The sequence below is a fragment of the Micromys minutus genome (genome assembly GCF_963924665.1).
Source record: "Micromys minutus genome assembly, chromosome: 8".
Classification (NCBI taxonomy): domain Eukaryota; kingdom Metazoa; phylum Chordata; class Mammalia; order Rodentia; family Muridae; genus Micromys; species Micromys minutus.
This window is the reverse complement of record NC_137977.1, coordinates 36034356-36322713: the sequence shown is the minus strand read 5'-3', so window position 1 is coordinate 36322713 and position 288358 is coordinate 36034356. Positions and strand designations below refer to the sequence as shown.

At 39.0% G+C, this 288358-nt stretch overlaps 2 protein-coding genes across 4 annotated transcripts in view; both read right to left on the bottom strand.

The window, feature by feature from the left end:
• Positions 1 to 86851, bottom strand: part of TNFAIP8 (TNF alpha induced protein 8) — a 117038-nt gene extending 30187 nt beyond the window's left edge. The window contains exon 1 of the mRNA XM_080919787.1: positions 86738 to 86851. Coding sequence (XP_080775913.1) covers position 86738 — 1 coding nt within the window. The 5' untranslated portion in view covers positions 86739 to 86851. The remainder of the gene's footprint in view (positions 1 to 86737) is intronic.
• A 24118-nt stretch (positions 86852 to 110969) lies between these two features.
• Positions 110970 to 247967, bottom strand: DMXL1 (Dmx like 1). Of its 3 annotated transcripts, XM_080920336.1 has the most exons (45): positions 247731 to 247967; positions 241426 to 241551; positions 238136 to 238207; positions 235900 to 235978; positions 233863 to 233995; positions 226122 to 226188; positions 225208 to 225386; positions 221356 to 221545; positions 220757 to 220925; positions 218519 to 218731; positions 217385 to 217638; positions 216591 to 217275; positions 216381 to 216502; positions 213589 to 213678; positions 213408 to 213510; positions 206796 to 206915; positions 206012 to 206233; positions 200283 to 201965; positions 199018 to 199125; positions 185915 to 186084; positions 185217 to 185314; positions 183979 to 184144; positions 182704 to 182965; positions 180040 to 181118; positions 179217 to 179408; positions 175986 to 176062; positions 172331 to 172458; positions 171536 to 171784; positions 171026 to 171154; positions 165715 to 165872; positions 160031 to 160167; positions 154111 to 154196; positions 153077 to 153278; positions 151493 to 151610; positions 148232 to 148294; positions 142272 to 142358; positions 139881 to 140002; positions 139133 to 139274; positions 134776 to 134836; positions 123739 to 123866; positions 119680 to 119772; positions 118204 to 118295; positions 117058 to 117110; positions 115537 to 115754; positions 110970 to 114184 (listed from the first exon to the last, which is right to left on the bottom strand). In XM_080920336.1, the coding sequence occupies exons 1-45, from the start codon at positions 247815 to 247817 to the stop codon at positions 113960 to 113962; spliced, it is 9237 nt and encodes a 3078-aa protein (XP_080776462.1). In that variant the 5' UTR covers positions 247818 to 247967; the 3' UTR covers positions 110970 to 113959. The 3 variants fall into 3 exon arrangements, with proteins under 3 accessions (XP_080776462.1, XP_080776460.1, XP_080776461.1); XM_080920334.1 differs by lacking the exon at positions 171026 to 171154; XM_080920335.1 differs by lacking the exons at positions 148232 to 148294; positions 171026 to 171154.
• Positions 247968 to 288358: the final 40391 nt, after the last annotated feature.

The window sequence follows — 288358 nt, the reverse complement described above, 5'->3', positions numbered from 1 at the left end:
TCTATAAAGAGGCTAAGGCAATGCCTCTAAGCACTGTTCTCCAGGATTCTGCCATATCACTGATCTTCATTTAAAATTAATTCTTTAATAGAGCATCATTAGCTCCTTTCATATGAGGTGACCTGAGTTTGGGGTAGGGGGTTCAGAAAGGGAAAATGTATAACTTTGTTGTCAGAAAGTTCCTAATAAAGTGTGGGCAAACGGAACACAGGGTCTAAACAGTACACACTGGGAAAGTGTAGGAGGGCAGGAAACAGCCTGGAAAAGTATTTTCTGCCAAATGGGTGTACATGGTGAGAGAACCCACTTGAGGCAGAGCCAGAAGAAATCACAACCAAGGAAGCAGGGCTGTTGTGAGGAATGAGGAGGGAGAGCTCTGCTGGTCAAGTGCTGGGGTGAATTGTTGTGCTCAAGGTAATGCAAACAACAACGGCTGCCACTTCCCACAACCACTACTGGAATCAGATGCAGCTTCTCCCTCAGCAGCAAGGGCAGGAACCGGCAGCAACTAGCCAGCACCAATCGTATGGCCAACCTCTGGGATGCTGAAGGTTGAGGATGACCAAATACTCTGTAACAGAAATCTGAGCAGGCGGAGGCAGTGATGACAACCTAGCCAGACCGTTCTCGGGTATTTGGCTATGCTGCCTAGCACACCCCAAGTCCTGGGTTTCCAGCCTGTTAGTAGGTGCTGTGGATTTGATCTCAAAGGTCCCCCTAGGCTTATGTTTAAAGGTATGATTAGAGGATGGTGGGCTCTTCCAGTAACAGAAGAGTACCAAGCTGAGAGCTTGTCTTGTCTTTGCTCTCTTTAGTTTCCTACACCACATTAATGGTTTTCCTTCCTCATAAGAAGCTGTCATCAGCACAGACCCAAGGCAAGAGTTCCATCAATCAGGCCTTGAAACTTCTAACACTATGAGACAAACTAAACCCTTCATCCAGTAAGGGGCATTCCTGTAATCCTAGAACCCAGGAGGGTGAGACTGGATAATAGTAATTTAAGGTCTAGCATAGGCTACATAGTAAAGCTCTATTTCAAAACCAAACAGCAATTTTTAAAAAAGTGTTTTCATAGAAGTAAATTACCTACGGGATTTTTTTTTTATAGTGACAGAAAACTGTCTAACACAGAGGATGTATGAATTATTCAAAATTTCCAAAATTATTTTGTTTACAGCAACAGAAACTACATTCCACTTTTTTTTGGCACTGGAATGCTAGTGACTGGGGGTGATTCCTATAATAATCAGAATATATATGCTAAGGTACAGGACATATAAAGAAGATATATTCTAGGGTTAATGAGGAAGGTAAAAAAAGTGGGAGACCTTTCTTGGCAAGCAGTTGGAGGCAGAAGACAAAAGAATAAACAGAGTTGATGAAAACATTCAGACCTATAGTTTGGAATCAGAAAGGAGTTCAGATCTGTGCTGGAAGAAGGGGTGTAGTAATGGTAGAGTTACTGGATGGAAGGTCCTTGTTCAATGTTCAAAGCATCCTGTCTACCAGGAAGCTCTATACACAGGTGCTTCATAGAGGAGGCCAGGATGGAGGTATAGCAGACTCGAGGGAAGAGCTAGGGGATGACCAAGGGGATGAAAAGGAGACCAAGGGATGGTGATGTCCAAGGAACCAAGGAAGATGGTGGTCCCTAGTCTTAAATATAGTTATGTTTTGTTGTTGTTGGTTTTAATTGCATTTGTTTATGTGGTGTGTTTATGTGTACACACATGCCATGAGAGGTATGTAAAGGCTTTGGAGGTCAAAGGCCAACTTGTAGGAATTGTTTTTTTCCTTCCCCCTTGGGCGTAGTGGTAAGCACTTTTATTGGCTGATTCATCTCACTAGCCTTTAAATTATTTTACTACTACTACTACTACTACTACTACTACTACTACTACTACTACTAGCAGTTTTGTTTTTTTTTAAGGACAAGGGTTATGATGATTTTGACACATTTGTGGAATGATGAACCAAAAAGACAAAAGTCAAAAAGCAACCAGATTTCAGTACAATAAAGTGCCAGGAAAAGAGCATTAAATGGCAGGGTGTGTTGATTTGTATTTAATCCCAGCACATAGGAGGCTGAGACAGGGGCACCACTGTGAGTTCAAGGCTTGCCTAGGCTGTACAGTCAGATGATGGATTGAAAATAAAAACATTTAAAATATTTTAAAAGAAAGGTTCATTTTAAAGTCTGGGTGAGTAATGTGAAAAGTTGGACAAAGTGATGAGAAGAGCCATCTAAACAAGTCATCTGTTTATTCTATGTGTTTCATGAGTGTCTCTTCCAGAGACAGCCACGGAGAATAAGAAAGACTCTTGCTCAGGCACCTGCTCAGGATGAAAGATTAGCCAGTGTGGTGTGTGTCAGCAAGGAAAGAGACAAGTGTTCTGAGAGAAAGCAACTGGGTGTCCTGGTTCAGACTGGGAGGGAGGATGCTTGGTTCAGAAAAGGCTTCTCCAAAGAGTTGACTAAGAAAAGAGTTCAGCTAAAGAAAAAGTTATCGGCATAAAAAAGAACAGCATCAAATACTAGTAGCCTAGAATGGGGGAGGAGCCATGAAAGATTGTGTGGGACCCCAGATTGGAAGGGGTCATTGTGGAGTACCAAAGATACCTACTCCAAGGCTGGAGGATGATGGTGAGTGTAGAAGACCCCTGTTGGTCTACAGGCAGGAGGTTGTGTAATGGCTGCCATGTTTGTTGTGAAATACAGGACTGGTGAGTCAAGAGAGGCCTAGGTTAGGTAAAGGGAAATGGCTAGTGTGGGCAACAGTGGAGAGAGCTGCTCTCTCTTGACAGCCAACCCTCAATTCTCTCCCAAGTCCTCACAAAGCGATAATGGCTTTTGCATTTTTACTCTAAAAACTCCTGTTGATTCCCAAGGCAAAGTAGTCTTGGATCCTTGGGTGCTTATATGTCTAGATAATCTGCCATGATCTCAACCATCATTCATTTTTACCACTTTCATAATTAAGCAATGTACTCAACAGGAAGCAACTAAATGCCAAATATGTGGATATTAATTACCTCCTCAGGAAGCCCATATCCACAGGAAACTGTTGACATCCTCTTTTCAAAGACATGCTCCTCCTTAATAGAGTGGGCTCTTCCCAACTACTTTATGTCTCGGTATCTTAACTCTTTCTCCTTTGGATAAAGCAAGCCCTATATGTCCCCTCCCCCACTTTAAGCAGTCACTTACTGATGGGCAGGCGAAATGAAAGCATTTCTTTAGGAGGTGACTATAGCCGGGAGCGACCGCTGGCACAGAGTCAAATTCATTCTAAGCTATGTGAGCCGAACAATCTCCCCAGTCAGATGTGTCCACACTCACGCACATGCACAAATAAACTGGCCTCTAAGGACTTCTACATCTGACGATGGTTTTTCCAGATTCCATCCCAGCGAAAGTGCACTAGCCTCTTATTAGGTTTCGGCATGATGAATTAGAAGTATGTACCATCACAACAAATTTGATACGAAGCATCCAAGGGCAACTTTCTTGCAGCTCAGAGTTTGAAGGGCTCCTGCTGATGTCTCACTATACAGGATTGACAAGTAAGTGTGCTTCCAGAGGAAAGAACCCCGTGGACTGTAAGTGAAGGGTGGTGGGGAAGATTGGAATCAGAGAGGATCAACACGTAAGAAAACTGACTGGAGATGGACTGTGAGCGATTAGGTCCAATAAAATAACCACTACACACACACATACACACACACACACACACACACACACACACACACACACTTAAACACGCATCCTAGCAGAAGTGTCAATACATCAGTCTGGTCAATAATATAGTTCAATTTTCCTCAGACTTAGTTAAAAAAAAAAAATCTTACCCTAACTGCTATGAGTTTAAAATTCTAGCAGCTCAGATTAATTAAAAGGAAACAAGCATTTTGGGCTTCCTTTAAAATGCAGAGGGCAAAGCCTGTGTGGCAGGTACACCTCTGCAGGCAAGGGCAGGAGAAGACCAGGCTAAAGATGCCCATTATACCTACCAGAGCCAGCAAAAGAAGAGGTACCATGGATGCTGCTGGGGAGGTGGGGGGTGGGGGGCTATAATACAGTTGACCTGGCAGTTTTTCCTCCGATCCCCCCTTCCCCCGCCTTTCCTAAAAGACTGGGAATAACAGGCCTGGAAGAAAACGCTAATCTAAGTGCTATGCAATTATAAAAAAGTTCAAGAGTGGTTTTCTCGGCTCGGCTCCTGTTTCTCCCTGACTACTTTTGACTTCGTGTAAGTGATGCAAAACAGAAAAAGAAAGCATCCATCAGCACAAAGTTCTGTTGGTACACAGGCCGCAACAGGGAAACATCTAGCTCCAAAAAGTCCACGGGGAGCTCAGACACAACTCTCCTGATGTCACTTTTATCACTGGCTGGCCCGAATTTCAATGGACAGTTTCCCTCACATCACAAAGCTAGGTACAGGACCACATCGGAAAGTCCACATTGCAAAATGCAGAACTTTCCTTGCTCCAACGCTGCCTTAGCTGTGACTGACCTGCAACTTCAGCAGTCTCCCAAGAAGCTACTTAAAAAGAAAGGAAGATTCACAACGTTGAACACCCCCACATGACTAACTGTCCCCAGCCACCCCCTTCTCTCACCACCATTTACAAGTGGAGGACTTTTGTATACATTGAGTTGCAGGGAACAAAGCACGGAAACACTCACACACAAATAAACTCCCAAGCTAACACCAGCTATAATAGTGTTTTGCTTGGAGTTTTTCCAGCCCTGTCACCAGCTCTGTTAGGACTAAATGAAACTCTTGCTTTTGCAAAGACAGAAAGGGACAGGCTCTCCTGTTTCAAAGGGAAGAAAAGGCCCCCTCACATCTTTCAGTTCCCCGGAAAACTAACTGCAGAACATCTGAAATAATAAATAAATAAATAAAACCTAACACACTCCCCAAATAAAGACCTTTCACTTCTCTCCTCACTAGGCTTCCCCTTTTAGCTGGAAATGCATGTTCCTTCCAATTCTTGACGCCCCCTTTCAAAGGGACCCTGACTCAGACTCTTCCTGGGAATCCAGCTTTGGGTTATCCCCCAGGCCGGCAGGCCGGCAGGCAGCCCATTCCAGGCGCGTTTTGTATTCTCAACAGTCAAAGCCCGCTTTCTCCTTTCCAGAGAAATCTGAAAAGCTGTCTTGGTGGGCTGGCCTAGCTAGGTCTGAGGCTGGATCCCTTGCCCCTTAACTGCCTGGCTGGTGGGACAGGGCTACCTACTCTCCAAGTCCAGCCAGGCAAAAGACAAAAGTTCCCCACCGCTCGCCCCAGCTCCCATCAGCTCCGGCTCCCGCCTTCCTCTACATTCCTTCGCCGAACTTGGAGTCCAGCGGCTGGCATACCTTCCCTGGGCTCCTCCGCCTCGGAGATCATGCTGTCGGGGTGCACAGCCGCAGGCGCCACGGCCGCGGACATGGACGTGAGGCTGCGAGGCTCCCAGAGGAGTGCGATGTGCGCGGGCGGGCGGGACGCTGTGGGAGGAAGCCTGAGATCAGAACCTCCCCGGGCGGGCGGCTGGCTGCGGGAGGGATTTTCAGGGGAAAGTTCCGCAGGAGTGACGAATCACGCGGGGCTGGGCTGCAGGAGTCCGCCCCCGAGGGGCCGCTATGGGTGGAGGCGACCGGGCAGGTGGGGCCCGGTGCAGGAAAGGTGCCCTGGAGAGAACGTCAGTGCGGGGCAGACCTGCATGGGGACAAGCACGCACTACATCTGGGGGTGACATTTTTTGACACTCTCTGCCTTCAGTTTTTACATGCCCCAGTTCGTGAAAACTCTTTTCGGATTTTTTTTTCAGGGTAGTGATACAGATGCAGGCGTTTGGAAGGGGCCTTCAGTTCACAAAGCAAAACTTCACCAGCACCAGGACCCTAGGAAAGTAGGGCATGACAACCAGAGGGCCCTTATGCATGGCTGGCTCTCTCTAACCAAGCTGCTAGAGCTAAAGGCCTCTCTGGCTTTGGGAAATGCTGACAGGCAGGAGATAAAAGGGCAAAGGGCGACAGGACCTAGAAAACAGCCGCCATCCTGTCCTCCCCTCCCCACCTGGCTTCTACCTCTGGCCCAGAGGAAGTCCTCTTAGCTCTGGGGTGACTAGAACGCTCCCACCAGCCTACCTGTCTTAGAGATATTTTTACAAGGGCTTTTTTTTGCACCAACTCTAGGGTGAGGGGCCCCAAGTAAAATACCCGAAAGGAAAACACCCAGTGGAAAGAAATATCTGGCTGGAGATTGTTACATTCTCCTATAGCCGAGAAAGGTTACATTCTTTAAGAAATGTAGTTTCCAGCTGCCTTTCTTTTCCTTATATCATTTTTATATGGAAAGGAGAGTGGAGTCTAGGCCTTGTGGTAAATTTAGTAAAAGAACTATGTAAACTGCCCAGGCTTTTTGAGTCTTAGTTTAGATTTAGTTCTGCTATTTATTATTTATCGGACCTTAGGGGGGAAAACCTGAAACATCCATTTGCTTATCTATAAAGTGAAGATAAAAGCAATTCGTGATTCACAGATTTGTCTGGTATTACAGATGGTACTAAAAAGTGATCTGAAACTGTAAGTTCTACACACAGGTCGTTACAGTAAACTTTTGTAAAGGATGCTCTTGCCTTTTATTTCGCCATTTAGTTTGAACAGTATCGCTGCCATTCACTGGCAAGGGGGATATTATAAATAGAGCTCTGTGGTCCGATATTAAGTTGGTCCCTACTGCTGAGTGATTTTAACATGCTTGAGACCCTACCAGAGTTTTATCTCAAATTTATTGAAAGGGCAAGGTGAACCAAGACATAACAGCCGGGGGGGGGGGGGGGGGGGAGAGAAACATCTGGAAAAGATCAGTGCTGTAGCGTCTACGGAAACTGAGCATGCCTGGAAGAGAATTGCTCTCCTGTGCCCCACATCCTAGTGTGGCTGGGATAGACAACCCACGCTCAGTAATCTTATATTCATGGTAGACACAAAGGAAGGGGATGCTTCCCTATCAAAAGGAAGCGCTCCCTTGCCAGTGGCACTTGGCCTTGCCTGTCCTTCTGAGAAATCATTCTGCCCCTCCCTACCCTACAGCATCTGGCTTTGCCTTCCCCTTTCCGATGGCCAGATGTCCACCTGGGCCTCCAAGGAACCTCGCCACAGCTGTTGGCTACACAAATGAGATGTCTTCTGTGGCTCTATAGCTGGAGTGAAGCCGCACTTTTTGAAGGTGAGGCGGTAATTATGCAAATCAAGGCAGCCCAGCTTCCCATCCATTGGCTGCTCTCTCTCTTCCTTCAGAAAATGCCCCCTTATGTCTTATCTATTAAATGTCCTTTCACAAATCTGAGTACGTGCAAACCTCCCAAGGCCTGTTAAGTAAAAGTCTGTAATACCCTGCCTTGTTTTTACACTGGTTCACAAAAAGTCCTTCAGCCTAGCCCAGGTTAGTCAAGGAGAACATGTGCTGAGTGAACAGTTTAAAGGCCACTACAGCAGCCTGGTAATCAATTTAGCATCCTGTTAACAGCCCTGCGGATCTTTGAACATTCACCAGGATCCTTGAGAAACCTCCAGAGGAACTTTTGATTCAAATGCAGTCCAAAGGTCACCTTGGAGAAGAACGCTCTATGTGGTCCAAGAGTAACAAGACTGCACAGGGTAAGCAGCCTATAGTCACTGACATGACCTCAAAACCTCCCTGGGCAGGCAAACTACTCTGTTTCATGCCTCCAACCTGCAAAACCATAACAACAGACAGCTGGCTCTCTACAGCCCCCCACCCCTTTTTCTCTCTCACACGCTCTCATAGCCTTACACTACTTACTTCCAAGTTAAAGACTTAAATAGTGCTGATTTTGTTAGGTTTTTACTCAAAGAGGGTTGGGCTGGCCAGTGACTAATGCTCCAATACACCACACAGTGATTTGTAACTGCCTATAAGACCTATTCGATTTTTGTCTTTTCGAGATGCTCGGTGGTGTGGTGTTCATGAATCCTAGGCTGGTTAGAAATCTGTGTATGGTTAAGGATGACCTTGAACTTCTGATTCCGCCAGTGTGCTGGGGTTGGAGGCTTGCACCACCATGTCTAGTTTAAGTGGGGCTGGAGATTGAACCCAATGCTTCAATCAGCTATCTCCCAGCCCCCTATTCAGCCTTGTATGTCCTTACCTGAGCAATAAGCTCGGAATCCATATTAACCATCCATTACAGATCACCTGAGACAAAGTAGCAACTACATGGGCAACATTTCCCATCTAGGAAAGGGCAGCTGCAGTCTTACCCCTGTGCAGATGTATTCCGACCGTATCAAGGTGGGAGAATTCAAATACTGCAATGCTCTGATGGTTTATCCATTCACCCAGCCATTACCCACTGTCTACACATGTCACATATGCGTGGGTGGGTCTTCTTTAGCTGAAGCTTCCTTCATAATTTTGATGATTCTGGACCATAGATTAAATCCATCCCTTACAAGATGTCTGGTTCTATGTAAAAAATGTACTAATGCCAACCAAACTCAACTAAGCCTTATAAGTCAACTAAATCTCAAGCAACAGGACAAGTCTCTTCATTTATATTCTAATGAAGCCATTCTTAAAAGAAAAGAGCCTTTCTGGGCTTTGGGCCCTTTGGCTTACAGAGACACAGGTGCTTCTGAAGAATCAGGTTAAGTTGGAGAATTTTCAGTTCAGAAGGCTAGCGAGCACAAGTGGGAAGACTGTGCTGTGGCTTCTCAGGAGCAGCATGACCAGAGCTTCATGGAGCTATCAATAAATAGTTTCTTATTTCTGCCCGAGGGTCAGGATGCTGAATCTGAACATGGAAAATTATAGGCCTCAAAATGGCTATTTACAGAGTATTCAAGTGACCCTTCTGTTCAACTCTGAGGCTGTCCGCAACTTTTCAGTTACCCGTCTGCAAAGACTCCCATGATCTCTGTACATGTCATGAACGTGTACATGTTGTTTACCCTGTCCTGAAATATGGAAGGAGCTCTTCCTTGGTCTCATGTGCTTGGAGCGGTGGACCTTCCATCCTCTACCTTCACATTCAATCCTCTAAAACATGGGAAAGCCTCACTGGGCATCCCTCCACAGCCCCCGCTGCCCAGGATCCTAGCTCTCGCTGTGAACAGGTATACATGTAACAGTGGAGGCCACTTACATACCTTCCTAGGAGGTTAATGGTGTGCTTCATATGACCTTATATGTTGATGTGTTGACAAATAGAGGGGTAAGGGTGGGAACTTAGAACACAAGTGCCTAAATCAAGAAAAGCCATGGAAGTGTGGAAGTGGGAAGAGAAAGGGTTACTGGTCACCAGATTCTGGGAGTGTGTAGCTATGGATAAATTCCATTCAGATTTTCAATGACAGTTCCAGAAAATCTTACATAATCGTTAATGTCCTGGGTGTGAGCGAATATTTCTGAGGGAGGAAGAATAAGCAATGACACGGAGGTGCGCTGGCAGGCAGACAGCAATGCATCTGGTACACACTTGTTTCCTAGGATTCCACTGTTTGTTTCTGTTTCTCTCCTAAGAAATCACCCTTGCTACAAAATATCGAGTAGATGATTAAATGCACCATGTTGGAAAATATCTGAAGGATTCCTAAATCCCTGATCCTTTCTCTAGAATGTGCACTGGGAACTCCTTTCTTTTACATTTTCTCTTTGGAAGCAGCATTGGAATTGTTGGAGTTTATTAGGAGACTTTTAACGGGATTTCAGTGCGGGCATTAAATTTAGATTCATAGAAGAAGGGCAGTATATACCCAAGAAATAGGTCTGGCTTCTCCAAAGAAATGACACCACTGTCTTCCACAATAGGTGATATGTGTGACTGGGTAGCTTCAGAAGTGATATTCTTCATAGGGTTTTTAAGATTACGTTTCTCTCCTTGTTTTTCTTTCCTATATGGCATGGGAGGGACAAAGTGAGGGGCCCATGGGTATTCTCTGGGGTGTAGTGGATAGGGCAGGTCTCAAGAGGAATGGGGTTACTGCTAGGTCACATGACTCTGCCATTTTACCATTGGCCTGAAGTGTATACAAAGGAATACCAACTCTTTGCAGGTATTCTCAACAGCAAATTCTGTTATGTCAAGACTCTTGACTCTTGGTTGGTGAGAGAATTCAACTACACTCTACATTGAAGGGCTCCTTTCTCTTTCCGTGTCCTTTAAATTTTCTATCTTGCCTCAATTTACCTCTCTGGCATTTTTTTTAGCCTTAAGAATTGATGATGGCCGAAGACCCAAATTTCTGAAACAGGAATGGAGGGCCTGTCTACGCAGGGACCAGGTCTGAATCTGTCTGAGAACGTCTCAGCTTGGAGACAGGGGATCTTAATTTACTCAGTGGGAAACTAGCAGAGGGACACTGTTAGCATACGTTTTATTTAAAGACACTCCTTGGGATCACCATGTCATTTTAAAGATATGTAACTGAAGAAAGGTGGTTATATGACTTGTCAAGTCACTGACTGAGGAGCAGTGGACTCCAGATCACAGTGTCTATGGACTGAGCTTCCTTCCTGTCTCCTGAATCCGGCCCTTTGCTTTCTGTCCAGTTGCTCATATAAAAGTCAGACCTCCCTTCACAGAGGGATACCTCAGAGATTGCTGCACTGGAAGGTCACCAAAGAGTTTACAGCTGGCTGTCATTCCAGCACAGACTGCTCTAATCCCTGTTCACATGCTGAGATCACCGCTTCAAATTAAAGCCATTCCATTCTTGACATTTAATGCTTTAAATAAGCTATAAATTTAATAGCCTCTACTTATTCAGCTACATGAGACCACAAATGTGTTGGGTTTTGTTTAATTAAAAATTCATTTGGGATCCCAACTAAGCTTCCTCGTATATAAAGCAACCAGAATTAAGGAAGAAGAAGAAGAGGAGGAGGAAGAAGGGGAAGGAGGAGAAGGAGGAGGAGGAGGAGGAAGAAGGGGAAGGAGGAGGAGGAGGAAGAAGGGGAAGGAGGAGGAGGAGGAAGAAGGGGAAGGAGGAGGAGGAGGAAGAAGGGGAAGGAGAAGGAGGAGGAGGAGGAGGAAGAAGAAGAAGGAGAAGGAGGAGGAGGAGGAGGAGGAGGAGTAGAAGAAGAAGATCAAGAAGAAGAAGAAGAAGAAGAAGAAGAAGAAGAAGAAGAAGAAGAAGAAGAAGAAGAAGAAGAAGAAGAAGAAGAAGAAGAAGAAGAAGAAGAAGAAGAAGAAGAAGGAGAAAGAGAAGGAGAAGGAGACAAGGAAGAGGAGGAGGAAAAACAGATTCAACTTGTGTTGTTTTGTCTTCTTATAGACAGTACAGCAGAGCCTATGCTGGTTAAGCCTTGCTTGTGGTACAAGGGATCTTCTCTATTCCCTGTCTTTAAAAAAATATTCTCTAGAAACAGGCAAGTCATTAAGCCTCTATTTGTACATCTGCAAAATGGGGATGTACCCCTTATTTAACAGTTATGGTGGTAAAAGCAAGGAAGGAAGCTGTCTGGGTACACAAACTACAGTATGCCCCTTATCTCTTTCTCCCATATTTTCATGAATGAGGCCAGACTGGTTTGGGCTGTTTAGGAATGTCTGTTTGGAACCCTACATACTGACCCAGATTGATGTGGCAAAGCCATAGACAGCAAACATACCAGGGTTGGAGTCCTTCCTATGTGCAGATAAATGGGGCCAAATGGGGAAAAAAATGAGAGGAAGTCACAGAAAGGCTTCAGCCGACTGAAGAGAAAGTCACCACTGAGTCTGGGCAACAAGAAGTTACACCTGATACACATTGGCCATCCTCAACTCAGGTGACAACCAGTCACAGAAGCTCAAGTCTGCAAGAACTTTAGCTGTCTCTACTCCATCCCTCTGGCTTAAGGGATCCCCTAGACATGGTGGCAGCAGCATCCATCCCTACTCCTGTCCCCACCTCCCTCCTTACCTCTCTCAGCAGATTCAGTTTCCTTAGCCGACAGCCCCATTTCCTTCTAATTAGAAAGTTCCTCTTTCTGGTGAGCTGGAACTCAAGCTTAAAAACTAGAAAATGATTCTCCTTCTAATCATGGCTCCTACTTCCTCACACCGACAAATTGAGTCTGCGATGAAAATAGACTTATTAACTTTCTTTCGGAGCAACCTAAGGGAGACCCTCCTCATACTGGCTGGCCGGCCGAAGCTGCATGCAGTCTGAGATGCTTACACAACGTCCCAGCGCCGATTGATTACTGTGAAGCATTCAGAAGCCAGAGGCTCTGCTTGGGACCCACAGGAATCATCTCTTCTCTCTACCTTGTGTTCACTGTGAGGGTCTAGAGAGCTACACCAAGACAGGCTGAGTAACAGAGCAACATGTTCCGAATGGCTGCATTGAGCAGAGAAGAGTTTTATGGGTTTTTTGTTGTTGTTGTTGTTGTTTTTTTTTTTTTTTGCAAGTTTCTGAATAAAAGCCATGCTTGCTCCACATGTGGAAATCTGCGCTCAGACTCTGAGATCTGTTTGGCAGTTCAACCTACATCCAGTTGTCCTATTTTGATTCTTTTTCTGTCAGATTCTGGACAGGAACAGAACCTAGGAGGCTTGGGCCATGTGCCAAGTGGTCACAGTGTAAGAGACAGAAAAGGCTTGCAGAGAAACTCGCGGCGCAGTGGACAGACAGACTCAGCGGGCGGTAACACGGGAACTGAAGCAGAACGGGTCCAAACAGGGTTCAGGGCAGGAGGAGAGGCTCCTTTGCTCGTATGGATGAGGAGTTTTTCCGCCTGAATAGGTCAGGTTTATTTGGTCAGTCCCTCAGAGTATGGGGGGGCCGCGTTCTGATAAACTCCCCAACCGAACCTCGTACATGCTACAGAATGTAATATCAAACCCAAGAACTCTGTAGAAAAACAACTTTCATTAACTTTCTCAATCTGAAATCTATTTCCACGGACTTTTTCTAAACTACTGAATTCAGCAAAGTCCCCTTACATGCCATTTAATTTTTTTCAACTTCAGCTCCGTGTGATTGGATGCAAATAATAATGATGTGGTGCCTGGAGCACTGTGCACCCTTCACTTTATCTTGGAAAGCATGATGCAGAGATGGGAATTCCCCTCCTGGCCACTCTCTGCACCTCTGCCTGGCCTTTGACTCTGGCAGCCCTTATACAGGAAAGGTGAATGATACACTCAAGACTATGTAGCTTTTGAAAAGTTAATAGACATGCTTGGCCGACGGCTCAGTAGTAAAAGGTGCTGGCCACCAAGTCCTGGAGCTGACATGGTGGAAGGAGAGAACCGACTTCCTCAAACTGTCCTCTGACCTTCTCGAGTATACACACACACACACATACACACACACACACACACACACACACACACACACATACACACACACACACACACACACACACACACCTTAAATAGGTGTGAAATGAAGAATGACCATAAAAACATTGAGCGAGAATAACTGAATGTCCATGTACCTGCTGTGATGTTTAGTGCACTGTACGTGGATCAACAAGTGACACTTGGACCACTCATCCTTGTCAACACTTTCATATCTTTGTATTAAGAACATTCAAAATAAAATTTAAAAAAAACATTCAGAATGTCCTTTTCTAGTCATTGTGAGGTATCCATCTCCCCATAGCAAATGTTTCTAAAAAGGAAGCCAACGATAGTTGATCCCAAAGCAATCCCGACCTGTTCCCATGCTAGAAGCAACACTCAGTCCTTAACTCTTAGAAAAGTTGAGGGATGGGCTGCTAGTCTTAAGTGACTTCCTAGCAGGTCTTCAAAATTAATATTGACTCTATGCAGTTTTTACTCTACATGTGACTCTAACTCATTCCTGACTAAATCAGCACCTTAGGTTCTCACTACTTATTATTGTGAGGCCTCAAGTTGGTGATAAGGGCTCAGAACTATAGTTCTGAGATGTTAACATTGGGTGTCCATGTATCTCACTAAAGATACTACCACAAACTCACAAGGGTACCATGGCATATTATAGATCGGGGTCAGCGAAGGGAACAGAATAAACATCTAGCCTCTCATGCAATGCACAAGGTATGAGCTGTTTGCTCGGGCTTGTCCCAGTTTAATGTCACACTATGTCTGTGTGATGACATCATTTCTTTGGAAAGAAATGTGATAAACACAAGAATTCAGCGAATGGAAACACAGAACAGGAAATTAGGCTTGCAGGACCCTATCTGATCTCAGGGTTGGAGAAGTTGTGAGGTGACTCATGACAGTCTCTCTCACTTCACATTCCAAGCCTGTTCCTCATTACCTGCCATGAGAAAACTCAGAGGCCTTCGGATAGAAGTCTGTGTTTATTCAGGACAGCACCGCTGAACTTTTATAGGAAGAAGTTCCCTTCCGGGTCTCAGTACTTGCTTACTGTGGGTGCCTGGGCATCTAGGTACCTAGTGTAAATGTTCCATCAGCTGCCTTCGGCTGTGAATTTGACTGACTGGTACAACCCGGCCTCGGGCAGTTCCTTCTGGCATCACCTTCAGGTAATGGGCAAATGTCCCAAGTGAGGAAACCCCTTATGAAAAGCAGTCCACAGCAGCTTAGAGGGTGAATTTCCAGCAAGTTCTACCAGTACCACAAACACCCCAGTGACTTTACTGCCACCGTGCGCCTAGAGTGGAGGAAGCTGTTCTTTCTCATTCACTAGCAAGCTCTATATTTCCTACCAACTAATTCCCATCAGAGTTAACATTTCTTTTTAACACATTGGGATTTTTTTATTACCATGTTTATCATTGTGGAGAAATGCATATGATATAAAAATTGTCATTTCAACCATGAAAAATGTATAGATTAGTGACACTAAGTACATTCAAATGTTCATATAACTATCATCACTCTACAGCTTCAGAACGTTTTAAATCTTGAAAACTATTGAATGGGCTGCTTTCCGTCTCTAGGACTTTGGCTACTCCAAGCAGCCCACTTATCTCAGTGCGCTGTACAGACTGCTGTTTGTCTTTCTTCACACAGCTTCGTCCATGTCAGGGCATGTGTCCGGATCTCCCTTCAAAGGCTCCTACGGTCCATGTCATCTCAGTGACTAACGTACCTCTGGTTGTTTACCTGTGGCTGTGGATACAGACACATGGGCTTCTGATACCTTCTGCAATGAGATTTCGACTATGTAATCAGAAACTAAATTGCAGGATTCCATTTTTAGTTTTTTAAAGATTTTTTTTAAGTTTTCATTTGTGTGGTGTGTGTGTGTGTGTGTGTGTGTGTGTGTGTGTGTCTGACCATCTTTTAGGTGCCTATAGAGGCCACAAAAGAAAGTCAAATCCCCTGAAGTTGGAGTCACAAAAAGTTGTGAGCTACCATGTGAGTGGTGGAACTCAAACGGGCATTCTGGAAGAGCAGCTAGTCCTGGCCTTTGATCCATTGCTCTAGCACGTCTATTTTAGTAAATAAATAATAAATTAAAAAAACCAACACCACTGCAGTGTTTCCTAACTAATGCTTTGTTTAAAACTTTATGTTCACATTAACATACAGCTTCCTGATTGGACACTGACTGATACATATGGTTCCTCACAGGTATACATATGCCATTAGTAAATAAGAAAATAAAACCCTTTTTAATCTTTCAATTTAAGTATATTATTTCTTCATAGGATTACCACGTTGTTCATATAAAAGTACTTATTAAATTGGCCATGTCCTGTCAACTGCCTAGGATCAGTCTGCTTGGACGGCTGCTTAGCGCCAGTGTATCTAGAAACACCCATCCCTGCAGGCACCATCAGGGGCCATCTTGATCGGTATCTGAACACCTTGATTTTCTTCCTACTTAACATTCATTTTTCCCCCATACTGTTTGAGCAACAGTGGCCAGAAGTCCGGTGGTTATCGCTCACGTCAGCTCTGTTTTCTATATTAAATGCCAGTCACAGCGTTTCCTAGGTGACTCTTTCTCCTGTATTCCTGCCCTGACCAGCCAAGTCACCCTGCCCAGTTATAGCGCTTACAATGTTTAAAGCTAGTTTCTCCCAACAGCATGGACTGAAAACCCGAACACCAGCCAGAGATACAATACACCAGTCCCTACCTCCCGCAGACCTGCACTCTTGAAGTGGCACAGAGAAGCTAGGCTGCAGGTGAGACACCACTCCTAGCCTGCCAGCCAATGTCTTCATCTGTCCCCCAATAAAAGCAATGGCAACGCGGGCAAGCATGAAAAGTGTCGGTGACAAGTTCATCAGCATGTGCCCGCAGCCTCCCTGACACGAATGGGTTAAAAAGCAACCACACGGAAACCTTTGATATTTGTTTCCATTAGCTGGAAATTACTTACGAGAACCCTGTGCAGCCACACTGTGGGGGCAGCTACTGCTGGGACCACTTTTTGCCTGCAGCTACATCCTTCTTCCCTCCCTCTCAAAGCCAGACTCAGGTCTCCCCTTTTCAATGAAGCCTACCCAGGCCAGGTGTGAACTTCTCCATACAACTTCTACTATTGATGAGCTTGACCTCAGATGTCCTCTGAGGCAGATCTAAGTTACTTCATTGCAAATACAAGTTTACCCCTCCTGTCTGTTTGTCTGTTTTCCTTTCTAGACCTATGATACATGTTGGGTCCTTTGAAGAGGCTAGAGAACCAATAAAATAATCACTCCAACATGTCATTATACTGAGTTACGACAACATATAAGAATAAACTTTATTTCCTCCACCCATAAAGTATACGATGGAGCCATCAAAACACAAATCTGCTATCTTCAAAGAAAAAAAAATAAAGTTTAAAAGAGCATTTGCTTGTACTGGAGAACAGGGCTGGTAATCTGCAACTATTCATAAATCTAACAAGTTTCCAAAAATTTCTTCAGAAAGGAGCCAAGAAGAACGTAACTCTGCCAGCTGCAAGCCTTCTGTTTTTACAGTGTGTGCTGAGTGGACGGACGACGGACTTGCTTATCCTCATAAACAGAGTGTGGGGGCACATACAACCTTCCCAGAAGATGTTCGCTGAATGGGCCGTGCTCACCCATAAGGAGGCAGCCTAACTAGCCCCTCCCCAACTACGCAACCCACCACAAGCGGCATCCAGATTCTTAATAAGACAGACTGAGCAACATTCCACTTCAGCTGATGGAGTTTCCAGAACCAGGAAGATACCAGCAGCTGCTGCCACTTGACAAAGCAAAAAGTCGCCATCCTCCGATTGAAATCTTTGTTTCTTTAAGTTAAGAACTAACATCCGGCTTGCCGACAACATGCATACACTAATAAATCCCAGATGGGAATTCCAGACACCTCCTCACTGCAGCCGTGAATTTCTTTCAGGCGACATTCTATTAAGCCGGACACTCAGCAGCGAGCTGCCCTTCAGAAACTATACTGAGCTCTATGGGGCCGGTTTGGGATCTCTCACCGTATGATGTGTAATGAATTTTGTCATTTTTAAATGGATGAAAAAAAATCTGTTAACGTAAAAAGGCAGAAGATTAAGAAAGCTGGTTCAACTTTGACTAGTGGCCATGAGAGGCAGAAGGAGAGGGGGCAGGGATTGGATACAAAAGAGAGTTCCCCGGAAGAACTAAGTCCCAGTATACTACAGGATGGACGAATGAATATTATTTACAAAAATTAACTCTTTATTGTATATAGAACCAGAAGAGATGAATCCAAAGTTTCCCATCATATAATTTCGGGAGCTAGAAATTATAGTTACCTTGATTTTATTTTTAGACATTTTATAAGTGTGTGAGTGTAAAATCTCACTGTAACCTGTAAGTATACCCAAATATCATTTTAATTAAATGTTAAGAAGAAAAGAAAATTCTTTTAAAACAAAGCGTTGTTTGTCTCAAGTATCTTGTTATTTGGCCCAGAATAAGAAAAAAATATTCCTCTTGACCACAGCCCCAAATTCTGACTCAGTGACCAAATTTATGTACAGATGTTAAATCACATGGTATCTTAGCAATGCACACATATCACCTACTATGATATATTCAGGCTCCGTGTTACACAAGCCCTATCACAGGACATGTCTCTGAGCAGGATGGCGGGCTCCACGCTATGGAGTACTTGAGCACTGATCCTCTCTCACAACAGTCCTTAAATGAGAAATCTTAAGTGTTGCTTTCAACACTCACTTCTCATCAGTTTACAGATCCTCAGAGGCATTAAGTGGCTGGCCCGGAGCCACCAGCTCGGGCTGAGACTACAATGAGGGTCTTCTGACTTTGGTCCATGTCTTTTACCTACACCCATGGTGTCTCTGTTTGCAAGGTTAATCTGTCACACAGTACGGAAGAAGGGTACAAACCAGTAAGAAACATTGAGAGTAGGTAGCACCCGGAGGCTTTGAGGCTGGCTGGCTAGGGGATGGAGGTCCAGACATTAATAGAAAAGAGGAAGCCGACAGGAGGAACAGGTGTGACCAAAGGAAGCAGGCTCCACTTCACATTATCTAAGGGTGCTAGGAACCCTGTGGGAGGAGCCTCTTCTCCAACTGACTGCCCATATCAACAAAGCTTCTGGGTAGCACTCAGTCTTGGGAAATGACATAGAATATCCACTCTTTACCAAAATCTACTGGGCACACTTTCAAAATTTATTATTTTATTTGACGTGAATGGGTGTTTTGCCTTCATAGGTGACTGTGTACCATGTGCGTGCAGTGCCCAGAAGAGGCCCAGAAGACACAGTTATATCCCCTGGAACTAGAGTTACAGCTAGTTGTGAGCCATCATGGGGTGCTGGATATCAAACCCAGGTTCCTTTGGAAGAACAGTCAATGCTTTGAACTACTGAGCCATCTGTCCAGATCCCAGAACATACTTTTTTGATGAAGTGGGCTATAATTAATCATATACTTATACAACATTACAACATAGATAAATACCAACATTCATCCCCCAAAACTAACAACAGTGACCTTTTTGATTGTCTTCACACCCAGGCAATCATTGTGGCCCAATGTCAAGAAATAAAATGATCAGAATTCAATCGACTGATCAGGATTTTCCTTTGCTTCTGAATGTTCTTTTAGACAGCATGTACCAATACGTGGTATAGAGTAATTGTGGTTTAGAGGGTGATAAGGGACACTGAGCTCTCAGATCCATAAGGTAAAAGTTACACACAGCTAAATTTACCTCAAACAGTCCAGAAAATTCACCACTGGCTACATGATCTTGTAAATACACTGCCGTGAGACCCCGAACTGTGTTATTCTCCTGTTGTCAATCAGATATCCGTGTCCTTCCTCCGAACACAGATCAATTCAATTACCAACACCTTGGTTGGCCCCCGAAATAATGAATTCTCCGTTTTGCTTCCGGTCTGAACCTCAAGATTATATTCGGCTATCGTCAATAGACACTCTCAACTGCACACAAGCAATGCAGACCTACTTGCTCTTGACTGGGTGGTAAGTGCCAGTGGCCAGGATGTCCTGACAACCATCTTCTCCATCAGGGCCAGGTGTGTCTGTCTCTACAGTTTCAACTGTACATCAAAGGAGACTAAACGTTGTTATGGAAACCAGGCCTCACTGTCATTTCAGGTGCCATTTCTATTGACCTCCTTCTCCATTCTGCAAATATGTATTTGTACAGCCCCTGTCACTTACAGGGAAATGGTACTGATACCAACAGCTATGGTGTTTGTCCTTGAGGAGTCCGTTAGTGGCTGCAGGGAGGGAGGGGCCAAAGAAGGATTGTCATACAGCATGACATCTACAGGAGCAAAAAGACAGGAGGTGACTTGGAAGTTCAGAAAAGAACCTAAGTCACACCCGGGGATGGCGTCATCATGGAAGCCTGACCAAAAGACATGCTGGAAGCAAAGGGTGGTTGGGGAGGGGCCTGGGTGGTATTAGCAACACATGCGAAAGACCCACACACTCAAGAGTGATCAGCGGGGAAGGAAGGCTTTGTTGGTAAGGAAGCCACTGGTGATCCTTTGACAAAAAAAATTTTGTCACATGGCCACAGATAGAAATCAGAGGGTCTGCAGAACAAACCAGCTTTAAGCTAATGGAGAAAGCATAGCAGACCCTTCATTTACCAACTTTCCCTAAAAAGTAAACATTATAAGGGACTATTGTTTAAAAAAAAAAAAAATCTGACAATCTTGGTCCAGGAGTGAGTACCTTTGAAAGGAAAATCTTTGAAATTCCACCATTGTATTAATGCCAATGACAGCCACAGGAGGTGAGTGGGTATCCTGGATCTTTACAAAAACACATTTGCAAGGATCTGCATAGACAGACAGTGGCCGGAATAATGTACTGAGAAAAGAACAAATCCAAACTCCTTCAACTTCTCTGGGTCAGTGCTGGGCCAGCAGGTCTGACCCAAGTGAGCCTGAGGCTCCTGAGGCCCCGGCTGGCCTCTGATCGAAACAGGAAATACTCCCATTAGACAGGCGGTACTCAGTATGAAACCCTTACCCTACTTCCTGTTCTACTGTGAGGCTCTTTTTGAAAAATACAAGCATTCCTTGGAGGAAGGGGCCTGGGAATTACTAACATCTGACGACAATTCACTGGTTCCTTTTTTCATTTTCTGCCGAGGTGAGGGGCTATGGGGCACCTTGGTAGGAAGCAAAGATGTAGAGATCAAAAGACTATGGGGAGCGTTGGGCACATAGAAAAGCCATTATGGCTCCCCTCCAGGTCTGGCAGGCCGGTAATCTCATACCTTCCTAATACCAAGAACAGACTAAGAGCCTCAGCCAACAGACAACTCATAGAGCTGGACAGTACAGTTAAAAAGCTTGGGGTTCCAGATCTGCAGCGATTCGAATGATTTAAATGGCATAAAATATGCAGGACAGTTTTGACTGTGATTTTCATTTCTGCCTCTCTGAACTGTCTGAGCCTCCAAAGGCCAAATATAATGTTTCCAAGGACATTGTACCTGTTCCTAAGTTTCCAATTTATGGGTGAAATTTTTGGAGATCTTGCTTATTCCAGAGCTGGCCAATTTTCTTTTTAAAAATTTTATTCACTTATTTTATGTATGTGAGTACACTGTTGCTGTCTTCAGACACACCAGAAGAAGGCGCCGGATCCCATTACAGATGGTTGTGAGCCACCATGTGGTTGCTGGGAATCGAACTCAGGACTTCTGGAAGAGCAGTCAGTGCTCTTAACCATTGAGCCATCTCTCCAACCCTCCAGCCAATTTTCTATAAGTCAGTCACAAAAAAACAAAATGGCAAAAGGCTCACATCTATAAGATCTGGTATCTGTCACTCAAAGTAAACACAGCAGTGACAGACAGCCGGTGGGCTTCCATCCCTAACTGCCACCACAGTGGTCAGGCAAGTTTTCCTTTGCTTCTAAGTCCAGTGCTGCTGGGTCACAACCTCCTGAGGGGAGAGGGGGTGTTCACATTTCGGATATCGTACATATCAGATATTTACATTAAGGTTCATAAGAGTAGCAATGAAATAATTTTACGGTCAGGGTCACCAGGAACTGTGCTAAAGGGTCTCAGTATCTGGAGGGTTGAGGACCACTGACTTATACAGTTCACCATAAGCCTCTGGACCTCCATTTTCTTTCTTGACAGTTGTTTACACTTTGGTATCTTTCCTGCCAGGGTGAGGCTGGAGCTAGCCATTGCAGGTGAGTTGTTGAGCAATAAGATTAGTGATGGTCAGTAAACCACAACAGTGTGCAACAACACTGTAATCAGACTACAAAACAGAAGTGCAAAGCCACCTCGACACTTGCCAGTCCCTGGAAAAACCATGACCAGGCTTTGAAACCACTTCTCCAGAGATGTAGAGCTGGGTCACCGGCTGATTTGGTCTCACGCCCCCTCTCCCCCACCCCCATTCCTGTACTGCCATTGACATTTGAATGTTCCAGAACACGAGCCTGGAAGCCAGTATCCTATTCTGGCTTGGCAAAGGAAGCAATTCCAGTCTGTGAACTGTGGCCACAAATGTGGCCACTATCTGGTTTACCGAACAACACTTGAAGCAATTCATGCCTGGAAGCCTGCCAGCTGAGGCCTCTTCATAGCTAATTTGTAGCATGCAGTACAGAAATGGTGCCATTGCCTGCTTGGATGGGTCCTCACAGAGGGGAGTCAAGTCCCTGCAGCCACCTCTAACTCAGTTCCTCAAAACACAGTCAACCACAGCCTGCAGAAAACCCAGGAACCAGAAAGCTAACATTCAAAGACGAGTTCATTTCCTTATTCTTCAAACCTGTTCCCAAATGGGAAAATGGGCCCACAAAGGTCATACAACAATAACCAAAAGCCCGTCACATAAGTGCCTTCTCAGAAACTAGGCAAGTGAGCCTCCAGAGTCTGAACTGTAGTGTCAGGAGCTCTGTGGTACCCTGCAGGCAGCCTCCTGAACACCAGCAATGACACTTGGCCCACCCTCTGAAATCTCACCCAGTATCCCTGGATAGGCCAGCGCACTCCTGCTTTTTATTGGGGTTTGGGTCAAAGCTAACAAGGGAGTCCTTGCTGTGGCTGGCATGAACTTCCTTTTGGAACATGGTGGGGACTACAGCTGACTGGGGACAGTGCTCCAGAGTCTGACACACTAGCTAGGGAATTCATCTAAAGAATAAAGTAGCATCCCTCTGGGTCAACCAAGTCACCCCAAAGCAGTATTTTCCTGACTACATAGCTTTCCCTGTCGCCGGCTCTCTGGGTGTCACCACAGCTCTTCTTCTGCCCCACCAGTCACACCCAGCAAAGATTCACCTGCAGCAAAACAAACTCCGAACTATTCGTGTGCAGACTCAAAGGGTTTATATTTCCAAGAGCCTGCTTATCTTGATTAAAGTTAATAAAATTATTAGTCAAACACAATGAGTAAACTCATTTATAAGACTGGTCTTTGCAGGGATGTGGTTATACAGTTTTTTAATTTAATTTCTTTTTAACAAAACTATATAGGACTTCAGTGTTTAAAGTGACATGTAAGTTACAATAGTTTGGAGAACTGTCTGCAGTAAATTTTCCCTATTTACAATAAGTATCAGTGTTCTCTACACTTCCTTGAAGATGCTTTATTGACTTTCGGGAAATTTTGATGTGATCCACCCTGACACAGTGGTCATGAGATTGCTTTCTTTTGCATCTGATGTTAATCATTGAGAGTGGTCAACTGGGATGTAGTGAATAGGTTACTCCATTCACTACATCACCACAGCCAATCACCAAACGAGAAGCTATTTATTAGGGACCGTGAAGCAGACTGCAGGGCCTGCTTCCTGGACTTCATCCCTGACTCACAGCTCCCGGGCTTCCTAACAGACTTCATATAGCCCTGTCCTATGGGGCTGACTGCCTCCCTCCTGACAGAGGGCAGAAAGGACAAGATTTGTAGGGTAGGAGGAGGTGTTTGTAAGGTCTGCACAGGTAAAAGGCCCGTGTTCTAAAATGTAAGGAGCCAGGAGTGAGGTCAGGTATGACTGGGAGTTTTTCCTAGGTGCTGAAGGCATGCTCAGGAGTGTCCCAGCGCATGTGTGGTGAAAGACAGAGGGCTATTAACCAGTTGCCGGGAAGGTGGCAAACCAACAACACATTACTAACACAGGAAGGGTGAGTCAGAATCTACCTTTGGGGATGTTCAAAATCAGCTGGGTTCCGGAGCTCATCCCTCTAATGCCATCGTTCAGAGAGCAAAGGCTGGAGGATCTAGGGTTAGATGCTAGCCTGCCCTTCATAACAAGACCTTGTCTTCAAAATCAAATATTAAACACACAACCAGAAAGCACTCAAGAGCCTATTAGGTGTGGCTTTCAACAAGAAACACAGCACACTGCCAATCACAGTTCAGCACTCCCACTCTGAGCACATGGCCAATCACAGTTCAGCACTCCCACTCTGAGCACAAGGCCAATCACAGTTCAGCACTCCCACTCTGAGCACAAGGCCAATCACAGTTCAGCACCTCCACTCTGAGCACAAGGCCAATCACAGTTCAGCACTCCCGCTCTGAGCACATGGCCAATCACAGTTCAGCACTCCCACTCTGAGCATATGGCCTGCTGCCTCTCTACAGCCTCACACCTGGAACTCAGAATCCCAACAGGACCACTTCTTGGAAGCTGATAATCCTTTAGGGCTTTAACCAGCCTGTTTAGGAGCTTCTTTAACAGGGCCATCCCATTCCCCACCTCCCACAAGTAGCCAATACATGTGATGCTCCTGCATATAATTTCTCCCAGCGGGCCCCTATTCTTAGAGTCTCAGTATATTTGGCTAAGAAGGTGCTACTAGAGCTACTACCCTTGTGAAAACTATAAAGATAAGGTAGCACAGCTCTGGGCCCCCAGGCTCCCAAAGTAACCCAAGAACTTTACTCCAAGAACTGTTAACAAAGAAGGAAAACTAATGTTCATCCTTAGGCTGGGAGGGATTTCAGCAAACATTACAAAGGAACATGAAATGACCTTGGCTGGCCATTAAAAGGAAGGAAGGAAAGAAATTACAAACAAGCATAAAAGCAGGAGAAAGGGGCAGGAGAGATGGTTCAATGGTTAAGAGCACTGACTGCTCTTCCAGAGGTCCTGAGTTCAAATCCCAGAAACCACATGGTGGCTCACAACTATCTGTAATGGGATCTGATGCCCTCTTCTCTTGTGCCTGAAGACAGCTGGAATGTACTCATATAAAATAAATGAGAGATGGTAGGTGATGGTTGATTATGATTGTCATGATGATGGTGATGATTTGTGATGATGGTAGTGATGTAAATCTTAACATCTATAATATGAACTCTAAGAGGAGAAAGAACCACATGAGAGATCCTAGGACACACTCACACACAAGATGAAAATGCCTTCTGTCACTTTCTCCGCTGGATGTAGGACACAGGATGATTAAACAAGAGCCGACACGGCAGGTGACATCTCAAAGTCACTTTCTTCTGTACTTAGCACTGGTCTGACCTCCATCACACAATGACACTAGAGGACTTGGGTGGTATCCAGAGGACAGCAGTCATAAGATGTACAGGAATGCTAAGGGGGGGGGGGTTTGAACTAGCTCATCATATACAAAAGGAAAGGACAGGCAAAATCTGTCCAGGAAAAGCTGCATTTGGTGGCAGTGAGTTCTGACCCCTTCTCATTGTCTGCTTTCAAATTAATCTTAAATACTATCTGACGCTCAACCTCCTTTTCCTGACAGCTTGGGACTACTGCGGAAATTTCATCCTCAATTCACTATGCCCAAATAATCTAATCATAATGCAGGTGAGGAATAGGTCATCCATCTACTGATTGGTAGAGACTGATCATGAAATACAAAGGGTTTATCTTCATTCCCCAGAATAGGTAGGCAGTGTGGGCATAGCTGTCCTCTGGGCTTGAAGAGAACAACCCATTGTTATAGTGGCTGTGAAGCCTCTTTTGGTGGATAATGGTGCACTGGGGTGAAGACAAAAGGTAATCCCACAGAAACACTGATGCCAGAGGAGCCCAGAGCACTTAGAAGTCTGAGGCCGTAGGCGGCCACACATCCCAACCCGTGTGGACAGGGTGCTGGAAAAGATGCTGAAGAGGAGAGGTGAATTTTTATTCCAATCTGGCACTGCGGCTGTGGATGGCCACAGGCATCTGCCTTGATTTCACAGGCCCAGGTTCATTTGTAATCTGAGGAAATTTGACCTGATCAAATGGCATGACAGCTATCTGAGAGTCCTGTGGTCTTCCCCCAATCCGTCTTGAACCCATCTCCTCTCTTCTAATGACCTAGGATCTAAATGAAACAGGGTGTTCTCACCTCAAGGCCTTTGTAAGATGCTTGCTTATTGCCTAGAATATTCTGCCTGGAATACTCTTAGCTGGCTTCCCTCTTCTGCTCAGGTGAGTCTAATGTAACCTGCTCAGTGAGAATTTATTCACAATTACAATCACTTATATGACTCATTAACACATGTGCATGTAAGCATGCATGTATACGCACATACACTGGGGATACCCGGAGAGAGAACAAACTATTTCCCTCCCCATGTTTAAATTTTCCCTTCTTAGCACTCAGTATTGGCTTATTTTTATACTTTACATTTATGTTTGGTGTCAGCCTCTCTCACCTATAACAGCTGCTCTCCAAGAGCAGGCATTCTTCTTGTCTAGTCTCCTCCATATCTCCAGGGCCTGAAAGAATGACTGGGGTCCACAAGGAACACAGTGTGTGCGTGGAAAGAAAGGCAGCAATGCCAACCTCTCGTTTCTTTGGCTTTCAGTACTCTGGGCTGTGGTGTCCATGATCATAGGTCTCTCCTTCTCCACTACCAGGATTTACTGTGTAACCATAAGAAAAAACAAGACAACACTAGAGAAGACCTTAAGGGCTCAGGGCTGGTGGCGACATGTTTTCACCCAGCTGCAGAACTGTGCAAGTGCGTGTCCAATATCTAGCCTACTCTGTAAATAGTCATACTTGGCCAATGAGAATTTCCTGATACCGCCTCTAGATATCTGGCTTCCAATTTCCAGTGTTTAAACTTTAGCATTCCCAGCGAGGATAGTGCATTCGTCTGCTCTAACTCTTCACTTAGAAGACCCAAGAAAAACAGAAGTGGTGGCGCTGCCCTGCGCATCTCAGCTCATTCCACCAGAGGGCAACATGAGATGTGCTGGATCCAGGGAGTCGGGGAGCGGAGGGGGCGGGGCTGGAGGGCGCAGCCAAGCCTCTTGGCCCATTACTTCTCTGCGGGGCTGGGAGGGCACAGCCATTGGCCCTAACTTATAATCTGTTCTCTAGTGCTTCATACTTACCCACGAAATCAACAGCCGTGAAAGGTTTACATGTACAGCTTTTTGCCAAAGTACATTTTCTTCCTTTTGGAAGGCTCCCCAAACATGCTTCTTCCACAAGACCTTCCCAAGCAAATCTGGCTCTGATTCCAGGAGTATATGCACCTTGACATCAGCCATAGAGGCATGCCAGTGGTGTGTGTGTGTGTGTGTGTGTGTGTGTGTGTACTACATAAACACATAAGGCAGGCAGAAGGTCACATGTACCCAGAAGACATATTTTATCTTACATAATTGATGTGCGTGTGATCACACTTCAAAGTTATGACTACAAAGCAGTATTGGTGCCAAAGGTTCAACTAATGAACTGAGACAAGTTACATCAGCACATACCTGTGTCTTTCCATTTCTAGTGTTTCCTACTATTCACTTTACATTCTACAAAGTACTTCTTCAACCATCTTCTTTCATTTTTTCTTTATTTCTTTCTCTCATGACTAACTCTTACTGATAATTCTTGAATTCACTATCTTCCTGCTTTATCCTGCTAAATGTTGGATTTACAGATGTTCCTCACCATGTTTGGCCCCAAAAAGTCTTGAATATGAAACTTTTAGATAAATTTATACAAGTACTATGCACAGACCTGTAGAGACGTGCATATAAACCAAAATAATTTTAAAGGGTGTTTGAAAAGCTCTTTCATTTCAAATCTTCACAATTATTTTCAATTTATTTTAAAAGTCAGATTGTTTATTTTTAGCAACAGTATAGCTACAAACCTAAGATATTATTCTTAAAAGGCAAAAGGTTTTCTATGTGTGTAAAGTTGCTCTTTAGATATGAGGGGGAAAAAATAAAAACAAGAATATTCTGACCAGCAGTTACAAAATGGGGAAGAGAGATAAATCGGGTGTTCACAGGTTACAATACCACAGACCCCTGGGAATCAGAGGTTTCCTACAGTTCACAAATTCAAAGAAATGAAGAAAATAAACTGTGGATCTAAAAAACAAAAACCTATAAAATCTTAGAGGCTGTGTTTCTGAAGCTTTTTAGAGTTCCAATTGTTCTCAAGTAAAATTATTTATCTGTACTATGCAGATGCCATTTTGGCCCATAATCCCCATATCTCTCAGCTTAACACTGGCTCCCACAGGCAGGAAGAACCCTTGATTAGTGTACAAAGCCCCTCCAAAGCCATGACCAAACATTAACCCTTAGCATACTGCATCCCACCAGTTCCCAACAGACTCTGCACCCGGCATTGTCTAAGAACAGTCTTAATGAAAGACCCCTACGGTTGGTAGTCTTTCGACCGAGGGAGACCCTCCCAAGGATCAGCGAGACCGGGCTTCGGATGCAAACGGCAAGAGGCTTTATTCAGATACACAGGTACCTGGGGCGTCCAAGTCGCTCGAAGGACTGGCGCGCCGACAGGTCGGGGCGGTGGGTTTTTATAGGGCTAGAGAGCGGTAAGCGTGGCTACAGAAGCGGGAAGCATGGTTACAGGGTTCTCATTGGTGCATTTAAATGAGGACAGGTTTAAACAGGGGCCAACCCACCCTGTTCTCGGAATTTTCCACTGAGTGTTGACTTGTTTTTTTTTATCTTGAGGTCAGGCTGTCTTAGTTCCCTATTTTCTCGCCAGATGGCTGACCACAGATATCCTGTTTGGCTTAGTTGTAACTTGTTTGTCCCAAACTGACCTTGCCCGGAACTCTAGTTTCTCTTGTATGCGTGCCTGGCAGGCCTTGCAAAATGGCGTTACTGCTGTTTAGTAGAAACTGGTGGGTTTCTTCATTCCCCCCTCTGTCTGTATACTGAATAAAATCTTTTATTCAGGGAGTGGATTCTATGACCTCCGGATCATACTGTTTAAGTCTGTGATATTGCTGGGTTAGGACTAAAGCCTGTATAACTGAGAGCCTGTCCTTCATGAATTGCACTAAGCGGTTGAGAATATACGGCCCAAAGAGCAGGATCAACAGTAATATGATCAAGGGTCCCATTATGGAGGAGATTAAAGTGGTGAGCCAAGGAGACCTATTAAAAATGCCTTCAAACCAACTTTGTTCAGACTCGAAGTATTTTTGTCTCTGCTTTAGCCTTTCCCTGAGTTTAGCCATGCTGTCTCTGACAAGTCCGGTATGGTCTGCATAGAAACAGCATTCTTCTTTTAGAGCTGCACACAATCCCCCTTCTTGCAGGAACAGTATGTCTAATCCTCTCCTGTTTTGCAAAACCACCTCGGACAAAGAAGTAAGTGATTTTTCAAGCGCACTAACAGATTCTTCTAGTGCCTTGATATCAGTGTGCATGGCCACCTGTAGCTGTTTGAACTGGTGAGTGGCTGCGAGAGCGGTAGCCCCCGTCCCTACTCCTGCCGCTATACCTCCCACTGTTAATCCGCCAAGTAGCAGGGCTAGAGATAAGGACACCGGTTCTCTTTTAAGTCTAACTATGCCTTCATAGTGCTCGTAGAGAAATTCTGGGATGTGGTAGGTGACCCTTGGCCATAGTTCAATCAAGACACAAAAATCAGAAGTCTCATTTAGCACATTAGCTGAGATACAGGGGGTCAAGCCTGTATCGCACGCCCAGTAAGCGCCATTAGATGCTGCCAAATAGTAGTTTCCTTTAACTACGGGGGAGGTGGTATTGCACACTGCTTGGTGAGTTTTAGGAACCTTACCGACACATAGGCCTTGACCAGAGACTTCGGATATAGTGAGCCTGTGTTGTGGGGTGTCTAGACAATTGGAAGGGGCACTAGTATGGTTAGTGTAGTTGCCATGTATCGCTACGCCTTCATAGTATGGGGGCCTTGAGACCAGGCATAGCCAACATTCCCGGGTTTTTGCTGGGTCAGTAAGATTGAGGGCAAGGTAAGCTCCTTGCACCAGACTGAGCAACCTATCACCTGTTCCCGGGAGTACAGGAGACAAGGTAGGCTCTGGGGTCTGGTGAGCATGCACGGAGGTGGGCTCTTCTGTATTGTTGGGGAATAGTACTAGGGGCGGCACGTGGACAGGTCGAGAGGGGGGCTTCTGGTCGGACAGGACTAGATTGGGTCCGATGGCTTGGGCCCGGGTAACAGGTGCTTTTATTAATTGGATTTGCATAGTGAGGCCTGGATCTTGACACCCTAGGGTCCCCCCCGTACACTCTCTTAAACGGAGACCCCATTCAAATCCTCTACCAGTCCAATCTTTAGTCTTTCCTTGAGGGGTAAAGGCGATCACCAGGGGGATGCACCAGTCGTTTTTACACAGTGCCTTATTGGGAACTTCTGTAACAATTTTTAACTTGTTCTGCAAATACTTGGGGAGGTATTTTCTTCGGAGGGTTATATAATCCCAGGATGAGGTGGGTTTCCACCAGGCATCTCCTGTGGTTTCACAGCCCCAAGCTGCACAATAATAATCATTAGCATAACCACACTTGCGATTTAGGCTGCGGTCTCGATGGGGACCGGGGCAAACATAGAGCCCACTTGTGTCATCTGCCAGAGAGGCTCTCTTGGTGTAACTATTACATCCCCCCAAGTGCCCGTCGAAGCTAGGGTCAGGCGCATCGACGGGTTTGCTTTGTGGCCAATATTTGTCTGGGGTTCCCCAGTCAAGGCTGGCCCCTAAGGCTAGTTTGCACAAATCTACTTCGAGGTCTGGCCAATGGGGCTGGGGCCCGGTGGAGGAACTCATGTTCATGATGTCTCCCGCCTGGTTTCTGACTACCCATGTGAAATTGTAAATCTGGTGTGGGCTGCCCGTCTTTATTGCTCCTGTTTCCCAAACAAGGAAGAAGATCAGGGGGGCCCACGAGTAAGTCTTATCTTTAGAGGGTTTTGAGTGCGTTGGGCTCTCCATGTCTCAGGACCGGTTTCCGTGTCCAGATGTGCCGGCTTGGCGTGGGAGGCGTGGACCCAGGCTGCAATCCCGTCTACCTTTAGGGCTGTTGGGGTGGTCAGCAGTACGGTGTAAGGGCCCTTCCAGCGTGGTTCTAGATTCTTAGTTTGATGTCTGCGAACCCAAACGGAGTCTCCAATCTGGAATTGGTGGGGTACCACTGGTTGGTCCAGCTGCTCCCTGTAGGCCGCCGCTAGAGGTCTCCAGACTTCGTTCTGTACAATCTGGAGAGCCTGTAAGTGAGCTTGGAGAGAGGGACTATTAGTGGAACTTGAAATGTCAGAGTTAAAGAAGTTTATGAACGGGGGCGGTGCCCCGTACATTATTTCAAAGGGAGTGAGCCCGTGGGCTCCTGGAGTGTTCCGGGCTCGGTATAAAGCTAGGGGCAGTAGGAGCACCCAATCTCTAGAGCCAGTTGCAAGCGTCAATTTGGTTAAAGTCTCCTTAATGGTTCTATTCATTCTCTCTACCTGCCCTGAACTCTGGGGTCTATAGGCACAATGAAGTTTCCAATCAATCCCCAGCAATTTGGCCACCAGCTGACTTACCTGGGAGACGAAGGCAGGCCCATTATCAGTCCCCAGTACCTGTGGCATCCCATATCTGGGGAAGATTTCTTCAAGCAGCTTCTTGGTCACCACTTTGGCTGTCTCAAGCTTGGTCGGGAAAGCCTCGACCCATCCAGAGAAGGTGTCCACAAAAACCAGTAAATACTTGTATCCATATAGGCCTGGTCTAACCTCGGTAAAGTCTATTTCCCAGTGTGTCCCTGGGCGGTGCCCTCGGACCCGCACTCCTTTGCTGAGTGGTGTTTTCCCTGCATTGACTTGGGCACAAGCCTTACATTTGTCTGTGACGTCCTGTAGGATGGAGTCTCTCCCCAGCAAGTACTTGTCGTGCTCCTCTCGATCTAGCAGGATCTTTATCTTTCGTGGACTGAGATGGGTCAATTTATGTAAATAGTTTAACATTTCTCTGGTATAAGCCATTGGCGTGACAGTCTTTCCTTTCCAGGTCCATTTCTGAGTGGCAGGGTCATAAAGGGCCCCCATTTTGGTCAAGAGTTTCTGGTCTTCTTCTGAGTATCTCCGGGGGCTGTCGGGCTGTACCACTGGGAGGATGGCTGTGGGGGTTTCTAAGGCTACCTGCCTTGCCGTCTCGTCAGCCAGACGATTGCCCCGGGCTTGGGGAGCATCCCCTTTTTGATGCCCAGGACAATGCATGATGCTGAGCTTTTGTGGTAGGAACAGGGCCTTTAGCAGGGCCAGGATCTCAGTCTTGTTTTTGATTTCCTTTCCCTCCGAGGTTAGCAGCCCTCTCCTTCGGTAGATTTCTCCATGAATGTGGGCAGTAGCAAAAGCATATCGGCTGTCTGTGTAGACATTAAGCTTTTTACCTTCTGCCATCCGGAGGGCTTGGGTGAGAGCGATTAGCTCAGCTCGCTGGGCGGATGTCCCTGCAGGCAGGGCCTCTGCCCAAACCACCCCGTCCTCAGAGGTCACTGCTGCCCCTGCTTTACGTTCTCCGTCCTTGAGGAAGCTGCTTCCGTCCGTGAACCAGGTCACATCAGCATCTGGTAGAGGCTGGTCTGTTAGATCAGGTCTAGTTCCGTGTGTTTCTGCAAGAATCTCAAGACAGTCATGTCCTTCGGCAGCCTCTGGTAATGGAAGCAGGGTTGCGGGGTTTAGGGCCACTATGGGCCCGAACTGGACCCGTTCTGCGTCTAAGAGTAAGGCCTGGTAGTGGGTCATGCGAGCGTTCGAGAGCCATCGATCAGGTGGTTGTTTGATCAGGGCTTCTACTGCATGTGGTGCCCGTATGGTCAGGGGCTGTCCCAGAGTCAATTTTCTAGCGTCTTTGGTTAAGACGGCAATGGCTGCTATCATCCTGAGACACGGGGGCCACCCTGCAGCAACTGGATCAAGTTTCTTTGAGAGATAGGCCACGGGGCGGCGCCAAGGTCCCAAGGACTGAGTCAGTACCCCTTTAGCATGACCCTGTTTTTCATCAACGAACAGGTCAAAGGGTTTAGCTAGGTCTGGCAGCCCTAGGGCAGGGGCTGTTAGGAGGGCCCTTTTGATCTCTTGAAAAGCCCTTTGTTGGTCTGATCCCCAGACGAACAGGGTCCCTGTTTTAGTGAGTGGGTATAGGGGAGCAGCCATTTCCGCGAACCCTGGGATCCACAAGCGACAGAAGCCGGCAGTCCCCAGAAACTCTCTCAACTGCCGAGGAGTCTTGGGTGTGGGAAGCTGCATGACAGTCTTTTTCCTGGCCTCGGTTAGCCATCTCTGGCCTCCCTTGATCTGGTATCCCAGGTAGATAACCTGCTTTCTGCACAGTTGGGCCTTTTTAGCTGAGGCGCGGTACCCAAGATTTCCTAAGGTCTGTAATAGGGCGCGAGTCCCGCCTAGACACTCTTGTTGAGTGGCTGCTGCCAACAGGAGGTCATCTACATACTGTAACAGCATCAATTCGGGGTGTTGGATCCTGAAATCTGCTAGATCTCGGTGTAAAGCCTCATCAAACAAGGTGGGGCTATTTTTGAACCCCTGGGGGAGTCTCGTCCAGGTCAGCTGCCCTGAGATACCCATCTCTGGGTCTTTCCACTCAAAGGCAAATAGGGGCTGGCTATCAGGGTGCAGCCTCAAGCAGAAGAAGGCATCTTTTAGATCCAGCACAGTATACCAGGTATAGGAGGGCGATAGCCCGCTCAGGAGGTTATAAGGATTAGGCACGGTTGGGTGGATGTCTTCTACTCTCTTGTTTATTTCTCTAAGGTCCTGGACTGGCCTGTAGTCCCCTGTCCCCGGCTTCTTTACGGGGAGCAAAGGGGTGTTCCATGGAGACCGACAGGGCTTTAATATCCCCTGATCCAAGAGTCTTCTGATGTGAGGCTTAATTCCCTCTCGTGCCTCCTGGGGCATGGGGTATTGCTTAATTGAGACCGGAGTGGCTGATGCCTTTAAGGAGATAACCAGTGGGGCTTGTCGATGCGCTAGCCCCATTCCTCCGGTTTCGGCCCAGGCACTAGGGAAATCTACTAACCAGTTATCTGGAATTGGGGTCGGGGTGTCTGCCGATTTTTCTGATTCATGAAGTTTATACTCATCTTCTAAACTTAAGGTTAGAATATGTAGAGGCTGTTCCTGGGGTCCTGTAACCCGTATTCCTGACTCTTCAAAATGTATGTGTGCTCTAAGTTTGGTCAACAGGTCTCTCCCCAGTAATGGATAGGGACATTCAGGCACGTGAAGGAAGGAGTGACTCACCTTCCCAGTGGCCAGGTGAACTTTGCGGTTTGTGGTCCAGCGATACCTTTTTCCTCCGGTGGCTCCCTGGACCCAGGCAGATTTGTCACTCAGCGGTCCGGGGTCATGTGTCAGGACCGAGTGCTGGGCTCCCGTGTCCACCAGAAAGGTAACGGGTTGCCCCCCCACATCAAGAGTTATCCGGGGTTCAGGGGGGGGCTCCTGACCCTGACCTCCCTAATCTTCGAGGGTCAGGAGGGAGACCGGTGGCTCGGATCTGCGAGGCCCACGGGGTCGCTTCGGACAATCCCGCAGCCAATGTCCCTTCTCTTTGCAGTATGCACACTGGTCCCGATCCACTGGGGGCCCCCGTCGTTCCCTTACCTGTCTATCCTGTCTCTGCCCTGACACTACGGTGGCCAACAACTTACTCATTTCCTTGTATCTCTTACGGTCTCTTTCTTTTTCTCTCTCATCTATTTCTCTCTTAAGTCTTTCCTCTCTTTCTTCCGGAGTCTCTCTCTTATTGAAAATCCTCTCTGCTTCTCTCAACAAATCCCGGAGGGTGCTCTCCCTCAGACCATCTAGACGCTCTAACTTTCTCCTAATGTCCGGTGCCGACTGCCAGATAAAGGACATCGATAGGCCAGTCTCTTGCCCCGGGTCGTCAGGGTCGTAAGGGGTGTACCTCCGGTAGGCCTCCTTAAGTCTTTCTAAAAATGCTGAGGGTGTCTCCTCGGGTCCCTGCAAGACTTGCTTTACCTGAGCCAAATTGGTGGGGCGTCGTGACGCCCGCTGGAGACCCGCTATGAGCAACTGGCGGTAGAGAGTTAGGTGGTTCCTACCTTCTTGGGTTTCAAAGTCCCAATTTGGGCGACCTAGGGGAAAGGCGGCATCAATCTCATTGGGAAGGGTGGTGATGCGGCCGTCTTGACCTCGAACCTCCTTTCGTGCCTCTAGGAGGACCCGCTGACGCTCCTCCGAAGTCAGCAACGTCTGCAAGAGCTGTTGGCAATCGTCCCACGTAGGCTGGTGGGTGGCTAAGACAGACTCAATTAGAGCAGAGAGCCTAGAAGGATCTTCGGAGAAAGAGGGGTTATTATTTTTCCAGTTATAGAGGTCAGAGGCCGAGAAGGGCCAGTATTGTAATCTCCCGTTTCCTCCCAAACGGAGCGGGAAAGCTCCGGAAGAGGAAGGGGCCTCAGCCTGAGGAACCGTTGGTTCCCGTCTATTCCTCAGGCGGGCCGCCACCGGTGAGGGTGCCTCGGACGCCTGGCGGCGATGCGATCCCTCAGTGGAGTCGGGTTCGGCGGGGGGTCCTTGGGGATCTGGAGGTCCTTGGTAGGGAGGAGGTTCTTCCGTAAGAAGATCGACGAGGGGCGAATCGTCTGGAGGTAAAACCTGAGGTGGGGGTTTCTGCTTGGGGGGATCGGTGAGGGCGGGATAAAGAGAGGATCGGGAAGGGGGATCTACAGGAGTGGGTTGGAGTGGAGGAGGCAAGGTGGGGGCGGACGGGAGAGGAGGTCTTGGAGGAACAAACGGCTTAACCCACGGCGGGGGATCATAAGCCAGTTTTTCCCAGGTAGCAATGTAGGGCACTTGGTCCGGGTGCCCGTGTGGTCCAGGATGCATAATGACAGCCTTAAGCCTGGAAATGACTGAGAGGTCAAAAGTCCCTTCCCGCGGCCAACCCACATCAAATTGAGGCCAGTGACCCTGACAATAGGTGGTCCATTTTCCTTTCCGAACTTCCACAGAGAGATTGTTAGCGGTGTCTCGAACCTCTTTCCAATGTTGTAAAGTAAGGCTCAAAGGGGTGGTGATGGTCTGCCCCATGTTAAATCGAGTTTCAAAAATTACGAGCAACAAGACACACAGGACAAGACTTAAAACACAGAGTTTCGCGGCGCGGCTCCGGCGCAAAACCGAAAGCAAAAGTCCAGACGGAGTCGGAGGAGATGGTCTTTCCTTCGGCTCCAAAACAACGTATCCCTCAGATAAAGGGGCTGCTCCGAACAGACCCACGCGGGTCTGAGTCGGCTGGGCCACGAAACGGACCCCAGATGCCTCTGAGACGTCTCCCAGGGCTGCGGCCGGGAGTCTGAGCCCGTCGGCTCCTCCGCGGATCCGCCAAATCAGAATTCAGAATTCAAGGTGGCCAACTGATTCGGACGCGAGCGCTAGGACATACGACAGACAGGACGAACAACAATCTGGCCGGCCGGCTTACCTCCCGAGATGGGTCGGTGGTCCCTGGGCAGGGGTCTCCGGATCCCGGACGAGCCCCCAAATGAAAGACCCCTACGGTTGGTAGTCTTTCGACCGAGGGAGACCCTCCCAAGGATCAGCGAGACCGGGCTTCGGATGCAAACGGCAAGAGGCTTTATTCAGATACACAGGTACCTGGGGCGTCCAAGTCGCTCGAAGGACTGGCGCGCCGACAGGTCGGGGCGGTGGGTTTTTATAGGGCTAGAGAGCGGTAAGCGTGGCTACAGAAGCGGGAAGCATGGTTACAGGGTTCTCATTGGTGCATTTAAATGAGGACAGGTTTAAACAGGGGCCAACCCACCCTGTTCTCGGAATTTTCCACTGAGTGTTGACTTGTTTTTTTTTATCTTGAGGTCAGGCTGTCTTAGTTCCCTATTTTCTCGCCAGATGGCTGACCACAGATATCCTGTTTGGCTTAGTTGTAACTTGTTTGTCCCAAACTGACCTTGCCCGGAACTCTAGTTTCTCTTGTATGCGTGCCTGGCAGGCCTTGCAAAATGGCGTTACTGCTGTTTAGTAGAAACTGGTGGGTTTCTTCATTAACTCACCCAGTCTCAGCATTTTCTCCCTGTGCTCTGGAGGAAGACACCGTCAAAGTCTCTGATAAAGTCACCCAAGCCTGAGGAACAGCCACAGTCCCATCTTTCAAGCCACTTCACGCCATCCTTCCAGGAAAGCCACCACAAGCTTACCACACGAAAGAACCCACAGGTCAGCCGTCGCTTTAGAAGCTGTCCTGCTTGTTATCTGGGGCGCTGCTTTTTGCAGTTTGTAGAGGATTGTATTAGGCGCCTTTTAACTGTGTTGTCACAGAGATCTCTGCATCCGCACTGAGGATGGACGGAGACTGCCTGCACTCCCTACCTGTGAGCTACGCTACGCAGAAGCAAGCTTACTCTGCTAGGCACAGAGGCAAAAATTAAAAAAAAAAAAAATCAAGGAGAACAGGAAGTCTACTACTGTTCCAACAGGCTAAGGGGAAAAAGCAGAGACTTAAAAAAAAAAAAAAAGTAAAAGACAAGGGTGTGGCTCCATTCACAGATGTCTGGAGAGGAAAATTTAAAAAACAACACCCATTCCTACCTAGCTAGTACAAACATGAATGAAGGCCTATTAATAGGAAGAACTGCTCAGAGGTGTTCTTGTTCTTAGGGGAGCCAGGGAACATGGATAGAACAATGTCACCACTTAAAATCATTAGCTTTTGCTTGTGAAGAGAAGGAAAGATAAAGAATGGAAGTCTGAGCATGTTGACCCATACATGTTGACACACAAATACACACATATATGTATGCAACACACATGATTATAGAGATGATCTTATAGTCAGAATAGCTTATTTACCTGTGTATTCAGAAGTCATCATGGTTTACAAACCTCTCCCAGATTAGATTGTGCCCATATAAGGAGCACAGTACTTAGGGGTGTGAAGCCTTCTCCTGGTGACCTTAACTGTGAGCTCAGGTTCTTCCTTTAGCCCGTACAGCTGCATAGTTCTAATTGCTTGGTACTATTTTGTGATTTTTACTACAGCTAATACTGTCCTCGCCCGTGTTTCTCTCTTATTCCCCCGGCTAGTTGCTTCCGGAATTTATGTTTATCTTTTGTAGTATTTATAATCTGGCACCCATTAAAAAAAAAAGATACACAGTGAAATAGAATTTGTTAGACCTGGTTCAAGTTCCATTTCTGCTAGTTTCTGACTTGCAGGTTCCCAAGTTATTTCACCTCCCCAAACAAGTTTGCACCTCTGCAAAATAAAAGTAACACAGTCAACCTCAGAGAATGGTTACCACAGTTTAAAGAAAACCATGCAAAGCAAATAATAAATTCCCTTCCACATAGTGGATTCTAGCAGTAATGGGAACGGAAGACATGAATTTAAGTAAAATGACCTCTATTAATTGGGGGTGTGACCTAAAGGAAAGGAAATGGATGTCAATGTACATTTATTATTTTTCACCTACATAATCATATAGGAGGAAGTTACAAAGTTTGTGTTTTAGAAATCATCCTTTTGTGCTCACAAAATCTCTGGCTGTTCTCTCTCCAAACTCTACCTGGCCCAGAATGATACAAAAGCTTCGTCGGTGACAAGAAAATGTCAAGTCAAATCTGTTCCCAGAAGTTCAAAATTCCAAAGCCCAGGGACTTCCCAAACTTGGTTTATTGATACATTTTAGGGTAATTAATAAAGAGCCATGCCTAAATGGATGGAAGTTCTCCCACATCCCTAAAATGGCCTCAGTAGTAGTTTCATGGCGGGGTGGTTACTAGGCACTGCTTTCTCCAGATTGCTGAAGACAGTGAGGTATACAGTGAGGCTGTGGAAAGGGGAGGCTGGAGGAAGATTCCTGCAGCTCACAAAACTCACCTCCTGTGGGACCCAAGCCCAGGGAAGGAAGCACTGGGGAGCTCCCAACACCAAGCAAGGAAGAGAAGAAGCCTGTAAGTATTGTATCCTCAGGGTGCATACCCAGCAGGACACCCCTGGTCTCAGAGAAGTCCAGACAGTGGAGAATACTGAAAACCACTTGGATGGATGGCACCCTTCTTTGAAAACTCCTCTCTTCTCTCACCTGAGACCCGAACACCAGGTTATGCATGCTTGGATCTATTCATTGCTGCTTAATTGTTCCAGCATTCAGAATTATATATTCTGCTCAAATCATGTTGGTTAAAAGGGGGTGGGGTGGGGGGGAAGGAAGACTCTCATGTCAAGATCTGTGGATCACCCAACCCCCCAGGGTAGCCTATGTACAAAATAGTTAACTCCTTTGTCTTTGAGGACATTAGTACAGCTTTTCCACTCTTCCCTAAGACTGGGGTGGATTCACAGAAGTGCATTTGTTAAGCTGTCCAGGTCACATGCACCCTCATGCTGTAGCAAGAGGGGAGCACAGAGAATCTCCAAACCTGGACACTGGTTGGTGACCTAGTGGCTAAAGAATGTGCCCAGACCAGATCTTGATAAGATAATTTGTATTCCAATCCGAGTTACTCTTGATCTCTAAGTCTCCACCCACCCCTTGCACCTCTGTCTTATCTTTTTGGCAGATAAAAAGGGATCGAAGTCAGAGTCTTGTATTTGATGAGCACATTTCAGAGGAAGCACAGGGCTGTTCAAACACCCCAGCCCCAAGAGTCCAACTGTATTGTTGGTCACGCAGATGCCCTGAGTAAGCCCTTCCTTTGGATTTCGGGGCCATCTGTCAGAGGTTTCTGCATCTTTCTGCAGCCACATGATAGTGGCCACTAGAAAATCAGCTGTACTCTCTGCTATCTAACTCTTAGCAAGGAACACTCACTTAAACTGAAATCCATATCCTCCCTACACCTAGTGACAATAGGTAGTAGTCTCAATTTCCAAAGAGTATAGCAAACAACAGCAAGGCTCAGCAGCATAAGGCCGGGCTGAGAGGAGCAACCCTAAGGCCAACTCCTCCTACCCTTCCAGAACTATCTCCAGACACACACTCTCGCTCTGGCCTCATTTCAGTGGCTGCGTATTATACAGACACTTCCTGTGCTACCACCCACATCCTTATCAGCAGCACATTCAACACAATCACCACCACCCTGGTGCCTGCACGCAAAAGATACCTTCCCGGATTACACAGGATTTTTCAGGCCTTAGAGGCAACCGGAAACATTCACAAAGCACCTTGACCTTTCTCGTCTGGTATTCCCCAGACACTGCCCAGCCAGTCGTGCATGATACTGAGACTGCCAACATCAACTTCATTTTCTGCCTTAGTGTTCAGCTTCCCCCTACTCCATCAGTCTTCCGGCTCTCCTCTTTCCCAGGCCTACCTAGCTTTCTCAGTGGCCCACGAAAAACCATGAGTTAAGCAGAGTCCTCTCCTCTTCTCACTTTGCTCTTCTTCAAGAAGGAGGAAGTTAATGGTGAAAGGGCAAGAAAGGTGACCTGATGGGACTGTTCCAAAAGATGCTGTGCCTGATACTGGTACATGCTCAGACTGGTACATGCTCAGCATGTCCTCCAGATATTCCACCAAAGACAGTACAGATGGATGCACCTGGAGGAGAGCCGACCTTTGCATGAAACCCAATATCCAAGCCTAGTCATGCTCAGGGAAATCCTACTGTTGAATGGGTACCAGCTGCCCCACTGTGAGAGCATGATGCTTATCCAGGCCCCAGGAGGTGGGCAACATCTCCAGATTACAGACAAGGAATCTAAAGGCCATCTAACTCTCTCATCTGGTTAGGATGGTGATGGTGTATCAGGTTTGCCTCTTTCCAGATTCTTTGGCTTTCACTCCACAAAAAAAAAAAAGTCCTTAGCTCATCAGACAACACAATGGGGACAGTCTGAGAAAATAAACAGAGCACCTGGAAACCTCTCCTCTTGGACTAGGTAGAGTAACAAGCTAAACTGGACAGGTATTCCTGGGGTCCGCAATGGCACAAGTATCAAGGTTGGGGTGGAGATTTCCTGTGCCCATCACTGGAGCAGCTGTGGTTCAAAACCTTCCGCCCAAGAAGTTGCTCAAACGGTGGCTCTCCATCTGTGGATCACGACCACTTTGGAGGACTGCGTATCAGATATTTATATTATGATTCATGAAAGTAGCAAGCTTATAGTTATGGAGTAGCAACGGAAATAATTTTAGGGTTGGGGGGGTCACCAAACCTGAGGAACTGCATTAAAGGTTCACAGCAGTAGGAAGGTTGATTCACGCCTCTCTATCAGTCACTGTGCTGGTGGGAAACAGCCATGAAGTGAGCAGGTCTGGGGACTCAGTGAACAGGGACATCTGTCTTCTCGTACGAGTCACTCATGCCAATCCTCTTCACGCTTGCGCCACCAGTGAAAACACTACATCAGCGTTTAGAAAGCAAAGAAACGCCAGGTTCCAGCTGTAGCAGCCCCGCTGACACTTGGATGTGGTTTCTTCTCTGCTGAACTGAAGAGAGGCAGAGCCTCCAGATTTCATAGCGTTCTTACACCACAACCCTTCATGCAAAACAGAACACCGTAATAAATTTTAAACTAATTAAATTCTCAACTGGCTAAGAGAAAGTGTCCAGTCTTGGAGTAAATCTCCCTATACATTTCTGGAAATTCTATTTAATGAGGCAACATAGAATATTTGCCAAGCTGACGTCAGACATTGCCCAGGCCCCTGCCCCCTGCACTGGCAGCCTGGCTCGCCACTGCTTATGCTGTCCACTGCTTATGCTGTCCACTGCTTATGCTGTCCACTGCTTATGCTGTCCACTGCTTATGCTGTCCACTGCTTATGCTGTCCACTGCTTATGCTGTCCACTGCTTATGCTGTCCACTGCTTATGCTGTCCACTGCTTATGCTGTCCACTGCTTATGCTGTCCACTGCTTATGCTGTCCACTGCTTATGCTGTCCACTGCTTATGCTGTCCACTGCTTATGCTGTCCACTGCTTATGCTGTCCACTGCTTATGCTGTCCTCTCATTGGTGCTGCCCCACTGGCTTCTGTGAGCCTTTCCCACAAGGTGTCCAAAGGTGGTTCCGTGAAGACACAACATCCCAGAGATCCCAGCAGAGAATTTCCAGTTTCCCCGGAGGTTGGAACACCTTGGTCATTATGTGGTATTATCAATGGGCCGATTTGCAAGCACAAATTTAAAAAATGTAATAAAAATAAGTTGCAGAAACTTAAAGAAGGCACCTTGTTTTCTAATGCTTGCCAGAAAGAATGATGTATCAAGCCGTTCTGGGCCCGAGTCCCTCTGTATGCAGAGCCTGCATGCTGTGCACAAGTTCTCCACTGCCTCCCCCCAAATACCTTTCCAAAGGAAGATGGAAGTGGTTAGAGTCCCCCAACCCCAGTTCCCTTCCCCTAATACATCCCCTCTCCAGTGCTATTCTATCAGCCTCATCTGTCTCGTTACTGACAGAACACATATGACGTTTAATCTAGAAAATGTCATCTGACAGTAAAGGGCTGACACTTGGCACTTGCTGAATGTAAGGCTAAGTCAGAAAGGAGGACTCCGTGAGGAACCAGCTGCCCCACAAACTGACTTTCAGTGAGGGAAGGAGGCTGGCCGGAAGGTGAGCATACACATAAGGCGGATGGGGAGCCATCAGGATGGGAATGCTCTGTGGCTGGGACATGGGCGGTGCATACTCAACGCCGAAGGACTAGCAGCCTGGCAGCAAGGAGGACTGAGCTAGAGCCTGAGACGGGGCACGCAGGGCTTACTGTGGGCAACGGGGTCAGGAAGGCAGGGCGGGCTTTGAATGCACTGTTGGAAGCAAGGTATGAAAGGCAATTGTGAGCCAGGCAAGGGCTAGCACACACAGCTCATTTACAGACATGTAAACCATCCGGTGAGGATATGAAACAAGACAAATGCCTGCAAAGCAAAGTGGCAATAAAGACAAAAAAAACCTTACCTTACAACTTCAGTCCCTCTGAACCATGAGAAAATTGTATGGATTATGACAAACAACAAGACTCAAGAAGAGCTACTTGGTGTGAAAACTCTGCTTACCTGGGAGGCTGAAGCAGGTGGATAGAGAAGTCAGGGCCAGCCTGAGCTAACCATTGAAATGAGATGAAGTGACCTGGAGTCGGGGTGGGGGAGTGTGCGTGGATGGAGAGGGCAGACCCAACTATCTAAATGCCACACCAAATTCCGACTGGCATGCGACCCAGCCTTTAAGCAAATTTGGCAGTTGAGGACATAGAGATTTGGCAGTTGAGGACATAGAGGCCCCTCACAAAGGCTGTAAAACAATACACTGAAGCAGAGGGTCTGTGAGGAGGTTCACTTGGTAAAGGAGCTTGCTGCCAAGTGTGGCAACCTAAGTTTGATCCTGGGGACCCACATGGTACAAGAAGATAACCAACTCCCAAATATAGTTCTCCAACCTTCACACCTGTATCGTGGTATGCATGTGTCCACACACATAAAAATGTAAAGCAGAGAGATTATATGAAACAGTATAGAGTCTTTGTAGAAAGGAAAGAGCCTAGACTAGTGATATGCGCAACTGTATTCTTTGGGCTTCTAAAAAGTATTTATTGTACTTTAAATGTCTAAGTGCTTTGTTTGAATGTAGGTATGTGTACGACCTGAGTGGTGCTTGGGGCCTGAGGAAACCAAAAGAGGACACCAGGTCTGGTTTTGTGCTGTCATCTGTGTGCTAGGACCCACACCCAGGTCCTCTGCAAGAATAGCAAGTGTTCTTCTTAATGGCTGAGCCATTTTTCCAGCCCCAGTATGTTCCTTTCTAAGTAGGAAGAACAGGATAGGTTTTTGTTTGTCTGTCTTGGTTTTGTTTTCTTTCATCAGATCATACTTGATAAATACACTTCACAAGCATACTTTTATAAGAAAGGAAGCAGTCAATTAATGAAACCTGTAAATGACCAAGAAATACTTAGGGCAGCTATCTTATGACAGCTTAGAAGGAACAGAGGCTCAGCAGGACAACCTTCTATCTTTTCGGGGAATCTTCAAGCAAAACAGAAAGACAAACCATTAAGCCTGCCTAGCACTTGGGGCAGGAAGTGTGTCATTTCTGCCTGGCTGGTCCCTCTGACTCAGCATGGCTGCTCAGGTCCTCTGATCCTTGTGGTGAGATGACAGATAGAGAGGAAGCTGGTTTCTCCCTGCCCAGGGAGAACCTGAAGTGCCGGGCCTGGAATCTTCTGAGGAGAGGAACTTGACCTGGTACGCTTTAGAATACAACCAACAGCGGTCTCTTCCCTTTTTACTGTTTACAGGTAAAACATGATTAAGTCCTTGTCTGTCGCTTAGAAACCAGAGAGGACCACACAGGGCCCAAACACTGCTGCTCTTTCTTCCCAAACAGGTTTGAAAGTTTAATAAATAGTCTGAACAAGTCACAGCAAGTCTCCAGCATTCAGATTCTGACTTACTAGGGAGTTGGAAAGCTTCTGAGAATCCAAGCCCATTCAGCCAAGGTGCCCTGCTCTCCCCGGAAAGCAAAGGTGCCTCGGCTCCCATGGGCCGTTTTGTTGGGCAGCTTCCTGGATTCAGCACTCAGTGGCCAAAGAACACAGAATCAAATGATTCACTAACAGAATCCCACACATGTCTCTTAGTTCTGAAAAGTACAAGCGAAGGAAACATACACAGAACCAGGAAGCAAAACAAAGCACAGACTCAAGAAGTCCTTAAACAGTTAGGGAAAATGAAGTTAGAATTTGGGGACTTTGACAATCGATAGCCAGGGCTACTACCTTCCCACTTTCATTCAACACAGATTTCTCAAGGCCTTGGTGTGCCTGAGCTAAATTATAGGATAAACGATAAACACCGACCAGAGGAGACTGTCTGGGCAGCAGGTTATTTGTGAATAGGGAACAGGTACTCTTAGGAAATGCCACAAAACAGAGCTAGTTTGGGAACGAGTTACTACAGATCTTATGAGCCCTGTTAAAATGCTGGAACTGTATAGAACTCCACTGCAGCACCCCAAGCCTGGGAATGAAAGAATCAGAGGGATTTTTACAATAGCAAGAGTAGGGCATGGAGCTAGGCAGGGTCATAGGGAGAGAGTCAGTCAACTGCTCTGAAAGTCCTCTAGATAAAATAGGTCCAATTTGGTCTTGGCTGGTCAAAGTGATCAGTGGCACACACTGCACATAGGCTGTAGGAACTCAGTGCACACACTGCACATAAGCTATAGGTACTCAGTGCACACACTTCACATAAGCTATAGGTACTCAGTGCACACAGTGCACATAAGCTATAGGTACTCAGTGCACACACTGTACATATGCTATAGGTACTCAGTGCACACACTGCACATAAGCTATAGGTACTCGGTACACACAATACATATGCTATAGGTACTCAGTGCACACACTGCACATAAGCTATAGGTACTCAGTGCACACACTGCACATATGCTATAGGTACTCAGTGCACACACTGCACATAAGCTATAGGTATTCAGTGCACATACTGTACATATGCTATAGGTACTCAGTGCACACACTGCACATAAGCTATAGGTACTCAGTGCACACACTGTACATATGCTATAGGTACTCAGTGCACACACTGCACATAAGCTATAGGTACTCAGTGCACACACTGCACATAAGCTATAGGTACTCAGTGCACACACTGCACATAAGCTATAGGTACTCAGTGCACACAGTGCACATAAGCTATAGGTACTCAGTGCACACACTGCACATAACTCAGTGACACACTGCACACAGGCTATAGGTACTCAGTGCAAGAAGAGACAACACTGGTAGTTCATAATCGACAAAGAAACACAAACTCAAGAGGCCGCCCAGGCTTCTGGTTTATTTGCTGAAGAGAGTACCAGACAGGGAGGCAAAGTCAGAGTTCTTCACAGTGAGGGTGTGAGTTGCCCTTGAAACACTTATTAACACATTCCAGGCAGACACAGGAATTGAGGATGCAGATAAGAGCTTCATCCTGAAATATAAATGTGGAAGCCATTGGCACGTAGAGAATCTCAAGACCTGGAAATAGACATGACCACGAGGGAGAGGGTGGAACGAGGATAAAGAACACCAAAGGGGGCCTGAGAAATGCCAGTGATTACAGGACAGAGCAGGGGAGGGAGAAGGGAGGGGAAAGGGAGGGAGAGGGGAGGCAGGGAGGAGCTCAGCAAGATGGAAAGCTGGAGTTAACTGAGGACCAGCTTGTCTCCATTGCACAGGAACAGAGAACAGAAGAACCCTGAATGGTCAGGAAGAGAAAAAGTGAAAGATGTCTACCCCCCCCTAAAACAAGGGACACGTTCACTTCCTTCCTCACACCTGTGTATTTCTAGAGTCTTCTGTCAAGAAGCTGAATGGGAGTCAGCAGAGAGAGATTAGCTTTTGAGATAGGCTTAGCAGTGGGTGCTGTCTGTAGCCCAGGAGAAGAAATGACACAGCACAAAGGGAGTGACAGACCACCATTCAGTCACAAGTCTTGGCTGGCCATATTAGCACTGTTCCGTGTCAGGATGTGATAGTGGCAAAAGATCTGTGGCCACCAACTGGCGTGAGGCACAAAAATAAACCCAGCAACACTGCCTAGTGAGAGGCTGAGGGAGGTGTTTTGGGTAGGCCCTTTTCTTTTTCATAAAGATTTATTTATTATATGTAAGTACACTGTAGCTGTCTTCAGACACCAGAAGAGGGTACTGAATCCCATTACAGATGGTTGTGAGCTACCATGTAGTTGCTGGGAATTGAACTCAAGACCTCTGGAAGAGCAGTCAGTGCTCTTAACCACTGAGCCATCTCTCCAGCCTGATAGGCCCCTTTCTGTCTCCTCACTGGGTGTTAATGATGACTCCATAGTCCAGGAGCAGACTTGAATCTTAGCCTAACCCTATACTTCTGTGTTCTCAATTTATTTACAGTTGTATTAAAATACTATCTTTAAATATGCAAACATTCAGAGTTTTTTTTCTGGCTTTGCAATTTTTATTTTATTTATCTATTTAATTTTGGAATGTTTTCTGTACTGTGTGCATGTGTATGGGTGTGTATATATGTGTGTGTAGGGGAGCCAGAGATAAGTATCTTCTTCAATTCTCTCTTCTTTCTTTCTTCCTTCTTTCCTTCCTTCTTATTAATTTATTCACTTTTACTGAGACAGGATCTTTCAGTGATCACTAGACTGGTTGACCAGCAAGTCCCTGAGGTCTTTCTGTCTCTGCTCTCCACTGCTGGGATAAGAGACATGCCACCACATCTGACATTTTGCCTGGGAGCTGGAGGTTCTGAATTCAGGTTCTCTTTCTTGTTCAGCAAGCACTTTATCAACTGAGCCATCTCCTGAGCTCTGATTTTTTTTTTTTAATTCCCTGAAAACTATAGTATTTAGACCCCTAAAACCTGTCCTGAGAACCATTACAAAGGCACTTGATAATGGCAGCTGGCAACAGTGTAGTGTTCCTTCACATGAAGATGTGAACAAGTGTGTGTGTGTGTGTGTGTGTGTGTGTGAGAGAGAGAGAGAGAGAGAGAGAGAGAGAGAGAGAGAGAGAGAGAGAGAGAGAATGTTGTGTTCCTGCTAGACCAAGCCCGGAATAAAGGTAGATTGGAACCAAGGCTAGATATACCAGATTTTTATATATAATATTTTATATATAATATTTTAGTTATGTATATATATATACATATATATACATAACTAGGATAAAAATAAAGTCTTTAATAATACTATAAAACAAGACAGTGTGGAATAATTCTACCTTCTTGGAAACCAGGATTATGGTACATATGATAATGTAACCCTCATTTCATGTTTGCATATACTTCCAATATATTAAAAAATTTTGGTGTGTAGGACAAATCAGTTACAAATTGGAAAATTAGTATTAATGATATAATAGACTAATACAGATTAATATTAACTTCCTGTGAAACTGGAGATATAATTGGTTGAGTATATGCCCTGCATGTGTAAGGCCTTGGGTTCAATCCCCAGCAACATCAAAAGAATTTGATATATAAGCATTTCTGAAAGTCTTACAGTTAAATAAAATTGAAAGTATATTTCCCAACCTCCTTAGAAGAAAAGAAAGACCTCCCACAGAACATAAAATCAGATTTATTTCAGGTTATTCAGGTTTAAAAAGACCAGACAATTCAAAAGCTAACTTGAAAGTGGTTTGCTTGGCTAATTCCTATGGGTCTGATTTTTTTAGGCTTGGTCTTCTTCCTAGTCGTTTAAATATGATAAATTCACAAGACGAGTCAGGGAGATTTCTGGCCCAAGAAATGAGAACCTGCTACACCAGCCTCAGGGACAGGCTGCCAACCTGTCCAGAAGAGACCCAAAGGTACCGACAAAAAGTTTTTTCTTACATATTCTTACTGAGAGGACAAAAGTGTGACCTACCTGATGGGATTTCCCCACAAGGGGCACAGACCTGGCTCTGGAAGCTCTTGAATTTGATTTCAGGGGCACTTGTTTTCTTCCTTGGTTCTCCTGATATTTGGGCCAGCTTAATTACATACTGTACTCTAGCCTGTGCACTAAAGGATGTTCTCAGCAGAATCTCCCACTACCTAGATGCCAGATCATATTGTGACATCCACAAAAGTCTGTAGGCATTAGCAGATGTCCCTGGGGGAAAATCACCCACACTGAGAGCTATGTTCTAGAGCACTGGTTTTTAAATTTGGCTACATGCTGGAAGCTCCACAGGCATTTCTAAAAATACTGACTGGAGTTCCACTCTGAGAGGTTCTGATTTTACTTGTTTAGGGTAGGCCCTGGGCTTCTTCTGCATCTGTGAAAGCCGAGATTCCGTCATACAGACAAGTGAAAGAATGTGTCCTACAAAGCTATCAAATACCTCACTGACTTAACTGAACACAACACAAAATACACTAGACCCACACCTCCCCACCCTCCAATTAGCATCCTCATAACCTTGGTGTTAGAGTCAACCTGGTCGGAAGAAAATAAATGATCTTTAAATGTCTTCTCTTCTTCAGATGAACACTAACTAGTGAAACACTACAGGGTCAGCAACATAGCCCAGTGGGTAAAAGTGCTTGCCACCAAGCCAGAAGACCTGAGCTCAATCCGTGGGAGTCATATGAACCACATGGTACGAAGAAAGAACTGACTCCAGCAAGATATTCTCTAACCTGTGCACACACATGCAGGCACACCACACACTTTCTTAATTAACTGACTGATTGATTAATTAATCAATCAAGAAATATGCAAACAAAAAGCAACAGAAGCACAGACATGCTAAGCTTTGGAATATTTACAAATAGCCTTATAAAGGGAATGAGATCCCCAAAATGATAGCTCCACCACGGTAAGAGACTCTCCTAAGCTTAGAGCAATGTCATATTTGTGAAATTAAGAAACTATCTGTGAGCTAGGAAGACTACCATAGGAACACCCTCTAGAGGAACTTCCGGCCCAGTAGATGGTACAGCCAGTGACCGATAGCAATGTTTAACACCTATACAAAAGTTTCATAGCCACAAATGGGCCAAATGCCCTCCTCCTCCCTCCACACTCAGCATCCTCTGCCAGCTTCCTCAGCATTCAGCAGCACTGGGCTTGGGTCCAGTTTTTGTGAAGAATGACATGGCTCTATCCCAGAGGCACAGTTCCCCCAGGAGCTAATTGTCAGGCTAGGGGCTTCTCATCAAATGCATGCCAGCCTCTGGGCTGTGCTAAGATAGGCTGCTTTTTCTTTAAGAAAGGACAAGCCGATACCCATATGATGGGAACTCCTCTCCTATTAATTGTGATTGTTAGTTTGTATTGCATACCTATAATACATGCAGTACTCATATAAGCATCAAACATACAGCACTATCTCATAGACTCCCATCAGCACTGTAAAGTAACTGCTATTAGCACACACATTTTAGAGACAAGGTAATTGAAGCTCGAGTGTTTAAGAAGCTCCCCAGAGGGAAAGTTGGCCCCATTAGTGTCTATTCAATGTCACTCTTCCCATTCTCACTGGGGTTCTTTTAATATATGTAACTACTCCTAATATGGAATCTAGAATTAAAAGTATAATAATCAAAATAAGTTTTTTTTCCTGGTTTTTAGCATATAGTTGTTTTAATAGGTGGGGCTTATTGTAAGCTAACTTCACCTTCTGCTCTAAAGTCTTACATCCTACTGAGTAGCTACAGGTTTTTAACGAGCATATTTGCCTTCTCTGCATGAATGAACAGGCTGCCCTGCCCTGCAATCTCCTTGCCCTCTTCATGTTCACATTTCCCTAACTTTACAAGTCTATACTCAGTGAACAAACACACCCTCCCTTGGCAGTGCCATGGCTGGTCCCTGAGAATCTTACTATTCTTAATCTGAACTACAGCTTCCCACTGAAGCAGCTTCCTTTTCCTTTCTTCTGTGAAAAATAAACACATTCTATACAAAATGTTTATATGCTGCGCACTCCCTCCAGTGATCTATAAGTATATGTAGACATACACAAAATCACACTTTCATCCTCATGCGCTGATCCACCCCTCTGTCTTCTCACAGGCTGGCCCTAAAGCTTCAACCACAAGATGAACTGTCCACTCTAGCCATTACACTGCTTCTTTTAGTGTCACCTTTTCATTATAGCCCCAGAGCCATCCTGTGGACACAAAGTTTAAACAGTGCTGAAGGTAGACCAGATGGCTCATCAAATAAGACACTTGTTATAAAAAGGTAACAGTATGAGTTCTATTCTTGGAGCCTACATGGTAGATGGGGAAAAAAAAATCAACTCCTAAAAGTTGTTTTCTAACCTCCACAGATATGCTGTGGGAGAGTGGGTGCTATACACACACACACACACACACACACACACACACACACACACAAATAATTAAACTTTTAAAACCTGCTAACAGGGAACCTCTTTCACACAACCATACTGCTTCTGGCTACTAACCCTCACCTTGTTCATGGTTTCATCTTATCCTTAACCCTCAGTCCCCAGAAAATGTTGTAATCTCATAAGAAACACCTCCACAAAGTCTTTTCTCCTTTAAAAAATAAATTGAAAGTGAAATGTTTTGAATATCCTATTCAGGTGTGACAAGGGTGTCTATTCAGAGGGACAGGGGCACTGAGCAAAGCCATAAGTGGTCACATTTCATGTTGGTTGGGTGAGCTTGCTACTTGCCATGCAGGGTGAGAAATCAGAATACCGAGCATGCAGCAGAGCTGGTAAAACAAAGGAAGGAAGCTGTGGTTTGAGCAGAGGAGGAAACTGCAGAAAAGGTTTCTCATCTTTGTGTTTCACAAAATGTAACCCAAAATGTGCACAACTGTCTTCTTCAATCCCAGTTGCAGTTAGCAAGAAACAGTATAACGGCTTTACCACATAGAACTGCATTTGCCTTTTACTAGGCGCCATAAATAACAGAAAAGGGACAGCCACCTGGAGAACCAAGCAGCAATGGCTCTGAACTCTTCCCGTGCTATATCTAATCAACAGTCTTAAGAGAGATTGTAAAACCTTATGTAGCCAAGAACACTTATCATGCCTGGATTTCTCAAGACCTTACAAGGCCACTTTCTGCAAAGGCAGCCTTTCAGATTAGAGGCAGGGAAGCCCAGGCTGTACCCTGTGAATCAGGGAAGCACAGGCTGTACTGCATACCATCCACACAGTCAGGGAGCCCATAAGTAATAGTGAGGGAAGAACACACGTGAAAGTCCAAACTTCCAACTTAATTTAAACAAAAAAGGCAAAAACTGACTTGCAGAGCCAAAGCTGTCAACACTGAGAACCCAGAGGACAGGTCACAGATGGGAGACTGAGGAAATGTCAACAGCAATGTGATCATTTGCACTAAGCTATTATTTCATGTCTTCAACACCCAGCTCACGATATTACTTTAATGTTAATCAATAATTAATCAAACATTTCAAGATTCGTGAAATGTCAAGTACTGAGCCATAAGAAGTCAGATTACCTCTTAAGTTTTTTTTCCCCTTGAAATGTGGCTCTTTTGGAAATGAAAGTTCTTTTGTTTTTTTGTTTTTCCAGGGTTGGGGATCAAACCCAGGGCCTTAGATGCCACATGCAACCTCCACCACTACACTACAACTCCAAGCACGAACATGTGCTTTGAGTGAGGTACACAGGGCTGAGGCAGCGGCTCAGTGTGGTTAAAGTACTTGGTACATAGTATGAGGACCAGAATCTGGATGCCCAGTGTCCAAGCAAAAGGCCAGGTGTGGGTCGCAGGCCCATAATCCCAGCACACAGACGCAGTGGCAGGAGGGGCCTTGGGCCTTGCTGATCAGCCATTCTAACAGAACTGGTGAGCTCCGGGTGCAGTGAGAGCGCCTGTAACTAAGAAAATACTGGGAGGCCAGAGAGATGGCTTGGCACATGAAGAGACCAGTGGCACAGGCCTGATCACAGTCCTACCACGTCTGTGGTAAGATGATAGGTTGAGACAGAAAATTTTCCTAAAAGATGTCTAGCCCACTAGCCTGGAGCATGCAGTCCAATAACAGAGACGAGATAGACCCCGAATCAACACATTGGAAGAGCTCTGACTCCCGAACGTTGTCTTCTGACCTCCACAGGAATGCGGTGGCACTCATGGGCCCGCAATGAAATAAATAAGTAAATAAATAATTTTTTAAGAGAGAAGGTGTAAAGTGATAGAATACAGCCAGCATGGACGTCAGGCTTCCATGTAAGCACACACAGGCATGTGCAGCTGCACCCACATGCACACACACATAAAGGAATTCAATGCACATCACATGTGCAGACTCCAAGAGAAACTAGAGCTGCTAACAATGAAGGAGGTATCTGCCACACTCTGTCTTGCTTCTGAAAAATGCTTCAGTGGGAAAAGAACTGAAACTGTATTTTTGTCCTGAAAGTAATATGCAAATATATCTTACAGGGCACATATAAAACCACTCTTACTTAAACACACTCTAGTTCCTTGATACGAACATGGCACCAATTGGAAGAGTAACAGTTTCATAGCAGTTTTTTTTTTTTTTTTGAGAAAAGATTGTAATGTTATCTGTACATATCCATTCTACATTTCAAATATAAAAATTATTTTTAAAATGAATAAAAATGTAAGTACGAGAACTGAGATAGTAGTATTTAACGAGATGATTATGGCACACAGGAATAGTTACATGTGATCTAACTACTTTACTAGGAATTTTTCCCTACTAAGAACTTCAGCAGAAGGTAATGAAAATATAGAACCCAGAAGAAGATGTTTACAAAAGAGAACTGTATGCCTACCATTTACCTAGAAATGTATCCAGAAAGTTACCCTACCACTAGAATTTACTGATACCCAGTGATAGAGACCCAAGTGTTTATTGCAGCATTACTTGTTATAGAAAAGCCTATAATTATTAAGAATGTTCAACAGTAGGGGAATTCTAAAATAAACCATAGGTACATTCATAGACTTGAAATATGTGATATATAGTTAAATGTGGATTTTTAACATGAGACACAATGAGATAAAAAGAGCTCTCTCTCTGTCTTTCTCTCTGTCTCTGTCTCTCTCTCTCCCTCCCCCCTCTTTCCCTCCCTCCCTTTCTCCCTCCCCCCCTTTAAATGGAATGACATCTAAGAAATTTGATGCAAAAAGAAAAAGTGAATCCCAGAAGAGTAATTTTCTACATGTTAGCAACTATAGAATTCACATTTCTTCACACAACACATGAAGCTAAGGCTCATCATATAATCAATTGTGTTCCAGAGGCCATGAATTCAGTGGTACACGTAATATCTGTAAAAGTGGGTATAAAATATGCACATCTGAATATGCAGACTGCAAAGCCATTTCTAATTGTAGAGAATGTTCTTTGCTTTAATTTACTTGGACCTACATTCCTTCTTAAAGTCTTAAGTGTTTGCTTGAACATGTATTACTTCTGAAACAAAGTATAACTTGTTCCAGGTTCCCAAACAGAATGAACTGGGTGACCTGCTGCTTGGTAGAAAAGGCTTTTATTCATAAAAAATTTTTCTATTGAAAATGAACAGTGAAGTTTAAAGGAAGAGTGCAGTCACCAATTCAGACCTGAGACAGCAGAGGTGTTTGGAGCAATGTTCTCTGCAGCTCTACAGCACTCTAGCCCAGAACCAAGAAAAGGCACTATTAAGCACAGCCAGCTCTAGCTACTCAAGATGGCAACTAAGTAACATCTCTGAACACTCCGACAGTGGATCACCTAGAGTATTTGGGTGTTTGTAATAATACCTCATAAGCCACTGTAAGAACCAGAAACCTTTATAAGGCATAAGAAGTAGATAGATCCTTTCTTCCTGAAGGATAGCTCCTACAGTATTGAAAGGTAATCTGCAACTACCTCACCAGAAGAGTTACCAATCGTCCTACCCAGCAGAGACAAAACAACTAAGAAACAGACAAAATATCTGAAAAAGTGTAATAGTGCCATTAATATCTTGGATGCAACCAACAACAATGTAAATCCTGAACTTAAGTCCTGCTCAACTGGAGGCAACTCATGCCTCATACTGTAAACCTAGCCAAAAATCCATGACTAGAGAGGCCATCGAGTGGGAGAACCTACTCAGCCATATTACTAAAGCAATAGTTTCCAACTGCCTTAAAAATACTTGTCCTATGTCACGGATAAGTCCAACTCTCGAAATTCATCAAAGCAGTTTTTTTGTTTTTGTTGTTTGTTTCTTTTTTGTCTGTTTGGTTGTTTTTTGTTTGTTTGTTTGTTTGCAGCAGATAGAGAATTACCACTGGTAAAATGTAATGACTGGAGTACCCAGCCCCAAATAGACAATAGTACACACTGCTTACACTAAAGCTCAGATAACACTGCAGAAGAGGTGGCATAAAGTTTGGAAGGCCCTGAGGACTTGGATGACGGCTGTGTAATAGTTTCTTCTGGACATGACAGGATGTTACTCCCATCTCGACAATACGCTTGTCCGCCTGTACAAGACCTGCAAACATCTAGCGGACATGCCACAATGGATGGGGAGAAACCTCACAAGGCCCAGCGGCTAGATAAAGACCTTCAGGTGGTCAACAGCTGTTAAGAGAAGGAGAACCCCAGGTTTTGCTCTTGTTTTTGTTGTTGTTGCTTTTCAAAGATAAGACCCTAATTGTAAGAGTCAACCCCAAACATGCAAATAAAAGCAACACTAACTTGATACAGTAGAATATATACATACATACATATACACATACATATACATACATACATCAAATTCATACACACATATATGTTCGTTAATTATAATAAAATTACTATAAAAGAGGGGGTGTTAGGAGGTGTTTGAGGGGACACGCAGGAGGAGTAGAGGGGGAGAAGGATGGAAATGAGGCAAACACTGTGATCATTCACATAAGAAATCCTTGAACTAAAAAAAAAAAAAAAAAAAAAAGATTTGAGGCAAGTTTAACAAACTATTTAAAATGACCTTTAAAATAAAAACCACAGCCCAGGCAAGAAAATCTTCTGGGATTAAAACTTTTCTTGTTTAAAAGTGTTTAGACACAAAAGCCCAATTTTAAAACTGTCACCTTCTCCTTAAGAACTAGAAAACATACACCTCTTAGTTGCTGGGGGTGGGGAGCCAGTTTTTGAGGGGAGAAAACTGCTAACATACCTATTATGTTATATAAAGAGCGCTTTACTTCTGAAACCTATTTTTCATGTGTAAATCACCTTATTTAGATTCTGCTCATAGAGCACAGGCACAGGGCGCTCTCAGGGGACTTTCCTCTTCAAAGGGCTCTTCCGCTCCCCTTACAGTTTGGACATCACAGACTTAACTGTCTCACACCACATTATCTTATCTCTTCTTAATCTTTATATCAGGACAGATTATATTGACCCACTGATAAGGATGTAATTATATATCATTCTTCAGATAATCCCATCTAGCCAGCCCTTTGTAAAAAATATTCTCTTACTTACTTTTTGTTTGGCATGGTTTTATGTGTGTGTGTGTGTGTGTGTGTGTGTGTGTGTGTGTGTGTGTGTGGTCTGCCTGTTCACATTTGTGGGGAAACACGTGTGTGTTCACACAGGATACAATTCTGCAAAGGCCGGAAATTGAGAGCAGGTGTCTTCCTCTATTGCTCTTTCTTAAGGCAGGGTCTCTCACTGGACCCAGAACTCAGCTGCCCAGGGAGCCTCTTTCAGGTGAATCAGCACACCCACCCAGCTTTTGTGTGCTACAAAACAAACAAACAAATGCTATGGAGACAGCAGAAAACAAGTCTAAGAGGATGCAATTTTATTGGCAGGTAAAAGAAGACTAGATGGTTAAGATTCTCTTTCTGGATAGAAATGAGTGTGTGCAATCTCGGTTCACGGCAGGCCCAAGCTGTGAGAACTGTGCCATATACTGACATGACAATTCTGTTTCCGGACAGTCAGCCATAAGAAGGTTGAGAATTCCCCATGGGTCATTCACTTCTTGGCTCTATACCATTATCCATCCCTCTGGATTGGGGAAGAAAGTCTGGTCCTGAGTCTTGGAGGCTTCTGAGATGTGTCAAGACATTTACTGTTGCACAGAGGTAGCAGTCCATCTGACTCAGCCCATCCCAGAGCACCCGGCATTGCTTACACTGCAGGTGTGGAGCTAGGGATAGACAGGGATGGGGAGAGGGTACATGAGTATCTCCAGCATCACAGGCCATTGGCAGAGAAACACTAGCGCTCCTTAAGCTTCAGAACTGCACAGTCTACCAGACAACTTGCAGTTGAAATAAAACACGGTGCTCATTAACATGAGCACATTCTGCATGACCTCACTGGCGTGGGTAATGGGAAACCAAGAAGTTATCTCTAACCAAAATGGAATGTTTACACTGGCTGTACAGCTGCTCCCCTGAAGGAGTCAGTCCGGGAAGCCAGGCTCCCTCACTTCCAGTGTATGGTTTTGTTCTGGATGGGACTAAGGCACAGAACAGGAGAATTTCTAAGACAGAAGAACAAGGCAAAACACAGTGAACACATCAGTAGTGCTGAAGTTCAACACACACACACACACACACACACACAGAGAGAGAGAGAGAGAGAGAGAGAGATGGATAAAGGCAGAAGTTACAAATTAGAGGGAAATATTTCATATCTAACCAATAGTAGGAAATCTCACATGGGAAGCAATTTTGAACACTGAATCTAAAATGGTCTTCTGAAGGCTCACATTAAGGGCACCATGGCAACCTTACAGGCTCCTTGAGCTCTAATTTCATCAACTTATTGATGAGGTTGTGACCAAAATGGCCTTTAGGTGCTGAGACCCAGGAGGGGAAGTCAGTCACTGCAGGCATGTTTTTGAAGAGAGTAAATTATCCCCAGAACCTTCATCTCTGTCTCAACTTTTCAACCATCACAAGGTTAGCAGCTCGGCTCCTCCGCGTGCTCCCTGCCTGACCGAATATAGGTAGGGCAGCAGAGCTGAGGCAACGCTCACTGGGATCTCTGAAACTTTGGGCCAAAAGACATCTTCCTTTCTTCCTTTGGTTGTTTCTCTTGGGCATTTATTTGGTCACAGTGTCAAAATGTAACAAGTACAAAATATTGAGGCAAAATTAGAAAGAAGTGGGGAAAAGGCCAGGGGCATTGCCCAGCCTTCCCGCTTTGCTCTGCTGTTTGGGGTTCTGTCTGCTTTTGCAGGTGAGTCACCTTAGATCAGAGGCAGTAAGCACCCTTTAAGAATGGAAGTTAATGTGCTGAGTCCGCTGACCCCGAGGAAAAGATGATCAGTGAGCAAAAGTTCCAGATGAGCTCATAAAATACCCATTAAAAGACTATGTCACACCGTACACACCCCTGCCGTCCTGATGGCAGAACCGATAAAGGCCTCTGAGTGCCGGCCTGACAGCCTGATCGATCCTTCCAGGAGGCAGAAGAGAATGATGCCTGAGCACGGCCCTCTGACCTCCAGGCAGGCCTTCATGTTTGTGTTCTCTCTCTCTCTCAATGTGTGTGTGTGTGTGTGTGTGTGTGTGTGTGTGTCTCACACACACACACTCTCACACACTCTCACACACACTCTCTCTCACACACATACACACTTTCACACACACACACACTCTCTCTCTCTCACACACACACATATTCACACACTTGCACACACACTTTCACAGAGCTAAATCTCAAATGCAAATTTTGTTCTTTCCACCTCCCCTTCTCCTAGTGACTAACTGTTGCTTTTCACATTTACCCAGAGACTAGTGCAAACACAAGAAAACAGAGAAAAAAACCAAACACATCCAGTGCTGTCAGGAAGTCTTTCTCTCCACCGTAAGAACACACGCTTAGTCTAGGCCATACGCTCTGAGGGTAACAGTTAAGCGTCTGTCGTCTCTAAGAGCACAGGGACTCTCTAGCTTACAAAACACCAGTGAGCAGCTGCACCTGGGAACCAGATGACCATGCGACAGGGGTGTTGGCAGTCAAGCCTAAGGAACAGAGCAAGAATCCACTAATGAGTTGGGGGGGGGGTGGGATCTATTATTTCGAATATATCACAAGTGTTCTCTCTTGTTTGATAAAAGATTAAAATCGAAACTACTAAAATACTTTTTGAGGCTGGTCAGAAGATGCTCAAAAGTAATACAGTCTACATGGCCCCTTCTTTCCTGAAGACAAACTAAAAACTTCTTAAGAATACCTCTCTCACCTTTCTCTAGTTCCTAAACTTTCCCATCCCTTCCCCAATACAAAAAGTCCAATGAGACCTTGGGTGAGAGGAGGCACTGGGGATTGGTGGACACATATTTACCATGGGAAGTAGGGTGGCACTTGTAGAACATTATGGGTGTGAACTAATGCTTTTAGGTGAGTTCTATTTCTTTTCACATTATGACGACTTGTTAAGCATTTTTATTGTACATGTTTAGACTTTTCAGAAATCATAAGCCAGGATTCCGTCAAACAGTTCATTCCACTAGATTCCACAAAAGCCCACCACAGAATTTGGGACTTAGATGTGAAGGAGATACCAAAGTCTGCAACCCAAAGCTCCTGAAACATTCAGTAACCAGCAAAGCTATGGGTACTCAAGATGTGCAGGTAGTTCCATGAACCCCTGAGAAAAAGCAACCCCAATGAGAATGAATACTATTTCAAATAAAAAAAAAATGACAAATGCTGATAAAGATTTGGAAAGTTACTCACAAATGCCATCAGTGGGAATGTGAATTATGAGAACCACTATGGAAAAAGCATTGAATTTCTTCAAAAACTAAAATTGGATGGACCACAATTTCAGATTCAGCCAACACATTTCTGGTTATAGGGCCAGAAGATGTGAAATCTGCATACCAAGGAGATATTGACTTAGCCATATTCACTGTGGCTCCATTCATGGTTGATAAGATATGGAATTAACAGGTAACTGTCAATGGGTAAAGGATGAATAAAGAAAATGTGGAGTCTGCCGAAAGAAAAGTTTGTTCAACATAAAGATGACCGAAACTCTAGCTATCTCGAAAAAGGAATAGACTGGGAAGACATCGTGTTAAGTGAAATAAGCCTGATAAAAGAAGGAAGACATGCTCTGTACGTCTCAGGGGAGAAGATAAAAGACAATGATAACCTGAATATTGAACAGTGATGGCTTATGTTTGAGGTGAGTGGAGAGGGAGGATAAAGACTAGATTGTATCACTGTATACATACTTCAAACTAGGCATGACCGATGTATGTGGAAAAGTAAGACTGCTGGTAATCTGCATTTGCCATGACTGTCTCCACTACCTTCAGATCAAAGTGTGGACCCACTTGTAATGTCCCTCACTCCCTTTAGTATCTGTGCCTGCAGTTCCCTCAGGGAAACATGGCCTCATTTTTGCTGAGAAGCTCTTAAAGGGAGCATATCATAAGTGTTGGACTGAAGTCTGTAGAAAATGGGTCTTTGGTGGAAATTATGTTCCAAGACAACCAATGATACAGGATTCATCAAAGCACAGCATGTGGTCAGCTGACCACAGTGCTAATGTGCATTAGATCATTGGTCTCAGACAAGGTACACAGCTCTTCTGTGCTTCAAATTTTCTCATCTTAAGAGGGGAGCAAAAATCTACCTTTGGGGGGCTGTGAAGATGGCTCAGTAAGTGCCTACCGCATAGCATAAAGACCTGAGTTTGGATTCCCAGCATCCACAGAAAAAGTCAAGTACGGTAGTGCACATGTGTGACCCCAGCACTAGGACACAGAGGCAGGGGGATTCCTGAGGCCTGTTGGCCAGCTACTCTATCTGAGCTCCAGATTCAGCAAGAGACCCCATCTTAAAACATAAGATAAAGAAAGTTTGAGACAGACACCCTGTGTTGACTTTGTGCACATGAGAAACCATGTACACTGTACCCATATGATCATGTACACAAACACACACACAATGAATTTTATTCGGTCATAAAGTATGCTGCTCATGAGAAACAGAATGAACGGGATGAAAATAATTCAGTCTACAAAAGACAATTATAACATGTTTTCTCTCATATGCAAACTCTATATGTCTATATAAGAGCAAAGGGCAGACTATCTGGGAGGGAGGGGTGGACCAGCCACTGGTGGAAAGACAAAAAAAATGGCAGTGGGGAGGTGACTATGAGTAAAATAGAACATACTTATATGAAAGTGTGATGAGGAAACCCATTTTGCTGTATATTGTTATAAAACATTAATTGCTCACCGTTTTTTTTTTTTTTTGGCATGTGAGATTTCAAACATACACAGAAGTTGGAAGACTATAAAGCACCATCTGCAGCCCCACCCACTTCGGTAGTAACCAATGCTTTGCTCATGGTCTCCTGATATCACTACTCTCTATTCCTTAATACCATCCCCATTCTAAGCAGGTTTTTAGACTCATTTATTTAATTTTATGTGTACGGGTGTTTTGCCTGCATGAACACATGTGCACACCTGGTGCCTAGGGAGGCCCGAAAAAGGCATCTGATCCCTAAGAATTATGTGTACTGGGAACTGAGTCTGGGTCCCTGCACCCTCTCACATCCCTGCCACCCTCCTCTGTTTAAATGAAGTAATTTGTCAATTTAAATATACATTTCAATACTTCTAATGATTTTAGAGTTATGCCAGACACCACAATTCAAATTCTAGAATATTTCCCTGATAAAGAAATGGGGTATACATATAACTGGAGGGCAGGGGTGAGGGGGTGAAGATGGAGCAAGAGTGAGGTCAAGACATGTCTAAATTCTGAAACTTTCTTCCAGGGATCATGGTTCCTCCTGCCCTGGGCCGGTGTTCCGGTGCACCTTTGTTCCCACCTATGTTCCATCAGAGGTCACATAACCCATTAGCCAGATTAAACTTTTCTTCCCCTTATAAGGTCATGTCTGGCAACACCTGGAATTCCTCTGTATGCTAATCAAGTCTCCCCACAACCCTGGCCCTGCCCAGTGAAGTACATTCACCCTGAAAGCCTCCACCTACCCCGAAGATGCTTAAATAGCCTTTGTTCCCTGCAATTAACCAAGCTGCTCTCTGAGGCCCGGCTACTGTTTCTTGCTGCACTGTCTGAAGTCTCCATCACCCCCCCCCCCCAGTTCATTCTCGTCTTCCTTTCTGTCTCTAGACCTGAAGGTTGTGGTTGCAATCACGTCATTAAGGTGACGTGGGAAGGGGGAAGAGCAGCAGTGACAAAGAATGGTGTACTATTTAGTCCTTAAAAGGAAATTACATTTGCAACAACATGGAAAAAATTGGAGGAGTCTTCTGGTTAGCTTCAGCTGTCTCTTGACACTGTTGAGAATTATCTGAGGGAGTCTCAATTGAGGACTGCCTTGATCAAACTGGTCTATGGACATGTTTGCAGGGCATTTATCTTTTATTCTTAATAAATGTAGGAGAGCCCATCCCATTATAGGCTACATCCTAGGACAGGTGAGCCCCAAGGAGCAGGCCAGTAAGCAGCACTCCTTCATGACCTCTGCTTCAGTTCCTGCCTCCAGGTTCCTGCCTTAAGTTCCTGTTCTGACTTCCCTCAGTGGTGGAGTATGACCTGTAAGGTGAAATAAACCCTGTCGTTCCCCAAGTTGCTTTTGTTGTTTGACTGAAGCAATAGAGGATAAATTAGAATAAGAACTTCATGTTAAAGAGAAAAATACCAGTCCCAGACAGACAAAGACTGAATGACTCATTTATATGTTGAACAGAAAGACCTCAAAGTTACCAGAGACTGGTGAGCCCAGTGAGGATTTGAGGAGATGGTAATCACAGACAGCATTTCCGTTAGACAGGAGAGCAAAGGTCAGATCTACTGCACAGCATGGAAATACATCCGGATGACAACAGCTGCTACCAACACCTTACACACCCGAAAACAGTCCAGAGAATCCACTGCGGCGGTTCTCATGGGCAGGTGATCTCAAGGGAGCTGCTAGGCTGTTCTTTGTCTTAATTTCCTTCATTGTAAGGGATGGGGAAAAAAAAGAAAGAAAGAAGTAGCAATACCAAAGTTAACTAGCCTAATTAAGTATCCCATAGTGAAAAAATTACCAATCCATCAGGTTGTACACCATTAATATAGTAAAGATTTACTTGTCAACTAAAATAATACTTTTTAAAAGAAGGCAATCCTGAGTTTGTGAACGGTAGTAACAAAACACACTTCACGATCTGAAAGTGTGGGCCTGCTTTCCTCCTTTGGCAGCTGATACAGATTATATGAGCACACTCATTAGTCTTGTGTACAAATTTTGTCCTTCGTTAGATACCCAGAACTAGAATTGCTGGGGCTGAGGCAAGGGATGGAGTTACTGCCCAACAAAGTCATAATTTTAGAAACTGAGCAGACCTCAGCATCATATGACCCACCTTTGTATTTAATAAATAAGGAACTAAAACCCAAGCACATTAGCTGATGGCCTCTAAATTCACAGCTCACGGGTAGGGATTTGAGCCACGGGTTCCATTCTTAAGTATTTTGCTTTCCCATTCAGACACCGTCTTCCCAAGCTCTCACTGAATCTGACCTGCCTGCCCTCCTGGGACCAGAACTGCTAGGAACAAATCCCTGTTAGTCCTCCTGGAGTTGATTTTTCCCTCCTCCGCTCGCTCACACTGGGAAGCTATGGGCCTCATTGCAGACTCTGGAATCTGCGGGGGACTCCCAGGGGTTCCCTGCACCAGCTCCACCTGCCTCAGCAGGCATTTTATAGTCTTTCCCCTTTCTCTGAAACCTCAACTGCCATCCTTCATCTGCCTTCTGTCTTTTAGTCCTTTGTCGTGCAGGGTTACTGGTACCTCTGGTAACTCCGCAGTTTACAAGACAAGGACTCGTCTATAATCCTAGATTTCATTCCTAGTTTCACGGAGATTTTGCAAAGATGAAAGCATAAATGTCCCTGCTAACTTAAAACCAAAAGTCTCTTGTTTCACACAGTTAGAACTGAACTAAGCAAAACAAATCTTTTTCAGGTTAAAAATAATCCATGGGGTTTTTGTTAAATCTTTTTTTTTTTTTTTTTTTTTTTTTGTCTTAGTATCCTCTAAATAGTTTGGCAAATTGGGATGTTTTCCACTCATGGAAATCTTTCAGAAAATGTTTTAACTACATTATGCACCACAGGCTGGAAGCAGTGCCTGTCCACCCAGAGTCTGGCTGACACTATCCACCAGTTAGCACACATTTACTGTACACCAGTGTGCTAAGCACGGCACAGGAAATACAAACAGATAAGACTAGGCCCTGTGGCCCTTGTAATCTTCCTGTGATAAATAAGACAAACACACGGGAGTTAAACAGTACAAGACAGTCTGTGAACGAGAGGGGCAGGGTCAAGGGTCTTACAGAATTTGGAAATGAGCACTGGGCATGAAGATAATGGTGAGAAAGACGAAGGCGCCCAACCCTGAGGCTCACATACAAACCACAGCTATGTATGTCATGATGCGAGGTTCCTGCCCAAAGCCTCGAGAGACCTCATTCCCCACCTTAAGACCTCATAGGTGCTGATTGATCCTGGTTCCTGCCAGACTGCATTGATGGCCCTCCTCCTGGTCCCTACTCCAGGATACTCTTTTTCTTCCCCAGCCTCTGGCAGCCCATCCGTTTCAGATGCCACCTCCTCCACCAGGGCATTCAGCATGTTTTCTTCAAAGCTGTGATGACCTTTGCCTCCTGAATCAGCTTGTCCCCGAGGCATCCCCAAGGATTCTCACTTCCCTGTGGGATCCCTTCCCATGTGATCTGTGTAGCTAACTGTGGAAAGAACTGTGTGACTCCTAGGGCTTGGTTATGACAGACACTTGAGTCTTCTATCTGCACTAAGTTGGGTCACAGTCTCTAGAAGACTCATACCCCATGTAAAGGCTTACTCCAAAAAGCCTGTCAGAATCTGAATGTGAGAAATGAGATCTCCTGGGCTGGAGGGATGGCTCAGTGGTTAAGAGCATTGACTGCTCTTCCAGAGGTCCGGAGTTCAATTCCCAGCAACCACATGATGGCTCTTAACCATCTGTAACGGGATCTGGTGCCCTCTTCTGGTGTGTCTGAAGACAGCAACAGTGTACTCATATACATAAAATAAATAAATCTAAAAAAAGTTTGTTTCGGTTGAGCATATTTAAAAAGGAAGGAAGGAAGGGAGGGAGGGAGGGAGGGAGGGAGGGAGGAAGGGAGGGAGGAATGAAGGAAGGAAGGAAGGGAGGGAGGGAGGGAGGGAGAGAGAGGGAGGGAAGAAGGAAGGAAGGAAGGAAGAAAGAAGGAAAGAAAAAAGGAAAGAAAGAAAGAAAAGAGATTTCCTGCTTGGATCTTCCTGATCCAAAATCTCTGGATTTTTGGACAGCTCTCTGGCTTCAAGCTAGGAGACATCTTAAGTCAGTATCAGACAGCTGAGCAACTGCTCCAAAATTTATGACCTCTATGTGCAAGATTATGTACTGATCAGTAGTTGATTGACTCAAGAATAAAAGAGTGGATATACTAACTGAAACAGTTAGTAAATGGTGCCTTTGATTGAGTGTGTATGTGTGTGTGTGTGTGTGTGCCTGTGTGTGTGATGTGTTTTAAGGACTTGGTAAGGTGGTACCTAGTATGTGTAAAACTCACAGTAAACAAGCAAGCATTTGGCTGTGTGGAAGTAGCAACTGCTGGCAATCTGGATTCTGATCTTCACTCTGGGTCTTAGGAAACACCCCTAGGAAAACAGAGAGGCTTCACAACACCTCTAGTCCAGGGCTCATCTACCACCTTGGCTTTTCTAACTCACCAAAAGCAAAGTCAGCACTTGAGTGTCACCCGTGGCCACCAAGGGCCAGCAATAAGCATGTGGGGGAGGAGCTAGTCTCAGACAGCAGCACTCAGAGCTTAGTATGACCCAGGCCTGGGTAGCTGCACCTGACACATCCCCACGGACCCCTCCATACTGAGACTGGAACCTTTTCACAGATTTTTCACTTGATATTTCTCCTATTCCTCCCATACTCCAGGTCAATGCTGGTGTCCTCTCAAACATGGGGTTCAGGTCCAGTCTAATGATGTCATTCCCACAGGTCTTCTAGGACCATAGAGGCTGCTGTAAAGAAAGGTAAGACTGAGTAGCTCTTGTTCATCTTTAAAAAACAAAACGTGGTGAGGGAGAACTAACCATTTATGACCCGTTTATAAGTCAAACCATAAGTAATATACAGAGATCTTGTCATCCTCACTGAGAGCTGCACAGCTCTCTGATAATGTTTGCATTGTGAAATTGCGGGCCATAATATAGTAAGGTAGAAAAATCATGAACTTAGAAGGTAAATGGATGGAACTGGAAAACATACTGAGTGAGGTAACCCAGACGCAGATGAACAAGCACCACATGTTCTCTCCTTTTGTGCATCTCAACTCTGAGCCTTTAGGCTTTGAGTTTAACTCAGAGTAACCTTAGAACCCAGTAGAGAGAGGAGGAGGAAAAGGAGGGATAATTAGGAAAAAGAATGTTTTAAAGGCCATAGAGAAAATTTATTTTATAAGCTTGTGTGTGTGTGTGTGTGTGTGTGTGTGTGTGTGTGTGTGTGTGTTGGTGTTACCGAAGAAGTATGTTTCCACTCAGAAACCACTGGTGACCAATCCTAACCCCAGTGCCAGGCAAGGATGACTTCCTTTAAAAACAATACAGACTATTCCATTGTTCTTGGTTGCCTGCTCAGACGGAAGGGCAAAAGCTTATTGCTGGAGACATTCAGACACAGATCATGGGGGAAATCAGTGTAGTACTGACGTCCATGAGGTCTAGCTCTCATAGCCTCAGAGGGAGCTACATAAGCTAAGAGGGGGCAGAGGAGACTATCACTTGTCCTATCTAGCTACAGATCCTGTGAATTACCATACTGACCAGCCCAGCAAGATATCCCTAGTGGTGCAACAGCCTAGGGGTAGCCAATAACTGTCTGATTGGACGCAGGGCCCACTCAATAGGAGGAAATTCATGCCAGGTATTATTAACCTAGCTAAGAACCTCTGGCCAGAGAGGTGATTGATACTGGAGGAGGACCTACCACTACCATTTTGCTAAATTAAAATATTGTCCAACTGCCTTCTAAAAGTTCATTTGTATAGTCACAGATAAGAGCAGCTCCCAGCCCTCTTTGGCAGCAGAAAGCTGTTACAGAGGATTACAACTGGTCAAATGCAGAGAACAGGTGGCTGTGGAAATTGTCATTCTTAAACGGGACACCGAGAGCATGACCCCTATTCCTAGGTCTCAGGGGAAATGGAGGAAGAGGGGGTGGAAGACTCTAAGAGCCAGAGGACTGGGGTGGTGGACACCAGAGTCCTTTAGATCAGGTTGAAACAATGCAGCAGTGAACTCCCAATGACACAGTTACCTAGACAAGACCATACCTATCAACGTTCTTGGATGGATGAAGGGAGGGTACACAAGACCCCACCCCTCGTTGAAGAGCTACAGGCAGCTGATGGTTAATGAAAGAAGGAGAGTTGGTTTTGTTCTGGGCCTGCCCAGGCCCTAAATCCATTTATATTCAGAAAACAGCAATTGACTTCATAGGTGTTTGTGTGTGTGTGTGTGTGTGTTTAAAACAAGAATAACTATAGAAGTTATGAATGCTTGACTTCTTGTAGGTTGTAGAGGTGGAACAGGGGAGGAGATGGGGGAAAAGGAGGGGTAGAAGTAACATAATTATAAGTACACTCACATATGAAATTCTAAAAAAATAAAGTTAAAGAAATCATAAGGTGAGATCATTGTAGCACATACTAATCCCTAAACGTCAACTGAAGTCAAAATAACATTTGTTATTAATTGACTGTGGGAGACGAAAGAAACAGCAAAAATACTCTAAAACGTCTATAAAGGAACAAGGCTAGGAAGGTAGCTGGTTCTCAAGGTTGAAGGGAGTCAACGTGACTTTAAGTCAGGAAGTGCAGCGCTAACCCTGTCAGCTTCACCTGGGGACAAAGCAAGTCCAGGTCTAAGAAGGAGTATTTAGTGCCTGTTAAATTCTGTGTTTAATACCCCTCTTTCTCTTTGGAGAAGACCTCAAAGAGATCCTGGTATTCAGCCTAATTCTCTCCTTATGTCAACCATACCTCTGTGTCTCTGTGAACTAGACAGATGTGGTTTCTTCGGGAAAGGGTCCTTAGAGATCGGATCTTCTGTATAAGTTATTCCATCCTTATCAGTTAAGAGACAAGGGTTTTTATTACGGAAATTCGGGGCTAGCTAAGGGATAAGGAAGGGCTGCTAGCCAGCTGTTCCCAACACACCTTGGTAAATAAAAAGCCATTGCTCAGGCAAAAACTTGTATAATCTCTCAAGGATGTGTGTTTAATTAAGAAAAGGCTTGCAATTGCTTCAAGATTGTAATCTCTCTGAGCTACAAAAGTCAACTGCCCCATACTATTTTTATCCCAGCCTATCTAGGTAACATCAGAATAAGACCTCTTCTTTCTAAAGAGCATTGTGGCACCCCTCCTGGCTGCATCTGTTTTATAGCCTCTTTCTCAGGAAAGGCAGCAATCAAATGAATTTTAAGAGTCTCATCTTGAATCCCAGCCAATGTCCACGAAAGCACGGGAACTGGGGAGGAAACAACGCCAAGTGAAGTCACAAAACTGAGCGGTGTGTTCCAGGTTCGGCCATAAGTAAGTACGGCAACGGTTCCAAAAGGGAACCAAGAAATGAAATTTGTTTTCACACAATGTCTACAGCCTTACTGTGCTTTCTTTTCCAATTTACTTTTCTGGGAGTTGTCTTAATAGTGGGTGTAATATGTTTATTTTTTTCAACTATCAAGATATACGATCTGGCTTATTAGATAAGAACTTACAATATTCAAGTACAGGGTGGTGAAAGGGAAACACCCTAAGATCCTGCCTAAATATTCCTCAGTAAGATTCAAGTTTAAACTCTGTAAGAGGAAAGGGATGATCTAACCTAGTAATCATAATGCATTCTGAAGAAACAGTCCTTACTTTTAGCCTCAGGTTTTCTAAAAACTTATTCTCATTTTGTATATATGTATTTTGTGTATTCTTACATGTGTACATGTGTATGTTTTGCCTGCATGTTTTTCATGTGCCTGCCTGATGCCCACAGAAGTCAGAAGAGGGCTTGAATCTCTTGGAACTGGAGTTACAGAAGTTTGTGAACTGCCAAGCAGGCTAGGACTAGACCCTGGGTGCTTTGCAAGAACAAATGCTCCTAACCACTGTCCGCCCTAACATTAGACTTTTAAAAATAGGTCTTTGAATGAAAGTAAAAATATTTGAACAAATCCTAAGAATAAAGTCACTCATTGGTATACACTAATAACAAGACTTCCTTCATAGAAGCAGAAAGCAGACAGTGGTTGCCAGGGCTGGGTTGGAAGTATGAGGAAGGGTTAGTCAAATGATACAAGCCTTGAGTTCTAAGATGAAGAATTCCAATGTCTACTACTGTACAACATGGTGTCATGAGCTAATAGGAGGGCAGATCTTAAGTGTTCTGACTGTACACATAGATTGTAACTGTAGTGAAAAGGTGTCCATTGTTGGCCATGGTGACTTATATCCAGACGTAGTTGCCCATCATATCAGTTTACTTCCTGAATAGATTGCAATATCTCAATAACACCAAAAAAGGGTAAACACTAAAAAAGTCTTTACTGTGCTCAGGAAGCTATCTGGGGACATCAGAGACAGCCACCGGATGGAATGTTGTAAAAATAGGAGCCTGAGAGGAGTTAAAGGACCTCTGAAGAGAGCAGAGCCATTTCTGGACTCGGAATATTTGTGAGAAGATCTGGTAGCTCTCTGATCAATTTGGGAATGGGATGGGAAGTAAGCACACAGAGGAAGAGGAGGGGTGGGGTCAGACACAGCCTTAAGTAATTCATTCCTCATTTGCCAAACACAGTTTCTGGGAGATGCTCAGCACAGCAGTGTCTCCAATACATGGAACAGCCATCAACCCTGGGTAAGAAACCAGCAGGCCACGGTCACAATCAGCCACTTGGGGAACCATGGATGGGTCTGACTGAGCTAAAGAAACATTCAGCAGAGAGTTGCATTTTGGAAAGAAGACAGGGCTTGGGAAATAGAACTGGAGAGATACCTAAAGCTGGGGGCCGGGAGGGGGGAGTGTTTATATTCGTTTTGCTTTTCCCAGCAGGCTATTTTTATTCAGACTTTTCAAAGGAAGAAGGACTCGAAACCTCAACTGAAATCTAAATTCTCTCTTTTGCCAAATACATTTTTATTATGAAACTGGAGCACTCCAGACAGAATAAAATGAAATGCAAACCCCCTTCTTCCCTCCCGGACTGAAGCTCTACCATTAATGGCACAGTGTCCCCTCTTTTCAAAAATACCTATGCACTCATAAACATATAATATGCCTTTTTAAAAAAACATAATGAGATCATTATTTGGTGTTTTAATTCAATCTGTCTTGACGATCTTTCCATATCAGAGCACAGAGACCAACCTTGTTCTCCAGCTGCATAGGGTTTCAACTCCAGGAAACACCATTTTACAGACATAAGCAGCCAAGCATATTGAAGCCATTGAAGGGTTTTAGTTGTTATTTTGTTTATTTTGGAATTCTGGGGACTGAATTTGGGACCTCATGCAGCTAGGTGAGCAATCTACACCAGAGCTATTCTCTAGGTTCTGGTTCATTCTTAAAAACAAAACTGTAACCAACTTTTTTACATACAAAACTGAATTCACTTGTGGGCCTCTCGTTATCAGCGTCTTGATATTGTCACAGACGGGGTCTCTATTTAACATCTGTACGTAGAGTTAACGGTCACTTGGCAAGGAAAAGGATCGCAAAGAGAGTCTAAAAATAAGTTCACTCGCCAGAGTATCTCAGGACAACACTGCTCAGTCCCAGAGTCTCCTGGGAAGACTCTGAGCCAGGATTCTGGCTTCCCACCCAAACTCGTTGATTAAAATTTCCTTCTATCTTGGGGCAGGCAGGCAACTTTCCTTCCCAAGGCACACAGGACACTTATCATTCTTGTTCTACCAAGGTTTTGGTCTCCCCTGGAACCTGTGATTGCAGTGAGAAGAAAAAGTACATGTATGTGATCATCATCAGAACTTAGGACCACAGATCCAGGAGGGCCTGGAGGTAATCTAGTTCATGCTTTCTGTTCTTAGATGTGGATGTTCGGCTGACAGCGATTACACAGCTCAGCAGGCATTCAACCACCACCGACATGCCTGTCCAAGGCTTTCCCCACCACTCAGGACCAAATGAGTATTTGTTTTAACTTTGAAAATTACATTTAATTACGTGGTGGAGCCTAGCACGTGTGTTGATGTCAGGGCACAGTGTTGGGGATTCAGTTCTCTCCTTAACTCTGGTCAGCAGTTTCGGTGGCAAGTACCTTACCTGCTGAATCATCTCAGTGGTCCAAAAGTGCATTTTAAAAAGGATTCTGAGAATATGTGGAGACAGCATAGTAAAAATCAAACCAAAACAAACAAACAAAAAACAAAAAAAAAAAAAAAAAACTCAACCCCCCCATTTCCTTAGAGGCTTTGAAACTTTTCTTTACCAAATTAACATGCTTAACAACTTTTGAAATTGACACATTAGTTACACACATACATATGCACACATACATGTGCATGTCTCCTATGCACACATTAACACCAATGACTTACTATCAGTATGACAAGCAGCTCTCAGGCCTGCAGTCAGGACGAGTTGGAAGCACAGTGCTCCATCTGCCATACTTCTTTCCCTGCCTACTCATGCTCCAGGGTCTAAACAGGATATTTTTAATAGCTCTGAGGAAAGTCTATAAAAGCTCTAAACTTAGAATAAGAACTCCATCCTCTCACCTAATCTCGAGCCCTATTTGTTTCTGACTTACGGCATGCACCTTCAGCTGCCCCTAGATGAAGTTGGTGATACAGATCCTGCAACAGAAGTGGGGAGCAGACAAGGAGGGAGAAGGGGGTAAGAAATGCAATCAGAGACCTTGTATGGTGTGAAAATCATAGACAAAGTTATTCTCTCACATGAAAACTAAAAATATCTTTATAAAAGATTCAAATGTCAGCTTTCCCTTTGACCTTGAGTAACGAAGTTCTGAATGTTTTCACAGTTCAAATGGTAATAGTGGTTGGGGGACTAGAAAGATAGCTAAGTGCTTGAGAGAACTGGCTACTCTTGCAGAGGCCCTAAGTTCTATTCTTAGCACCCACATGCCATCTTGACCACCTATAATTCTGGTTCTGGAGGATCCTATGTCCTCTTCTAGCTCTATGGGCACCAGTACACAGTACACTTTATTAAATACTGACCAGAAAGATGGTTATATATGTATTTATATAAATATATAAAATAGGGCTGGCGAAATGGCTCAGCGGTTAAGAGCACTGGCTTCTCTTTCAGAGGTCCTGAGTTCAATTTCCAGCAACCACATGGTGGCTTACAACCATCTGTAATGAGATCTGATGCCTTCTTCTGGTATGTCTGAAGATAGCTACAGTGCACTCATAAATAGAATAAATAAATTTAAAATATATATATAATATTTAATATGCATATTAAATATCTAACTTTCATATGTGTGTGTGTGTGTTTAAAAAATAGGAAACTAGCAAAAACAAGGAAAGGGTGCCTATCAAAAAGGTGGCAGCCCCAGCACCCAGGAAGGAGGCATCAATTGTCACAATTGGAAGGCTGAAGAAGTGGATATCTGGCTGTACAACAAAGACAAGGAAAAGAGAATATACGAACAGAGGAATCAAACAAAGGGACATTCTGGTGTCCACTGTCTTTTGTGCTGAAAGCATAGGGTTCTCTATGCAGTACAATGAGAACACAGCCTGACAGCAAGTACAGAGGAATGTCTGCTGCTCACGGGATGGTACATCCACACACCTGCCCAGAGAAGAGCTGCCTTGGTGAGCACAGCTGTGTCTGAGGGAAGGCCTCACCTCACAGGAGAAAAATAGTTCAAAAGAATAGATGGTTCCTCACAACCTAATAAGGAGAGGAAAACCAACAACTTCCTTGCACAACATATAGTTACTGCTAGCCTTGCACACTTTTAAGGTTCAGTTGACCTTTCAAAGACAAGAGTGCTATAGTTACTAAGAGCAAAGTTATTATAGATTGAAAAGAAAAGAGATTATTTAGTATAAGGACTGATCAAAACACAAACTAGTATCAAAACAGCTCACTAATGCTAGTACAGGAATAAAGTAGATTAATTGAAATAAATACATAACATGATTGGTGCCCTCCAAATTGTTGCAAGAGTAGATCACAAAGATCAAAAGAGAATTGTATTTTCATCATTGGAATTCTGACAAAGGTAACATATTTTAGATACTCACGGGAAGAGAATGTGAGGTATGGATTTTATACCCAGCAAAACTGACACTAATTACAAAAGTCACAAAATGTTAGCAATAAATCAAGGAATATTATTCCTATGAGTTCTTACTACCAAGTCAGCTAGATGATTTTCTTTAATTGGAATGTTAGAATGTTAATTTGAGCTTCTGGTGGAGAAATAACACCAAATAGAAATTACAAGGCAGATTGTTTGATATAATGGCTATATGATCTAGCAGTATAGAGAGTAAATCATAAATAAACTGGGTAGAAGGAGCATGGCATATACCAAATAATCTTCATGTTTTTCTATAATTATAGATGGTGATTATAATACTTGTATTGTTATTTGGAGACCACTACGTGTAATCATATGGAGTAATCAAATAGGTAACTATGTGACTGTTATTTTATATCTCTCTCCTGTGACAAAAGTAAACAAACAAACAATAAACAAAAACAAAAACAGGATTTGAGGATCCCACCAATCAAGAATAACACCACTCCACAATTTTTTAACCAAATTTGAAACAAGCTTTATTAAATACTGACCAGAAAGATGGACATTGGTCCAGTCCAAACCTGAGATTCCCAGAGAATGGCCACAAATTACATTAGTCAGGTACATATAAAGGCAAACCCCACAAGACTACATATTTCCTGCCTCTGTCCAATTGGGGCAAGCCTACATCCTGACATACTTCCTATCTATTGGCCTCCCACCGGTGTGTGATCAAACACATCCTATGCAGTTGGATCAATCAATCTTGTTTACAGAAGTGAAAACCTGTGGCTTATTATCTTACAGCAGCAGACGTTAGCATTCTAGGAAGTTTTCTGTCCAAGGGGATCTGGGGCTTATAAGTTAGAGGCATTTTTGTTTATCTCTTTAAAAACCGTAATTAAAACTTAAAACATAATTTTAACCCTCACAAATTCCTACTACAGAAGGGAAATAAACAGAAACATCCCCCACCCCAAGTCATGGCATGTGAACTGGAGACATCAATATGAACTCAAAAAGTGTTGTGTCTTCACAAAAATCTATGTTTCCATATGGATGTGTGGATGTGTGTATTCCTCCCAGTTGAAACCAGCGGGAATGCCTACAAAGAATGGCTGTTCCAAAGAAGGGTATCTCCTAACTGTTTTATGGTCTGTAAATATCGCTAGAAGAAATGAGAGATGCTGAGGCTCCTTGCAGGTTGAGGCAGAAACATATGAAACAAGCTTGAATCACCTTAGCAGGACAGCAAGCACATCACAGGACTCCAGAGACAAGAGGGAAGGATGCCCCTGGTCTACCAACCCAGGATGGAAACTCACTAAGTATACTTAATTCTATAAGCTAATACTGGTTGAAATGTTAAGCTTTATTATTTTAAACTTTAAAAGTAATAAAAGCCTCCCTGTCATCTTCCAAGGAAGATAGAAACTAATGCTAGAAAAATTGGGTAAAACAGAGGACATAAGCATTTATCTGGCTGTCCCTTTGTCAACTGTACCTCTGGGCAATCAAATAATGATCAAAGAGGATTCTGACTTTATAAAATGATTCTGCCTATAACTGACAAAATAAAAGGCAGAGTTGAACTCCCCACACTTTGCAACTCCCAGGGAGTTGTTACTTCTACATGCTGCAGGGTGAGCAGCTGCATCCTTCAGAAAGTGGAAAAACCAGACCTAGGACCTCCCAGTAACAGCCTCTTCCACCAGTAGGAATCTTGCCAGAGGGGTCCTGCCTGAGTGTATCAGGCTGGAGCCGGATGTAGGAAACAGGAGGCAAAGGTAGAGGGGCATCTTGATGACAAAGTGGGGGGAAATGCAGAGCTATCGACCCTTCTCAGTGACAGGAAGGTGGTCAGGGAAATCAGTCCAGTAAAGAGTCTTATAAAATACACCAGGTGGTGGCACATGCCTTTAAGCCCAGAACTCAAAAGCAGAGGCAGGAAGATATCTGAGCTCAAATCCTGCCTGGTCTATAGAGTGAGTTCTAAGACAGCCAGGGTTACGCAAAGAAATCCTGTCTCAAAACCCAAGACACACCAAGACTTTTTCCCTGTCAAATGAGCAAGACTAAACCCTTGTGTGTCCAAATGTTGACTTAGATAATACAACCAAAGGGGCCCCAGAAAAGTCCTCCTACTAATTAGTCAACATCAGTTCTGTAGAGACGGAGGGATGTGTGGTTGGGACACACTGGGGCTGCCTTGCCTCTGCTGTGTGTTTGTTTTACAAAACCTCCCCAAGTCCTGCTCTTCTTTTGTGTGAATTTCTGGTATTTGTGTTTTATTCTACAATAAAAAAGATTAAAATGTTTAAAAAAATAACTCAAGACATGTCAATACATCAGAGAGGACTGCAGAATTTCAGAAAGAGGAGCTAGGAACCAGACTCCCAGAATTCTGTTCCAGAGACCCATTGTGTTTAAAGTAAACTTCATTTTACAGGCTCCATTAAAACTTAACATAACATTTCAGAGTATCTCTAGAAGCTTGTAACACATGACGTGCTCCAAGATATCTCAAGAACAACTGTAATTTAAAATGACATAGTTTGGGTAGGTGCCATAGCTCAGTTGGCAAACTACTGATCTAGCACCCATGTTTCTAGCCCTAAAACTCTGTAGAAGCAGGAGATCAGGAGTTCAAAGTCATCCACAGCTGCATGAGGAGTTCAACACTGGCTTGGAATAGATAAGACTTGTGGGAGTAGGTAGGGGAGTAGGGGACCTTGGTGAATCACAAAGGAAGTTAAGTGTTTGGTGCTTGAAGGCTGGAATCCGCCCCGGGTAATGTGAAGTGAACAGCTCAACACAGCTCTCCAGTGCAACTTTCTATAACTGAAATTACCGCAACAGAGTCCTGTGGTGTGTGGAAGCAGCTGGCTAGAAACCTAATGCCTGCAAGAGGTCACAGGAAATGAGTGTTCCTAGCAGCTATTCTGAGGAGCGAATCCCCTAGAGCGGTTAGAACAGCAGTGTGGGGGGTGTGGTCCTAGGTCAGCTGGACAAGCGGAAGGTTCTTACCTTCCTCACCTGGATGAGAGGCTTAACAAAGGTTCCTTTCTCATGGTTCTGTTCGTTCGGAAGGTGAAATTGAACAGCAGGATAAAGCACTTAGCACGCAGTGCTTAGCCCATCATAAGCACTTGGTAAATGTTTGCCACGATTTTGGAGGTAGCAAACACTTGTGGAAATGTAAAGAATTTTTCTAGGCTTAAATGCAGGATGGTTTCTCCAAAGTAAGAAATGCCATTTCTTAAAACAACAACAACAAGACATCAATTTTACTGCTGGCAGTTCATACCCACATGAGATTTTTAATATCTTTAAATCATTAGATATGTTTTTAAAATTAATCCCTACCCCCAGTAACCATCATCAGTAGAGTTTTAATTCGAATACGAATTATGGTCAAGACCAGCCTTAATTCAGCAGTCTTCTAGGCAGATGGGCGACTTGGGGACTAATCCAGATGCTATTTGCCTGCGTATGTCTGGCCCTTCTGCTTCTTCCTATTGACACACTGGAGAGTACAGTGTGACCCCATCTTCACAGCCTCCTTTGAGGCTGTGACTGGTTCTAGCCAATAAGGCCGTGAAAGCTTTGGCAATGACTTACTCTCCAACAAAGAGAAGAACTCTACAAGAGAGTTGCTACCTCTAGCATGCCCTGCACCCCCACACACTTCCCCACTTCCTGCCTCTGGCTGAGACTGGTGGGCCAGGCCCACTGCTAAGGACACCACTGTCTGCCCAAGCTACCTCTCATTTGCCTAACTAGCCATTTAAAGATATGCAAATGAAGGTAGCACACTTGCTATGGAGGGAAGAGAAAGAAGTCAAAGGACAAACACTTGGTTAGCTACTAACAACCTGGATATACCCAGCTACAGATGTCCTCCACAAAAATCACTTAGTATTCCTTCTGTTAAAACCAGCACGACTGGGGCCATCCCTTTGCCTGTATACTTCAAGTTCCCTGATCAATATGAACTGACTGGACTGTTTCCTCCTGCCTTCACTGAACACAAACCCAAAGGAGATGGCACTGAAGCACCAGGTCTTTGGAGCAGTGGCTTGAGTTGAGCAGCTCTGCCTCATAGGTTATTAATGTCATAAAGCGAGTTGGCGAACTCAGATGAAAAAACAAGGTTTCTTGGGAGATTCCTCTCTTATTTTGATATTTGGCTGCTCCGTCATCAGAATTGTGAGAAAGTTATTGTCTTTATAAATTACCCAATGCTGGTCATTTTGTCATCAACACACACACACCAAAATCCATATGCTGAACCGTTGTTTCCCAGAGCATGACTATATCTAAAGACAGAACTGTAACAAAAATAGGTCAGCGAAAGCACGGCTTTCTTAGGATTGGCCCTTCCCAATATGACTGGCGTGCTTACAGAAAGAGGAAATTATACACAGAGGTGCCAGGCAGGTGCACAGAGATGATCTGTTCCTGGCAGGTCTCAACCACCAGAAATAATGAAGAACATTCTGCATGGGCCCGAAGAGATGGCTTGGTTGGTAGAGAGCTTGCCAGGCAAGCATGAGGACCTGAGTTTACTCATATCCCCAGAACCTATACAGACAGAGAAAGAACCAGGGGAACCTCCAGCACTGGGAGACTGAGACAGTCTGAATTACCATACGCCAGGTTCACTGAGAGATGCTAATTATATAAACAAGTTAGAAAGCAAGACCAGAACATCTGACATTAACCTCTGACCTTTACATATATACATGCACTCGCACATATGCATAGAAATGTACACACACACACACACACACACACACATACACACACACACACGCACAAAACTAAAAGAAAAAACATTCAAATCTGAAGAACAAAAACATACCAGATATACACTTGGGTCAACAGTAAGAATAGCTGGATCCAAATACATCAAGTGAATAGGTAAATTCAAAATAAAAACGAAAACAAAAACCTAATTTCTTTCTGAGGCCTGGTAAGATGGTTCATCAGGTAAGCACATTTGGCACCAAGTCTGACAACCCGAGTTCGATCCCTGAAACCCACATGGTGGACGAAAGACCAACTCCCATAAGTTGTTCTCTGATTGCCACATGTGTCCTGGCACACACACACACACACACACACACCCAGAGTAAGTCAATAAATCAATAAATGGGAAAGGAAGCCAGTTTCTCTCCCTTTAATTTCTACAAACCTAGATTATTCTGGGCAGAAGTGTGTCCCTCTAAGCTTTTTATATCAAGACCCAAACTCCCAATGTGACCATATATGGAAACAGACCTTTAGTAAAGAGATAATTAGGGGTAAATGAAGTCATAAGGGGGAAGCCCTAATCCAACATGATTGGTGCTTCATGAGAGAGACAGACACCAGAGACATTCACAGCAGGACATGGAGGGAAGGTAGCATCTTCTAGGGCATGGGAAGAGACCCCAGGAGAAGCCAAGCGCCTGATACCTTGATCTTGGACTAATTCTCTAGCATTCTGACAGCCTCAGAAACAGGGCCACGCCTACCACGACTGTATACCTACTAATGGGAGCTACAAAGGGGAAAAGAATTTTAAGGCTTATTACAGGGATAATTTTGGAGACGATGTGCTTGTACCTCAGGCAGAAGGTGGTTAATTCTCTGCTCCTGCCATCTGTCTCCAAAGCCAATGCCCATTCTTCCATCTGTTCACCCCTCAAACGGCAGGGCTACTGGATCTGAGTCAGCAAGCCTAGAGTACAGAGGCGGAACTCCAAATCCACCGATCTTCACACTTGTGCAGCACCTAATCAAATATTTAAGTTAGATGGCAAAAGCAGTGAACCAACTAAAATCAGAGCTAACATCAGAAGCAGCCTACATTAGTCACACCTTCCACGACCATGTTAGAATGAAACACTAAAAAGGAACCAAAATTCAGCAGAAGGAAAGGAGTTCTCAGGTACTAATACAACCCAAAATTCAGGGAAGGAGAGAGAAAAGCAGACGTCACAGCAAGACGACTTCAAATTAAAAATGGTCTCTATCTGGTTGCCTACCACTGTACAATCAGAGAGGAAATGTGAGAACAAGACAGGTTATTCCTGGAGGTTCCAGGACCTCAGGGCAGTACAACAGGCCTAGGCTAAAGAAAATGGGTCACTTGGCAGATCAGAGTCTCAGGCCGTGCTTGAAAGAAGGGTGTCATTCCAGATCAGCAGATCTACAAAGCACCTTCCTGTCCTCAAGCCACACAGCAAACCTGTACCATCAGCACCAGTGACATCCAATTCTGACAGCACTGATTCAGCTACTGAATTCTGAGCAGATCCTCCTATGTGGTCTTCCATGGATGTCAAACTTGGATATCTCTGTAGGGTACTACCATGAGTCTTTATTGTTACCATCATCCAATCTGGTGAGGACCTGCTTGAACAACTACTTCGTGATTTCTTAAGATGGCTTTTTCCTGCTCTGAACATCATTCCTTTCCACGTGCTTCCATCTCTAAAGTCACTCTAGACAGAGAAAATAACGACACTAGCTGAGAAGGGGTTTCGGTGGGAAAAGCACGTGCTGTGTAAGCAGGAAGACCTGAGCGTGGGTCTCCAGTTTGTCAGCATGCATCTGTAATCTCATTCTGAGGGGCAGGTGGGTGTCCTGGTGGTTGTGGAGGAGGCACCAGATCCCAGCTTCACTAGACAGTGGTCTAGTCAAACCTGTGAACTTCAGGCTCAATGAGACAACCTGTCTCCAAACTGAAGAAATTGAGGAAAGAGTCCTGACATCAATCTCTGGCCTCTACATGGACATGAACACAGGTCCATGCCTCCAACCCACGTTCATATACAGGAATATATACACATGCATATATATACACACATATATATACATGCATGTACACATAGCAATATATACATATACACACACATCCTCATACAGTAATATATACACATAAACACATGCATGGCCACACAGTATATACACACACACACATATATATATACATATACAATAAAATATATACACACATGCTTATACAGCAATATATATATGTATACATCATATACATATACAGCCCTATATATACCCACATGCACACAAATCACTATAGATGTCTGCTGTCCAAAAATAAGTTTTCTTAAACAAGACATGAAAACAGCTCTCACAGGCTCTATATTTTGCTCTCCTTAGCTCCCAGGGAATGAGGGGTAGAGTAAGCTAGAGGGTAGAAACACAGATTCCCAGGTCTACCCTGGTAACAGAACCCAAGAACATTCACCTTTAACATCAAGTTTTTAAAGTGAATGGCATGTTGTCAGGGCAGAAGATAGAGCCTCCAATGTAGAGTGGACACAGTCACCCTTTTGGCTTCCTAGAAAATCCCAGATCTATCCACCTGAGTAGAGGCTTCCTGTCGGGAAGGCTGTGCATACATAGTCCACCAGGCAGGGGCTCCTTCTGCTGTAGCTCTGGAGCTCAGGAGCCTCCTCCTGGAGCTCTCTCTGTCATGATAGTTTCCCGAAGGGTAACAGCAGCATGCTTTTGGGTCCTGTCAGTTGTCTCGGGTCATAAAAGCAAAGGAGCAGAAAGGCTAAGCATGTGTAAACAAAGATCATCTCTAGAAGGAAGTCTGGGCTCAGTCGGCTCCCAGGTACACCCTGTGAGTCATTGGGGGCCTGTCTACACTAAGGTGATGATGACAGGGTTATTTAATCAGACACCAGCCATTTCCCAGAAAAACCACCTCATCGTTTTAGAGAGTGAAGAGAAAATAAATTTGTTTCCTGATCATGGTGGAGTCAGGCGCTGGGCTTATTTCTTGAAGGTCTGAGTCACCAAAGTATATCTTGAACTTAGAAATCTGTTGCCAACATTGTGCCTGCACTTTTCCCCATAAGGCCACGGCATTTCATGGTGCGTGTGTGTTTGACTCTGATTGACAGCATCAGTCTAGCAAGGTGGTCCTGGCTTTGTACCAGACTCTGCATCTGCCATTGTTGTTGAAGGCCATGTAATAAGAATGTTTTTAAGCTAGCTGCAAAGGCTGCACACCTTTAGTCCCAGCACTCAGGAGCAAGAGGCAGGCAGACCTACAAGAGTCTTCCCTGTCTCAAAAAACAAAACTGACAGATGTTTTTAAAATTATGTGCATGAGCGTGTGTGTACATGTGGGTGCAGGAAGGAAAGGCCAGAGGTGTCCGATCCTCTTCGAGTTTGAGCCAACCAGAATGGGCACCAGGAACTGAACATTGGTCCTCTGCATGAATAGTAAGTGCTCTCAGCCTTTCAGCAATTTCTCAAGACCTCCAAATCTCATTTTTAAAAATAACTAAGTCAACCTGAACACGGTGGTACACACCTGCAGGCAAGAGAAAGCATGAGTGTGGGTCTCCGTCTCAATAAATAAATAAATAAATAAATAAATAAATAAGTGGGGGTTGGTAGGGCTTTACTAAAAGAATCAGCCTGCAAGAATAAACACCATATGCATCTGTCTAGGCTGCCTTCTCCTCTTTGGCTCCTTTCAAATATCCAGTCACGTACTGTGTGCCTTGCCCAATGCTGTGCTCCCAGAAGAGCACGGACTTCCCTGCCCTTTGCTTCATGGAGTCTCAGAGCTCAGGCTGAGGCTGAGTTCCTTGCAGTGCCCTGGGCAGCTGGTCTGTGTTGGCTGCTCTGCCTCCAATACCTGTCTGGAACATGGGAGGGGTGAAAGGCCAACTCACTATTCATAGCTTAATTATGACAGATCTTAAAAGTATAGTCACGTGTAGGAGGGAGGCTTCCTGGGTCCCGAGCTCCTTGTGCTGAGACATAAACTAAGCAGCCCTGTGCTGGCTCATACAGCAGAGGCATCACCCTCATAGAATCGAGCAGTCCCGCAGCAGAGTCTCATTGAAACTACGCTATACTCTGCTCTCTGGGCTCTTCTGGTTTCATTAGAGAAAAGTAATCCATGCCATAAGCACACTCAAAACAATTTACCACTATCCTTCTCCACACTACTGAAGCCAGAACCGCCACCATCCTCCTGAAAGGACACCAGTTTGGCTCTCTGAAGTAAGTCTACCACTAAACGAGGACCTTAAAACATTTTGGTTTTAGTGCCTCCAGTAATCATACAACACATGTACTGTCACCGACTGTGAGGAAGCAGGCTCAGAGAGCTGATGTCAGTTGTTCAAAGTGACATAGCCCGTGGTGGCTGAGATGAGCAGCTGACTCCAGCCTAACCAAGCTCCCCCGACTAACAGGCAATCCTTACTCTCATCTCCCCTGAAACGAACATGGGGGAAAATCTGAACTTAATACTCCTCTGTTATCAAAGAGAGCCTAAGATTTGTTTACACACTGGTTTGGGGAACTCCTGCACTGGCACATTCTGATACCCTCCTCCCCTTGGATTTTCCTTTTGGTGGAGATGAGCCCATCCTCAGTCACCCTGTTAGGAACCACAAGTGTTTGTTTCTACAGCCCCTGTCCTCATTGAAAAGGGAGATGCTGTGAGGCCAACCGTGGTGGCTGCAGCAGTTTCACAGCTGCTTGGGAACCTCAGCAGGTCACCTCCTGTACCATGAATCCTTCCTTCCACAGAAATGTGAAATGACACAGGGATGCCTTCAAACACTTTCCTCAAGTAACGTCCCCACTTGACACAAATGTTTAAGGAAAGAAAATATTATAGAGTCAGATGTATTGCTGTTCTGTGGTTGCTTATTTAAAACAGACATCGAGAAAAATATGTTGGATATAATTCCTGTCTTAGTTAGGACTTTTTACTGCTGTGGACAGACACCATGACCAAGACATGTCGTTTTTTTTTTTTTTTTTTTTTTTTTTTTTTAATATTTATGTATTATTTTATTCATACGAGTACACTGTAGCTGTCTTCAGAGATGGTTGTGAGCCACCATGTGGTTGTTGGGATTTGAACTCAGGACCTCCGGGAAAGCAGTCAGTGCTTTTAACTGCTGAGCCATCTCTCCAGCCCAAGGCAAGTCTTATATAGGACAACATTTAACTGGGGCTGGCTTACAGGTTCAGATCCTTATCATCAAGGCAGGAAGCAGGGCAGTATCTTGGCAGACATGGTACAGGGAGAGCTGAGAGTTCTATATCTTCATCTGAAGGCTGCTAGCAGAATACTGACTTCCAGGCAGCTAGGATGAGGGTCTTAAGCCCACAGTGACACACCTACTCCAACAAGGCCACACCTCCTAATAGTACCACTTCCTGGGTCAAGCATATACAAACCATCACGTTTCCTAATTATAATCAGAGAACTAAAACTATTTTGAGAATGTTTTTACTATCCCAAGTAACAGAAAACTTGAGTTCACTTTGCTCCACTCCAGTCACCCTCAGGGACATTCTTACCCAGGTCCTTCTCTGTGTGAGTTACCAGCCTTCCGGGCCATCAGATAAGCAAGAGATGGCTCCAAACTACCAGGCATGCACTAAGAGCTCAATTAATGCTGCTGTAAGAATGAAGGACACTCACAACCTACATGCTAGACTGAGGAACTGGGTAGCTCCAAATCTGAGTGCCCGTAAAGGTTCTAAGACCACTGAGAAGACCTTCTAGAATCATCCCTCTATTTTTAACTCATCTCTGTAACTTCAGGCCAAAATAAAGAATAAAAACCAACCCGACCTCCACTGGGAATTAGTTTTCATTGACATCTTGTAGCAAGGTATTCCTTTTCTCTCCTTTCTCCCCTCCATGAAATATTCATTCCCAGCTGTTGGGGAGTGACACCAAAGAAGAAAAGTCTAGTAACTGCAGTCCACCAAAACAGATACGGGATAACAGGAAATAAAATTAACTCTCAGCTTCCGGGAAGTATGAAAAGTTGTTAAGTAGTTAAGACAACCTCGGGGGTGTTTGTGTATGCCTTAGGTATTCAGTGCAGGATGTGGGCCCTGTAAGGGACAGAACCACATGGTGAGAAAAGTTACTCTGGCTAGGCACCACCTCTATCACCCCTCTTCATTTCCTTTCCGTATCAGACACAGATCCCTAACAACATGAGTTCCCTCGGTGTGGGTCTTCACTGCCAAAGTCAGTGCCCTTAGAACTGGTGTTAACACTTCCCACATTTCCGCATGCCTTTTTTTTTTCCTGTCCTGGAGAACATAAGTCTTGTATTTGTCATTGCTCTTCCTGAACTCCTGGAAGTCACCTTGTATCTGGTCCTGTCAAGTCCTACCGCACAAAACTGAGAAGGTGTGGAATGGGCGAAGTAGGCAGCAAAGCTCAAATCTGAATGTAAATTAAATCTCCCAGAAAAAGCTGTGCTGCTTCCAAGTGCAGCACAGTGGATGAACTGTGCTGTGCCTGGCATGACTGCCCACAAACCCCCAAGGATTTACTACTGGAAGTGTCCCTTGGAAATCCGCCCCTCCCCCTACTGGACATTTCCTAATGAGCATCTCCCCACATACCCCTTCCTCTGATTTCAACAGAACCAAAACTGCAAAGGAGCCGACCTCCTAAAACGCTGTGAGCCTGGTGGCTGCTATTCTAGTTAGGGTCTCCGCACAGTTTGCCCTCATGTACAAAACCCGGGCAGACGACAGCGAACAATCCGGTCAGAACGGGAAAGTGTGCTGGTTAGATTTGGTCAGGCGGACACACAACAGAGTCACCTTAGAAGAAGGAACCTCAGCTGAGGACTTGTCTCCATTAGATCAGCCTATGTGGCATTTTCTTGATTAATGATTGCTGCGGGAGGGCCCAGACCACTGTGGGCAGTGCCACCTCGGAGCAGGCAGTCCTGGTTACATAAGAAACCAAGCTGAGCAAGTTATGGAGACCAAGCTAGTCATCTGTAAAAATAATTCTTTTTGGGGGGGGGTGTCTCTGTTCCTCTTTGCTCCCAAGTAACTGCAGGATGTTTCTATGCTGGCTCTAGCCCATTTTTGCTCCTGAATGACAAGGAGATCTGATATTTTTATTAACAAGCTCGGCAGATACTCATGGCAGATTCTAATCCTACCGTGCTAGGCTGGGTACTTCCCCACCACGTGGTCCTGTGATCCGAGTCTTGCTCTGGCTCACTCTGCTCCATGTGTGTCTTTACGATGGCTGTTCTCTCACTGAGACCTCATGGCAACTTCTCCTCATACATGCCCCATCTCCTACTCACTGAATCTCCTCCCCTGACTCTGTCCTTCGGACCCCCTGACTGGGATTGGACGTCCTGCGCTATTCTCTGCTGCCCAGATAATTGGTTGATCAGCTGGTGATGATTAATTATGAATCGACCAGAGGTGATGAAAAATAATTTTTACATAACATGCTTGACCATGCCAACATCTGGGCTGCCACCAGATGTCTGGGCATGGAAATCAGCATCTGGATACAGACAGCACAAGACCATCCATCCCCCAACAGTAAGTACTGTTTCTCCACACCTACTCTGCTTCAGTCCTGCCTCAGTGGTGGGTTACCTATAAACCCCTCCCCATCCCTCTAGTTGCTTTTGGTCATAGTATCACAGCAACAGAAAGCAAACTAGTACAGAAAGACACAAGGATGAGGTTTCCAACTCACAAGGCCTTTTCTCAGGAAACGCAAACTCACGAGAACAAAGGCCGTGAAGACAGTGTCTACACTTTTGGTAAAAAAAATATTTGAGGATTTATTAATGCGTCTTAAACCAGGAAATCTAGACCCAAGTATGAGTTTATAAAATCTACAACCAGAACTTTTATCATCTAAATAAACTATTCCCGTTTTACAGGGAAGGGAGATGGGAACTAATCTACTTTCCCTAAACTTTACCCAGTTTACAGGCAAAAACTCCAGCAGTGGTGGGTAGGGGAGGAGGACATTAATCTACATGAATGGACATAGCATCCCAAAGAGAAGACAATTATATTACTACCTAGAATATCAGCAATAAGTTGTTGACTTAACTCTGTATGACAGACCTAATTAGAAGGTGTCAACAAATGTTTCCAGGTGTTTAATTAAGTGTGATAATTATTTCTTTTCTTAAACAGAAATAGAGTCATATGTTTACAGTACAAAGTATAACGTCCTCTTACTTAAAACAGCGTGAAAACACCTTTGTGTAATACAGGATCCAATGTATGATAAAAATATCCTCTGTGATAAGCAGCACTTAAAGTGATTAATCAGCCCTAACTTGCAGCCACCAAAGCACAAGGTCTTCTTAAAAACCATCCTGTTCTTTCTTCAGCTATGAAGTTTAGCTAGCCGTGCACCTCAGTAAATAATTTGTATTCAAAGTGTTTTTCCCTCCCAGCATCTAAGAGGATTTTCAACAAAGATGTGGAAGAAGTTTCCTGAGAATTCTGTTTCCACATATACACACTTTGAGAATAAACCGAGCGGTAGGAGAACCAGAAATTATTACTAGAGGGGAAATTCAGGAACTCAAGCACAATAAGGCTGTTAGGATGCAGCAAACTGGTCAATGATAATTTTGTGTAGAAATTATGCCCTCTGCAGTGAGTGTACTGATGCCTCCTCCTCAGTAAAAATAACTTTCATTAGGATAAAACTTTCAGACTTAAGCAACCCAAGGACATTGCTATTTCAACACTGGGCAGTAAACTACAGTTATTAGTGCTGTGTGTTAGGAAATCAATTGGTTTGGAAACATGGTGTTGCTGAGTCAATGAACATCTTTTAAGGTGGCCAAGTCGTTTAATCAGACTGGTCTTGAAACCACCTATCAGCAGTCCTGGGTCACCGGTCCCTGGGAACTCATCAGGTGTTCTCCCAGCAGGTGCTAGAAGCTTGGCGCCACTGGTAAGCACACGGGACAAACAGAAACGCACACACGCACACCACACAACTTCCTTCACGGAATGATTTTAAAGCAAAACTGCTCGCTGCCCGTTTACAATGCAGGATTGGATAACAATCTCAGACCAGCATCTCAGTCTGCAATCTGGGGCATCCTGAACAACACAGGCAACCCTTGCTTCAGCGTGTGAGGTTGGTTGTGAGGACAGTACACTTAGCCAGAGCGGAGTTCAGAGAAGAAAGGAAAGGATGGGGAGAGGGGACTCAAAGCAGGAGCTGGAGGCCGTAGACTGCCAGCAACGGAACTGGGATCCATAGTGTGGCGCGGACACGTTAAAACTCCGGGACTTTCCGAGCTGCGCGCTCCCACACACTCACGCCCACTTCGCCCACCTCCACTCCCCACTCGCACCCAGTCGCACCCACTCACACTCACTCTCGCGGCAGAAACTTGGCGAACTGCAAGCGCGCCCCGTGGAGTATTTTGAAAGTTCCCAAATAGCGTCTGGTTTTATCATTACTATTTTTTTCTTTACTCCCCCAACAACCCCTAAGCTCCACTCCTGGGAGGGAGGTACTTACTCGGAGGAAGGGCGCGGCGGCGCCGGGACGAGTGAAGAGCGGGGCGGTCCCGCAAGGCTGTTGCTCGGAGCTGGACCACTCGCGGCTCTCAGACCCCTAAAACCCCAGGCGGGCCCCAGCGCGGGAGAAGTGGAGCTTGCGCCTGGGGCGGGGCCAGGAGCAGGCAGAGGCGGAGCCTGTGTGCCAGGGCGGAGCTGGGAGGTGGATTAGGGGAGGGGCCAGACTGCAGGACGAAGCAGAGAGGAGGTCGAAGGAGTGGCTTGATAGGAAGGGGCGTGGCCTAGGCAGAGACTCGGCCGTAGAGGCCGTGGGGAGGGACTAAGCTGCTGGGCTGGAGAAAAAGCTAAGGCCACCTTTAGGGCGGGGTCTGGAGACAGAAAAAAAGGCAGTGTGGCTAAGGAACTGGAAGCAGAGCAGATGGATCAGCACCTCCAAGGGCCCCTGTTCGTAATGCTGCTCAGGGCAGGCAATATGGAAGGTCACCAGGCAGCGAGGCACAAACTTTGGGAGCTGGCGGCCAAGCTCTGCTTGCATAAATGAAATTACCTTTGTAGTTGATGTGGTCAAATAAGTCCATGTTCTTTTGCATCATAACTGACTGATACTTAACCCATGTGACTGATGATCTGTGGAAGTCCGGATTCTGCTTCCTTTCATCTTTCTCCCTTTCTCCCTCCTCGAGTTAAGATTACCCTTAGACCTTCTAAGCACTTGCTGATCCTTGGCTTCCATTGTTAGAGATCGTGGAAAGATTAAAACATTAATCTCAGGTTAAAGTCTCTCACTGGCTTCCTCATGAGAAGCCTGTGTTCTTGGACGCACACTCAAACTCACACCACTCTAGCGTGACTGACTACCAGGAAACCCCAGAGGAAACACCGGGATGAAGCTGATTCTGCGGTTTCCTTCTGTTAAAGAGACATTCCTGGGTGGCTATAGTGACTGGCAACGAACATCCCACTGTGAGTAAAAGGAACCCACCCACATCGTAAACATCCACTCATGAGACTAGCTCTGAAAAGTGGTTTGCGAATACTATAAACAAATTTAAAATGTGCACGCGACCATTCGAATTTTCTCAACAGTCTATGATGTAGCTCTTAACAGCTACTGGAATTTAGTGAAAGGAAAGAGAGGTATATGAAGTCTCACCAAGAAAGTGACATTCTCAGAAAATGAATGACGGGAGGAGGGGGGAGCTGGGGGGGAGAGTAAAGACTGGGCTGATGAAATGGACAAAATCACAACAGTGTGGATTTAAAGCAAAACACGGAACCATTTAGACACAGAGGTGTTTAAATGAGGATCTCTGTCCACGGATGTAATTAGGCATCAGAATGATTTTTCTGGAAGGGGTACTCTGAGCTGGGTTTGGGTAAAAAGTGGGAACTTCCAAATCCCTTTTCAAGGAAGGAGCAGTGGTTTTTGTGCAGCAGTTTTTTCCAAAACTAAAACATTCCATTTAGCCCTGGGCTTTTGGAGGGCGGGAGACTTTTAATGACTGTTTCTATTTCCCTAGGAGTTAGCCCCCAACCCCGGCACATATGTAACAGATGTGCAACTTAGTCTTCATTCCGGTCCCCCAGCAACTGGAGTGAGGGCCGTCCCTGACTCTGTTGCCTGCCTGTGGATCCTGTTCCCCTGACTGGTGCCCTGTATGGCCTCAGCGGGAGAGGATGTGCACGGTCAGTCGTGCAGTGGCTTGATGTGCCAGGGTGGGTTGGTATCCCCAGGGGCAGGGGGCTCCCCCTTCTCAAAAGAGAAGAAAGAGAGAGAAGAGGAAGAACTGTGTGAGGGGAAATGAGATGGGGGTCTTAGATCTGTAAAGTAAATAGATAATTAATGGATTTTTTTCATTCTACAAGAGTGTTTTCCTTAAGGAATTCCTTAAGCAGGAAGGTAAACAGATCAAAATAGCTTCAGGAAGTTCCCTAAACTAACCAAATTCACTAGGCCCCTCCTTGCCAGCATGAACAATAAAAACTGACAGTCCTCCTCAGAGGGAAGCTGAGCTGCACAGATTGACCCTGGAAGAAGCAGAAACCACCTGAACTGCCTAAAAGTTTAGACCAAAGTCACTTGGAAAGGACACTACCAACCTGCCGAGCTCCCTGCAGGTTGTGCAGTGAGCTCCAGGTTCTCAGCTTCTGTGAACTGTCACCCATACTGGAGTGGAGTTCTGTGGTGCAGCCGTCTTTGAGTCATTTCTGATCCTTTTGTAACCTCTGACCCATATTCCTGTAAGTAACCTCAATAAAACTCATTGGTTCCCCAAATTGGACTTTGTTGGTATCCGTACGTTAGTTTTTTATGGGATCCTTGTCTGCGGTGAGTAGACGTGTGTTTTGTCCTCCAAGGAAATATTTTGTCACACAAGTGGCCAGTGTTTTCTCAGGTTACAAAGGACTGGTGACTGGGCATAATGGTGAACGCCTTTAGTCTCAGGACTAAGAAGGCAGAAGCAGGTGCATCTCTGTAAGTTTGAGGGCAGCCTGGTCTATATAGTGAGCTCCAGGACAGCCAAGGCTATGTGGTGTGGCCCTACCCCCCCCCCAAATTAAGATTACTAATATTAAAATAATAATAATACACAAAAGATTGGAAGAGAGGTTAGACTGATATTTGGGCTATTGCCAAAACAACAGACCAGAACCAAAACTAATAAGATCTTTCATCCTCCAGGACCCTTGGGTGGAGGAAGGCAGGAGGGTTTTAAGCTTGGGAGACAATAAGCATGCTTAGATGTTGTTTTATTGATAGAAAAGGCTCTCTGACTTGGAAACAACATGGAGGGCCCCAGAACCAGGCAACACGTTCAGTAAACTGACAGAACATGGCAGGTACGATGCTGCGGCAGACAAAACAGTGTCTCACAGAGAGATGTCCAGTCTCTGACTCAGGAATCTGTGAATGTTAACATTACAGTGTGGAAGGAATTCCGTCCTCACGGTTGAAGCTAGGAACATTGGAATGGGGGCATTGCCTTGGATTATTACATGAGCCTAATTATATGGGTTCTCTAAGGTAAGCAGAGTACACAGGGGCAGAAAGTCAAAATGTGAGGAGACATTCAGCCTGGGCCATGAGCCAAAGACCATGGGTGTCCTCTAAAAGCTGAAATGGGTCTCAGCTCACAGTTGCAAAATGGTATAGGAAAATCAGCCTTGCATCCCTGAGATGTAAGATGCCATTAACCAAAATTAAGCCAGGAGATGTTTCTTTCTTTAGGGCCTCCAGAAAGTAACTCAGCCCCTCAGACGTTGTGGTGAGGTATGGAACTATAAATAAAAATTTGTGTCAAATGCCTAACCTTGAGGTAATTTATCATGGCAGCAACTGGAAACCAGCACAGATACTGAGGACTGGAGAGGAGGGAAAGGGCAAGATGTACTCCCAACCTAGGAAAGGCCTAGAGATGGATAGGGTGTTGGGGTTGTTTGACAAGGTTTCTGAATGCGCTAACCATTACGGGTAGTGTTTCCCATCGGGTAAAGGGAAAGAGCAGGAAGATTCATTCTAAATACTCCAGAGTTTGAAACTGTGCAGCTAAATTAGAGTGAAGAGAGTTTTTATACTTGAACCTCCTCTCTGCCAGATAGCTAGAAACTGTCTCCGTGTCTGGCTGTTTATCCCATGACAAAATACTGCAAAACAACTTCAGGGGATGAAAGATATATTTGGGCTCACATAATGCAATCTATGGTGCTGAGGAAGCAAGGGATAGTGGCTCGATCTACAGACCAGGAACATGAGGAGCATGCAGTGATTTCCACATGGAATGGACCAGGAAGCAGACATGCAAACAGAAACCAGAAGCGTGAAAAACCTTCTAAGGCCCAACCCCAGCCAGCCAGTTCCCACCTCCCACAGTTGTGAAAATAGCACAGTGTCTTAACTAGGGTCTTATTGCTGTAAAAAGAGTCTCCATGACCAAGGCAATATGATAAAGGAAATTATTTAATTGGAGCTGGATTACACGTTCAGGTTTTAGCCTATTATCGCCATGGCAGGAAGAATGGAGGCATGCAGGCAGACCTGGCGGTGGAGAAGAAGCTGAGAGTTCTACATCTTGATTCACAGGCAGTGGATCTGTGGACTGTGTCACACTGGGCGTAGCCTGACCTAAAAGCCCACCTCCACACGGACATACTTTCAACAAGGATGTACCTGCTCCAACAAAGCCATATATCCTAATAGCGCCACACCCTATGGTCAAGCATTTAAACACTTGAGTCTGGGGGGAGGGGCGTAGACATTCCTATTCAAACTAACACACATAGCAAGCTAGAGAAAGGGCGTTCCAAATGAGAGCTTTTGGGGGAAATTTTCAGATTACAGTCATAAAGCATCTATGGCCACCAAGTAGTGTTTGTCACCACCATTTGAGAATTTTAGTACCAGATCTGTCACGTATCCACTGGATGTTTTTGGACAAAGCACAAAGCCTTAATGAGAATTCTGCTGTATGGCTGTGAGAGTCACTGGGATGCCCTGCTATCTGTAAATCCAACACCATTGGCTGTGGCTGTTCTTGACCTTCAGTGTGTGAATTGTTTCTCTGACATGTCAAATGCCATCATGAAGCAGACTGGCTGAGGGGATCTATGGGAGGACTTGACCACACTGTCGTGACAATGAAAACAACAGACCTATATACCAAGTATCGAGGCCTGTGGGAATGGGACCATTACCATTTCCTTTCAAAGAGAAAGTATCACTCACTTCTATAAAACCTTCTGATATTTTGACCACCACTCACTCCCACCCCAACTATAATTTCACATACACTTAAGTATATAGGAGGTTTAAAAGTGGGACTCTTCTGTGCTGAAGCTGTTCATAAGTTACTCATGGTCCTGTAGGTAATACCAATGACATCGTTCATTCTCCCAAGCTGGACTAGGTAGAGATTTTCTTTAGTCTCTCTTTTCTGCCTTGCTTCAGTGTGAATAACCATTACTTGTATGTCCCCTGAAAAAAGCCATCTGCTTCTCACAAGGCATTGTCTTGCCTACACTCTATTCCTTGGCCCCATTATTACTACTGGTCCATCTGGAAATTTTTTCTAAGTATCTACTATAGAGGAATTTTAATCCAGCAACATGGCTGCTCTGGCAAGGGAACATGTGTAAAGATCTTTTAGGTCTATATAAACTGAGCAGAATACAGAACTCCCTGGATTACAGTATGATCTGGCTGGAATACAGACATACCCTTAGTATATACCTTTAAGCTCAAACAGTGAAAGTAAGGATAGTTTATAGTAGGAAGCAGCCATTTTGGAAAGTGATGTCCAATTGAAGGAAAGACAAAGTGACAAGTCAGAGAAAGATTTAAAATTATAAGTAAGAGACAGAATGTGCCCAACTCTCACAAAGACAAGATGGAAAAGAGGCTACTACTTGTACTACTTGGAGCATCTCTCTCTCTCTCTCTCTCTCTCTCTCTCTCTCTCTCTCTCTCACACACACACACACACACACACACACAGAGAGAGAGAGAGAGAGAGAGAGAGAGAGAGAGAGAGAGAGAGGTTAAATTGAGTTGAGTCAGTTTAGAGAGTTCAGTTTTGTGCAGGTCAGAGGAGATAGTTTTACTGGGAGAGTTTTACAGAAATATGTTGCAGGTAAAGAGAAGGATCCTGAGAATATGAAGGAGCAAGAAGATTAGAATAGATTGTCAGAGTTAGGTTGAGGCCAAGCAGAGCAATTCAGTCAAGAAGACAAGAGAAGCCATTTGAATCATCTTGGAGAGAAATTTGAGCCCGAACAGCTGAGTTGGACCAGTTCAGAAAGAACTAGAGAAGGTTAGTTTATTCAGCAGTAAGCCTCCAAGACAACAATTACATTAACAATCCATGTTTCTCATAAGAGCTCCTTAAGAAACAAAAACTACAGAACTTGGAGCCACAGATTCCTAACATCCAAAGGAAGCCAAGCCATCACATAATCTGGATATGAGTCTGCAGAGTGAATGGGAAGAAGGGAGTTTTGTCACACCAGGTCATCTGTCTTTCCCATTCCCTTGGACTTACTGACATTAGTATACATGACATTCCCTCCTTGTTCATAGAAAATAAAAAAACTGATATAAAAGTCTCTGAGCACCTTGGCTAGTTGCTAAGTACACCACCTGTATCCTCACTCAGTCAGAGCAGGCCTGTTCCCAATTCTTTGGGCTTCCAATTGTTTGAGCCGTCTCTTTTATGAATAAGGTTTAGATTGTAGTAATGAGTGATTTTATCTTCAACTGGTCCATTCCCATGATCCTTTATAACATAAAAGTGCTAAAATAAAAAAAAAAATACAAAATGAAAAACTCCTAGGATAGCCCACTTTATCAGAACCAGCCATATCTGCTTCTGGTCTCTCGTGTCTTCAATTTCTTTTTCCACTGATTTAAAGTTTTCATTTTAGAGATATTTCACTGAAGAACCTTATTAGATTGAAAACTTTAACAAAACTTTTTAAATGTAAGCATTTGTTGCTACAAATCTTCATCCATGGCTTTGAGAGTTGATGAGATTTTTCTGATTTCTCCCTTTGTAGGCATACTGGCTATTTTTATGTCAACTTAACATAATTTTCTGAAAGAAGCTAGCTTCGGTTGAGAAAGTGTCTCCATAAGATCAAGCTGTGACTAAGGCTGTAGGGCATTTCCTTAATTTGTGTTTGATATAGGAGGCTCCCTATAATGGGACGGAGCACCCTTGGCCTGGTGGTCTATGGTTTTGTAAGAAAGCAGGCTGAGCAAGTCATGGGCTGCAAGCCAGTATGTAGCACACTTCCATGGCCTCTGCATCAGCTCCTGCCCTTTCTTCCACTGATGAAGGACAATATTGAAGTGTAACCCAAATAAACCATTTCTTCCTTGATTTTTGCCTATGAGGTTTCATTGCAGCAAACAATAGCCTACTTAAGACAAGTTGGTTCCAGGAGTCAGGTATTGCTGTGATAGACCTGACTGTGCATGTTGTTATAGGGAGGATTGTGGAAGGACTTTTGGAACTTTGTGCAAGAAAAGTCATTGAGTATTCAGTGCTTGGTGAGATGTTCTGTAGGAGCTTGGAAGTTAATAATATTAAGGACAATGCAGAAGATAGAGCACTGTGAAGTTTAAAGTTTCAGTTGGGACCACTGTTGTTTGAATTCTGTGGTTCTGGTTGGCTGAAACTGAACAATCAGCTGTGACTAACAAGATACCTTTCTTTTGCTGGAAGACTCGATGCCAGTCAGCTGGAGCTGAGAATTTAACAGTGATTAAGAAGAGACCCGCAATTTTATGGTGAAGTCTTCCGAGAGCACACATAAGCTGTGTTCCAGAGGTCTTTAAGGTTGTATGCCATACTGGCAGCTGAACTTGGTAGTGTAATAGTCAGGCAGTATTTGTTTTAAAGGCATGAAGGTGTCACGGAGAGCAGCTGGGGCTGCCCTTGTGAGAGGCCATTGGTGAAGGCTCAACCACACTAGCAATTGAAATGGCAGGATCAAAGAGGCTATGCAGAGAAGTTGAGGCGTGGCACCATGAAGAGAGGGTAGGGGAGGCTATTAGTGAAAGTGTAGTCTAGTTACAGCAGAAGACCCCAGCATTTTGAAGATATAAGTATTTTGGGATGACTGCCAAGAATAGCAACAGCAGCGGAATGGAGCATACAAGGCAAGCTTTGTGTTGTAGAGGGCAGAGCCACAGAAGTGAGGCATGTTATTTGGAGAAACACAAAAGATCCTGAGTGAGTACCACTTATTTATAATTTTGGAGTTTGGTTTTGCTTTGATTTGTGACCATGCCCTGGTTCTTCCCTCTTAAAGAAAGCATTTAATTTCTGTTTGACTTTACAGGAGCCCACAGTTGAGAAACTGAGTTTTTAAAAGAAATTTTATTTAAGAGACTTTGGACTATTACAGACTGAATTTTAATATGTTTGAATTTGTAAAAACTGGGACTTTTTAAGTTTGTAAAATGTTTTTTGGGGATGTCAATATTAATGTGTGATCTTGGAGTTGGAGAGAAAAGGAAAGGTTGTGGTCTGACACTGAGGTATCTGTGTGTCATGTTGACAAGGGTCAGTGGTGCTGGCTACTTTCATGTCAATCTGACACAAGCAAGTTAGGGTGCAATGATGTTTCACTGCAGCAATAGAAACCCTAACTAAAACAATAGATAGTGGGTGCTATTTCCTTACAGCGTTCTTGTTGTTTGCCTTGTATTTCTGACATCTTGATTACAAAGACATCTTGATTCTTCTCTGGAGCTATCTACTTTGGACTTTCTATGCTTCCTTGTGCTTGAGTCTTTCTTTAGATTTGGGTAATTTTTTTGTCACTATTTCCTTAGATCGATTCTCTATACTTTTATATTTGATCTTAGCGTCTTCCTCAGTCTTATGAATTCTTAGGTTCGGTCTTCTGGTCAACCTCTGGCGTTTCCTTGTCAGTCTCTGAATGCTCTTCACCTGCCCTGTGCCCACGTGCTACCAGCATCTTTTCTTCTGCCTTGTTGCTGTCACTTGCTAGTTTTTAAAGAGATTTTTAGATTCAGTACTGAATGTACATGTTTTGCCTGCATGTATGTATACATGGTGTCCACAGAGGACAGAAGAGGGAATTGGTCCCCATGAATTAGAGTCATGGATGGTTCTAAGCTTCCTTTGTAAGAGCAGTAAGTACTCTAAGATGCTGAGCTGTCTCCATAGCCTCAGAATTTATTTTTACTCTTAAATAAGTATGATGGCTATTCTTGGTTGTCAGACTGACTACTGGAATTAAAACCCAGTGACGGGATACTTGTGTGAGTAGGTTTTTTTTCTCAGTTAAATCACGTGCAGTTGGAAGATCCACCTTTAATCTGTGCTACACTTTCTGGTGGCAGCCTATGTAAAAGACATGGAAGAAGGAAGGGCTTGCACTTTGCTTCTTTGCCATTGCTTTTGCTGGCAAGCTTATTCCTTCCCTGGAATTAGAGCTGAGTTTGGGATTCTGGCATATACTGAAGACCAGCTGAGACATCCAGCCTCGTATGCTGAACAACCACTGGATTCTTGGGCCTGCAAGCCACTCTAATAAATAAATCAATCCCAAATCAATAAATTCATATATTTCAATCTATCAGTTCTGTTCCTTTAGAGACCCCTAATACTGTAAGTATATATGTGTTTGAACGTATTTTCAGTGTAATGCCCACATAGGGCAGAAGATATTGGGTCTCTTGAACTTCGACTTACAGGAGGCTGTCAGCTCTCTGACATGGGCACTGAGAACCTGACTCTTAATTTTCTGCAGGGGTAATATTCACTCCTCACTTCTATCTGCTGAACCATCTCTCATCCCCTCCACTGTCACTTGACTCATTTGAGTTTTTCACTTTCACTTTCCCACTGTGTTTTTTTTTCCATATCACTCCTGTTTTTCATCCATTTTCCCACTCTCAATTCCTCCCTAGGGCCCGTTGTCTATTATTTTGTTTGTTTGCATCCTCTTTCAGGTCACGGATACTGTTTTCCAGACCTTTTGAGATTTTCACCTGTCATTTTACCCAGGTTCACATCTTTAGGTTCAACTCTTGTGGAACTATACTGGAGTTGCATTGCTGTGCCTTTCCGTTTTCCCATGTTTCTGTGTTATGATCTTTACATTTGTTGGTTTGTGTTGTCTCCTCTGGATTCTTGGGGAGTGAGGGTGGGATTTTCTTACTAAGCTGCTTTTTTTCCAGTACCATGCAAGGATGAAACAAACTTTTGGGAAGCAATATTCTATATTTTTCTTTCTTGGTTCTCACCGTTGTAACCTGTTGCCTTCTATCTATTTGGAAGTTCAGAAATAAGCTTTTACATTACTAAGGAATTATAATACCACAAATGTATCTAACCACTCTGAAACAGTTCTTAGCATGGCAGAAGATTTGTGCAATGTTTACTCCTTATATATGGTTCCCATAAGACCTCACTCCTAGGGCTCCCCAGTTTCCTCAGCTGATGGCCCAGTGCCCCCTTGTGGAAGATGATTTAAAAGCAATTTGCAGTAGTGTGGACTACTAATTATCCACAGTATAAACCAGGTTGGTCTAGAGTGAGGCTCTTAGTTCAATCTCCCAAAGCCCACATTTTAAGAAGCTGGGTGGAGTGGCAAGGGTAATAATCCTAGGGTTGGAAATATAGAGAAAGGTTCCGCAGGCACAGAGAGTGTATGGGGCAGAGGGGCTGAAGGACACCACCAAGGCCCTCTAAACCAATATAAAACTTACAGAGATTAAGGTAGCATGCAGAGAGCTTGCATGGGTCTGTACCAAACGGGGTGAAAGGAGAAGCAGACAGATGCCTCCACCCCAGCCCAGAGAATAGTTCCATGTGATAACCACTTGCAAATGAAATTTGCCTTTTCTCCAAAGGAGCCTCACTGAGGAAGCTACAGTAGGTGTACAAGGATGAACTCAAGGACGTCTGTGGAGGTTCACTGTTCCATGATGTCAGAGATTCCCCCTTGTGAAGTGTTATACAAGCGCACATCTTTCTTTTTGCCCTACAGATCCTTTGCACATGTATTATAGCTCCCAGTGTAGTGTTTTCATGGGATTCCTGAGTGTGTGAACAAGTGAGCTTGTCTCTTATGCCTTTTCTTGAGCTTTTCCTTCTATTTTGTCCAATTCTGATGCATTCATTTTTAAATCTTATATTATCCCATAATCGTTTAGAATCCTGTGTTTTTTTTTACAGGAGAGACAGAAGGGGTGAATTAGATAGGAGGAGAGTTTGGAGGAACTGTGAAAAGCAGAAAAGGGGAAACTAATAAGGATCATTATGTAAAACAAACAAACCCTACTTTCAATAAAAGGAAAAATAGCTGTTTTAAAACATTTACCTGCTCCTCCAGCTGAGCAAGATGCCCAAAGGAAAGAAGGCCAAGGAGAAGGTGGCGACCCCAGCCCCTGCCATCATCAAGAAGCAGGAGGCCAAAAAGGCTGTCAATCCTTTGATAAAAGGTCCAAGAACTTCCGGCATTGGGCAGGATATCCAGTCCAAAAGAGATCCAACACGCTTTGTCAAATGGCCCCGCTACATCATGCTGCAGTGGCAAAGAGCCACACTCTACAAATGGCTCAAAGTACCTCTTGCCATTAACCAGTTCACCCAGGCCCTGGACAGGCAAACAGCTACTCAGATGCTTAAGCTTATCCACAAGTACAGGCCAGAGACAAAGCAAGAGAAGAAGCAAAGGCTACTGGTCTGTTCTGAGACGAAAGCTGCTGACAAAGGGGACGTCCCAACTAAGAGACCACCTGTCCTCTGAGCAGGAGTCAATACAGTCACCACCTTGGTGGAGAACAAGAAGGCTCAGCTGGTGCTGATTGCCCATGATGTAGACTCCATGGAGCTGGTGGTTTTTCTGCCTGCCCTGTGTCGAAAGATGGGGGTGCCTTACTGCATCATCAAGGGAAAGGCCAGGCTGGGGCGCCTGGTCCACAGGAAGAAATCCACCCTTTTTGCCTTCACACAGGTTAACTCAGAAGACAAGGGCGCTCTGGCTAAGCTGGTGGAAGCTATTAGGGCCAATTATAATGACAGATACGATGAGATCCACCACCACTGGGGAGGCAAAGTTCTGGATCCTAAGTCTGTGGCTTGTATTGCCAAGCTGGAAAAGGCACAGGCTGAAGAACTCGCCACTAAACTGGGTTACATGTACACTAAATTTTCTGTACATAATTACAAAACTAAAAAAACTCTTACCCTCCAACTTTCAGAATATTTTTCACTTCCGAAGACTGTTTCAATTCAACGTTCTTAATCTGATTTTTTTTGCACTTATCTCATGCCCAGCACTGCATGTGAATGTACACATACGTACACATACATGCACACCAGATATTGTCCAAAGCTATTTCAAAACACGATCTTGTTCAGTCAGGTTGTACTGCTGGACTTGCAATTCCTGGCTTTATATATAGAACCCTAACCTTCAATAAGCATAAAATCTTTGCCTATATAACCTATTTTTCTACAATATTGGTAGTATTTTTATTTTAGCATCAGAATCTATAGCTTTTGTTGGTTATCTTCTTGAATATCTGCTTCAACTCTATTCTCCTTTGGGAGTTTTATAACTAATTTGAGTTTTTGGCCCTCCCTTCCATTTTATTCTTGAGTTCATGAAGGCCCCCTTGCATATTTTCTACTGTCCAATTCTATAATTTCACATTCTTGTGCTTTTTTTCATGAATGTAGCCAAGTTACTACTTAATCCAAGTTGAAATATTCAGAATTACTGTTTTCCTGCTTTAGTTTTTATTACTTTGGAGACATTTTACATGCTTAAAAAATGTATGGAGCTATTTCCCTCCATGTAGTGTAAATTCTACAAACCAAATTGCAATAGCAACTATGTGGACAATAATATAGGCAGGGATCTTAGCATTTGTCCATCTGGGAGCACAACATTTAACAAGTAATGGAAACAGAAATTTCCTTTTTTAAAAGTGTCTTTGGGTACAGTGCATTCTATATTTTTATATTCACTTCTTATTATGTTGGAATGTATGGCATACTTTCTAAATTTCTTCCACCTTCCAATGGAGGACTATGCAGGATAATTAAACTCTAGATACCCATGGAAAATACAGCAAATATCATGTATTATTATTAAGTTCAATTTTTAAAAAGGCAGGAAGAACTTCTTCTAGAAGAATGCACTTATTTAGGAGGCCTGAATAGAATAAATGAAATCCATATTTAAAAGAACTCTAGGACATAAAAAACATAATTTCAGCTTAACCAGACATTAACAGGGGAGGCAGAATTTTGTATGTAAATTTATTTTGAACATTCATATTCATTCCAATCAATGTCACCAGATCTTAAGCTTCGTGTAAGTATTAGATAGCAAGCAAGAATAGCAATAAAACTAATAAAAGTTCCTCTCTGGAGGAAAATATGTGGCTTCTTTAAAATTTTCATTCTGATTTCTTTAGTCTCATGGAGACAAATCACAACAATTATTTTGTCAGCTGTTAACCAAGATCTTTTAAAAATATTTTTATTAGATTTCTATAAATGAAAATATAATTACATCAATTTCCCCCTCCCCTTAAGATCTTTTAACTTCATATTTTATCAGCTTGGCTATTCTACACCTAGTCACCACTCTCGAGAGCACTGAACTGTAGCCCCACAGAAAGCTAGCTTTCTGAATCTATCCCTTGGGTCACATAGATAAAATTCAGTGTTCTCTTGATACAGTACATCTTCAACCTCACAGGGTTTTGGAACTATTTTAAAGTCTGATATTACTAAGAAAACATTCACTTTTACATGTGGCATATATGGCATCTTGAGTTTGTATCTTATGTTAACTTTTTTCTCAATTACAATTAAACCTCTGAGGGATATTACAGACACCTCCCTTTCCTGAAGAACTAATTTCCTAACATGTTCTTGTCAAGTTATGCACAGTTCTCAGAGCTTCATTTTCTGCTTCTCAGTATCAAAATTCTGACTTGGTTTACTTCCTGTTTAGAATGGAGTGAGGTTTTTTTTGAGCTCAAGTCTCTGCTGCCCAATTAGCAGCAGAACCTGTAGGCACTCTTTCACACCCCCTAATTCCAAGCTATCTTCATTTTCTGCTGTCCTGTAGGGTTCTTCAGTCTTAGATCTTCATCTCCCAACATGTGCTGTTTAAGGCTTTTTTGCCTCTTAGCATGTTCAAGCCTGTCTGTTATGAAAGCAACCTGTAACTAATTTCAATTACCATTCAAGAATTTGAGACTTCTAGTGATAAGATACATTATAAGAGACAATTATGCAGCTCATTCACCTTCCAAAGGTTGCTGGTCAACAGCAAGACCAGCTAACACCAGAAATAAGCATATTGGGAGATGCAAGTTCAAAAAACCAATGCCATGTGGCAACATAAGAACCCAGTTCCCCCACCACAGCAAGTCCTGGATACCCAACCACACCCGAAAAACAAGATTCTGATCTAAAATTACAACTCATGATGATGTTAGAGGACTTTAAGAAGGTCATAAATAACTTCCTTAAAGAAGTACAGGCCAACACAGGTAAACAGGTAGAAGCTCTTAAAAAGGGAACACAAAAACCACAAAAATTCTTTAGAGAATTGCAGAAGAACATAAGCAAACAGGTGAAGGAATTGAGCAAAAACATTCAGGATCTAAAAATGGAAATAGAAACAATTAAATCACAAAGGGAGACAATCCTGGAGATAGAAAACTGAGGAAAGAGATTAGGAGTCATAGATGCAAGTATCATGAACAGAATACAAAAGATGGAGAGAGAATCTCAGGGGCAGAAGATACCATAGAAACATTGATGCAACAGTCAATGCAAAAAGCTGTTAACCCAAAACATCCAGGAAATTCTGAACACAATGAGAAGATCAAATCTGAGGATAATAGGCACAGAAAAGAGCGGAGATTCCCAACTTAGAGGGCCAGTAAATATCTTCAACAAAATTATAAAAGAAAACTTCCTTAATCTAAAGAAAGATATGTCTATAATCATATAAGAAGCCTACAAAACTCCAAATAGATTGGACCAGAAAAAAATTCCTCAAGTCACATAATAGTAAAAAAAACACCAAATGCACAAAACAAAGAATTTTAAAAGTAGTAAGGGAAAAAGGTTAAGCAACTTACAAAGGAAGACCTATCAGAATCACACCAGACTTCTCAACAGAGACTATCTTGGGCAGATGTTATATAGATCCTAAGAGAACACAAATACCAGCCCAGGCAAAACTCTCAATTAACATAGATGGAGAAACCAAGACATTCCATGACAAAACCAAGTTTACACAACTTTCTACAAATACAGCCCTACAAAGAATAAGATATGAAAACCTCCAAGACAAGGAGGAAAACCACACCCTAGAAAAAGCAAGAAAGTAATATCATTTTAACTAACAAAAGAAAATAGCCACACCAACATAATTCTACCTCTAACAACAAAAATAACAGGAAACAACAATCATTGGTCCCTAATATTTCTCAACAGCAATGGACTTAATTTCCAAATAACATAGACTAACGGTATGGATACGTAAAGAGGACTCAAAATTTTGCTGCATACAGGAAACACACCTCAGTGACAAAGACAGACACTATTTCAGAGTAAAAGGCTGAAAAACAACTTTCTAACCAAATGGTCCCAAGAAACAAGCTGGAGTAGCCATTTTAATATTGAATAAAATTGACTTTCAACCAAATGTTATCAAAAAAGATAAGGAAGGACACTTTATACTCCTCAAGGGAAAAAAATCCACCAAGATGAAATCTCAATTCTGAATACCTTGCTCCAAAAGAAAGGGCACCTACATTCATAAAAGAAATCTTACTGAAGCTCAAAGCACATATGGCACCTCACACAATAATAGTGGGAGACTTCAACACCATACTCCCATCAAATGACAGACCATGGAAACAGAAACTAAACAGAGACACAGTGAAACTAACAGAAGTTATGAACCAAATGGATTTAACAGATATTTATAGAATGTTTCTTCCTAAAACAAAAGAATATACTTTTTTTTCTGAGCATCTCATGGTACCTTCTCCAAAATTGACCATATAAGCGGTCACAAAACAGGCTTCAACAGATACAAGTAGACTGAAATAATCCCATGCATCTTATCAGATCACCATGGACTAAGGCTGGTATTTAATAACAACAAAAAGGACAGAAAGCCCACATATACATGTAAGCTAAACAACATTCTATTCAATGATATCTCGGCGAAGGAAGAAATAAAGAAATCAAAGACTTCTTAGAATTTAATGAAAATGAAAGCACAAGATATCCAAACCTAGGGGACACAATAAAAGCAGTGCTAACAAAAAAATCTCATAGCTCTGAGTGCCTCCAAAAAAGAAACTGGAGAGAGCATACACTACTAGTATGATAGCACACCTAAAAGCTCTAGAACAAAAAGAAGCAAATGCACCCAAGAGGAGTAAATGGCAGGAAATAATCAGACTCAGGGCTGAAATAAACTAAGTAGAAGCAAAAAGAACTATACAAAGAATCAACAAAACCAGGAGTTGGTTCTTTTAGAAAATCAACAAGATTGATAAACCCTTAGCTAGATGAACTAGAGGAAACAGAAACAATATTGAAATTAATAAAATCAGAAATGAAAAGGGAAACATAACAACAGAAACTGAGGAAATTAAAAAACTCACCAGATCCTACTACAAAAGCCTATACTCAACAAAACTGGTAAATTTGGATAAAATGAACAATTTTCTAAACAGATACCAGGTACCAAAGTTAAATCAGGATCAGATAAACCATCTAAACCACCCTATAATCCTTAAAGAAATAGAAGCAGTCGGAAAAAAGAAAAAAAAAAAAAAAAAAAAGGTCCAGGACCAAATGGGTTTAGTGAAGAATTCTATCAGACTTTTATAGAAGACGTAATATAAATAATCTCCAAACTATTCCACAAAATAGAAATAGAAGGAACACTATCAAATTCCTTCTATGAAGCCACAATTACACTTAAACCACACAAAGACCCCCCCCCAAAAAAAAGAAAACTTCAGAACAATTTCCCCTATAAATATCGATGCAAAAATACTCAATAAAAATTTAGAAAAGGGAATCCAAGAACAAATCAAAACAATCACCCATCATGATCAAGTAGGAGGCATCCCAGGGATGCAGAGATAATTCAATATATGAAAATTCATCAACATACTCCACTATATAAACAAATCAAAGGGGGAAAAAAAAACACATGATCATCTCATTAGATGCCGAGAAAGCACTTGACAAAATTCAATACCCCTTCATGTTAAAAGTCTTGGAAAGATTAGGAATTCAAGGCCCATACCTAAATATAGTAAAAGCAATATACAGCAAACCAGTAGCCAATATCAAACTAAATGGAGAGAAACTTGAAGCAATCCCACTAAAATCAGGGAATAGACAAGAATGCTCACTCTCTCCCTACCTATTCAATATAGCACTCAAAGTCCTAGCTAGAGTAATTAGACAACAAAAGGTCAAAGGGACCCAAATTGGAAGATGAAAAGATCTCCCATGCTCATGGACTAGCAGGATTAATATAGTAATACAGGAACTCAATTCTTCATAGAGCTAAAAACAAAAACAAAAACAAAAACAAAAACAAAAAAACAACAAAAACCCAATTTGCAAATTCATTTGGAATAACAAAACAAAATGACAAAAAACAAACAAAAAACCCCCAAAACCCCAAAAGAGCAAAACTATTCTCAGCAATAAAAGAACTGGGGTAATCATCATCCCTGACCTCAAGCTGTATTACAGAGCAATAGTCTTCATGACTTCATGAAATTCTTAGGCAAATGGGTGGAACTAGAAAATCCTGATTGAGGTAATTGTATTAAAAAAAAAGCAAAACAAACAAACAAACAAACAAAAAAACCACATTATGTACTCACTGATAATGGATATCAGCCTAAAAGCTCAGAATACCCAACATGAAACTCAAGAACGAAAACCAAAGTGCAGATGCTTCAGTCCATCTTAGAAGGGAGAACAAAAATATTCACAGGAGGAAATACAAAGTTTGAAGCAGAGACTGAAGCAAAGGCCATCCAGAGACTGCCCCACCTGGAGATCCAGCCCATAAACAGTCACCAAACCCAGACAATATTGATGATGCCAAGAAGTGCATGCTGACAGAAGCCTGATATAGCTGTCTCTGAGACTCTTCGAGATCATGATAATACAGAGGTGGATATTCATAGCCAAACATTGAACTGAGAACAGGGTCCCGAATGGAGAATTTAGAGAAAGGATTGAAGGAGCTGAGGGGGCTTGCAACCCCATAAGAACAATACCAACCAACCAGGGCTCCTAGGGACTAATCCACTATCCAAAGAGTACATATGGATGGACCCACTGCTCCAGCTGCATATGTAGCAGAGGATGGCCTTGTTGGGCATCATTAAAAGAAGCCCTTGGTCCTGCCACAGTCAGATGCCCCAGTGTAGGGGAATGTCAGGGTGGGGTGGGTGTGTGGGTGAACACCCTCATAGAAGCAGGGGGAAGGGGTATAGGATGGAGGTGATAAGGGAAAACCAGTAAGGGTGATAACATTTGAAATGTAAGTAAAACATCCAATTTAAAAACAAACAAGGAGAAAACAAAGTGTTCCTGATCCAAGACCTTCATTCAGTATAAAAACTGCTTTCCTTTCACTAACGCACTCCAAAACAAGGATTGATCTTACTGTGTGAAAGGATTCAAAGGAATTGAAAATGTGAATCCCTTCATTCCTCCATGTCACAAGTTTTCTATCCCCCCAGCAGGTATCTGTCCATGTATAAATACAGCTTTAACCATCTCAAATATGGCATCCTGCACGACTCACATTTTGCTGCCCTTTGTTTTTTTCCCTGCTTTTCAGGTCAACTGAGACAAATCATCCTTTTTATTCTTAGACAATATTCCAGAACAGGAGTATACTACAACTTATTAAAATTAACTTTCAACAAACATTTGCATATATTTCATGCCTGAGTGCTTATATTTTCATAGTGTAATTTCTCAAAACGTTATTCACTTAAAGTTCTCGGTGTTCTACTTTAATCAATACATAGTTTTGCCAGAAACATTTGAGTGCACCCACTTTCTTGCACTGCCTTTACCTTGACTATACCAATCTGATGAAAACTGGTACTAAAGGCATTCTCAAGAGATGTGAGCCTTGTGTTAGGCTACAATAGAGCAAGCCAATGGAAACTTGGCTTTCCAGGGCATCGAAGTCATGTTCATGACAATTTATTATGATGTGTATCTACAGAATACACATTGTACCAGGTGTACTAAGCAGCTCACATCTATAATTCCAGTTGAAGGAAGCAGAAGTAATGATTGTCACGAGCTCAATGACAAATTTGGGTTACAGAGTAGAACTGCCTCAAAAACCAAGCAGAATTAAACCAAATCAAACCAAAAGGGTAAAGCCAAACAATCACATTGTAGCAGGATACCTTCTAGGCAGTTGCTATTGTGGGTCACAAGGTTCAAAGCTGGGTGATACTGACCATTGCTTTTTTCTTCTGGTGTATGGCACCCTCTATCATTAGAGGTACAGCTTCTAGTTGCTCCCACATTTAATGGCTTAAGTGATATTTTCAGTAATAGGGCTTTACTGTAATGTAATGGAAGGTAACTAATAGTATTGGCAATGGTCTATAATGTTGGGGCATCTATAGGACCCTTTGGCTAACAACACAAGATATAACCTACTTCTGGTGCTGGAGGCTTTACTTGGTAGCTGATGTCTAGTTATGTCTATATATGAGAATATATATATATATATATATATATATATATATATATATATATATATGAGAATATATATATTAGAAAATAAACATCTACAATAATTCCTATATGACTCTTCAAAGGTCTTTAGTATTAGTTATCCCCTAGCCAAAAAGCAATTAGCCAGGAATGTTTGCTGAGAGAGAGAGAGAAAATTAGTTCTACCCAAAGAAGTGATACTGGGTCTATCAACCACAAACCAGGCCAGGGTACATTCTCAGTAGTTAGCCAACACAAGTTAGACTCCATGTAAGCTGAACAATGAGATATTCAATGATAACATGGTCAAGGAAGAAATAAAGAAACTAAGAATTTTTTAGAATTTAATGAAAATTTAAGCACAACATAGCCAAACCTATAAAATGCAATAAAAACAGTACTAAGAGGAAAACTCTTATCTCTGAATGTCCCCAAAAAGAAACTGGAGAGATCATACACTAGCAGCTTGACAGTACAGCTGAAAGCTCTAGAACAAAAAGAAGCAGATACACCCAAGAGGAATAGACGGCAAAAAATAATCAAATTCAGAGTAAAAATCAACGAAATAGAAACAAAAAGAACCATTCAAAGAATCAACAAAACCAGGAGTTGGCTCTTTGAGAAAATCAACAAGATTGATAAACCCTTAGCCAGACTAACTAGAGGGCACACAGAGAGAGTATCCAAATCGACAAAATCATAAATGAAAGGGGAGACATAACAACAGAAACTGAGGAAATTCAAGAAATCACCAGATCCTACTACAAAACTGGCAAATCTGGATGAAATGAACAATTTTCTGGACAGATACCAGATAGCAAAGTTAAATCAGAAATAGATAAACCACCTAAACATTCCCATAATACCTTAAGAAATAGAAGCAGTCATCAAAAGCCTCCCAAACAAAAAAAGCCCAGGACCAGATGGATTTAGTGTAGAATTCTATCAGACTTTCATAGAAGACCTAAAACCAATACTCTCCAAACTATTCTACAAAATAGAGACAATGGGAATACTACCAAACTCATTCTTCAATGTTACAATTACTCTCATTCCAAAACCACACAAAGACCCTACCACCCCCCAGAGAGAGAGAGAGAGAGAGAGAGAGAGAGAGAGAGAGAGAGAGAGAGAGAGAGAGAGAGAGAGAGAGAGAGAGAGAGAAAGAGAACTGCAGACCAATCTCCCTCATGAACACTGATGCAAAAATACTCAATGAAATTCTTGCAAACCAAATCCAAGAACACATCAAAACAATCATTCACCATGATCAAGTAGGTTTCATCCCTGGGATGCAGGGATGGTTTAATATATGGAAATCCATCAACGTAATCCATTATATAAACAAACTAAAAAAACAAAAAACAAAAACAAAACAAAACAAAAAAAAACCATGATCATCTCACTAGATGCTGAGAAGGCATTTGACAAAATTCAACACCCCTTCATGTTAAGTGTCTTGGAAAGAGCAGAAATCCAAGGCCCATACCTAAACACAGTATTCAGCAAACAAGTAGCCATCATCATACTAAACAATGAGAAACTTAAAGCAATCTGACTAAAATCAGGGACAAACAAGGCTGCCCACTCTCCCCATACCTATTCAATATAGTACTGGAAGTCCTGGCCAGAGCAATTGGACAACAAAAGGAAGTCAAAGGAATTCAGATCGGAAAGGAAGAAGTCAACATTTCACTATTTGTTGATATGATAGAAGGAAATTGAAGAAGATCTTAGAAGATGGAAAGATCCCCCATGCTCATGTACTGGAAGACTCAACATTGTCAAAATGGCCACCTTACTAAAAGCAATGTACAGATTCAATGCAATCTCCATCAAAATTCCAACTCAATTCTTCGTAAGAGTTGGAAGGAGAAAACTTAGGATACCAAAATCTATTCTCAACAATAAGAAAACTTCTTCGGGATCACCTCAAGCTATATTACAAAACAACTGTCTTAAAAAAACCTCACACGGTATTGGTACAGAGATAGGCTGGTAGATCAATGAAACAGAATTGAAGATCCAGAAATGAACCCTCACACATATGGCCACTAGATCTTTGACAAAGGAGCTAAAAACATTCACTGGAAAAAGGACAGCCTTTTCAACAAATGGTGCTGGATCAACTGGCAGTCAGCATGCAGAAGAATGCAAATTGATCCTTTCTTATCTCCTTGTACAAAGCTCAAGTGCAAGTGGATCAAAGATCTCCACATAAAGCCAGGTACACAGAAACTATTAGAAGAGAAAGTGGGGAAGAGCTTAGAACACATAAGCACAGGGGAAATTTTCCTAAACAGAACACCAATGGCCTATGCTCTAAAATCAAGAATCGATAAATGGGACCTCATGAGACTGCAAAGTTTCTGTAAGGCTAAGCCAACAGACTGGGAAAAGATCTTTACCAACCCTACATCTGATAGAGATCTAATATCCAATATATACAAAGAACACAAAAAGTTAGACTCCAGAGAATCAAAATTCCTATTTAAAAATGGGGTAGAGAGCTAAAAAAAGAACTCTCAACTGAGGAATACCAAATGGCCGAGAAGCACCAAAAGAAATGCTCAACATCCCTAGTCATCAGGGAAATGCAAATCAAAACAACCCTGAGATTCTACCTCACACCAGTCAGAATGGCTAATATCAAAAACTCACCATGTTCATAGCAGTGTTATTTATAATAGCCAGAAGCTGAAAAGAACCCAGATGCACTTCAGTAGAGGAATGGATACAGAAATTGTGGTACATTTACACAATGGAGTACTACTCAGCTATTAGAAACAATGACTTTACGAAATTCCTAGGCAAATGGATGGAACTAGAGACTATCATCCTAAGTGAGGTAACCAAGTCACAAAAAAAAAAACCTAAAAAAACAAAAAAACAAAAAACACACACACATGCTGTGCAGTCACTGATAATTGGATAACTAGCCCCAGAAAGTTCTAAATACCAAAGAAACAACTCTCAGATCATATGAAGCTCAAAGAGAAGGAAGGTCGAAATGTGGAAGCCTCAGTCTTAGGAAAAAAAAAAGTGTATTTATCATATATTATTATTTAATAATTTTTGTGAGCTATAATAGTATTTTATTAAATACATACATACATATGTACATAAAGATAGACTCCATGTTTTTTGTTATAGTTATGGTTTGGTGCTTTTTGTCTTGTTTTATTTTTTCATTTTTGTTTGATTTTTGTTTTTGGTGAGAGAAATGTGAATTCAGTGGGTATGACTTGGAGGCTTTAGGTAACAGGATGGCATATAATCACTTTATTTTATGAAAGACTAAAAATATAATAAAATAGTAACCTCAAAGAGGAAACCACAAAATCAACCCCAATCAATTTAATACCTACCCTATTCTTTAAAATGTTATGCTTTAAAATGGCAGGGTCTTGCTGATGCTGGTGGCTAAAGGTGGGACAGTTGTGAGACAGTCTTAAGACAGGAACATATGACATATAATTTAATTCTTCCTCTAACAAAACATTTCTATGAAGTATGTATCATGTCTGACAGAATCTTATCTTCAACAGCCTATTTTCTGAAATCTTGCTTCTGCTTTATCAACTAGTTTATGTGATATTCTAAATCATTGTCATCTCAACAATTTTCACAGTGTCTTCACGAGGAGTAGAGTCTGTCTCAAGAAGCCACTGCTCATGTATACTAAGTGGCTCCGGTGTTAGGCCAATCACATTAACCACTTTATCTTTTGGGGACAGTCTCACTCTGTAGACCAGATTGGTCTTGAGTTTGTGACAATTCTCTTTCCTTGATCTCCCACGTGCTTGGATTCCAAAAGCAAGTCACAATGACTAACATTTAGCTCTAATTCTAATTTTAGTTCTTTAGCTATTTCACCAAATATTCAGTCACTTCATCCACTCAAGTCCTAAACCACTTGAAATGTTACCATAGGACTTGGAATCAATTTCTCCCAAACTCCATTTTGACTTTCTACTATGAAACATAAATATTCTTCAGGACATCTTGAAAGTCAAATCTTCTACTAACTTTTAGTTGACTTTGCCCAATTCCACCAGAAGATTCACCATTGATGACATAGAATGTGTTAGAAAAATTTATCCTTTAAGACAAAGTAAAAATTACTCTGAGTTTCTCATTACAGTTATAATCTCAGTGTCCAATTCTACCAGAATTCCAAGGTAACAAAGGATATTGCCAATGAGCAATATTTGGAAATAAATCTTTTTATGGCCAGTAAATTTCAACAGTGGCCCTAACATAAATAGATATAAAGTTACCAGATTTCATTGTTTCATTTATACAGCAGCATAGAAATCAGTATAATCCTGAAGAACCCAAGTACTTCCATCCTTTCCATCTAACAGGCCCATATTGTATCTTCTTCAAAATAAGGATGTTTCATCTACAGAGTCTTCATGGCCTTCACCGCACCTTCCTGAAAACCTGCTGCAGCCTCTATGCCAGTGCTGTCAGCTTGTACTTTGATGCTGTAGACATGGTTGCTCTCCTTACGTATCATCAATCAGTCTGTTAGCTTCAAACGCTTTGTAGCTTCCACTCCTCTCTGAGCCTTGATAAATCATATAGTCATGGTCTTAATCTGGATTAAACACTTTGGATTAAGATAAGAGAATGTTATATCTGCTTTGATCTTCTAACCAGACCACTAAAACTTGTCCCGTATCAGCAATAAGGCTGTTTGGTAAGTCACCTTTCTTTGGCTTAATTCTTTTTCTCTACCCCCTTAAAAAGACAAGAACAAAATGTGTGCACATGTGTGTGTGTGTGTGTGTGTATGCATTCGCGCGCATCTGTGCATTCATAGGTCAGAAAACAACTTGAGGAAGTTAGTTCATTTTTATTTGTGGATTCTGAGGATCAAATCCAGGTAGCTTATCAGTTTTGGGTATTTAGTTCTTCTTTTGACACATTTTCTTGCTTTTGATTTAGAGGGTGAGCCAAAAGACTCTCACTTTAGCACTTAAGAGCCACTGTATGGTTGTTGTTAATTAGTCTAATTTCAACATTGCATCTCTAAATAGGAAGGTCTAAAGGGAGGAAGAAAGACTGGGGAACAGTCAAAATACATTTAAGTTTGTAGTGTTCTGTGTGTATAGGTTAGGATATCCCAAAACAATAATAACGTGACCAAAGTGACACAGTGATAATTATAGTTTGAAATGTCGTTAAGAATTACTATAATGTGACAGCTATGAGGTAACGCTGCAGCATTTGAGAATGGTGCTGCTCGTCATGCCTAACCACAGTTGAGACTAACCTTTCTTGTGAGATTATACTACTACTACTACGGCCCATTTATATTTTGTTCACTTTTAATGTGCTGCTCAGTTATTTAGTTTGACATTTCTCTAATAACATAAAAATTACACCATGTACAGGAACACCAACACACCTTCCACAACTATTTCTTCTAGTCGACTTGGCTTTTAACTGGCTGTAGTTCTTTCTCATAAGATATTTAAATTTCTTGTTTAGTAACATATGTTTGCCTAGATTTCTAGCCTGTTAATACTATTTCCACTTTCAAGCTGTACAAAGCATTTCCTGAAATGGTCTAATTATATTGTTTAATCAATGAGATCCATTTCAACATTCTTGCTGTTTTTAAAAAAACAAACAAATCTGAATTTAACAATGTAGGTAAGGACTAAAAGCTTAATTATTTTATACCCAACCCCTTTAAAGTTCTGGTAAGCACAACAGAAAATGTTCTATCTTTTCTAAAGCAAAGAGTCAGACCAAAGGTAAGAGAAGTGTTTCATAATGGTAAGAGAAATCCTGTATTTTAGAACATGAGATCTGTCATGTTATAAATTTCTGTAACACAGTCACTCTATGAAAACAGAACATTTAAGTATATTCTGATGTGACCATTTCATTTGTGTGAATAATGAAAATTTAAGAGTATGTGTTCTTATATATACATTTCAATTATTTAATAATTACCCATTAGGTAAAAAATATTGCAGAAAAGAACAAGAAGGTATTTGAGGAAATTAAATTACCTCTTCAATCATCACATATAGAAATTCTGAATTTAAAAGTCACATACTTAAAATCAACTAAACTGGTAAAAGTATTTCTTAAAACAAAAGCATGCGAAAAAAAAATCACTGCATGATTGTTTATTTAAAATATGAGTCTGGATGTAAATACATATGGGCTTACATAATATGTGGTTATTCATATAAACTCTCAATTAAAATGCTCAATAGTTCATCCCCGAAGTCTTTTGATTTTAATAAACACAATGGTAAATTTTCTTTCTTATGGAGAGTGTTTAAAGCCTTTTGAATCTTGATTTGTGAAGAGATCACTAAAAAACAACTTAGCTACAACAAAGGAGAACAGTTTGCAATGTTGTCACAGATTTCTCCATGGCCAAATAGTCATATATTGCTATTGCACAATTTACAGGTACAGGGTACTCTGTGCATATAAACTCTCTATAATGAGTGTTTTCACTGTAACTTGCTCACTATATTTAAAATATGAAATACAATTACAAAACCTTTAACAATACACTTTTATAATAAAAGTATCCTGAGGATATTAAAAAATTCATTTGCCAGCCCTTCATTTCTTTGCTTTGACTCTTCAATTCCTAATAATTTTCATATTTCATTACATATAAATGGTAATTTCTAGTTCTAACTAAAAATAGTATGTAACTATCCCTTAAACACTTACTCTACTGCCAGTCTCATTGGCTAAAAATCAAGTATTTTTTTCAAGTTTTTTAATAATTCTTAACCAGAAAGATATAGCATGAAACAGACAGAAACACATTTAGCATATTTAAGATAGAGGCATTGTAATTTTTAAATATTGTGGTCAAATTTTATAATAAAATAATATTTTGGCAAAAATAATAAAATATAACATTTATTTCCTATCAATGTAGATCTGCAGAGCACTGTACATTTGTAAATACTATTTTTAATTTGACTGTTTTCACATTTGCTTCTAAAAACACTGCTATAACATTTTCAGAATTTTTAGACGAAATGCATCTTAAAAGAAATAAAATTAAAACAAAATTTAATTAATCATCAAAACTGGTGACAAACTTATAAATTCCTGTGTGCCATACAACATCTTTATTGCCTACCAAGACTTATTTGATTCAATATCTTTAAAATAATAATAATCTTAAAATTTCTTAAAAGTGACTTTAAGATTAAAATAATTTTTAAAAAATTAAAAAAAAAAGTTGCAAGAGAAGTTTTATACTTATGGCAGTAGATGTTATGGCACAAAATACATGAAAAGACTTGTTTCTGTATATACAAGTAAGATGTGTAAGGTATATATATATATATATATATATATTTACATATGCACACCTATATACATACACATAAATACATTTACATACACACACCTTGGTTATAGAAGGGAAAGAGGAAAACTAATAATCTCTTGGACTCTTGTCACTGAAGTCCCAATAGCAGTCTTAGTGGAGAGAATTAGAGCTGTCTGTGTGACAGACATGATAGGGTGGTGAATTAAGTGGTGAGTGTTATTTCGACACCTATCTTAAGGGTTTTACTGTTTGTGGACTTCATGCAGTGGTGATTGCACAGAGTTTGTAACAATGAGAAAACAAAGTTCCTTTAATATGATGGCATATTTACTAAAATATACTATCAGTAAGTATGAATACAGCATTACTTACACACTCTAACATTCTATGTTAGGCAGTAGTTTCTAACGCTGAATGACTTTGTTATCTTTTAAGGCATCAGTGCATCAAGGGCAAAGCTCCATAAAATAAATATGGAAACAGAAAAGCATTAGTTTATCCATGGTGCAGGTGATTATTGTGCATTGCATCTGCTCACCACTTCTATAAACCAGGTAATGAGTCATATTACCCTCTTGTGAAAATGTTACAGCATAAATTTCACATCATTTTTCAGCACCTCATTTAAAGGGCTAAACTGATCCGGCAGTATCCTCATTTTCATTGTTCCATCAGCTCCACAAGAGAAAATGTGATTTGCTGGTCCTGTCTCAATCTGCATGACTCCAGTTCCAATATTTCTAAAAATAGACTGTCGCGCATGTTCATTGATAAAAGTATGGAGAAGACCAAAGGTAGAAAGACTCCAAATCTGAAAGATATGAAGAACAAAATGAAAACTGAGGCTGGTGATTGATTCAAGAATCCAAAACAAAATGTAACTGTCTTTTTGTGCAGGTAGGACATTTCTAAACCAAGAATGGTCAGTATCTGTATGAGCTGTGATTAGTCTCCTAGTCTCCTGATACTCTATCAAATGGCTATAACCATTTGTTAAATTATGACTTCTTAACATATTATACCTTTTAAATTTTATTTTTGTGTATGGGTGAGTTACTGTACATATGTATGTGAGTCACATGTGTGCTTGATGCCTGAGGAGAGCAGAAGTTACAAATGTTTGAGAGCTGTATGTGGGTGCTGAGAGTCAAACCTGGATCCCAAGAGCAGCTGATGCTTTTAACCACAGAGTAATCTCTCCAACTCTAGACTATGTATTTTCAAATTTTTTAAAATCTAAACTTCAGAACCAGTGTAGAATCTAAAAATAGCTGATCTAAATTCAAGTTTATCCTATTCTATAGTGAAGTCAGTTTGAGGTAAATTACAAAGGCAAAGGAGTAAAGAAGATAACGTGATCACAGAACTGTGTTACAGCAAGACCAGTATATCAGGGGGACCAATATAGCCAACCCAGATGGCAGCCAACTGTCCTCTGCTTTGCTACAATGAGATTTCCAGATTAACAGTGGGCAAAATGGCCTGCTTCCACTTTGTGTCTGATGCTGCAACACATGCAAAAAACCTCATTAAGAGAAAAAAAGGAGAGAAAACCCTATTTTGCGAAAATTCCAAAGCTATTCCTGGATTTTCCCGAGGCACTTCATCTTGTGAACAATTCTCCTCTCTATTTAGGTTTGCTCATAAAACGAATTATCTAAAATTCTAGCCATGTGATGCTTGACTGTGTAATTCTACTTTGTTATAAAATTTCCCCTCAGTTCTTTGCTTTGTCTTGCTTCTTTCTCTGAGAGTGGTGAGAATTGAAACCCTGGCAGTCTTTACTAGCAGCAACAAGTTGAAATAAGAAAGTGGCGTCAAATAAAAGAAAAATAATTCTGCTAGAATATATTCAGCTAACCTAGAAACTTAGTAAATTTATAACTAAGAATAGAGTCAAGACTGATTATAATACTTGAAATATATCTAGATCCATAGAGAATTTAATTATGCAGTAAATAAGCTTATTTTAATGAAAAACTGAACTTTAAAGTTAAAAGTAATTCCATTCCTTAAAGGATTTATTAAATATCAATTAGCATTGTTGACTACAACAGAACTAAATTAACTATTATTTAGAGTATGCTGGTATCATAAGTATAAATAAAGGCCTAAGTTTCTAACTTTTTTCATGTTATAGAAACAAGTATTCACTGTATTTACCTTTATATTGCCTTCTGCAGATCCTGTAACAAAGTACTCTTCAGTTGGATCAATAGCAATGGCTTTAACAGGGGAATCATGGCTCTGAAAAAGCTGCCTCTGCTGTCGTTGTCGAAGGTCAAATATACATGTGAAACCTTTTCTGCCACCTGATATTAGCAGTTGATGTTTGGGAGCATATGCTAAAACTGTGGCTCCACTATCATGGCAGGTAAAAGCTGAACGTCAAAAACAAACAAACAAACAGGTTAAAACCACTTAGCAATAAAAGAATCAGACTTCTATCGGGTGGTTGAGATAGAATAAACAGCCTTGTTTTCCTGCCTAAGCCAATTTAAAAACCAATGCAATATAAGAAATGATTTGATATACCAAGCATGAGACAATGAAGAATGACAATGAAGAGAAGAAAACAGGGGTGGACATAGGGTTGTTCTAGCAAACTGCCTATATATACAGCTTTGTGTCAGAACATAAAGGGAACAGAAGTTATACTGGACTCAATAGCAGCAATTGGATGAATAGTATCTATTATATAAGTGTGACAATTTGTAAATATACATATATTATAAAGCTGCTAAGAACAGTCCTGTATGAGACTTTTTGTAGCTTTCATATATAAAACAGTACATACAGGTGGATCATGCTAGGTACATACTTAACTTCTAAACATACTATACCTTTAAAATTGTATTTTTGTGTATGGGTAAGTTACTGTACATATGTATGTGAATCACATGTGTGCTTGATGCCTGAGGAGAGCAGAAGTTACAAATGTTTGAGAGCTGTATGTGGGTGCTGAGAGTCAAACCTGGATCCCAAGAGCAGCTGATGCTTTTAACCACAGAACAATCTCTCCAACTCTAGACTATGTATTTTCAAAGTGGTTGTTATCTTGAGCATACTGAATGTGCCTTTCCTGATTACTTTACCTTGACCATCTTTTTACAAATGTGCACATATACAAAGATACTGTGTCTTTTTTAAAGATTTGTTTTACCTGTACATATGTATATATACTATGTGCATGCATCTAAAGAGGATGCCAGATTCTTTGGAACTAGTTACCTATTGTTGTGAACCAGTAAGTGGATGCTAGGAACAGAACACAGGTCCTCTGCAAGAACATCACATACTCTAAACCACCGAAACATCTTTCTAGCCACAACATATGGCTTTAATATTATCTTTGTCCCACTGTCTCTAGTTAATCCTGTTTGTTTTCACACCCTGATATCATGGGCAAAATTAACCTTGCAATGTGATAGCATGTACTATTAAACACAAATCTCTTTGGAAAATATTTTTAGTTTATGAATTTTTTTAAAAGATAGTGTTCTATATTCCAGGCTCAAACTCTATGTTGCAAAAGATGGCCTTGACCTTCGGAGTGCTGAGATTAACATGCTATGTGGGCTGAGGTTCACACCTAGGACTGCGTGTGTGTGCTAGGCAAGCACTCTCCAAATGAGTAACATTCCCAGTTGTAGCTTCAGTTTATAAACTGCCTTCAAAACTTACCATGGACTAAACTATTGGCAGGTGCTACAAGCGTGTCCCATAGACATATGTTTCTGGAAAAAAAAAAAAAAAAGATTTCTTTTAGCTGACAGAAAAATCAAATAAAAAATAAGCCTAGTATTGAACACTTGAACTTTTTGTGTATATAACATTCTCACATAAAAAAACTACTAGCTTGCAAAACTGAGTTATGTTTTGATTAGCATGAATTTACAAAATAAGACTAACTAAAGGCTGACTACAGAAATTACTTCATGAGGCTCGTTTTCCCAGTATAGAGGAATGCCAAGGCACTGAGGTGGGAGAGGGTGATTGGGAGAAGGAGCACCTTCACAGAGGCAAGGGGAGGGAGGATGGGAGTGGGGGGAAAGAAGATGACATTTGATATGTAAATACAGAAGATATCCAATAAAAAAGGGGGAAAACGGAAATTACTTCATGTATTCACTGGTTTTCCAATGTATTAGCTGAATAACACATAAGCCATAGAAAATGCTAGCTAATATATCAGGAAACATATACATACACACACATGGAATTTCTACTAAACATGGGCCAGAGTCTATAAGCTTGAAAGCTAGTTTCTAGTACAAACTGAGGCTTACAGATGAGTATCAGAAGCTTGCCAAGCTCTCAGGATCCTGAGCACAGAGCTTAGGTACTCACATAAATAGATGGGGTAGAGAAGACAGAAATATTCATGCAAACTAGCAGGTTGATCTGTGTTCCCTATGTTCTTGTGAAAATGACCTACCTAGTAATTTCAGCATGATGAATTCTAAACAAGCTAACTAAAAAATATGGCTAATAAATAAATAGTATCTTTTCAGCTTCAAATTTTCTGAATATATAGAAAATAAAATACAAAGAAATGTTCACTTCAGCAATAACCACATTCTTTCTTCTAAAGTCTCCATGTGAGAACATTAAAAATAAGAATAAATAATTAAATTAATGGAAGAAAAAAGAAATGATTTTTGTTTTAAATGGTACTAGAATTTTTCAAGCTTTATTCCATTAAATATGCTTTATGAAAAAAATTGTTATGATAAAAATTCCTAAAGCATTGTTACTGAAACAAAGGAACATACAACAATAAATAAATTTAGCTATCCATATACACTGCATGTCACTCATATCTCTTACCTATTGTCAGTTGAAAGACCAGCTGTAGCTATCAGAGAGGAGGAACTAACGAACACAAAATCATTGGCTGTCTTGTTATGACACTGCCAAGCCTGTAATGGTTATAAACAAAAAATGTTACTGTTGCTAGTCGAATTTCCAAGACCAAGTAGATGTGTAACTAAAATGTGATCACGTTCTTTATGTCTCTTAAAAATAACTTCTATCTTCTGAACTTTTATAAAAGGTTGGAGAATACAAGGAACTTTCATATTGATTCTCCCCATTTCTGTAAAAATACAAAACAGTTCCTGAGCCATATTTTTCACTTTTGTTCAATTAACATCTTAAGAAGCAAACATATAGAGGTTAAACTTCAAATACTGTCCCCAGATCTAGTTAAGTGGGAAAAAGCAACAACAATCATGCTCTTTTATAAAGAAAGAAAGCAGGATTTAAGACTTATTTATCTTTGTCAAATTGGCATTATGTATTTTCAGAAACATTTAAACTTTTACATAATTGTTCAATAATAATAAGTTACTATAACAAAATTAGAAAGCTCACAATACTTCTGAATATTTAATCAAACTTACTATGATACATTTTATCAATTAATAGAGAAAAGCAGTTGTCTCAAGCAGTCATTTCTCTTTGGAATATAAACTTACACATTTTACACTGTAGTCTAATAAATTTATGAGAAAAAGAACTGACTAAATTCTTTTCAAGTTACCTAAACAATTCTACCTTGGGTCTATTTAGATCAATACTGAACTCTAACCTTTAACCTCAGGTGAATTAACAGAATTATAATAATATACAATAGTAATCTTTTAATAATACTGTTTATGTTTAGCTCTGTAAGGCTTTATTGAAGAACAGACTAAGTAAGTACATTTTTATTCTCTGTAGGCAAATTTTTATGAAGAATGAACACCCTCTTTAAAGATTTATTCATTATATATATGTATATATCTGACTTCAGACACACCAGAAGAGGACATCAGATCTCATTACAGATGGTTGTGAGCCACCATGTGGTTGCTGGGATTTGAATTCATGACCTCCAGAAGAGTAGTCAGTACTCTTAACCACTGAGCCATCTCTCCAGTCCCCAAGAATGAACTCTTAGAGATGAAAACACCAGGGTCAGCAGCAAGATGCCCTTTCTATTTTGTTCATAATAAGAGCTAAACAATCTGACACATCTGCTAATATTAATTAGGCAGAAGACTGATTTACAGCTTAGTAAGGTTAGAAAAAGTTCTAGTACTTTCTGTAAATCTCTGAAGATATGGTGCTAAACCCATTAACTTTCTTAAGTTTACTCAGTAATTTTCACATATAACAACAGGAGCTTGTAGTAAGTAGTGACTGAACAGGTAAGATGAAATGTATTTTATTTATTAATTTTAATATTACTTGTTTCAAACATAGTCTTGGCTTTTAAACATAAATTTCATATTTTATATATATGTAGGATTTTTTACTTACCAGATATGGCTTAGGCATGCTCCCAGTAATTGGGCAACATTTCCAGTTTGTTTGGTACAAACTTAAATATCCATCAGCATCAACAATTCCAAACTTAAAAAGAAATCAAATTATTAATGCAAATAAAAGCGCACATTTATCTTTATCCTCAATGTGACACAATGCTTAGCAATTGATTGGTAAAAACTGTGTATCTTTTTATTTTTTTATATAGCACTTTAAGAAAACTTCCAGTGTAGAAAGAACCAAACAGTTAAGTAATGTGCACCACTAGTGTATATAGTTCCTATAACTTTTCTAAAAATGCATTAACTATTAGGCCACACAAAACCTTTCAGTAAGTATAAATGTATGTATTCACAAAACATAAATAAATCAACACCAAAAAACCAAAAAACAAAATAAGGTCTTTCAAAAACATTCAATTTGAAAATTACATAAATAAGATGACCTGGCATTATACTACACACCTGTGATTCAGCCCTTTAGAAGCTGAGGAAGGAGAACTGCTCTGAGTTCCAGAAGTCTGAGTTGCATGGTCTACATAATAAGTACCATGGCACACTGAACCTCAGTGTGAAATCCAGTGTCGAAAAACCTCTCAAAGCAGAACAAAACAAAAACAAAACACAAAACAAACAAAAGCCCCTCAAGAACAAGGCAAAAAAATACAAATAATAAAAAATAAAATAAGAATTAATTATTTCATAAGGGGACTCACACCTGTAAATCCCAAGCATTTAGGAGGCTAAATCAGAAAAAAGAATTGTCATAAATTTAAGGCCAATATGAGCCACAGAGTGAGACCCAGTTTAACAAAACAAAAAACAAAAAGTGCACGCTTAAGGAAATATAAAAAACTCACATCCATTTTGGATCCCAGTCTTTTGCTAACTCTTGATCAATCACCTACTATAACAAGCTGATTATCTCCTGGAAGATTTCTTTTTATGAATATTCAAACACTCATAGATTTTAATAGTAAATTGGATAATATACAGATTCAAATTTACATTTTAAGTTCATTTTTGACTATCCTCATCAACACACACACGTGTGGTATTACAATAGCTGTCTTAGAATTGTAAACTTTCATTTTATAGACAGTTTTCAACTTATTCTATTATAAAAAGTGCTGCTTTGAACATTCATATAAATATATAGCTCTTTATAATTATATAGACTATAGATGTTTATTAGAGTTGGGAATGCTTTGACTCAATTAAAATTGAAAGATGAAGCTGGCAAGATGAATGATTTCGTTTTGTTCCCTGGGACCCACATAGGGAAGGAAGGAAACACCTGTAAGTTGTCCTTAGACCTCCAAATATGAGCCACAGTATGTTCTTGCCTTTCTCTCAACAAAGTTCAAAAAATGTAAAAAGTTGAAAATTGAAGGTAAAAATCAAATATTTTAAACTTATACTTATTTATCCTTACACATTAGTAACATTATAACTATCAAAATTTAAGATATTTACCATGTTTTAATTTTCAGTGATGATTACTGAACATATTCTAGTTTTGATAAACTTCATATTATTTATTCACTACTCAAATGTTCTCTGAACATTCTAATAGCCTACTGTTTTTATATTTGTTTTACTTTCTCACTATCTAGCCCTCTTTATCTAGTTTATTCTATTTTCTGGAGTAGAGCTATATTTGTTCTTTAGCAGGGATAAACATGGAATATATATTCAAATAGTGTTGATTTGAAATATAACATTTTATATTACTTATATTACTTATATTATATTGCCTGAACATTAACTTATTTCTCATTCCTTATCTAACAGGAGTCTATAAATATAGATCTACTGAATCTAATTTTTTCCTCTCTTAACTGGAAGTTTTGAGTAGTCCGATTCCAATTATTTGAAAAGAAATGTATGTAACATTTACAATTCCATTTTTTCACATTTATAGGATGATTTCTTTATACGTAAATCAAAACAAAACCAAATAACTTGGATAAGTGTACATATATCTGCCAATACATCTTAACACTAGGCAGTCCTTTTTTGTGTGAAATTATATTCTTTGCTTTCAACAACTATTTATTAATCCTTCAAGTACTTCTTTCCCCCTACCATGTTGATTTTTCTAAAATATTTCCTGAACTATTTCCCAGAAGGTAATTTCCTATTTGGTATTTCCTCAACATACACACGTCTTTTAAACTTACATTCATTGACCCCCATTTTCGAGAACTGTATTTTTAATCTGTAAAAACTATTTCCTGTTCTGTGCTATGTTTCATACTAGCCTATTTATTGATAACATTTCTGAATCTCTTAAGAATTAATTTCTCAGGTCATTATTAGTCCTACTACCTTAGTTTTATTGAAAAGTTCAGTCTTTTGAGTGTCCAATTCTATCTGTAACTCACAACCAAACTGATTTAAATACTTGGGATAGACTGAGTCTTCTCTACCATTTACTCAGGACACTTCCTTAATAAGGGATAAAGCACATTTAGATGTTGTACTATTTGGTTCCATCACATGGTTAAAGTGAATGCAAAGTTAACTATTTAGCAAGATACCTGGCAGGCAATGAACAAAAGCTTGTTTTACTTTGAAACAGACTAGATGAAGGACTGTAGCAAGTGTTACTGCTGAAAAACAAGTCAGACTGCAGACTCAAACTGTAGAAAGGTTTGAGTATCATACTGATGAATTTGGTAAAAGATATCTTGAAGGGTTTCTCAAAAAAAGATTACTTATTTTAATTATGTATATTGGAAAGACATATCAAAGAAACTATGAATTGACATGCTTAGACTAGAAGCAACAGCACACAACTAAAACAAAAAGCATAAAAACATATCTCAGATTATACTTATTAAGCACTTAGAATCTGAAAAATCTGAAATTGAAATGGTTTGAAATCTGAACTTTGTGAGCACCATAATAGAAATTCAGGAAAAGAGCTATTATCTAGGATTCATGCAAACTTTTAGTGATGCATGATCCCAAAGACAACTATGAGGCTAATTTACACTTTAAGCCCTTGTTTTGCAATGAGTTACAATGTGAGAAGTAATAGACAGTAAAGGGATGGTCTAGAGGTGTTTCAGCAAACTTCTTAAAAAAAAAAAAAAACTAAATAAAATTTCATCATTTCCCCTTTCTTACCCTTCCATTCCTCCTTGCCTCACTTAAAATTTCCAGCATTCATTTCTTTATTGTTGTTACATATCTATGAATAACTATAAATAACTTGTCCAGTCTGCTTAGTGTTGTGTATACACACACACACACACACACACACACACACACACACACACACACACATACACACTTTCAGGGCTGACCATTCTATATTGGATAACCAATTACAAGGCTCTTCCCTGGAAGAGATCAATTCTCTTGGTAGTCTTTGGTTATCTACATTTTTTTTTGTTTTTGGTTTAGGGCCCTATAAAATTTCCCACTTCTTCATTAGCATGTCTATTGGTGTTGTTACTGTTCAGGTAGCCATATCACTGAGCTGTCATGTGTGTACTTTTTCTGTCATTTCAAGGAGAAAATTTCACAGCATAGCTCCTAGTTACACTTTTTCTTAAATGGCTCTGCAATTAAAGGTTTGCCATCCATAAGGTCTTTGTTCTCCTTAATTTTGCTATTAGAAAATACTAAAAGAAAACATAACAAACAATGGAACTGTAATGTCAAAATCTTCTTGTGGCTAGTCCACAGTTTGCTGACTTGTCATTCCACAGCAGTGCTTCTCAGTTTTAAATGCACACAAAAGTCACAAATGCAGATGAGTCAGACAGATCTAACACACCCCAAACTGTACTTGCTGCTTGGTTCGGAATCACATTGAGCAGACTCCAGGAACTAAAGAGGTGGATATTCACTGATCCTTAGGGTACACTTAAATGAAGTTGAGTAGTGATATATGTATATCACATACTACAGAAGAATTGAGTGTTCTTAAATGTTCTCTTAGAAGAATTTTTATGAATTAGTATTTCTCTCTTAAAAACCTTGAATTAGTAAATTTATACACCAACCTTTTTTTAAAAAATCATTTAATTCTCAATAGTACCTTATTTCCCTGGTAGTTAAATCTCATTCTTGTAATTCTTGAATTGCCACCAGATCGAAAACAGGTTATTTGCTGAGAATGGCCCCATTCAAACATTCTGACACTTCCATCTTGAGCTCCTGTCAGATCTGCATGATAAGATGACAAAGATTACATACTTATCTTTAAAAGTTGAGAAAACTTATTTAGCCCAATCTAGAATTACTTATCAGAGGCATAACTAGGAAATAAATCAAACCATTTACATAAATTTCCCTTATTTTTCATTTCATACAAGAAAAAGATAATATGTACTTTCATTTGACTAATAGCATATCTTCAAAAAAGTAGAAACATGTATATTAGAAACATGTCTATAAATTAAGATTCTCCTCAAAATTAATGCCTTAATAGCCTAAAATAAATGTTTTATGAATATTTACTACAATAATTATTAGAATTATTAAAAATAAATCTTTATCAATTATACTAATTAATGTTTAAATTTATGTTTTCTCAGAAAAAGTCACATTAAAGACAGTCTTGAATGACATATTAAAAAAGAAAATTTCATTTTTAAGTTATTTAACTGAATGTTACTCTCAGAATTAATATGGTATAGGAATAATGAAAACCAACGTATAAAATACCCAGCAAGCTGCTAATTACATTATTAGTTGAATTTTATTAATTCTTTACCAAATACTTAATATAAATTAATTCAGGCTGTTTTGGAATGTTTTGATGTGCATTGGGCAGGGGGAGAGGGTAGAACCATAATGCCTTTACACTAGCAAGAAGGGATGCCAACGCTTTTCCTCCCATGGTTCCCCTAGATCTGGAGTTAGATATAGTTATGAGTTTTATGTAGTTTCTGGGAACATAACCTGGGTCCTTTGGAAGAGCAACCAGTGCTCTTAACTTTGGAGCCATCTCTCTGACCTCACAGTCTTAATTATAACCAATGAGGATAGCCATTTAAAACTATTGTAATTTTTCCGTATATTATCTATAGTGATAAGAACTCTAGGCTACATGGCTCTGGTGTTCTTGAATTGTGTATTAACAAACTAAAATACAACTTGCTATAAACAGTAAGACAAAAACTGAACCTTCAACTCTAATTGAGAACCTATCACTTCAATACATTTCTTTTCATCTTGCTTCTTTAAACACCTCTTCATTTTGCTTCTGCTACCTTAGTGTGATAGCTAATGTTTTACTGCCTGGGTCTAGATTCATGTAGATTGGTGAAGATGTTCCTAGATAGGATTAACTGAGAGAGAAAAAAAGATCTAATACAACATAGGAGGTGACATCTCATGGGCTAGAGAAGCATATGGAACAGAAAAGGGCAAAGGAGAAAAATAGCTCAAAGTAATAGCACATCCTTTTCTATGGTTCTTGGCTGGCTCCCACCACACTCATGTCTTCTCAAGTGACCAGAAGACTTGACCCTCTGAAACTTTAAGCCAAAACAAATTATTCCTACCCACTCAGATGATTTTGTCAACTATTTGGTGACAGCATTGAGAATATAATTAATATCTTGGTAAAGCCATAAACCATCGGCAGTCTGACTTAATAAGTTTATAAAATGGTGAAGGTTTAAATGGTTCTTCTGTGTCAGAAGACAAACAGAGGAGACTTCTTATAAAGATCCTAAGAGCAACAACAATCATGTACAGGAGAGCCTTACATTCATGGCTTCTTGCTGCTATATATAGACTATCACAAAAATTTCACACTTAGATTTCAGCTGACTTGAACACATTTTTCCAAAACTAACTAACCCTCCTGGCTCCAGTACCCAGTGCTGAGATTACAGGTCTGCCCAACTATACCCAGATTTTTCTGTGTCAGAAATCTGATTCAGATCATCATTCTGGCATAGCAAGAACTTTACTGATAAAATCATCTCCTCAGTCCCAGAAATGCCTTGTTAAATAACTGTTTACAAAAGGCTAAAATCAAACCTATAGATGCATTATTTGTGTGACATTTTTCTATCTCTAAATTAATAGGTTCTAGAGTTCTATATAATTTGGCTTAAAGAACAATAGACTCATAAGTAAATGAAATGTTCCTTAAACTCTCAGAAGGAAGCTGGCCCAGGTAAACTTCAAGTTCACAAGGACTCAGAAAACCTTTGGTAAATACATGCTAATTTGCTCCAGGCCTTTTTAATGTGTGCTGCCAAGTAGGACCGGACCTCCTGATCCCTCCTCAACTAACTGGCGTTCTGGTGCCTCTGAGCGTTTGTCTATCTTTTTTTTTTTTTTTTAAACAACTTTATTTTAAGAAACAAAGATAAATGTACAGATTTTAAGCATTTTTTGCATAAAAGTATACAATACATTTTTGTCAGTACTTGGTTTTCTTTCTTTTTTTTTTTTTTTAAAAAGATTTGATAGTTTGATCAAGATCCCACTAGTTACAATGAGCATAAAGTACATGTAAAACAAGATGCAACCTGGAAATAGTCAAAGTTTTCTTGGTGTGTAAAGATTTTTTTTTTTTTTTTTTTTTTTTTTACAATGAGCAAACAGTACATGTAATATAGGGTGCATCCCGGAATTTGTCAATGTGTTCTTGGTGGGTAAGGATTGAGCATGACTTTTTTTTTCTTTTTTCTTTTTTTCTTGGACTTCATACAGTCTGTGAGTTGTTTCTGGGGCAGTGCGAGCCTCTGGGGTTAGCATCCCACTATCAGTGACTGCATATTATGTCTGTTCTTTTGTGACTGGGTTATCTCAATCAGGATGATATTCTCTAGATGCAACCATTTTCTTAAGAATTATATTACAAGGCAATTGTGCTGAAAACTGCATGGTACTGGTACAGAAATAGGCATGTGGATCTATGGAATAGAATAGAAGATCCAGAAATGAGCCCTCACGTATATGGTCACCTGATTTTTGACAAGGAGCTGTAAACATTCAATGGAAAAAGGACAGCCTATTCAACAAATGGTGTTGGTTCAACTGGCACTCAGCATGTAAAAGAATGAAAATAGACCCTTTCTTATCTCCTTGTACAAAGCTCAAGTGTAAGTGGATCAAAGATCTCCACATTAAACCAGATACATTGAAACTATTAGATGAGAAAGTAGGGAAAACCTTAGAACACATAGGCACAGGAGAAAATTTTCTGAACAAAACACCAATGGCTCAAGCTCTAAGGTCAAAGATTAACAAATGGGACTTAATGAGATTGCAAAGTTTCTGTAAGGCTAAAGACATTGTTAAGAAAACAAAACGGCAGCCAACAGAATGGGAAAAGATCTTTACCAACTCCACATCAGATAAAGGCCTAATATCCAAGGTATACAAAGAACTCAAAAAGCTAGACACCAGAGAATCAAACAACCCTATTAAAAAATGGGGTACAGAGCTAAACAAAACATTCTCAGTTGAGGAATATCAAATGGCTGAGAAACATCTGAGGAAGTGCTCGACATCCTTAGCCAGAGATTCCACCTCACACCAGTCAGATTGGCCAAGATCCAAAACTCAGATGACAACAGATGCTGGTGAGGTTGCAGAGAAAGAGGAACACTTCTCCACTGTTGGCGGGGTTGTAAACTGATACAACCACTCTGGAAATCAGTCTGGCGATACCTCAGAAAATTGGACATAGTACTACCTGAAGACTCAGCTATTCCACTTCTGGGCATATACCCTAGAGACACTTTAATACACAACAAAGATATATGCACCACAATGTTCATAGCGGCTCTATTTATAATAGCCAGAAGCTGGAAGGAACCCAGATGTCCTTCAGAAGATGACAAAAATTGGAATACTACTCAGCCACCAGAAACAATGAGTTTGTCTATCTGTATTGCCAGGTTACCTGATTTCATGACTAGATCATCTGGAATCTCACTTCTGCTGTGTCAGGTGACTCAGTTCCACCTGGGTCTTGCAGTATCCCCACAGTCTCTGACTATGCTTACTTCTCATCCTACATGCCACCTAGATCAACCAAGATCTAACTTCACTTTCCTGCATAGATAGGTAGGTACTACTCATCTGTATCCCATAGCACTCCCAATGCCATTCTCAAAACTCACATGCCTAGCCTCTGCTTGACCAGACATGATGAAGTATCATAGAAGGACTGACCAGAGATATGCTGACCCTTAAATGGTGACCCTTAACTATGACAATAGAAAGCTCTCAAAAAAAGTCTGTCCGTTCTTGTAGTTGTGGTTCTGATGGTAAGGTCTGTTCCCCAACGGGTTCTTGATCTGTCAGTGAAGAAAGCCATGGGCCAATTACTGGGTGGAAGGAAGGAATAGGCAGGACTTCAGGACTTCAGAGTCCCTGGAGGAGAAGAGACAGACAAAAGGGAGGAGAGTTTACCATGCTATGGAGAAAGACCAAGCAGCCATGTGAGGTCTCAAAAGGAGCAGCAGCCTGTGTCCACTCTTAAAAGCAAGTGGTTAGGGATGTTTAGCAGGGACTAGATGTAACTGGACACTAAAGCTTAGGACAGGCAGAAGCTAAGAGTATTCCAGCTCAAAAAGAAGAACAGAATGTGGATGCCTCAGTCCTTAGAAGGGAGAACAAAATACTCAGCTGAGGAAATACAAGGTCAAATAGAGGAGCAAGAACCGAAGAAAAGATCTACAGAGACTGCCTCACCTGGAGAACCACCCCATATGCAGCCACCAAACCCAAGCACTATTGCTGATGCCAAGAAGTGTTTACTGGCAGGAACTAGATATGCATGTCTCCTCAGAGGCTCTACCAGAGTCATATAGATATAGATGATGATGCTTGCAGCTAACCATCAGACTGAAAACAGGGACCCCAATGAAAGAGCTAGAGAAAGGACTGAAGGAAATGAAAAGATTGCAACCTCATGGGAAGAATAACATCATCAACCAGCCAAGGCACTGAGGTGGAGAGGGTGATTGAGAGAGGGAGCACCTTCATGGAAGCAAGTTGAGGGGGAGGAGGGATGGGAGTTGGGGAAAAGAGGTATAACATTTGAAATGTAAATTTAAATTTAAATATCTTTAAATTTAAATAACTTTATGGCAATATGGTCATCTGCACAAGTTCGATAAGAATTTGGATTTGGGGATCTGTCTCAGCAAGAAATCACTTGCTGGGTTTGATCATCAGCACTGAAAAGGTAGAATCTTGTATGTTTTTAACAGGACATAATTAGAAAGATTAGTTATATTACAAAGTCTTTGACTGTAAGGTCATACTTGACAATTCACACAAGCAAATATTAGTCTAAAGTATTAAGGTGGTTTTATGTGGCCAATAAAGCAACATAAAATAAAATTGGCCCATCACCATGTACATAGTTTACATAACTCTCTTACATGATTGTGTTACAGCTGAGTAAGGGCTATGAATCACTTCTGAAACTCAAGATATTTATAGATCGTGGGAAGAGAGGAACTGATGGCAAGTCTATGGGTTGGATCTTCAAAGTCTATTATAAGATTTTTCATAATCGTCTGGTAAAGTTCTTTTTAAAACCCTGTATATTTACTATTTTTCTTGTACTTACATAAATATTCAAGCCAAGGTCAAAGAAACTGACCTATTTTAAAGAGTCTAATTATCTTTGGTAAAAATTGGGGTCACTGATGAGCTGTATACCTTGTATGAAGACTAAGTTCTATAAAAACTCATGAACAAGATGATTAGTAAGTTTCTTCTTCATCAGTAAATGTATGTATATTAATAAGTACAACCCAATTCTAGAAAGACAAACATGCCTCAGGGCTCTTCAGGCCTCACCCTATGTATCTCTTCATCGGTGTTACTTCATAAAAATCTTTACAATAAAGGGTCAAATGTAATTACAGTGTTTTATTGAGGTTTGCAAATTATTCTAGCAGATTAGTCAAACCAAGAGGGAGGGTGGTTGGGAAAATCCCCTTTAGAGCCAGACCTATAATGGAAGTGAACAATAAGTATGATTAGCATTTGAGGGAGAAGACAAGCTGTGAACTGAGTTCTTGACTTGTGGCTTCCAACTCTAACTGCAGGTAAAGAGTGTCAGGAATTAGTAACTATTAAGTTTGTCTTCAGAGTAGGATAGCTGCCTGAGATAGGGATAAAAAAATCATACAACTGCCAAAAAAAGTGTTGCTGAGAATATATAGAAACAGAATGTATTTTTCCATTTAGGAACTTATTTTTGTTGCATTTGCTTAAATAATAAACACTTATTCTTTAACTAAACTACCTCCTGCAGAATATGTTCATGACAAAGAAGACATGAGGAGGAACAATTTAATGACCAGTTTAATTAGCTTTACTTTCCCATGTCTGTTACACATCAGTTATGGAAATTCTCTCCATAAAGAAAATATCTCATAAAACAGTGGTGATTTTTCTTACCCAATATTTGCAAAATAAGTACACTAGTAGCCCTGAATAATAGGAGGCAATATCTTTATTTATATTTACTACTTTGGGCCTAATAATATTCACTGCAAATAGTCATTGTAGAATATTAAGCTGGCAGTATATATGCAATATTTTACTTACCAATACTATTACTTAAACTTTATACATTTTTGAAGAAGGGTCTCATTTTGTAGCCTTCGATGGTCTTAAACTCACTGAATGTGAACTTAATACCATCTTTCCTCAGCCTCCCAAGCACTGTGATTTCACATATGTGCTACCCATATGCTGTGCTAAAATACATACGGACATCTTATTATACAGGCTTTGATGACTATTTTTAGTTCTTTCTCCAAATTATTTTGTGTATGTGTGTCTGTTAAGTTCATGCTGTATGTATTTGGGTAAACAGAGGCCACAAAGGGATGTCACGTCTTTTTAAATGGGAGTCACAGGAGAGTGTGAGCCCCTAAAAAGGTTACTAGAAACCAATCCTGAATAACTAAGCACTAAAAGTAGCAGGCATTATTGGGAGATCCAGGGACACAGGCCTGGTGAGAAGGTGTTCTGAGTAGCCGAGGAGCAGAGAGATCTCTGCGGAGCACATGGAAAGTGCGCCCCCCGCCCCCGCTTGGTTCAGGGAACCAGGAACCCTATATTGGGCTGTCTGTTTTCAGCCAGCTGCCCTTGGGTCACAGAACAGGCACTCAGGCAATCTGCCACCAGGAACAGCTGAGATCCAGGGACACAGGCCTGGTGAGAAGGCGTTCCGAGTAGGGGGGGGGGATCTCGGCAGAGCACGCAGAAAGTGCACCCCCCCCCACCACCAACTGAATCAGAGGAGCAGGAACCCTGCTTTGGAGTTCTGTGTTTCGAGGAGGTGGCACATGCATGCACAACAGGCAATCAGGCCATCTGCTACCAGGAACAGTGGAGATCCAGAGACACAGGCTTAGTGAGATGGTACTCCAAGTAGCTGAGAAACAGACAGGTCTATACCTAATGCCCGGAAAGTGCGCCCCCTCTCCCCCTGCTAGATTCAGGGAAGCAGGAACCCAACTTTGGGCTATTTTCAGCCAGTGGCCCCTGCATACAGAAAGGGCGCTCTTTCAGGCCATCTGCCACCAAAAACATGTTGAGATCCAGGGACTCAGGCCAGGTAAAGGAAAAGGCGAGAGCCAATTACTGACAACAAGACCACGTAAAAACACAGACAACAAGATGGCATGAGGAAAGCAAAAGAACATACACCAGGGAAACCAAGACAACCTGGCAACACCAGAACCCAGCTCTCCCATCACAGCAAACAGCAGAATGCCAAACGGTCCAGAATAAAAAAAAAAAAAAACCAAAAACAAAAAAAAAAAACTCAGACCCGAAATCATACCTCAAGATGATGATAGACATCCTAAAAAAAGAATGGGAGGAAAAGCATAAAGAATTAGAAGCTTTTAAAGAGGAAACAAGAAAAACACTCAACTCAAAGAACTAGAGGAAAACAGAACCAAAGAGATGAAGGAATGGAAGAAGGAATTTAAAATGGAAATGGACACAATAAAGAAAACACTAAAAGAGACAACCCAAAAGGTAGAAAACCTAAAAAAGAAATCAGGAGTCACAGATGAAAGCATTTCCAACAGATTACAAGAGATGGAAGAGAGAATCTCAGGGGCAGAAGACAACAATGAAAACAGACAAAACAGAGAAGATGCAAAAACCAGAAAGCTCCTAACCCAAAATGTCCAAGAGATCCAGGACACAATGAGAAGACCAAACTTAAGGATAATAAGAATAGAAGAGGGTGAAGAATATCAACTAAGAGGCACAGTAAATATCTTCAACAAAATTCTAGAAGAAAACTTCCCTACCCTTAAGAATGAGCTGACCATGAGCATAAAACAAGCCTACAGAACTCCAAATAGAGTGGACCAGAAAAGAAATTCCTCCCAACACATAACAGTCAAAATGCCAAGTGCCCAAAGCAAAGAAAGAATACTAAAAGCAGTAAGGGAAAAAGGTCATGTAAAATATAAAGGCAGACCAATCAGAATCGCACCCGATTTCTCAACAGAGACTATCTATGAAAGCTAGAAGAGCCTGGACAGACATCATGCACACCCTAAGAGAACACAAGTGTCAGCCCAAACTGCTATACCCAGCAAAACTCTCAATCACCATAGATGGAGAGACTAAGATATTCCAAGACAAAACTAAATTTACACAATATCTGACCACAAACCCAACACTACAAAAAATTATAGGTGGAAAACCCAATACAACAAAAAGAACTACATTCTAGTAAAAACAAGAAAGCTCCTAAGCAAGAAAACCAAAAGAAGAAAAACACAGGCAGAATTCTACCTCCAAAAGCAAAAATAGCATGAAACAGCAACCACTATTATTTAATATCTGTTAACATAAATGGACTCAATTCCCTCCAAAAAAGATATATGCTATCAGACTGGATACATATATAAAACCCAGCATTTTGCTGCATACAGGAAACTCATCTCAGAGACAAAGACAGACACTATCCCAGAGACAAAGACAGACACTATCTCAGAGTAAAAGGTTGGGAAAAAAACTTCCAAGCAAATGGCCCCAAGAATCAAGCTAGAGTGGCTATTCTAATATCGAATAAAGCAGATTTTAAATAAAAGTTATCAAAAAGATAAGGAAGGACACTTTTTACTCATTACAGGGGAAATTTGTCAGGAGGAACTCTCAATTCTTAACATATATGCTCCAAATACAAAAGCACCCATATTCATAAAAAAAACCCTACTAAAGCTCAAAAACTACATTGTACCCCACACAATAATAATGGGAGACCTCAATACCCCACTCTCACCAATGGATAGATCATGGAAACAGAAACTAAACAACTGGAATTAATAGATATCTATAGAACATATCATCCAAAAACAAAAAAATACACCTTCTTCTCAGCACCTCACGGCACCTTCTTGAAAACTGACCACATAATTGGTCACAAAACGAGCCTCAATAGATATAAGAAGATTGAAATACTCCCATGCATCCTCTCAGATCCCCAGGGTCTAAGGCTAGTCTTTAATAACAACAAAGACAACAGAAAGCCCATATGCACATTGAAACTAAAGAATGCTCTATTAAACAATAGCAGGGTCAAAGAAGAAATAAAGAAAGAAATTAAAGATTTTCTAGAATTCGAGGAACAAGTTCAGCAAAGTGGCTGGATATAAAATTAACTCAAACAAATCAGTAGCCTTCCTATACTCAAAGGACAAACATGTGGAGAAAGAAATTAGAGAAAAAATACCCTTCACCATAGTCACAAAAAAATATGAAATACCTTGGTGTGACTCTAACTAAGCAAGTGAAGGACCTGTATGACAAGAACTTCAAACCTCTAAAGACGGAAATCGAGGAAGATCTCAGAAAACGGAAAGATCTCCCATGCTCATGGATTGGAAGGATCAACATTGTAAAAATGGCCATCTTACTTAGCTATCAGAAACAATGACTTTATGAAATTCTTAAGAAAATGGATGCATCTAGAGAATATCATACTGAGTGAGGTAACCCAGTCACAAAAGAACAGACATAATATGCAGTCACTGATAATTGGATACTAACCCCAGAAATCTCTGAACACCCCAGAAACAAGTCACAAACTGTGTGAAGTTCAAGAAAAAATAAACAAAAAAAAAAAAAAAAAAAAAAAAAGAAAAGAAAAAGAAAAAAAGAAAAGAAAAGGCCATTATGCTTAATCCTTACACACCAAGAAAACTTTGACTAATTCCAGGTTACATCCTGTTTTACACATACTTTATGCTCATTGTAACTAATAAGATCTTAATGCATACTATCAAACCTTAAAAACAAAAACCAAGCACTGACAAAACTGTATTCGTACACTTTTATGCAAAATGCTTAAAATTTTTTCTTTTATCTTTGTTTTTTAAAATAAAGTTTTTTTTTCTTTTCAAAAAGAGTAGCAGGCATTATTAACTGTTTAACCATTTCTTCAACCACATATTACCTCTAAAGCTGAATAAACTCAATATCAGGGAGCCAATCGAATATTTATATTTTTAGTATGAGAAGTCATCTCAAAAATTTTTGAGCAATTTTATTTGATAAAGTACTCAATTTAGATAACACATGTTTATTAGCACACCCTGTAATACAGCAGAAAGAAACAAAGAACTTTGTTAATTTTACGTTATTGTACAATTGTCTATGAGAAAAGCTGATGAAAACTTTATTCATTAATAATTTGGAGAGACATGCATATCTCTCAATACACTCCTTTAACTGTGAAGGAAATGACATACAAATATTTTTTAAGTAGAACAATCATATGAGTATATTTCAAACACCAATTAATCAACACTTCCAATAAATTAATTCATTTTTGCTAAAACAAGAGAACTTGTGATTTCTAGCAAGAAGAAATGAAAAAATATTTCCTACGTAAAACTTGAAGAATTTAGTAAAAACCCCTTTTCTGACTTTTATTAATGTAACGAAAGCTGACAAAATTAGTGTGACACAAACCTATCTATGAAAAGTAAGATAGAATAAAGACTATCTTTCAATTGAAACTAAAAGCTTCCCAAGAATTCACTATACAACTTATGAAAAAAAAGAGAAAAAATAAGAGAATCATTGTTCATCACTGTCAACTTACAGTAAGGAAGAGTTGGATGTGATGTCATTCTTCTAACGTTATTAATGGCTTTCTTAAGCATCTGGTAAAAGAAAAAATATTTTATAGTAACATTAAAATAAAAAACTAGAAATTAAAGTTATAGGGCTAGGTATAGCTCAGTGTTAGAACATTTCCTAATTAGGAGTTAGGTGCTACCCTCTCAAAGTATGGTACACCTAGACTTTAAATTAATAATCCAAGAGCCAGGAATATAGCCTTGTGGCAATTTTTGGTATTCAGAGATCATTATGTTTAATCTATACACACCAAGATAACTCTGACTGTTTCCATATTACGTTCTGTCCTACATGTACTTTATGCTTATGGTAACTAGTGGCATTTCAATGCATGCTATCAAACCTCTAAAAGAATTGTCAAAATGCTTTTAAAAATCTGTACATGTATCTCTCTTCTTTAAATAAAGTTGTAAATAAATAAATAAAAATAAATAAGTAAATCAAAGCTATGATATGTACACTGAAAAAAAGGAGTTAGGTGCTAATTTAAATCTTGAAAAGCACACAGAAACAGAACACACAGGCAGAAGACATACACACAGTTTCAACTGACTAGTTAATCAATACCTCCAATACCCACCCCACCCTCATTTTGGTTAAAGCAAAACAAACAAAACTTCAAGAATTTAGTCATCTCTCCTTCTTTGCCAACTAGCCTGTCAAGAAATAGTAAAATAACAATGTAAAATTAAAGGGGCCTGCATGTTAGTTTACATTTGCTCATTGGTCTTGAGGTAAACTTCTAAGTTGTTTTCTTTGGATTTTAAATTGTTTAACTAGCCTAATGTTTTGGAGTTGGTTGGGTAGCAAGAAAGTAGGCCATCAGAACTGGTAAGTGGCAGGAAACAGGAAGATCCATGTGGGTGAGTTTTATTCAAAAACGGAAGTTGCTTGTAACAAGTATTAGTACTCATCATTCACTAACAAGATAGAATTAAGAACATGTTCTATACTTTCCCAAAGAACAAAAACTTGATGAATATATGACTCCTTCTTTAAACTTCACATCAAAGTCCACATTACTTTGGGGTGGGGACAGAGACTGAATTTTGTTGTATTGCCCAGGCTCACCTGTAACCTGCAATCCTCCCATCTCAGCCTTCTGAAAACTGGGATAATAACAGGTATGTTCATCATGTCTACCAAAATCCTATGTTCTTAGTTAAAGAACTGTTATAGGATTGCAGGCTGGTACAACTACTATGGAAATCAGTCTGGAGGTCCCTCAGAAAATTGAACACAGTACTACCTAAGGACCCATTTATTCCATTCCTTGGAATATGCCCAAAATTCTAACATACAAGTACACATGCTCTACTGTTTATAGCAACCTTAGTTTTAATAGCCAGAAGCTGGAAAGAACCCAGATATCATTCAACAGAGGGATACAGAAAATGTGGTACATTTACACAGTGAAGTACTAACTACTCAGCTATTAAAACAATGACTTCATGAAATTCTTAGGCAAATGGATGGAACTAGAAAATATCCTGAGTGAGGTAACCTAGTCACAAAACACACACACATGGTATGCGCTAACTGGTAAGTGAATATTAGTCGAAAAGCTTGGAATACCCAAGATACAATACACAGACCACATGAAGCTCAAGAAGAAGGAAGACCAAAGCAGATGCTTCAGTCCTTTTTAGAAGGGGAACAAAAATATTTATAGGAGGAAATACCGAGACAAAGTTTGAAGCAGAGATTGAAGCAAAAGGCATCCAGAGACTGCCCCACCTGGAGATCTAGCCCATATACAGCTACAAAACCTAGACTATATAGCTGATGTCAAGAAGTGCATGTTGAGAGGAGACTGATATAGCTGTCTCCGGAGAGGCTCTGCCAGATCATGATAAATAGAGGCGGATGCTTACAGCCAACCATTGAACTGAGAACAGGGTTCCCAATGGAGGAGTTAGAGAAAGGACTGAAGGAGCTGAAGGGTTTTGTAACCCCAAAAGAACAATACCAAGCAACCAGAGCTCCCAGAGACTAAACCACTATCCAAAAAGTACACATGGCTGGACCTCTGGCTCCAGCCATGTATGTAGCAGAGGATGGTCTTGTTGGGCATCAATGGGAGAAAAAGCCCTTAAAAAAAGAGTCCCTAAAACCTAGAAATTAATTAAAGGAATGAGGGGTTTCTTTGCTTCTAGGCATTAATTTTTATAGCCTAATAAATTAATAAAAAAATCTTGAAGAGAAATAAATATAGATAACTACTTAGGCAATCATGTTCAAATACATGCTGCACCACTACAACCATATTTTGTTCAATGTTGAAAAACTACTTTATTTTTCTAAAAGGAACAATTTGTCTCAGCATTACAAAATTTTTACACATAAAATAGATACTATTTAATTGATATCTACTAAAGGTTATTAATTATCTAGAACAGGGTTAAGTAGAGCTTTTGATAAAAGCCAGATAAATATTTGGGACTTTGTGAGCAGAACATGTCAGTTGAGACAGTAAGTTGTATTATTACAGCATGAAAGCAGGATCCATATATATATATATATATATATATATATATATATATATAGATAGATAGATAGATAGATAGATATAGATATATATGCTGACCAATGACAGCAGATGCTGTAGAGGATGCAGAGAAAGAGGAACTCCACTGTTGGTGGGATTGTAAACTGGTACAACCACTCTGGAAATCAGTCTGGTGATTCCTCAGAAAATTGGACATAGTACTACCTGAGGACCCAGATATACAGCTCCTGGGCATATACTCAAAAGAAGTTCCAACATCTAATAAAGACATCATGTTCATAGCAGCCTTATTTATAATATCCAGAAGCTGGAAAGAACCCAAATATCCCCCAACAAAGAATGGATACAGAAGGTGTGGTACATATACACAGTGGAATATGTCCCAGCTATTAAAAACAATGACTTCATGAAATTCCTGGGCAAATAGATGGAACTTGAAGTTATCATCCTGATTGAGGTAACCCAGTCACAAAAGAGCACTCATTTTATGTACTCACTTATGAGCAGATACTAGCCCCAAAAGCTCAGAATACCCAAGAAATCATCCACAGAATTTATGAAGCTCAAAGAGAAGGAAGGCCAAAAGGTGGATGCCTTAGTCCTTCTTAGAAGGAAGAACAAAACGTTCATAGGAGGAAATAAAGAAACAGAGAACAGGGATTGGAGAAAAGATTATCCAGAAACTGCCTCAACTGGGGATTCACCCCATATGCAGCCACTAAACCTAAGCACTATTGCTGATGCCAAGTAGTGCTTACTGGCAAGAACCTGATATGGATGCCTCTTCAGAAGCTCTGCCAGAGCCATATTGATACAGAGGAGGATGCTTGCAGCTAACCATCAGACTGAACACGAGGACCCCACTGAAGGAGCTAGAGAAAGGACTGAAGGAGTCGAAAGGGTATGCAACCTCATGAAAAGAAGAAAATGATCAACTAACCAAACCCACCACAGCTCCCAGGGACTAAAACGCCAACCAATGAGTTTGGATGGAGAGACCCACGGTCCCAGGTGCAAATGCAGCGGAGGATAGCATTCTCTGGCATCAGTGGGGGGAGAGGACATTGGTTCAGAGGGAGCACTTCATGAAGGAAATGGGAGGGAGAGGAGGGATTGGATTGAAGGGAGGGGATACACTGAAATGTAAATACAGAAAATACCTCCAAAAAAGCTGAGAACAGCTGAGTTAATATAAAACCTGACCATTTTATACATTTATAAAATTTTCATGTGCTGCAAAACATTGAGATTTTTTTTTCTACACAGGGAAAAACTTAAGGGTTGGGGCTAAGAATAGAATTCTTGACTGACATACGAGAACCTGGGTTTAACTTCAATGTTGAAAAAAGAAAAACAATAAAAGACAAAGCAAGTTAAGCCTCACTCTTATTATGTGTAGCTTCATAGTACATGGTTTACATATAGTCCATAACTTAATCTGTACCAGTAAGCTTCAACTAATCATTAAAATGTAGTCCTTTCATTTTAAACAAAGTATATTTTATTTATTTCTGAGATAGGGTTTCTTTCTCTAGCCTTGGCTGTCCAAGAACTTGCTATGTATGCTAGGCTGACCTCACAGAGATCTTTCTGCCTCTGTCTCCAAAGTGCTGAAACTAGAAGGTACATGCTGGCCAAAACATATTTTGAATTTTTTTGTAATCCTTTCAAATGAGAACACTATTCTTAGTTATAAAAACTGTATGATTCTAGTATATAAGACATAAATAAAACCTTTAACATCATCTTTATTCATTAACCTAAAGGGGAAAGAATAATCATAAACCTAAGTATCTTGAAGCTTACATACCACAGATGCTCCTCTGCCCGTCTGTGTACTTCCCAGCCAAGGCATGTTGATTGGAGTGCCAGGGTTGCTGTGTGTATATGGGGTTGAGCCCTGGACAGCTGACAAGTCATCACGAGCATGTATAACTAAGAAGTCTTCTGATCTACAAAGTAATACCAACCAGAATGAAAAAAGACCACCAGTTCTTTTTTTAAAAAAAAATATGAAAAGTTTAAATACTTTGAATTTCCTTTCAAAGTTAATTTTTTTGGGGGGTGGGGGGCTTCAACTAACAACTTTCGTATCTCAGAATTTTCCATTTTCATTACTCTTTTTCAACTTTAATTTCTTCTTTAAGAATCTACTGTTGTGGCTGGAGAGATGGCTCAGTGGTTAAGAACACTGACTGCTCTTCCAGAGGTCCTGAGTTTAATTCCCAACAACCACATGGTGGCTCACAACCATCTGAAATGGGATCTGGTGTCCTCTTCTGCTGTGTCTGAAGACAGCAACAGTGTACTCGTATACATAAAATAAATAAATCTTAAAAAAAAAAAAAAAAGAAGAATCTACTGTCATCCCTTACCCACTCCTCAGCAAAGCATCTTCTACTCAGTCTACAATCAAGAGTGCTACTTTTGAGACCTTATGTGCTTCATCAAGAGAGCACTGATTCCTGGTTCTTAAGGAATTTTTGAAAGTTACAGTTCAAAGGATATAGTCACTTATACTTTAATGACTGAATTAAAAAATAAAAACATAAGAATACCCTTTAGTTTCTGTGTCTGGGTCATCATCCACCCAAGTATAGATCTGTGTGGCCAGAATTCCAGAGACATCCAGTTCTTGTACATCGTGACTAGAGGCAATTGCTATGCAATTTCTATTTGCCTGAAAAGTAAATTATGTTAACTTTTACATTAAAAAGGTATAATGGCTATGTCTGAATAACGTCTCTAAAAACATGAAAGAAAACATTCTTAACAATTAATATTTTAAATTAGCTTTAATAATTAAATTTTTAGTAAAATAATCCTAAGCTTGAACTGGATATGCTTATGCTCTAGGAATTCTAGTACATCTAACAGAAAGCTAAGTGGAAATGGAAATGTTCCTGCCACCTCAATTCTTCTCTTTGCTGCTCTTCTCTCATGTTCTAGATGACTTTGTTCTTGTTTTAGTTCTGTACAAGTAAAAATGCATACAAGTCTACTGCAGTAGCTCATAACAGTGGCCGCTGCATAGTAAAGAGCTGGAGTCTCTGAATGCAGTGACGATCTGCAGTAATATAACCCACTGGAAGTCCAGCTACTATCTGTCCTGCTTCTGTCACTCTGCAGAAGGTGGCAGGGAACAAGTCACTAGTAGCCCAAGGAAGTAGTATAAAAAGATTCATCTTTTAGTGATTCTTGTGCTTGTGCTTCTATATACAAACTATCTCTGTCCCTAGTCAAAGAAACTGGATTCTTGTGTTATCAAAGAACATCCAATAAACTAAAAATTAACCTGTCAGCTTGAATGTAAGATAAAATCTAAGACTATCCACAGTCTATGATACAGATAACGGACAATGAAACAAATGAGAAAATTTCAATCTTAATGCTATTTTAAAAACATGAAGTGTGGGAGAAGGAGAGATGGCTCAGAGGTTAAGAGCACAAGCTGCTCTTCCAGAGGTCCTGAGTTCAATTCTCAGCAACCACATTGTGTCTCACAACCATCCGTAATGAGATCTGGTGCCCTCTTACAGTGCAGGCAGAATGCTGTATATATAATAAAATCTTAAAACAAAATACAAATGGTAAAACAGAAACAGATTATTTGTCAGGTACAAAATTTAAAATGTAGAGAAGAAATTATGTAATCGTATGTATACAAGTGAGCAACAGATTTTATATCTGTGGATGACTATTCATTGCTAGTTACTCATACTTTTTTGTTTTGTTTTTTGTTTTTTTGAGATATGGTTTCTCAGTAGCCTTGGCTGTTTTTAAACTCACTCTGAAAAACAACAACAACAACAACAACCCAACAACAAACAACCTCACTCTGTAGAGCACACTCACTGACTTTTTAAGGGGAAGGAAGACATTATAAGTTGAGGACAGTAACTAACACACACACACACACACACACACACACACACACACACACACACACACACAGAGAGAGAGAGAGAGAGAGAGAGAGAGAGAGAGAGAGAGAGAGAGAGAGAGAGAGAGAGAGAGAGAGAGACATAATACACATTGAGAACTACCTAAGGGACTAACTATACTTCTGCCTGACCTAAAAGTCCATGATGAAGGATGTTTATGAAAGGTGAGACGAAGGATACAGAAAATTATACGAACAGATTGGCTAAAAAACTAGTTACAGAAAATCATGACGACAGGTATAGAATATAAAGATGAACAATCTATTGGTAAAATGATTTGAGTAACTATTGCAAGATATATACCTATATAATACCCTTTGATAGCCTACTTGTAGTCCAGATACTCAAAGTCTGAAGCAGGAGTCTTATTTGAAAAAAGGAGTTCCAAGAATGGCCTGGCTGGATAATATTGTAAAATTAAAAATAAATGTGCATATACATTATCTTAAGTATCCTTTGTGTACAACATGAAAAACCATAATCCTACCCCTTTAAATTAGAAGGAAAACACAAACAAAAACAACAACAGTGAGACACCAAAAATTATGTGGGACATGATTAAAATAAATATCACCTTGGACTGTTATAATTAAGATGAGCTCCTCTCCAGGAGCTTACAAATATCCCTAAGGAGGATGGTAAGCAAATGACTAAAATCTACTGAGAAAACACACAAACACTTTTTACAGAAATATGCCAAAGGATGTTTTCTAATACATGAGTTAAAGTCCTAGAATTATATAGTATAAGCTCATATAAGGCCCTAGAAAGCCATTTAGGATTAACTAATGTATTATTTTGTATATATTTTAAAGTTATTGTTTGATATTTAAATACCTAATACTGTTCTCTGTGTAGTAGTAGTTAATAGTCTTACTGAGAAAATAATGTAAAGAATGGGAAGTAGATTGGGAAGTAGAGTACTGTCACTGAGTGAACTAGTAAGATGTTATCCAACAAGGAAAAGTTACAAGTTATGGAAAAGACAACTATCTATGTACTTACCTTATTAACAGCAAAGGCAGTAATGATGTCAGATTCCTTATGAATAATTCTTGCTTTACCTCCTGGATATCCTAGATCTGCCTCTATCTAAATAAAAGAAAGTATAATATTACAATTTGTTATTTTATTAATAAGACAAATGAATATAGGCAAACTATTTAGCTCTTTCACAAATTACTTTGAGAAAGTTTTCAAATACATCAATACCAAAGGTACTTCTTTACATGTAATTATCCCAAAAAGAACTTGAAGGGAATTTTTTTAATTTTTAAATTATTTATTTATTGATTGATTGATGTATATAAGTACAATGTAGCCGTTGTCAGACACAACAGAAGAGGGCATCAGATCTCATTAGAGTGGGTTGTGAGCCACCATGTGGTTGCTGGGATTTGAACTCAGGACCTCTGGAATAGCAGTCAGTGCTCTTAACCACTGAGCCATCTCTCTAGCCCCCGGGGGGTGGTTCTTAAAGCTTTTTTTCATATATAAAAAGCCAATTGATAAAACATGTATCTTCTTGAATTGTTTATCTCAAGAACACTAAATTAACTTTAAAGGATCAAGACGTTTTAATAAATAAAGATTTTCCAAGTTTTTAAGTAGTCTACGTATTTATAAATACATATAAGTATTGCAAGGAAGGTCAGGTGGTAATTACGCTTTATGGACCACAAAGGTCCACGGTTGGTATTTTTAGTATTTTGTTTCTCCCTTTAAAATACTTACTATAAAGGCCAAAGGCCATTCTTAGTTCCTAGACAAACAACAGTTGTGATCTTACCAACGACTTGTAGGTTACTAAGTTTTGATCTAAAATAACCCTCAATTTAATCAGGAGAACGGAGTCCAAGGATGATAACTAACTCAAGTCAGTAGTTGAAGAAATTCAAGTGAGTTTACATGAGGATAAATATTTGACATTCTGTGTACCCATGTAGCATATATAACACTTTTTAAGAAGTGAGTATTGTAACATCAGCCTCACCAAAATAGGTAATGGAAAGTTTAGGCAATTAAAAGAAACACTGCTTAATATATTACTTCCTTTTATCCTAACATCCTTACCTTTAATCTTCTAAAATAGGTTACTGAGAAATGTTTCAAATCTCATTATGAAATGCAGAGATCATTATTTTTAAATTACCATACAGCAAATTTGTTTTGCAGAAAGATTAGATGCCTGCTCATTGGTCAAAGTTTTAAAAATGGCCCCAAGACAGACTGTTTCATTGAAAGGTACAGAGACTTATATAACAACAAAGCCTACATAATTCTGATTAAAACAAAATTTATTGTTTTTAGATTTATAAATTTCAAGTATAGTCTATCTAAAATGTAACTTGCTTACAAACATAAAATAATTTTAGTGTATGATATACATTCTGGGTTGAGGGTCGACTTCATTGTAAGGCAAGTATTAGTTCTGGCCCACTACTGTATTTTTTTAAAATTAAAAACAGAAATTATCCATTTATCTGTCTGGTATCTAAAGTACACATGAGGCTGCTACAGTGGTTTTGGATTACCAAGAAAGTACACCAAGAGCCACGACAGAGGATCTACTGAAAACAGAGAGAAGGAAAAAGCTGGTTCAGGTGGAGAGCTTTCTCCAACTTTAACATGGAAAGAAAGCAGGCACAAATCAATTTCAAAACAGCTTTCTCAGTATGGGAATACATTCTTATCTTCTTACCCGAAACAATGTTTCTCAACAGCCTGCCTTAGGTGGCCTGCTTGAGATTCAACTGGGGTGATATTTTAAATATAAAGTTTCTGAACACCAAGTCCAATACACTATTAAATCTCATAAGGGTGAGTAAAGAAATAGAGCCTAGCATCTCAAGAGCTTCAGATACATTTAATGTAAAAATGACTATACAAATAGGATTTAAGACCTAGAAAATAGGCAGGTTCAGTTTATGGAAAGGCCTTAAACACTACAATAAAAATCCAGTTATCACAAGAATGTTTAGAGTCCATCAAATTATTTTGGAAAATCTGTTATGACCTGAAACAAAGGATGTGAGAAAGACTATCAGAAAATGAAGTAAGAAGCTATCATGGCTAAAGAGAGAGAACTGGGAAAGACTGGATCAGGAGAAAAAGTGGTAAGTGGTTAGAAGGAGATAAATTGTGGTAATGGGTTGTATTCTTTTAGCATGACTAAAGAAAAGCTGATTCTAGTTTGAAAGAGTATAAATGAATAAATGAAGGAACCATTTAAACAGAAGAGAAAAGTGAAAAAAGTAGCAATGGTGGGGAGGAATGTATAGCCATTAGCAATGATTTGGAACTAGTGTCATTTGAGTGGTACCAGAACAAAGACAATACTTACTGTAAGATCAATCAAATATAAGATGAATCAAAAAGGAAAATAAACACAGAACTAAGTATTCTCAAGGAACAGGTGAAGCCAGCTAGAAGTTGTCAATAAACTGGCTGACACAAGCAAGTTTGATGTTATAGAAATTTAAGTGAAGAACAATGTTAGGAGGATCAATACTATTAAAGGATACTGAAAAGGTGAAATGAAGATAGAAACTGGCAATGAATTTAGAATACTTCAAAGCCAAATTATGACAAGGGCAAGCTCAGACAAATGGGCTAGCGATATTACCTAACCAGATTAGGTTTTGATATCTAGTGAAGAGAGGCATTAAAAGAAACTGACATTTTGTTTTTTAAAACAAATTTTCTCATGATGTTTGCAATATAAAAATGGGAAAATGGCCATCTCATGAAAGAACAAATGCTTAATAGAAACTAGACCCACAATAAACTCTAACAATTGGTAAAATGTAACAGCTGACTATGTCGTATATTAGAATGAAAGGTAAGTGAGATTGCAAACACTACTAGTAAGAATGTAAAAAAAAGTGGTGTAATCACCCAGGGAAACACTTGAAATAATTTCCTAAAGAGTTAAAACATAAACCAAGGTTAAGGGCGCCCGCCATTCAGCGATAATTCTTGGCTAGTACATGAGAGACCCTTGCATCAATATGTAGTACTGCAAAACTCCATACCTATCATGTCAACCAGCTATCTATTCCTAGATGTTCATACAAGAGAAATCAAAGTCGGTATATAATATAGACCTTTATGAATGAATTTTAAAGCACCTTATTTGAAACTGTTCTAAAATACAATCAAATCATTAGGAGAAAAGATGAACAGATTATAACCCAGTCATATAATATAGTAAGTATCAACACTAAGAAGTAATGAACTATTGAAGCATGGAGGAATCTCAAAGACTGCTAAATAAAAGACAGATCAAAAAAAAAAAAAAAAAAAGCTAAGCATGGTGGCTTATGCCTGCAATCCCCTGAGAGGCTGAGGCAGACAGACTGCCCTAAGTGTGAGGGAACCAGGAACTAAATAGTGAGCTCCTGGCCAGCCTAGGCTTCAGAATGAGATTCTGTATTAAATAGAACAGCAAAAATAAAACTAAAAAATGACATGACTTCACCTATATAAAATTCCTGAAAATGAAAATTAGCTTGCACATTTGTGGCTACTTGGGGAAGAAAATGACAGAGATGAAAAAGGAAAGAAGTATTAAAATACAAGGTTTGACGCATACACTAATCATCTTGATGGTGGTGATGGTTAGGCTGAGCAGGTTACATACTTAAAATAGGTGCAGTTATTTAAGTTCACAAAACTATTTTTTAGTTTTTAAAGTAGCATATGAAGTTCCCTCTAACATTTTCATACGAGTGTTATTACACTTTGTTCTAATCCATCTCCCTCTCCTACTACCCTTTCCCCTCCTGCTCCTCTTCTGTTAGTTTCTTTCCTCTACACGTCACAAATATGCACATTATCCTTTGTTATCTATTTCTTTAAATTGAAGCATTTCATGCTAGACAGAAGGAGAGAACTTGAGATTTTCAAGAAACTAACAAAATTTAGAAGACTTAGGAAGGTCATGAAATAGTCAAGGCCCAAGAAACTTAAGAGTTCGCAAGGTCCTCTTGAAAGTTTTAAGAGTAGTAAGAATTCCTAGGCCAAAAAGGGTTGTTTGTGAGGATAGTGAATTGGACAGGGAGCAGTAGGGATGCATATTTTTTGAGTATCACTCATTCAGAGTGCAGCAAAGTAGCCATTTTGAGTCACATATGCTCATGCAAATAACCTTAATAAACTCATACTTTTGCCAATGAAGACCTGAGTAGACCTATTTCTCTGGTCTGTTATGGTATCCTTTCTGGAGGAAAAAGAGGTTTATTCAGTCACATAAACACCATCTTTGTCCTCTTATCTCATTTAAGATGTTTGCCTTTCCTCTCATAGTCCCCCTTCTTTAATACTTTAATAACCTATAAAACACACACACACACACACACACACACACACACACACACACACAGAGGTTCACATAAAGAAACATGATATTGGTCTGAGTTTGACTTACTTTGCTTAAAATATTGATTTCTAATTCCATCCATTATCCTGCAAGTGTCGTAATTTCATTTTTCTTTATGGATGAATACTATTTCATTGTATGCATATGTCACAGAAACCTAGGCTAGCTCCATTTCCTACCCATTGTGAATAGTGTGCAAATGAACAAGGATGAGCTAGTCTCTGTTGTGTGTTGACTTAAGAGTTCTTCAGGAGCACCCAGAAGTGGAATGTCTGGGTAGATAAACTATTTTTAGTTTCCAGGGAACCTCTATATTATTCCCATAGTGGATGTGCCAGTTTATATTCCCATCAGCCACGTGTAGAGCTCCTCTCAGCCCACACTATTGCCAGCATTTCTTATATAAAGACTATAATATGAACAGCAGCTTTATATTGTTATGTTTTATATTCTTGATGGCCATATTGACTGTGGTCTGATGGAATCTCAAGGTAGCTTTAATTTGTAATCCCCTGTCAGTTAGGATATAAAACACTTTCTCAAATATTTTTTGGCTATTTTCATATTTTTCATAAAAATGTTTTCTAAAATGTACAGCAGAATCTGGCTTGAAAATATTGGCTGAAATAGCTATGAGGGTAATCATACAATAACTATTTTTTAAGCAGCATAGTCAAGACTTCAGAAATATGACAAGAAACCAAATATTTTATCTAAAGTATCAAAATAAAAATATTTGAAAAAAGAATTCCCAATAATAGAAACATTAACTAAACTTACCTAACTAAAATTTTGAATCATATTCTTTCAAAATAAAAATCATCAGAAAATTCAGAGTATGCAAACACTGATTTATTTTACCAGTTTTAGATATAATAAACACTTGTATTCAAATCAGTCTTTTATTACTTGCATAGAATTAGTCTATTTTATCAATTCCTTTGGGAAACAGAATTTATGCCCTTAAAAATTCCTTTGAGAAAAATTTTTCAATGAAATTACTAATGTGAGGTTATCTTACAATTTGAGTCATATAGAGTAGGATGGATGAGTTAAAAATCAACATAACAGTCATACCTGAATGTTGTAGCCAAAAAAAAAAAAAATATATATATCTAGGAGTTATTCTTTACCTGCTCTGCTTTAATTTCAAAAACTTAGGTACTTAAAATGCACAAGGCATTTATGTTATATGCTATTCTTCAGAATATAATAAATACTATACAATAGTAACTGCTGTATTTTCTAAGTAAGAGAGAAGTTTGACTTTCAAGTACTCACAGACACAGAACAATGCGAATGGACTTTATACCTCTTGATATAACTACATTTCCTAAAAACTTCAGAGGTATTTATTCAGAAAAATCTGTAGCCAAAACAGGGAACATTCAACGCTTTTTAAAACTGCATTCTTTTAAGTAACAAAAGAGGGCCAATTTTTTAATGATTGTACCATTTAAGTTGTTAAGAGGGGATGAATCTCATTCCATTCGAAACCAAGTCCAGTTGAATGCCAAATTGCAAATCTCTTCTTGTTCTCGTTAAGAATGCAATTTTTAATTTCAGTTGAATGACATTAATGTACCTTATTGATGTTTGGCTCCTCCATCATAGAATTTTTGATGGTTTCACTGCTGTCCTCTAATGACTTCATTAAGAAAGAATAATCACATGTCAAAGAGTAAAGATGAGATGTAACAAGCACAACACTGAGCTATTTTCTAAACTTATATTTGTAACCAAATTACTAAAAAAAGAATATGAAAATAGTATTTTCTTAAATTTCATATATTAAAAAAGAAATATATGCTGGAGAATGTATGGGTAGAGAGTACGAAATCTTGAAGGCTCAAAATTCCTTATCTATCACTATAAATTTTATTTCACTGCACATTTTTTTCCTCAATTTGTTTTATAATGTTGACATTACAACATTTTATCTAAGGTACCTTATAAGTGTAAATTCAGAGTTTCTGGTGTCAACTAAAAATCAAAGTTAATCTACTGTCTTAAACACTACTGTCTAACTCCTGACATATAATTCCTCCAGAAAATATCCTTAGTAGAAAATTCCAATTTCTACCTTCTAAATTCTCCTATTCATGTTGCCAGGAAGAGTTGATAACTTGCTTAGCGGCATACAGCCTCATTCAAAGGTGACATCAGTACTGGTTAAAGAATAAGCTCAGTCAGGACTCTTACGTTCTCAGAAAATAAAATACAACTGGTAAAGAGCAAAGATGTTAACTGTTAATCCAACTTTTGTTGGGAAAGGCTCTGATAGCCTATTTCAAACCATGTATAATTAATTTCCAAATAAATATGACTACTTTGGGAGAAATTTTAGTTAAAAACTAAAAGAATGTTCAGTAAACTACATTATACTGGGAAAGGAAAGCTCTGATATACGTAAGAATTTTAATATACGATAAAGAAATAAAGTCCAATAAAGAAATAGTAAAATTTCATTTTAATCATATAAAGGAATAAAAAATTAGCAATATCAAAATATAGAACATGCCAATTATCAGTCTTCTGAGTACTAAATTCACAATTGCTTTAATGATCACTTTAATATAAATAATACACAACAGGCAATTTTATAAATACCCAAAACAGGCAACTTAACTGCTAGTAAAGATTAAAATCATTTTCTATCACCTCTGTAAATTTAAAACTTTATTTAACTCTATCCAACCTAGGATTTTATCATTTATTCATATTTGTTTAATAAAATCTCTTTAGCAGTATCACGGCCAGAAACAAAACTACAAGAAAAAAAATTCTTACTGCCAAGCCCAGAATAGGAAGTGATTACAACTCTACTACATCCCATGAAACCTAAGCCTTTCTCTTTCATAAAAAGGGGGATCTTTCAAGTCCTCATTTTCTTCTTAGCCCAGACTTAAATAAAAATCCATGTGTGTAGCAGAGAAGGAGGAAATGGGAGAGAGTGGAGAACACCTGTGTTAGGGTCCTTAACCTGTTCATCTTTCCTTGCATCCTTCAACCTCTTCTCCACCCTAGAAAAGGACCAGCTAGCCTGTTTCACAGATAAATTTACACTTGTGCTAGATTTGTACCATGGCTTTCTATAACTTATAACATAGCCAAAGATGGCACGGGAAGAACATTAGCCACCCTGCCTTCATTTAGTCAACTGTAAATAAATTCATTTTCCTTTACAAAATAAACATCATGACAAATTTCTCAAAACTTTCAATGATTTGCTAGTGATTAAGCTATTTATCATAAAAACATTGCAAAGAATGTAAACAGTTCACTTGTAGATTAAGGAAGTTCAGGATTACTCCTGTTACAAAAGCTGTTATTAAGCTATGTTAATCCTTTTGATTAAAAATTCCAATAAAAGCAGTTTTCAGTTTTTCAGAAGGTATCATGAGGTTTCATACAAAGCTATTATTTAAACTCTGTTCCATAATCCTTCATCTGATATAAAATGGCTACTTAGTGGTGGGCTCAATACAACATGAAAATGAATGACATTTGTTACAAAATTAAAAATATCAATATTGTATTAGACGAACATTAAACCAAATGTTAACTCCACACTCATAAAATAGACAAAAATGTTCAAGTTTACTCATTAACTGCTATCCTTATATAATATGTCAGAGTTTTACTACTCTGTTTCTCTATGCTGAGTCACCAAAACAATCCAGTGTGCATATGTATGTAAAAGGCACACTACTGAAAAAGTAGCAAGCTAAGTGAGCATTTAAGACCCAAGACACTGTAGCAGTATCTTTATAGAGTACATAAGAAAGCCATAAATTATAATTCATTCTAGAAAAATATTTTTTTAAAAGTATAGCTCTACCTAACAGTTTAATCAGTCATATAGTCTTGTCTAGCATATTCACTGTTAACTGTATTTTTTTCCATTTTCTTGATAATTCACATACCAATATATAACAATATTTTCACAGTTACATTAATAAGTAAACAGCATTCATGCCTGCCTAGATTTTAATGTGCTATCAAAATATTCACTTTTAAATTTTAAATTAGCAAAAGTGCTATATATTCTTTTTTGTGCTATGGTCCCAGCAAATAGTAACAACATATCCATCCAGTTGTTTATTATAATTTGTTACTATGAGAGAGGAATATGATGTAATTACATTATAAATTCAAAAATTATTCAAATAAACAACTCAGTATTTGAAATGCAGTCATATATGAAAATTTTCTTTTTGCAATGTTTAATGATATCTTGGTTTTTTTGCTTGTCTATTGTGAAGCCCTTCTATTTTCTTATTTTCCCAAAAACCATATGGCTTTGGTCTTTCCTCCCACTTAAAAACCAGTACAAAGTTTATTTTCAGACTAATCACTTGTTACTCAGAACATGTCCAGAGACCATTAGTTATTTATAGACTTTGTTAATGACTCCAGAGGAATAACTGGCTAACTCTAACAGTGTCTACTGTTTAGGTACACCTAATAATTATTAGTTGTAAAGCATTTTGTATGAAGAAAAGAAAATGATGTTTATGTATATACAGATAGTAAGATCTTCATGTTATCAAATACTATTTTTTAGTAGCATGGAACTAAATAACCCCTCAAAAATATCTCTTAAGTATCTGGCCATTTTTGTTAAACAAGACATACAAGAATCAGACTCTTATCTCAATACCAAGAACATGATGCAAACATATTGTTGCTTCCCTTTTAACATAGTTTTCTAAACATTAATTAAAGTTTACAATATCAAATGAATTTTAAAAAAGGATCTGTAAACTTCAATTATTTTATTGGTTACAGAATACTATGAAACTTTAGTAAAAAAAAATAGTAAAGAGTTTTAACATATACAAACCTCATTTAGACATCGTTTCTTTGTGAAGATATTTCTGATAAAAGTTTCTTGAATTTCTTCCTGTTTCACCAAGTACTGCCAAAGCCTCTTAACAGACAGTGCGAGATGATTTTTGGATCTATATATAGATACAGTACATTAATTATTTACCTCAAACATTTCTGACTAACTTCACAATTCCTTACAACTCTACAAGTGTTTATTAGAATAAATTGGCTAGGATCACAACCCATGATCTAGGAAAGCAGACAAGAAGCTTTTTCATAAAGGATGATATAACTGATACTTTTAAGATTAGCGGACAATATGGTTCCTATTAGTTTGTCACTGTGGTGGGAAAGCAGACAAGTTGACCATCACTAATCTGAACTCTTTTTGGTTTTCGGTTTGGTTTGTGTTTTTTGAGACAGTGTCTCAAAACAGGAATTCACTATGTAGACCAGGTTGACCTCAAACTCAAAAAGACCCACCTGTTTTTGTCTCTGCCTCCTTAGTGTATACACTACCTACCGTGCTTGACTAAAATTTAATACTTTTTAAGTGATATGACATCCAAAATGTTTTAGGCTTTAGAACATTCTAGATTCTGTGCTAGAGATATTTATTCAAGTACTGACATTATAAAGCATTACTTTTGTCTTATCCCAATATGAAAATAATATTTATAGCTATGAGCTAATAAAATTTTATTGACAAAAACAGGAATAGAGCTGAATTTGGCTAGAGCGGTTGGCCATAATTTCTTGAACCTTGAACTAAGAACAAGAAATATTAAAAAAGTTGTGTTTCATAAAAGACAACTAGAAGCAGAGCATTTTTTTAAAAATGTGTTTTCTGCGGATGCAGTAAGACTATATATAATCTCTATGTTCCTGGCCAAAAGTACTTCTGCAATAAAGAAAATGATGCCACTGAAGAACTAAATAGTGTTATGTAAACATTTATTCAGGAAAACATTTTCTAGAAAAGCAAGTATTGTAAAACCTTACCCATAGGTCAACCATTTTCTTTTCAGGATAGTAAAACAGTTGGTGAAGTTATTATTCTGTTGCAGAGTAGGAGTTCAGTAACAGTACACTCCACAAGCTAGTCTGTCCATATTTTCTTAATATGTACATATATTTTCTATTAGATACTCTGTATTTACATTTGAGATGTTATCCCTTCCCCCTCCCCATCCCTGCTCCCCTTCATTTGCCTTCACAAAGGTAAGCTCCCTCCTAACCATAATTTCAAAAACTCAAGTTTACTGGCTCATAGCTAAGCCTTGGTACATATTCTGTGTGGTTGCTTTCACTGTGCAATGCCAGCATTAACTAGTCACAGCAAGGAATCCTATAAAGCCTAGAATGCTTACCATCAGGACCTTCAACAGATGTGATGGATAACCTTTGAGAATCACAAGTATTACACCAAAGACACAGATATGTTCCTAGAACCAAATGCTAAGCATGGACTACAAGTACTTATTATTCTTTTTCTCTAAACACTACCCAAGGACAGCCTGATTCTCCAAAACCATTATTTTTTCTTTTTGGCAAAACAATGAGAGCAACAACAAAACAATATCCATGGTAAACCTACTTGAAAGGAGTGTTTGTAGGTTCTAGTAAAGCTTTGTGACGGAGTATTGCAGGGCCCGCAGACACATTCTCTTCAGAAGTATGACTTGAAATATAGTTTTGAGGTGGTCCACCATGAATTTCAAGTCGCCGGAGAAGAACTTGTTCCCAGCACTGAAGAGTTTTTAGCACTGCATGACAAAGAGGTGAACTAACTGGCAGTTCTAAAAAACAGAAACATAATTGATAAATGGTTATATTCTACAAACATGTTTCTGAGAAAGCAGAGAATATTAATAAAATATAGTCAAATATGTGGGCAAAGAATCTGGTACTTTGAAGATAAAATGTCATGAATCTATATGACTATATCTACATTACTACTTAGGAATTTAATTTTACATGAAAATGATTTTGAAGATTACAAAAATGTCCATGGAAGAAAATTTAAGTGCTTTAATCTTTGAAACAATACAGAATATCATTTGGCATTTTTGTTTAAAAATGAAAATAATAGCAAAGTTATATAATCCTTATCATGAAATGAAGCACTAATTTAACTATTTTTGTTTATCTGCTCACACCTAGTAGCAGTCTTGATTCTGAAAATTACCTACTGATTTATTACAGTAGGATAAGTATAAATCCTCCTTCCTTTATTATTCCAACAGTCACAAAATTTTTTATAATTAAAATAAATTTTAGTGTATGAAAAACCACAGTTCATAGCTGAAGCATCTTGCACCAAACTACATTCCTTTATTTTCTGTACAATCATCTCTTACCGTGAAACTTACTGTTTTTGAAGGTTTATAGGTTTAGTATAAATAGTATAGTATTTCCCATGTAGAAATAGGTCTCAATATAGTAATAACAGGTACATAGCCTTTGATTTCTCAAACATTACCTTCCTCAGCAGGCATAATAAGAACATTTAAAAATATTTAATACCTGAAAGAAGTGTATCCTTTACTACAGGAACTCACACTTTTTATTTATTTATAATACACATAAAGAATAACAATTGGTATTGAGTCATGCTATGATGTGTATTACCTGCAAGATCATGACCTGCAAAGGGATAGAAAGTCTTCAAGTTGTTGAGCACCAACTGGACCATAGCCAATCTCATCAATGACCAACTAAAAATAAAAAATTTCCCGATTAAAGATTTACATAAAATTAAAAAATGATGACATCATTTAATACAACAATTTTCTAACAGGAATTAGTGCAAATATGTACATCTGTAAAGCCTAAATAATACATATACATAAAACTAAGAATACATGTAAGCATTATCAAAAACAGTGAAAATAACCTAAATGCCTGTCAGGAGAGTAGTAGCTCAATAACAATAGTTTCAAAAGATGAAATTTTAAGGTAATTATGAAAATGAAGTATTAATACTGATAAAACTACAGTATGAAATAGTAACCAAACAGGAAGCTTCAGGGCATCATATATGATTGTGTTATCTTCTATGTAAGAAAGCAGGGGAAATGCACAGGTACTTGTTTTTGTACCAGTTCATAGAAACATGAGGGTCTTGACTTTATGTTTTTATATAGTTCAATTTAAAATTATTTCACCATCTTTAATTGTGAGTAGATCATGTTTATGACTTATAGTACTAGCTTTAAATTATCAACTGTTGGTCCAACTGGCACACACCATGCACAAAAATGAAAATAGACCCTTTCTTATCACCTTGGACAAAGCTCAAGTGAAAGTGGACCAAAGATCTCCACATTAAACCAGGTACATTGAAACTATTAGATGAGAAAGTAGGGAAAACCTTGGAACACATAGGCACAGGAGAAAATTTCCTGAACAGAACACCAATGGCTCGTGCTTTAAGGTCAAAGATTGACAAATGGGACTTAATGAGATTGCAAAGTTTCTGTAAGGCTAAAGACACTGTCAAGAAAACAAAACGGCAGCCAACAGAATGGGAAAAGATCTTTACCAACCCAACATCAGATAGAGGCCTAATATCCAAGATACTCAAAGAACTCAACAAGCTAGACACCAGAGAATCAAACAACAAATATTAAAAAATGGGGTATAGAGCTAAACAAAAAGTTCTCAATTGAGGAATATCGAATGGTTGAGAAGCATCTAAGGAAGTGCTCGACATCATTTTATTTTTTTAAATGACTTTATTTTACAAAACAAAGATAAATGTAAAGATTTTAAACATTTTTTTGCTTAAAATTATACATTTTTGTCAGTACTGTTTTTTCAGACATTAAAATAATTTTTATATAAAACCATGTGAATATATTTTTTAGTCAGTACTTGATTTTTTTCAAGGGCTTGACAGTATGCATTGAAAACGTACTAGTTGCAATAAGCTTAAAGTACATGCAAAACAAAATGCAACATGGAAATAGTCAAAGTCTTCTTGTTTTGTAAATACATATATATTTTTTTGTTTTCTTTATTTCTTGGACTTCATACAGTCTGTGAGTTGTTTCTGGGGGAGTGCAAGCCTCTGGGGTTAGCATCCCACTATCAGTGACTGCATATTATGTCTGTTCTTTTGTGACTGGGTTATCTCACTCAGGATGATATTCTCTAGATGCAGCCATTTTCTTAAGAATTTGGTTAAGTCATTGTTTCTGGTGGCTGAGTAGTATTCCATTGTGTATATGTACCACAATTTTTGTATCCATTCATCTTCTGAAGGACATCTGGGTTCCTTCCAGCTTCTGGCTATTATAAATAGAGCCGCTATGACCATTGTGGTGCATATATCTTTGTTGTGTATTAAAGTGTCTCTGGGGTATATGCCTAGAAGTGGAATAGCTGGGTCTTCAGGTAGTACTATATTCAATTTTCTGAGGTATCGCCAGACAGATTTCCAGAGTGGTTGTATTAGCTTGCAACCCCACCAACAGTGGAGAAGTGTTCCTCTTTCTCAGCAGCCTCGCCAGCATCTGCTGTCATCTGAGTTTTGGATCTTGGCCAATCTGACTGGTGTGAGGTGGTATGTCAGGGTTGTTTTGATTTGCATTTCCCTGATAGCTAAGGATATGGAGCACTTCCTCAGATGTTTCTCGGCCATTCGGTGTTCCTCAACTGAAAACGTTTTGTTTAGCTCTGTACCCCATTTTTTAATAGGGTTATTTGATTCTCTGGTGTCTAGCTTTTTGAGTTCCTTGTACACCTTGGATATTAGGCCTCTATCTGATGTGGTGTTGGTAAAGATCTTTTCCCATTCTGTTGGTTGCCTTTTTGTTTTCTTGACGATGTCCTTAGCCTTACAGAAACTTTGCAATCTCATTAAGTCCCATTTGTTAATCTTTGACCTTAGAGCTTGAGCCATTGGTGTTTTGTTCAGGAAATTTTCTCCTGTGCCTATGTGTTCTAAGGTTTTCCCTACTTTCTCATCTAATAGTTTCAGTGTATCTGGTTTAATGTGGAGATCTTTGATCCACTTACACTTGAGCTTTGTACAAGGAGATAAGAACGGGTCTATTTTCATTCTTTTGCATGCTGAGTGCCAGTTGGACCAGCACCATTTGTTGAATAGGCTGTCCTTTTTCCATTGAATGTTTACTGCTCCTTTGTCAAAAATCAGGTGACCATATACATGAGGGCTCATTTCTAGATCTTCTATTCTATTCCATTGATCCACATGCCTATTTCTGTACCAGTACCATGCAGTTTTCAGCACAATTGCCTTGTAATATAGCTTGAGGTCAGGGATAGTGATTCCCGCAGATGTTTTCTTGTTGTTGAGGATGGATTTCGCTATTCTAGGTCTTTTGTTATTCCATATGAAATTGCACATTGATCTTTCCAATTCCATGAAGAACTGGGTTGGAATTTTGATGGGGATTGCGTTGAATCTGTAGATTGCTTTTGGTAGGATGGCCATTTTTAAGATGTTGATTTTTCCAATCCATGAGCATGGGAGATCTTTCCATTTTCTGAGATCCTCCTCAATTTCTTTCTTTAGAGGTTTGAAGTTCTTGTCATACAGGTCCTTCACTTGCTTAGTTAGAGTCACACCAAGGTATTTCATAGTTTTTGTGACGATTGTGAAGGGTACCTTTTCCCTAATTTCTTTCTCCACATGTTTGTCCTTTGAGTATAGGAAGGCCACTGATTTGTTTGAGTTAATTTTGTATCCAGCCACTTTGCTGAACTTGTTTATCAGCTGTAGGAGTTCTCTGGTGGAATTTTTGGGGTCACTCAAGTATACTATCATGTCATCGGCAAAGAGTGATGTTTTTATCTCTTTCTTTCCGATTTGTATCCCCTGATCTCCTTTTGCTGTCTAATTGCTCCAGCCAGGACTTCCAGTACTATGTTGAATAGGTAGGGGGAGAGTGGGCAGCCTTGTCGAGTCCCTGATTTTAGTGGGATTGCTTCAAGTTTCTCGCCATTAAGTTTGATGTAGGCTGTTGGTTTGCTGTATATTGCTTTTATTATGTTTAAGTATGGGCCTTAGATTCCTGGTCTTTCCAGGACTTTTAACATGAAGGGGTGTTGGATTTTGTCGAATGCTTTCTCAGCGTCTAGTGAGATGACCATGTGATTTTGGTCTTTGACTTTGTTTATATGGTGGATTACGTTGATGGATTTCCTTATGTTAAACCATCCCTGCATCCCAGGGATGAGTGCTCGACATCATTAGCCATCAGGAAAATGCAAATCAAAACAACCCTGAGATTCCACCTCACATCAGTCAGATTGGCCAAGATCCAAAACTCAGATGACAACAGATGCTGGCGAGGCTGCGGAGAAAGAGGAACACTTCTCCACTGTTGGTGGGGTTGTAAACTGGTACAACCACTCTGGAAATCAGTCTGGCGGTTCCTTAGAAAATTGGACATAGTACTACCTGAAGACCCAGTTATTCCACTTCTGGGCATTTACCCCAGAGACACTCCAACATACAACAAAGACACATGCACCACAATGTTCATAGCAGCTCTATTTATAATATCCAGAAGCTGGAAAGAACCCAGATGTCCTTCAGTAGATGAATGGATACAAAAATTGTGGTATATTTACACACTGGAGTACTGCTCAGCTATCATAAACAATGACTTTATGAAATTCTTAAGAAAATGGATGCATTTCGAGAATATCATCCTAAGTGAGATAACCCAGTCACAAAAGAACAGACATAATATGCAGTCACTGATAATTGGATACTAACCCCAGAAATCTCTAAATACCCCAGAAAAAACTCACAGACTGTGTGACGTTCAAGAAAAAGAAAAATACATTATGTTTACTCTTTACACACCAAGAAAACCTTGACTAATTCCAGGTTACATCCTGTTTTACATGTACTTTAAGCTCATTGTAACTAGTAAGATCTGAATGCACACTATCAAACTTTATTAAAAAAAAGCAAAGCAATGACAAAAATGTATTCGTATACTTTTATGCAAAAATGCTTAAAATTTGTACATTTATCTTTGTTTTTTAAAATAAAGTTCTTCAATAAAATAAATAAATAAATACATAAATAAATTATCAAGTGTGCAAAATGCACACACTGTAAAGTTCAACAGTTTACCATTCTCAACAACAGTATGCTCACGCTGTTGTGGAACTATCTTCACCATCATTCTCCACAACTTTTCATGAAAAAAAAAAAAAAAAAAAAAAACTTCTAAAAACAAAACAAAACAAACAAAAAGCCCACTTTTCTCTCAATTTCTATGAATTTGACTATTTAATACATTTTTAAAGTAGAATCATAGAATATTTTACTTCTCTTTGTATAATGCTCTAAAAATTCATGCATGTTGTAGCATAAGTCAGAATTTTCTTCTTTTGTAAAAAAATTCTAATTATGTAGATAAAACATTTTGTTTATCCAATCTCCATTTCAGACACTTGAATTGCTTCAATCCACTGACCTTTAAGCTGCTGTCAACTAGATGCACAACTACATGTTCGAGCTCTTACTTTCTATTCTTTTAGTATATACCCAAAGTAGAATTACCATTTTATACAGTATTGTAAGTTTTAAAGAAACCACATTACCATTTTCCAAAGTGGCTATACCATTTTTTAGTCTGGCCAAAAGAACACAATAGCTCTACTTTCTCTCCATTTTGGCCAATACTGTCATTTAGTTATTTTTGTAGAAGCATCCTTAATGGGTTTAGTACACTATCCTTTTACTGAGGTTTCATTAACCTTTCCAATGTTTATCAGTCATTTGTATATCTTCTTTAGAGACATACCTATCTAGTCAAGTCTTTTGGCCACCTTCCCCTAGACCTTCCATTTTTCCAATACTGAAGATTAAACACAGGGCTTCACACATCTAAGACAAATATTCTATAACTGAGCTACATTTCCACTTCAGTCCAGTTTTTAAATAGGTGACTTTTTAAATTGGTGGGTTATAAATTTTGGCTTCTGAGTCATACATGTTTATATGGGCAGAGAGTAAACTTAAATCAAAAGGAAAAAAAATACACTAGTAAGCAAAATCTCCTAATTTTTTTCAATAAAGATTTACTGATCCAGAAATCTGCTTATTTCGTTTTAAACTATTGTTAAATCATCATTCATATGCCGTGTCTTAATAAAATATATTGCTGCTCCAATGTAAACATATAAAAAGATCACTTATGAATATAAAGCCAGTGAAGCATCCAAAATGCTTTTGAGTGTAGTGAATACTTAAAGATTTTTATAATCACAGATGCTTTTAAATATATCTTCTAGAACTAGAGGTCTACTAAACAGGCATTTGATGTTCATGGCTAGAGTCTTTAAGATTTACCTTATGGGCCCAAATCAAAGCGTAATATTAAAGGATTTATACCATATGCTAGAAATTATAATGATTTATCAAGACATAATCTAAAGTTAATTGAAAATTTATTGCTAAAGAAAAGAATTTGACAATTTCAACTAAGTAGTGTGTAATAAATCAGTGAGTTATTCCACGGTACTTTAAAAATATTATTTATATAAACACAATATTCAGTACCTGAATGAATTTGAATTTGAATGTTCATGAAGTTGAAGATCAGAAGGCAAAGTATCGTCATCATCTTCTTCCTCATCACTTTCTAGACTCTCCTCAGAATCATACTCTGCTCGACTTTGGGAAGGCGGTAGAAAAGGCTGAAAGAAAAATTATACACATTATCATCCAAATATCTGATGTGATGCATTCAAATATATAAGTCATCATTCCATTTTTGGATATTTCACTGTAAGTACGTAATGTTAGTTAGCATTCTTTGTAAGTTCCACCCCAACAGTTACCTGCCAACACCAGGTATATGCCTGACACTATAAAAAGGCTGCTTGCCCCCTCCTCACTCTCTTGCATTCCTGACCCATTCCCTTCCCCTTTCTCTCCATGTGCTCATGGCCAGTCTCTACTCCTCTACTTCTCTACTCTCTCTTTCTCTTGTTTCTACTATCCTTTTGACTCCTGTCCCTATACCCTGAATAAAGTCTATTCTATACTATACTGTCACGTGGCTGGTTCCTCAGAGGGAAGGGATGCCTCAGCATGGGCCCACAAAGGCACCCCCTTCCCCGATACCTGACTACACATCCACAGAACATACCCCCCACCTTATCTTTTTTTTAAAAAACACATCACCTATTATTTATGACGGTACGTCTTTGATATAATTTTATCTATTCACTCAGTAAACAAAAAAAAAAAAAAAAAAAAAAACTCTTCAGAATGTGACCCAAAAGTCTACTTGAGATAGATCTTATCCACCCTGCATTCCTCTGTGAAAGTCTTTCTAAGTAGCCCAGGCTAGTCTTTGACTTGTGATCTGCCTCCTTCAACCGCTCAAGTGCTGGAAAATATAGACATTTAACAGAATAAACTGGCTTGATAAAACAATGTTTAAAAGAATTACAGCCAATGGCATCCTAAGAGTTTTACATTTTTATTGGTAAAACTATAGGCAAGTAACTAAAAAATTAAGTAAAATTTATATATATTAAGCGTTACAAAGAAAAACAGGAAAAATGAAGAAAAGTAAAAACTGACTGACCATAGAAGGCCTCTTTGACAAGTAGCATTTAAATGAAAAGGAGAAAGTTTCTCTAAAGGAGAAAAAGTTACCAACCTAAAAATAATAACAGAACTATTAAAGTCTGACTCAACAATAATTCCAAGCAAACAATTCTCTAAAACTAAAGATCAAATAAAGACAGAGAGGAAGAAAGAGACAAATTTCCTACATTATCTGAAGCATGAAGCTTAACAGGTCAGTTGGCGTGGGACCATCAGAGATTAGGTCAAAGTCAATCACTATAAGGTAGTTTGGAAAATATCCAAAAGCTAAAAATGTGAGGGATTTTGCAATTAACATATAAAAGCAGAAGAAAGAGCCACTGTTCTGTAGAGTGGTGCAGGACTAAAAAACTGATTATTGACCAGAAACTCTAAGAACAATGTTAATAACTAGGAAGTAAATAGAAATGTTGTGTTACCTTTAAAAATATTTGTCAAAACAAATGGTTAAAGTGGCTGAGAATGCACTATGCTACATTAATACACTGTAAGCATTAGTAGATTATAGAAGTAAAATGTGTGACCTTATCAATTTATTGAGATCCATAACTGAAAGATTAAGTGTAAACTTAAAGGCTTCTCATAAACTGTGTTCTTAATGCTTAAAAAAAATTTTGTGTCTGTGTGGGTATTTATGTGTAGAAGCAAGGTCACTGTTGGGTGTCTTAATCATTGCTTTTCACCTTAATTTAAGAGACAGATTCCCTCACTGAATCTAAAGTTCATGATTTCAGCTGAACTGGCTAGCTAATAAGCCCCTAGAAGCTGCTGTCCGAGGCTGTCAAGTTATATATGTGCATTGCTTATATGTCTGGCATTTAGGTGGGTTAAGGAATCCATATTATTATCATTACATAGCACTGAAGAACAAGAGGATTTTTCCATCATATATTTTGGGGTTTTTTTGTAACTGTTTTAAAATAAGAATTTTTATTTTGTATGTGTGATGGCTAGGCTCCCTTAGGCTCATTAATTTGAATGTTTAGACAGGATTAGGAGGTGTGGCCTTGTTATAGTAAATGTGTCCCTGGGTGTGGGCTTTGAGGTTTCAAATGCCCAAGTCTGTCCTAGGGCTCTCTCTTCTGCTACCTGCAGATGTGGACACAGAACTCTGTTCCTTGCACCATGTCTGCCTCCATGCTGCCTTGCTCCCTGCCTTAGTAATAGACTAAACCTTTGAAAATGTAAGCAAGACGCCAATTAAATGTTTTCCTTTGTAAGAGTTGAAGTGGTCATGGTGTCTAAGACCATGTGTACATGTGTATAAATGTATGTGGATGTGATTATATACACACACACACACACACACACACACACACACACATACGCACGCGCGTGCGCGCGCGCCAGAAGCTGGAGTTACAGGTGGTAACCTCTCTGACATGGACGCTGGGAATTAAACTTAGGTTTAGTTTTGAGTTCCTATTGCTGTGAAGAAACACCATGACTATAGCTACTCTTATGAAAAAAAAAAATTAAGGCTTATAGGTTCAGAGGTTTACTCCATTATTATCATGGCAGGAAGCATGTTTGCAGGTGCTGCAGGCAAGAGTAGTAGATGAGAGTTTTACATCCGGATCCACAGGCAGCAGGAAGAGTGAGCGACACTGGGCCTGGCTTAAGCCTGAACCTCAAACCCCACCCAGTGACACACTTTCTCCAACCAGGCCATAGCTACTCTAACAAGGCCACATGTCCAATCATTTCAAATAATGGCACTCCCTATGAGCCTAAAGAGACCATTTATCATCCAAACCACCACAAGCAGTAAGCATTAGTATCCACTGAGCCATCTCTCCAGTCCTCAAGTTTTAATGGAGCCACTGAAAATCTGTTCAAATGTTTCTCACCTATTCTACTGTAATTAATTGTAAAAGCTAGTGTCTCCCTAAAGAGACACAAGATGATTTTTATATATTATATGGAGACCATTTTTAAAAAGCAATTTGACAGAGCTATATTTATCTTAACGTGTTAAAAATACTGCCAACCATTCACACTAACCCAAGCAGCAGGGAAGGCTGTAAAGGATGTTTCCAGCCCCAAGGTGGGAGAGTGGCCAGGATATGCTCTACAGGGAAAAAAAAAAAAAAAATCACACCAATCTTTGAGCTTGCTCTACAATCAGGCCACGCAATCCCTCCAATCTCCAGCCATCCTGAAAGCTCCCCTCCCCTCCAAGAAACTCTATATAAACCATGTGTTCAGCCCAGTTCTCTGCTGTTTCTCTCATGAGCAGAAGCAGCCACCCTCCTGGGTTTTTCCCTCCCAATAAATGTCCTGTATGAGGTTTGTTTTGCAGTGTAACTTTGTTGTATTACTTTGCTCCCAAAATGCCAGATACCTTACCACCCAAGCTGTACAACTTACAAATATAGCCTCTAAAAATGTGTACAGTTAGAGGCTGGGGCAGTAACTCAGTTATTACGTTGCTTCCTACTTAAGTACAGGGAGCCAAACTCAGAACCAATGTAAAAACAGGTCAGGTGTTGTGGTATGTATCTGAGCACTAGAGAAGCAGAGACAGGTAGATCTCTGGACTTATAGTGCAGCAAGCCTAGCCTACTTTGCCATTTCCAGGCTAGGGAGATATTCCCTGTCTCAAAAATAAGATTGATAGCATCTAAAGAATGACACTGACGTTACTCTCTGTACCCATGTGCACTGTACTCCTTCCTATACCTGCACATAGATATGTACTCACACTACAAATACAAAAAACATGTACTACTAAAAGGTTTAACTTACAAGTTTATTGATACTATTTAACATGAAGATAACTTTTAAAACAATGAAACCTCAACTTCAATTAAGGATATATTAAAGGAAATAACAGATAAAAAATAAATAAAAATAAAAACTTTACTTTTGGCTATCTATGTATTGGGGAAATATAGAAAGCAGTAAAACCAAAACTAACTTAGCATAATTAAAATATTAGTTGCATTGTGAGTACAGTTTTTTGTTCATTTAAACTTATTAGCTGTAGTTCAAAAAGCACTTGCATTATTTTTATGTAAATTACAGCATGAAACAGACTGGAAAACTGACAAACTTGGTAAGTTTCACTCTTTTATATTTTTAAAAATGTTTAGTGTACTTATATGTCTTATATATACTACAGCTATCCTCAGACACACCATAACAGGGTATCAAATCCCCATTACAAATGGTTGTGAACTCAGGACCTCTGGAAGATAAGCCAGTGCTCTTAACCCCTTAGCCATCTCTCCAACCCACTCTTTTACATTTTAAATGTTGTATCTTTAATGAAAAGTTTTCAACATCTGAAATATTTTTTCCTTTCTTCAAAACTACCTTTTATACTTACGCTATATTTAGCTTTACTACATTCCTATTTGCATGTACATAATTTTTCAAACATCACCAATGTTACTATTCACAATTAGCTTTTCTTTTTTTTAAACTTTATTTTAAAAAAAAAAGATAAAAGAAAAAAAATTTTAAACATTTTTGCATAAATGTATACAAATACATTTTTGTCAGTGCTTGGCTTTATTTTTTTTCTTTTTTTTAAGGTTTGATACTCTGCATTAAGGTCTTACTAGTTGACATGACTTTTTAGTACTATTTTCATGATTATATTTTTATGTCTTTTTTTTTTTTTTTTTTGCCAATTCCCTCTTCTGATAGTAAAATATCTTATGGGAGACAAAAAATAAAAATAACTACATGCTATGTGGTTTGTGTGTGAGATAAAACACAGACGCTAAATGATCAGTCACTGACCGGCTTTGAAAGAAGTGAGGTGACTTTCCTCATCATAGCATGCGTCTGCTATCACAGTGATGTGTGGAAGGGAGAGCCAGTAGAAAAGTTTGCATTTTATGCAATTACGAATATGTAATTTAATGTAGAAAATAAAACTTGAGATAATAATGTTATTTAAATACTAGTAAATAAAAATTTGTATCTGTTAAAACAGCTCAGAGTGGCCTCAGTATTAAAATGAATGAGGTACTATGGAGTTAGGGGAACAAGGCTTACACAAGGTTTTGAGTTTGATTGTCAAAACTGAAGGAAAAAAAGATTGAAAAGAAAAAAAATTGGAAACTGAATAGGGATAATAGATGATCAGAAAACCCTGACTCCTTGATTCTTGGCCACTATTAAGTATATAATATTAAGATGTTAAGTACTCTTTTAAATCTTACTAAACTTTAGTTTGAAATGGAGAGTCTTTATTTTTTAAGATTTATTTATTTAATTTATGTATATGAGTACACTGTAGCTATCTTTAGACACATCAGAATAGGGCATTGAATCCCATTGCATATAGTTGTGACACCATTATGGTTGCTGGGAATTGAACTCAGAACCTATGAAAGAACAGTCAGTGCTCTTACCCACTGAGCCATGTCTCCAGCCAATGAAATGGACAATCTTACTGTGTATAGTATATATACTGTCTTAAAAGTTGGTTAGACGTATGATCAAAATAGGTCAGTGTTGATTCCTTTTTATATTGTTGAATATCTTGACACAAATTAAAAAATTTAAAACTAGCATAGAAAAACACTTAGAAGTACCAAGAGCTAATCATTTATTTTAAATCTTGTTGTTCCCATTTGACTACATTCTTCTGGGTAGTGATGTTTAATTACCTTGGCTATGAAGTAGTCCCAGATACTTAGTTCAGGTGGGATGAACTTCTCCTTGACTGCAAGTGGCTCCTGATTTACAGAGGAAGAAGATACAGAAGAAGATTCTCTGCCAGATGCTTTTGATGGACTAATATGTTTGCTTTGTTTTTCTCCTTCAACTAGTAAAGAAATGAAGAAAAAATTATTATTAGAAGTACTACCTCCAATTACGATTTTACATAAAAGCTAAATATAACTATGAATAGCATTCAAAAACTAAAATATGATTATGAAAGTACAGAGCAGTTTAAAAGCAAAAAGAAGGAGGGAATCTGTATAGCAACCTGTGCTTTTACCATATCTTGTCTATAATTATCTGAATGCCTATTTATCTATTGTATGTAGTATATAAGAGAGGTAGTATCTGCCTATCAAAAAAAGAAAATTCCCTCTACAATTTAGTTATGATCGTAACAAAAACGTCCCAAATCCTTTTACTTTGTGTTTTGGTGTGTGTGTGTGTGTGTGTGTGTGTGTTTTAAGAGGAAGGAGTTTGCTGGGCACTGAACCCAGTGTTAAGCATGCGAGCATATATTCTACTAGTGAACTACCCCAATAAATACTAAAAAAAAAAAAAAAAAAAAAAAAAAAAAAAAAAAAAAAATAGATGGAGTGGAGAGATGGCTAAGCAGTTAAGAGCACTGACTGCACTTCCAGAGGAGCTGAATTCAATTCCCAGCAACCACAGGGTGGTTTACAACCATATGTAGTGAGACCTGATGCCCTCTTCTGGTGTGTCTGAAGATAGCTACAATGTACTCACATAAATAAAATAAGTCTTAAAAAAAAAAATGACACAATGTAAATGCAAATTAAAAATAACGCCTCAGTCCAGACTGTTCATGAACAAACTGGTCTCATTATACATTTAAAATATTTTAATAGAAATATTTTAATATCTTGAGTTCCATAATTAAATTGCACTTACTATAACTCAAAAAAATGGGTGAGAGATTGAATTTCTAGTCATTAGAATTACACAGAAGAGAAAATGCCATCTTTGTTTTACTTTATCAAACCTCTAAAGTTAAAGACCATTCTCTCAGCATTTGCCCTAGAAAGCAAAAAATTATATGGGAGTTTCTTAAACAGATCTGTATGATGCCAGTGATCAAAGCCAAGGCCCATATGCCATGCAATTGCTGCATCTCTGAGCTACATATCCACAGGCTATAGAAACACTTGATCAATACTATGTCATAGACATACAAGGATCCCAACCATAGCATGACCTAATAGGCAAACAATTTACATGAAGGCACAATATTTTTCTCCTATGGTTCCAATGATATTTACTTACCTCCCAAAATGATCTAAGTATTTGTGGTATAATTACAATTTTAATTTATTATTTATAACTATTTAACTTTAAAATACAACATGCACATGCAATATATCAAGCAACAATAACCTGAGTCTAATGTAGTGATTATGTGACTTTGGAAGAGAGGAAAGAATGACATATTAATATTCTAAGACATTACATATTAGTGGTTTCACTGGTAGCTCAAGTATTAAATGATTAAATTTATACATTTAAACTTGCATAAACTTTTACCTTTATATCTATCTGATAATCTACAATTAACTTTCCAATACACATGTTGAATATATTAACACACATTCTAAAACTAAAATGGAATAGAAACAAAATGTAGGCCTTATGATCTATCTAAGAAGAATGGAGAGGATAAAATGTGGCTAATAAAAAACAAAGGCATGCATGGGGGAAATGTCAGATAGAATCAAGAAGTAACATGACTTTTAAAAACATAATTCTTATTTGCTTTGACTCACTGATTGGTTTCCATGTCAAAACAGATTTCACAGACATTCCTTCCTTTACTTGAGAATCCTGATCTGACCCCCAGCACATTCTGTACTATGGATATTTAGAAATATAAGTCATTCCCAAAAGGATCAAACAGAAATGAATAAATGTTTAAGAGGTTATATAATGGCATGGGAATGGGAAACTAGAAGAGTAAGAAAACATTGTTTTCTATAATAATTTTTTCTTCATTCCTAGATTTGCTACAATGAAGCTATTATTGTGATAAAAAACAAATTAAGATGATGTGAGGAGGAAGATAATATGTATGAGCAGAGCTGATAATATTCCAAATTCATTATATACATGCATGGAAATAGCCTGAGGTAACCTGGATGATGATATGATGATGATGATGCAATCAATAATACATCAAAAACTTGAACATTTATGTTACCGTTTTGCTTTCTGTGTTTATGTATTTATGTGGTGGCTCTGTATGTATCACCTATGTGCACATAATGCAAGTCAGGGTAAAGCCTCAAGTGTGATATCTCAATAATGTCACCTACCTTGTTATTTGAATCAGTGTCTGCCAGTGGCCTAGAAACACAGCTAAGTAGGCTGGCTTTATAGTCTCTCAGTCCTCTACCTTTATTTTTTTCTTTTCTTCCCTGTTCCTTTCCAAACTAAATTAGTTTTGGAAACAAATGCCAGTCTTAATCAATGGATGAATCTTGTAGGTGCACTTAGTATGACTTCAGTTTCTGAGTTCTCAAAAATGGATGTGTATAACCTAGGTTGATATGCTTACATCTAACTTTACAACAAGGTTAAGTGTGTTTTGAATATTTGGTTATCATGTCCCCACTCCAAAAGGGTAAACTTACAGATAATTTTTGGTTAATTGACTATTTTTGATAATTTGAGAATGGTTAGTATTAACATTTATGAAGATTCTCATGTACAATGATACTTTTGCCCTCAAGCAACAAATCTTAGTATGTAAATAAGAATCAACCTGAACTTTGCATAAGGCTCTTCATATTTACCTGTGCTCAGCATAAATACATGGACCTGGGACTACTGACATGTCTCAGTGGTAGAAGCCTGCCTAACATGTACTTGGTTCTGGGCTCAATGTTCAGATTCAAAGAAAAAGAACAAGCTGGAGCTAATACAAGGCTAACAATATACTAAGCAAATATTAGCATTGCTTAGTAGAATTTCAGTATTTCATAGTAATAAAACTGAAATCTTGAGTAATTTTTCTGAAACATATTAAAATAAAGCCAAAATAATCATTAACTTTAATGATTGATGAGTTTAACTCCTGTTAGGTTTACAATGTTTTTTCTTGAACTCAGATATATAAAAAATATAGTCAAGGTGAATTTCACGGTTGTTGATTTTAATTTGAGAAATATATCATAAAAGTATCCTAAAATTATGAAAATTTAAATGCTTAATATTTTAATAAGCAGGTAAATTTGATAATTAATTTGCACTTAGCACTTAAAATTTATCATTTTAAGAGAAAAAGAAAGAAGAAATTAATTTTAACTCAGAGCAAAAGGATTACTGAGACAAGTATAGTAGGCATATCAATACCAGTGAGACAGAGTGAAGTCTGTGGAGCAGCTACATCAGCACTGGACCTTTCAATAGAAGAACAAACTTTCTACCTCAGAACTGACAAAATATTACTTTGAGGGCTGGGGGTTGGGAGGAGACAATGTTTAACTACATGTAGCCGGTAGTCCTGAAACTCGCTATATAACAGACAGGCTGGCCATGAACACACAGATGATCTTCCTGTCTCTGTGTCCAAAGAACTGGGATTGAAGCATCTTGCCTGGCTTAAGACCTATTTTTATATCTAAATTTTACTGAAATACAGCAATACTTACTTAATTTTTGCTACTGCTACTTTGGTACTACCAGAGAAGACTGAGCAGCTGTGAGATACCAGAAGGTCTCTGTACCAACAAAGCTGGCTGAAGTCTGCTCAAAATTATGAACTGAATTTGCTTGATTCTCAGCATTAAAAATAAGGAATTTAATCCAGGTCTATTCTGAGGTTGTATCCTTCCTCTCCTGAAGTTTTGAAGAGGGGAAAGTATATGCATTAAAAGGTGACAGAGTGACAGATAAATGAGCAAATAGTTTGAATGTGTGGATAAAGTAGAAGCTAAGTTACCAGGACTTTCCTTCTACAATGATGGTCTTTATAGCTTTGTGAAAAATAAATGCCATCAATTCTTAAAATGTTTATTGAAAATAACCACTCTTCTTTATCCTATTATAGAAGAATACTTAAAAATCTAAAAATATCTCCTTATCAGGGTATGAACTCTAACAATAGTGTTTTTCAAAACTTTTTTCAAATTTATTTTATGTATATGAATGTTTCACGTGCCATGTACATCTTTTTGCTTTCAATATGTCTGTGAATCATGGTGTGGTTCAGAAGAGAGTACTGGTTCCCCCAAAATGGGTGTTACAGACAGTTGTGACCTGTCACATGGGTGCTGGTCCTCAAACCTGGGTTTTCTGAAAATAAAGTGCTTTTAAATGTTAAGGCATCTTTCTAGTCCCACAATGATTTTTTTAAAAAGTAACAAATTCAAATCAAATTTTACTTTTTTGTAAGTCTTTCGTCACCCATCTGAACTTCCAAATCATAAATATCCAAATATACACACAGGTATGGTTCTAGAAGGTGGTAAAGGGGAAGAGGATTAAAATTCAGAGATAATCTTGCTAGGCTTTACTTATATATGTCTGCACAAAGGTTCCTTCTAAAAAGCATTTAAAATTGTTTTCAAGCTTGTATTTGAAGATTTAAATTTACATGTTTTAATAATTTTTTAAATTTAATGTCAGTGCAGTAACAGGCTTTCCTGTGTAAGTTAAGTCTTCAAGCTACTCTAGATAATCTTCAAAATTGAAAAACCAATACTATCACGTGTTAATAAATCACAAAAAGTGAAGATTTAGAAAATATCATGAAAGTTATTCTCATGTTGAAAAAGAGGGTTATTGTAATTTTATTTAAATATAGTACATGTAGTGAAAGGATACACTTATTTAAACTATTTACTTTAAATGGTAATAAAAACACTTAGAAATCCAAAAACTCCTATAACCAGTCATAATATGCAAACCATAAAGCAGCTTCATGGGAGATGCTTTCCCAGCCATTTCAAGCCATACTGTGATTTCCCATGATCAGCACCAGCACTTGTTTCTCTTGGTTTTGTACACTTAGAAATATTACAATTTAAGGGACAGAAAATATCCAAAACCAAGTATTTGAAACTAGAAATGGAAAGGCAGAAAGTTTTCTAAAATGCTAATCATTGTTTTAAATCAAAAATATGGCTTGATTAAAAGAAATATGTCAATTTTCCTTAAATGCCAAACAAAACAAACTGTCCCACTGTATGCAACCCTTGAAAAACAACATAAAGCAAGCTAAGCTGTAAGAGTCTATTTCTAAAGCTAAGATCTTGCCTGCAAGAGTGGGAGGGTTATGAAAACTGATGGCTGATAGAGCTTTGGAAAAGCCCACACATTCCATGGAGAATACCACTACCTGGTGGGGGCTAGGCATAGCAAAGTGCCTTCCTGCCAAAGAAAGAAGAGAAAAATCTGTATTTGGTATGGAACAAAACCAAAGTGTATTTCAAAAGAAATCAAGATTTTAATACTAAAAGACATTAAAATCACATTGTATCGTCTAATTATTAGTGCAGGAGTATCTTAAAGATTAAAAACTGCACAAAAAGCTTTAAAACTTCAGTTTTTACCACAAAACTATTTGTTGGTGGTTTTGTATAACAAAAACTTTCTTACACAAAATTAAGATATTACATTTAACAAAGTTATCATCCAGATGAATAAAGCTTCAATTTATAAAAACAAAACTGAAAGGAAGATCAGAGCAGAAAGGACAGAGGGGAGGCAGACTGGGGAGGGTGCAGGGGGAAGGGAATGATGAAAACTTACCAGATAAAGCTTTTGAGTTTGTTTGTACTTTGCTGGGAACATGTGCTCCTCCACCAAATACTGCAGACCACATTTTTTCATTTAGGGGGTGGGCTACAATCCGAAATAGCTCATTACTAGAATGTGTTGCCAGTCCATGAATGAACAGACTAAGATACACTGCTGTAAGAATTTCACAAAGCAAGACTGTAAGTCCTGACTGAGCTTCTTCACCAGAAGAATTCAAAAGTTGAATTAGACAATTTATTCCTAAGACAAAAAGGAAAAACAGCTGACATTAACAAAAATAAGAAAAGCAAAAATAAAAACTTTTAAAGTTAAAAATTAAACACATTTTTCTACTTTTTGAGTTTCTCAAAAAATGTACTCAATCAGCATTAAATATTTTTCTGCTGGATTCATAACCAGTAGGTTATCATGGTTTAGGAGCAACTGCTGAAACTTCTGTTCAATTCAGATAAACACATTAAATCTCACAGATAAAAACTTAATGGCATATTTTATGATAAAATATTTTAAATTATTTAAGAAACAATTTAACAAAATGTGCTAATTTAATATAGAGATCAAGAAAATATTTAGTTGTTTACTTGCTAATGGTCTTGTTTAACAAGAACTTTTTGTGACTAAATTAAAATAACTGAATACTATGCATTGAATTTGCAATGGTGTCAATACTACCAATATTTTAACAATGATCATCAACTGGTAAAACTAAAGCATGACTGCTTTTTATCATTTAACATTCCCCATAAAGCTAAAAAAAAAATTCTTATATATGTAAATTATTTATACCTGGCCATTGAGCTGGTGATGTGTTGGGAGTTACTGATTCATCTAAACTTCCTGTTCTCAAAGAGTGTCGATGGGCAAGAAGTACTGTCTGATACACCATTCCAGTAAACTGATTTGTTTGAAATGAACTAAGAAAGGAAACAGTATTTAAACCTATGATGAATTTCATATGTAATATTCCCATTCTTAGATACAATTTCTGATACTTTAATTAAAAATTTTGTTTCTGAATTATATTATATGTCTAAGTTACATGTTTTACAGTGCTATAGTCTATTAATACAGTATCCTTTAAAATATAAATATATATTTTTTTTCTAGGTTAAAACAAATTTGATAAGTATCCAGTATATTTATTTAGTAAAAGATAAAGAATATCTTAAGAATGAAAAAACTGCATCATTTTTGGGCCACTAGAAGCAAACTTGTATGCATGACTTTAAAATACTTATTTGATAAAAAACGAAGTGAGTCTAGACTCAATTTCATATTTAATGGCTAGCTCACCCTCTATCTGGCTCTGAACCAGGCACTTAGCATATAATGGAAAACAGCTTTCTCCATTATGATATGGTAGGGAATTCAAACCTAAATAACTTTTTTTAGATTGTTGTTGATGAAATTATACATATCACACTATTAAGGTAAAGAGATAATCATCAAACATTTAAGAACTTATGGTAATTTAATAAAAGACAAACAAATAACAGGTTAGTATAAAGAATTTTAACATTCTGATACCCAGCAGCAAAAAGATCTTATAAAAGTGCTAGAAAATAGTACTTCAGAAATTCCTATAATATATATTCAATAAATGAATATAATGTTTATACTTAGAAAGATAGTGCCTTAAGGCTGTTATACTTGGTAAATATCACTGATCATAACGTTTTGAGACATTTGTAAGTATTATTGGGCTTTATTTTGCAGATTAAGATGACAGGGTAATATCAAAAATTCCCTCAGCCTGTAGGAAGATTTATGACAAGAAGATAAGAAACATTTTGATAAAACCAAACCAATACTCAATTACATAAATGAACTAAGTTCAAAGAAATACAACTGAAACTACCTTGGAAACATATATATAAACCACAGTGATAAGTGGAGTTGCACATGAACAATTTCTAAAGATGAACTGACAACAAAAAGCCAATACAAGTGAGAGTTGACACCATATAACAGAGAGCAAACCCACTAAAACATCTCCACCCACAGAAGCAAACTTGCCAGAACATTTAAAATGAATACTTCTTTAAAGTTTTCTAAAGTCAAAACACAAAGATGATGTATAAAAATGGAAGACATGATTGAAAGAGACAGAGAGGGACATTACACAGTGGAATAGAAATCTCCTGATTTTTCCTCCACTCATGGATGTACCATAAATATCTAGCAATGAATTGATTCTCTCTAAAAGAAAGTCAGAAATCAGTTGAGAACTTCCTAGTCACTAGACAACTGAGAAAATCTCTGCACCAAATTCGTAGAAAATGCTAAGGCACACTGAGGTATGGACTCATTTCACTACAAAATTGAGTAGGTATCTATTTTCTTGTGAAAATAAAGATATGGGTAGACCTTATATACTAGTCTCTAACTCTAAGGATCAACACAATTATAATTTTTTAAAATATCGTTTTTTGATAACTTCTTATGTTTACATCATATCTTTCCTTTTTTCATTCCAAATCTTCTTTGTCTCTCCTACTCTCTCATACTCATGACTTATTGCTATGTTATTTGTATCTCTCTCCCCCAGCCCCTTGTGTGTGTATCTGTGTGCCTGTGTTTACACATACAATCTACTGAGTCCTAGTAATGGTTAGGGCTGATCAGCTGAAACTGGATAACCAATTAAGAGGTTTGTACCTGGAGAAAACTATTTCTCAGAAGCCAGGGATTATTTTTCAGTTCTTCATCTATAGAGGTTGGGCAGTGAAAAATTTCCCCTCTATAAGCTGTGTAGGCACCATATTGCTGAGATTTCATGGCTTTAGCTTCCTTGTCATACGTAGAAGTCCTATCTTGTAGCAGGAATCTGGGTTTTCTAGTACTTAACACCCATCCTGCCTCCACTTGCATGGCATTCCCTGAGACTTAGATGTGAGGTTTGTGTTAGATATATGAACAGGGTTAGGTACCTCATGCTCAATTGTTATGATCTCAATTTATCAACTAAAGCAACAGCAAGGATTAAATATAAAAGTCCCCCTCAGCCTTAACAGGTACAAAAGTACTACCAGGAAGTACTACAAACTGGAAGTAGGGACAGGACTTTAAACAAAATTCCCTATCCTAATGTGATCTGATGCCCATTTCTGGCATGCAGGCATATATACAGACACTGTACTCAAACATTAAAACAAGCAAATAAATAAAACTAAAATAAATATACATAAAAAATAAATATATAAAAAATAAATATGAAAAGGAAAGAAGAATAAAAATCAACATCAGAAACAAACATGGTACCTATTTTCTTCTTAAAAAAACAGTATACTTTTATGCAAAAATGCTTAAAATTTGTACATCTATCTTTGTTTTTTTTTTTAAAAAAAATAAAGTTCTTCAATAAAAAAAGAAATGAAAGCTGAAAACTGTAAAATTCTGAGCCTTATTAAAACAATTATTACCTTGGAAAAAAACAGTGTATTTTTATACTGTATTGTATAAAAATGTATAATATGCATACATTTAAAAACCAATTTTGCAGACTTAAAAATAGAAAACCCAATTCCTTGTACTTTATTTTATGTTTTGTTACCTTTTAGAAACCTATTCTTTTGTAGTGAGAAATTAAAAGGGAGCTGATCTGACAAAGAAGGTGTGAGGTGGAACTGAAAGGAGGGTGGAAAACTGTAACCAAGATAACAGTACACAAAAAAAGAATCCATTTTCAGTAAAAAGGGAAAAAAGAAACAAAAAAAATTCTAAAATATAAACTCTGCCTACTAAAAAAATATTGCAGAAGAATGAATGCACCAATATCTCCTGGGATCTGTCCTGAAATTAAACCAATAGGTAAAAGAATGTACAGAGTTTGAAAAAAAGAAGTAAAAAAAAAAAAAAAAAAAAAAAAAAAACGAAACCAAAGAACAAAGAACTGAAGCTAGATGATACACCAGAATGTCAATTTCAAGGATTTTAACAAATTATACTAAAACTAGAATATTAAGAGAAATTTCTAAATAGAAATTCTGTGAAAATATTCTCAATCCCAAGTCAGTCGCTCCTTTGCCTGTGTGACTCAGGCTTTCTGAGTATATACCAAATTATAGAACTTATCACTCTGCTATATACCAAATTATAGAACTTATCACTCAAGTATGATATTGAATTATTAACTATCGATTCATTTATGTTTCTAATGATAATGATCTTAAGAATATTTTATTCATTTTAAAGTTCTAGAATCTATCACAGTATCTAGCAGGATGTCAATGATCAATTACAGGCAACTAAGTTACAAAAACAAAAGTTGGCTCCTGATTCCTTTGTCATAGCTGAATTTAAAGATGAAAAAAAATTCAACATCTCAGTGATGTGCTTTTTGCATTTACTGAAAGCAGTGTTATGTATAGCTTTGAATAATATACAGATAACCCCACTGTTTACTAAAAATGATCTTAAAATTTCAGAAGAAGGTATTTACCTGTAGTTATGACTACCACAAAGGCACTGATAAATACAAGCAGAAAGTGAGGCTGCTAAAGTATGCATTACATATACCTGAAAAAATAAACACACACAAATTAATTACTTTAAGAAAAATATTAGGCATAATTAAAAATAAAAACTCTTTTGCCTCCATAAGTTATTTTTTTCTCTCCCTCTTAGAACACAGTTTCTACCTACGGAAGTTGTTCTTTAGAAATGTTTAAGAAAAAAATCTCAGTTCTTTGGCAGAAATTACAAAACATACAACTACTACCAATTCTCTCTTCCCAAATGAAAAGAGAAGTATGTGCCCAGAACTAACAACTCAAAAGGCCTGGCAAAATTTATTCTTGTTGCTCTTAAACCCGAGATTTTTACGTACGTACGTACACACACACACAGACACACACACACAAAACAGAAACAAAACATTATACAAACACTTGGATAAACATCACTCAAGTGAGTGTCTGAGGATATTTCCAGAAAAAAAATTATCTGAAATTAGTAGTCTGATTAAGACAGATGGACCTGTAACAGGCCAATGGATTAGAAGATCTAACAGGAGGAGAGAGTAAGAAACAATGCTTTTGTGTGTGTGTGTGGTGGGGGAGGTCATCACCATTCTTTCCCTATCTTCAGAATGTAACTGAAACATGAGCTCTTCTTAGATGTCAATCTGTTTACTTATAAAAGAAACTTACTTCCTAAGCTTTGACTCTGGACTGGAACTATATACAGTCAGTTCTTCTATTCACCACCTTACCATGTGCAAATCCTGAGCAACTCTAACCTCACAGTCACTGTGGTGGTTTAAGTGAGAATGGCTCAGGTATATTTGGAAGTTTGGGTCCCAGTTGGTAGACTATATAAGAAGTAGGAAGGACAGCTGTTTTTGGAGGTTTGTAACTGAGGTGGGCTTTGAGGTTTGAAAGGCTCATGTCAAGCACAGTATCTCCCTCCCTCTTTTTGCTCCTGCCTATAGATCAGGATATAAGCCCTCAGCTATTGCTCAAACACCATGCTTGCCCACCACCACACTTCCTGCCACAATGATCATGGACTAACAACCCTTTGAAACTTTAAGCAAGCACCCAATATATAATGCCTTTTTATTATAAGCTGCTTTGGTCAGGGTGTCTCTTCACAGCAATAGAATAATAACTAAGAGAGTAACACATGTAATTACTTATAAAAAATTTCTTCCCCTCTTTTTCCTTTCCTATTCCACCACTTTCTTCATACATCCTATCACTTCTACTTCTCTGGAGAGACCAGTTTAGCACACTTGGCTTGCTCACTAGAAGATGAGAGATGAGACACATATATTTAAATCTGTCAATCACAAGAAAATAAAAAAGGTTGTTCCACAATCATCTAGAAGCCCACCAGGATATCAAGAGTGAATGAATGAGTTCAGAGACTAGCCAAGTTAGCTCAAACCAAACCAAATGATGAAATCAACTTAAAGCCAGTTATAGTTCAGAAGAGTACTTAATCAGCAAAATGTACACAAGAAGGAAAAAATAATGTGATACAGCATGGATTCCTGTAATTAGTGTTGATAGGCCAGCAAGTTGGTGCAGCAGGTAAAGGTACTTGCCAACAAGCCTGAGTTTAATCCATGGGAACCACATAAGAGACGTGATTTCCAAGAGTTGTCATTTAACTTCCACATGTAAGTAGTAACATTCATGTGTGCATACACACACATATATAAATATACAAAATATATGAATGTATAAGTATAATAAAGTCATAGAATTAAATAAGGAATGCAATTTGTTGAAAATGAGTAGAGTTTTCAGTTTATAAAGTACATACTCTAAGGATTTGTACTATAGAGTAATATAGGAAAAGAAGTGGAAGAAACCCACAGTGAATTACAAGGGTTAAGCATATAGAAAAGGGTAAAACTGTGGCAGAAGAATCTATTATCAAGAAAGAAAATCAAACTGGTATGGTATCATAACCTAGGAGGTAGCAGAAATTTTTAAACTATGACAGAAAAAAATTCCAAGGGGTATACCAAAACTGTCAACCAAACTCAGTCAGTAAAGTAATCTCAAGAAAGGAAAGATAAAGTAGATTATTAATGGGCAATAAAGTACAATGAGATGGATAAGAAGATGGTGTGATCAACTAAATTATAATAAAATAGTTTCAAACTTCTTATAAAAAAACTTAATCCAGAGCCTCTCTTACAGATAATTCAATAAATTTGGAATGAATTTAAGAATTCAAACTTTTAGCAAATAATTCTGACAGCTTTAAAAAAACACAGGAAACAAGATACTTCATTTAAAGCAATCCTACCCTTTATAATAAAACTCAATGACCAGCAAGATGGATCTGTGGGTCCTGCACCTGTCACCAAACCTGATGGATGACATGGGTTAGATCTCCAGAACTTCCATGGTAGAAGGAGAGAACTGATAGACTCCTGTGAATGTCTTCTGACTTCTATGTGTGCAGTGACATGTGTACATCCATACACATAAAAATATATTTAATGCAATAAAAAACTTAAGGAATCAACTGTATGTCTACACATGTTTGCTTTAATCACACACACACACACACACACACACACACACACACGGAGAACAAACAATAGCAATCTGTTCTGTTCTCCCACTATATAGAAGCAAAGTAGCCAGTGAAGGTTTTCAGGTTTGGTAATAAGTGCCTTTGCTCACTAAGTCATCTCTGCTGCACAGGTGTTTATGTAGAATAAACAACTGACATGCTAAACTGAAAAAAAAAAAAAAAAAAAAAAAAAAACCACTCAAGCATCCTATAAGATGTAAGTAGCACAGTAAGTCTGGCCTATAGCCAGATTTCCTTAACTCATAACCATTAATACAATAAATATTATGCTTAGTTTGGTGTTTTAATCTATTTTGCTAGAAAGGCTTAACATTTATTTCTTCATTGTATCGTTCTATATAGGAAAATTAAAGCTAAAACCCAAAGAAGCAGATAAAAGCCTCAACTCAAGAAGCAAAATAAACCAGACTCAGAAAATAAGTACTTGAAGAGATGGGGACTACTTGGAGAAAGAATCAATCAGAGAAGGGGATCACAAGGGGAAGAGGGATCTAACAAAGTATATGTGGGAAATACAATTGAACATTTTATAAATAATTAAAAATGCTAACATAAAACCATCATTATATCTGAACAATATATTTTGATAACAAAGCTTGGAATGAAGCACACTTACTTTATTGGTTTGGCTCTCAGGATGTGGTGGTGAATCAAAATTTATTATGGCATGTAGAATATCATGTGTTAAATTACTAAGGTGCAATAATGGATTGGCAACTACTGTTTTGGCACTGGCTGTACAAGCAAAAAGAAGAGGCACTGAAGTTTGTTCTGACAGAGGGTTAGAAAATATCGGTTCTGCTGTTTCCTTAAAAATGAAGAGAAAAAAATTAACAACTATTTTTATTTATAATCTATTCCTTAAGTAATTCAGAATATCTTTCAAAATTCTTCAAAATTAAAAGCATCAAAGTACATACTTTAAATTGTTGTGATTTGAGGAGAAATTGTTTCTACTATCTAAAACTATATTACCCTTAACACTCCTCAATAAAGTATAGCTCATTACCTCAGAAGGCACTCATAAAGCTGTGTTCACACAACTTAAGCAAGTCAAAACACCTGAAAACATCTGTTCTTCAGGTGTCAAGTACATAGCTCCACCAATTTCTAATGACCACACACAAAGATTCATTCCTTAAAGTAACCATAACAAAGCAAGTTTCAATATTTAAAATAAAAAAACACAATTGCAAAAGCTATTTCAGACATCTATTATTCTTTTCTATATTTAATTACAACTTTTAAAACTTTAAATTATTCCTCTCCTTTCATCCACATGTTCTATGTTCGACTGTTGAAAGTTATATACCTGCTAGTGTGATGGTACACCACACTTTTGTTTCAACACTTTGGAGTTCCATACTATCTAAAGTTACATGATGACACCTCACCTCAAAGCAAAAAATAAAATAAAATAAAATAAAAATGTTACATACCTGCTGAGATTCTTGCAAAAGTAAAATTAATTCCATTCTCACTGATGCAAGACCCCCACCGTGAGAGCCATGAAGCACACAGTAACTAAGAAACATTCTTAAGAGTGACTGGTATTTCAACAGCCACTGCCTTTTTTCCTGGAAACTTTCTTTCAGTTGTGTCACTTTTGTTTGGTGATCCAAATCATCACCATCCTCAGATGATCCTGATTCATCTGCACTCTGGTGAAATGTGGACTGTAGTTGTTCTGCATCTGAGCAGAAGTCACAAGTCCTCTGAAGAGCTACTACCTCTTTTTCAAGCCAGTGATAGAGTTGGTAACGCAATTTCCCACCATCTACTTCATAGCCAGTAGATAAGGTACGAAGTTCTACTGTGAGAATCTTTAAGCATGCTCTAAATTTTAGCTGAACAGCAATTATATCTTCTGATGGATTTAAAATGTCATTTTCATCTAGTGTGCTTAAGGAGTCTGTGTAACTGCTCATTTCATCTAATTCTTTCCCTGTCTTTTTCTGCAAAGGTTTTATTTCTTTCATCGAAATTGGGGGATCTTCATTTTCTTCATCATTATCACTATCCCATTTCAACTCCAAAGAGTCATCTTGAAATACCATACTTGGTTGACTCCAATCAAAAGAAAAGGTAGAATTTGAGTGCCTCTCTGAGGAGCCCTCTGAAGAAGATTCAAAACCATTTATCACTGACTGTGACCAGTCAACAGCAGAAGACTTGTCTTCTCTTGCATCCGATTTCAGTGGAGAAGAATCTTTACTAGTAAAAAAACTAGATTTTCTACAAAAGGGTTTTGTTTTCTTACTAACTTTGGGCATCTTTGACAATACTTCCAAAGCCAACATTGGGCAGCCAGCTTTTAGGTGAGCACTAGCAGTAGTAAAAAATAATCTTCTTTCACTTAGATTAATTGTTCCTGCCAGTCCACTTTTTCCTGTTAAAGCCATGTGTGTTGAAAATGTATCAGATGATCCAAAATGACGTCTTAGCAAAAGAGGATGTGTTCTTAGGTAATTGTAGAAGTTAAAAACTATAGGATTATAGGTTGACATCATGACTTGATCTGAAAATAAATTAATTGTATAAATCAAGAGAACATCATGATATGAACTGAGAACATGTAATTATAAGAGTCCCCTTTTGGTCAGACGAAACAATATTTTGTATCACAGGTAACCAAAGGCAAGTGAAACAAGTCTTCAGATAGAATCCTTAGCTCTTGTCTTTCCTGCTCCCTCTTCCATCAGCTTGTCTAGCCCTCATCTTTTCTGATCACAGAAACTATATTCTATCCACACCAGGTTAAACGCCTAAGAACTCCGTAATTTTAAACATCATCTATATACTGTTAATTTAAACATTTCTATCTCCTCTTTCCAAAATCCATATATCATTTCTAATTAAATCAAACACTTTTGCCCTGCAGGCTTCTTATTTGGTGTGCCTTATTTTATCCACCTACCATTTTTTGATTGACTTCCATTTTATTTCAACCTGTCCTCTGTCCAAATATCAACTAACTAAAGAAGGCTTCCTGACCTAATCAACACTCCATCATATCATCTACTATTAGTTAAGCTAAAGATCCAGGAGTTATCCTTAATGTCTAATTCTTTGGCACTCCATATCAAATTTAGTCCTGGGTAGTAAAACTAAAATTATCCTATAGCCAAATACTTTTCTCTGCCTGTAGTCCTATCATACTGACACTATGATCTAAAGCAATATCATCACTTTTCTCTGATTTAAATGGTTCTAGGAACATGAGATCTTGCATTAATATTCACATTTTTTAAAAAAGAGAAAAACATGTAAGTTTAATAAGGCAATGATGTTTCCCCTCCATTATGAAGAAACCAGTATAAAACTCTTTACCTTAGATGGCTAATAGACTTAAAATCTTGAGACTCATGGCTTTCTTAATTTAAAAAGATACATACATACATCCTAATTAACATACACCACATATCTAGTAGCACATTAAACAACATGAACTAGAAGCTACTTTACTTAATGCTCAAAATAATACACTACTAATCCAGCTATCACATATAGTTCAATTTTGCATATGGAAAAGTCCTGGAAGAGTAAATCCTACCATTTTTATGTTAATGAACAGAAATTTTCATTTTGCAGTAGGCTATAAGAATGTTTCGCAAAAACAGGAAGAAAAAAAACAGAAATAGAGTTCTAAAGGGTACAATTAAAATTATCTCTATCCTGCTGATGGCATGAACCTGAGAGTCAAGAATCTGGCTAGTTTAAGGTTCCCTACACACACCTCTTAAGTCAGCTTTCTTTATACTCAATGTGTTTTTCTTGTAAAAATTAGAAAGCTGATTGGCAAGTGTAATAACCCAACTTGATGTTAAAAATTGGCTTTACAATTTTATTTTCCATTTTATATTTACCATTTCTCCAAAATATTTAAAAATCAACTTTTGGTAATACTGGTGTTCAATACATTTCATAAAAACAGAAAATCTAAAGTTTTTTTTTTTTTTAAATGGTTTACCTTTCTGAAAAAAATAAAACCCATTTAGTCACAAAGACCAAGTATTTAATATTTTCTATTATATTAAGCAGTGGACCATACACTGAGAAAACACTAATAACATTTTTATTAAAATCTTGGAAGAGCAGCTTACCTTCATCTTCTGTAACTGATTGCTTTATTAATGTTTCCAGAGCAGCACTATAATCTTCTAATATCCAATATGCCATACTCCGAAGAAAGGGGTCATGATGTGCATTTATGTTTGATGAACTGAGATCACTGGCTGAAGAACCAATTCCCAAAACTTTTTTGCATAAAATAGACTTGTATGTTGCTGATTTATCAAATTCAGACTCAAATAGTCTTGCTATTACAAGAGCCAACTGAATGTCATTTAGTTTCTCAAGACACACCTTTAAAATATTTACAATAAAAAATATTTATAAACAGTCAGCTTCTGAGATAAACTCAATTTATTTACTATAAATGTATAAAGATTTGTTATCTCTAAATTGAGCAAACAATAAATATAACCATGGCATGCATATTACCTACAATGGTAAGTTAATCCTGATAAGATCTCCAAATATGTTATTATTAAATGTGTATTTACAAACCAACTTCACCTGAGGTAATGGATAATTCTATCTAGTATCTAAAATTAAACCTATAATTTTATTTTACTCCTCTTAAACCTCAACTCTCCTCAATTCATCTAACCAGACTAGTGTTTTCTAATTTAAAAGCTATTTTTTAAGTCCACCAAATAAAAGTCAGATACACTTCAAATGTGCAGTCATATGAGTAACTCACTTTACAAAACCTGCTTTATCCCAGGTCTATAAAAATTTCATAAGGTAAATGGTAAAAATAATAAAAGCTACTGTGAAATCTTATGAGTTACTTTAGGTTTGTAGTCCTGTATTTTTTCTAGGATAGTTAAAAATAAAAATTTAAGATTTAAACTAATTGTTTAAAGAAATGAAAACACTATGTACTGGCTGGTTTGGTGTCAACTGGACACAAGCTGGAGTTATCACAGAGAAAGGAGACTCAATTGACAAAATGCCTCCCTGAGATCCAGCTGTGAGGCATTTTCTCAACTAGTGATCAAGGGGGGAGGGCCCAGCCCATTGTGGGTGGTGCCATCCCTGAGCTGGTAGACCTGGGTTTTGTAAGAAAGAAATCTAAGCAAGCCATGAGAAGCAAGCCAGTAAGTGACATCCCTCCATGGCTTCTGCATCAGCTCCTGCTTCCTGACCTGCTTGAGTTCCAGTCATGAGTGCCTCTGGTGATGAACAGGGATATGGAAGTGTAAACTGAATAAACCCTTTCCTCCCCAACTTGCTTCTTGGTCATGAAGTTTGTGCAGGAATAAAAACCCAGACTAAGACACACTAATTGAAAAGGAAGTTCAACTAATTACCTCAATTGCATCTTTGAGGCAACCACCAAGAAGAAAAAATGCTGCAGCATGTTCAAACCTTTGCTTGCCTAGTAAAGAAAAGGCATTCTTCAAGGCTGCTTTACGCCACCTCTCTTCCTCAAAACTGTGCCCAAAAAACTGTGTCATTTTGGTGTCTTTTTGAGATCTATAAATGAATAAAAATTATGAAAATTTTAAAATAAAATTTGAAATCAGCCTCTTCCAATTGGAACTTCAAAGTTAGGAGTTTCAAGGAGAAAGATAGCAAATTTGAAGGCAGTCTGCACACACCAAGATCCAGGTACAATAAAAGTTGTAACAATGAAAACAAAACTTTTGCCAGTTCAGACATTCCAACAATCTGCATCTTTACCAGCAGAATAAGATTAGATAAACATGTACTTTTATAGGTAAACCTCAGAAGTTATTTAAAAATTCTCTTTCAAACTGCAAAGTGTACTGCATTAGCATAATGGGAAAAATTTCACCTTTAAATTCATGCAAAGTTTTACTAATACTTATTTATACAAAGATAATTTATACTCATTTATTACTTTATATGCTAGATACTATATTAACTACTTTATATGCTAGTTCAAAATTAAATCTTATCAATAATTTTGTTCTACCCATGTAGAAATGACTTAATCAAAAATTCAAATAATGGAATCTGCTCTGATAGAAAACAATACTGAAAAACCTAGATTCTTAGAAAACATATTAAATATCAAAAATTTCCTCAGAGATAGCCATTCTTCAACATAACATTAATGAAAACCATGGAGTCCAGGTGCTGCTGACAAGAGATATGAAAAAGATAACAGCACCCAGAAGAGTAGCAGTTTCAGGGACATCCTGGTCCATGTCCTTCAGTAGCAGAGGACAGATGCTTATCTGATAAATGTCAGACTTCACTATCTATCATATTCCCCAAATCTGATGCAAATTCATCTCAACAATTTTTTTTTTATTCCACTTCTTTCCTCCCTGCTTCTTGGTGATGAAGAAAATGTCTCTAGAATAAGGTAATAAGGTAATAAAACAAACTGAAGGGGGGCATCAACTGGCTTCTTCACTGTGGTACACATGTAATCTTTTCTCCAATGAAGTATGAAGCGCGCGCACACACACACACACACACTCAAACCTAAGAACATACTCAGTAAGAACATATTTTACTTCTTTCACTCACTCTAAATGAAAAGTGATTTTTAGCTTTGAAGCAGTCATTTACTTACCTATATAATCCCCAAATCACAGCTTTTTTTTTCATTGCAAGGTAAAAAATTGCAGCATCTAAAGGATCATTATTTCTGTGAAAGGCTGCTTTGGCTACCTACAATTAGGAAATGTAGTCAATAGTTTATACAAGTAGCTTGTGAGTGAACCAATGATTTATATAAAAGATTAGTATGTGTTATTTCTATGTTAAAATTTAAAGAAATGTATAATACTAGTAGAAGCATTTACATAATACTAGTAATAGAAGCATTTACAGTAGCAGAATATATACATGGGTAAACTACTATTTTTTTCTCAACAAACACTTGAGAAATGCAGAAATACACTAGTAAATAAATGTGATAACTAGAGATTGAGGATAGCTAAGACTAGCAGCAGAGGTCTAGAATCACAACAGTTTAGTTCACAAGTTTTAAACAAAAGGATTATACATTGAAAACCAGTGTAAGCAATACACTGAGACCATTAAATATAAAAAATCAAAAGTAGGCTGGGCTGGGCAGTCTGCCCACTGATATAATGCTTTACTAGTATCCATAAGGCACCAGGTTCAATAGTCAATTCCACACACATACAAACTATGATGCTGTTTCTTAAAACAAAAACAAAAAGGAATAAACTACTATCAGAGGAGACAGAATGAGATAAACACATATTCAAAATATACTATTGTTATAACCAAATAAACACTTACTTTTTCTATGCATCTGCGCAAGATGCGAGTATTGCGAACCCACCACCCCACACCCATTGCTCTTAGTTCAGACCAAGTTGGATCATCTTTCTGCATGGCTGGCAACATAGTCAGCAGTTCTTCCTCTGCTACTGAGTGAAATGCCCAAGCAAAATGACCAGTAGAAAGGCCTGAAGAAATGCAAAAATGACATTTATAAGCAATGCAAACATTTAATATGATTATCATGAATGTATATGTTTGTACAATAAACATATAAACTGTTTTAAGTTTTTAAATATTGGCATAAATCACCCCAAATAATCTCATTTAATATATCAAGGCATTATGTACATCAACAAACCGGGTACTTAAAATACAGAGTAAAATGACATATTCTTTAACTTTACAGACTCCTTTTACCATAACATATGAAGAATAAAATCTTGGATATAGCATAATAAGTGTAAGTGTAAAAGACAAAATTTTTAAGGAATCATCCATCACTAAGTACACATCCTTTGTTTATGATTTAAGAAAACATTTCTAGGTTTATTCTATCTGTGGCTACTTAAAAATGTGATGGTAACAAATCTAAACTTGGAATCAGTTGCTCTGTTGCACAGTCTTGGGTCTCTCAGGACAAACCTTTTGCCTGTGGAAAATATCTGTTTTACTAACTTTTCAGATGGTTACATGAGTCAGTATGAAGTACTCTTTAAACTTTTCTCCAGACTCATATATAACTTTTATTTTTCTTAAAATATGAGTTACTTTTATTCTTGATTCTCTAAACAAATGATACCACTCCAAAGCATATAATTAAAATCTATTGCTTTGAAAACATACAAAATACTTATGGAAAGTGTCACTGGGCTGCAGTATTTTATACTTTAGCTGTTTCCCAGAGTTTTCCTGGGACTATCAGAACCATTTGAAGCACTGTTACATAGAGGTGCGCGTTCTTCTCCAGCACTGCTCCTTTTTTCTCTTTGAACATTTTTTGAGATGTTTTATCCCCACAGAATTAAAGAATTCCACACAATCATATAAAAAGTAAAACTCAGCAGACTAAGTATAACATTTTAATACTCTAAAATTAGAACACATATATTATATCTGAAATCTATTATAAAATAAAATATCTGACCTTGGGAAAGTTACTTCATTTTTTAATGACTTAAGAGTTCATTTAAAAAATGTACATAAAGAATTGGAGAGAAGGCTCAGTGGTTAAAAACATGGCTGGTCTTTTAGAGGACCTAGGTTCAAGTCTCACCACTTACATGGAAACTTACAATTGCCTGTAATTCTAGCTCCTAAATATCTGACATCTCCATGTAGGTCACACATCAATGCACATAAACTAGAAATAGATCAATTAAAACAACCACAACCACAACAAAAAAGGGCCAGGTGGTGATGGTGCATGCCTTTAATTGCAGCAATTGGAAGGCAGAAGCAGGCACTCTCTGAGTTCAAGGCCAGCCTGGGCTATAAAGTTAAGTTCCAGGACAGCCAGGGCTACACAGAGAAATCCTGTCTCAAAAAACAATGACAACAAAAAAATGCACATAGTGAGAACACTATGATATCACAGCTTTAAGGTTTGAATGAAATAATCCATTTAAGTAATATAGAATATAATACAATCCATGACAATAGTTATTATGCTGTTTTATCATATTGATATTTTAATACTGATGTGTATCATCTGTGTTAGTAATCTAGTGATCAGTACATGCAATAATGCTCAGCTTTGATTCTATCTTTTCTTTTCCCTCCCTTCCCCTTCTTTTCCCTTCTTTCCCCTTGCCTTTCCTTCCTTTTTTTCAGATATGTTTGTTTTATGTAAGTCTTCAGACATACCAGAAGGTGGCATCATATTCCATTACAAATGGTTATAAGGCACCATGTGGTTGCTGGGATCTAAACTCAGGACCTATGGAAAACCAGTCAGTGCTCTTAACCACTGAGCCATCTCTCCAACCCTGATTCTGTCTTTTCATACATTTTTTCAATATTATTGAGCAAAATAAATGATGTCATAAGATCTTGATTTTAGCATATATGGTTTCACAGTTTTAATCTATATTACAGAATAATTCCTTTTAATTGAAGAGATATTCCTACTGCTAGAGTGTTCTCAATAGACAAGATGTGGAAACGTGTGGATTGATGTTAAGGTGATACATGATTAGACATTGGAGAGATGGGGAAAGGTCTATGAGCTGAAGAGGAGGCAGGAGGCAGAGTTTGGAGGGGAGGGGATTCTGGGAGGAAGTAAGATGGAGGTGTATGTGTATGTTGGTATCGGCATGTTTCTTCATAAATAAGGTTATGAATGTTTTATAAGGGATGGTATTGTACAAGATCATTTGACTTATCTAGGTTTGCAAATTACATTATATTTATTAGATCAGAGTAGTTTGGTGTGTTCTTTGATATGAGTTCTTAATTGAGTTCAAAGGGTGTAGTGGCTGAGCCCATTAAAGCCTGTCACGAAGTTGGAATGTGTATGTCCAAGGCTTGGCAACAACATGTCAAGGGGAAGTGAGTAAAAACAACACACCAAGGTGGTCACATCCACCCGGGACAGAAGCAGCAGCAGTGGTAGAGTGAATTGCGATTGAGATCATAGAGGTGGTGTAAGGCCTCCAAGTTAGAGATCCCAGCAGTGCCAGATGGCCCTATGTTAAGCCATCATATTAATATTTACTGCAAAAGAAACAACCTAAATGTTCATCTACAGAAGAAGGAGTTTTAAACTATGGTTTACACACACAATGAAATAGGAAATTCTGCAATGTGAAACACAAATAAGACTTGCAGTCATTAAGCAAATAATTTAATAATAATTACATTAACGATAAAATGTATTATTCTACTCACATGAACTAATTCAAAGAAACAAATTCATGGAATTAAAAAGTAGAAAGGTGGCTGCAGGGACTGAGAGGAGGGGAATCATTAGGCAGCAAGTTTTATCAAATAAGATGAATAAACTATAATCTGCTATACAATATTGTGACAATGGTCAATAATATTGTACTGTTCACTTATAAGTTTATTCTGACTGCATAGCATGCAGTAAAGAATATCTTTGTTTTAAAAAAATCACTAAAAGTAAGACTAAGTATATAAGCAGATGGAAAAGTAATAAGTATCTAAAGTAAACAGTAGAAATCAAAATGTATATTAGGAATACCATTGGGGGCTCGGGCCCTGTCACAGAAGAGATCAGGAGACACAGGCCTGGTGCAGTTGCACTGTGAGTAACCAAAGTGCAAAGAGGGCTAGGCAGAGCATGGGGAAAACTAACCCCTACAGCCCCAAGTAGGGCCACACCTCTGGTAGAGGGACTTGGGTCTGCCCAGAAAGCCCGAGCTCACAGGCTAAACACACAGGACCACAGTAAGGCACAGGCCTTTGTTAGTGGGAACCGAGGTCTGCCCTAGAAAGGCAGTGCTTGAAGTTCAACTCTACAGACCTTCTTACATCTGGACCAGAGGGGAGCCTGGCACATAGGCCCAGGGAGAGCACACTGGGAGTTCTCAGAGAGCAGAAAGTACTGTGCTATCTGGAAAAGGGTCCCTTTTGGCCTAGAGAAAGAGCCAGGTCGCTGCCAGTAGTACTAAGGACCTGTGGCAGGGCTGAGGTACCAAAACAGCCTCACAAGAGCTCCCACACTTGAGCCCACAAAGACACAGCTGAGTCACGGCTGCCAGAACTCACTGCTTGCCCACTAAAAGCCAAACACTCCGAAGCAATTTTCTTCCTGAGCCCACAGGCCCTCAGATCCACGGGAGAGACAGGCACCAGTCACTGATAACAAGACCACATATAATCACAGATAACAAGACGGCAAGAGGAAAACAAAAGAACTTAAGCAATGGAAACCAAGACAACCAGGCAACATCAAAACCCAGCTCTCCCATCACAGCAAGCAGTGGATTGCCAAACATTCCACAAAAAGAAGACTCAGACCTGAAATCATACCTCAAGATGATGATGGAGATCTTCGAGAAGAGCCTCAAAATCTCCCTTAAACAAGCACAGGAGGACAACCATAAACAAATAGAAGCTTTTAAAGAGGAAATACGAAATTCACTTAAAGAACTCAAAGAACTACAGGAAAACAGAACCAAAGAGATGAAGGAATTGAAAATGGAAATAGAAACAACAAAGAAAATGCAAAAAGAGACAACCATGGAGATGGAAAATCTAAAAAAGAAATCAGGAGTTACAGAGGAAAGTATCTCCAACAGACTATAAGAGAGGGAAGAGAGAAGAGAAGAGATCCTAACCCAAAATGTAGAGAAGACCCAGGACACAATGAGAAGTACAAAACTAAGGATAACAGGAATGGAAGAGGGTGAAGAATATCAACAAAAAAGTAAAGTAAATATCTTCAACAAAATCATAGAAGGAAACTTCCCTACCCTTAATGAAATGACCATGAGCATAAAAGAAGCCTACAAAACCCCAAATACATTGGACCAGAAAAGAAATTCTTCCTGACACATAATAGTCAAAACGCTAAGTGTTCAAAACAAAGAAAAAAATACTAAAAGCAGTAGGGGGAAAAGGTCATGTAACATGTAAAGGCATACCAATCAGAATTGCACCCAACTTCTCGACAGAGACTATGAAAGCTGGAAGATCCTGGACAGACAACATGCAAACCCTAAGAGAACAAAAGTGTCAGCCCAAGCTGCTATACCCAGCAAAACTCTCAATCACCATAGATGGAAAGACCAAGATAATCATGGACAAAACTAAATTTACATAATATCTGACCACAAACCCAGCACTACAAAGAATAATAGATGGAAGACCCAACATAAGGAAGGAAACTACATCCAAGAAAAAGCAAGAAAAAAACTAAGCAAGAAAACCAAAAGAAGAAAGACATGCAGACATAATTCTACCTCTAAAAGCAAAAATAGCAGAAAACAGCAACCACTATTTCTTAATATCTGTTCACATAAATGGACTCAATTCCCCAATAAAGAGAAATAGACTATCAGACTGGATACATAAAAAGAATACAACAATTTGCTGCATACAAGAAACTCATCTCAGACAAAGACAGACACTATGTCAGAGTAAAAGGTTGGGAAAAAGACGTCCAAGCAAATAGCGCCAAGAAGCAAGCTGGAACAGCCATTCTAATATCGAATAAAGTAGACTGTCAACCAAAAGTTATCAAAAAAGATAAGGAAGGACACTTTATATTCATTACATGGAAAATTTATTGGGAAGAATTCTCAATCCTTAACATATACGCTCAAAATACAAGAGCATCTGTATTCATAAAAAAAACACTACTAAAATTCAAAATATACATTGCACCACACACAATAATAGTGGGAGACTTCAACACCCCACTCTAATCAATGGACATATCATTGAAGCAGAAACTGAACAAGGACTAGCAAAAGTTATGAAACAATTGAAATTAATAGACATCAACAGAACATTTCACCCTAAAACAAAAGAATACACCTTCTTCTCAGAACCCCACAGCACCTTCTCCAAAACTGACCATATAGATATAAAAAAAGACTCAATAGATATAAGAAGATTGAAATACTCCCATGCATCCTATCAGATCACCATGGACTAAGGCGAGTCTTTAATAACAACAAAAACAACAAAAAGCCCATATACACATGGAAGCTGAACAATACTCAACAATAGCATGGTGAAAGAAGAAATAAAGAAAGAAATTAAGGATTTTCTAGAATTCAATGAAAATGAAAATATGAAATACTCAAACCTATGGGATGCAATGAAAGCAGTACTAAGAGGAAAACTCGTATCTCTGAGTGCCTCCAATAAGAAACTGGAGAAAACATACATTAGCAACTTGACAGCACAGCTGAAAGCTCTAGAACAAAAGGATGCAGATACACCCAAAAAAAATAGGCAGCAAAAAATAATCAAACTCAGAGCAGAAATTGACCAAATAGAAACAAAAAGAACCATTCAAAGAATCAACAAAACCAAGAGCTGGTTCTTTGAGAAAATTAACAAGATTGATAAACCCTTAGCCAGACTAACAAGGGCAAAGAGAGAGTACCCAAAGTAACAAAATCAGAAAGTGGAGACATAGCAACTGAAACTGAGGAAATTCAAGAAATCATCATATTCTACTACAAAAGTCTATATTCAACAAAACTGGAAAAATTCCTAGACAGATATCAGATACAAAAGTTAAACCAGGACCAGGTGAACCATCTAAATAATCCCATAATACCTAAAGAAATAGAAGCAGTCATCAAAAGCCTCCCAACCAAAAAAAAAGCCCAGGACCAGATAGATGGGTTCAGTACAGAATCCTATCAGACATTTATTGACGACCTAATACCAATACTCCCAAACTATTCCACTAAATAGAGTCAGATGGAACACTACCCAACTCATTCTTCGAAGCCACAATAACCCTTGTTCCTAAACCATACAAACACCCTACAAGGAAAGAGAACCTCAGACAAATCTCCCTTATGAACACTGATGCAAAAATATTCAACAAAATTCTTGCAAACCGAGTCCAAGAAAACATCAAAATGATCATTCACCATGATTAAGTAGGCTTCATCCTTGGAATGCAGGGATGATTTAATATACAAAAATTCACCAATGTAATACACCATATAAACAATCTCAAAGAAAAAAACCACATGGTCATCTCACTAAATGCTGAGAAAGCATTTGACAAAATTCAACACCCCTTCATGTTAAAAGTCTTAGAAAGAACAGGAATACAAGGCGCACACTTAAACATAATAAAAGCAATATACAGCAAACCAACAGGCAACATCAAACTTAACTGTGAGGAACTTGAAGCAATCTCACTAAAATCAGGAACTAGACAAAGCTGCCCACTCTCCCCCTAACTATTCAACATAGTACTATAAGTCCTGGCTGTAGCAATTAGACAGCAAAAGGAAATCAAAAGGATACAAATTGGAAAGGAAGAAGTCAAAATATCACTATTTGCAGATGACAAGATAGTATACTTAAGTGACCCGAAAAATTCCACCAGAGAACTTTTACAGCTGATAAACAACTTGAGCAAAGTGTCTGGATATAAACTTAACTCAAACAAATCAGTAGCCTTCCTATACTCAAAGGACAAACATGTGGAGAAAGAAATTAAGGAGAAGATACCCTTCACAATAGTCACAAAAAATATGGAATACCTTGGTGCGACTCTAACTAAGCAGGTGAAGGACCTGTATGACAAGAACTTCAAATATCTGAAGAAAAAAATTGAAGAACATCTAAGAAGATGGAAAGATCTCCCATGCTCATGGATTGGAAGGACCAACATTGTAAAAATGGCCATCTTACCAAAAGCAATCTACAGATTCAATGGAACCCCCATCAAAATTCCAATCAATTCTTCATAGAGTTGGAAAGAGCAATTTGTAAATTCATCTGAAATAACAAAAATCCTAGAATATCGAAATCCATCCTCAACAACAGGAAAACATCTTCGAGAATCACCATCCCTGACCTCAAGCCATATTACAAGGCAATTGTGTTAAAAACCACATGGTACTGGTACAGAGATAATAGAAGATCCAGAAATGAACCCTCACACATATGATCACTTGATTTTTGACAAAGGAGCTGAAAATATTCAATGAAAATAGGACAGCCTCTTCAACAAATGGTGTTGGCTTAAATGGCACTCAGCATGCCGAAGAATGAAAATAGACCCTTCCTTATCTCCTTGTACAAAGCTCAAGTGCAAGTGGATCAAAGATCTCCACATTAAACCAGGTACACTGAAACTATTAGATGAGAAAGTAGGGAAAACCTTAGAACACATAGGCACAGGAGAAAATTTCCTGAACAGAACACCAATGGCTCGTGCTCTAAGGTCAAAGATTGACAAATGGGACTTAATGAGATTGCAAAGTTTCTGTAAGGCTAAGGACACTGTCAAGAAAACAAAACAGCAGCCAACAGATTGGGAAAAGATCTTTACCAATCCCACATCTGATAGAGGTCTAATATCCAATATATCCAAAGAACTCAAGAAGTTAGATGCCAGAGAGTCAAACAACCCTATTTAAAAATGGGGTACAGATCTGAACAAAGAATTCTCAATTGAGAAACACCGAATGGCCGAGAAACATCTGAGGAAGTGCTGGTCATCCTTAGCCATCAGGGAAATGCAAATCAAAACAACTCTGAGATTCCACCTCACACCAGTCAGAATGGCTAAGATCAAAAACTCAGATGACAGCACATGCTGGAGAGGTTGGGAAGAAAAGAGGAACACTCCTCCACTGTTGGTGGGGCTGTAAGCTGGTACAACTACTCAGGAAATCAGTCTGCTGGTTCCTCAGAAAATTGGACACAGTAATACCTGAAGACCCAGTTATTCCACTTCTGGGCATATGGCCCTGAGATGCTCCAACATACAATAAGGAAACATGCTCCACCATGTTCATAGTAACCTTTTTCATAATAGCCAGAAGCTGGAAAGAACCCAGATGCCCTTTAGTAGATGAATGGATACAAAAATTGTGGTATATTTACACAATGGAGTACTACTCAGCTATTAGAAACAATGACTTTATGAAATTCTTAGGAAAATAGATACATCTAGAGAGTATCATCCTGAGTGAGGTAACCCAATCACAAAAGAACAGACATAATATGCAGTCACTGATAATTGGATATTAGCCCCAGAAAGCTCTGAATACCCCAGAAACAACTGGCAGGCTATATGAAGCTCAAAAAACAAAAACAAAAACAAAAAACAAAACAAAACAAACAATCAAAAAAAAAAAAAAACCTCCCAAAATGTGTAAACCTCAGTCCTCCTTAGAAAAATAAATAAATAAATAAATAAATAAATAAATAAATAAATAGTATAGCACCTTCTCAGAGTTTGGTACACCTAGCCCATAAATCATCAATAATTCAAAAAGAATTCAATGAATGAAGTCATCAGTAGGCTCAAAACAGTCAACTTCTGAAACCGTAAGAGTATGAAGAATTGTGGGTTTGTTTTTAAGTATAGTCAAGCTACCTGCAGAAAGAAAAAAAGAACAATTTTTTCAAGTGTCTGGAACCATTCTGAAATTAATGAAAACCAAGGACATTCGTAGAGCACAAAGTAGGCCAAACACAACCTGTAATTCTGAATGTTAACTGCTACCAACATCGAATATGCCTATACATAAACAGTCAAATTACAAAGACCCCCCACATATACACACACATTAAACAGCCTTATTCATAGGAAGAGCAAGTAAAGGATTTATTTGTTCTTAATGACACTATTAAAAGAACAGAATGAAATGTTTAGTGTTGAGAGGAAAATTCACTACCAACCTAGAAAAACATATTCAGCTAAATATCTTTAAGGTTTAAAGAAATACTTCTAGAGAGGGCAGCAGAAACCTAGGACCAAAACATACACTCACCTAAGACACATATCAACATCTGGAATTTCAATTATCTAAGACCCTAATGCCTAGACACTAAGCACAAAAACAGTAACAAGGAGAAAAAAAAATCTGCACATGAGCACAGTAAGCCACCACAATAGGCACTGGGAGCTGCAACACAGCTGAAACAGAAGATAAAGACATAAAACTAGCCTTCGTTCATATAATAAAGGTTCTTACAGAGGAAATGCATAAAGATCCTTAAGGACATCTATGAAAACACAAACAAACCAAGACCTGGAAGTAAAAACTGAATCAATAAAACCCAAACTGAGGGAAATCAGGAAAAAACATTTAGGAATTCAACAGGAACCTCACAGGCAAGAGGTGGAATAGAAAACATTAGGCATTGAATATACAATAGAAGAAATAGGTACATCAATTAAAAAAAATGTTGAATCTAAAAAAAAGTAAAAATTAAAATTCTAGCACAAAACATCTGGAATATATGGCACACTGTGGAAAGACCAATTAAAATTAATAGCAATAGAGGAAAGAAAAGAAATCCAGGTCAAAGACACAGAAAATATTATCAACAAAATCATAAAAGAAAATTTCCCCAATTAGTAGAGATACCTATTAAGAGTCAAGAAGCACACAGAACATCAAATAGACTGAACCAGAAAAGAAATTCCTTCAGAGTATAATAATCAAACACTAAGCATTCAGAACAACAACAACAGCAACAAAAATTAAAAGCTTCAAGGGAAAAGGACCAAGTAACATATAAAGGTAGACCTACTAGAATTGCACCTGACTTCACAATGGAGAGTCTAAAAGCCAGAAGGGACTGAAAGATATGCTGCAGACTCTTAAGGGACCACAGATACCAACCCAGATTACTATGCCCAGGAAACTATCAAACACAATAAATGGTAAAAATAAGACATCCATGAGAAAAACCAATATTTAAGCAGTATCTCTCTAGAAATCCATTCTTACAGAAGGCACTAGAAGGAAAACTCCAAGCTAATGAGTAACCAAACCCAGGAAACCATAATAGTCTATCCCAGACTAGCACAACAAAAATGGGAGAAATAAACACTACAAACCACTACCACCATTATCATCATCACAACAGGTATCAACAAACAGTGGTCATTTGTTTCTCTCAATGTCAGTAGTCTCAACTCCCCAATAAAACCACACAACAGAATGAATACAATAATAGTATCTACCCTTTTAAATCCAAAAAAATGCACCTTAACATCAAGGACAAACATCGTCTCAGGATAAAAGGATAAAAAAATATATTCCAAGCAAAGGGACATCAGAAGCAAGCTGGCATAGCCATTTTAATACCTAACAAAAGAGACTTCAAATCAAAACTAATCAGAAGAGATACAGAGTCACTACAATAGTCAAAGGAAAAGCCTACCAAAAGGACACTGCAATTCTTAACACTAATGACTGAACACAAGGGTACCCAAATTTATAAAAGATACAGTTTAAATCATATACCAACTCTCGCATACTGACAGGAGGTTTCAATCTCACTCTTGCCAATAGACAGGTCATCCAGGCAAAAATCAAACAGAAATGCTGGAGCTAACTGATATTATAGACCAAATGGACCAAAAGAATTTTTACACATTTTATCCAAACACTAACAATACACCTTCCAATCAACATCTCATGGAACTTTCTACAAAATTAACAATATACTCAAAGAAAATGTCAACACAAAGAAAATGTCAACAAATACAAGAAAACTGAAATACTCTGCATTCTATCTTACCTCCACCAAGGTAGATATCAAAAACAACAGAGAACTTACAAACTCATGAAAAATGAACAACTCACTACTAAATGAAAAATGTATCAAGACAGAACTTAAGAAAAAGAACCAAAGACGTTCTAGAATTGAATAAAAATGAACACACAACATACCCAAATTTATGGGACAAAATAATGGTTCTAAGAGGTAAGTTCACAGCACAATGTTCCAATCTAAAAATTTGGAGAGATCTCATACTAGTAACTTAGCAGCACATCTGAAAGCTCTTCAAGAAAAACAGGTAATTACCCTCAAAAGGAAAATGTGGCATTAAGTAGTACAACCTAAATGAAATCAAATAATGGAAGAGACAGAGTCTCAACTGGATATCTCTTGTCACAAAATTAAACTTCCAGTAATGGGAAGAGGCTATATCCAATTGGGTTGTTAGCCAAAGGGGAATCTCCAAACCCATACCAATGCCAAGACTATAAGCTGCTCTCAACAAACAGATGGCACTGCAGAAGATAACACCTGCATAACCATTGAACATGGAAAAGTTAAACTAGTACTTAACTAGAACATTCATCCCTATAGAGTAGTGTCCTTAGAATAGAAAAGCAATCTACCAAAGAAGAAATGCAACCACCAACCAAACCCAAGGCCTTTTATATGTTGTCTGGTCTCCAAGATATGCTAGTACAAAACACTGCAGGAGTAACTAAGCAATATCAGATTTGACTTAAGGCCCTCCTTACTCCATGAAATGAAACTCATACCAAACACTGATTAGGTGACCAAGAACCTGAGATTAGATAACATGGAGATCTAGGATGAAACCAAATACTAATATTTTACTAAAAGAATGTAGCAATAAAATGACTTCTAATGACATTCTGCTCTAGGTAAGTGTCTTGATCAGTTTATCCGAGAAACTTCCTCCAGCAGCAGATAAAACACAGATGCCCACAGTCTGTCATTATGCTGAATATGAGACCTAAAAACAACTCAGGTCTAAACCAGGTGTCTCTATCAAACTCTTGGGGCTCCGGTACCCTGGTGAAGAGGAGAAAGAAAAAGGGTATGAGCCAGAAGGGTTGGAGGATAAAAAACAAAGCCCTCTAAATTAACAAGATCAACACACATATGAACTCACAGAACCAGAGGCAGCATGCACAGAGCTTGCAAAGGTTTGCACTAGATTGGGTCCTAGAGCTGAAAGGAAAAGAGGACACATGGCCCCATCCCTAAACCAGAAGCAATCTCCAATCAATAAACACTTGCAAATAAAAATCTAGTATCCCCCAAAGGAGTCTCACTAGGAAAACAAACCGTTCTTGATGGTAGGCTGCATGTGTGGCAGTAGATGTTCAACATAAAATGAACTAAATTACATCTTTGGAGGTTCTGTGTCTCTCAGTGTCATGTTGGGGCCTTAATATTCTTTTCTGTTCTTTTTTTTTTTTTTGTACAAATTTTTATATTTTTTCACTTTTATTTTAAGTCCTTCAGTTATGTATTATGGCTTTCAGTTTAGTGTTTTTATGAGATTTCTGAGCATGTAAATGAGTGGGTCTCTGCAGCTATATCTTCTTCTTGTACAATTTCTTACACTTTCCTTCTCTTGGGTTTGTCTTATCTTTTATATTGTATTGTACTATATCATCCCCTTAGAGGACTGTTTCTGTTTACTGAGAGAAAGAAAGGAATAGATCCAGATGGGAGGGCAGTGGGGAGAAAACGAAAATAATAGAGGAGGAGAAAATGGAATCAGGATATATTATGAGAGAAAAAAATGTATTAGGTAAAAAAGTCAATAAATGATCCAAAGACATTAATGATAAAAATATGAATTACTAGTAAGTATGCAGAAAACATGTTCAAATACTTCAAAATCTGTAGAAAGTGTAAATCTAGATTATCAAAATCACCTTGGTGAAGGAGTTGAGCTCGGTAGGCTGGAAGGGAAGTTGTAAGAAAGGTATGGAGTCGAACAGCCAAAAGAAATTTTAATCCGCACTCGTCCAAAGTTTCTCCACCTATGGCCAGAAAAAATGTTGATTTTTATTTGTGCTTTAAAAATAAAACAAAGATGTTTGTAAGCAAAAACAATATTAAAAAATAATTTTATAAGCATAAAATACTAAAAATGTGTAAAATCAGCATATATCACAAATCCTGCATAAAAGAACAAAACATTCTTAAACTGGCAAAAAGTTTGCTACTCTAAAATATTTTCTAATATTTCTTTTCACTAAATAATTTTTATAGGAAAAATAGCATGGGTAAATAGTTAAAGATAGATGAGAATGAACTGATTTAAAGTCTATCAACATTCTTTATAATCTGGCCTCCTTGGATCTGAATCTTATATTTTAAGAAGTTTATGTTTTCTGTGCTATATTATAGTTTTATTTACTACATGCAAATATTATCTGCATCCCAGGATTCAGCTGTAACACTGGAGAAAATAATTTTATACTAACAGTAAGAAATGGAATTCAGAGTTTTATTTTAAATAATTAAAATAACAATGTTCGTATTAAACATATTAAATTACCCTTAACACACTCACATAAAATTAGTAACTACTACTAATGCCCTCAAAAGTATAAACTAATTTTTCTTAAAAACTTTTAAGCTTTTGTGTCAAACTGGATGCTTATTTTTTGCCAAGCTTAGTTCAATTGCAAATACTACTAACCAATAACTAGTTTAAAATAATAGACTTATTAATTTCAAATTTTGAGATATAATGAAAAATTTCCATTTAAATTTGTTTATGTCTTAAATTTTAAAAAAATGTTTTCTAGGTGATGAAAAGATCTAATTTTGCTGTGATTATATGTTATTCTAGATAGGAGAACATAACAATAATAATTTTTGAAAAGTCCTGAATCACACTGGAAATTTTCACAGTGGGTTATTCCCACAGAAGGAAAAAAACAGAAATACTTAAATTCTGCTATTTAAAAATCTGTACTTCTGCTAAACTCATAGGAATTCAGCTGGATATTTTGCAGCTAGCAGATCATTATTAATGAAGACTGTTATAAGTCTGTGTATTTCCTCATAGTATTAAAATTTACAGAGTAAACAGTAATCAGTGTTAAAACTGTTGTAAAAAACAGTATCATGCTCTACAAAAATAAGTAAAATAATCATTTTTCCCATCTAGTACAGAATTTACTTTTACCTTGACTTCTGTCTCTACTTTCTCCAATATCAGTGCTTGTAGTTGCAATTGTATCTGCTAAGGCCATCAAAGACATCTGTTCCATCCTGGTGAGCCCTGGTAAACTAGAATGAAGTAAATGGCCAGAAAGAACCTGAGCATGCTCAGGACCAAAGTAAGTTGGACTGTATTGTGAAAGGTCAATAACTCTGGGCTGTGTGTTTTCTTCATCTGTCTCTAACATGTGATTATCAGACATTAGACCTGAAGTTTGAAAAAGCTCATCATAACTTTCTTTTGATAACTGTTCTGATTTCTTTAAGGAACTTTTATTTTTTGTCTTTTCCAAAGATGAGTAATAGCTGTCATCATCTGCTGCAAGTAAGGCATATAAAGGAAGTGGAGGGACAGAATCTATCTCTGTGTAGTCTCTATTTTCAGCTTTGTTGAATGCCTGGGGGTCTCTGGTGGTGCTTCCACTAGCACTGATGGTGAGAGATCGAAGGCGGCGCTCATGGTTTGATTCAGTTTCATTCAGAGCCACAACTTCCCCAGCAATGCATTTGACAAGATGTGACAAGATGGCCTTGGCTCTCCGGACTTTGCCAAGATCCATGAGTTCCAAAAGCTGCAAGGGATGGTACTGAGGTAAAGTTGGAGAAAGTACATGAGCTGCTTCAAAAAGACCAGAATCTTCCATATCCACTGAAGGGTCAAATGTACTTTTTTTTCCACAGATTTTCTGTGCAAGACTGGTCATGGATCGAGTAAGAGTTTTCTTTGGAGGATGTAGCCCAGAACTTGATGAGTTACTTTGTTTTATTAAACTTAGTATAGATGGAGTGCTTCCATTGTATGAATCCAATATAACAGGATCTTGTTTATAAGATGGTTGCCATTGGGAATATACATGCATTTCACAATCCATTCCTACCACAAGGATACCATCCCGGACCCATGATAAAGAAACAGGAAAAGGTGGAGCACCTTCTACAGAAGAAACTAAGTCCACACTTCGTAATAGTACAAATTTAGAAAGAGGTACAACTTTAGTACTGTCCCAGAGAGGAAAAGCCTGGTTCTCCTTCACAGTCTGTTCCTGTACCTTTCCAGCCATGGGTCCATACATAAAAAGTTTTGAGCCGATTCCTACAGTTAAGATATGAGAACCATCTTCTCTAGACATCCAATCTAAGTGAACCAAATGTTTTGTGTTTGATGTAATACTTTCTTTACTGACTAAATATGTCTCCTGTTTATTATAAGCCACTAAATTGCTATCAATACTAATGCCCGAATCCAACACTGTATTTAAGTCATCTAAATGAATTGTCTGCTCCAGGATCCAACATGAACCTCCTGTAGACTCACATTCAAAGATACTTACAGACATCACAAATTCCTGAGATCTACTATTACAAGTGGGCTGTTTATAAGCTACTGCTAAACGATTTGTATGTGCACAGCTTACTTCTACAGGCCTACCAGGCACAGTTATACCACTATTGCTCTGAAGTCCGTCTTCAATGAGTAATGGCCATTCTTCCCAAACATATACAACATCTATTTTTCCATCTTTTGATGTAGCTGATTCTCCATTTGTTACTCTGCATTGCCAAAATCTTACTTTATCATCTGAGCATGAAGTTGCCAATAAGTAAGGGGCACTGCAAACAGGATATATGGAAGATGAACTCAGGTGTCCTAGAAAGAAAATGAACCATTAAAAAATTCTGGCATTACTTTTTTTTTTTTTAATTTGTTTTTTGTTTGCTGAGATAGGGTTTCTGTGTATAACACTGATTATCCTGGAACTCACTCTGTAGACCAGTTTGAGACCCAACTACTTTTGTCTCCCAGTTGCTGGGATTAAAGTCATGTGCCACTTCTGCCTGGTTTACTTATATTTTCTATGTACTAAAAGTCTGAGCTGTTTTTCTGGAAAGTTGTTAAAAACATGAGATGCTAACAATCAGGCTTTTAATGATACCAATAAGCTATATACTACAGGGCTGGTAAAATGATGCAGTGAGTAAGAATACTGGCTGTCAAGCCTGACAACTTCAGTTTAATTCTAAGAATAGACATGATAGAAGAAAAGAACCAACTTCCTTAAGTTGTCATAACATATAGTTTAAACACAAACAGACTCAGACTCACACACACACACACACACACACACACAGAGAGAGAGAGAGAGAGAGAGAGAGAGAGAGAGAGAGACAGAGAGACAGAGAGACAGAGAGACAGAGACAGAGAGACAGAGAAATATAGAGGTATACTAGGGGGGAAAAAGTCACCAAAACCTAGAAGAGAATTTAGAAAATTTACTTCAGTTCTTGCATTTTGTAGGTTAAAGACCATGACAATCCATATTAAATATTTTACAAGTAAATTCATTAAAACCTGGTTACTATCCTGATTCAGAAATTGTCATTTGTCACTTTACAGTTTTTTTTCTTTTTTCTTAATTATTTTTTTGACAAATTGTATGCTTGTACACTCTAATTTTCTCCCTCCTCGCCTTCTCTTGCCTCCTTCCATCTCTGCCACCCACTCTCCATTCACTCTCCCTAGTGTCTTTCCTAGGCTCACAACTTTCAGTTTTGTGACCCATCTAGCTTAAAGAAGACCATCTGTGTCACTAGTGGATTAGAACTACCCTTGAAGGCAATGGCTTCCCCTCTTTCTAAATCAATAGCAAACAGTTCAGCAATGAGAGGCTGGGATCCCTGAGTCCATCCTCCATCAGTGCTTGACTTGATGACAGACTCATTTATATACAGACACTGTGCATGCACCTACAATCACCATAAATTTGTCTTGCCCAGAAGAATGACATTTCATAGTCTTTCTTACTATCTGCTGGCTTTATAGTACTCCTCTTTTGCAATTCCCCTGAGTTTTAGAGGGGAGAGAATAAACATATTTCTTAGGTTTGACCACTGATCTACCATTTACCAGTACTTGCTGTACCCATGGGTCTACACTGAACACTAATCACTAGAAGTAGAGACTGTTCTTACACGTACTGAAAAACCACATCAAAACCACATGGTGATGGTGATTACAGTCCCTAGTGGAGAACTGGAAGTTATTATTTTGGTAGCCTGACATAACATTAAGCTGTCTTCTAAATATTTATTTTTATATCCCAAAGTCTTATAATATTGAAGTACATTTATAGCACTAATTTAGTCCTAAGAAAACTTAATACTTTATCACACTTAAATTTAATTTAAGGGGATACTAATAATGACTTCAGGCTTTGGTTGATATGTAAGATCTCTATTACAACTCTTTACTGTATAAAATCAAATATATTCAACAGTAGACAAATGGTTATAACTACATAACACCAAATTTATTTGGAAAATGTAGGTAACTGGGCTGGGGAGATAGATGGTTCAGGGGATTCAGTGCCTGAAGCACAGGTACAAGAATCTGAGGTTAAGTATCTAAAGCCCATGTAAAAAGCTGGGCATGAAACACATCAGTTAGTAAGCTAATTGTAAAAGTCAACTTAAAAGAGATCAAATGCAATTATCCTACATATGAGAGCAATGTCAGTCCCAGAATACAGTCTATTAAATAAAAATGACAGTGCAAGGTATGGTACACATCCCTCTTAGTTACTGGTCAGAAAGGCCAGTTTAGAAGTTTACAAAACAGTACATGATATTGCTCTTGATTACCAACAACCACAACTAAATGGTGTCTCTATTGCTAAAGACACTGTAAACATTGGCTTTGGATATAGAGGAATTGATCTAAAACTAACCAGGAACTTCCTCTATGGTGATGAGCTTGCACAACCATTGGAAGGTCACTCAATCCTTACTGATAGGATTTGAAGCCTGCTACAAAGGAAGAAATTTCATGTCTGGTACAATAATCCTAGTCAAAAGACAATGGGCAGTGTCTGTGATTATTATTTTATTAGGTGGTCATTCGATTAAATCTTTGTTTATATCTATAACACCTAGGCCACTCTGAACCTTGATCAGAGACACCTTTGGCAGTGGGAACAGTCAATGGAAAGATGTACAATTGGTCCAACCCTAAATAATATACTGATATCAAATCCCTTCATCTCAGCTCTTGGACCATCACTGAAGGCAGAAAGAATATAAGAGTCACCTGAAGGAGGGGGAACTTTGTGAAATACTATCTTCTGGATATGACTTGACTATCACCCCCATGAACAAAAGCATCTGTGGTTACTTGTACAAAATCAAAAAAGGCAGAATTTTGGTATAGGTACTACTCCTTATTGAGGAGCTATAGATAATTGACCAAGTTTCTGAAAGACAAAGAATCATTCTTTTAAGGTTGTGGCCCTTGATAAACACAAAAATCACTGCAGTACTTGTTGCTTACATCAGACGTGCTGGTCTCTAACCTAGTGTTTATGATGAAATGTCACGCTTTCATAAGAATATGATTATTTAATAAATGGGAGTATAAGAATAGAGTTTGGAGTGACTATATTCCATGCACTTGGAAGGCTGAATAAAAAGAATGAGTTGAAGAATTAAAGACCACTTTGAGATACTCCAGTTTTTGAAACAGTCCAAAATTAAATTTTGTTTTGTATTATAGAGACACATAGGTCAAATACCTGAAAGGCTTACTAGATAAGATCACTGGGCACTAAGCCACTGTGCATAAATCAGTAACTTTATTTTTAACAAGTTCACAGGATGCTGCTGCTCCAGGTCTGAAGATGGCATTCTTAAAATACAATCTCAATGATGCCTCAGAATAAAGATGATGATTCAGGAACCTTGTTCTGTTCATCTCAGCACATTGCTCCAAAAACCTAATACTAAAATAGCTGTCAAATGTGGTATAGTTTGTTACCAGCTATAAACTTTTACATTGTCTAATGTGATAGTTTTGACAACTTGCAGGGATTTAGAGTCACCATGGAAACAAAAGTCTAGGCAAATTTCTGAAGGAGTTTTTAGGTTCTGTTAGTGGAAGTAGGAGAACCCATTCTAAACTTGGCAAAACAATTCCATGGGCTAGTTCTTAGACTGAACAAGAGAGTGTGGTAGTTTGAATGAGAATGGCACATGAAAGTTCCAATACTTGAATTCTTGGTTCCCAGTTGGTAGAACTGTTTGGTAAGGACTAGGAGGAGTGGCTGTGTTGGAGGAAGCATCACAGAAGGTGAGGCTGTATGGTTTTCTACAACTTGGGCCGTCCCAGTGTGCTCTGTTTCCTGCTTTTCAAGTTATAAATTCTTAGTTGCTGCTCCAGGCAAGCTGCTGCTTGCGGCCCTACTGCCCTGCCACCTTGCCATGATAAACTCTTAATTCTCTAAAATTTTAAGCCTAATTAAATGCTTCCCATGATAAGCTGCCTTGGTCAATGATATTTTATCACAGCAATAGAAAAGTACATAACAGAGGAAACTGAGGTGAGCACGAACATCCATGTACAGCTCTCTGTTTCCAATGACCAGACAGTTCAAGTTCCTGCCATGACAGTCTATACCTTGGAACTGTGAGCCAAATAAACCTTTCTTAGGTTGCTTCTTCAGGTATTTACTCAAAGCAGTGAGAAAAGAGTTGGCTGACAAATGTCACATAACCTAAAAACATATTAAGTCTTCAATGTATAGTCTAAGTACATACTGCTTTGTATGTACTTCAGAGTGAGGTATAGGATTTACTTTCTAAAGCACTGGTAAGCATTTAAGGTGTATAAATTTGGATTAGTCTCTTTTGGCAAATATTACAAACCTGCTGAAGGCTTAACACTTATTATCTCAACTCCTTCTGGCAAATCCAACTCTTTGCTGTATACCATTTCAGAAAAAAGAGACAACTTGCTGGTACTCTGAAGATTAGCTCTGCATGCCTGGAATTTCTGTGAAAATGGAGATAGATTCTTCTCTGGAGAAGAGGAATAATGTTCTTCTGGTAGCCAACAAGCTTCTGATATTTTTGTGTCTATTCTTTCATCTGTTAAACAAAACAAAAAACAAAACTAAAACCTGGGAGGGAATCCTTTACAAATAAGTACTGTAACTGCTACTTTTAAATAAATAGCTGAAATATAAAAGATGACATTGTAGACACATTGATGACTATTTACAGAAAGAAAACAAAACAGTGTTTTAATTTTGGTATTCTAAATATACTAGAATTATCACCAATATATAAAAATTGTTTCAAAACCCGGTCTAGAAAAAAATTGGAAGACAGATTCAAGAAAAAAACTAATAGGAGGAGGAAGAAGAAGGGGGACAGGAAGGCTATGGTCAAGTAACTATACACATACACGAAAAGGTAATAATAAACCTATTACTTTGTATAGTTAATACATAACATTAATATTACTCATAAGAATACATATGGTTTGTAAAATTGTTTTTCAGTTAAATATATGTAGGATCGCATGAACTATGTAATGAAGTAAAATGAATTTCCTTAAAAAAAAAAAACCTAAATTTTTCTACTTGGGTATGTATACTTTGTTGAAATACAGTTCTCTCTGAATAAACAAAAAACAAAGTCAACTTACCCAGTGACACAGGAATCGACTTTAAGTGTAAATTCCACATGCGTAACAGTGAACGGTTGTCTTGAGTACACTCTATCACTACCAGGTAGAACTTTTCAGAAAATCCATTCCTTGAACTGCCTGTTGATATTATGAATATTTTTCATCAAGACAGGTAAATGAGATGGTATACTTAATATATGAAGTTAAAATTATTTTTATAGAAAGAAATTTTTAGATGCAAAGCAATATTATAGAATGGGTTATTACCACATGAATTTACATTAATTTGAAATTTTAACTATATATATATATGCTATTGTAAATTTAATTTTAAAGGTTTAAATTTTAAATATTAACTTTAATCACTTTTACCTTAAAATTCCTACTACAGTCATTACTACGGAACAGTCCACAGTGAGATATCATGCACATACTCACTGAGCGAGACAGACAAACCAACCTCACTGGGTAGTCCTAGCTAGTCTAGAACTTGTGCTTGTCATACAAGCCTGAGGACAGGATGTGCTAGCAAACATCTATAATCTCAGTTCTCCTTTACTGAGATCGGAGATTTGCCCAGGAGCTCAGATTCCCATTAGCCTAACATATGTAATACATCAGCAAAACAAAACAAGAGGGAACATAGGAACTGAATAACCACAGTTATGTTTGAACTCCACATGCATGCAGCCTGGCATATCCACACCTGCATTTACACAAGCATGCATGCATATACATGCACAGACCAAAAAAAAAAAAAAAAAAAAAAGAAAACTTCTTGGTTCATACTAGATGGTGTAAATAGCACAAAAGTTGCTGAAATGACTGTGCATATTCCTGAAATTATCACATTCTCCTCAACATTGCAAACACTGAAAGAAAAACCCAATTAAAAAAAAAATAGAAACATCAGAAAATCTTAACCAACAATCTAATCCCAGAAGGGCAGATCCCAAAGCAAACCACAAGTAACACAAAGAACCAAGACAACTGGCCTCGTCCAAAAATTATGAATTGCAAATAAATGACCCCTGATTAATATGATTTACATACAATTCCATTGCAGAATTCAAAATGATGTTTATTAATAGGGTAAAACAAGTCAAGGACTTAAATACTATATAAGAGAACACAACTGCATGAAATAATGAAGTTAATAGGAGATACAAAAATAGAATTTAATAAAGACATAAAAAACTGAGAAGAACCCAAATTAAAAACATGATGGAAATAAAAAAACAATGGGTCAATAAGAACTTCAATGAAAAACGTTACCAACAGAAATGATCATGTGAAGATACATTATCATGGTAAAAACACAAAATGGAGGAATTAGATCCTTCAGACAAATGTATGAATCCAACATGCAAAAACTCTAGAGCTCCATGAAATGGCATACATACACAATACTGAAACACAAGAGAAGAATTAAGTGCAAAAGGCATGAATAAAAACTATAGAAATTTTCCCAATCTAAGGAGAAGACCTTCCAGACACAAAAGAAACACAGGAAAAAAAAAAAAGACCAGAAAAGATAGCCGTATCTATGTCATACTATAATGTACCAAACACGGAGAGGATACATGTAGCTATGGAAAAAAAAAAAAAAAAAAGGTGAGATCATCTGCCACCAGGAACAGAGGAGATCCAGGGACACAGGCCTAGTAAGAAGGCGTTCTGAGTAGCCTGGGTGCAGAGAGATCTCTGCAGAGAGATCTCTGCCTAGCATGTGGAAAGTGCACCCCCTTCACTCACCCCACCCCACCCCCTGCCTCAGCTTGGTTCAGGGAACCAGTAACCCAGCATCAGGCTATTCCCAGACAGAGGACATTGAGCGTAGAACAGGCACTCAGATCACCCGCCACCAGGAACAGAGGAGATCAGGGAAATGGTCTGGTGAGAAGGCATTCCGACTAGCCAAGGTGCACAGAGATCTCTGCTGAGGGTGCGGAAAGTGTGCCCCCCTCCCCGCCCAGCTTGGTTCAGAGAACCAGTAACCCGGCATCAGGCTATTCCCAGCCGGAGGACTTTGAGTGCAGAACGAGCACTCTGATCACCCGCTATCATGTCATGTGCAAATAGTGATGTTTTTACTTCTTCCTTTCCAATTAGTATCCCTTTGATTTCCTTTTGCTGTCTAATTGCTCCAGCCAGGACTTCCAATACTATGTTGAATAGGTAGGGGGAGAGTGGGCAGCCTTGTCGAGTCCCTGATTTTAGTGGGACTGCTTCAAGTTTCCCACCGTTAAGTTTGATGTTGCCTGTTGGTTTGCTGTATATTGCTTTTATTACGTTTAGGTATGGGCCTTGGATTCCTGTTCTTTCCAAGACTTTTAATATGAAGGGGTGTTGAATTTTGTCAAATGCTTTCTCAGCATCTAGTGAGATGACCATGTGGTTTTTATCCTTGAGTTTGTTTATATGGTGGATTACATTGATGGATTTCCATATATTAAACCATCCCTGCAACCCAGGGATGAAGCCGACTTGATCATGGTGAATGATTGTTTTGATGTGTTTTTGGATTGGGTTTGCAAGGATTTTGTTGAGTATTTTTGCATCAATGTTCATAAATAAGATTGGTCTGAAGTTCTCTTTCCTTGTAGGGTCTCTGTGTGGTTTAGGAACGAGGGTTATTGTAGCCTCAAAAAATGATTTAGGTAGTGTTCCATCGGATTCTATTTTGTGGAATAGTAATTCTTTTTTTAAAATGTATATTCAGTAAGAATTCCTTGAGTATTTTAAGAAATACTAGATCATATATTTGGTTTTAAAGAGAAAAATTAGGCCCACAGAGAGCACAAGCATGCTCTCACTCCTCCCACAAGTGAGACCCACTTTCTCTCCACTGACTATCCAAAGAGAAGCTCGCCAGAAGCACACATGGGGTGTGGGAATTGTGGGGCTGCCTAGGACAGGACCCTTCTGTTCTCCATCTGTACCCAGAGCTAAGGCAGTCCCAGAGCTCTCCAGACCCAAAACCTGTGCATTGAGAGCTTCTCTCCCAGGAGCATTGTCACTCCTAAGGTCACAGGCTCTCAGGCTCACAGGAGGGACAAGCTACAGTCAGAGACATCAAGAACAACACCAACATGAAAAGATGGCAAGAGGCAAATGCAAGAATCTAAGCCACAGAAACCAAGAAAATATGGCATCACCAGAACCCAATTTTCCCACCACAGCAAGTACTGGATATCCCAACTCACTGGAAAAGCAAGATTTGATTTTAAAATCCTATCTCATGAAGATAAAAGGACTTTTTAAGAAGCACACAAATAACAACTCCCTTAAATAAATACAGAAAAGCACAACCAAACATATGAAGGAATTAAACAAAACCATCCAGGACCTAAAAATGGAAATAGAAACAAACAAACAAACAAAACAAAACAAAAAAACCAAAGGGAGACAACCCTGGGGATAAAAAACCTATGAAAGAGGCCAGGAATTATATATGCAAGCATCACAATCAGAATACTAGAGATTGTAGAGAGAATCTCAGGTGCAGAAGACAACATAGAAAACATTGATAAAATAGTCAAAAAAAAAAAAAATCCAAAAAGTAAAAAGCTCCTAACCCAAGACAGCCAGGAAATCCAGACCACAATGAGAAGACCAAACCTAAAGATAATAGGTATAGAAAAGAGTGAAGATTCCCAACTTAAAGGGGTAATAAATATCTTCAACAAAATTTTAGAAGAAAACTTCCCTAACCTAAAAAGAGAGCTGCCCATGAACATTAAAGAAGCCTACAGAACTCAAATAGACTGGACCAGAAAATAAATTCCTCCTGTCACATAATAATCAAAACACCAAATGCACAAAAAAACAAAACAAAAAATAAAAACAAATCAAAACAAACAAACAAACAAACAAAAAAAACCCAAGAATTTTAAAAGCAGTAAAAGAAAAAGGTCAAGTAACATGCCAGGGCAGACCGATCAGAATTACACCTGACTTCTCAACAGAAACTCTAAAGGCCACAAGATCCTGGGCAGATGTCATAAGAGAATACAAATGCCAGCCCAGGCTACTATATCCAGCAAAACTCTCAATTACCATAGATGGAGAAACCAAGATATTCCATGACAAGATCAAATTTACACAGTATCTGTCCACAAATCCAGCCCTACAAAGGTTAACAGATGGAAAACTCCAAACAAGGAGGGAAATTACACCCTAAGAAAAGCAAGAAAGTAATATTCTTGCAACAAACCCAAAAGAAGATAGGCACACAAACACCTCTAACAACAAAACCAACAAAAAACCAAACAGGAAGCAACAATTCCTTAATATCTCTTAATGTAAATGGACTCAATTCCCCAATAAAAAGACATAGACTAACAGACTGGACATATAAAGAGGACCCAGCATTTTGCTGCATACAAGTAACACACCTTAGTGACAAACACAGACACTATCTCAGAATGAAAGGCTGGAAAACAATTTTTCAAGCAGTGAAACTAATAGAAGGAGAAGGTTTTGGTCATGTGAAAGCTCGTTTTCCCAGTGTAGGGGAATGCCAGGGCGATGAGGTGGGAGTGGGTGTTTGGGAGTGAGAGCATCTTCATGGAAGCAAGGTGTATGGGGGCGGAGAATGAGAGACAGACAAAAGGGGATAACATCTGAAATATAGATACATAAATATTCAATAAAAAAGGAAAAAAACTTCAAAATAAAATAATCTTAGAATATACTAGAAACATAAGCAGCATAGCAAAATTTACTGCACAGCAGAGTAAATTCCCTTAAAAAGTTGAGTTTTAATATATTTATTAAAAATAGGATGTAGACAAAATAGCCACTTATAGGACCATCTATCATGTGATTCCTTTGCCATATATTCTGCTGAAAATTTCCTTTTGACTATCTTTCCTTTCATCTATTTTAGACAGGATCCCACTACACAGCCTTGACTGGCCTTGAGCTGATTAAGTAAACCAAGCTGACCTCAAACTCCTAGCTGCCTCAGATCCATAGAAGCTGAGATTAAAAGTGTTCTTCATTTCACAAGGCTTTCTATTCTTTTCTTCAAATACTGGTCAAAGCTGGGGCATGCTTTCCTCAACACTTTGGGCTTCTTTCTCATTTTTCCTTAAGCTGTTCCCTACTCTTGCTATGTGGTCCTTGGCCTTCACTGCAGCTACGCTTGCTTTTTCAGATACTAACTTTCAAATGGCTTGTACTTTCCTCCAACCTCTTCCTATCAGATGACAAGATTTATAGCATGTCTACTCTGTTTGTTTGTTTTTCTCTCAATCTCTAATAAAAGTTTCCAGGGAAGGGTGGTAGAGGGCTATTCAAGTATATGCAAGTGGGTTGAGGCCAGAGGTTTATGCTAAACTCTTTCACAAGCACTCTCTCCTTTGTATATTGACACAAGGTCACTCACTTAACATGGTTCTGTCTGCAATGCTGGTATTACAAATGTATGGCTGTGTCCAGCTTTTTAAACATGAGCTCTAGAGATCAACCTCAGACCCTTCATGCTATGTGACAAGCATTTACTCTCTGAGCCAGCTTATCATTCATTTCCCTCATTTTAGCATATGGTCATGAGGTCCAGAATTACAAAACCAAATGAAGTGTATACTGTTCATATAGTTCATGAAAGCTCAGGGAATATCATGTAACATTAACTGAAACTACAGAAAGAAATTACCAATGTTACAGTGCAGAGCTTTAAGGAATTTTTAGAATTCTAAGGAGAAGTGGGAAACACAGAAGAAACAACATAATTGTAAGAAAAAACCTTGAACAAATGAGTAATGTAGTTAATGTTATCTGAGACTTAATAATTGACTTGACTGACATAGTGTATCTGCTTACTTTGAATTTTAGTCTTCAGAAAAAATTACCCAGTTTGTCCGCCTCTGTAATTAATAAGATTGACCACAAAAAAAGTTTATCTCTACTTTCTCAGTTTTCCTGAATGCAAGTTAACAATAAAGGTAGGAGGTAAAATTTAATTAAAAGTTAAATTGTATTATGTTTTATAAATATATAGATTAAGACATTATTTAATGACATTATTATTTCAACTATTTATTTATTTAAATTATGGGCTTCTGTAACCAAGTATATACATTATTTAAATCAGTAAAACATCCATGTAAAGAGCATTCACTCCCTCACTCACATGGTAATAATAGATTCCATCTACTGTGTACTTAAAGTAACATGTAACTGGGCTAGGAGTATGGCTCAACCTTAGCTTAACTTGCTCAATCACCAGCCCAGTTACAAAACAGTTTTGGGAGGAGATCAGGCAACAGGGGAGAACTAAGAGTAAAGTAACATACAACCGAGGAAGAGTCAATTGCTTTGATTTGTGGTGTTTTTGATTTTTGCTTTGTTTTTGTCATTGTTTTTCCTATTTCAAGGTTAAGAGTAAAAAGATAAGCCAGGAAAAGGCCTGAGGCAAGAGGATACCTGAGCCTGGGATTTAAGGCCAGGCTAAGCTACTTAATTAGACAATATAAATAAGTATATAAATTCATACACAAAAGAAAAAGATAGTATTTATGATAAAAATGTCAACCTGAAATACAACTCAAAGTGTATTAATTCGTTATTAACTATATATGATATAAACTGCATAATACTTATCATATCAAAATTTTTCCTTACCTGAATCCAATAAAATGTTATCTATTCCCAGGCGTTTCTTCTCAATGTTATTCAAAATGAAGTCTTCTTGAAAAACATGAAGCAACTGGGTTTTTCTGCCATGCTGAGGTAAATAAATACCAACATAAGTTCACATACAGGTCATTTACTTAACTATGAATAGCAGAAAAATAATACTTACAAGCTTGGTAATAGAATCTAATGCAATAATGCATCCTGGTCTGGCTGTTGATTGCTGACTGATGATGTTAAATACTTCACCAACATATTTCTGTTAAAAAAAAAAGATATTTTCTTTAACAAAAAAAACCTAAAAATAAAATTTCAAGCGCAGTTAAATCATGAACTCAAGTAGTATATAGTTTCTTTTTTAAAATTATTTTTATTTATTTATTGAGACACCTTTTGCTGTGTAGTTCTGGTTGGCCTGGAACTAGATATGTGGACCAGGCTGGTATAGTTTCTTTCAACTATAAACTTTATAGGATTTTACCTTAATAGAAATTAGATAGAAATGATCTGAATGTAGCTCACAGTAGGTACAAAGGGGAAAGGGCAATATTTGGTCAAGCTTAAGAGAAAAATATTTTGTATCAATCAAAGTGAAAGACTGTCATCTTAATATGCTATAAGTAATGCTTTTAAAACATCAATTTTTCAGAATATCTTATTTATTTTGTGGTATTGGGAATGGAACCCAAGACTTTGCAAACATATGCTGTCTCACTGAGAAACATCCACTAAGAGTTTCTTTAATAGTCTCATTAGGTAGTTTCACTACTGTAATAACATTCTATTTAAATTTTTAAGTAGGTGTGTGTGTGTGTGTGTGTGTGTGTGTGTGTGTGTGTGTTAGTAGGACTGGGGATAGAATTCAATATGCAGACTAGGCTGGCTTGAAAATCACAGAAATCTGCCTGTCTTTGCCTCCTGGGTGCTAGGATTGAAGGGATGTGCCACCAGGCCTAGACTCAGCTATTTATTTTCTGTCTTCAGGTCACACTTTCCTCTAAAACCCAAAGGCCACTTTATTGAACCTCTTCCATGTCAAACAGACATCTCAAAACGAGTATGTCCACAGCAAGGCTCTTAAATTCTCTTATCCTTCCAAATCTGCTAGTCCCACATTCTTCCTTATTTCAACCATAGCAATTCTACTTTACGTTAAGCTGACATAGAATTATAAATCTTTTTTTCTCACATGCAAAATCCTGTCCAATACTAACTACTCACATTCAAACGACATCTAAATTTTCAGTGTTTCTAACATTAACACTCTTTACCATTCTTGGTTCTTTAACTTTTCTCCTGGACTAATGTAATATTTTTTTAAATTAGTCTCCCTCACTCTACTTTTTTGTACAGTGGGACTTTTGTCATCGTAGTAACCTATTTAAAAAAAAAAAAACTACATCAAATCATTGTCACATGAGAATAATTTTCAATGGTTTCCATATCATTTTAGGAAAAAGTCCAATAGACTATAAGGCCTCCACCAAAGGATCTGACCAGGCTAACCCTCTGTTTGCTTTTATCTCTGACTACTCTAACTTACTTTATTCTACAATGGCCTCCTTTGTGGTTTATTACATAACCAACATATTTTAGCTGCAGGGTTCATGACAGGTCAACCTTTTTGGATCATTCTTCCTGTAGTCACATGTCTAGCTCATTCAGTTTTTTTCATGTATTTTCTATAAAGCTTCCCCTTAAACAGCAATTTAAGGGACACCACTCCCTATTTCTTTTGCAACACTTTCTCTTCATAGTACTTGTTACCCAGGATATTTTTAGCTAGTTCCCCTCTACCAGCTTATCTTGCCTCACTAAAATGAGCTTTCTGGTATCTGTTTCTGACTTTTTAAAGCCAAATTTCCAACAGTTAAAACAATGCTTAATAGATAAAAGACCCTCAATAAACGTCTATTTTTACCAAAGCAATATATGTGTGTCACATACATACTCGCATGCTTTGCAAAAAGTTGTTTTTTATAATATAAAATTATGCTTAAAAATTCCCAGGACTATCATAAAGCAATGACTCTTTTACTTTTACACTCTGAGCATTAAAAACTGGTAACTATTGGCAACTTAGGCTAGAACTGCCTAAGCAGGAAGCTCAAGCATAGTCTGCCTCAGGAGATGTTTGAAAACACCAATAGCCTGACATACTGGCAAATGCCTACAACAGGAGCACACAGGAGACAGAGAGCAAAAAACAGCTGTGTGTTCAAGGCTAGCCTATGTCTACAAAAATGTTTTTCTTTTCATAAAGTCAAGTAACCAACCCAAAACAGAAAAACAAAACAAAAACCCAGCTAAACACTAGAACTGAAAAATGAAGAAATACTCTCTTAGTGGAAGGCTCAGTAAACACAGACAGTAGGCTTAGGAAGAAGTGGATCTTTAGTATGGTATAAGTGTTACACTGACATCTGAAAGACTTCCTTGAGCTGCAACCAAGCCAAGGGCTTTATCTTCTCACGTTTAAGATTAAAACTCCACTCTTATAATTCAAGTTCCTTTTAACTATAGACGAACCAACAAGTTTCTACAGTTACAGTTGGTAGTCCCCATCTATCTTTGTGTTAAAGAAGCATATAATAAGACTTTGGGAAGAGAGGAGGGCTAGGACTTGAACTCCTGGACCACAGGCTTGTTGACATACATGTTCAACCAGGCAAACTTTCTGCTTTTCTGACTACTCTTACTTTATTGCACCATGACTTCCTTAGTGTTTTTTTACATAACCAACATGTTTGGCTGCAGCGTTTGTGAGTACAAAACAGTGATAATAAGGACCTCAACCCCAGCCTAGAAATAATGAAGGGACTTACATTAAAATCACTATATAAATACAAGATGAATATTTTTTTAAAAAGTGACAAAATACACTTATCTGTCACAAATTATAATAGGCCACAATTCTAGAACAGGTTAAGTATCTAAAAACATCATAAAGTTTGTACTTACAGAAATTTCAGGGTTGGAAAGCTCATATAAAAGTTTCTTGGCATCAATAACTGCTTGATATAACCTCAGATATTGTCCATCACTAGCTACAAAGCATGCACTAGGAGAGTTGCAGTATGCACCTAGAAAGTATTTATAAACATTTAAAATGTAAACTTCCAGTAAGTATCTAAAAGTCTAAATCACTGAAATGGAAATCAGTGTGCTTACCTAGACAGTAACTGGGTATGAGAGTAGGGAGCCATGCCACGTTGGAAAAGGCAGAAACATGAAGAGAATTAATCCGGGCGAGCTCAGACACTCCTCCAGAAAAAGACAGTGGCCCAACTGGATCAACCCTCCAAAGAATAAGCTCACTATAAATTGCATTGGGATCTTGAAATGCCATATCAATGTTGCTTTTATTTTGCTGTGTCAAGGAACAGTCTTCAATATTTATAGTGTCATGGGTTTGCTTTTGGCTACCAACATTTGGTGTCCTTAATGCATTATGGTGTGATGTTGTCAGTAATAAAGGTAATACTGAGTGGCAAGCTAAATCATTAAGATGAAAACGATGACCACAATATCTGGATTTGTGAGAAATACTAAGCACTGTAGAAAAAGCAGATTCCTCGGCAAAACTAACCAGCCACTGATTTAAAGAACCATCAGCATGCTTTGAAATCATCATAACATTAGGGGTAAAAATACTTAATTTTAAGTTATTTGATGATTTACTGTGAGCAGAGGAGAAAAGCATTGATGTGGAACGAGTGAGGCCAGTAGGCTTCTGTTTTCCTTGTTGAATAGCCAAGTCAACATTCTTGGTACAGGCGTACATTACTATGCTTTTACAAAGAGAGTTTGCATCACCTGTGGGGAAAGCTACAGGAATTCTGGAAACAAAGGACACCTACAATTAAGAAAGTGGGTATTAGAACATATAATTACATAAAAACATGTAACAAAAAGGTTTTACATTAAAAAAAAATAATTAACTCATCATAGATAGTTAACAGTACCTGAACTTGACGAAACATACCAGGCTGGTATTCATCCAGCCAATCTACATGCCAAACTAGTAGAGACCCATCCATGGGATGAATACTGAAAAGCATGTCTGCGTTTTTACTCCATTCAGACAGAAGCACTTCAATCTGATGATCAATGGCAGCTGACGATAATGGTGTAAAGCTCGAGCTTGGTAACATTTTGTCTTCACTCAATTCCTTCTTTTCATGATTTATTTTTAAATCGCCAAGACAATCATCCATTTCTGTAAACGAGTTCAAAACAAAATTATCACTGAAAATTAAAACACACCTTTCTAAATGAATTCAAGGTGAAAAACATACTTTTTATATTAACAAGAAATAAGATCAATGAAGTTCAATTAGGTATCAGACAGCTAGCAGGGCCATGTACACACATAAACATGTATGTCTTTACCTCTTTCAAAAAGCCCAGACTCAATGCCCTATCCTCAACTCCTGGATGAGAAATATTAAAAGCGGTGATTACAAGTCTTTTGATCAAATTTAAATGAAAAATAAGTAAAAGCTTACAAATTGGTTAGAAAATGAGACCACTTGGGACTCGGTGATTCTCTCTTGCCAGTGTAATCAGAGTGGAAGTTGTATGTATCAATTCTGAGCCAAGGCAGAGAGAAAACACTTGTACCCTTCTCCCTGGCCTCTCCTCTTTCTCCACCTCCAACAGCAGGATGAATACAGAGTAGTCTAAGTCCCTATAACAGTGCACTGCAGTGTTCGTGGTACAGTGGTAAGCATAATTGCCTTATTTCATAGTGTTTATCAACTCTAATATACATATAGATCAACTATATTCAAATTGCAGATTCAGGAAAGTAGTTGTGTAGTGTATAAAATAATGTATTCAATGCCATTAATCCATACATAATTCATAGTCATAAGAACTTATAGGCTAACAAACCCAAAAGAACAAGAACAAAAACCAAAAAACAAAAGTAGCATGAGCAGAGTATCTATACCCACTTACTAAAAGATCTAGTCCATATTTACATTATGCCATAATAACCTTGGGAGATTATCTCTTACAATAAGGAGTTTTATCCTCCTAAAAACTACTTATTTTGGGCTGAAAATTTAAAAATTTTATCCTTCTGAAACCTTTACCTTCATCAGATTTTACATCTGCTTGAACAGAGTCTTCTACACTGGCCTCAGATGAGGGCTGTTCAAAACTTTTTCTAAGTTGCTGTAAGAAGACTTCCATGGACAAAGTAAAATGCAACTCTTTATTGTTTAACCAGTGTACCATGAAAGGTCCACACTTCTCTTCATTTTCACTTAAACTCAAAGATGTAATAGATGGAAGAAGAGGGATGTCTATAAAGAAAAACAATTGATAAAATTTAAATTTTAAACCACTGTAACATAGAATACACAACTTCTATTTTCATTATTGACATTACATTTTTGTTTGAGAAAATTTTATCTAGTTTTAAATTTAACTTTAAAGTTATTTTACAATCAGAAATTAGAAACAGCCTAGATGTCTATCATCTGATACATTCATAGTGAAAATGTGGTCCATTTATACAACAAAATATTATTCAGCTGTTTAATAAAATAAATTTGCAGGTAAATAGATGAAGCTGGAAAATATGCTGAGTGGGTAATCTAGACCCCAAAGGGTAAATATTGCATGTTTTTCTCTAATATGTGGATGTTACCTTTTAAGTTTTTGATATGTGTGTAATAAGACACTAGAAACTAATAAGGAACAGGGGGGAAGGAAAGTATCTCTCAAGGAAGAGGAAATAGAATATAGTGTTAAGGAGAGATAAAGGGGGAAGTAGAATAGGGGAATTATATGTCAAGAGATGAGAAGACATGGTAAAAGGGGAAATATGAAGAGGGTCAGCTAATACTAAAGGGCATTTGAAAACCAATATGAAAAACACCTACTGTGGAAGTTTCCAGGAATATACATACATACATAAATACACACACACACACACACACACACACACACACACACACACACACACACAGAGGATTTAAATGGAGTCATCATATAATAGAAACAATGCTCCAACTAGACATCTTATACCACCAAGAAAAACCTCCATTACTAGGTAGGAATAAGCTACATCACATTGTTGGCCAAAAAAGTACCAGGAACTCTTCCCTGAAATATCACAGGCAACTGTCAAGGCTATTGGTTTCTTTCTGAAACCTTACTTGTATCACCAAACAGAGAGAAACCAATTTAGTGTCCTAGAAGCTTTACTCCAATTGACTAGTGCTCACAGAGTTAAAAAGGTACTCTGCATACTACCAGAAGAGAACAGTAGTCATCAGTCTCACCCAGCTATGAACCCTGTGACCTACAACAGCAACCTGCCATAAGGTATACTGGTATAATAGCAGCACAATGTTATGGGAATAACCAATCATTTCCTAATTGGATTTAAGGTCTATCTCATGAAATGGAACCCACATCTGACATTTTTAAAGTGGTCAAGAGCCTGCACTAGACAGATCATGGGCCTAGAAGAAAACCCACTACCATTATACAGCTAAAGGTACAGAGCAATAAAATGACTCCTAATGACACTGTTCTACCCATAGATCAGTTCCTCATTCAATTTCTGATTAGAGAACCTTCTTCTTGCAGTAGATGTACTTAACAAAGAGATGTTCCAGTTGGACAAATGTGCAGGGAATGAGAGATTTTGTAACAGTCAGCCTTAAATGAGTGTCTTCATCAAATCCTTCCATTGAAGTTGAGGGCTCTCATCATAAGGAGGCAGAAAGATTTTAAGAGCCAAAGAAAATGGATAAGACCAAAGAGACAGTGTCTTCCAGACACAGAAGGATTGATGCTCATATGAACCCACAGAGACTGTGGCAGCACACAACATGATTCAGATTTCATTAGCATGATAATTCCATTGCATTATTTCCTTGAAAATGCAATACTGCAATTTCAGCTCCATTGGACTGGTTATGCTTAATTGATGTTTAAGAATATTTTATATCAAGGCTAGCCTTGGCTATATAATGAGACTCTGTCTAAAAGGGGGTGGGGAGAGGTAAAGAGGAAAGATAGGAAAAGAGGAGGGGCTATATTCTACAAGATATTAAAAAAAAACTTTTTTGTTCTAGAGAAAGGGATTAAAGTGTAAAGGGAAAAGGAGTCTTTATTTCCCACTTTCCATAAAGGTGGTATCAATTATGTGCATGCAAGTACTACCTTTTATTTTTTTAAGAAACACTTTGAGATACTACTTTAAATGCATCATCTGTAGCCCCTGACTTTTTATACTTACAGAAAATATTTACCAAAATGATGAGTACTTAATTCTCTAAATTCACAGGTATCCAGATGGTGTGGTGGTTAATTACCTGTGGCTGGGTTGATGCTGGCTGCAATATGAAAGTGACAAAGTGCATTGGCATGCAGTGGTGTGTTCCTGTGGACATGGTGAGGATCCTGCTGATGAGGCAGATAGCCAGTATGTGCTACAAGAGCAAGTGATCTACTACGACCTCTACGAAAAGGTCTCAGATTTACCTGAACAAATAAAAACAAAGTGAGAAGGCTGCTTATTATTATTGTCAGAATGAATAAAAATGCTATTTTATGTAATTATATATGTAAAAAACACCTCTCCTTTTTTTTTTTTTTTTTTTTTTTGTATATCAAATTTGAATCTTGAAGAGTAAGTATCTGGCCTAGTCTTTTCACATTTACTTTTCAAAATCTAAAATCAATTCCAGAACTTAAAAGTAAAAAAATAAAAATAAACAATCAAAAACCTGAAAAACCAGTAAGATGGGCATAGTGGAACACACTTGAATCTTAGCACCTAGGAAAAAGGTAGTGCTCTGACTGAGTTCTAAGCTAGCTTGGTCTATACAATGCGGCAGCCAATACTAAATAATGAAGCCTTTTCGCCAAAAATAAAATAAAATCTATAGAAACACATAATAAAAACACTTACTTCTAGAGCACTTTGAACTCGGTCTTTACTGGAAGCATTTCTCTTGAAGTTATTTGTTAAACTAATTGGTTCACACCAGTGGGTGTAGTCACTTCCATACAGCAAGCAATCATTTGGTAAAAATGTTTCTACCCAAAGCCGACATACATTATCTTTACAGCAAGTCAACAGTACATTACAGACAGAAGCCCTGTGGGATAGAAATATTTTGGAGACAATACAAATTACATAATACATCATAAACATTCTGCAGTGCTTCTATACATATTTGAAACATAAAACTAATATTAACTAGCGAGCCAAAGTGATGTTCAGCAGACAGATGCCCACTCCTCTTGAGGACCAGGGTTTGATTCCCAGTCCTTTTAGCTCTAGTTCCAGGGAGCTCAACACCCTCTTCTGGCTTCCAAAGGCACTGTAGAGGCATACATGAAAATAAAACAACCACACATATAAAAGTTTTGAAAAAACAAAAAGTGAGAACATGTATATATTGCTGTCACAACAGAAAATGTTTATCAACCTATTTTTTCTGTCTAGAAGAAAATCATTTTTGTTACAATAATCTTAAGATTTTTATTACCTCTAAAGAGCAATGATTTGGATCAAGCCATAATTCTCAGTTGACAAGCACAAAACAAAGTTCCTAATAAAACTTCCTCATTTATTTAGTGATCATTATTTTTTAAGTATTTCTTAATGTTCAAGTTCTGCTTTCTGCAAAGTCATTAAGGAACTGGCATAAGCATATATACTTACCGTCTCCTAGCCTACCTAGGCCCAAAGCAGTGATGTGCAAATAATTCATGATGGACTTGAACTAACCACATCCAACCTTAACAGTTCTAGACTTTCAGTTATTTCCTTTTATGACTTCCTCAAAATAACAAGCATATACAGCTATTACAAACAAGGAATTTTCTATCAGGTAATTTAGCAAATCAAAGGAAGAAAGGAAAGGAGGATGGATGTATGGAAGTAGGGAGGGAGAGAGGGCAGTAAAGTCAAAACTGAAAGGAGAAAAACTAAGAGGGGTGAAATACAATACTCTACAGTAACCGCCTTATCATTCATCTCTATGTGATTAAAAAGAGCCAGCAGCACAAAAGAAAAATGAAGCAAAACCAATGTTTGCCTTGATTATTCTGTCAACTAAAACCTGCCCAGTGTGTTCTCTCACCGCTCCCGTCTAGCTCTCTCACCTGCCTTCCTGTCTATTCCTTCCCATTCCTCCTCTCCATAACTTCTGCGTTCTTCCCTTTCTCTGTCCTCTCACAGCATCCTCTACTCTCAGCCTCTCTGGGTCATGTTTTGTTTCCATCTCCCCTCCATCTGCCCCTCACCTCTCCTTCTACAATGCACTCTTGGTTTCTTTCTGACCTCTTGCTTCTCACTGCTCATCACTATAACACTCATTCACCCCTGGCATTCTCCCTTCCTTTCTGCTATCCCTTACCTATGCATATTATCTCCCTCTCATGTATTCACATACACAGACCATAGCAATAAAATTAAAAGCAAATTTAACAAGAAAATAAATCAAAATACAACATCAAAAGTTCATACTGTCAACGAATAACTAGCTCACAAAGGAGTAGAAACGCTCACAAAGGAAGAGTAGCAGGCAATAACTAAAGGGTGAACTAGATGACAGTCAGATAAAGCAAAAGAATTTAAGAGACACAAAACAAGAGAGGTGCCAACTCAAAAGCAACAGAGTGTAATGATCTTGATACATGTATATATAGCTTCAAGTTACTCCTCAGGGTATCTTTAGTCGATATAAAAACTGGCAGGTAATATACATGGTGTATAGAGAAACTGCATTATTTTGTCAGTGTCTCACTTCTTTTACAATTTTTATTATTCCCTCTATGGTTTATCAGTGTTTCTTAACCCTTCCAAATGCTACAACCCTTTAATACAGTTCCTCATATTATGGTGACCACAACCATAAAAATTATTTTCATTGCTACTTCTTAACTGCAATTTTGCAACTGTTATCAATCATAATATAAATATCTGTGTTTTCCGATGATCTTAGGCAACCCCTGTACACAGGGGTCATAACCCACAGGTTGAGAACCACTAGTCTATCATATTGATACAGAGTCCATACAGCATACAAAAACAACAAATAGACTTAACCACACAGAAAGTGATATAATAGATTACATGTCTCCAACATTTGTCCTATACTGATGAAACAACAAGTTAAGATGTTTTAACAACTTGTTATCTCTAGCTAACTTGTGGAGGTTCCTGCAGAATATCACCAACCCTTCCAACCTGATCTGTATTCATCATTTTTTAAATAGTAAAGAATATGCTTATTATACAAACATGTCTATTGTTCTTTCTCAATTCAAGAGACTTTTTTTTAAAGATAAAATTTCAAGTATCTCAGGCTGACCACAAATGTACTCTACAGCAAGAATGACTTTGAGATTGTGCTCCTTCTGCTTCTACTTAAGAGTATATGTGTCCTAAGTTTGACCCTCAAAGCACATTAAAAGGGGAGAGGGAGAGGGGGAGAGGGAGAGAGGGGGGTGTGAAGGGAGGGGGAAGGGAGAGAGAGAGAAACTATAACTTAATAAAATGGCACAATGGTAGGAGAGTAACTATTGCTTCATTTTTATTTACAGGAACCCCCAAATGTCCCAGTTTTAAGTATCTGCCATCTGCTTCAGTCTTCACCGAGATCAGATCCATCAACACTTAAGTAAGCTAAGTCAGTTCACAAAATCTTAGTAATTCATAAGCCTGTTTAATATTTTGATGGCTATAGCACCATTAAATGAACATATTCATTTATTATATATCAGAAGAAATCTCAGATAGATTAAAAGACAAATTTATGATAATCAAGCTAAAGTCATTTACAACTTTTAAAATAAGAATTAACATACACAATGAGATCATTTTATTCAAAACACATTTTAAAGTATGTAGACAAGAAAACTAGAAACTGAGTGAATCTGAGACATGGTTCCTTCCGCTGGCAATACTGATTACTCTCTTAGCTTGAAGACTGCCACAAAATAAGAACAGAACCAGTACTTTCCTAGTTTCTCTTCTACAGTAAATGTGGACTGGAAAACTAGGATAAGGACAATAACTACTGTAATAGGTATACATCCGTGGTTACAAAGGAGCAAAATAAAGTCGATAAATGATGTGCGTACATCACCACTGTTCTACTTAAACATCTCAACTGGTGAAACTCTAAAGAACCAAGAGTGTGAGACATACAAATCTGCACTGCCATGTAGTTTAAGACAGATTTGTAGATATACTTACTAAATCTGTGTAACATATCAAAAGAACACACAAAAATTCTATATTATGTATGTTTTTCAAGGAATACAGAAAAGAAAAAAATACTAACAGGCACATATGTTTGAGTTTGTATGAGTTAAACTGAGCTTCTGTGGGTTAAACTAATACCTATCTCAAGACAAGATAATTTAAAGAACTACCTATTTTCCTCAAAGATGTCCATTTAATAAAAGGCATTTATTTCATTTATTGGCTTTTTTGCTTTAAAAAAGGATACAACTGAAAGTACAAATGAGGATGGTAACTGTCAAAAGAAGTCTACACAAACAGTAATCTGTGTAAGTTACATGATGGAACACAAAACAAAGAAAAGAAAACTGTACAACTGCATGACAAAGACATCTGATATGGCAATAAATTATCTTGGTCTCAAATTCACTGAGGTTTTTATGCTAAGCATTAATCATACGTGTAGCCTGGCACAATCAACTGTTACTATAATCTTCAAAGGTTCAAAGTAATAAAAGCAGTTAAAGTTGGTGATGTTCTCTAATACACAGTGAAAACACTGACCTCGGCATATATTTGCTTGTTTTACGCCAGGAAAATCCATTTACAGCTCGTGGATGGGCCAGATACACAAAAGAAAAGTCAATTTCTCCTTGGGATTGTTTTTCTGAGTTTTTATCTGGAGAGGTAACAGCTGGTCTCCAGTTTTCTACATTATACCATACCTTTAGAAGACAGTCATCCTAAGGAGAAAACCAAAAAGCAAGTCAGACATTTATTTTTACTAAAAAATAACAAACTAGCTTTTGCTCACTGATTATACCCTACATATAAGGCACTTAGTCTTTCATATCCACTGCTTTAAATTAGGGACCTTTGAGGTGGGGATTATTATCCCCATCAGAAAAGAAAGGCCAGAGATATCAGCAGACTTGTCTAATATAAAACTGGTAAATATTCTTATATCTGTCGCTAAATCTAGGTTGTTTCCAGCTGTGATTTTTTTACATTATACTTAGACTTTCTATCTAATTTTTATAGAAATTAAAAATTTTAAGAGAAGTAAATAAAGAACTAAGTAAATGTTCATAAGGTTCAAAACAAAATGATAGGGGGCTGGAGATAGCTCAACACTGAAAGTGCATGCTCAAAAAGCAAGAGGACCTGAGTTCAACTCTACAGGACCCATTCAAAAAACTCAGGTGCCACCATGCTTGCCTGTGCCTCTGGACTGAAGAAGGCAGGAGACCCTAAAGGCTTTCTGCACAGCCAAGCTAACCCCCACTGACATCCAGGATCAGTAAGAAACTGTCTCAAAAACACAAGGTGGAGATTGATCTTTGATTTCTGGCTTTTATTTTGTGTGCACAAACCTGCACATGTTAACACCCACACACATACACACACTTGTACACAAACACACACACACACACAAACACAAGACACACAATTTAACAAAAAATAGTTTTAAACTTTACCTTTCCAGCAGTGGCAAAAAATTCTCCATCTGGTGAAAATTTCATTAGGTGGACCTGGGAAGCAGTTCTGTAAATTAAAAAGGGAAAATTTAATCACCAAAAAAACTACGCTCAAAATAACAAGTACATTCCATATTGAACTCCAGCAAATTCTCATGATTACAGAATTTTGGGAAAACAGTTTCACATCCCTTTTCCCCTTATGAGATGGGTCTTGATGTGCGGCTCAGGTTGGTTAAACACTAGGCTGAGCATGCCAGAGTACCACTAGTGACTCTAAAGCTTCATACAAGGTTTTACTGCTGCTTCTGAGAAACTGTGTCATGTTTTTGTGGGTTTTTTTTTCATTATTTTTCTTTCTTTCTTTATTTTTTTCTTTGGTGTTGGGGATAAAAGCTAAGAAAATGCTTTACTAGATAGTTTCTTCTGACCCTTAACTTTTAGGATATTCCAAAAAAAAAAAAAAGTAGTTACTAAAATAAACTTTAAATATAGATTTCTAAGTCATGCAAATGCACAAAATTCTAGCATAAAAAAAGGTAGAACTAAGAATACTGCAAATTGGGGGACACAATCCTTCCAATCTCCATCTGTAGCCCGGAGTTAACCAGGTGACTCAGCTCTCTGGAACCAAATCCTACCAGGAGAAAGCTGGTCGTCTCCCAACAGTGCTGAAATGTCTAAGATCCCTGGCTCAAAGGCTCACAGAAGGAACAGGCTTCAGTCAGAGACAAGACCGACGAACACCAGAGTTAACCAGATGGTGAGAAGCATGAACAAGAAGATCCTAAGCAACAGAAACTAAAGCTACTTTGCATAATCAGAATCCAGCTCTCCCACTGCAGCAAGCCCTGCATACCCCATCTGAAAAGCTAGATTCTGATTTTTAAATCACAACTCATGATGATGATAAAGGACTTTGAGAAGGACACAATAACTCCATTAAAGAAATATAGGAGAAAAGGGGTAAAGCCCTTAAAGAGGAAACACATAAATCCTTTAAAGAAATACAGGAAAACACAACCAAACGTGAAGGAATTAAAGCAAAACCATCCAGGACCTAAACATGGAAATAGAAACAATAAAAAAAGGCAAACAACCCTGGAGATAGAAAAACTAGGAACAAGATCAGGAAGACATAAATGCAAGCATCACAGACTACAAGAGATTGAAGAGAGAATCTCAGGTATTTTCTTTTGTTTTATAATGAAATGTTCTACAGATGTTGGTTAAATCCATTTTGTTCACAACTTCTGTTAGTTTCACCATGTCTCTGTTAGTTTCTGTTCCCATAATCTGTCCATTGGTGTGTGTGGAATGTAGAAGTCTCCCACTATTATTGTGTGTGGTGCAATGTATGTTTTGAGCTTTAGTAACGCTTCTTTTATGAATGTGGGTGCTCTTGCATTTGGATTATAGATGTTCAGAATTGAGAGTACATCTTGGTAGATTTTTCCTTTGATGAATATGAAGTGTGTCCTTCCTTATCTTTTTTTAATTAATTTTGGTGGAAAATCTATTTTATTCAATATTAGAATGAATACTCTAGGTTGTTTCTTGGAATTGTTTTCCAGCCTTTTATTGTGAGATGGTGTTTGTGTCACTAAGGTGTGTTTCTTATATGCAGTAAAATGCTGGGTCCTCTTTACATATCCAGTCTGTTAGTCTATGTCTTTTTATTGGGGAATTCAATTCATTCACATTAAGAGATATTAAGGAATAATGATTGTTGTTTCTTGTTGGTTTTGTTGTTAGAGGTGGAATTATGTTTGTGTGGCTATCTTCTTTTGGGTTTGCTGCAAGAAGATTACTTTCTTGCGTTTCCTAGGGTGTAATTTCCCTCCTTATTTGGAGTTTTCCATCTGTTAACCTTTGTAGGGCTGGATTTGTGGACAGGTACTGTGTAAATTTGATTTTGTCATGGAATATCTTGGTTTCTCCATCTATGGTAATTGAGAGATTTGCTGGATATAGTAGCCTGGGCTGGCATTTGTGTTCTCTTAGGGTCTGTATGACATCTGCCCAGGATCTTCTGGCCTTTAAAGTTTCTGTTGAGAAGTCTGGTATAATTCTACCTTATATGTTACTTGACCTTTTTCCTTTACTGTTTTTAAAATTCATGGATTTTTTTTTTTGTTTTGTTTTGTACATTTGGTGTTTGATTATTATGTGACAGGAGAAATTCCTTTCCTGGTCCCATCTATTTGGAGTTCTGTAGGCTTCTTCTTGTATGTTCATGGGCAGCTCTTTCTTTCGGTTAGGGAAGTTTTCTTCTATAATTTTGTTGAAGATATTTACTATCCCTTTAAGTTGGGAATCTTCGCTCTTTTCTATACCTATTATCCTTAATTTTGGTCTTCTCATTGTGGCCTGGATTTCCTCGATGTTTTCAATTAGGAGCTTTTTTCAGTTTCTTTAACTGTTGTGTTAATGTCTTCAATGATGAAGAAGTAAATACAGAAAATGTGGTGCATTTATACAATAGAGTACTACTTAGCTATTAAAAACAATGACTTCATGAAACTCTTAGGCAAATGGATGGAACTAGAAAATACTGTCTTGAGTGAGGTAGCTCAATCACAAAAAACCACACATGGTATGCACCCACTGATAAGTAGATATCAGCCCAAAAGCTCGAATTTCCCAAGACAATTCACAGACTACATGAAGCTTAAGAAGAAGGAAGACCAAAGCGTGGATGCTTCAGTCCTTCTTAGAAGGGGGAACAAAATACTCAAGGAAGAAAATATGGAGACAAAGTCTGAAGCAGAGACTGAACCAAATGGGGATCCATCCCATATACAGAGACCAAACCCAGACAGTATTGCGGATGGCAAGAAGTGCTTACTGACAGGAGCCCGATATGGATGTCTCCTGAGAGGCTCTGCCAGAACCTGACAAATACAGAGATAAATACTCACAGCCAACCACTGAACTGAGCATGGGGTTCCCAATGGAGGAGTTAGAAAAAGGATTGAAGAAGCTGAAGGGGTTTTCAACCCCATAGAACAACAATTTCAACCAACCAGAACCCCCCAGACCTCCCAGGGACTAAATCACTAACCAAAGAATATACATGGACAGACCCATGGCTCAGGCAGCACGTGTAGCTGAGGATGGCCTTGTAGGGCATCAACAGGAGGAAACCTTGGTCTTGAGAAGGCTCAAGCAAGGGTGGGGAGGTAAGAGTGGGTGTGTAGGTAGGGGAGCACCCTCATAGAAGCAGGGGAAGGGAAGATGGGATAGGGGGCTTCCAGAGGGGAAAATGAGGAAGGTGTTAACATTTGAAACATAAATAAATAAAATATCCAATAAAATATATATACTGCAAGATTGAAACAAACTCGGCCTACTTGTGACTTCTTCATGCAAGCCAGTGCTGTAATGGTCAAGCCCTGTATCAAAAACCATTTTTAAATTTCTTTTCTAGGAACCATACAAGTGATAATTGTTAAAAACTAAAAAACAAAAACCTTGACAATCTAACACCCAAGTAATAGCAAATTCCCTCTAAATATGAGAGAGTGGTTTCAATTTTCAATCAGGACACTGAATTTCCAGGGCCATTTATCTCTAGTACTCCAATATAAATTTTTTAGACAACAATAATTTTAAGCGAATTTTACCTTCATCTGCAATAACAATTAATGAAAGATTTCATGTCTGTTAATAGGAAGTTATATAATCATGAATTCAGCTACTCAGCTTCAACAACCTACTTGGTACATACTTGCCTTTTCTCCACATAGTAATTTGGGTTCATTATTCCATATGCCCATTCCTTCTTAAAACTCATACACTACAAACACCTAGCACTATCATTGCTTTCCTTTCTTCATTCAAATCCATGCTTAGATATATCTGTGCCAAACTGATTAGCAAAGCATGTCACAACAGGCTTTTTCCTTCTTTTGGGTACAGTGCTGAGATCAAACCTGAGGCCTAATATATGCAATAGCCAAGAATTAGACCATTGGACTCTATCTATCCCCAGCCCAACAAGAGGAATTCTGTCACACTTCTTTTCCAATATAAGTAATCTCCCCTATCATTTACATATAATATAGATTTTTTTAAAACTAAAAGATGAAAAGAAAATGAAATTATCTATAGCCTCATTACCACCACAGCATTCTTCCCCAAACACCAGTCAACATATCAGCACATAGGTTTTTACCTTTTCTTTCCAATCCCCTCTCATCTCCTTTCACAAGAAGAGAAGCAAGAGAATGGATTGGACAGGAGGCCATATTTATAGTTTACACAACTAGGTGCAAAGAAGTGTTTATGTGTTAAGCTTACAGACCTACATCATTATTTTACTGGCTCACGGTTTTCCATGGTATGCCATAATGATTTGAAATACTTACTAGTTCACTACTATGTTCTCATTTTTGCTGCAACACCAAGTGACCCAATGAACATATTATATACTCTCAGAGAGAGAGAGAGAGAGAGAGATTGTGTGTGTGTGTGTGTGTGTGTGTGTGTGTGTGTGTGTGTGTGTGTGTAAGCAAGCAAACATTCATGTTCTTACCCTAGGTATTGCTCTTCTAGTTTGCTTTCTAACATTATATTAAACATCATTGTAAAAAAGCAACTTAAGGAATGAGTTCATTTCATCTTAAAGCTTACTGTCTGTCATGAAGGGACGTCAGAGCAGAAATTCAAGGCAGGAACTTGGAGGCAGAAACTAAGCAGAGACCACGGAGGAATGCTACTTAATAGCTTGCTCCTCTGGCTTTCTTCGTTTGCTTTCTTATATACCTTAGGTGCTACCTGCCCAGGGACAGCACCACCTACAGTAGACAGGTAATACAGTAGACAGACATAATCAATTTTTGATTATGAAAATGCCCCACAGCCTTGGCTAAAGGGAATTCTGATGGAAGCATTTATTCGACTGAAATCCCCTTTACTGGGATGACTAACTTGTTTCAAGTTGACAAAAACCTAGCCAACTCAAGTATTCTATCTCTTATCACCTTATTGTTTTTAGGCAGAATCTCTCACTGATCTTAGAGCTTGTCTTTCAGCTAGACTGGCTGACCAGTCAACAAGTCCTTGGGTCCACCTCCTTTTGTATCCCACCCCATCCCAATTACATAAGTGTGCTATTATTTCTGTCTTTTACATGGATTTAGGGATTCCAAATTTAGCTCCTCATACATGCACAGTAAATATATACCCAACTTAGGCATCTTCCCAGCTTGCTCACTCATTTTTACTCATATGGTTAATCTTTGAGATATAGCTAATCTAAATTATAAAACTGTGCCATGAGAAGTTGTACATGCCTGTAATCCCAGCACTGTTAGCTTACAGATGATTTGCTCCTCCCAGGGACATAGAATGGTTTAGGTCTTCTCCCACTATTATTGTTTGCCACTGCCAGGTGTGGCCTACAAAGGACTGCTCTTCACTCCAGCTCCCCACCCCTTTTTCTGTCCTCTGTCTACCCCTTCTCTGCCCTCATGGCTCTGCTTTTATTTGTCTTTGCCCCTTTTCCAGGTCCTCACTCCTCTCCCTTTCCCCCAAATAAATTTCCCTTATACTAGGTCTGAGACTTGGTGTGATTTCTCAGGGGGATACCTTGGCCTGGATCAGCCATGTTTCCCCCACCCACTGCTGCACTATATCTCATAGCAAGCACTTCAGAGACTGGGACAGTAGGGTTGTGAGTTCAGGACCAGCATATCAAGACCCTTGTCTTGTCTAAAAGCAAGAACTATTCTTTTTAAAAGCAAAGCAAAACTCAGTATTTCTATTCAATCCCTCATAAGTTTACTGATTCCTTCACAGTAAACAATGAAGACAAAGGCACCAGGGCATGGTGGTGTTTGAATGATAATGGCCCCCATAGGTCATGCTTGAATACTTGGTCAGCAATTGGTGGGACCGACTGTGAAGGATTAGGAGATGTAATCTTTTATAAATTACCTTGGTAATCCTGTTTTGTCACTACAACAGAAAAGTAACTAGGACAGCAGCAATGCCAATATTTCCAGCTACTGCGGAGACTGAGGCTGGAGGATCACTTTAGTATACAAGATTGGCCTGAGCAACACAGCAAGACATTTCTTCTTCCCCAAATGACCTTGCAATGATGTATAAATAATTCCCATCTATCATTCTGTGCCCTGCTCATGTCACTGTAGCCACAGGTTAAACACTAATACACAGGAAACTTTGTCCTCGATGACCCTCATTTCTTTCAGGTTGATTCTCGAATGTGACCTCCAGCTCTCTTTCACTTACCTTGCTCACATCTGTCTTCAAAATTCTTACTCATCTAAAAAATATCTTCAGTGTTTTAAGCACATCACTAATAAGGAATGTGATCAAAACTGAACGTTGAGATATACTCTAGTCATCTTAAACTTCAGTTTCTGTTCACAGGCTTTTCTACTTACAGTATCAAATCAATAGTTTTCATGCCTAGTCTAAGTCACTGTTGCATTCTCTGAACTTCAATAGTCTTCCCTCCGTTCTTACAAATGCACAAAGTCATTTTATGTTCTCAGTTTATTTCAAGGAAACCTTTGAAAACACCAGTAAGAAAGAATAGGCACTCCTCCCCCTTCAACAAGTTAAAAGCAAATGGCAAAACAAAAGCATGGTGGCAAGAAGAGCTGAAAGTTCACATCGTGATCTACAAATGGGAACAAAGAGGGCACAAAAGTAAAGTCCAGTCTTTCTAAAAAATTATTATGCAAAATTCTATTCTCCCTCCACATATTAACATGTTTATACCTTTTCTGCAAATTTCGTACATAGGTTTGCCTTTAGTATATATAGGTACATGATAACACTCTACTAACACTTCATATAAAATGGAGTAAGAAGTCCATTTGACATCCTATTATTTCAGTTTACCTGTCCGACACTGCACTTCCCTAACTGTTCAATATAACATTCACACAATTTTACAGATGCCTGGACTAGGATATGCAACCAACAAATATCTGTTGAATGAAAGAAACCTGAAAATGCTAATCAAAATAAAAAAAATTTAAACCTAAGCTGTATTTATAAATTCCTAGAAAAATATTAATAATTTAGTGTTCTTATCAACAATTCACCGTTAACTTTGAACATTCACTAGTAATAAACATTCATATTCCTCTTTCTGAACACTTCACATCTTTTATTTAAAAATAAAAATTGACTCTTAAAATGCCCATTAGTTAAACATACTGCAGCTTTTAAAAGTTTCTTTCCATCTTCATAACTCACTGCTGTTAACTAGGGATCATTCTTTTCTAACTAATCTTACTTTTAAAAGAAGATGTTAACTCCAGAACTGTACCTATTTCAAGTAAAAATCTCAAGTTTTATTAGAAAAATGTTTTATTTGGATAGTCAAACCTATTAATTTTCCCTCTCTTTCATGTTATAGCTTTGGTATCACATTTAGAAAATCTATTTCCCTACTTCCAAACACCATTTTTCCTGTCCAACACCAACATGACATAAATGAGAAATGGGTGTATGGACAACTTGGAGGACTCATTCCTCTCCCTCCACCACCACATGAGTTCAGGGACTGAAAATAGGTTGTTAGTCTTTGTAGCAAGCATCTATCAAGTAAGCCATCTCACTGACAACTTATGTATTTATTGAAGCCTTTGGCCCTAATGTCTGTTCACAGTGAACAGACTAAAAAACTCATATATACAACCAACTTATTAAAAAAAAAAAGGCCAGGTTTATCAGCTAAACTGTCTAGTCAATTACTTACTTGCAATGCCAAATGCACACCCAATCTCCAAAGTTCAAATCTGTTTTATCTAGATTTTCATCTTCAGTTTGCTTTCTTGAGTTAATATTACACCAAAGCTGCAGACAGCTGGAACCGGTTAAAAGACGATTACCTAAAGAAATATACATATATATATATATATATGGATAGCATTTATTATGCAGGTTAACAACACTGAATTAAGATATATATGTGATAATTTCTTATAATAATATAAAATACAACAGAGTTCCTAAAAAGAAACTGCAAAAGAATAATTTGGGGTTGGCTAGATGGCTCACTGGGTAAATGTATTTGCTTCCAAGTCTAAAGACCTGAGTTCTATTCCCAGAATCTTTGTGATGGAAAGATAGAACCAAGCTGTCTTCTGATCCCCATTATAAGAACCATAGCACGTATAAACCCATACATAAATTTAAAAAAATGTAATCTTGATAAAGACACCTATGTGTTAAAAAGCAAAAAAATAATTTAAGAGCTTGGATCTGTCACCATCCTACTATAGGAGGACATGATCCCATAAATCTATACCCTTCCCTTGAAGATAATAAACAATGTTAGCTTGGGTAGGAGGCAATGAGGAACCACCCCTCCCTGACTATCTACAGATTTTCATTCCTGAGAGAGAAAAGACACTTTATTTTGTGTTATAATCACTGGGAGAAAGCCCATACTCTTAGAAATAATCTCTCATTCATTATGCTGTATGAAATCCTAGTAAAATGCAATGAGGAAGGAAGGAAGGAAGGAAGAAAGGAGGAAGAAGGGAGGGAGGAAGGAAGCAGGAAGGAAGGAGAGAATAAAGTAGGAGGAAGGAGTGGGAGGAAGAAGAGAGGAAGAAGAGAAGGGTAGAGTGTAAAGAAAAGAAACAAAGGGAAGAAAGTGTTAGTCAAGAAAAAGCACAAACTTTAGAACAGAAATTTAGAAATCCATGTTTCTAACTCATTTACTTAGCCATGAAAATTGGATCTAGTTGCACAATCTCTGAAGTTCAGTTTTTGTATAAATTCAGAGCTTTTTAAAGTTGTAAAGATTAACTGTAACTTGTACAAAGTCTGCACAAGGCCCCCTGCAAAATAATTTTCACACATCTTAGTTGAATAGAATGTGGTTGTCTTATCTCTTGAGTGAATACCTAGACTCCTACCTTCTTTTGAACAGAGAATGAAACATACAAACAAACAAAAAAAATCCTCTGGATAGGAAAGGCCAGGCTTTAGGAGTATTTGTAGCTTAAACTTTCACTTTCAAATATTAGCAGCCATATAATTACACTATCTGCTGTAGAGACCACATGAGAGACAGACAACATAAAGAACAAAAATAATACACTATAAAATTAGCCAAAGGTCCATGTATGCAAAGTCTTTCTTAGACATGCTACTTAAAGTAATAATACCCAGATAAGAGACCCACAAAACCCTAGAGCAATTCTGACCCACAGAACATAAACAGGAAAATTAATGTTGCTTTATACTATAAAATATTTTTTATTTTGTATGTGCATTTCTGTCTGCATGAATGTCTGTGAACATCTTTTAGAATAAAATTACAAATGGTTGGTTGTGAACCACCCTGTGGGTGCTGCGAATAGAACTGGGATCATCTAGAAGAACAACCAGTTCTTCTAACTGGTAGCCATCTCTCCAGCCTCTCCAGTTCTAAGTCCTATACTTTTTAATATAAATACATAGCATAAAACAGAATCTAATCTCAGAATTAATTTCACTTATTCTGCCCTAATTATTAAATCTATCAAAAAGTCAGGTCAATGAAATCTCTATTTCCAGAGAGAAATATCTTTTCCCAAAATAACAGACATTCTGTATATCATTTATCATGCTCTACCATTTACTAGAGCTTGTATTTGCCTTCATTTCAGTAGAAATTATAAAAGGGCACAATTGGTTTTATTTATTTTTGTATTCACCACTGTCTCACAGATAAAATATAGAACAGTAATAAAATTAATAGTTACATGACCTTTGTTCCAGGTATTCTTGTTCATTTCCTTACCTGCAGGATCCCAGGTTATATTATGTGCTATTGAGTCCAGAAAAAATTGGCCACTTTTCTGCCACTGACTATAAAATTCCTAAAATCAAAACAAAGATCACTTAGCAAGTGATAATTAGCGTCTCTTTAAAAAAAGAAAAAAAATCAAAAGAACACCTTCTTGTTTGTGTGCTAATAACAATGCAGTTGTTTTAGGAAGAAAACAATTGAGTCAAGAGAAATATGAGTTACATCAGAACCTGCCAACCTGTGGGTCACAACCATCAGAAACACAAATTTCAGATCATCTTAGGAACTGAGAAACTGCTCAGTAGCAAAACTACAGCTGTGAAGTATCAATAAAGATATGGATAGGTGTCACCACTGCATAAAGAACTGTATTAAAGATTCACAGCATTAGGAACCACTAAATTAAATAGATAATAAAGACTATTTTTTTTTAAAAAGGACTATTCATACTACCTGCTGCTGGGGTCTAAAAGTCTATTCTTAGTATAAATAACCAATAAACATATATTTTACATAACTTCACACCAAACATTGCTTACATTATTTGTATTTTATTAAAGTGTAAAGTTTAACTTTAAGTGCGTATATAAGGTTCAACTAATTTAAATATCCTTCTCAATCTTTCATCTCTAAGATATATTACTTCCTTAATATGAGACTTTCCCACTCTCTCAACCATCTTTTATTTGAACCTACAAATCAGAAAAAAAATGCACATGTCACTATAAACACATATTAAAACTGGGGATATCATTAGCACTTTTAAGAGAGAATTCCTGCAAATTGTCCTCTGGCCTCCACAGGTGGCCTCTTCCCAGTTAAATAAATGTAATAAACACTTTAAAAGTACAGTTAAGTACTTATGTAATGCAGCTGTAAAGGCTTCTAAAACTGGATAAACAAGATTACCTATAGACGATAACAGAAATCGGAGAGAAATTTGGAAGCTCTTCATGAAACTGAATGCTGATGAGTGCCCAGCATAATGGCACTTGCCTGTAAACCCAGCCCTCGGGAGGCTGAGACAAGACAATTGAGAGTAAAGAACTAATCTGGACTCATAGTTAAGTTCTATGCTTGTCGTGAGAAAGGGCAAGATTCTGTTCAAAAAGAGTGAAAACGTGTAAGGGGGACGGGATAGAGAAAAGGTAATTTATAAGATAGTATTGACTCAAGTAAAAGCAATCTCAAAAATGATCAGACGTTATATAAGGGTATTTCTACCATTAAAACACAACTTAATTCTCTACATTTCATCCTCATAACAACTCTATTAAGAATGAACAAAGCCCTGTTAATTTCAGAGTTGAGCAAAGAGTTATAAAGCAGCCTCTATTAAAATGACATAGGAGCCCCGTGTGTGGCGTACACTTTTAGTCCCCGCACTCCTGAGGCAGAGAAGACAGATCTCTGAGTTCAAGCCCAGCCTAAATCTACATAGTGAGTTCCAGGACAGCCAGGGCTAATAAACATGGAAGCCCTATTTTGAAATAACCATTAAGTTTACATAAGTAAAAGCAACAGAAATAGACATCAATATTACAATTTCAATCCTATCCTTCCACTTCCCTATGCTGATGCTTTCACATGGCTTAGGAATCACTGGTTTAATCCTTATGGTGACTACAAAGACATGGGAAAGAATATGACTTGCTTGTTATAAAACATGAAATTAAAACACATGAAATCTAAGTACATACTCCTAAAATTTATAAACTATTAGTTAAACTTTCTAATTTCTTATACACTTTTCTTATAAAGAACAGCATTTATTCATCTAACAGAAACTATATTATATAACAAAAGCAAAAAAGAAAGCCCTAGAAATGTTTTAATACTGAAAACACATCATTAACTGTAAGAACAACATACATATGAAAAGGCAAAAGACTTAAGAGTGCTGTTTAGACCTAATAATAAGGTGCCACTCAGGCTAAACAATGGTGTCTGACAGTAGCAATTAAGTAACTTCCAAACTTTAAGTTATTGACATTTTATCTATTATCAAATACAACTGTTAAAAGGAAAACAAAACATTTTATGATATTTGGTTAAAAAATTTAGTCTGATTCAATTCTAATAAAAAATTATGTCTTAATATGAAAATTGAACTTAACGTGTATCTTCAATTATAGTCCATAATTTATACTAGTTAAAAGTATGGTCATTCTGATTCTTTTATAAAGACCTATTTGAATTCCTAAAAGAAAAATAATAAATTACTGACCAAATTTTTCCTTTTTTTCGGCAGACTGACTGGTTCAAAAACAGAGATAACGTTTCCATAGGATGCTGCAATCTTAAGAAAAACAAATACAAAATACTTATAAATCAAAAGAACAAATGAAATAACTATTGTAATTACATTTAAAATATGCAAATATATGATTTCACCCATCAGTACCTAAGAATGTCAATTTTTAAGACATCACATGGTATTAGAATCCCAGCACTGCTACCTTTTTTATATATATTCAGAGACTATCTGCATTTATAATTCACATAACACTATCTTTTGAACAGTCCTATGGTCAAGAAATGCACTGCCATAAAATAGTATGTAATAAATAATGTATACTATGTCAACTATTTTCCTCTTAGAGGAAAGTATGCAAATACATTTTTTGCCAAGTACAAAATCAGTTTTAAGGTTATCTAATCTTTGGAGTTCATAATTCTTCCAACAAACAATTTAACTTCATAAAACTAAAACAAGACCTATTCTTTATAAACACAATGTATATAATTCTTAACATTTTATGTTTTTTAAATTTATTCCTTTTTCATTTTTTATTTCGTGAAGGGCAGGGATATATAATGAACCCAGCTACATATTAAATTCCTTCTTAAATTTACTCTTTAAGTCAGTATCTATAATAGCTTGAATGAACCTATCAAAATACCAGAAATCAACTGGTCATGATGGCATAAACCTGCCATCTCAGAATTTAAAACGATAAGGAAAAACAATCATAGATCAGCCTCAGATACAGAGTTAAGAGTCTATCTCAGAAACAAAATAAAATTAAACAGATAACAAATAAATAAATAAATAAATAAGACAAGCAGCTGGACATGGTGGAGGCAGGCTGATCTCTGTGAGTTCAAGGCCAATCTGGTGTAGTTCTAAACCCGCCAGATTTTTAAAAAAAAAAAAAGTAGAGATAAATAAAAGAACAATATGTTCTAATGGAGAGAAATTAAGAGATGAGGATATTATACAAAATTTTAAAACAAATATGCTAAATGAACTGAGTTTTCATTTTATACAAATTACCTGAACTGTATTGAGCTAGAAAATACTGGGCTCTTACTATGCTGGTTTTGAAAATGTAATTAAGTATCCATTCAATCTTAAAATGAAGTCATATTATGAACATAAAGATTAAAAGAAACAACACATATTTACAGGTGACTCATGATGAACTTAGTTAGAAGTGTTCTCTGTAACAGAAAGATGAACACAAGACTAAAAGATAGGTCTGAGCCATATTATACTATGATTCATGCCAGTGTGAACAATTTTAATTTTTTCCAGATAATAAAAAGTTAAGAATGGTTTGAAGCTGAAAAACAAGAAATATACAGGTACCATTTCTCAGAATAATTTGGTGGTTATACAAAGAAAAAAATGTTAATGATAAATGTTGCTGATGTCAAGTAGTGTTTTCTTTCTTAAAGACAATCAGAAGTTCCTTAGCACCAAACCCTAAAAATTTTCGTCCTGATACTCTATAGACCTATTCACCTATCCTTAAGAAACACTGTGGTCCCCTATTCCTAGGAGGCCACCAGATGGATGTCAAACTTAGTCCAGATATGAGATGGGCCCAGCATACTACAGCACAGAACTCTTGAACTTGAGAAACCCTCCTCATTAAGCCTCCAGAGCAGCTAGGACTACAGATATGTGCCATCCTGATTGGCTTCCTGATACTTTAAGAAAAAAAGGCTTTGACCATAGCACTACCTGTTAATAAAAAAAACTTATCTTTTATTAGTTTGATCATAAAACCAAATTTCTTCCTCCTAACCTAGGTAACTGTATAATTTAGTGACTCTTCATGAAAAGCTTTCACTGGAAGTTACCACATTTCCAACATGACTTAGCTCTATGAATCTGAATGATAATTAAGTAAGTTTTTAATAATAACAAAAGATTACGGAACTACAGAGCTAGGCGATCAAACACTAAAAACATGGGGAAAAAAAACCCCAGTTTTAGAATCCTAAAAAGAACATGTTACGGTCTAAACAAGAGGTACATATATGTGAAAGATATTTGCAACTATATTAAAAAGAAGAGCTAAAAGGTGACAAAAGACAATGGAAGTACAACAAATAAAGAAAGAATGAAATAAAAACACCTTCAATCAAAAGTATCATAAAATACCTAACATATTGATGTGTACCTTTAATCCCAGTACCAAGGAGACAAAGGCAACAGATTTGTGAGCTCAAGGCTGCCTGGTCTGCATAGCAAGTTTCAAGTTAGGCAGATCCTGTCTCAAAAACAATAATCAGCTACACTTACTTGGTGCTGTTTTAAGTTATGTATGTTGCCTAGTATGACTCCTAGCAGTATACTCCACACAGATATAGTTAAACTGATCAACAAGAAGTATGGTGTACTGTAGTCACTGCTATTTTTTTCTATTTATTGAATTATTATTTATTCAATTTACTATTTTTAACTTTTCATATACAAAGAGTCCTGACAGTTTTTAATTCCGTATTTTAGTTTATGTACCCTTTCTATGTTTTTCAGAAGTTACTAGAATATCTACCTACAAATAATGACTATCAAATGATGTCTTTTGAAAATAATGCTATTTCTTTCCATGTTAAGGAAGCTAACATCTCAGGAGGTTTTTGTTTTATATTAATTTTGTATTCTAATGCTAAAATAATAAGCTTTAGGTATGTTTATAGATAATAAGTATGTTTCTATCTCAATTAGTAAAGAATTATGCTACATCTTAAAATGTCATTCCTAACTGGCTCTGATGGTTTATGCCTATAATCTCAACACTCAAGAGGCAGACAGTAGGACTGCAGTAAATTCAAGGCCAGCCTGGGCTTCACTGTGACTTCTAGGACAAGCTAGGTTACAGTGTGACCTTGTCTCAAATATCAAAACCAGGTGAAGAGATGGCCCAGCGATTAAGAGTACTTAGGTCGGCTTCCCAGAATCCAGGCAAGGCAGCTCACAACCACCTGTTAAGTCCAGGTCCAGGTGATCCAAACCCTCTTCTGACATCCATGGTTGCACACTCCCACACTACCACCACACAGAGTTTGCATAAATACACTCAGGCATACACATTAAAAAAAGAATAAATATTTTAAAACAACAACAAATCACTACCAGAATTCCTGACATTCTCCAAAATTCATCTTAGAGATAGCCAAAGAAATGTGCTGCTTTGTCCTCAGAAAGGAGGTCTTAATTGAATAGAAGATATAGATTTCAGAGATTATTCTGACAAAAATCTATGTCACCACAAGATTACAAACCTTGCCTTGTTGCATTGAACAATCTACACATCCCACTTGAATATTTCCATGTTTAGCGCCTGGAATGATCTGTAGTCTTTCAAAATTACTTCCCAGTATTACAATGTCACATCCAGATGCATAGGCCTAAAAAGTAAAATAAAAATGATAAGACTTTTTTTAAAAAGCACAAAACTGGAATTACACATTGTTTAAAGGATATAAAATTTAACTGCTTCTAAGACAGCCTTTGTTAGAATGCTATTTTCTTCTTCTTTCTTTTTTAAACTATTTTCTTTCCTTCCTATGTATAACTCAACTACAAATCAACCCCATCTGAAACCCATCATATATAATTCTTTCATCTGTTTGTAACAAAATCATCTGTCTCTTGTCCTACTGTTTGTTAATAATCCAATTGCTTAAATCCCTGTCTCGTTTTCAAACCAAAAAATGACTTCTAAAAATGTTTACTGAATCAAGGTATAATCACTGCTTAAATTTTAGTTTCCCACTACACTTGCAATGAAACCCCAACTCCTTACCATTACAGTACCCTACATGATTATCCTTCTATATATCCATCTCAGGCATTTCTGCCTGTTTCCTTCCCTCACCTTTCATTGCCCCTCCTGTTCTTTTATCCATTTAAAATCAAACATTTCTAACACTATACAAGCCAAAGATGCACTAATCTGAATGTTCTTCTGTCTCTTAGGACCACCTGACCATAATGTGCTTAAGTCTTTAGAGCAGTTGACTCCATCCAAGACTCTTTTCCTTACTTGTTCTCATGTATTTCATTCTCTACCTCTCTAGTTGCTTGGGAATGCAACTACAAAAGATAACAGAAATAAAGAACTAGGCTACAATTTAAAGATAAAAACATCGGGACCAGGTGGTGGTGACACATGCATTTGTCTCCCAGCACTTGGGAGGCAGAGACAGAAATCTCTCTGAGTTTGAGGCCAGCCTGCTCAATATAGTGAGTTCCAAGCCAGTCAGGGCTATAAAAGAAAGACCTTGACTCAAAATTTAACTAATTAATTACAGGAGAAACAGATAATCTGGCCAGAGGCTTCTACTCTATGGCTTGAGGAGTGAGAAGCTAAATATTAAGATCTTTTCCACAAAAGCAGGAGTTGAAAAGTTGTATAATAAATAATAAATAAATGTATCAAAGTATTTGGATGTAAGAGAGAGAAAGTACTTAAGATTGCTATTGTACAAATTGCAAATAGCATAGACATACCTCAAGTTTAAGAAGACAGTTCTACAGGAAAGCTGGCAAGAGACTAGAAACATTTATTAAAATACCCAAAGAGGTCACACTTATCTTAACTTGCCTTCTGCTCTGGCAGTATTAAACTGAAGATAAACATGACTGCATTCAAGGACATAGGTTAAAAGGCTATTTCATTAACGTAGTAGAAATAAAGACAAGTAAAGAGGTCTGAAAACTATTTAGGAGGTAGATTCTCCAGGACTTGAAAAAAAATTGGAGGAGATGCTAATGATTCTACCAAGCCTCAAACTCAGAAAAAGCTAGGGGTGGCATTGGCACGTGCCTTTAATCCCAGCACTTGGGGGGGCAGGAGGAAGGGAAGAAGGTGGATCTCTGAGTTTGAGGCCAGCCTGGTCTACAGACTAAATTCCAGGACAGCCAGAAATCCTGTCTCAAAAAAAGAAAAAGAGAGAGACAGAGACAGACAGACATATACAGACAGGCAGACAGACAGACAGACATAACTTGGAACTATTCTCTAAGATAATGATATAGGGAAAGACACCAAACAAGGTGGGAAGGAAAGGCCGTAAGATGCACCAATAGAGGAAACTGAGTCTAAACAATGAATGTGAGTATTTGTGAAACCTTTAAGTGAAAAATTTAAGAATTATTTAAATTTATCTGTTTGGAATTCTAAGTCAGGTTGTTTCTTACCACTGCAGGTAATATACACTAAAGTGAATACTGACTGGAAGACCAAGGCCGAATTATCACCCTGAAAGAACACTTACAAAGAACACTGAGAACAAGTAGAAAAAAGAAGAGGAGGAACAAAAGGGGAAAAAGAAGTGAGTTATAACTAAGCTAAGGAAAACAAGAGAACAGTGAACTGACAAATGCAAAGAGAAAGCAATATAGAGAGCACTATTTTGTTTTGTTTTCTAAGACAGAGTTTCTCTCTGTGACCCTGCAACTCACTTCGTAGACCAGGATGGCTTTGAACTCAATAATCCATCTGCCTCTACCTACCAAGTGCTTTGGTTAACGTGCACCAGCACAGTCCAGCTTGGTTTTCTTTGAGTATATAAATTTATATAAACTCTATTCTAGTCTAGAAGAGTGGATAAATTAAGTATCACATGAAAGTCACTTAAAGTAACTTTATGAATATTTAAAATTAATTAAACCTTTAGAACTTATATTGCAAGTATACCATAAGAAAAAGCCTTAAAATGGACTGTGAACCTGGCCCTTAGTAATCCCAGTAGGAGTAGGGTTGGTGAGGGATCTAAACCCAAGGTCAGCCTTTGCTAACTAGTGAACTAGATGATAGCCTGGGCTACATAATAAAACCTTGTTTCAAAGATGATGATAAGAACCAGCATGGTGGTGCATATCTTTCATATGAGGCAAAAGGATCTCTGTGAGTTCAAGGCCAACTTGGTCTACAAAGTAAATTCCAGGACAGCCTGAGCTACACAGAGACTCTGTCTCAATAAACAAAAATGTAAACACTAGTTGTATAGTCTTGTCTGAAATAAATTATTCACAAAAGCTCACTTAATGGTGCTCTGGTAGTAATATGGAAGGTTACCAAATGTAGCTCAGTGATATGGTAGATATTCAACATTGCTTCTGGCCCTGGGTTCAATTCTCTGCACCACAAACCAACAAATAGCAACAACACTGTGTTGGATAATCAAATACAGTGTCACAAAAATATTCACATATTACAATCAGTATATAAACTACTTCTGTTGATCTATAACAGAATAATGGTATAATAATCCCAGCACTTGGGTAGCTGAGGTTAGAGGTCAGCCTGTGCTATATAGCAAAGTCCTGTCTCATAAAGGAAAACAAACAAACCCCCGAATACTCTGTTCTCCCTCCAAAAACCAAAAGCTATTAATAGACCAAGATTAGAACACTCACACAATATCACAAAAATAAGGAACATATCTTTGGCTCAATGTACCCAGTGTCTCCTCTAATTCCTCACTTTATATTGATGATAAAATGTGTAACAAATGAACTATGATAAAATTTCAAGAATTTTTAGTAAAAATATTGTATTGAGACTCAAACCTAAACTATTAAAGCAATTATTAACTGCACTGCAATAAGCTTCTGTACCCACTCCTCAAATCAACCACTATTTATAAGGTACTTTCTAATACAAAGTAACATGAATTAGATACAATGAATTATAACCTTAATTTAATTAAGAGTTAACATTTCATATAGCAAACACCAGAGTTCCATTTTAAAATGATTTTAAAAGTTTTAGAAGTTAGAAGAGAACTTCTTAAAAAAAAAAAAAAAACTAATGACTGTGGCGCAGCTAGTCAGCAAATAGGCAGAGTGTGCGAGTACGTGTGTGTGTGTGTGTGTGTGTGTGTGCTCGAGTGTGTCAGGAGTCCTGGGTAGGGTGGCAAGGCCCTGCCTCAAAAGAAAAAGTGAACAGTGATGAGGACAGAGTTCAGGAATAGAAAGCTACAGCACGTAAGTATGTACAAGCAAGCCCACTAGCTTAATCCTTAGAACAAAAACAAAAGCAAGCAAACAAACACCCTAGTTATAAAGAACCATGCTTGAAACCAAACCAGATTATGAGTCACCTGCTAAGTATCACTACTACCTCAGTGACTGTCTAGGCACTCACACTGAAGCCACTGAGGACACTCAACCAAGGCAAGACTGCTAAATAACAATAAACACACTCCAAAAACAGGAGTCCCAAGGTCATTGCTCACTAGAGGCTTTCTAAGGGCAAATCCAAACTAGTGTCATAGAACTTGATGTAATAAGAGAAAAACAGGAATGCTTTGATATGCTAACCTAAAACATGAAAACTGTCATTCAAATTCAATTTGAAGTCTGTCAAAACCTTAATCGGGAACCAGAGTCTTGTTCTTTGAAATCCTCCAACACAAGTGTTGCACTAAAGAGAAGAACTACAAATACAGGCTCATCTTCAGAGAAATCATGAAGCACCACAAAGGATAAAAGAATCCTTCACAAAGTGGCTGCAAAATCCCAAGTCCAAACTTCAAGTATAGCTGCAACTGAAAGATTTTTACCTTTTTGTTCTCCAGACAGTATGTATCATTAATTTTGCTCTTCCAAAAACAATTCAAAAGCTTGGTGTAATGCTTGACTAGAATGCCAGAGATCTATGATGTGATCCTCAGTGACTTCATTGACACCAACACAAAATCTCAAGGGAGAAACAATAGATCGCTCAAAAACACAATGGGGAAAATGGGCGATTTCATACCAAAGTAATATAGTTATATGTGGTTAGGTATCTAATGTGTGGATAAATGTGTGTGTAGCTTATTTGATTAAGTATATCTGGAAGATATCTGCAACAGGCTTAGAGAAAGGTCATTGCTGCTTGCTTTAGGAAAAACTGACTTTAAAAACAGAAGTAGGGGCTGGAGAGATGGCTCAGAGGTTAAGAGCACTGACTACTCTTAACTTCCAGAGGTTCTGAGCTCAAATCCCACAACCACATGGTGGCTCACAACCATCTGTAATGAAATCTGATGCCCTCTTCTGGTGTGTCTGAAGACAGCTACTCTGTACTCATACACATAAAATAAAAAAATCTTAAAAAAAAAAAAAGAAAGAAAGAAAAGAAACAGAGTGGTCAACAAGTTACATACCAGTAAATGATACTATTTAACCCTTAGCTCCTGAAAACTAGCATGAAAGCAATTTGCCAAGGTTCTATAGACTAATGCATTGTAGATGTATAAATGGGCCATCAATTTATACATGCTTTGAAGTACCCACACTGCCTTGTGTATATTCAGAATGCCTTTTTAAAAGTTCATAGCATTTGCTTTGGAGAAAGCTCTCATTAAGCTTAGGGGACGGCAGAAAATGACAATACATCATTATCCTATAATCTCACCAGGAAGATATCCAATGAAGCCTTGTTGGCTGTACTTCCTTCCTTAAGGAGAGACAGTAAATGTCCAGCTGTAGGGTGACAAATACAAAGACTGAGCTCCTCCCCTCACTTCCCCTGAGAATTTAGACTAGGCAAACATCAAGAATTAGACTCGGCATTAGAATCTTGACAATTGCTAGTGTCATGTGCCACTCCACAGGAAAGTCACAGGCTAGCATAACTAAAAATACAGTTTAAGCATTAAATGTCTAAAGCACGTTAAATGCTGAATATACTTATTCTAACAAAAGTCTGAGTCTATCTCTCTCCCCTCCCCTCTCTCTCTTTTATAGACAGCTACAGTGTACTCATAAATTAATAAATAAAAAGGCTCTCTAAGCATGTTAAGCTCTTTGTGTTTTAGTTGTACAAAACTAAATTTTATATTTAATTTAAAAAAAGTTGTAGCTAAACTCATCAGCACTATAAATACGTTCAGACTAGAGGTCTGAAGTCCACTACTGACTTGTGACTTGAAATTATTAGAAAAGCTAAACTAAGATAGAAAAATGTCACTAAACCCATAAAGCCAGAAATGCAAGACAGCTGGAAATAGAAAAGCAAGTCACATTGGCTAAATCTTAACCTGCCTTTAGTAAACAAGAGATATGCTGAAGATACAAAGGTGCAACCGTCAGGAATTACCTCCAACACCCTCAAACAAAACTTTTCAAGGATTACAAAGCTGTTGCCTATGTAACTCAAAGGACGTTAGGAATGAATGGAGAATATAGTCTTTGCAAAGTTATTTATTGGTTAACTAAAAAAAATAAATAGAAAGGCGCTGTTTTCATTATATTGTCATTTAAACTATCTTAATAATCAGTAACTGTTTTAAGACACCCACTCTTTTAACTACAAAGACTTGACCTTAGAACCTTGACCTGGAAAAAAAAAAAAAAAAAAAAAAAAAAAAAAAAAAAAAACCGAAGCGAATCAGAACTATTGAATCTAAATTAATTCCACACCCCATGCCTGTGCAGCGGGAAAAATCAACACCCTCTCCCGGACCCTCCAATTGGTGATTCTTCTAACATTTTGGAGGAACTCCTCTGGCCCGAAAGAGTCAAACATTTTTTTTTAAGCCCGAAAACACGCTAACTGGAGCGGAGGCCGTGCGGCCTCTCCCGTCCTCACCGTGAAGCGCTGCTCGCCGACGCTGCCCACCGAGAAGCAGTGGTCGCCGGGGTTCACCGCGCCGGTCAGCACCTGGTGCAGGTTCATGGCGGCGTCCTAGTCCCGCAGCAGACGCCGCGGCCAGCTCATGCCGGTGCTCGGCCGTCTCCCTGCGCCCTCCCCTAGGGGCGGCGGCCGCTCCTCCGCGGCGGAGCCGGGAGCCCGAAGCCGCAGACGCTCGGCCGGGGCTCGCGGCTCATCCCGAGCCTGGCGGCCGAGGCCTGAGGGGGGCGGGCCGGGTAGCGAGTGCGGCGCCGCCTGCTCTGCACCTGTCACAAGACAGCCCAGGTGAAGCTCGGTGTCCGCTCACCGATCCGTCCCAGGCGCGGGCCCTCGGGGACCGAGCTGTCCACACGCTACTCCCGAACCGGGTCGTCCGGACGCACAGCCTGAGAGGCGCGGCAGCTCGCGCGGCTCCTCACCAGACCGGCCCCAGCCCTGCCGCGGTCCCGCCGCCCTCAGCAGCTGCCACCGCTCGCTACGCGGCTCCGGCTCTTGAGCCAAAGTATCGCGAGACTTTTCTCACGGCTCCAGAATGGCCTGCGGTACGCACAGCAGCAACGCCTTTTCTAGTCGAAAGTTAGCCAATCCCGAGGCGCAAATCTACCTAGAGCTCCGCCCCTTCCTGAAGAGAAGCCAATCTCTTTGAGGCGTGTGGAGAAGCCCAGGCTTGGTTTGAGTTTAGCGTAAACAGTAAGAGTCAAGCGTTACCTAAAAGTAACCAAGCTGTGCCTTTGGTAAGGGATCAACCTAACTGTTAGGACAGAAAGTTCAACAAGGAGGAGTTCCAGATCCCTTATTCCTGGTATGACTACAAGTCCCAAGATGCACCGCTCCCTCCTCCGGCGACTCGAGGGAATCAGTAAATGTGATCTTAGAAAACACTTTGAGCCTTGTCGCGGTCACTTCTGCGTATTTCCAGCTCACTAAACAAGATAATCTAAGAAGGTTTGGGCTCCTTAATAATATTAAGGCTGTATTTTTAATACAGACAGCATAGGTTTAAAAATTGTGCCGACAATAGTGGCCCATTCTACGTTGTTTTGCAAAAAGAACCCAAGAATTTCAAAATGAATTGTCAGGCACCAGTAGTTAGATCCAGTTCTCATTATGTTTTGGCACTACTTTCGTATTATTCCTAACAAAAATCTGTTCAAATGGCTTCCCCTCTTAGGAACAGGCGGTTCTATTCCTTTCTGTCTCAAATGTCTGGCACAAGCTTGATGCAAAGTGTTCAGTAAAGTTTCAGATAGATAAATATAACTGTGAACTTTGTTGCAGTAGTTTTGTCAGAGGTGAGAGAGGTCAGAGACACAGATCAGCACTGACACCCTCAGCCTCTTTGACAGCCTCAGCCTCCTAAGGAGCTTGCCTAGATTGGAAACCCCGATTCAGGCCAAACCGGAATTTGGAGCTTGGGTGCAGAAAAGAATTTCAGGACTATCCAGTTTATGAAACGCAGGTGGGGTTTAATAAAAATATATGTTAACATTATAGGTTTAAGTGTGTTGATAGAATATCATGGGCTACGGAGAGAGAACCTGTCTCAAAACTAAATCAAGGATCTTAAAACTAATATTTTGGTGGGAAATGCTAGTAACCATTTCTCTCCTTTTCCTAAAACATTTGCAATATAAATTTATTTTGTTTTGCAATTGAAAAATGCCCAAGGCCAGGCAACAGTGGCACATACCTTTAATCCCAGCACTCTAGGGGCAGAGGCAGGTGGATCTCTGAGTTCTAGGCCAGCCTAGTCTACCGGGAGAGTTCCAAGATAGTCAGGGCTATACAGAGAAACCCTATCTCAAAAAAACAAAAATACAAAAAGTAAGAATAAGATTCTAAGAGCCATCTCCCCTTTTAAAATAGAAAGATGAACATGGGTTCAAAATTTCAGTCTTCTCATAAGTGGGACAATACTAGGTCAGGCATGGAGCGACATTGATGTAGTTCCAGAACTTGGAAGGTGAAGGTAGGAGGTTCAGGAATGCCTTGGCTACATAGAAAGCATGCAGCTGGGCAGCTTTGTCTGCATGAGACCCCTTTTCAAAAGAAGAAGACAAAAGACAAGATGTAACATTTTGTTAGTGAAGTCTAAATTGGCTTTATCTTGAGTTGGAAAACCACTGTGGTCTCATTCTTGCTGAGTAAGCACTCAACTACAGAGCAACATTGCAGTCCCTAGGGATTGCCTGGGAGACATCTCTCTGAGTATGTCAGTGAGGGCATTTCACTGAGGAAGAAAAACCCATTAGAGATGTAGACAGAACCACACCATGGATCCAGACTAAATATCTGCACCAGATCCAGAGGAACAGCAACATTTATCTCTGACTCTTGATACCAGTCACCTGATGCATCCCCTAAAATACTGAAACAAAAACCCACAAAGAAAGCAAAAGGAGATTAAATGATCTAAGAGAGTAGTCTGGGCCACTCTCAACACAGGCAGTCTGCAGGAAGAATCACACACATATTTAAAGAACTTAAACAAAAACCAAAAGAAGCACAGAACAGAATAAATGTCAAAACAAAGCAAAATACTGCTGATAATCAAATTAAGCTTCCCATTTTTATAGATGAGGAAATGAATCTTCAGTTAATAAACATAACCAAAGTCATATGGCTAGTTACTATGTAAATCAGGACTCTGTCCAGTTTCATAACTACCAACTCATTTACTTTTTATTTATTGTATCACCTTGAATGTGCCTCAGAACAAAAACTAGGCAAAGAGAATAAGTAGATATGATGAACATGGCCCAGCCACAGAATTTATGCACAATCCACATAGTACAGAAAACATTTCAAATTTTGGGCTAGAGCCTGTAAAAGCACACTAGCCTGCACAAGGCCCTGACTTCATTTTAATGCACATCCTCTCCCAGACTTAACTTAAAATTGCTTTAGATAAATTTGAAGTGATAATTTTTAAAAAAATTCAAGCATGCTTGCTGGCTGTATTCGTTACTTTTCTCATTACCGGGACCAAACACGCAAAAGCAAAGAGGAAAGTCTAGAGGATTGAATGGCTAAAAAGTGCAATGACTTTCTGAAGTACAACGTCATGCTCAATTAAGTTAAGTTTGACTTGAAGATGTATTCATACCACAGTTTCCTACAGGTAACATAAGTTGATACACAAATAAACTGAAAGTCTACCCACAGGAGCATCTATTTTGCTAAGGACTAGAAGAGTTTGAGAGTTTCACAAGCATGTGGGATTTAGCTGATCACAGGCCACCAACTGATACTTTGTTCAAATCAGGCAAATCCTGACCTGTTGCCAGCCAGGCAAGTATAAGCAACTGATTTCTATTTTCTACCAACAATGTGGCTGGAGGAGGGCTCTCTGAACCCTCTGTGCTTCTGAGGGCTGCCAGCCTAAGAACCATTTTCCCTCAGTTAAACTCTTATTTTTCGTTTACATAAAGCATTTTCTTAATATTAAATTGCCCACAAAACAAGCTGAATAACAGAATTAATCAAGCCATTTAATGCTATTTTTGTTTGTTTGTTTGTTTGGTTGGTTTGGTTTTATCTACTTCAGTAAAAAAAAAAAAAAAAAAAAAAAAAAAAAAAGCTCTTTAGCTATAGTCTCTCATTTATTGGGGGAATTCAAACAAAAAGCCCTGCCACTAGTCCCAGGTGACCTTGGAAATGATATTCTAACTCTTTAGGCATTAGTATTTCCTAACTAGAGTGAGGCACTGGGGTAAGTCTGTGGCCTATGGCCCAAATGCAGTCTGTGTCTGTTTTATAGAGTCCCTGACCTAAGAGTAATTTTTACAGTTTTAAATAGCTGAAAAAAATCAATAAGAGAATAAAATTTTATAACACATGGACATTTATGAAATTTAGCCAAGACTGATGGTATACGCCCATAACCACAACTACTCAGAGGGCTGAGGCAGGAAGATTGTAAGTTCAATGATGATCTGACCTACAGAGTAACTTTGAGTCCAGCTTGGACAACTCAACAAGGCTTCTTCTCAAAAACAGCTGGGATACAGCTTGGTGGTAAAGTCCTTATCCAGCATCCACAAGGCTCTAGGTTCAATCTCAGGGAACACACACAGACACACACAGACACACACACACACACACACACACAGGGGGGGAGGTAGACAGACAGACACAGAGAGAGACAGCCAGACAGGCAGAGACAGAGAGACAAAGAGACAGACAGGCTGAAGGGTGGGAGGAAGTGACTACTAGGGAAGAAAGAAAGGAAAAAGAAAAAATTCTAAAAGTTACCTAAATTAGCATTACCAGAACACAGTTGTGTATATATATCGTCGATATACCTGCACACTGCGGGCAAATGTGGGCATTTCCAACACAGACACTGTATGACTTGCAAGGCTGTGATCAGAATACCAAAGCCCTTTCTAGCTGGCAAGGAAATGCTACTGAGTAGAGATGGGGGATTGAACTTGTAAACTGTGTGTTTTTCAGAGAACCAGTCATCTGAGAAAACAGTGGATTAACACCCTAGATGCCTGCCTTTCATCACACCTCCATCCCACAGGTTACACACAGGATGGAAACAAAGGGAATCAGCCCTGCTAAAGCAGCGGCTCCCAACCTGTGGACCAAGACCCCTTCGGGGTTCGAGTAGCAGATGTCCTATATGTCAGATATTTATATTGCAATCTATAATGGTAGCAAAAGTACAGTTATAAAGTAGCAAAGAATATAATGTTATGGTTGGGGACCACAGCATGAGAAACTGCACTAAAGGGTCGCAGCATTAGAAAGGTTGGGAACTATTGCTCGTGGCCTCTCTAGTCAAGTGGTCAGCCTCATCTCTGGAATGTGATGCTGGTGCTTGCCTCGTCTCCTTTCCTTTGTTACCATATCTCTTAGTGTGCCTGGGCTGCATCCTCCCAAGGTTGCTGAGCCTTGCATCCTCTGCTCAGAGTTATATAGGCAAGGATTTGACATATAATAACAAAACAGTAGTGACATGTTCATGTTGAGCTGTTTACAGTGTACTTATGCAGGTTTGTTTCTACAGTAAGAAGTACAGACGTATCCTGATGACACAGGATATGAAAGTGACCCTTATCTTTCTCCATTGTCAGCCATACCTCATATAAGGTAGGCATCATACTAGACATGACATCCTACCACCAATGGACAGGTAGCGTGGCATCTTACCAGTAAGGATCTGCATATTTAAAGGTGACCTTAGTGTAGAAAAATAATTACTAGGAGCTCAGAATAGTGAAGGAAAGAAGAAACAAAGGAGGACTGATAATGAGTAAAACGCAAAGAGGAAAATACTCTTGTGTTCTGTAGAACAATGGGAAGACTGCAGTTTTAGGGACATGTGAACTTTTGACACAGCAACATGATGCCATGCTTGAGAACTGTGCAGTTAATACTCTCTCTCTCTCTCTCTCTCTCTCTCTCTCTCTCTCTCTCTCTCTCTCTCTCTCAATAAACCATCATATGTTTTATTAAGTTATGATTTTATGTTAGATGGCATTCATTTCAGTGCTTGGGTGCATGTAGCCCACTGACTACAGTCTATGCTGGGCAGAGTAGTAATGAAGATTTATGAAGATCTACAACAGAGAATCTTGAAGGCTCTAAACATAAGGGGAAAAAGTAGGAAATGATAGCTGCCATTGTTGAAATGTGACACTGAATTTCATTAATATATACAATTAATACTTGTTAATAGGAAATAGATATTCTGCCCAGTGGTAGTGGTGTGTGCCTTTAATCCCAGCACTTGGGAGACAGAGGCAGGCAGATATGTGAGTCCAAGGTCGGCCTAGTGTACAGACTGAGTTCCAGGATATTCAAGGCTACACAGAGAAACCCTATCTTGAGAGAGAGAGAGAGAGAGAGAGAGAGAGAGAGAGAGAGAGAGAGAGAGACAGAGAGAGACAGAGAGAGACAGAGAGAGACAGAGAGAGAGAGAGAGCTTGTTATGATACCAAAATAAGGTTAATATTATAATGTAGACAGAAAATCAAAAAAATGGTTATTTTACAGTTTATTTTCTTGTGAATGAGGATAGGGAGATAGGACGATAGTAAAATTAACCTATGAAGTAACATCATGTTATTTCTGGTAATGTGCTTTGTAGTAAAGCAAAAGAAGTTTCATTATCACACTGAGTAAAATCTGCCTAGTTAAAAAGCTGCCTCTTTCCTGCTCTTTATTTCTCAAGTCAGATAAATAAGTGGCTTAATCTCAGCTTGTGGAATGTTAGCATGATTGAGTTTATTTTTATCTTTAGCCAGGAGCACACTATAGAACAATAGTTCTCCGTTTTCTCAAACATGTATCTGTTGACTGTGTGTATGGGAGGGGGGGTGACATCACATACGTGGAAGTCAGAGGACAACTTGCAAGACTTGAGTTTCCCCTTCCACCACGTAATTCAGACTCGATTGCAAGCCTCTTGCCTCCCTCCCCTGCTGCTTTTCTTTAATGCCTGCAAGCTTGTAACTCTCATAGACCATGTCCTAACATACAACTTGGTTTAATGTGGCTCTGTTCGATCATGAGTCTATTTCTGGCTCCTATAACTTCCCCATAACTCTTGTCTTCTGGGAAGGCCAGAAAAGTGAAGAAAGGGAGGGGGAAGGTAGATTGCTCCCTAGCCCCTCGTCCTCCCTTCCCCCTCTTGTTATTGCAGACTTAGGACACAGCTCTGCCTGCTCACATCTTGCTTTATCACAGTCTTCTGATCAAAGGTCACCGAGCCACCTTCTAACACAAATAGTCAAAGATAAGTGTTAACCCAATTATCGTCTAGCGAGGTGGAATTGTGTGATTCTTTCCTTTTCTCGACTGCTGCATGGCATTGTACTGTTTTCCTCTTTGTTTTCTAAGAAATAAAACAGGAAGATGGTTCCTAAAAAGGAAGTCTTTGAAAATTTTTTTATTCTGTACATTTCTCATCAACACTGCCAGCAAAATCTCTAAAAGTCAAACTGTTAGTATGGGAAGATGGCTCAGTTAGTACAGTGCCTACTAGGCAAGCATGGGGAAGTGAATTCCAATCCCCAACACTGGTGCAAAACATGAGCGTACTGGCACATGTCTGAATTCTCAGCATTGTGCAAGGGGGATGGGGTGGGGGGAATGAGCAGCTAGATCCCTGAAGCTAAGCAACCATCCAGCCTAGTTTAATCAATGAACTCCAGATTCAGAGAGAGACCTTATCTCAAACAACAGGAATGCCCAAGGAAGATTCACCAAGTCAACCTCCGGCCTCCAGCATTAGCTTGGTAAAAGCATTAGCTGGGCAAGCCTGGCAGCTGAGTTTGATAACCCAACCCACATGCCAGACACAATGTAGTGGTGCGCATCTACAGTCCCCGTAATCCATGATGAGCTGAGGAGCAGAAGCAGCGACAGATGAAGCTGACAGGTTAGCTAAGCTAGAGTTTAAAGAACAGAATTAACAAGACCCTGTCTCAACAAAGTGAGAAGAACTGACTCTGGAAAGTTGTCCCCTACCCCCCACTTGTATTATGTGACACACATGTACCTGCACTCTCTCTCTCTCTCTCTCTCTCTCTCTCTCTCTCTCTCTCTCTCTCTCTCTCTCTCACACACACACACACACACACACACATACACACACACACACACACACACACACAGAGACACACACACACAGGGGGAGAGAGAGAGAGAGAGAAACTGGCAGACACACAAAAGCAAAGTTAGAATAGGTTGAATAGGCATTTAAAAATCAAATTTTATATGTAAAGGTAATGTAATTAATATAAAACTTCAGAAGTCTAGTATGCTGATACATGACTGAAATCTAAACATTGACAGGCTTGGAAGGCCTAGGCAGTGAGCTGGTTACTTTTTATCAATTTTCCACAACCTAGAACCACCTAGGAAGAAGGAACCTCAACTGAGAAAATGCCTCCAATAGTCTGTGGAGAATTTATTATTGTTGTTGTTGTTGTTAACTGATATGGGAAGACCCAGCCCACTGTGGATGGTGCCATCCTTGGAGTGGTGGTCCTGGTTTGTGTAAGAAAGATGGCCAAGCAGGATAGAGAAAGCAAGTCAGTAACAGCATTTCTCGGTGGTGTCTGCTCTAGTTACAGCCTCCAAGTTTCTGCCTTGCATTTTTGCCTTTCCCTCCCTCTGTAATGGACTGACTACATAACTGCTAAGCCAAACAAACCATAACTTTCCCAAATAGGTTTTGGTATTTTACCACAGCAACAGAAAAGCAAACCAGAACAGGAAGAAATATCATGACTTTGAGGCTTTAGACTACATAAAAAAAAAAAAAAAAACCTGTCCCTAAAAAATATAAAAGATAGAGGTGAAGAGAAATAAGATATAAGTTGAGAAAGAGAATCTTAGGGCAAGATTATTAAGTGTTTCACAAACAGATGGTGAAAAACTAGCTCTCATAAAAATAAAAAGAGAGAGTTACTTGAAAATACCAAACAATTGTTTTTATTTTTTTATTTATCTTGTTGCTTTGATAGGATTTCGTCATGTAACGCTGGCTATCCTTGAACTTACTGTGAAGACCAGGCTGACTTCACACTCCCAATTATCTACTTGACTCTGCTTCCCAAATGCTGGGATTAAATGGGGTTGCTGCCATATCTAGTTAGTCATATGTTTTAATTTTTATTTAAGATTCATTTATTTCATAATGAGTACACTGTAGCTGTCCTGAGACACACCAGAAGAGGGCATCAGATCCCATTACAGATGGTTGTGGGACACCATGTGGTTGCTGGGATTTAAACTCAGGACCTCTGGAAGAGCAGTCAGTGCTCTTAACTGCTGAGCCATCTCTCCAGCCCCATTCTTATGTTTTTGAAGATGTGTGTTCATTGTTAAATATAAGAAAATGAAGAACTTAAGAGTTACAAACAATACAAATCTCACCACTCAAAGGAAAATATTAACATGATCTTCTCTGGCATGCTAGGCACATTTTTAACCAAATGGAGGATTATACAGAATACTTTATTTTTAATGAAAAATTTACTATATAATATGATAGATCTCATTGTATGTTGTGTGTGTGTGTGTGTGTGTGTGTGTGTGTGTGTGTATGATTGCATATGTTTTTGTATATGTAGAACTAACTCTCTGTTTCATTCCTTACCCTGTTGAATCTTGGTTTCACTAAATTCTGTCCTGGTTTTTATGATTTCTTTCTGTGTATACTGCTTTGGTGTTTTGCTTGTTTCTGTGGCGTGTGGAGGAAAGGGTCTATTTCACTTACACTTTCTTTTTTTTTTTTTTTTTTAAACAACTTTATTTTACAAAACAAAGATAAATGTACAGATTTTAAACATTTTTTGCTTAAAATTATACATTTTTGTCAGTACTTTTTTTTCAGATTTTAACATAATTTTTACATAAAACTATATAAATATATTTTTTAGTCAGTACTTGATTTTTTTCAAGGTTTGATAGTATGCCTTGAAAACTTAATAGTTACAATGAGCTAAAGTACATGTAAAACAAAATGTAACATGGAAATAGTCAAAGTTTTCTTGTTTTGTAAATATTTTTTTGTTTTGTTTTGTTTTCTTTATTTCTTGGACCTCATACAGACTGTGAGTTGTTTCTGGGGGAGTGCAAGCCTCTGGGGTTAGCATCCCACTATCAGTGACTGCATATTATGTCTGTTCTTTTGTGACTGGGTTATCTCACTCAGGATGATATTCTCTAGATGCAGCCATTTTCTTAAGAATTTGGTTAAGTCATTGTTTCTGGTGGCTGAGTAGTATTCCATTGTGTATATGTACCACAATTTTTGTATCCATTCGTCTTCTGAAGGACATCTGGGTTCCTTCCAGCTTCTGGCTATTATAAATAGAGCCGCTATGAACATTGTGGTGCATATATCTTTGTTGTGTATTAAAGTGTCTCTGGGGTATATGCCCAGAAGTGGAATAGCTGGGTCTTCAGGTAGTACTATATCCAATTTTCTGAGGTATCGCCAGACCGATTTCCAGAGTGGTTGTATTAGCTTGCAACCCCACCAACAGTGGAGAAGTGTTCCTCTTTCTCCGCAGCCTCGCCAGCGTCTGCTGTCATCTGAGTTTTGGATCTTGGCCAATCTGACTGGTGTGAGGTGGAATCTCAGGGTTGTTTTGATTTGCATTTCCCTGATGGCTAAGGATGTCTAGCACTTCCTCAGATGTTTCCCGGCCATTTGGTGTTCCTCAACTGAAAACGTTTTGTTTAGCTCTGTACCCCATTTTTTAATAGGGTTATTTGATTCTCTGGTGTTGAGCTTTTTGAGTTCCTTGTACACCTTGGATATTAGGCCTCTATCTGATGTGGTGTTGGTAAAGATCTTTTCCCATTCTGTTGGTTGCCGTTTTGTTTTCTTGACGATGTCCTTAGCCTTACAGAAACTTTGCAATTTCATTAAGTCCCATTTGTTAATCTTTGACCTTAGAGCTTGAGCCATTGGTGTTTTGTTCAGGAAATTTTCTCCTGTGCCTATGTGTTCTAAGGTTTTCCCTACTTTCTCATCTAATAGTTTCAGTGTATCTGGTTTAATGTGGAGATCTTTGATCCACTTACACTTGAGCTTTGTACAAGGAGATAAGAACGGGTCTATTTTCATTCTTTTGCATGCTGAGTGCCAGTTGGACCAGCACCATTTGTTGAATAAGCTGTCCTTTTTCCATTGAATTTTCATGGCTCCTTTGTCAAAAACCAGGTGACCATATACATGGGGGCTCATTTCTGGATCTTCTATTCTATTCCATTGATCCATGGAATAGAATAGAAGATCACTTACACTTTCAATATTGCAGTTCATCATGGAAAACAGTCAGGGCAGGAACCTGGAGGCGGATGGAACAGCCATGGCCGTGGAGGGGTGGAGGAGCAGCTAGCTTGTTCCCCATGGCTTGCTCAACCTGCTTTCGTACAGAGCCCAAGGCCACCAATGCCGTTTTTAAACAGTATCTCGGTTGTTGGATTTTACCGATGAAGACTCAGGAGCCAGAGTGGAAGCCTGCTAGTCTAGAGAGTCAGAGAAAACACCCAGCTGACCATCCTCAGCTAACGTCCCACCAGGAATTTCCCTTTCTTATGTCTCGAACAACCTCCTTCAAACTCAGTGTCCCTTCCTCCTACTTCCTGTGTGTCACTCTGTCTGTCACCTTGACTTCCTTTTACTCGCTATGGTTTTTCTTAATAGTCCTATGTTCACTTGCTGTCAGCCGTTTGCTTACTCTGCCTCTTGACCTATGGTTGGCTTGGTTCAGTCCTATGCACATTATTAAAGTAGAAAGTTCTTGGTTTGTGCTAAAAAAGAAAAACAACAACAACAACAATAAAGAAAAACCCTAGGTTTTTTCCAGTAAATAACACAATCTTGGGGCGCACAGTGTGATCAATCACTCTGCAACCCACCAGCCCAGGGATGGTATCAGCTACAATGTGCCTCCCCCCCAGATCATTCTTATAAAAGTGCCCTGCAGGTTTGCCTGCCTCCCATGCAGTCTTTTGGAGGAACTGTCTTAGCTGAGGTTCTCTCATCTCAGATGACTCTAGGTCATGTCAAGTTTACATAAAAGTAACCAGCACACTTGTTCTGGGATCATTCTGTGTTCTCAGACTCTAGTGCCCACAATATAACTCCCAGGTAACAGATAATGAAACTTCAACAGCAAATATGAGTCAATTCTTAGGACCATGCATGTTCACCAAAGATGTCTAGCAACAGAGCCCAGGCTCTGACTATTAGACTATCCTGCCTTATTCCAGGCTCCTTCTTCACAGTAATTGGTTCAGAGCTGAAACCCCAGCTAGAATTCCTCTCCAACTGGCAGGGGATTTTTTTTTCAGCTTTGAAAGCTTCCTAGACACAGATGAGAATTCCACAGAAAAACATCTTATGAGAGTCCAGAATAAACAGAAAAAAAAGCAGAGTCCAGATAGCTCTGATCCATCTATTCCATCTTTTATCTAGCATTTTAATTCTCTGTCTTTCAAGAAAACACAACCTTTATAAGACAGAAATTATATTGTTAAAAGTCATGGTACTTTTAATTTTATATTTATGTTATTTATATTATCTTTATTATTATTATTATTATTATTATTATTATTATTATTACACATTGCAGGAAATCAGACTTTTGCTTTGCTTTTCAGACAGTGTTCCTCTTTGTAGCCCTGGCTATCCTAGAACTCACTTTGTAGACCAGGCTGGACTCGAACTCACAGATCTTCCCACCTCTGCCTCCCAAGTGCTGGAATTCTGACAGATTTCCTATTGTGGGCAGTACACTTTCAGAATCCAGTAGATAAATACCAGTTCTTAATATACAAAAATGTCACATATATTTTCTCCGAGGGAAAAAAAAATCTCGTCCTATAGCTTAGAATTTTCAAAACTAAAATGGTATGCTTACATATTTCTATTTTCTGGTATAGATGACACAATTTGATGCCTGCCATGGTATATGTGTTTGCTTAACATTTTTTGTAGAGAAGTTTTGCTCTAGATAAAATGAGAGAACGTGTTTTGAAGATTTCTCTTAGAAGAGTAGGAATTGAGATAAGCCACTGATTAGAGGGTTAGATGTCTAAGGAAATGTTATTTAACTAATGTAATAAAAATAGGGAGAAAATAGCAGGATGAGCCATTTTGGTGAGGGAGGCTAAGTATAATTTTAGTTTGTGAGTTTGAAATAATTACAGGTGATGTTTGGAGAAATGGGGGTGAGGCTCAGGAGTTGGATCAGTCCTACCTGGCAGATTGTCACTGTGTCAAGAGTTCAGCCACAGGAAGGGAAGTAGGTTTCACAGGGAAGAAGGTAAAGAAAGCAGATCAGGGAGAACCAAGAACTAAATGGGTGACGCTCCTGTAGTGTGAGCTAGTGGGAGACTTGGTTGCCTTGATGCAACTGGGGGCCAGGAGAGGGTTGTAAGAAACATTCTGTTTATCCATTGATAAAAGAAGCAGGATGGCACTCCAGGTAACACAAAGAATTAAAATCCAAGAGGACAGCCTTGGACTTAGGATTTTAGGAAGTCCTTAGTGAATGCAGTTGGTTTTTTGTTTTTGTTTTTTGTTTGTTTGTTTGTTTGTTTTTGGTAGAGGATATGAATGTTATTCAAAGACAAGGACATTTTGTTACTTTTCTTATTAATTAAAAGAGGAAGGGCTTATTTTGGCTCAAGGTTCAGGGTGACTAGACTGCCCGGCTAGCTTCCTGCATAGCAACGGGAACAGGAGGTAGCATTCCTTACATCATGATGGACCAGGTCAAGAATTTGTCAACTTGTCACAAACCTAGAGTTGCCTGTGAAGAGGAACCTCAATTGAGAAAAGGCCTCCATCAGATTGCATGTCTGTGGAGCATTTCTGAATTAACAAGTGATGTGAGAGTACTTTGGGTGGTATCACCCCTGGGTTAGTGGTCCTGGGTGCTATAAGAAAGCAGGCTGACTAAGCCACGGGAGTAAGTCAGTAAGCAGCCATCTCCCAAAGCTATACTTCAGTTCCCGCCCCAGGTCTCTGCCTTTCTTGACTTCTTGCCTAGACCTCTCTCAATGATAGACTTTGATAGAGATGTATAAGCCAAACAAACCCTCTCCTCCCAGGATGCTTTTGGTCATGGTATTTTCCACAGCAATAGAAAGCAAACTAGGACAGTTCTAAAGAATTTGTCCAAAATGAGGGACTCGGTTTTCAGCCAAGCCTAGAATAAACCTGCTCACCCAACACACAGGAATATCTGGAGACAGGATTCCTTTCTTTTTCTTTTCTTTGACTCTTCTTTAAACAACAAAAATGTTTTTGGTTGAGCCTAGAGTAGTGTCACAGGTTTATTTCCCTGAACGTTTAAGGCTGAGGAAGAAGTATGGCTGTGAGTTTGAGCCTAGCCACAAAGTGAATTCTATGCCAGCCTGGATTACAGTGTGAGAGACTTTCTCAACAAACAAATGAACAAAAAACCAAACACATCTTTTTTGTTTAGCTAGCATTGATGAATTAGGAAGTTTTTAAAAATTGCTGTGCTATCTTTAGATATGGTATAGACCGAAGACTAGCTAGACTACACTGGATAAAACAGGCTACAGCTTCCTAGGGATCAGAGATTGCATTCTCTCTAGCAGTGTCTCTGGACCACTGACCTGCACAGCCTAATTTGTTTGCTTCCTTCACCTTGATTGCTACCTTTAACGGAGGCTTTAAAGCTAGCCAGCTTCCTAAACTCGCAAAGTCTGCTGCCTGTCTGGTCAATAGTCTTGACTTGCCCAAACCTTTAGCTGTCTGACCACACTGTTTAACCAAGGCCATTATGTCATATTTACTGTCTAAGCCTTTTGGGAAAGCTCATTTAAGATTTAGTTCCTTCCTAGCTTAGTTGTAGAGTGTTTTCCCAGAATGCATGAGTCCCTGGGCTCTAGCCTAAGGACCAAACAAAACAACCAAAGATACTTGGTGTAATAAATACCAAGAAGAAAAGAAGTTAAAACTGATAATTGTGCATTTATGTAGGATGTTACATACCACTCAGGAGGTAGGGTCTAGATGAATAAGATTTCAAGGCTAGTCTTGGCTACCTAGCAAGTTTGAGACCAACCTGGGATACATAAGATTGTGTCCCATACATGCACATGTATACACACACATAAATAAAAATAAAGGATAAAAACCAAAACAATAGAAGATAGATAAAGATGAAGGGATTGGACTTAGTGGTCAAGTACAGAGATAAGAGGTGATCAATGGTTCTCAACTGTCCTAATGCTGTCACCCTTGAATACAGTCCTTCATGGTGTGATGACCCCAACCATAAAGTTATTTTCGTTGCTACTTTATAGCTGTAATTTTGCTACTATAATGAATCAAAATGAAATTATTTTTGGAGACAGGTTTGCCAAAGGGGTCACAACCCACAGGTTGAGAATCTCTGGTTCAGTTACAGAAGATAGACTTGAGCTCTAAACAGGTTAAATTTGGTGGTCTTCATCCTTTCTGCAAAGTAGTGTGCAAATTCTTTCCTAAGAGGCAGTATGAACTGTATATAACCAGAATTAGGCATCAGTAAACTTTTTTTAAAAGAGGTATGTGTGAGAAATAGAGCCATAGAAGTGTCTAGTTTGGAGCCATTGAGATGCCTCAGCAGATAAGAGTTCTTGCTGCCAAGCCTGCATGAGCTGGATCCCCCAGGATCTACACAGAGAGGGGAGGAAACGGACACCCCCAGGTTGTCCCCTGATCACACACATGTGCACGTGCTCTCAAATAAAAAACAAAGGTATAAAGTGTAACTTTTTAAAAAGTGAAATATTGGGCTGGAGAGATGGCTCAGTGGTTAAGAGCAATGACTGTTCTTCCAGAGGTCATGAGTTCAATTCCCAGCAACCACATGGTGGCTCACAACCATCTGTGATCTGATGTCTTCTTCTTGTGGGTCTGACAGCTACAGTGTACTCATATTAAATAAATAAATAAATAAATAAATAAATAAATAAATAAATAAATAAATAAATCTTTTTAAAAAGTGAGATATTGAGTTTAAAATTCACGCAGTAGATCTCAAATGCCTAGCTAAGGAACGCTCATGTTTCTATGTGCCGGTCTCTCTATAAATATATTCCTCTCTTCCCTTTCCACTAAAGTATTAGGGTATTCTAAAGGTTTCCTCTCCCCTAATGAAAAGTAAGGGAAAATGTTACCAAATAATGATTATAATTAAGGATGCTCTTAGCAGTGTCGCTTTTGGTTTCCAGCCCATAGGAGGCAAAGGTACGGTTCTCCTTAGCTACCTCAAAATCTAGGTTATCTGACAGCAACCACCTCCCTCATTTTATCTGATTTTAATATATATCAAAGTTATATATGTAACTATACCATCTATAATGTTCACACCCAGACTATACCAACGAACGCTGTACTAGTCTGTTTTCATAAGATGGGTAACGACATGGTTGAACAACTGGTGACTTAAGGGGTCTTGAAGATTGCAGTGAAACTCCATTTTGATTAGACAGGAACAGGCTGAAGTGAAATCTTCTGCCTTTGCCCCTAGACAGCAAAACTTTCAAGAAGCCACCCAAGGTGAAAGGAACAAAGAGAGAGAGAGAGAGAGAGAGAGAGAGAGAGAGAGAGAGAGAGAGAGAGAGAGAAAATAAAAGAAAAAAAGAAAAGAAAAGAAAATAGTAACACACTGGAAACACCACTTTTGATAAGTTTGTCAGCATTGCCTAACAGATCCAGAACTGGCAGTTAGCCAAATAGGTTCCTGAGACCATTAAAGACATCTTGGGAGTTGCCCAATCTGTGGGCTGTGATGTCAGTGACATTACCCTCACAGTGTCATAGATAATATGGACAGTGATGTAGGGGAGCTGGGCATAGTGGTTCACACCTGCATTTCAACATCTGGGGGCTAAGGTAGGATGCCTGAGAATTCACAGCCAGCCTGGTCTACAGTGTGAGTTCCAGAACAGCCAGGGCTGCACAGCAAAACTCTGTCTTGAAAATAACAAAACAAAAGAACAAAAAGTAGTGTTCCTAGATACATGCAGGAAGCCAAAGTAAATTAGCAAGCGCCCGTGTAGGGGTTGCTAGAGTGGTGAGGTGGGAATTGGGGGTGGGGTGGGGGTGGGACCATGAAAGGCAGCCTGGCTCCCAGTTGAGCTAAGGCTAGAAACCCTGGTGACCCTCAAGGAAAGGCAGGCATTTCACTTGCCTCCCAGGCACCAGACCCCTGTCACTAACCACAGCCCCCCATAGATCTGTGGCCGTCAGTCACTGCTTTCCCACCTCCGAGTGTTGTTCTGCAGCTGCCCTGTGGCCAGACACCCACGCGGTGACAGCATGGGGTAAGCGTGGTCAAACTTCCAGGCGTCCTGCCTCCCCAGCAGCCCTGCTCTGTGGAGGAGTGGACACAGGACCTCCACTAACTCCAAGGATACCCTCATAGAGGCAACGGGGAGGGGGATGGGACGGGGATTGCAGAGGGGAAACCAGAAAGGGGGACAATATTTGAAATGTAAATAAATAAAATAACCAATAAAAAAGATGCTTTAAAAAGGTTTGTTTCAAATAATGCATGAGATATATTTCTTCTATTACTTAAAATTAAAGTAGATCTAAATTCTCCATATTTTTATTTTTAACCATATTTAATTAGTGTGTGTGCACGCATGTGGACCTGTGTGTGTGTGTGTGTATATGTGTGTGTGTGTGTGTGTGTACACAACTTGTGGTAGTTGGTTATTTCTATAGTGTGGGTCCTAGGAACTGAGCTAGGTCATCAAATGGTGACAAGCATCATTACCTAAGAAAACATCTAGCTTTCCCTTTCCATGCTTCTAATCTTTATTTTTCTCAAAAGCAGTTTGTTGTAACATAGATAAAATTAATTTTACTAAATAGACCTCTTCCCCCCCAGACAAGCCTCCCCAGTTATCCGCAGCCCCAAGCATAATGGTACACACGTTACGGCTGATGCACTTCCCTTTACCATCATCATCATTACCACGTATCACCACCCACACACCACAGCTGACAGTCCCTGCCTGATGCCAGACAGTCCAGCTTTGGACAAATATATAATGGTACGTATGTATCACTAGAATATAGACAAACTTTCACAGTCCTAGAAAGATTCTTTACTACAGCTTTCTCTCTTGCTGAATCTGGCAACCCAAATCAAGGGCTTTCCAGAATGATGCCACATGCCCTGAGAACTATTTTCCCCTCAGAAAGCCCCTTCCCAGAGGCTTGGATATCTTAGAGTTCAAATTACCGAAAGCATCCATTTATTCAGCATACCATGATGTTGCACACTTCAATACATGTTTTAAAATTAGAAACTTAGACCCTGGCTCTGATCTCCAGGGACAATTGATTCTGGATCCCATCAGTTGGTCAGACAAAGCTGTTCCGCTGTTACAGCAATGAGAATTTTGATATGATCTAAGTGTTTCCCCCTGAATTCTCAGATGATTCCAGAAGTGGTGGGACTGTCTAAGAAGAGACAGGGCCTAATGGAAAGTGGTCGGATTGATGGAGATGCTGCCTCTGGAAGGGATTAATGTACTCCTGGGATGCCCAGTTAGATACTTAAAGAATGAGTTGTTGTAAGAGTGACTCTGACTCCTGAATCTCTCTGGTACTTACTTGGGTTACCTCCTGATTTCTTCTTGTAATGTTTACACCCTCCTGGAGTTTAGAAAATGATTAACTAAGGAGCACTTCCGCCTCTCCTTCCCTCTTCCTCTCCCCTTCCTGTCCACCCTTCCTCTTCTTCCTTCTCTCCTTCATTGGAGAGCAGACCCAGGACCTCATACATTAAACTCTTCTTAATTTTTAAGAAAGCTCAGGTTTTCATGTATTTGGTTATAATGATAGAAAATGGAGTAATGCAGTAGGAAAGAATATTTTGTACACTGTTTTAATAGTGTCTCTGATAAAAAAAAGAAAATGGTGAGATACTTATTGATATTTTGGGGTATAATTTGAGGCAAATTTTTATTTGCCTTAAATGGAATATCATTTTATAGCCTAAGTGTGTCTCAGATTCCTAAGCACAAGTGAAATCTGTCTTCAGCCTCCCAGGTATTATTAGCTAATACTCTAGAATCATGTCAGCTTACCAGACAAGGTGGGACTTCCAATACTGTTACAGGTAGAGGGTATTGGCTAGGACTGGCCATAGGTCATCATATTGTTTATATATGGGTGCTATACTTTAGAGCTGGCAGATATAAACATAAAAGTTTGTTTATTTTGAGACAAGGTCTCACTGTGTAACCTTGGCTGGCCTGGAACTCGGACACTTCCCTACCTTTGCCTTCAAAGTGTTAAGATTAAAACTGTTTATCACAACACCAAGCCTGAAATACGAAGTTTTGGGTTTAATCTTGGAATAATAGTCCTATTGAATAATTTATGATGCTTTCAGGAAAATCTCAGTATTTGACATCCTTAAATCAAGATAGTTAATAACAGTTTGTGTGCTTCTCCATGGAAAAACCATTAATATTCCAGACAATTATGCCTAGAATTTTATTCAGGCACACCTTTATTGTTCAACTTCTCAACTTAGGCTCCAAAGAATATAGATTTCTCAGCAGTCCTGTTTGTATCATAAATGTGTGTTGTCTTCTGTTGTGACTGAGGTGATTTTCGGTTTCCATTTTCTTAACCTCAAAGAGACATAAGGTTTCCAAAGAAATGTTTAGCTACCAAAGTAAGGTGTGTTAGGTTGTGTGATTTTATCCTGTTTGTTCAGACTGTTGTATCATAAATTGGTAGATTAGAAACAATAGGAATTTATTTATAAGACTGAGAACTCAAGGTCTGGAGAGATGGCTCAGTGGTTAAGAACACTGACTGCTCTTCCTGAGGTCCTGAGTTCAATTCCCAGAAACCACATAGTGACTCACAACCATCTGTAATGGGATTCGATGCAGTTTTCTCGTGTTCCTGAAGACAGCGGTATTTTTACTTGTATACATAAAATAAATAATTCCTTAAAAAAAAAAAAAAGACTGAGAAGTCAAGACTCAGGGCAGAGTCTTCTGCTTCCCTCATAGAAGATGCCTTATGGTAATGTGTCACAGAGTGGGAGGGGCAAGAGGCTGCTCCTGTGTCTGTGTACTTGTCTCATTGTGTGGGGTTTCTCCCCTTGTCACCTCCTACAAAGTCCCATCTCCTAGGTGTTTAGGGTTGTCACATGCAGTGGTGTTGGTGCTGTTACAGCAATCACTAAACCATGATGTATCCTTAGGGGATGCATGGTTTAGTTAACAGACCAGCGACTGATCTACAACACAAGAGGCTCTTTCTTCCATCTCTTGTAATAGGCCCCCAGACCATCTTAGGTTCCTGACCTTAGCATCACTGACACCATGATGGAAGTACCATTGAGGCCTTGGAACCCACCAACACTTGCCAAAACAAACACAAAGACCTAATCTATTGAAGTTCATAGTTCTAAGAAAGTCTCTAAATCTACGACCCGTACTTTTTGGCTTCTGTAGTTCTGCTTCTGGCTAACTGAAGTATATCACCTGGGATTTGTGCTTAAAAAGCCCACGCTGAGAAAGGCTTGCAGTTATACTAGGGACCAGAACACTCAGGGTAGTGGCCAGCCTGCTAAGAAGGACATTCTGTTGTATTATACCTGTGCTCAAGTACTCTTCTCTGGTGGAGAACACCCAACACTCAGTTTCTAGCACTTCTGAAATGATGTCTTTGATGTCCAAGGCAGCTGTGGTGTTTTGAATAAGAGAAGGCCAGTGCTTGGTCAGCAGGGAATAGCACTACTTGAGAAGGAAGCTTTATTGAGTGTGTCACTGGTGGTGGGCTTTGAGATTTCCAAAGCCAGGCCCAGTCTCTCATTCTCTTCCCACTTCCTGTGGATTCAGTTGTAGGACTCTTGGGTACTTCTCCAGTACCACGATGTTAATGGGCTAACCCTTTGAAAACTGTACTCAAGCCCTAAATCATGCTTTCTTCTTTAAGAGTTGCAGTGGTTATGGTGTCTCTTCACAGCAGCAGAGCACTGACTAAAATGGCGGCTACAACTAATTCTGATCTTCAGTAACAAACCTTTGCTTTAGAACCAAAGCACGAACAGCCCCTTTTGAATTAAAGAGCCCTCACTAGCCTTCCCTTAACAAAGTAGCAGCTAAAGTACTGGAGACTTTCGAAATAAGTTTGGGGGCTTTCCTTCAAATCTGATCGTCCCTATTGCTCTGTCTGTGACTGTCATTGAATATACCATACTTTTAAGGAAACGAACTTACTCTTCGGAACCCTATTATTGCCTTTGTTGTGCATTTCTACTCACTACAGTAAGACTTTAAGTCCTACTTTTCCCCCATTATCACAACAAGAAAATCATGACACCTGTTAAACCATGTTCTGAGCAGAATTATGTTTTAAAAAGCAACCTTCAGAAAATGGGAACTTAGCTCAGTTGCTTGAAAAGTCATATTTTAAAATAAAAACAAAAGCATTAGGTAAAACTTACTGAAAAAATAAACACTTGCCCATGACCCTGTACACACACCCTAAAATGTAAACCTTTGCCAGATGGTACAAAACTGCCAGAGAGCTGCCAGCCTCTACCCCCCCCCCCCAGTGTTAGGATTAAAAGTGCACACCACCATGCCTGGTTGATAGGCTGATAGGTTTTTATATTTTTATTTTTTGAGGTGTTATGCATGCTGCTGTAATCTTTGCTAAATACAGGAACATGTTCTTTAGCATTTTGTGTGTACATATGTTTTTAAAGTAGAAATGGCAGCTCTCTGTGAGTTCAAGGTCAGCCAGGGCTATTCAATGAAAACCTATCTCAATAGAAACAAACACACAAGCAAGCAAGCAAATAAAACAAGGCAGCCAGCCTATTGGGAGAGTTTCAAAGTGTCTACTCCTGTGTTCCCAGGTCTTAAAGTCTAGATGGGCAGCAAAAAGTTAAGCAAGAAAATGCAAAGAGGGAAGCAACCCGTCTGACAGTAGGAAGCTGAGAGGTCATTGGAGGCCCTCTGTGGAGGCAACTGTCAGTTCCAAAATAGGGCATTGAACTGTTCACAGATATGGAATAGTTTCAGAAGCAAGGGTGCCTTAAAGTAAACCTTCAGAAGGTAAGGATAAGACGGGAAAGGGGCCAAGCACAGCAAGCAGCGTGAGCAAAGGCAGGACAAGCAAAGTTTATTAAACAACCACCAGAGGCCTGTAAACATGACCTGTGTCTGGAGCGGTCAGGGAATAACAAGAGACAAGCGGTTCACTGTCAAAAGTGTGTGCACCTTGCTCCTTGCCTCAGGAAGGCATTTTCTGAAAGCATCTTCCTTCCTTTCTTTTTTCCCCTTCATTTCCCTTCCTTCTTCCTTCTTTCCTTCCTTTCTTCCTTCCTTTCTTCCTTCCTTCCTTCCTCCTTCCTTTCTTCCTTCTTTCTTTTGTTCTTTTTCTTTGAGACAGATTCCCTCTGCACAGGCCTGGGAATCTTGGAATTTGCTATGTAGATCAGCCTGGTTTCAAACGTACCTGCCTCTGCCAAAAGCATGATTCTTGATGAGTAAATAGAATGTTTTATCTGATAAATGTCTTGTACTGTTCTAAATTTATCTGGATTTTGATAACTTTATTTTTTATTAAGGACCCTAATACTTAGCTCTGAGAATAGAATTATGCATATCTTCAATTACATCAAGATTCTTTCTTTCTCCTTCATAGTACAATTTTTGCAAATTTTAAAACGTGTTGGATAAACATGAATTCACACATATAAGTTTATTACTAAACAGAAGTTATTCAAGTAAAAGCAGCTATGCTCTGATATTTAGAATATGCATAAATTGCCCGGAATCTTGTGTTTGAATACAAGCATTATATTTGTACATGTGTTTATATGCACAAGTATATCTATTTTTCCCAGCATACAACCCAGAGCCATGTGTATACTAGACAAACAGTCTACTATTGAGCTAAACCCCGGTCCCCCTTATCTATTTTTCTAATGTCTAACCAACATTATATGCTGTCATCTGATGGTTTTCTAATTATTGTATAGCATTAATGTTAGCAAATAAATGAAAGGAAATGGTGTAATAAACTAGCTGGACCACATTTTAAGGCATGCATACAGCATATAATTATGTAGATAATTATTTAATATCAGTGTGAATGTACATTTTTCAAAATGTAAGCAAAAGAGAAGCTATTCACAGGAAGAAGAGTGTGTTTGATGCCTGTTTTCTTTTTTCTGGACTTCAGCTCTGTGTGTAAAGTGAAATCATGCCTCACTGCTATTACATAGGATATTGATATCATATTCCTTAGAGAAGAAAATCATTTCACAAGTGGACGTCCTAGATTTTAGAGGGAAATGGAATCTCAGAAGTGCTTTTGAATGAGAAAAGGCAGGGGTTGGACCGTAGTTCTAGATCACTTAATAATAAACAGATCACTGTACATACAGTAAAATAAAACTATCATGCAATCTTGATCAAATGAGTTAACCTCTATAAGGATCAGTTTTGCATCTGTTAAATGGGTACAATAACAAGCACTTTGGAGGTTGTTGTGCTGGTTAGACTCTACTCCTTGGGATGAGCACAGTCTGGTGCATGGTAAGTGCTCAGGGTACTCTTGCTCCTGTTTTTTAGCTGGTCAGTGGCACAGCAGCTTTGAATCTAGGACAGGAGTCTCTACTGATATGATATGTGACTTTAAATATACTTTTTGCGACACTATAATTCTGCTTCTGCATCCAGAAGTTGAAAGTAATATGAAATGCTTGTAAATACGTGTGCAAGACTTGAAAATGAAATAAATGCTAGTTTATGTATCATATTGAAACCTCTGGTTATGTTTATGGTTCTGAAGATAAGAATAGTTAATGTTTTGTATTTACAGTGTTCCTTCCACTCAGGCATTAAGAAGACATTTCCAAGGTGAGCAAGCATACAGCCTTGAATGGTGTCAGGGTTATGAACTTGGAAGACAGTGACCGGAGGGGCTGGTATTCGGAAATCCACAACCACAGTCCTTAAGCAGTAAATAGTGAATCTTTAGTGAACCTGGCCAGCGGTTCCAGTAAGAAGTGTGTAGACCAACCCCCTAGGGTGGGCTGATAAGACAGCTCTCTAGGCTGCTCGAAAGCCTATAGCCTTTCTTTTCCTTTATAATGCCACCATTCAGTTCTCTGTAGAGTTAGCAACAACACAGGAAAGGTATTGCTTCAGGTGTGTGGTTGGGTTGAGGCCCCTTGCTTTGACTCCTCTCCTTTCTTAAGACATGAGATTAATCATTATATCTAGCTTGTTCAAATGTTAATATAAGAGCTGTGTAAATGAATTCTGACTTTGGAGTTTCCTAGCAATATAGATGAAATACTCCCAGGGTCTTAGTAAGGATGACAAAAATAGTATCCACCTCATTAATTAGTCTAACACTTTAACTCTCACTCAAGGCTCAGTGACTGTCTCACTAGTTGTGTGGTTCAGCTGGATCATAAAGTGTGTAGATGAAGCCCACTTTAACAGAAAAACAAAAGGTGACTCTCAAGATACCTGTGCCTATTGTTTCATAAACAACATCTGCTCTTTCCTTCTCATCATTAAAATGAAAAACGTAGTGCCGCACACAGGCTGTATATACATGGGCTTGTACGTCAGCCAGAACGCAGCCATGTGCCCTTACCTTGGTTTCTCTATCTGTGGAAATAGTTAAAACAATACCTTCTTTATGAAGTTGTTTAAGCAGAGCTCTTTAGATAAGCCAAGTAAAATATCAGCCCATTTCCCGACTTTTAGTGGTGTTAATGTTAGTGAAAGGATGTAAGTAAGCCCCTTCAGATACTCCTGAGTTTAACTATCATTAGTACGAATCTAATGTGATTAGAATTGAGACCTTTCACTGTAGACTTAGATATAATAAATAAATCAGACTCAGAGCTAGGTATGGTATACAGTAGACACTCAAGTGCCTGAGGCATGCTGCTGTAGGAGCACTGAATGCTTCCCTTCCCTTTGCCACCCTCTCTGTCCCCAAGAGGCTCCAGATGGCTTAGCTTTACCTACATGCTTCAAGACCATTAACCTACGGGAGGTTGTTTACACCATCACAAAATAGGAATATCTGAGTTTTGACTTGAAGCTGTTAGAAGCAGCTGAAAGAAACCATAACCAGTTGGCTAAGAGGGAGACATTGAGAAAGTATGGGGTTTGTTTTTAAGTTATAAGAAAAAGATAGAAACAGTGTCTTGAATTTAAGTGCCTTGAATATGTGCTGGAGTTTGATTTACAGTCTCTAAGGGTTAATTCTGGAAAAAGAAGTTAGTAGCATTTTTTATCCAATTTATTCTGCTTTCAAGCTCATTATTGTCTTAACAGATTAAAATAAATTTTGGAATTAGTTCAAGTAAAATGTACTAAGGAAGTCAAAGGCTTGGCTTTTGTCTTCCTCAATGGCCTTCTAAATTTAAAGAGTTCTACATTATGAATTGTTCTCAAAGATTCCAACCATTTCTACCTATCACTTAAAGCAGTAAATGCTTGCAAAATTGTATTCACGAAATAGCAAAATGTTTTGGCAGAAAAATTTGTCATTAACACAAAGGCAATTCCAGTTGGTTGGTTTTATCTATTAATATACTTGCAATAGATTGTTTTATTAAATTTCCTTTTGCCCAGTTCTTAATCACTTTATCCTCATGTTGCTATGGAAACATTAGGATTCATAACTTTATAATGTGGCCAGATCAGAATGTAGTCAGTCACATTTCTATGTGTGTCTGTAAAGTCTTGTCTATGGTATTTAGTGTTTAGAGGATGTGGCTATGTGTTGTTGTTGTTGTTTTTTTTTTTTCAAGACAGTGCTTGTCTTGATAGCCTTGGCTGTCTGGGCACTCACTCTGTAGACCAATCTGGCCTTGAACTCCTGCCTGCCTGCCTCCGCCTCTAGAGTGCTGGGACTAAAGTCATGAGCCACGACATCCCCCACCCAGCTTAGTGAAGTTATTTGTATATGCAGCTCAGATGATTGTTTCCAGAACTTCTCTGTCAGAATTATCTTGGGCGAAAAGAAAGGAGAAAGGAAGGAGTAAGGAAGGAAGAGCAAGGAGGGAGGGAATGAGAGACAGTTTTAGAGAACTGGATATACAAAAACACTATTGTAATTAGGCTTCTGATCTCTGTATTGTTGGGCTTATACTGCTGTGATAAAGCATCCTAACCAAGCACAGGGGAGGAAAGGGTTTTATCATCTCACGACTCCCTTGTTAAACTATATCACTAAGGGGAGCCAGGGAAGGAATTCAAAACAGAAACTGAAGCAGAAGCCACAGAGGAATGCTGCTTACTGGCTTACTCTTTATGACACGTTCAGCCTGCTTTCTTTCTTTCTTTCTTTTTTTCCTTCAACAATTTCTGAAGTTATCCTGTTGGGATTCTGTAAACCCCACCCCTCAATTACCTGGCAGTAGTCAGGTATGCTCTGCCCCAGTGACCTGACACTATAAAAGGGGCTGCTTGACCCCTCCTCTCTCTCTTGCTCTTGCCTCCTGCCTCTCTTGCCTCTCTTGCTCTCCCACCCCTACCCCTCCTCTTCCCCTTCCCTTTTCCCCTCTCCCTCCACGTGCTCATGGCTGGCCTCTACTCCTCTATTCCTCTACTTCTCTATTCCCCTCTCTCTTTCTCTGCGTTTACTACCCTCTTAACTCTCCCATGACCTGAATAAATTCTATTCTGTACTATACGGTCTGTGACTGGTCCCTCAGGGAGAAGGGATTTACAACATGGGCCCCCCAGATGTATCTCCCTTGCCCCCAGGCCTCTCCCCACCTCCATGGGCCATATGGCTCCCACTCTCTTCATCCTTAACCTAACATATCCTACACGTATTTTACAATTTTATATCACATGTTTACATTACACCACCCAGGACCACTTGCCCTGGGTTGGTACCTCCCACAGTGGGCTGGGCCTTCCTACATCATCATTGATCAAGAAGGTGCTCCAAAGACCATAGGCCACTTTTATGACAGCGTTTTCTTAACTGAGTCTTTCTTCCCTAATGACTCAAGCCTGTGTCAAGTTGGCATAAAACTAGGCACTACAGTTTATTTTTTTTTTTTTTAAAATACATGTTTATGTGCATGGCTGTTTTGACTGCATGTATGTCTTTACACACCTGTATTCCTACTTTTAATTTCTTATATAACTTGCTGTGACTTTTGGCTTTTTGCTGTTATCATATTTCAACTTTCCTTAGTGATGCTAGCCTTAAAGAGAAGTAACCTCAGTCTATCTTCTTTGTTACGACTGAGCAGATTCAGTCCTGTAAATTTTCAAGAGTGGTAGCAATACAGTATTAATGTGGAATTTTAAATAGACTGCACTAAATAATTAATGCATTTCTTGTTCATGCTCATGTGCATAATCCTCTTTTTTCCAAGTTTTATTTTGTGCCTGTTATCACTGAGATCAGCAAAAGCTTCCGAGACTTAAGGAAAAACATAGAAAAAAGAAAAAGAAAAACACTACTCTGACTTACCTTTTTATCCACGGCAGCTGCAAGACTTAATCTGGGAAGCACTGTTATTCTCTCCCTAAGGCGTGTGTTAAATGTATGATGACGCACAATGAGGTGTGATTGTTCATGTGCCTTTTCTGAAGTAGCTTTCTTTGTCTCCAGAACCCCATTGATTGAGTACATTCTTCTCTTTGTAGAATAGCACAACTGTTCATTAACCCTGGGCACAGAGTGACATTTGCAGTTTTTATGACAGGGTTTTTTCAACTTCAAAGTATAGGCATAGGTAAGAGCAGTTCTGAATAGGGCCCCAGTCACTAAGGAAACAATGCTAACAATCAACACATGCAACAAAAGCTTCTGGGTAACAAAACAGCCAATCAAGTGAAAGACATCCTACAAAATGAGAGAAAGCTTTTACCTGCTGTAAGTATAACAGAAGATGAGTGTTTAAAATCTAAAAAAAAAAAAAAAAAAAAACCTTATGAAAAGAAGATGTACAAATGACTAATAAACATTTTTAGAGTGTGTACCGTTCTAAGTCATCAGGAAAGGTTAATGTTAAACTGTTAAGAGATGTCTCAACCAGAATAGAATGCTGTCATCAAGAAAACACATGACAGCCAATGCTGCCAAAGATGTGGGGAGAAAGCAACCCTTATCTACTGTTAATGGGAATATAAATTAACTTCCATAATATATGTATGTATGTATAATCTATAGGTGTACAATATGTGTGTGTGTGTGTGTGTGTGTGTGTGTGTGTGTGAGAGAGAGAGAGAGAGAGAGAGAGAGAGAAACAGAGACAGAGAAGTTAATCAGCCATAAAAATGAAATCATTAACGTTTCAGGAAAAATGAATGGAACTGGAAAATATATTAACCTCTTGGAAAGACAAACTTCGTATTTTCTCTCACATGTGGCTTACCAGCTCTAATTTTTCTATGTGTATGGACATGAGAGTTTATACAGAGCCCAAGAAGTTACATGGTGCCATGAGAGGTTACTGAGGTTTGAAAGATGGTCGTGCAAGGTTAATAGAATGTATGTGATATAAAAATGTAGTAGGAAGGGGGCTGGAGACCTGGCTCAGTGGTTAGAGCACTGACTGCTCTTCCAGAGGTTCTGAGCTCAATTCTCAGCAACCACATTCTGGATCATAACCATCTGTAATTAGATCTGATGCTCTCTTTGGGTGTGTCTGAACGTAGCATACATAGTGTACTCATATAATTAAAATAAATAAATCTGGAGAAAAAAATTAAAAATGTAATAGGAAAAACAGAAGATAGAAGGATTTAACCAGAGGCCAGGGAGACGGGTGAGATGCGAGAGCGAAGGTGGGGTAGATCAACTACAACCAAGCATGTATGAAAAAGCCAGAAGGAGCACTGATACTTGCTAAGATAATTAAAAATAAAATAAAATAAAAACTTGGAGGGAGGTAAATGAAAGGATAAAAAATATAGCCTAACCCCTCTAAGGACCGCAAGCTAAAGGAGCCTTAACCGCACGCCTAAGAACCCCTAAATAACTCAAATTTCAGATCCTGCAGATATGAGGTCATACTTCTTGCTGTTCCAGAGCCTGCTTTCTGTATAAAACTGGGTAAGAGGGTGTAGGATAGGCTCTTGGATACGAGAGCCGGGCCTAATAAGTTAACAGGAGATAAGCTGACTTAACCGCCTATCTGGCTTCTGCAAACTGCACTGTAGAACCCCCCCCCCGCCCTAAGTGACTTCTGACCGCCATTGCTACCCCCACCCAGGAGACCACGAAAATACAGACCTCTGAGACTATAGGGAAATGATTGGTTTGTGATTCACAGGTTTTGCAATGATTGGTTGTAACTCACAGGCTTTTGCTATGAAATGATTGGTTTGTGATTCACGGGCTTTGTTGTGAGTCATATAAAATCTGTCCCTCGTGGTCCGCAGCCCTCTACTCCAACGTGGCATACAGGTTGTGGGCCTCAAGTGCGCTCGGAATAAAAATCCTCTGGCAGTTTGCGTCAAGACCATTTCTCATGAATGATTTGGGGTGTCGCCTTTCCTGGGAGGTGTGGAGAACCCGGGAGTCCGGCCTTTCGTAACCTGTGAGGGTAGGCCTTCACTTAGAAGGCACGGGTTATTAAACAAAAATACCAGAACCAAACATCAAACCAAACCTTTCTATGTTTTCTTGGTCAGAGAGGCCCAGGAGGCTCCAAAATAACACAGGCAGTTTGCCATTGCTGTCGGATGTCCACTAGAACTAGATGGTAAAAACCTATTGATGAGGATATTATGTGTCTGGGAAAAGGTCACAGAGACAGCAAGCTGCAGTTGAACCTCTCCGTACAGGATTGTCATACCACCAGAAAGTGCATGCGGGTTTCTGGGAAATTATCAGTGGTCTTATAGTCCTTGGGCATTATACTCTTGACCTATCAGGTAAGATGGGCACACTGATGCCATAGTGTTAAATCAACCATGTTGAGAATGGATTTGGGGCCTTCCCCACTGGACAGATTTCATGTCTGGTCAGAAGCTTCAGGCTGGGGAGATCACACGTGCTAGTCAAGAAACTACTGCTGTGCACTTGCTAAAATGGACATAATGTAACTGTCAGAGTGCCCTTGAAGTAAGTGCTTTTAGGTCCATAGATTAAATAGATTAATGAGTTTTGTCAGCTTTGGTCAGGGAAGCTTTGTTTTGTAGTGGCAGAGGTCTCTCTCTCTCTCTCTCTCTCTCTCTCTCTCTCACACACACACACACACACACACACAAACACACACACGAACAACATGATATAAAAAGGGTGGGAAGAATGCAGGAACCAGAGGTTGAGTGTTGGGATTGTTGAGGAATTCTGTCTGTTGATTACCCCATGGCCTTTGCATTCTTGAAGTCACAGCAGCTATGATAACAGAAGCCACACAAAATGGAGTTTGTCAAGTCCTTCCATGGAGTGACAAAAGCTCATAAGCTCATACCCTTTCATAAGACTTATGGGCAGTCAATGGTTGCTGAGTGTGGTGCTTTGAATAGGAATAACCTGAGATAGTGATGGCAGCTGATGGAAGCTTCCCATTTGCTTAATAAGCTTCCTACTGAGAGATGAAAGCAGAAAAGAGAGCTGAGGTCTAACTAGAAAGTGCTTCCCATGCAAGCATGAGGACTGGGTTTCATCCCCAGCAGCCACCTAGGGGAGTAGAGAAAGCAGATCACTAGAGCTGCTGGCCAGTCAGCCTACTCTAATTAGTGAGTGCCACTTCCCAGTGATAGACTGTGCCTTAAAAGAGAAGGATGGTTGCTGGGTTACAATACACAAGGTTGTATCTGTCCTCCACATGCTTAGCACATGCACATACACATGCATAGAAACGTGCACACCCACACATGCTTACTCAGAACCACACACACACACACACACACACACACACACACACACACACACACACACACAAACGCGCATGCACAGGCGCACATAAACCATACCAAACAAAAGCTAGAAAGAAAAAAGAGTGTGGTGAAGATTCAGCTGTAGCTTGCTACTCCCTGTCCCTAAGATGATCATATGTGTAACAAATGTTAGTATTTATTAAAGATAACAACAGGGTCTTCACATCTTATAATTGCCTTTAGGTATTTGTAACCGTCACAAAATTTGGTTTTAAATAACATACAAGGTTGAAAACTAGTAGAAGTTTGACCCATTTCATCATGGCTTTAGAAGCATATGCTTTATCTGACAGTCGCTTGCAGATCAATAGGTAATGAGCCAAGAGAATAAAGAGTTCCACCTCTGACTCATGGAGAATCTGGTGCAGTCATTTGACTCATCATATTCTTTCATTTAGGAAATGTCACTGGACATGTACCATAAAGTGCTCATAAAATGTGAGGAGCCACAGAGAAAAGGTGACAGCCAAGAGATTAAAATTTCATTCAACATACAGCTTCATAAAACTTCCAACATTTTTATTTCATTTCAGACTATAAAAACTACATCTCCCTTCCAAATCACCCATCTCTCTTTGGTCTTTTTATCCATCTTTCTTTTGTCCTGCTGGGGACAGAACCTAGTCAGGCACTTCTGCAGGGTGAGCACATTTCTGACCACTGAGAACACCACCAGCTGTTTTTTTTTTTTTTTTTTTTTTTTTTTTTTTTTTAATGAAATAATCTACTAAAACATTTTGTAGTTGCTATATGTTTCTGGTCACAATGCTAAAAAAAAAAAAAAGTAAAAAGAAACATCCAACGTTGGATTTAACTTAGCAGATTTTCCCCCCAGTTACATTTAAAAACTCACATAATACCAGAAACTATAATCAACTAAATAAACTACAATAAATTAAATTAATTAAAAAGTTAATTACTTTACTTTGGCTAGGTGTAATAAATCTGTCTACACCATTGATTTTCTAAGATTGAGTAATGTTATCGTTGTAAACTATTCTGAGCAGATGGGAAGTCTGACACGAGGTGGAAACAGCAGGTGTAGTTTGAATAGCTAAAAACATACAAAAGGATTTTTTTTTAAGTTTTAGATTTAGTTAAAGAAAAACTGAGTTGACTATTTATAGTTCCCATATTACTTCATATGACCTACTTGTTAAAATTATTGAACCACATTGATACATTATTAAAAACTTGTATTGCTTATTAAGATATCCTAGTTTTACTGAGTGTCCTAACTTTTGTCCCAGTATTCTGCTGAACACAGCTTACATTTAGCTAGTATGACTTTTTGGGTGATGCTTAGCTATGGCATTTTTTTTTCATGTATTTCTTTGGTTTTGAGGAACACTGGTCAGTCAGTTTATAAAATGTCCCTCTGCTGAGATTTGTCTGCTCTCCAATCCCAGCTACCACCCCTTCGGGGTTAGACTGAAATGCAGATGTGGGTTTTGAAGAGGAAATGCAGAAGCAGTGATTTCTTCACAGCACCACCAGACTCCACCTGTCCACTGATTTCCCTCCGCTCACATTGACCTAACACGCCTCTCGGGCACAGTGCTCGCTGGGCTTCTTCCGTGAGAGCGAATCGTTTTTCTTCCCTTCCTACTCTATACTCTTCAGGAAGAAGTCACTATGTATGGGCCGTATAAGGTAAATAGTCACCTCGGGGAAGATGTTTACACAGGTTATTTGAAATTTCTCATGCATACCAAACTTTTCTTTTTGCCCTATTTTATTTATTGAATGATTTGATACTGTCAGTACAGGTTTGTTGATCTTTATTTTATTACATTTTTCAAATTTATTTATGTATATGAATGTTTTGCTTTGTGTGTGTGTGTGCGTGCACCCATGCACGCATGTGAACCACATACATGTCTGTTCTCTGAATAGGTTCAAAGAGGGTGTTGGATCTGCAGTTACAGATGGTTGTGAGCTGCCTTGTGACTGCTGGGAACTGAACTTGGTTCCTCTGAAAGAGTAGCAAGTGTTCTTAATTATTGAGACATCTCTCCAGTCTGGTTTTTATTTTACATATTTATTTATAGCTCACCATCACTTCATTTTAAGGTCTGAAATAGTCCAGCTTTGGCCAGTGGGAGTTTTACCACTTGCTCCCAGTGTCCCTTTGAAACATCTGAATTACTGTTCGTTCTGTGTTCATATGTTTGTTTCAGCATTTCTTTATAAAACTCTACAATTCTTCAAGTTCATTTAAGAATGGCTGACAACTTTTTAAAAATATATTCTGCTTTCTGTCAATTAGGGAAATTTTGTTTGTTTGTTTGTTTGTTTGTTTTTGTTGTTCAAGACAGGGTTTTTGGCTGTCCTGACACTCACTCTGTAGACCAGGCTGAACTTGAACTCATAGAGATCCTCCTGCCTCTGCCTCCGAAGTGCTAGGAATGAAGGGTTGTGCCACCACCACCAACCAGCTAATTAGGAAAAATTTTATAAACTGTTATCTCCTCCTCAAAATTAGTGAGCAATATAGCCAGAAGCTGAAAAGAACCCAGATGTCCTTCAGTAGATGAATGGATACAAAAATTGTGGTATATTTACACAATGGAGTATTACTCAGCTATCAGAAACAATGGCTTTATGAAATTCCTAGGAAAATGGATGTTTCTAGAGAATATTATACTGAAGGAGATAACCCAGTCACAAAAGAAAAGACATAATGTACAGTCACTGATAAATGGATACTAACTCCAGAAAGCTCTGAACACCCCAGAAACAACTCACAGATCATATGAAGCTCAAAAAATGAAAGGTCAAAAAGTGGAAGCCTCAGCCCTTCTTAGAAAACAACAACAACAACAAGAAGTATATAGCACCCACTCAGAGTGGTACACCTAGACCTTAAATCATTAATAACTCAAGAGCTAAGAAGATAACCTTGTGGCAATTTTTGGTATTTAAAAATCATTATGTTTAATCTATACACACAAAGAAAACTTTGCCTATTTCCATGTTACATTTTATTTTACATGTATTTTATGCTTATGGTAACTAGTAAGATTTTAATGCATACTATCAAACCTTTAAAAAAATCAAGTGCTGACAAAAATATATTCATATAGTTTTATGCCAAAATGCTTTTAAAAATCTGTACATGTATCTTTTAAAAAAATTAAGTTGTAAAGAAAAAATTAGTGAGTAATTCATACATGTATCTTTCTGCATTAAATGTTATGAGATATAGTTGTGAATCAAGTGTCAGTTTAGCCCTGATTTCTATGATTCCTAGATGTAGTGCCCTGTAACTCTAATAGTGCTTATAATACTGACAAGAATAGGAAAGAAAAAAAACCTCAGTAATAGTTTTAACCAAATGAAGATTTAAACGCATTAAACATAATTTTGGCACTATATTACTATATATAACTTGAAAAATTGCAACTCAAGCACAGGACATAAAATACTCAAATTCATGCTCGTCGTAGACATTTGGAATTTCACTTGATGGAACAATAGTTTATTTATGGGAATACGTGTACATCTGAGTGTGGACTTGGTGTTATTATTGTGGTGGTGATGATGATGAAACTCCAAGAGGTACAAACACTCCAAAAGCCCTTTCCCAGTGAGCTATCACCCTAGCCTGAGTCTGAGTGCTTCTTATGATATGGTGCATGTGATAACTTACAATCGGGTAACAGTGGGATTCTTGTAAGTATTAAAACGAGAGTATGCATCCAATATCAGCAAAGTATAATATACTTTGTATATATAAAATTAAATAGCATAATGTCTAAGACATATATTTGATCCTTAATGCTCAGTATAAAAATGGTCAGATATAAATACCAAAGTGGCACACACTAGGCCTGGCAATGTTCCCCATTATACCTCATAATACTCGGAAATCTCAGTGTGTACAGAAAAGGTGTCTTTGATGTTGTGTGTGTATGATCCCAAAAGGTCGCTGAGTCTCTGGGTAGTACTAGACTAAGCTTTAGAGCAATCCTGCTGTCCTCTCCTAAAAGACCACATTGAGGCCCATGGTTTAAACTTTGCTGGTTAAGAAAAAAAAAAAAATCCAAGCTTTGAGTGTTTCTGCCATTACCCTGCAGTCAGTTGGCCTGAGTCTTTTGCCTTGTGCTCAGCTTCCCTCTGGGACCTCTTATGTGGGACCTCTGCTCCCACATTAGGTCTGTAGCCTTTAAAGCAGCAGTGGTTGGAAGAAGGTGGTGAGTAGAATCTTTCTAGTTCCAGAAAGTCAGGACTGTTCCTCATAGTTCTTACCAATGGGACGAAGTGCAGCACTATACGAGAGTTTTGCCTCCATAAAGATGGACTCTTTCAGCTTAAATGGTGTCTAATTATGGCAAACATAATAAGTGGGTTTCTCTAATACTGTTTTTTATATTTTAATGTTGAGTTGTCCATTGCAACCTGCGGTTTTCCCCTTTAAATGGTTCATGGATAATAGTACTAAGATTATTGTGCAATTTCGATTTCACAATAACTCAAGAGAAGAACAGGAAAATGGTCCAGATAGCAAACAGTCATTCACAGGGAACAAGAAGACTAGATTTTGAGGCTCTGCATTTTGTTCCAAATATAGTGATCTCTCTATAATCCCAGTGTTTCCCAAAGTGAAACTGAGGCAAAGATGTTTAATAGCCACATAGACATAATTAGCACATCCACACTATCATTTCTTGACTGTCAGTTTAAGGTTAGATCAGGATCAATAGTAATCCTGAAACTGAGTCAACAATAAAAATACAAATGTTGTTCAAATACTGGAATTGATGATATGGAAGAAATCATAATGTTGTGCCAGGAAACCTTCAGGGATTGCCAAAAGACCATCAAGGAGCTGACTCCGGTCTAAGCACATCAGGGTCTCTTTATTACAAATTTAAGTTTGGGCCTACTCACTGCAGACCCACAGGATGGTATGGCAGTCCCTAATTCTCACCAGGACAAGGTTTTATAAGAGATGGCAAGCAAGGGAGGGGGTTTTCACTCTGGCAAGCATCTACTTGAATGCCTATTGTAAACTGACAGGTGTACTGCGAAACAAAATGGTACAGTTACAAACGGTCTGACAGTGCATCTGAAACAGTCAGACTAATCTTTGATTAACTACTGTGCTTTCACCTGACTTGGGCTGTTATAGAACCACAGTGGATGCTGGAAAGAACAGTGTGCAAAATAGCCCTGACTCCTCATTACCTTTATGGAAGAAGGCAGTACATGGCAGGAAATCACACACACACACACACACACACACACACACACACACACACACACACACACCTCAATTGTGATTTTTCTATGAAGCAAGATACAATAAAAGCATCCCATTAAGGCACTGCATATTAAATGGAATTTATGGGTGGTTCATGAAATCAATCTAGTGGCTTAAGTTCAGAATTTATTTTTAACAAAAGTGTCAATAGCAAATAGAATCAATCATAGGCAGTGAGAATCATCAAGCTTAGTGAACCTCTATTTAGTCCATGTTTTCAGTAAATAAACAGATTCACATCTAAATCCGTATGACATATATGTCCGGGGAAGTTAGATAATTTTCATAACAGGAAGCAATGTAAAATGCATAAAAGGCTAGAATGTTAAATTTTTAGCCAAGGAAGACTTTCGTGTCCATGATTTTTGGTTCAAGACCTCTGAGAATTCTGGGGTCCATATTATCGGGTGGAGAAACATTCTAGACAAAAGTAATATTCAGCACAAAAGCCCAGAATATAGCCTGTTTAATTGAAGAAAAGCAAAAGCAACTAGATTGAAAAAAAGAGGGGGAAGGTTAGCAGGTGATGAGGAAAGAGGACCCACTGGAGAGGCCAAGCTACATAGTGCCTGATACATCACAATACAATCTACAAAGGGCCTGATAGATCCTAACAGGGCCTTTTGGTTTGATCCTGAGTGAAATGGGAAGCCCTTGGGTCATAGTGAACAGACAAGGCTGAATTGCATTTATGGAGGACCACATGGTTTTTCTATGTAGGTGTTGTGTGAGCAATATCATCTGCCGGAGAGACTGGCGATGTTTCTCTCCTAAGACTTTGTCCAGGGTTCACAACACCATTTTTATTCTCTACTAAGTCAAGATCTGCCACCCTCCCAGCCATTTCACACTGAGCACACACACAAACATACATCTTACAGTCTCAGGAAAAGAATGTGTGCATTTTAAGGATTTTGTAAGCTAAGCACATTTGGTATGATTTTCTTTAATTCTAGTTCACTGTCCATGATGCTTAATGGCTTTAATAGTTGTTGATTTGTGAAATAAAATAGTAAAAAATAAACATTAAAAATAATTTATGTTACTAAAATAGAATCAAATTCTAAGTTAACTGATTAGGATGTATAATTGACTTACAAATCCAAACAAACTGAAAACTATTTAACTTGTTTTAAAGAACGTTCACAGTTGTCTTAAGTAAATATTTTAAAAGGCAGACTCTCAAACTGTAGCCCAGAGTAGCCTAAAACTCATTGTGTATTCAAGGCTGGTCTTGAAGTTGTGGCAATCCTCCTGCCTCAACTTCCTAAGTGCTGCGATTATAGGCAAGAGCAACCAACCAAACTCTTTTGTCCTTATTATAAAGATAAAGGTTATAGAAAATACACAAACGTACACAGATGATTATCACAATTGCCTGTGGTTATATTGCTCAGATATAATATCAGACTTTATGTTGATAATAGCTCTGCCCATTGCCCCAGCCTATACTTAATGCACATTTTAATTGTTAAAATATTATTACATTAGTAATGGGTAGCAATTATTTACCATTTAGTATGAGTCAAGTACTTTGAATATATCCTCTCAATCACAACTTGGATACTATGAGAACAGCTACTCTTAATATACCTTCTTTTTTTTTTTTTAAATTCTTTCCTTTTTTTCACAGGAAGAAAGTGCCAACAATTACCCGCATCCCAGCACACACAACATTTTTTTTAACTTGCCCTTGTGGAAAGGTTTGCATGGTGTAGGCAGGCCTGTCCACTCACCTTGTCAACAGATTTCACTGGACATTCATCATGGAGTCCACATGATTTTAGAACCTTACGGCTCGAATTAAAATTTTTTAGCTATTATTAAAAGGGTGTGGACGTACTGGATGCAAATTTGACACTGAGATTGACACAGGTAAATTGGGAATGAGTGAAAGAAGAGTCAAGAATTCTGCTTATGAGAAAAAACATGCTAAAGAAGAAAAGCCCTGAACCCTGACTTAAAACAAGACTAAAGAATCTGAAATCCATATGGTGAGTGGGCAGAGGAAGATGATCAATCTACAGAAGGCTGCACTGCATTATTCGGAGGAATGCATCATCCCTGAGAATCACAATGTAAACATTCCATAGTACTTTATATGCAGGCAATCAGATGGTAGTGTAAACTAATGTGTTTGATGTATCTACAGAATTAAGGACCATGCAGTTAATGTAGTTACTAGTTTATTGATTTTCTTTTTTTCTTTATTGGATATTCTCTGTATTTACGTTTCAAATGTTATCTCATCCCCCCTTCCATCCCCCTTCCTCTTGCTTCCATGAAGATGCTCCCTCTTCCAATCACCCTCTCCACCTCACTGCCTTTGCATTCCCCTTCACTGGACCAAAGGCCTCTTTTCCCACTGATGCAAGACAATGCTGTCCTCTGCTACATATGCAAATGGAGCCATGGGTTTCTCCATGTGTTCTCATTGGTTGGTATTTTAGTCCCTGCGAGTTCTGGAGAATTTGGCTTGTTGATAATGTTGTTCTTCCTATGGGGTTGCAAACCCTATCAGTTCCTTCAGTTGTTTCTCTAGCTCTTTCATTGGGGTCCTCGAGTTCAGTCCGATGGTTAGCTGCAAGCATCCTCAACTGTATCTATATGACTCTGACAGAGTCTCTCAGGAGGCATCCATATCTGGCTCCTACCAGTAAGCACTTTTTGGCATCAGCATTAGTGCATGGGTTTGGTGGCTACATATGGGGTGGATCCCAGGTTAGGTAGTCTCTGAATGATCTTTTCTTCAATCCCTGCTCCTCTATTTGTCCCTGTGTTTCTTCCTGTGAGTGTTTTGTTCTTCCTTCTAAATAGGACTGAGGAATCCACATTCTGGTCTTCCTTCTTTTTGAGTTTCATAAGGTCTGTGAATTGTTTCTTGGGTATTCAGAGCTTTTGGGGCTAGTATCTGCTTATCAGTAAGTGCATACCACGTGTATTCTTTTGTGACTGGGTTACCTCACTCAGGAGAATTGCTTCTAGTTCCATCTATTTCTCTAGGAATTTCATAAAGTCATTGTTTCTAATAGCTAAGTAGTACTCCACTGTGTAAATGTATCACAATTTCTGTATCCATTGTTAAGGACATCTGGGTCCTTTCTGGCTTCTGGCTATTATAAATAAGGCCGCTATGAACATGACTGAGCATGTGTCCTTGTTAGATGTTGGAGCTTCTTTTGGGTATATGCCCAGGAGTGGAATAGCTGGGTGTTCAGATAGTACCATGTCCTATTTTCTGAGGAACTGCCAGACTGATTTCCAGAGTGGTTGTTCCAGCTTGCAATCCCACCAACAATGGAGGAGTGTTCCTCTTTCTTCACATCCTCACCAGCATCTGCTGTCACCTGAGTTTTTGATCTTAGCCATTCTGACTGGTATAAGGTAGAATCTCAGGGTTGTTTTGATTTGCATTTCCCTGATGACTAAGGATGTCGAGCATTTCTTTAAGTGCTTCTCAACACTTGCTATTTCTCAGTTGAGAATTCTTTGTTTAGCTCTGTACCCCATTTTTAATAGGATTATTTGATTCTCTGGAATCTAACTTCTTGAGTTCTTTGTATATATTGGATACTATATCAGATGCAGGATTGGTAAAGATCCTTTCCCAATCTGTTGGTTGCCAATTTGTCCTCTTGACAGTGTCCTTAGCAATTTCATGAGGCCCCATTTGTCCATTCTTGATCTTAGAGCATAAGCCATTGGTGTTCTGTTCAGAAAAAATTCCCCTGTGCCTATGTGTTCTAAGCTCCTCCCCACTTTCTGTTCTAATAGTTTTCGTGCACCTGGTTTTCCATGGAGGTCTTTGATCCACTTGGACTTGAGTTTTATACAATAAAAGAAGATAAGAAAGGAATGATTTGCATTCTTTTGCATGTGGACTGCCTGTTGAACCAGCACCATTTGTTGAAGAGGCTGTCCCTTTTCCACTGAATGTTTTTAGCTCCTTTGTCAAAGATAAAGTGACCATAGGTGTGTGGGGTTTTTGATTCTATTCCATTGGCTCTACCTGCCTGTCTGTGTACCATTACTATGAGTTTTTTTTTTTTTTTTTTTTTTTTTAATCAAGATTGATCTGTAATACAGCTTGAAGTTAGGGATGCTGATTTGACTGGAAATTCTTTCATTGTTGAGACTACTTCTTATTATCCTGGTTTTTTTGGTTATTCCAAATGCATTTGAAAACTGCTCTTTCCAGTTCTATGAAGAATTGAGTTGGAATTTTGATGGGGATTGAATCTGTAGATTGCCTTAGACAAGAAGGCCATTTTTACTATGTTGACCCTTCCAATCCATGAGCATTGAAGATCTTTCTATCTTCTGAGATCTTCTTTAGTTTCCTTCTTCAGAGATTTGAAGTTCTTTTTATACAGATCTTTCACTTGCTTAGTTAGGCTCACACCAAGGCATTTTATATTATTTATGACTATTATGATGGGTGTCATTTTCCTAATGTCTTTCTTAGCATGTTTATTCTTTGCGTAGAGGAAGGCTACCGATCTGTTTGAGTTAATTTTATATCCAGCCACTTTGCTGAAGTTGTTTAAATATACCCATTTTTTTAAAACAAGAAAACTGAAGCTCAGAAAAGTGTAAAAGCTTATTTAGAAACAGTGTGAGGTGACGTTGGAGCTTTGTCTCCCCTCACTCTAACGGTAAAGTCCTGACCCAAACTTTTCATCCATCTGCCAGAAGGTTGTGTGAATTTCCTGATGGTGTTCTGTGCTCTTATAAAAACGACTTTCTGTTCTATAAAACGACTTTCTGTCCTATAAAGGATGTATTTTTTATCCGTATTTCAACTAGTGTATCCATGTCCTTCCTGTTCGGGTGTTAGGTAATTTCCAGCTTTGACGTTGAGGGCAGAACATGGGAGCAT

Bases quoted from the DNA above. Each gene is read 5' to 3' on its own strand.
- DMXL1 (XM_080920336.1), bottom strand. From the start codon at position 247,817: ATGAACCTGCACCAGGTGCTGACCGGCGCGGTGAACCCCGGCGACCAC. The intron at 199,126-200,282 runs GTAAAAGTAAAT...TTCTGGCCATAG, and splicing joins AAGTAGAGACAGAAGTCAAG to GTGGAGAAACTTTGGACGAG. The intron at 123,867-134,775 runs GTAAGTTGACAG...CTTATCATGCAG, and splicing joins ACATCCAACTCTTCCTTACT to ATCTGACAGGAGCTCAAGAT.